The 288358-nt window shown below is 37.2% G+C and overlaps 21 protein-coding genes, 1 long non-coding RNA gene and 1 gene segment (V, D, J or C); 16 read left to right on the top strand and 7 right to left on the bottom strand.

Annotated features, from left to right (window-relative positions):
- Nucleotides 1-52818: 52818 nt before the first annotated feature.
- On the bottom strand, nt 52819-53248 carry LOC306765558 (immunoglobulin heavy variable 3-23-like). The segment is given in 2 exons: nt 53206-53248; nt 52819-53126 (listed from the first exon to the last, which is right to left on the bottom strand).
- Nucleotides 53249-61700: 8452 nt separating this feature from the next.
- Nucleotides 61701-63722, top strand: cabp5b (calcium binding protein 5b; the record flags this gene model as incomplete). The annotated part of the gene is made up of 6 exons (XM_079253040.1): nt 61701-61751; nt 62182-62212; nt 62325-62468; nt 62916-63025; nt 63182-63329; nt 63694-63722. The coding sequence occupies 6 exons, from the start codon at nt 61701-61703 to the stop codon at nt 63720-63722; spliced, it is 513 nt and encodes a 170-aa protein (XP_079109166.1).
- A 3598-nt stretch (nt 63723-67320) lies between these two features.
- On the bottom strand, nt 67321-72649 carry asphd1 (aspartate beta-hydroxylase domain containing 1; the record flags this gene model as incomplete). The annotated part of the gene is made up of 5 exons (XM_079252987.1): nt 67321-67430; nt 67530-67643; nt 71129-71336; nt 71758-71964; nt 72197-72649. The coding sequence occupies 5 exons, from the start codon at nt 72647-72649 to the stop codon at nt 67321-67323; spliced, it is 1092 nt and encodes a 363-aa protein (XP_079109113.1).
- A 2216-nt stretch (nt 72650-74865) lies between these two features.
- sez6l2 (seizure related 6 homolog (mouse)-like 2) lies at nt 74866-88246 on the top strand (the record flags this gene model as incomplete). Its single annotated transcript, XM_079252505.1, has 18 exons — nt 74866-74923; nt 75164-75292; nt 75390-75605; nt 78195-78331; nt 78758-78950; nt 79144-79329; nt 79469-79652; nt 80496-80659; nt 81060-81254; nt 82881-83019; nt 84682-84878; nt 85007-85201; nt 86827-87021; nt 87132-87323; nt 87481-87519; nt 87711-87828; nt 87956-88067; nt 88217-88246. 18 exons carry the CDS (start codon nt 74866-74868, stop codon nt 88244-88246), a joined length of 2679 nt encoding a protein of 892 aa, XP_079108631.1.
- Nucleotides 88247-90323: 2077 nt separating this feature from the next.
- kctd13 (potassium channel tetramerization domain containing 13) lies at nt 90324-96802 on the top strand. Its single transcript, XM_079252245.1, has 7 exons — nt 90324-90644; nt 91401-91661; nt 93380-93549; nt 94391-94480; nt 94724-94776; nt 94954-95149; nt 95422-96802. Exons 2-7 carry the CDS (start codon nt 91424-91426, stop codon nt 95668-95670), a joined length of 996 nt encoding a protein of 331 aa, XP_079108371.1. The 5' UTR covers nt 90324-90644; nt 91401-91423; the 3' UTR covers nt 95671-96802.
- Nucleotides 96803-98365: 1563 nt separating this feature from the next.
- On the top strand, nt 98366-109382 carry LOC306765556 (uncharacterized protein). The gene is made up of 13 exons (XM_079253039.1): nt 98366-98461; nt 99007-99127; nt 99741-99882; nt 101514-101882; nt 101980-102140; nt 103062-103209; nt 103376-103474; nt 104053-104229; nt 105715-105878; nt 105974-106078; nt 106160-106300; nt 107090-107140; nt 108429-109382. Exons 1-13 carry the CDS (start codon nt 98388-98390, stop codon nt 108639-108641), a joined length of 1965 nt encoding a protein of 654 aa, XP_079109165.1. The 5' UTR covers nt 98366-98387; the 3' UTR covers nt 108642-109382.
- A 343-nt stretch (nt 109383-109725) lies between these two features.
- xpo6 (exportin 6) lies at nt 109726-126217 on the top strand. The gene is made up of 24 exons (XM_079252861.1): nt 109726-110470; nt 111357-111447; nt 112845-112957; nt 113267-113464; nt 114567-114726; nt 114922-114999; nt 115138-115660; nt 116845-116971; nt 117076-117185; nt 117365-117473; nt 117770-117862; nt 119215-119284; nt 119376-119535; nt 120070-120162; nt 120659-120803; nt 121956-122105; nt 122320-122509; nt 122608-122763; nt 122999-123113; nt 123219-123390; nt 123513-123674; nt 123949-124047; nt 124398-124628; nt 125617-126217. Exons 1-24 carry the CDS (start codon nt 110468-110470, stop codon nt 125716-125718), a joined length of 3450 nt encoding a protein of 1149 aa, XP_079108987.1. The 5' UTR covers nt 109726-110467; the 3' UTR covers nt 125719-126217.
- A 1906-nt stretch (nt 126218-128123) lies between these two features.
- On the top strand, nt 128124-130567 carry nme4 (NME/NM23 nucleoside diphosphate kinase 4; the record flags this gene model as incomplete). The annotated part of the gene is made up of 5 exons (XM_079253038.1): nt 128124-128256; nt 129730-129866; nt 129966-130067; nt 130216-130328; nt 130447-130567. 5 exons carry the CDS (start codon nt 128124-128126, stop codon nt 130565-130567), a joined length of 606 nt encoding a protein of 201 aa, XP_079109164.1.
- A 2166-nt stretch (nt 130568-132733) lies between these two features.
- eps8l1a (EPS8 signaling adaptor L1a) lies at nt 132734-139049 on the bottom strand (the record flags this gene model as incomplete). Its single annotated transcript, XM_079253037.1, has 13 exons — nt 132734-132778; nt 134433-134565; nt 134886-135048; nt 135686-135836; nt 135982-136122; nt 136208-136316; nt 136486-136644; nt 136721-136869; nt 136954-137028; nt 137105-137193; nt 137962-138094; nt 138739-138797; nt 138941-139049. The coding sequence occupies 13 exons, from the start codon at nt 139047-139049 to the stop codon at nt 132734-132736; spliced, it is 1515 nt and encodes a 504-aa protein (XP_079109163.1).
- Nucleotides 139050-143580: 4531 nt separating this feature from the next.
- On the top strand, nt 143581-157332 carry slc6a16a (solute carrier family 6 member 16a). Its single transcript, XM_079252225.1, has 12 exons — nt 143581-143807; nt 149066-149291; nt 149465-149622; nt 150802-150928; nt 151014-151189; nt 151656-151766; nt 151880-152121; nt 152292-152472; nt 154402-154603; nt 154994-155153; nt 155294-155456; nt 156113-157332. The coding sequence occupies exons 1-12, from the start codon at nt 143805-143807 to the stop codon at nt 156458-156460; spliced, it is 2097 nt and encodes a 698-aa protein (XP_079108351.1). The 5' UTR covers nt 143581-143804; the 3' UTR covers nt 156461-157332.
- Nucleotides 157333-160408: 3076 nt separating this feature from the next.
- Nucleotides 160409-177545, top strand: slc17a7a (solute carrier family 17 member 7a; the record flags this gene model as incomplete). The annotated part of the gene is made up of 13 exons (XM_079253418.1): nt 160409-160470; nt 169227-169479; nt 169953-170071; nt 170369-170483; nt 170566-170653; nt 170876-170966; nt 171214-171352; nt 171523-171672; nt 174315-174447; nt 175173-175283; nt 176874-177001; nt 177096-177165; nt 177250-177545. 13 exons carry the CDS (start codon nt 160409-160411, stop codon nt 177543-177545), a joined length of 1755 nt encoding a protein of 584 aa, XP_079109544.1.
- Nucleotides 177546-181542: 3997 nt separating this feature from the next.
- On the top strand, nt 181543-185061 carry LOC306765985 (GTPase KRas). Its single transcript, XM_079253553.1, has 5 exons — nt 181543-181835; nt 182073-182185; nt 182998-183176; nt 183587-183746; nt 183902-185061. Exons 2-5 carry the CDS (start codon nt 182075-182077, stop codon nt 184013-184015), a joined length of 564 nt encoding a protein of 187 aa, XP_079109679.1. The 5' UTR covers nt 181543-181835; nt 182073-182074; the 3' UTR covers nt 184016-185061.
- An 822-nt stretch (nt 185062-185883) lies between these two features.
- pold1 (polymerase (DNA directed), delta 1, catalytic subunit) lies at nt 185884-196252 on the bottom strand. The gene is made up of 27 exons (XM_079253561.1): nt 196139-196252; nt 195339-195527; nt 194789-194902; nt 194555-194695; nt 194231-194356; nt 193855-194023; nt 193349-193463; nt 193063-193192; nt 192756-192922; nt 192561-192665; nt 192316-192456; nt 192084-192194; nt 191720-191911; nt 191548-191636; nt 191340-191456; nt 190099-190212; nt 189670-189817; nt 188939-189034; nt 188635-188772; nt 187736-187911; nt 187392-187544; nt 187209-187311; nt 186970-187102; nt 186541-186654; nt 186340-186392; nt 186069-186166; nt 185884-185986 (listed from the first exon to the last, which is right to left on the bottom strand). Exons 2-27 carry the CDS (start codon nt 195523-195525, stop codon nt 185899-185901), a joined length of 3318 nt encoding a protein of 1105 aa, XP_079109687.1. The 5' UTR covers nt 195526-195527; nt 196139-196252; the 3' UTR covers nt 185884-185898.
- A 5101-nt stretch (nt 196253-201353) lies between these two features.
- Nucleotides 201354-212907, top strand: gys1 (glycogen synthase 1 (muscle)). Its single transcript, XM_079253639.1, has 16 exons — nt 201354-201443; nt 203330-203448; nt 203663-203844; nt 204661-204852; nt 208151-208336; nt 208461-208605; nt 208802-208919; nt 209068-209188; nt 209293-209399; nt 209852-209911; nt 210156-210348; nt 210639-210765; nt 210851-210946; nt 211061-211224; nt 211348-211428; nt 211542-212907. The coding sequence occupies exons 2-16, from the start codon at nt 203331-203333 to the stop codon at nt 211785-211787; spliced, it is 2136 nt and encodes a 711-aa protein (XP_079109765.1). The 5' UTR covers nt 201354-201443; nt 203330; the 3' UTR covers nt 211788-212907.
- Nucleotides 212908-213150: 243 nt separating this feature from the next.
- On the bottom strand, nt 213151-216434 carry aspdh (aspartate dehydrogenase domain containing; the record flags this gene model as incomplete). The annotated part of the gene is made up of 7 exons (XM_079253036.1): nt 213151-213188; nt 213566-213705; nt 213783-214006; nt 214254-214403; nt 215947-216031; nt 216151-216295; nt 216380-216434. The coding sequence occupies 7 exons, from the start codon at nt 216432-216434 to the stop codon at nt 213151-213153; spliced, it is 837 nt and encodes a 278-aa protein (XP_079109162.1).
- A 1130-nt stretch (nt 216435-217564) lies between these two features.
- On the top strand, nt 217565-218650 carry tmem86b (transmembrane protein 86B; the record flags this gene model as incomplete). Its single annotated transcript, XM_079252200.1, has 3 exons — nt 217565-217615; nt 217751-217994; nt 218199-218650. The coding sequence occupies 3 exons, from the start codon at nt 217565-217567 to the stop codon at nt 218648-218650; spliced, it is 747 nt and encodes a 248-aa protein (XP_079108326.1).
- A 91-nt stretch (nt 218651-218741) lies between these two features.
- hspbp1 (HSPA (heat shock 70kDa) binding protein, cytoplasmic cochaperone 1) lies at nt 218742-223627 on the bottom strand. Of its 3 annotated transcripts, XM_079253369.1 has the most exons (9): nt 223491-223627; nt 223328-223390; nt 223093-223214; nt 222438-222654; nt 221734-221958; nt 221237-221392; nt 220917-221013; nt 220443-220554; nt 218742-220145 (listed from the first exon to the last, which is right to left on the bottom strand). In XM_079253369.1, the coding sequence occupies exons 3-9, from the start codon at nt 223210-223212 to the stop codon at nt 220065-220067; spliced, it is 1008 nt and encodes a 335-aa protein (XP_079109495.1). In that variant the 5' UTR covers nt 223213-223214; nt 223328-223390; nt 223491-223627; the 3' UTR covers nt 218742-220064. The 3 variants fall into 3 exon arrangements, with proteins under 3 accessions (XP_079109495.1, XP_079109494.1, XP_079109496.1); XM_079253368.1 differs by lacking the exon at nt 223328-223390 and having other exon boundaries at nt 223491-223604; XM_079253370.1 differs by lacking the exon at nt 223328-223390 and having other exon boundaries at nt 222531-222654; nt 223491-223604.
- An 869-nt stretch (nt 223628-224496) lies between these two features.
- Nucleotides 224497-231892, top strand: tufm (Tu translation elongation factor, mitochondrial). Its single transcript, XM_079253312.1, has 10 exons — nt 224497-224549; nt 225766-225812; nt 225888-226026; nt 226193-226359; nt 226442-226711; nt 226933-227065; nt 227360-227464; nt 229678-229829; nt 230632-230751; nt 231498-231892. Exons 1-10 carry the CDS (start codon nt 224513-224515, stop codon nt 231666-231668), a joined length of 1341 nt encoding a protein of 446 aa, XP_079109438.1. The 5' UTR covers nt 224497-224512; the 3' UTR covers nt 231669-231892.
- A 6722-nt stretch (nt 231893-238614) lies between these two features.
- kcnj12b (potassium inwardly rectifying channel subfamily J member 12b) lies at nt 238615-245300 on the bottom strand. The gene is made up of 2 exons (XM_079252803.1): nt 244700-245300; nt 238615-241929 (listed from the first exon to the last, which is right to left on the bottom strand). Exon 2 carries the CDS (start codon nt 241821-241823, stop codon nt 240555-240557), a length of 1269 nt encoding a protein of 422 aa, XP_079108929.1. The 5' UTR covers nt 241824-241929; nt 244700-245300; the 3' UTR covers nt 238615-240554.
- A 9992-nt stretch (nt 245301-255292) lies between these two features.
- Nucleotides 255293-266469, top strand: LOC306765181. Its single transcript, XR_013771556.1, has 4 exons — nt 255293-255338; nt 256898-256969; nt 258726-258859; nt 264476-266469. It is a non-coding gene; the product is annotated as an uncharacterized lncRNA (long non-coding RNA).
- A 2804-nt stretch (nt 266470-269273) lies between these two features.
- Nucleotides 269274-273356, top strand: natd1 (protein NATD1). The gene is made up of 3 exons (XM_079252565.1): nt 269274-270170; nt 271264-271382; nt 271754-273356. Exons 1-3 carry the CDS (start codon nt 270071-270073, stop codon nt 271868-271870), a joined length of 336 nt encoding a protein of 111 aa, XP_079108691.1. The 5' UTR covers nt 269274-270070; the 3' UTR covers nt 271871-273356.
- Nucleotides 273357-275609: 2253 nt separating this feature from the next.
- tmem11 (transmembrane protein 11) lies at nt 275610-279787 on the top strand. 3 transcript variants are annotated; one of them, XM_079252281.1, is made up of 3 exons: nt 276127-276185; nt 277469-277510; nt 278772-279787. In XM_079252281.1, exons 2-3 carry the CDS (start codon nt 277488-277490, stop codon nt 279286-279288), a joined length of 540 nt encoding a protein of 179 aa, XP_079108407.1. In that variant the 5' UTR covers nt 276127-276185; nt 277469-277487; the 3' UTR covers nt 279289-279787. The 3 variants fall into 3 exon arrangements, with proteins under 3 accessions (XP_079108408.1, XP_079108406.1, XP_079108407.1); XM_079252282.1 differs by lacking the exons at nt 276127-276185; nt 277469-277510 and adding an exon at nt 275610-275706; XM_079252280.1 differs by lacking the exon at nt 277469-277510 and having other exon boundaries at nt 276120-276185.
- A 1217-nt stretch (nt 279788-281004) lies between these two features.
- Nucleotides 281005-285794, top strand: dhrs7b (dehydrogenase/reductase (SDR family) member 7B). Its single transcript, XM_079252991.1, has 7 exons — nt 281005-281039; nt 281741-281919; nt 282100-282218; nt 282525-282735; nt 282951-283043; nt 283134-283286; nt 284567-285794. Exons 2-7 carry the CDS (start codon nt 281778-281780, stop codon nt 284770-284772), a joined length of 924 nt encoding a protein of 307 aa, XP_079109117.1. The 5' UTR covers nt 281005-281039; nt 281741-281777; the 3' UTR covers nt 284773-285794.
- The last annotated feature ends 2564 nt before the right edge of the window (nt 285795-288358 follow it).

The following is a 288358-nucleotide window of genomic DNA, read 5'->3' as shown; positions in this document are numbered from 1 at the left end:
CATGTGGTAAAACTGCTATTTAATCAGCTGTGCATCCCCAACATCAATATCATGTTCCACTCAACTTGGGCAAGTGGGTCCATACTTTTGACTGGTGTATAAATCAAAAGCTCTGGTGTCCCGTAAGATTCTAAAAAAGAATTTTAGTGTCACTGCTAATCAGCAACACAAACCTGTCCCTGACGAATGGAGCATAGGTAGCTGACACATCAGAACCGCATGAGGATGCAATTGCATTGGAAACACACACTCTGAAGGAGCTGCCTGCACCATTGGCTGGATGTCAAATTGTTCTGCTTTGTGTCTCCCCTTTAGCACTGGATACTTACCTTTCTAATGGGCTATATGCATGATTCACTTACGCATTTAATTAGTAGTGTACCGGAACTTCCGGTTAAGAAGAGACCGCACCACAGAAATTGACTATGGCTGAGTCTCTTGCATTTACTCGTTGTTTGTTGGAGCTTCACAAAGTATCAGTAAATGATTTACGGCAGATTGTTCGCGTGTCAAGCTCAATTTCACAGAGCTTACTGGAGAAAGGCTTTAAATTTTGTTTGTTCTTATATAACAAGCTTTGAAGGTAAGTCTGATGCTAAGACTAACACGTAATTACCATCACAACTGACAGAAACAAAGCTTTCCTCTTTAAGACTTTATTGTTTCAGGTTAACGTACTAAAACAGTCTGTTGTTTCACACATAAGGAGTTTGTAATTTTCAGTGTCAGATAAAGCTGTCTCACAGGGGAGGTGACAGTAAGAGCTCGATGTTACCACTCAAGGAAGAAATCCAAGGCTCCTCACCAGCTGAGAGTAGGGATAGCAATGTCACGCTCAGTCCAGCTGGACTTGTTCTGTTGTTCCAAGTTAAAGTTTCTATTTCTATTTAATCTTACCACTTTTTATATTGTAATAATTCAACTTGAAGTTGTACCAGTATTGTATATTAATAAGACTTAAATCTATTGTTACTTGGAAAGATATTCTTCATTACATGGTACTCAGTGTTGTACAAAAGAGCTGTCAAATAAAAAGTAAATCTATGAAATAGATTGACTGATTGACTGTTAACATATTTAATTCAGACAGTTTTGTTATTTATATCTGTCACTGCATCTCATCTCAATGTCAAAACATTAATATTCGCTTTTTAATCTGTTTTTTTTTTTTTTTAAGATAGGCCCTTCCACCCTTAACCCCACAGCTCACTATGCTGCATTTGAGCCAGACAGCCTGCCTTTGATTTGCAAAATGAACAACTCTGCTGATAAGCCACTTGTTGATTCCCAGTTTGGAAAAGTGCAGGATGGCAGTTTTCTGTCCTATTACTTCATCTTCATCTTTGTTTTCAGCCGCTTATCCGGGGTCGGGTCGCGGGGGCAGCAGCCTAAGCAGGAAAGCCCAGACTTCCCTCTCCAACTTCCCTCGGGGGGGATCCCGAGGCGTTCCCAGGCCAGCCGAGAGATATAATCCCTCCAGCGTGTCCTGGGTCTTCCCTGGGGTCTCCTCCCAGAGGGACATGGCTGGAACACCTAAGTAGGGCCTGAGCCACCTCAACTGGTTCCTCTCGATGCAGAGGAGCAGCGGCTCTACTCTGAGCCCCTCCCAGAGGACCGAGCTCCTCACCCTATCTAAGGGAGAGCCCGGCCACCCTGCGGAGGAAACTCATTTCCTCTGCAGAGATACAAGATCTCGTTCCCGAAAGAACGAGACCGAAAGATCTCATTCTTTCGGTCACGACCCACAGCTCATGACCATAGGTGAGGGTAGGAACATAGATTTACTGGTAAATCGCCTCCTGGCTCAGCTCCTTCTTCACCACGACAGACTGATGCAGAGTCCACATTACTGCAGACGCCGCACCGATCCATCTGTCGATCTCGCACTCCATCCTTCCCTCACTTGTGAATAAGACCCCGAGATATTTAAACTCCTCCACTTGAGGCAGGACCTCACTCCTGACCCGGAGAGGGCAATCCACCCTATTCCGGCTGAGGACCATGGTCTCAGATTTGGAGGTGCTGATTCCCATTCCATCCGCTTCACACTCGGCCATGAATCACTCAAGTGAGAGCTGGAGATCACAACCAGATGAAGCCAACAGGACCACGCCATCTGCAAAAAGCAGGGACCCAATCCCTTCTTAAAAAGGGGGACCATCACCCTAGTCTGCCAATCTAGCGGCACTGTCCCTGATGTCCATGCGATACTGCAGAGACGTGTCAGCCAGGAAAGCCCCACAGCATCCAGAGCCTTAAGGAACTCCGGACGGATCTCATCCAACCCCGGGGCCTTGCCGCCAAGGAGCTTTTTGACCACCTCAGTGACTTCAGCCCCAGAGATAGCCGAGTCCACCCCTGAGTCCCCCCGCTCAGCTCTGGTGCTATTCCCTCCACCGACCCACAATGTCCCGAGTTGAGGTCAGCAGTTCCCCATCTCCGCTGTACACAGTGTTGATGGAGCACTGTTTCCCCTGCCTGAGCCTCCGGATGGTGGACCAGAATTGCCTCGAACCCATCCGGAAGTCTCGCCGAACTCCTCCCATGCCCAAGTTTTTGCCTTGGCAACAGCCAAAGTCGCATGCTGCTTAGCCTGTTGGTACCCATCAGCTGCCTCCAGAGTCCCACAGGCCAAGAAGGCCCGATAGGACTCCTTCTTCAGCTTAACGGCATCCCTCACTGCTGGTGTCCACCAATCTGTCCTGGGATTACCGCCACGACAGGCACCAATGACCTTACAGCCACAGCTCCGATGGTGATCAGTTGACAGCTCTGCCCCCCCTCTTCACCCGAGTGTACAAGGCATGTGGCTGCAGGTCCGACGATATGACTACAAAATCGATCATAAAACTGCGGCCCAGGGAATCCTGATGCCAGGTGTACATATGGACACTCATTGGAACATGGTGTTCGTTATGGACAATCCATGACAAGCACACAAGTCCAATAACAAAACATAATTTGAGTTCGGGGGGGGGGGGGGACGACGACCATGCCTCCCAATCATTCCTCTCCTGGTCTCACCATCATTGCCCACCTGAGCATTGAAGTCCCCCAGCAGAACAATGGAGTCCCCAGAAGGAGCACCCTCCAGCACTCCCTCCAAGGACTCCAGAAAGGGTGGTTACCCGTCCCCCCACCCAAAGGCGGAGGGAAACTACACTTTCATCCACTGGGGTAAATCCCACACCTGCTCAGCACCTCTCACCATGAGCAACACCAGAGTGGAAGAAAGTCCAGGCCCTCTCGAGGGTACTGGTTCCAGAGCCTAAGCCATGCGTTGCGGTGTGTCAAACTATATCTAATCGGAACCGCTCAGCCTCACACACTGCTCAGGCTCCTTCTCCACCAGAGAAGTGACATTCCACGTCCCTAGAGCCAGCTTCTGCAGCCGGAGATCAGACCGCCAGGGTCCCCGCCCCTTGCTGCCGCCCAGCTCACACTGCACCCGACCCTACGGCTCCTCCCGCAGATGGTGAGCCCACGGGAGGTGGGGCCCATGTAACACTTTCAGGCTGAGCCTGACCGGGCCCCATGGGCAAAGGCCCGGCCACCAGACGCTCGCCCTCATGCCCCACTCCCAGGCCTGGCTCCAGGGGGGGGGGGGGGGGGGGGGGGGGGGGGGGGGCCCGGTAACCTGCGTCCAGGCAAGGGAACATTAATGCCCATGTTTGTCGTCATCATAGAGGTCTGTGAGCCGTACTTGGTCTGGTCCCTGCCCTAGACACCTGTTTGCCATGGGTGACCCTGCCAAGGGCATAAAGCCCCCGACAACATAGCTGGATCTTCGGGACACAAAAACCCCTCCACCACAATAGGGTGACGGCTCAATAAAGCCCCTCGAAAGCAACTGTGGGTTTCACGATACAATACAATTTTTATTAACATAAGAAATCTCTAAATGTCATTGAATAAAAGCAAACACATAAAGCATACTATGGCAAAGACTGGAGGTGGGCAGGGGGAGGGCCTGGAGATTAAACGAGAACAACCAGCCAACTAGAATAAACAAAATTAAAACATCCAAATGACAAATCAAAATAACCACAAATTAAATAAAAGAAACATGATCAATAAAAAAAACAAACCATTCAAATTTTTAAAGGCAAGTTGACTGACTGTAACCACCAATATAGGCCCCCAGTAATGGACAAGGTCACCAAGAAATAGTAGGGACAATTGGTGGACAGACTGGCGCCGCAGAGATGAGTTTCTCTGTGACGGGGGTAAAAATGCATGGGTTTTATATGGAATGTATTTATTGCAATTCTGATTGCTGTGCTATAAGCCTACCCCACAGAAATAGACACTGCAGCCAAACAAGATGCGCTACATGTCCCACAGTCACTGCTGACAAAGTAGCATGCCATTTTCATTCATCCTATCCATGCCTTTTTTTTCAAGTCTGATCACTGGGACAGATGGACTCCCAGAAACACCTTCATCTATTTTACTAGGAACAGAGAAGCTGGGTAACATTAGTGAGCTCTTACTAAAGTGAAGCATCCTTTTGTTTTATTTCCTTGAATGTAAACAGCCAATGAATTAAGGCTGCACCACTCCCCAGCCTTGAAACAGTCCTGCAATGGTTTATTTTCCCTTTCTTATATTTATATTAGTTTATGCAGACTTTGTGAAGATGAGTGCTTGGGGAGTGGGCCCATTTAGGTTGGTGTTTGTAAGTTGTATATTCTCATAAGGTGATTTTATAGTGACATATAAAAGTAACTGAATGCAGTTGATGATAAGTCTTGGTAAATATACATCTCCTGATAACTTCATTCTTGAGTGATGTTGATTGTTCTTTTGATTAGATACATATGGAGTAATCCCTACTGATTCACCTATTCACTGTAAATTTGTATGCTTCAAGATTAGGTTTACAGTGTAACAGCTGAAGCGCACAGTTTATCAGAGGTGAGCAATAGATGTAATCTTGTGTGCGCTCTTTCAGATGTGTGCTAAACTTTAGCACACATCTGTTTGTTTAATTTAAATCGCTCAGGGCCCTTAACTAATTTTAAGGTTATAGATGGGCTACATTTCCATCATTCACCCCTCAGCAATCTAAGCTTACGACAACAAAGCTAAGGGACGGCTAGACCACCGCTAATTATAAGATTCAATTAAATGGAAGGTTTGAAGCCTGATCTTAAAGTTATGGAGGGCATCTGCCTCCAAAACCCAAACTGGTAGCTGGTTCCATAAGAGTGAGGCCTGATATCCAAAGGCTCTGCATCCCATCGTACTGTTGGAGACTCAAACGAACCACAATTAAACCTGCAGTCTGAGAGTGAGGTCTTCTGTTTGGAATAATAAGGAGCTATGATATCTTTAATATTCAGTGGAGCTTGGTCCTTGGTGTCATTTTTCCTGTCCAGCAGATTAAATTATTCAGACGAAATATTAGTCGTAGATGTGTAAAGACCTTTAGATTGAAGAGATCTGTAACTCAATAAACTGTATTTAATGGATTTATTTTTTGTTTTGGAATTTGTTGTTTGGATTTTTATTTGATTTTCATGATTTGCTCTACATGTGCATTTTGGTTTATTCATTCTGGGTGGTCAGGGGACAGACACAGTCATTATGGCTTTTTGGGAGGGTGGCAGTAGGTGGGAGACTGCTGAGTAGCATGTAAGACTATAGCATTGCTTCCTGGACCCTAAATTGTAATGAGTTTAAAGGACTGATAAAATCGTCCACAGACCTAGGTATAAGAGCTGCCCTATTCAGAGTGAGATGAATGCTGTCTCTCCAAATTAGACCAAGATTTCCCCAAAAAGTTTTCAATTATCTATGAGCTCACATTGTGGGGGGTTGTATTGAGACTAACAAGATCAAACTTGTTGTGAAAGTTGGTGTTGTTGGATGAAGTTACACCATAATGATGCCCACGTGTCCCCTGTCGTGGAACAACAAAGAACCAGGGCTCTGGTTGGAATGATGCAGAGCTGAATTAGATTTTGCACTGAGTCATCTACAAGCTTAATTTGTTGCAGCAGACTGTGGAAGGATCTCAGCCTTGGGGTACCAGTTGATGTCATAAGGCTCACTGGTGGGCGCTGCTCGACATCTACAGCTGCATAACTGGGAGCAGTGACATTAGGCACCTGCTTACCAGGCATACTGGTAAGCATTCTGTTCCCAAACCAATTCATCCAGCATTGTATCTCTATCTAGCTATTAATGATTTATTAATATTACACATAAATTTTCATGCCCAAAATAAATTTAAACACATTTTTTCACAGTCAGATGATGTCTTAAATGTGCTGGCATAAATCATGATTTTCATTATGTTAAACTGTAACTTAATTTTTTCCCTAATATTTTTTCCCCTTCCCAACCTTGAAATAACAGACCGTATGTCGCAGTTAGATGGTCTTGAAAACATCAGTTATTTGTTCGCTCCTCTCGTGGCTTCATGTTACAAGTCCTGAGGCTCTGAGAGGTTTTTGTTCAGGTCTGCTGATGTTTTGTGTCAGTGTGTCTGCCTCACACAGTAATACACTGCAGTGTCTGCAGGCTGCATATTCTCTCCATGCAGAGTCACTGTGTTGCTGGAAGACTCTAAGCTTAAACTAAACTTGTTCTTCAGTGATTCTTTGTAGGCTGTGCTATATCCAACACGTGCCCCTCCAATCCACTCCAGTCCTTTTCCTGCAGGCTGTCTGATAAAATGTGTGTGATGGTCTCCAACAGAATAAAAGACCTGACAGCTGATGGTGAGATGCTGCCCTGGCTGCATAGTAACACAGGCTGATTGTTTCATCTGCTGACACGTCACACCTGTTGAAAGAAGAAAATATCTTTTTAAATTAGTCATTTTGAACCGCACAGAGCAGCTATTCATTAGGACAAATCCAGGAAAACTCATATGAAACCGCCAGCAGCAGCAGCAGCAGCAAAACTATGGGAAACATGGCTGACAATGAAACTGATGATGCTTTGATGAAGCCTTTATAGATGCGTGATGAGGAAGCTAACTGAATTGCTTTCCAAGAGCGTAAGCATATAATATCAAGTATTTTACTTCAGGACATTGAATATTAGATTACAATGTGTAGTAATTAAATCAATATTTTGCTATTTTATTGATGAAGGATAAATACTTTCATATTAGCAAAGAAAGATGAGAAATGATTGATGATCTTAGAGCCCCTCCTGGTGCTGTCAAGCTGCAAGTATTCAGACTGAAAGGATTTTCAGATCTGCTAATGTGTTCTGTTACTGTGGCTTGTATCACACAGTTATTCTGCTGTTTGAAGTATCTAGATCGATGCTGAATTGTTCTTCAATGAGTCTGAAATGAGTGCCTGAAATTAGCGCTAGCTGTATCAGCTGACCACTCTTCACATCTGTGGAAAAAACAGAGGAATGCAACCACATAAAATCAGTGAATAGTGAATGTAAAATTTCCGTTTGTGTTTCTCTGTCAGTGAGACTTAGAGGATCCAGCAGCAGCAGCAGAGCTGCAGAAAACATGTTGGTGTTGAAGGTGATCTGATGGGAGCTTTTCATGTTTCACTGTCAGTACAGACAACACAAGTCTTTATATGTGAATCAGGAAGGTAAATTTACACTCAGGTTTTTTCCTTTTTTTTTTTGTTTATTTGTATGTTTTTCTTTTCTGTCAAAAATGGTTGAACTTTGACAGTGAAAACTATACTTTTCATTTCTCAAATTGGCCCTGCAATGGACTTGTGACGTGTCCAGTGTGTACCCCACGTCTAACCTGCTAATTGCTGGTATAGGCTCCAGTTTCCCTGTAACTCTTAACTGTACTAAGTGGTTAAGAAAATGAATAAATATAAATTAAATTTTTTAATGCAGCAGGTCTATTCATCCTTAAATGTTTCACACAGTTCAGACATGTTCATATTCGTGTGTGTGTGTGTGTGTGTGTGTGTGTGTGTGTGTGTGCGTGTGTGTGTGTGTGTGTGCATATGTATGTGTATATGTACGTATGTCTCTCTTTCTCGCTTTCTCTATGAGGTGTTTTCTCTGTCCCCCCCTACTCTGTCTGCTTTCTTCTGTTTATTTATTTTTTATTTATTTATAAATAAATAAAAATTCAAAATTTAAAAAAACTTTAATCAGATTTGATCAGATTAATCAGATTTGACTTTTAATCAGACTTTTCCAAAAAGTGGTTTGCTTTTCTTTCACAAATGTGGGAATGAGATTGTATTTATATACAAACAGTGACATTTATCTTGCCTGGCCAAGCAGCTCTCTGGATGCTCAGCACCCCTAAACCTCTGATCCTAGATTCGCCTCTGGTTCAGACCAACAGTGCAAAACAATAACATTATTAATGTCATTGTTTCTCATTTTTATTCTAAAGTTATATATAAAATATTAAATGCACATTTTCTGTACATACATATTAAAAGATAAGCTCTTTAGAAATTTTTATAATAGCTATTACAATTTTACAAATTTTGTTAATATAAAATAAAAAGAAAGCATTGCAAAGACAGAATACAGTTTTAAGCTAGGAATTTAAAGGCATTTGTATAGCACCTTTCATGCACAAGACAATTCAATTTAAAGAATTACAGATGGTGTAGAGAAGCATAAAAGATAACAAAAAGTTGCAAAAATCACAACATGAAATTAGAAATCAAATTGAAATAATTAAAAGCAAAATCAGTTAAAAGTGGCCATGGAGATTTCATGCATAGAGACAAGAAACGGAATAGTAGCTTGTCCTTTGTTCAACTTTGTGTGTGTGGAGGTCTCACTGGTAAAGAAAAGTTTCCACAAAGCAGAAGAAAGAAAGCAGAGATGGAGGGAGATGATGAGTGTGTTCAGAAGCAGATGTAAATCTGTTCTCAGTGGTTATTAGAAAAGAAACATCTGCTGAGAGCCGATCTAACTTCCTTTCCTGTAGCTGTGTGGGTTTCTCTGCAGCCTCCACACCTTTAGCTGTGGCTTTTCACGTTAATAACATAATGACTGTTAGAAGCATCAACCGTGCTGAAAAAAATCATTTCAGGAAGCATCTGTGTTCTTCGTCTGAGAGAGAAACAGCTCAAATCCTGACCTCAGAGCTGAGAAATGAACTTTGATGGACAAAAAAGAGAAAAGAAAAACCTTCTGTAGAACATTTATTGATGATCACTAATAAGAAAATAATTCAAACCTCATGTTCTCAGACATTTCTCCTCTTTGGCACTCAATAAATTTGGTTTAATTTGCCTGAAAAATGTGAAAATTTGCTGCAATGAGAGTTTTCAGCTTTTATAAGAAACCCTGCAGCCGACTAAACTTCTGTTATTGTTCATGAAAATGACAAAAACCACAGACAGAAACATAAACCACTGAAACAAACAAGTCATGTTGTTTCATTTGTCCCGTTAAAAAAATGTCTCATTAAAAAAATCATGGCAAGACGTCCATATTTGTTCAGTTCAGGTCTCATTATTTTATTTTGAATAAAAACCCCCTGCAGATTAAAAAGAGAATTCTGCTTGTCTCAATGAGAGCTACATTTCTATTCAAATAAATAAAACTGCTTTGGTCTCTATGGCCGTGTTCTCCACTGGTTTCCATCGTGTTCATTAAACAAAATATGCTAATTTAACAGCTTCAGTTCTTCTGCTTTTCTCATGTTCTGTGGAGTCCCACTGGCAGGGTGGTCCTGCCTGCAGTGTGCTGAGTAAATGTCCTGCCTTATGTCAGGCTGTTTCATTACATACATGACCCTTACAAAAAAAAATGATGCATCTGCAGATCATTTCTGCATTTCATCTCTTTCCTTCCTTAAGAGGTTAACATAGTGGATTTTTGTCTACTTTTATGGTGTCTACTGGACTCCAGAATGTACACATGACAATCCTGCAATACTGTTACCTTAGCACCAGTGTTTAACTAATTTTACATTACCTACCAATATTAATTCCAAAAACATGAAAAATAACAAAACATGTATGTCACATCACTGATGTATGACCAGACATTTTTAGTTAATTTCTAAACATTTTGTGGTGTGATTGACTTTTATACATCAGTAATATTAAGAAGTTAATCTGCTTTACTCTTTTCACTCCAAGAACAGAAAACTGTCTAAAGTTTTAGGAAACTCTCCTGTTCATACTTTTGATCTCTGTTGTGAGTTTTTTTTTTTTCTTTTTTCTGTTTTCGGATGTCAATTTTGTGTAAGGCAAGTGTTAAAAGTAAATCTTTTTTTTATTGTTATCCTTAATTTTATTATTCACGAACTCCATTGAGTAATGAAATAATATGGTAACAAGAAGGAAAGGATAATGTGATTGAATGTTTCTGAACATTTATCTATTTAATTCATCTTTATTAAAAATAGGCTTTTTGTTATAGACAAAAACATCAAACATGTCAAAAAAACAAATACTTCCTGAAATTCTGAAAATCATTACATATGTTCATCAACAGAAAGCAGAAAGAAACTAAAGACAAAAGCTTTCCTTCCGAAGCTTCACTCCATATCAGCAAATAGACAGTAAATGAGAATATATTTGTGAGAAATTCTGACAATATTTCTGTAAAATCTGTATAAAATATTTATAGTTAACTACAACATGTCATAACAACCATTTGTCAGTTCTGATCAAAGGGATCGATGAGATGAATTGATGATATTTGATGGAGAGAAAAGTCAGCAGGAAACAATCAGTCAGCATGTGTGAAGATGGTGGATGGTCCCTTGTTTCTGACCATCATCAGCAGTCCACAGCAGTAAAGCAGACTCTTCACTGTCAGCACTGTGTACAGCAGGCAGAGCAGCTTCACCCTGTACTTGGATGGGAAGAACACTGACACACACACACACACACACACACACACACACACACAGGTTATTCTTCACACATCACTGATAAAATGTTAGGTCCAAATATAAAAAGGGACTGTTTATTAGAAGCTGAAGTTAACTTTCAGGTTGATCTCTGACGCCAGGCCTTCTTTACCTTGTTGTGTTTGGGCCTCCACTATTTCACCATAGTAGTCGATGTAACAGCGGTATTTATATGCGCTGTTGTCTCGATGATCGATCAACAAGATGGCGGCGTGGCGTCCCGACTCTCTGATGGCCAGATGATCTCCATCAGCAGGACGAAACTCCTCCTCAGGACCGTCTTCTTTCTGTCTTCTCCAGGAGAACCGTAGCAGAGGAGGAGACATGTCTGAGGCCAGACACATGAGTACATCCTTCCCCTGGACTCTGGATGCTGCTGGGTACACACTCACCACGGGCTTCACAATCTGCTCATCTGGAGCTTGAGAGCAGCAACAAACAGTATAAGCAAACACACATACGCACATATTAACAGTCAAGAGTACTTTTCATCACAGCACTGCATTCTGTCTGATCGTAGAAACTACATGGAGTCTGATCACTAAACAGCCCAAAGTTTACCACAAACAGTGTTTTTACCTTCAACTTAAACACATTTACCTGCTCATGGCAGCTGGTGGACCAGGTGCATATGCACTTAAAAAGTTGAATAAAACTGTTTCTGCTCCTTCTGAACGTGACTTTGTTTTAAGGATAAGGCAAAATGTATTTTTTATATTAGGTTGAATCAAAGTGTTTTACAGAAATACATTGAAACATTAGAAAATATAAAAAGAAAGAACATATAATAAAAACAGCATTAATGACATGATTAGGTTTAATAATTTAACCTTAAAAGAAGCATCACAGATTAAGACCTTTCAATAAAAACTATTTAAATGCAGTTGATCTGGTGATCTAAGGCTTTCAGGAAGTTTGTTACAGACATGTGGAGCATAGAGGCTGAATGCAGCTTCTAAATGTGTGTTTCTGACTCTGGGCACTGATAAAAATTGGACCATGGCCTCAGGGGGCTTGAAAGGTCAAGAGGTTACAAAAATATTTTTGTCCCAAACCATTCAAAGATTTATACACCAGCAACTTAAATAGAACTTAGAAGCAGGGGAAAGGGTTAGGGAGTGGCTACTTGGGTTCAAGCCTGGAATTCTTTCTAAAAAGCCCTGATTCTGAATATTAGAAAAAATATCTGGAAAAAAAATCTCTTGCAAGACCAGAGTAGCCTGCATTGAGCCTTCCTGAGCTGCACACATGGAAACATTAATGTGAACATGAATATTAGAAAGTTCTTTTGACAAAGTACCACAAACGAATGAGAACACCAGATGTTACGAAACAACTGATGAGTCAGGTTTTTCAGTCATAAAGCATTTACGCACCTATTGTATTTTTTGGCACCATAAGGCGCACCGGATTATAATGCATAGTCTCAATTATGGAGTCCATTCTGTACTTCATATATAAAGCATACTGTATTATTGAGAGTATGCTATACCAAAAGCAAATCAGTGAGTTTGGTTGGATTTTTTTCAAACAGCATGATGACAGTTAAAAGATGGTCTGTCTGTCTGACTGTGCTGAACAACTTTACTCTGCCAAGACGAGTCTTGTTAAGTTTTCAATATGACACCATTTTGTAGGAAACTAGTGAATGTCTTAGACTGTAGATGATCAAAAACCACACACACACACACATTATATATATATATATATATATATATATATATATATATATATATATATATACACACACACACACACATATATATATATATATATATATATATATATATATATATATACACACACATATAAGATTAAGAAATTAGGCTAATGTTGCTATAATGATTCCAATCTATTCATCTTCTACAGAGTTTCAGAATTTAAAAAAAAAACTTTAATCAGATTTGATGGTTTAGTCACAGACTTTTCCAAAAAAGTGTTTTATTTTTCTTTCACAAATGTGGGAATGAAATTGTATTTATGTACAAGTGTAGTTGTTTTGTGAGGTATAAACATGTTCTTAAAATTATTGGGGTTTTTTTATTTGTACCATATCAGACCCATTCATTCAGATGAATTATCTAGCAATGATTAAGAAAACTAACATGTGACACCAGAAGCAGCAGAAACTGTTTTTGGTTTTTTGTTGTTTAAATTGCTCCATCGTGTGTTTATTATAGTTACTCTAAAAAAGATTGTTTATTGTTCTGTCTTTATACTCACTAGCAGCTTGGTTCTTATGTTAGTCAGTCTGTTGGTCACTCTGCCACCCAGCTTTGTGTGTGTTTACATGAAAGTATACAAGTTTATTTATTAAATACCATCTTTTAAAAGCCACAATTGGAACAAAGCAATTTTTTTTTTTTTTTTTTGGTTCATGTTTAACTTTATGTTGTCAGGTCTATGCAAGTACAGCTGCTAAAACTCAATCACATTAATACTACCTTTGGCCAAAATTCATTTCTAAAATTATATAACTTATTTTTTTCAGCAATTGGTTCAATTTTTATTAGTTTTCAATATGGTTTAACCTAATTTCAATCTCTTATTTAGTATTAACAGAATTTTTAGATTATATTCATGACATAATTGATGTATTAATTTATGAAACACTTGTTACTTTATAATATTTTAACTTTTTTGCTTTTCTTTATTTTTCTCTGCCGATAGAAATTATTTAATTCCACTACTGATTGTACATATTGTACATCAACAGTTTACTTGAAGGTATGAAAATAAGTTTACTAAAGTAAAAAAATTTAAATTCAGTTCAGCTACTTCAAGTTAACAAGTGAAAAATATAACTTAGAGATTTTCTTTCAGTTAAACTTCTTTCACCAAGCAGATTTCATGTAATTTTTCAAAATAAAATATTTTCTGTGAAGTGTACAGATTTCATAGAATTACTGAAGAAGGTTAAAAGCTAAATATTTATCATTACTAATAAAGAAACAAAGAATAAGTTTAGTTGTTCAAAGAAATTTAAGCATTGAGGTTTTTCTTCTGTAACAATGGTGGCATGATAAATTCTCCTATAATGATGAAAAACTCACATGTTGAGATTTAACATGTGAGTTGAACAGCCTTCCCAGACTGTAAAAAAACATGTTGGGCCAATAATGGCATATACTGTTAATGTTATTCTGGTTCATATTTGTAAGAGCATTGTATCTGTATGAAAACAACTGTCAAACCTTTGCCACATATGCACCAGATTCTGCCTAAATTCATTAAAACAGTTTTTGTGCAACTCGTAGCCACCTCAGTTTTCTGTCTAATTAATAGAAAACATAAAATCAAATTTCTCCTAATTTTACTAAGAATTAGAAATAAAAGAAATTTAAGGGGTTTTATTCTAAACAAAAAGAGATTTTTTTTTTTTCATTTTAACTTGTTTTTATGACACATATCTCATATAAGTTTGACATTTATTTTTCTAATATTGTTCAGTTTGACTTAAACATGAACTTAGAAATTAAGCTTTTCTTCTGAAACAGTGACTTTATGACAAATTCTGTACCAATCATAAAAAAACGTAGCATATAAAGCCTGAAGATGCGGACACAAACTTTAAACATAATTTTTAAAAGCCACATCATGAAACAACGAAAGGAAAATAAATATTTTCTCTTACCTGTTATATACACTATAGTCCCAGATCCAAAGTGGCTGAGGTAGTAGCCTTGGGCACAATAAGAGAGACTCATACAATAACCTGCCTACTGTTGAATGTCTAGGCAAAGGTAAGTGAATCCAAATGGTGAAGTAAAATCATATTTCATCTCCTTGATTTATCTGACACCTAACCCTAACCCAGCTCCAACCCTTAAGGGCCACAGTCCAGCATGTTTAGATGTCTCCCTTCTCCAACACACCCCATATAATGAGATGGCTTTCCTGAGCAGCTTGCTGTCGAGATGTATCAAAGCAAATTAGCACACGAATTTGATTCAGGTGTGCTGCAGCAGAAAACAACTAATATATGCAGGACAGCAAACTTTGCACCGACTTTGGACACGCATACTCTAATATTTAGATTAATATGGCTGTCCCTTCTTTTCTGTTAGGCACAATAGTAGCTTTGTTCTGATGTTAATATCAGTCTGATGGCTTCGTGTGTGTCTGTGGGTTTCTACCACCACTTTCTCTGTTTTTTTTTTAAGTATTTCTTTTAAAAACATTTCCTACATTAGACTGTGGAATTTTTTTCACACAGTCTTCTCGCACTGTTAGGTGAATAAAAATAAGACAAATGTGGCAGAGCTCACACTGCAAACCTCACATTGGTGCAGACATACCAATTCACCTGTTACACTGAGGCCTGCTTGGGTGTTGTTACCATGGTGATTGCCCCTGTCTGGGTGGCAGGGGTCCAACACTGCAGATTTACAGCTGTTGGGTGGACCTAAGCCTGCCTTAACCCGGGTGCTGGGTGGTTACCATAGAGTTGGCTCCATGAACATGGGGAGACTGGTTCCTGGTCTGGATGGATCCCAAAGATATTGTTTCCTCACATCAGTATCAAGTCAAATGTTTATTATTAATTTTATATTTTATTTTGTTTATTTGTTTGTACTACATTCAGTTACCGAGACAGTAGTTAGGGAGTGCGGTGGAGGGTCTTGCTGTCTGTCCTTGTGTGTGTATGACTGTGCAAAAGAGAACATAAGAGTTTTTTTAAATTGTTATGTTGTTATGAGTGAAGGCTTGCTTTAATTTAATCTGCATGACTTGGTTTTATCATGTGAAGTATTGTGTGTTGCCTATGGCATGAAAAATGTTTTAGGAGTAAAGTTGGATTTAATTTTATTTGAAGCAGCAGGTAAATGGAGGATGAAGAAATATAAACATAAAGGGAGATGATGAGTGTGTTCAGCAGCAGGTGTAAATCTGTTTTCAGTGGTTATTAGAAAAGAAACATCTGCTGAGAGCCGATCAAACTTCCTTTCCTGTAGCTGTGTGGGTTTCTCTGCAGCCTCCACACCTTTAGCTGTGGCTTTTCACGTTAATAACACAATGACTGTTTAGGGAAGCATTTGTGTTCTTTGTCTGTAAACACCTAAAATCTCTCAAAAACTAGAAGAAAATCTGTGAATCATTTCTATAACCCTAATTAAGAAATAATTCATCAGTAATTGTTTGAAAATTTCTCCTTTGTGACAAACACTCATTTTGTTTCTTTTTCAACCCGAATGGGGCACTAATATTTGGGGCTTCAATGAAGACGCCACAACAGTCATTGGCTATGGTTACATGATTTTTTGTTTAATCAGAATGAATAATTTGGAATTAAATTGTCATGTTTTTCTTCTTCCCTGATCTGCTGGCACTCATCAGTAGAAACTCTATCCACCTGTGGCTTCCAAATTGCCTCTGCTGTTCTCATCAGTTTCATTCAGTTTTCGTGTCTCACAACTTACTTAAACTCCCTCCAATCTTTTCCCTTCTGCCAGATTATCAGCAGATTCATGTCTAGTTGTTTTCCAGCATTCTACGGGTTGTCTCCAGTTGCCGACCTACTGCTTCACGTCCCAGGATTACCTACCTTGCCTTGCCCACGACGGACACCTCTAGTTTGTTGGATTTTCTGGTCACTGACCCTTGCTTTGTCTTCGGATCCTCGAGCCTTGTCTTCTGTCCTGGATGAGTACTTGCCATTCTGTTTACCTCCTGCCACCATTCTGACCTTGTCTCTTGAGCCTGGACCCTAACAGCTGCCATTCACCTGGATTGATCCTCTGCTCATTCTCATCTCCCATTCCTCATTACCAATAAACCAATTTGTTTACAGCTCATTATGTGTGGCTGAATTTCCGGATCCTCACAGTAATTCATTACATTAAATAATTCAAAATTAACATATCCTCCCACAAGTTTACATGGAAATAATAATTTCGTATGAAGGTTTACAAGAAATCTTTAAAACGGCGGGTTAGGAAGGGTTTTGATTGGACAGAGGGCGCACGTGATGTATGACGTATACTGGAAATAAACAAAGTTTGCTCCCTGCTTTCTGTCTTTTCAGTTGTAACTTGTAAAAACGACATAAGTACCAGTTTCGTCGCTATTTTGATTATAATTTTGAAGTACCAGCTTGACATGAGTATACTACTGCACTTTATGCAGCAACTGAGAAGAAGGAAAATAGAGTACCGAAGATGGGAGGCGGCAAAACAAATCGTGTCATCGGGACTGGACTAGGGAGGGTGAAAGCAAGGCCTCACGAAACATTGAGTGAAATCTGACACAACTGCCTGAAATTGATGCATAGTGTCGAAACTGTTTACCTTTTCAAAGAGCTCCATCTGTTGGGTCGGGTGTGTAATGCATCAGAAGGAAAGCATTGACGCGGTTTTCCACGTCTATCTTCGCTGTCTCATTTGACTAAGTGTTCAATAAACGATGTGTCATCTATATTGTCTCCTTGTTGTCGAACACACGTCCATAGAAATGAGAAAATAGCGCTGTTGTGTGACATTAGCGTAGATAACAAGATAATTTGTATTTAATTTAAAAAATCTATAATCACAATAGCAATTGCTCTGAAGTTTCTTGTAAACAGATGGGAAGGGGGGCTTGTGCAATGGTGATTATGTTAATGATTTCAAACACCTGAATAAAAATTATTTCCGACACATGCTTGTGCAGCTTTGATTTGTCATGGATTTTTATTTTAAAAAAAGAATCTACTCTAAGCTAACACTAATGTGATGCTTTCCCTCAGTCTGTTTTGAAATGTTTATCATGCAGAACTGCTACCACAACCTCCTTCTCCTCTCAAAAAGCCACACTGTTCTGAGCATTTCTGACTCTGCGATTTTGACAAGCCCAGCCCCTCGAAATTGTCGTGAGGTGCTCGACATGCCCAGATGATGTAACAAGGCCTCGGTTGGTGTGCTCACGTGACTTTTGGCATGTTAAACCAACCTATCGGAACAATGCTGGCGACATTTCCGAGTCATATGCTCGACACTTGATCAAGCAGACGGCCTCAAGTGCAACATCCCTAGACTGGACAAGGTAATGAGCATGTGCAGAATGACCGGAATTAACTTAGAGCAGAATAAAGGTTTATATGACAGAGTAATTAAATAGTTTGGAATTAAAATGTGAATAAACCAGCCCCTTACTTCGGTATTAGATTTATTCTGAATAGACTTTTGCAGTAGAAATTAAGTGTTTACATGGTCATTCTTTGTCAGTTCAAAGCGGAATTAATTTTTATTCGGAATTAAAGAGGAATTGAAACTCCCATGTAAACATAGCAATTGTGGGCCATTCACCTGCCATGTATTTTACAATAGCTACAAACTCTAAGAACACAGACAATAAAAGGAAAAAGATTATAAACTGTCATGCTGAGGCTGGAGACCAACCACTCACTGCTTAAACTCATTGTTTAAAAGAAAATTTAAATCCAACACTCTTCATATAAAAACACCACTCGATGTGCAACCACAAACCACATCACCATCTAAAGTTAGTTTGGTTAGCTCTTAGCTAAAGGAAGCTTGGAGATTCAAAGATGTCAACCATCCATCGCCATGCTTTACAGCCCCCTTTTCACCTCCACCTCTTTGCCCATTTTTGTATTTTCTGAGAGTGATGGCACATGAGCTTCAATTCAGCTTCTCAAAAAAATATGATTGGTCACAGGGGGATCCCTCCATCATTTTAAACCCAGACAAAACTTAGATTGTTGTCTTTGGGTCTGAAAAACTTGTCTCAATATCTAATTAATCTCGATGTCAGCCCACAGCAGCAGCAACAGCAGCAGGTCACAGAAAGCAAGGAGGTTGTCATCATTACTGAATATTGGAGCTTCTTTTAGTTTCGATATTATAGTTCATTGAGCTATTATATGTCGATTTCTATTGCCCTAATGGCCAGGTGTTTGTTTTGGTTGTGTTTCAGAAGAACTCCAACCAGAACTGAAGATCTACAGTACTTCTTGGACTTCATTCTTTGTGAGAGGATTCAAATTTAATAAAGTTCTCCAAGGTATGCTTAAACAGAAACATTTTTTTAAATTAAATAATTAACTTCAGTGCTCTCTTAGGTCCCACCAGAATGTGGTGTGTTGATCTGTGGAGTTCCCTGCCTCTGGCTGTGTTTTGTTATTGGTTGAGGGCCATCTTAAATCTGACCCTGCAACCTAAGGGCTGATGCTCAAATGTTCGAAGAATAGACTACAACAGTACACACTTCAGAAGAATGAGACTTTACAAAATTACACTGATTATAAAATGATATTGTTGAATACTACTGGTAAACAAATTGTGTGCGCTATTAAACTTTAGACCCCTGACTGTGGAGAAGCCAGAAGTGTGGAAAGGAATAGAGGTTGATCACCAGAGAAAACTGTGAAGATGACTGCCCAGTCAAAGAACATCATGGATGTTGGTGTAATCCTGGAGGAGCACATTGTTTTGCATGAGCTGAGAGATGTACCCAGCGGTTTTGCAGTGCTGCTTGGACTACTTTTCTGACTGGACATCAATTATACTAAGGGACCAAAGTACATATTCAAGGTAATTCAGAAGGTAATCATGGACATTGGGGGAAACTCCTGCTCAGCTCGAGTTCATGCACTGCCCAACAAATTGCTTCAGCGCAAGGTGTAGTGGGTCTTTATACCAAGGTAGCCACCATGTAATTTCTACTGTTGCACATTCCTGTTCCTGTCTAGAACACCACAATGCGCAGTGCCGCAAAGTGCATTATAACCGTCAAATGCACAGATCCAAGTTGTTTAATCTACTTATACCATGCTCCAACACAGTAAACATTTTACAACAAATGTTTATTTCTTTATTACAAAAATTCATAAAAATGCTAAAGTATAGGAACTATTTCGTGTTGCCCTCAATGTAGTTTTTATGCTAAATAACCATAAAGCTGCAGCACGTTCCTCTCATTTACCTGTCAAAAGCCAGCTGCTCGGATTAACTCATTGCTATGGTGACACCTGTAAAAGAGTGATATAACACAGTTTTAGCCATGTGTGCACATATATATATATATATATATATATATATATATATATATATATATATATATATATATATATAGGCCCACTAGCCTATATATATGTATATATATATACATATATATACATATATATAGGCTAGTGGGCTATTTGACAGAACTTCTTTTAACTGGTGCCCAATATTACTTTTTAAATGACAATCTGCAGCTAATCAGAATCGAGTATTCACCCAGACCATGGTATAATTACAGATAATACGCATTAATTACTAGTAGAAATAACCAGGTAATATTCTAGTAGTAACACTAGAAACATCGTGGTGACAAGAGATTTGAACTGAAGTGAAATGGTCGATAAGGTGCTAGTTACCCAAAGCGATAGGAGGGTAACATATTTCACAAGAATGCTATGTGGTGGTAGTTTATATTAATTTTGTGGTAATTACCGAGTAGCTGCCTGGAAATGTCTTCAAATATTCATATATGCTTAAAGAAAGGAGCAAATATGGTGACATATTGTCAATATTACCTAATTACAAGAGGTTGGTTTCTATGTAGTAACCTCAAACCAAGCCTGTAAAACTATGCATTACATGTTTCCATTTAATTTCATTGTAACATCACATTACAGCAGCGACAATAACCTGGGAACTACATCAGTAGTTTCTATGTCATAACCATGAATCAGGGCTGTAAAGTAATGCATTACTTGTTTATGTGTTATTACATGATAACATAACTTTACAGCAGACATCCTCGTTTAAAAACAATAACCTGGAAACAACATCAGTACTTTGTATGTAATATCCAGGATCTCCAACAACATGAACTTGTATTATTTTGACTGGATGAACAAGAAAGTCTGATGATCTACTTGTTAATGTTTTTGCATAGTTGTCTCAATGTGGGGTTTGGCCTCCAATGGTCACTCTTTGTGGTACTTGCAGTCTAAAATATCTTTGTTTTAAGCAGCAGTCCTCCATCATTCAGTGTGCGAGAAAATTTGAACATTAAACAGTTCTGCAACCCTCAGCGTCTTCTCATCCAAGCTGCAACAAGTTGCCCTCCAACAAACTGCAATAGAAACAAAGGAAAAAAGTTTTACATAACTGGCATCTATCTGAACAACAGTCTTGCTGTTTTGAAGATTACACTAAAAATGGACAACCATTATTCAGGTATAGCACCAGTCCCACCTAACTCTAAGTTGTATGCAGTTTACAGATTATATGACACTGTTGGAAGAGTCCTGGCCACATGCTCTGTGTTTTTGTCTTACACATTTTCCACCATGACTGAGGGTTTGAACTGATGTATTTAAATAAAAGTTGGTGTCTCCACTTAATGGATGCATTTTACAAAGAATGGAACATTGCATGTTATACCTGTGTTTGCATGGGCTCTCTCCAGGTCCTCCGGCTTCCTCCTAAAGACATGCAAGTCTTTAGGAGACTTGCATGTCTTTAACTCCTAAAGACATGCAAGTTAAATTAATTGATAACTTTAAATCGTCCCTAGGAGTGAATCTGAGTGTGAGTGTTTGTTTGTGTCTGTATCTGTGTTGGTCTTACCATAGACTGGAGACCTGTCTAAGTCTCCAGAGATTAACAGACACTTTTGTAAGTCTTTAGGCAATGCCAACCTTTAAATCTTATTTATAAATGCTTTATAAGGCACAGACAGTAAACACACCATATCCTTAATAAATAAGTAGTAAGTGCTTTGTAACCATCTACAATAATGAATTCCTATATTAATAGCTGCTTAATAAATTAGAAAAATAAATTTGTAAGTTTGTATAGAATATTAAGATATTTACTAACCACTAGCGCACACCTTAACCCTGTAAGTACAAGCATCCATAAAAAATAAGTCATAACTGGTTGCTAAATGATTATATACTAGATACTCTACAATACTAGATTTTAAAATGCTGAATCCATATTATCCAGTTTGAAAATACACTCATTAAACACATTACATGAGCTTAATAATATAGTGTATGACATAATAAATGTGTTTATAATGCATCTACCAGTGAGTATTAATATCAGAAACTTGCTTCATAAATGATTGCTCTTACTTCTTCATACTGTTTCTTAAGGTTATTTAACTTCTGGTTTTAACTCCAGTGTTTTCCTTATGGGGATTCAGCACGCTGGGGGCCCTGCCTGTTTGGTCTGGGGGCTGCTGTCATGGCAACCACTGCTGTTTGGGTGGCGCGGGGTCCAGCACTGCAGCTTCATGGCTGCGGGGTGGGCCCTTTGCTGAATGGGAGTTGTGCGGTTGCTGTGGCAGCGGCCCCTATGAGCATGCGGGGGACTTGCTCCTGGTGTGGATGGATCCCTAGGTATCGTTTCCACACATCAGCACCAAGTCAGAATTTCTATCAGAATTTTTATGACTTAATTAATGTTTTATTTGTTTTATTAACCTGCGTTCCGTTAAAGAGACAGTATTAAGGGTATTATGTATTTCGGGTAATGTGGGGGGGGGTGTTTGGGGGTGAGGGGGTGTGCTCTATGTCCTTGTGTGTGTGTGTGTGTGTGTGAAAGAGCTTGTGTCTTTATTGTTTTTAAATGTCTTGTCATCTACTGTTTGTTTTAATCCTTATGACTTGATTCTATCTTGTAAAGCACTTTGTGTTCCCCGTGGTATGAAAAGTGCTCAAGAAATAAAGTTTGGTTTGATTTGATGATTAAATCAGGAATTTTTTTATCCCTCACTAACGTGCTTATCAATGATGAATAACACATCTACAACTGTTCTTATAAACCATATAAAAATTTGTTTTACCGTCAGAAATGTGCTTTTTTTAATTCAGTATGTAGTCTAGTTATTATAAAGTCTTACCAATCATTTGCTTTAAAATTGTGTATTGGAATGCATTGAAAAAAACTTACTGGTGTTCCAGCTCCCCCACTGGTGGGGTTTTATAACAAGTGTTCTGGCGCTGTAGACTTACTGTTAAGATCTGCTGATGGTTTGTGTGACTGTGTGGTGTGGCTCTCTGGCACAGTAATAAACTGCAGTGTCTTCAGGCTGCATATTCTGTCCATTTAGAGTGACTGTTCTGGTGGAAGTCTCTAAGTGGATTTTGAACTTGGTTTTCAGCGAATCTTCACAACGTGTATCGTGTCCTATATGCCCACTACAAATTATCTCCAGTCCTTTCCTCGCATGCTGTCTGAGCCAGTATGTCCGAGCGCTGTCCAGAGAATAAGAAACCTGACAGGTGATGCTCAGCTGTTGACCTGACTGAACAAACACAGAGGCTGGCTGTGTCAGCTGCACACACTTCACATCTGTAGATAAAAAACACATTGAATACAGAATCAGCGTAATAATAGTGAATAAGGATGTCATCATACAGTCACTATTTCCCTCTAAATAAGACTCACAGGATCCAGCAACCAGCAGGAGCAGAGCTACTGAGAACATGTTGGTGATGAAGGTGATCTGATTGGAGCTTCTCTTTCTCTGTGATGACAGGCAGCATGCAATCAAAGTCTTATGTCTGGCTGTTCACTTTGCATAAAACTTTCTTTGATCAACCTGACGTGATGCAAGCGTCTATTCATCTGCTGCAGCATGAGCCACACATGAAATATTTACAGGAAGAAACGTGTTGATGTTTGGTTGCATAAAACCTAAATGACTAAAAAAAACATTAGCAAATTCTAAAAATTGGCTATCATGTGCACATTTATACATGAACTTGGATAAAATTCCCTCACTCCAGTGAAACTACAACCTTTTTTATGGAGTTTTGAATATAATTTTTAGTGAATATTGACTATTATGTTAAAGGTAGCATCCTAAAGATTCCCAATCATTCCTGTTAAACACTCTTTTAATTACATCTTGAAGAAGGATCCAAATTTTAGATTTTTTATTTAGTTGTACTTTAGATCATAGAGAAGTTTGGACTACATGAGGTGGGGAAATTTAATATGAAGGCAGTTTCTAAATTGCCTCCAGATGCCAATTGAGAAACTTTGAGTTCAAAAACTACAGAATGGCAGAATATAAAGTTCTTTCTATCTCCTTTAACGTTCTACTTTCCAGGGAAACTCTTGTCTTTGTTTTACATTTTATAAGTTTTTTTCATTTATACCATTGGATCCACTTTATTTATATAATAAACCAGTACATAAACTTTGCACCCACAAACTAAGGGAGGAGACAAGGTGAAGATAATACAGAATGGAGATCAGAGTGACTGTAGAGACGACAGTAACACATTATAATTTTGAATAAACATAATTATATTAACTCTTGGATATTGGTCTTCAGAGAATATCCAATGTCAGTCACAAAATGTGTTTGTGACTGACACGTTTTGTCAGTCACAAACATTTAAATGATGATAACATCACTGAATTCATAACATTTCCTTTTATTTTTTTACAAATAAACTTTTAGAAAGTTTTCAAAATCCTTAGTTACAAATTTCAAAGAATATAAATTTCATGTCAATTACTATCAAAAGCAGTTCTAGATTTTAGTGTAATTTACATTGTTTAGGAGCCTGTTTTTGTTGAGGTTGTTTCAGGTTGTTTCATTAGTGGTCTAAGAGCTCCTCCTCTGGTGGCTTCATGCAACAAGTGCTTTCTGTTCAGGTCTGCTGATGGTTTGTGTTACTGTGACTCTCTTACACAGTAATACACAGCTGTGTCTTCTGGCTGCATATTCTGTCCATTCAGAGTCACCCTGTTACTGGAAGAATTTGCACTGATAGTGAACTTGTTCTTCAGTGAATCTTTGTAACCTGAGGTGTGTTCTTTGCATCCATAACCAATCCACTCCAGTCCTTTCTCTGCAGGCTGTCTGATTAAGTGTGTACACCAGCTGCTTACAGAATAAGAGACTTCACAGGTGATGGTCAAACCATGACCTGGCTCCACAGTCATAGAGACTGGCTGTGTCAGCTGTTCACATTTCACACCTGTGGAAGAAAACATGTTGCACATCAGAGTAATAACCGTGATCAGTCAGTGTGGACTGATACTATCAATGTAGACTCACAGGATCCAGCAGCCAGCAGCAGCAGAGCTACAGAGAACATGTTGCTGTTGAAGCTGATCTGATATCAGCTGCTTTTCTTCTGCTGAAAATAACAGCATGAGCTCAAATGTTTATATTGGACTTCCTGGAAGTTCAGCTTTTGCATAGGGAGGGTCATTAATCAGTCATACAAGGGAGATGGACTGTCTATTCAGATACTGGACTTAACATGACATTGTGAACATTTATTTAGAGACATTTAAAAAATATTCATCCATTGTATACATTTCAGAAAATATCTGTCTAAAAACAGTCTTTGTTAAAGTTATTATCTTTACATGTATTTACATTGTACTTTTATCTGTGTACTGTTATCTAATTTAATTTTGACTGGATGAAGGAAACTTTATTTTTGTGAAATTGAGAAAGTGAGACTTTGTCATTACTTAACATGTCATGTTTTTGTACAGTGTTTCTGCTTTCTGTATCACTGTGATGCTCGAGCACAATAATAAACAGCAGAATCTGCAGTTGTCAGACTGTTCATCTGCAGATACACCTGCTTTATGTTGTTGTCTCTGGAGATGGTAAACCGGCCTTTCACTGACTCAGAGTAGTAGATGCTGCCACTGCCACTGCTGATGTAAGCAATCCATTCCAGTCCTTTTCCTGCAGCCTGTCTGATCCAAGCATTAGCATAATCACCACCGAATCCTGAATATGTACAGGTCAGTCTGTGGGATTCTCCAGGCCTTTTAACCACTGATTCAGACTCAGTCAGTGTTTGACCATCTGTACCTGCAGATATGAACACAGATCATGAGTACATTCAAATTTTCTTTTTATCAGCATATTTTTCCAGTAGATTTTACATTCTTACCAGTCAAAGTACCAAACACTGTGACTAAAACAACCAAGTAAACAGATCTGATCATTGTAAAAGTCAGCTATGTGTTGAATCCTCGGTATTTGTGTGTTTGTCAGATTGTGACCCTGAAAGACATTAAATAGATGAGATGCATTGACTCCTCCCTCTTGATAAAAAAAAGACACTTAATAAAGAAAAAAAACTTGACTAATGTATCATTTGAATGCTTTCCTTTCCTGATGAAGAGTTGACTTCTTGCTTTTACTGATAACCTCATCTTAATTTATTCTATAATATTGTTCAAGAAAATAGTGACAAAACTTAAGGCATGCATGTGTTTTGTTGACTTTGTTCATTCTAAATTGACTAATTTTCTTCTCTTTAACACAGACAGTATTGCTTATGTGTTTGTATTGGTGTTCATTGACACCATTATGAGCTTTATTTGCAAGGAAAGTCAATGTTGTTTCCAGTGTGGACACTGCATCGCAGAAAAACAAATATGTAGAGAAAATGATTTACAAAAACATACAGAAATACACTAAATACAACAGATTAATGTTACTTTATGTTTAAAGTACATTTTGAGACTGACTTAAAATATCAGTCTGTCATCAGGGTTTTCATTGACACTTGGAAAGAATAAAATCTGAAAAAGAGCGATGAAAAGTTTCAAAACTTATGGGAACCTACATGCAAAAATAGTGAAGCATAAATAAGTTTTAAAAAAAAAATAAAGTTAAATAATTATGAACAATAGCGTTATAGAAGGAATGTTATTGAAACTGAAGGAAGCCTGAAAAGCAGGATGTGTTGCTTCAGCAGTGTCTGGCATCTGCTTTGTCTGTTTGTTTGTGGGTTTCTACTCCCCCCTACAGGTTTCCAGTATTTCTTTTTGTTTTTGTACAGCCTTTGTGGTTATATTAACCAGTGTGTGACTTTGGCACAGTAATACACTGCAGAGTCTTCTGGTTGTAAATTAGATAGTGTCAGATACACCATACTGTTACTGTCGACTCTGCTTACTTCAACACGTCCTCTCAAACTGCTGGCATATGTGTTTCTGCTGGCATCAGAGTAGCTGCTCCCTATCCATTCAAGTGCTTTTCCTGCAGGTTGCCTGATCCAACTCATAACACAGCAGGAAAATGTGAAGCCAGATCCTCTACAGGACAGACTGAGAGTCTCTCCGGGCTGTTTTACCACCAGACTGGAAGGAATGGACTCCATTCTCTGACCTGAACAATCTGATGAGACATGAGAGAAGACAGAATTCAGAAGAAAAGAAACAAACAAACAATAATTTATACAAGTTGTCATTTTGTGAATAAGGATAAAAAGAAAGGAAGTGGAAGAACCCACATTGCATTGAGACGACAAGAAGCAGAATGATGAGTGTGTTCATCATCATCTTGAGGCTGGAAATAATGCTTCACATAAAATGTGGGACCAGCCAGCAGAAAGAAATATACTGCACACTGAAGATTTGCATAGATTGTAATGGGTTGAGGGGCTGTTTAGTGCACTGTGCTTATGGGCCACCGCAATTTTTTTTTTTTTCTTTTTTCTTTTTTTTTTTTTTTTGGGGGGGGGGGGGGAGGCGGGGGGTTAAGCAGAATCATAAAATGAAAAATCAAATGTAAGTGACCTTAGTTAATTGCAGTCATAATTCTCAATAATGATGTACTAAACAAAAAAAAAGTTTTTAAACTCTTCATTTTATATACAAAATAAATAAATATGTCCGCTAACAAACGGATGGGAAAATGTGCTCATGATCATGTTTAAATAAGACATGGAACTCAATGAAATTTTTTAAAATCTAACTAATTACAGGCTTTGTAATTAATTGAGCTTGATTCATTACATTTTTTGTTTGTTTGTTTGTTTGTTTTGTTTTGTTTCATTTTGTCTAGCATTTAAGCTAGCAGAATGATAATCTGAATGCTGTATTCTGCTGAGCAAATTTACTTTTCCAAGGGGAGCTTTACAGATAAAAATAAGAATTCAGAACATCAATGGGAGCATTATATTTTTCTATTTATTTTGCATAATTGTTTGTATTACAAGGTTTGTAATGCTGGACCGGACCGGACCGGAGAGGACAGAAAAGGGACAGAAAGAGAATCAAAAGGAAGAAAAAAAACAGAAAAACACCTCATAAAGAAACAAAGAGAAAGAGAGAGAGAGAAGGAAAGAAAGAGAGAGAACAACCTACATTCATATGCAGAGAAATAAGCACACATACACACCCACCTATACAAACACATATATATATACACCTAAACACATATACACATTGAATTCATGGTCCCCCTGTGGTAGGGCAAAGCCAACTATTGTCAGGAGCACCAGAAACTAACAAGTTAAATCAGAAACATAGAAACCGCCTCCTCCCGCCTGTCTGATCTAAGCAACATGAGGAGTGCCACTAAACCCATAATATGTATGTAGTTTACTGATACATCTAAAGGCTGGTAACATCAATAAAAATGTGACATTTTCTATAAATAAACGAAAGTTTTTAGTTTTTACATTCTTTATTAAGAAATTCCAAAGGATATCAGTTCTGTCAATTACCATCAAAGGTAGTTTTACATTTTAGTGTAATTTACATTGTTTAGGAGCCTGTTTTTGTTGAGGTTGTTTCAGGTTTTGATTAGTGGTCTAAGAGCTCCTCCTCTGGTGGCTTCATGCAACAAGTGTTCAGGCTCTGGGAGGTTTTTGTTCAGGTCTGCTGATGGTTTGTGTTACTGTGACTCTCTTACACAGTAATACACAGCCGTGTCTTCTGGCTGCATATTCTGTCCATTCAGAGTCATTCTGTTACTCGAAGAATCTGCACTGATAGTGAACTTGTTCTTCAGTGAATCTTTGTAACCTGAGGTTTGTCCTCTGCATCCATAACCAATCCACTCCAGTCCTTTCCCTGCAGGCTGTCTGATTAAGTGTGTCCACCAGCTGCTTACAGAATAAGAAACCTCACAGGTGATGGTCAAACCATGACCTGCCTCCACAGTCATAGAGGCTGGCTGTGTCAGCTGTTCACATTTCACACCTGTGGAAGAAAACATGTTGCAAATCAGAGTAATAACCGTGATCAGTCAGTGTGGACTGATACTATCAATGTAGACTCACAGGATCCAGCAGCCAGCAGCAGCAGAGCTACAGAGAACATGTTGCTGTTGAAGCTGATCTGATATCAGCTGCTTTTCTTCTGCTGAAAATAACAGCATGAGCTCAAATGTTTATATTGGACTTCCAGGAAGTTCAGCTTTTGCATAGGGAGGGTCTTTAATCAGGAGATGGACTGTCTATTCAGACATTAAATGTGAAAAGACATTGGGAACATTTATTTTGAAACGTATTTATAGCATTTAGTTTAGAACATTTTGAGAATAATTTCCATTATTTACCAATTCTAAAAACAGTATGAGGTGAAATTGTTTTCCTTGTCTACACTACTTGAGAGTGTTATTTGTGGGATTATTGTCAAAACATGAGCAGATATTAATGTACTATGAATTTCTGGAACATAAAATTTTCTTGTACTGCGTGTATTTTTTGTAAAACGTTTTATATGAAAAAATCTAAATTTTGAAGATTTAAGGCATATAAAGACATAAATATGATCTATGTTTTTAGTCCTTTGTGTTTTATCTACTCCATGGAGGTTATTGCCCACATCAGGTTTGTATTTTTTTTGTTGGATACTGAATAAACCACAGTATGTAAAACCTTTCAGATAAATTCTGCCATAATATGAATTTGTTAAAAGTGTTTTGGGTTGCAATGATACTTTAAGGACATTTTCTTGTATTTCGGTTCAACATAATTTGTTTCGTGAGAAAATGAGAAAATCAGAGAGCAAACTGTGACATCATTTATTTGCTGAGGTTTTGAACACTGTTTCTGCTTTACCTCTACTGAGAACAATAATAAACAGCTAATCCTTCCAGGTCAGACTGTCCATGTGCAGATAAACCTGCTGTCTAATGGTCCATGTGGACATGGTAAACTGATCTTTGGTTTGCTGAGAGTAATGTGCACTTCCACTAATCCTGGTAATGGTGACAACAGTGCGGTGTCTTTATAGTTGCCTCTGTTGTCCAAACATCAGCATAATCACCTCTAAATCCAGAATATCATCATACATAGCTACTTTTTTTTCGATCTGCTTCCAGATAAACAGAATTTTGAAAAACAATATTACAACACACTCCCCAGAGGTTCACTTTGCTCTCAGGCAAATACTGAACCATCTGTACTATAACAGTATGTTTTCCAGTAGCTGTTTTTTTGGAATAATGTTGTGGCACATAAGAGAAACTTAATAATGTAGTTACTTCCATGTTGTAACAGTTAAATATTTCAGTTGGATAAAAAAAAAATATCAAAAGCAAAAATTTTCAAATCCAGATTTGTAATGTTCATAATTATAAATACATACTAAGATTAAGTTAGAGTTTTATTTTAAATTATTTATTTTTTCGTTTTATTTATTTTATTTTATTTTATTTTATTTTAATTTGTTTTATTTTATCTTATTTTATAATTCATACATGATGTTTGAGTAATTAATTTTTATAAATGGAAAGCTGGTCCTTTGCAGAGTTTTTGTACATAGATTCTCCCTTCTGTGTCACTGTGGGTGTCGAGTACAATAATAAACAGCAGAATCCTCAGAGGTCAGACTGTTCATCTGCAGATACACCTGCTTTCTGCTGTTGTCTCTGGAGATGGTAAACCGGCCTTTAACTGACTCTGAGTAGTAGATGCTACCACTGCTGTCACTGATGGTAGCAAGGAACTCCAGGCCTTTTCCAGGTGCCTGTCTGATCCAAGCGTTCCAGTGATGGCTGCTAAAGCCTGAATATATGCAGGTCAGTTTGTGGGAATCTCCAAGTCGTTTAACTGCTGGTTCAGACTCAGTCAGAGTCTGACCATCAGCACCTGTAGACCAACAGCTCAATATTTACTATGAAAAAGCCATTCGTTTTTATTTGTTAAAACATTTGGATCTAAGTCTAACTTCTTATCTGCCCATTCAGCTGACAGAAAAATAAAAACAACCACAAATCCCAGTCCAGTCATTGTAGCAGTCACGTGTCTATGTCCACTGTGCAATTTTTATGTCAGTTATGAAGCATCTGGAACACATACATAAAGATAGGACAGATATGAATTTTGCATTAACTCCTCCCTATGAAATAGAAACAGACCTCACCTTGAAGAAAATTTTCAACACTTATTAATTCATTGTGGCATCATGTAATTTCCTAAAATGTGCTCAAGTGTTTACATGAAACGTATTAAGGAGCCACTTTTTTTTATCAGTTTGTAAAGAATATGCCTTCATTAATTCCTTTTTGTATTGTTTGATCATCCACAACATCACATATCAAGTTCAAACATTTTGAAAATGTAACACTGATTTACTGTTCTGGACTAGTGACCTGGGTGTGCCCTGCTTCTGGCCTGATGACTGCTGGGAGAAGCTCCAGCTTCCCTGAGACACTTAATTGGACTAAGTGGCATAGAAAATCAATGAATTAATAAATGAACTCTAAAATTTAATAAGAAATTCAGATATAACTGAACTCTGTCTATATTTTGGAACATATATTGTATGTTCCAAGGTAACATATGTTTGGTGGCATGAAAAACATTTAGCTAAATCTCATCACAGACTGCTCAAGTAGTTAAACTAAGATTAATCTGCAGTGATCAATGTATTCAATGAATACAATGAATACATTGGACATGGTCTTATGATGTAGTTCATTTTTGGCTGGTTTAAATCATTAAGGTCCAAGACCTCAATATTTCCACTCCATTCCAATTTTATTTATTCAGAGCATCTTTTCCGTGTGAAACACAAACTCTTTTTCACTTTTTATTACACATTTCATCGTAACCCACTACAGTCCTGTTAATATCTGATTCAAGCTGCGTGGTAGGTGCTGAGAGAAGAGACAGACCTGACCGCTGATGGCAAGATGATGACTCTGCTGCATAGTCACAGAGACAGCCTGTGTCATCACTTTTCACTTTGAATCTGTTGTAGAAATTAAAAATTATAATGCAGAGTCAGCATAATATCACTCAACAGTCAGTGTCATGTGTATATTTGTGATTATATTTTTGGTGTTTTCTTAAAAATAAGAGTCACCAGATCCAGAATCAGAGCTGCAGAGAACATGTTGGCATCTTCTGATGGGAACTTCTCTTCTGAAAAGTACATCAAGTTATTTGATCTTTATATTAGACAGACATGAACTTCACTTTGTATAATGAGGATAATTTAGTGGTTATATGGAAACTGGACTGTCCAGTAAGGGTTCACATTTAAATTGAATTTTATTCTTTTTTTTTTCCTAAATTGTAAAAAGGAACATGAACTGGAACTGAAGATTTTCACAAATTTTATCTTATTTCAATTTTTATTATTATTGTACACTATTAATCCCAACTGGGAAGTTCTCTGCATTTAACTATAGTAACACAACAATTGTCTTTACAGTGGAAATCACTTGCCTTGCCTTGGTCCTGCACTTTAGGAACATCAGGTCTCATACTTATCTACTTATCTAAATATTTGCAGCGAGGATAGAAACTGAACCTCTTGAGTCCAGAAGGCCCCGGTGGCAGCAAATAAATCAGGAATCCAACTCCTAAAACCCTAAATGTTATGGAAATTTCTGAGGTGAGTGAAGAAGATATATAATAAATAATTGGTAAAATGCACACATGTTGGTGTTTTGTAACACAACAGTGTGAATGCTGATAAAACTGGAGGCCAGGGTGAATGTGAATATGCATATACACCATACACATAAGACTTGTGTGTAGTGAGGTACATATAGGCACCTACAGGTGGCAGCAACAGCAATAGTTTCAGTTTATGATTCTGTAAACCGTCAGGATGCACCTGGAGGACATCCTTTATTTTATCACCAGTCATCAATTATCAGCTGCTTGAATGTGTCAGAGATTAAGCAGTGTAACCACAGATGAAGTTTGGTGTAAGTATTTAATGTGTATATATAATATCAGAAATATCAAATAATGAGAAGCATGTTTTTATTTTATTTTTTTTAATTTCTTTTCATATTTTTTTTTTCCTAATTCTGTATTCATGCACAGCTGTGCTGGGGCTGAAAACCAACAAAAAAAGAAGAGGGTTTGCAAAAAGTAGGGTCCTGTCATCTATTTCCTCGTGCCACATAAGCTACTTCATCTTCAAACAGCAAAAAAAAAAAAAAAAAGAAAAAAAAATTAAATTCTCACTGATTAAAAATGTTTTTGAAAATATTAGGTTTTTTACTTGGGTGTATGAAGACGTGTGTCAAAGTTGTTTAATGCGACACACTTTGTGCTACTATTTGCATCAAAAGTACATTATGAATATAATAAAAACTAAATAGTGTAATTGTATGCTTTCTTGTATCTATTAGGGGACTGAGAACAAGTTTTAGTATTTTTTTAACAGGATTTTGAGCAAACTTTTTACTATAAAGTGATGCAAAACACCTTAGAAACTGTTTCCGATATGTCATGCTCTGTTGGGTTCTGTTTGGTTAAAAAATAAATGACCTGAGCCTTGTAAATTTATCTTTTTTCAGTTGAATGCATTTGAGTCATTTTAATATCTAGTCATATATTACTGATACAACATATGAACAAGATTAACACAATAAGACAAACAGGATAAAATGGTAATATCAGCATTAATTAACATTCAATTCTATGCAGGAACAAACAAGGACATGAAAGGATTCAGCTGCATGTGACAATAGAAGAACGAAATACATATTGTTGAGATGGGGAATTTGTGCTATTAAAAATATTTTAATAAAAATTAAGAAGTCTGCTATTTTTCTTTTAATTTCTAACGAGTTTAGGAGATTTAGAGAGGGAGTTTATTTCGATCTGGAAAAGGTGGAAACCGCGTCGGTTTTATCTATCTTTGTTGCTGACTAAATTTACATTTAAAACGAAAAAGTTTTTTTTTTTATTTACTATAAAAAATAAAAATAAAAAGTTGTGTTTGAATGAAAAAAATGAATGTGTTTGTGATTTTTCTTCTACCTTCTACCTTACAAAAGAAACATTTAGATATGCAAATACATATCAGATTGACCGATGTGTGTGACTTTATGGAAATGTATTGCAGGTCTGATGGTTTCTACAGAGTCTCAGTCGTGCAGATGTGGTCTCAGATGTGCAGTAAGGGGAGGATGTGAGATTTGAAAGATTTGTTCAGAAACACACATGAAACCTAAAACTCGCAGATGTGAACTGATTATGGTTCATTGATGTGATATTCTTGGATCCCTGTGTTGTGTTCTTAAAAAGCTTATAATATTGTGCTCTATTACAGAATAATTGCACTTATCTTAACTTCTGAAAAATATATCATACATCGAATATGAATATAATATATGTTTTCTGTGACAAAATAATTTGCCACAGACATAAAAAAAAAAAAAAACATTCTGAAGAAAAATATTGATCAGACATGAACTTTGATAAATAGGTACTGGGGTTGTTTTTGAAAAACAGGTTAAGAAAAAACAAACATATTTTTACCTAAGTAATAAACTCAGAATATAATCAGAGATTTGCTGTTCATATTATAATAATAATTAGTAGCAGTAGCAGTAGTAGTAGTAGTAGTAGTAGTAGTAGTAGTAGTAGTAGTAGTAAAATAATTTTAAAAAATATGTTAAAATACATACTTTTAAACCATAAAAATTTTTTTGTCTGAAAAGCAAAAGTAGAAAGAGCTTCAGACACCATTGTATTCATTAGTATAAACCAAACACATACTTCATGGCGTACGTCTGAAAATAAAAAATATTAATTGTCTTTCTGCATGACTTTGTGCATCGTCATGAGTTCCTTCATTGTTGCCATCTTTGTTATTGTCTAAAACTGACATGAGAAATTGGAGTTGAACTTTAAACTCTAACAATGACAGTAGCAAGTTTCGTGAAATAAAGCTCTGTTTTCTTCGCATTCACTTTTTCACTAGTTATTTTGATACACACAATTGGGTTCTCATTTTTATGAACCTGCATTAATATATTAATTTGCATCACAAAGTCCAATTCAATTCCAGATTAATTTCAAATCTCTGTAGTCTCTGTCTTAATGTAAGATACATCAGATATGGTATGCAAATTAAGCTGACAGATGTGTCTGTTGTTTCAGAAACGTTGAGTTCTGAAAGTTTAGGCCAAGTTTCAGTTTTGGTCACAAAGGCATGCATGCATACGAAATCCAAATGAATATGTCCTGCAAGTTTTTGGAAACTCTGTAGGACGAAAATGAATTAAAAATTTTCTCAGAAACGTTTTTTCTTTCTTTAGTGACTCTCATAGTGTTCTGTATACTTTGATGTCTGCAGTGAACTCCTAAAGAAGTTTAGTCACACTATCATGGAAAGTGTACTTTGCTATGCTGTTGTCTGCTCGGCGAGAAGCTTAATGGACAAGGGCTGTGGACATCGGGACAAACTAATTAAAACATCACAGGGTAGGTAGGTAAGGTTTGTTAGAACCGTGGTGGAGAAGATGAAGAGGAAACTGCAGGACATTACAGACAATCTTCCATCACACCCTGACAGGACAGAGAAGCAGCTGCAGTGAGACGCTGATAATGCCATACAGGACTAAGTGTCATGCCCTGCCTTCCTGGCTCCCTTTCCCCTCACTCAGTTTATCCTCCCTGTCCAGCCACAGCTGCATCTGGTCAGCCTGATGTGCACACACCTGCCCGTTCTCCATCTCCTGAGCTGTGTCCCAATTCAGGGTCTGCACACTTTGAAATAGTCTGCCACTCCAAAGTAATCTAACTGTTAGTGAAATGAGACGGTCTACTGAGTGTACGTGAATTACCAATAGTGCTCCTCCGTTGCCTAGCAACTACATATACCAAGTTTTTCTAATTGCTGGTCCAGTTCTTCCACAAAAAACATAAAAATATATTTTAAAATGACAGATAACAGTGCCAGTAATTTTTATTTTATTTTTTTTCATTTACCTGTGTGTCTAAATTACAAACATGAGGAGGAGGCGGCCCAAGCGAGCTCTCCTCGGGCTAAAAGCGCAGTGAAGTTCCTCTGGCTGACAGCTCATCCTCAGGCATGCAATGAATTCTGGGAGAAAAGAGGCTGCAAAGGATACATCACTTGTAGCCTCTGTTTTAAGCTAATCAGGAGCCAAACAAAGTGCAGATTTGAAGGGAAGATTTGAAGGAACCTTTGAATTGGGACAGCACTTGGCGCGCTACAACGACGTATGCAGCCGACGAATCTATACTTCGAAGTGTGCAGACCCTGAATTAGGACATAGCCCTGGTTTTCTGTTACTCTCCAACACCACACCCTTAATCACCACCATTTCCTTAAAAGCCAGTTCACTCTTCCGCAGCAGTCACCAGTCTGTTGTCCAACTCCAGTTCCTGATTCCTCCTGTTTGTTTGTTAGTAAACCCTTATTATACATTCTGTAGCCTGAATCCTTCCTCTTCTTCTACAAAACCATTACCACTAGAGGTTTCAGGAGATCTATCTATCTATCTATCTATCTATCTATCTATCTATCTATCTATCTATCTATCTATCTATCTATCTATCATTATTCTATGACTGATTATGGTGGCAGAAAAAGTCGCTGGATGCTGGAGTGTCCACTTTGACCTGATTATGTTGATTGTCCAAACCTGTTTTCTTTTGTTTTTTAGTGTCTAACTTAAAACAGTCAGTTTTGCGTTTATAATTGCAGAAAAGACTTTTGTAAACTGAGAGTGAACTCATTTGTGGTCTAAGAGCTCCTCCTCTGGTGGCTTCAAGCTTAGGATGTTCAGGCTCTGAAAGGTTTTTGTTAAAGTCTGCTTATAGTTTGTGCTGCTGTGTAATCTCGCACAGTAATACACAGCCGTGTCTTCTGGCTGCATATTCTGTCCATTTAGAGTCACGGTGTTGCTGGAAGAGTCTACGTTGATACTGAACTTGTCCTTTAGTGAATCTTTGTAGCTTGAGGTACCTCCAACCTTTGTGTCTCCAATCCACTCCAGTCCTTTCCCTGCAGGTTGTCTGATCCAAGCTGTCCACCTGTCACTCACAGAATAGGAGACCTGACAGGTGATGGTCAGATGCTGGCCTGGCTGTACAGTCACAGAGGCTGGCTGTGTCAGCTGTTCACACTTTACATCTGGTGATAAAAGACATGTTGTATATACAATAGAGTCAGCATAATAATACTTATCAGTGTGATTATTCTGTCAGTGTCTGTGTTTCAGTGAGACTCACAGCATGCAGCAGCCAGCAGCAGCAGCAGCAGCAGAGCTACGGACAACATGTTGGTGATGAAGGTGATCTGATGGAAGCTTCTCTTCCTTCGGTTTTATTCATCTAAGTTGTGGTTGACTCCCTCTCAGCTCACTTTGCATCAAAAGAGCCACAAGTAGGGACCAATCTTACGTAAATTACAGTGGAAGCATTTCCTCCCCTTCATTTAAAAAAAAATATTATACAAGAAAGGACACCTTATTCAGTTTGTAATTAACAAATTTTATTAAATTCAACCATGATGGAAAATTATTACAATAAAGTTTCTATGATAACCTGTAGATCAAGCAATATGGTCAGCTGGATCACTTTAGAAAAAAAAATGATTATTGGTATCAGAGTTGAAAATATTAAACTATAACTAATTTAAAGACTACAGACCCCTGGCAATGAATAAATAGACCTGAGGATGACTTTATGACCTTGATATAATTCACACATTTCATGTATAACTGAGTTGCAAAAAATAAAAAAGAATATAAACCAAAACAGGAAAAAAAAAAAACTGTGAATCCAGCTGCTGACACAATGACACAGTACGCAGTATGACAGGAGCTTTTATTATATCTGTCTTTAACTAAAGAACCAAAAACTTCAAAGACATTATTTATAACTAATTTTTCCCAACCAATTCACTTTGTAAAGATAGTAATTCATTTTAACTCCTTCATTTAACAGGTGAGATATACATTTCAGAGCAAAAAAAGAGAATATTGCCACACACTTTAACAAGAAATACATTAAGTCTTGTTATCAGACTTCTTACTTGGTTTGGCTACTCTGAAACCATAAAATACATTTCAATTAAAAGAAGCAAATATCTGTACATGTAAGATGAACCAATTTGTCTGTGTGTCCATGTTGTGAAAAAAAAACCTAAAATGTATTCAAGTAAAAAACAGAAAACAGTAGAAAAAATGTCAAACTCGGCATATTAACTAGAGCTGAGATTTTTTCCAGTTGGCCTCGTTAATATAAAAATAAGAGTCAACAGTTTGAGAAATGTTTTGTCACCACAAGCAAAACTACAAAAGTAATGCTTGAATACAGAATACATATGTGACATGTTCAGAGAATATAAACCAAGAAGAGCTCTTTAGATCCTAACACCCAAGTCAACCAGTCCAGGGCAGAGTGCAGACTAAACATGGAGAAGCAGCGTTTTGCTGTTCTGCTAAACAATTAGAGCAAACTGCCACTGGAAATACAATTTTCCCCAAAAGCAGACACTTTTGAATCCAGATTGATCCAGATTTTTCATGCAGCTATGCATGAAATCTGCATGGTAACTTTAACTTTCTTTTAATTATTTTAAATGTCTTTTTTCATAAAGATTTATTGTGATGTTTGCTGCTTGATGCTGCCTTATATTACTTATACTGCACCATCTGCACTGCTTTTAATGGTTTTTCTAAAGCACTCTGAATTATCCTTTGTTTGAAATGTGCTACACAGGTAAACTTGCCTTACCTCGCCGTACTTCAAAGATTCCTTATGATTCAGTGTTATATCTTTCTTTTTTAAATTAAACTGTATTAAAGTGAAAGATCGTTCAATTCTGAAGGTCAAAGCTGATTATTTCTGTAATACTTTATATTGTCAGTGGTTTAGTCGGTGCATCATCAGAGTTTAAACATTGTGTTCAGTTTGAAGGAAAGACTAGTTACTCAGTTACACAAAAATGTGTAACTTTGTGAATATCTTTCAATCAAAATGTCCGTTTTTGTATTGATACCATTATAAGATAAAGGAGTGCTGGCTATGATCAGTGATGACACATCTGGACATGGAGTTATAATGTGTTATTTCCTCTTAAATAGTTTGAAGTTTTGCATTGACAAAGCACTACATCGTCAGAAATCATCAGTGGTGTTACAGCTCCTCCTCTTGCTGATATCTAATATTACAAGTGTTCAGTCTGAGGGGTTTTTGTTCAGGTCTACTGATACCTTCTGTTACTGTAGCGTCTTGCACAGTAGTACACAGCCGTGTCTTCAAGCTGTATATTTTGTCCATTTAGAGTCAATGTGTTGCTGGAAGAGTCTGCATTGGTACTGAGCTTGTCCTTTAGTGAATCTTTGTAGTCTGAGGTACCGCCAACCTTTCCATCGCCAATCCACTCCATTGCTTTCCCTGCAGGCTGTCTGATCCAGTGTGTCCAGTAGCTGCTCACAGAATAAGAGACCTGACAGGTGATGGTCAGACACTGAGCGGGCTGAACCATCACAGAGGCTGGCTGTGTCAGCTGCTCACATTTCACACCTGTGGAAAAGATGCTGAATATAAAATCAGTGTAAACAGTGATCATGCTGTGTCAGCATATTTGTCTCAGTGAGTCTTACAGGAACCAGCAGCAACAGAGCCAGAGACAACATGTTGGTGTTGAAGTTGATCTGACGGGAGCTTCTCCTCTTCTGCAGCAGCTGACAGCATGACGTCAAGTTTTTATTAAACTTTGAGGAAGCCCACTTTGCATGGAAAGTTATAAATGTTTATCCTTCAATACAAATTGAAGGATAAACATGAACGTTTGGACAGCTTTCAAAGATTGCTGAAATAAACCACAGACATCATTCAGCATAGTTATCTCTTGGTCACATATTTTAGGTATTCCTAAATGTGACACACACACACACACACACACACACTTTTGACAAATTTGCCTTTCCCTCAGTGTCAGTGAAAACCAGTCTTTTGTTGTTGTTTTTTTATCTGAAAAACATGTATTTAATTAGCTAAATCAGTTTCTAAATCTGGCCCTGCAGTGCATTTTGAAATTATTTTCTACCAAATACATTTTTTATTGCATTTTCAGTGTATCTACCTATATTAAATACAAGTAGCATTTCTAGTTTCTTTATTTGATATTTGTTTCTTTATTTATTTATAATTTATTTTATTAAAATAACAACCAAAAGGAACATGGTTGACAATGCTCCAAAAATTATGTATCTATTGTAAGGGAAAAAACGATGTTGGCATATCACTCCAGTGCTGGCTTCTCTTCTCTGGCTTCCTGTACAATTCAGGATCCAGTTTAAGTTTTTATTTCTTAATTTCAAGTCTAAACAACACAGCATAGCTGAGATCAACAAACCGCCTAGAACCAGGTTGGATGGCAGAGGTGACAGAGCGTTTTTCTGTGGCTGTTCCCAAACTCTGGACCTGATCTGCTTTTAATATCAGATCGGAGTACTTTTAAATCATTGTAAAAAAACGTATCTAATGGCTTTTCCACCAGCTTGAGCATTTTAACTTGGATTCTAATGTGTTTATCTTCTTATATATATTTTTTTTTTCTTATTTTAATGTAGTTTTATATTATTGTTTTATTCTTGCTTTTTTTATTAGATCGATATTTTATTTTAATGATGGCTTAGGAATTTTGTGTGTCTAATGATATTTGTTTCTTCTCATCACTTTGGTCAACTGAGGTTGTTCTTAAATGTGTTTTAAAAATACATTTGACTATACTTGACTAATATCTAACTCTTTCTATGATACTTTATATGTATTTGTTGGTCATTTCATGTATTTCAAATCTTTCTGTGCTTTCCATTGGAGGCTCAAAAAATAAGTTATTTTGGAATTTTACTATGTACCTCTTTTGTGTGTGCAAACACACCAATGTGTGTTAGTCCACAACATTATACTGCAGAGTTTTTATAGTTTAAAGAAGTTGGACAAGCTGTTGCTGTTGCATCTGGTGATGTGTACATGTCCATTAACACTACAAGCATGAAAAGTTTTACTTGCATTATGCCACATACAAATGATCCCCATTCATTTTCATGTTTTTTCTGCAAATTATATCTTCCAGTGAATTCAGTACTGCTTTTCACCACCAAAGTAGAGGAAATAGAAACCAGATCTTGACCAATAAAACTTCATAATGGACCAGAGATCAAGAGATCAATAAAAAAAAAAACTTATTGAAACTGAATATGTTAACCATGCAGTTCTTACAAACCAAATGTACAGCCAGTTGGTGGACAAAAAAATCACCTCAAAATTTTATCAGGATTTCATAAATAAGGATTCATTTTTCCCCCAACATTTAAAGTTTGCACTTTTAGAGCTTAATCCAACAACTTCATCAGACCAGCTTGACATGAAAACGTGATAAAGAAAAATAATTTCTGTATCATGGGAATTTATGTTTTTTAGATAAATCATAAAAAAATATTTACATCAGTCAAAGAAACAGCATTTTGCTTTTCCTCATTTACAAACATACCAAATCCACTGTCTCACTAAAGAGTTTATTATTGAAAATTAATTTTTGCAGAAGATGTCAGATATTTGTGCACTCCAGCTTAATACTATTGTATAATTATGTACAAAGTAATAAATAAACAGCTTCTTCCTCTTCCTCAGAAAAGACTTGTAAATATAATAAAGTGTGTTGAAATATCCCAAATATGTATATGGGTACCGTGACGGATAATGGTAAAACTATTTTTAAGTAATACCTGTATTAATGTTATCTTATTAATTTGATAGTTAGTTCTGTATAATGTTCTTTCACTGCAACCAAATTAAGTTTTTTGTGTGAAAAAGGCACAAAAAGTATTCAGCAAAATATTCACAGAGCAAGATTTGAAAAAAAAAAACTTCTCAAAGAACTGATCTGGAAATCATTAGTGGTCTCAGAGCTCCTCCTCTGGTAGCTTCATCCTTTACAGTCTGAGAGGTTTTTGTTCAGGTCTGCTGATGGTTTGTGTTACTGTGGTGTCTCGCACAGTAATACACAGCAGTGTCATCAGGCTGCATATTCTCTCCATTCAGAGTCACTCTGTTGCTGGAAGAGTCCAACTGAACGCTTAACCTGTTCTTCAGTGAATCTTTGTAGACAGTGGTGTATCCAATAATAATTGGATAATAATAAACTCTGGTTCTTTCTCTGCAGGTTGTCTGATCCAAGCTGTGTGCCAGCCGGTGCTCACAGAATAGGGGACCTGACAGGTAATGGTCAGACGTTGACCTGGCTGTACAGTCATGGAGGCTGGTTGTGTCAACGTATAACACTTGACGCCTGTGGATGAAAACATGTTGCATCAGAGTAATAACAGGAAACAAAGTTTTGTTATAATCTTGTCAGCGTTTCTGTCTCAGTGAGACTCACTGGATCCAGCAGCCAGCAGCAGCAGCAGCAGAGTCACAGAGAACATGTTGGTGTCAAACATGATCTGACTGGAGCTTCTCTTCTTCATACGCTGCAGCTGACAGCATGTGATCAAGTCTTTATATCAGCATGTTCAATTTGCATAAATAGAGTCTGACACAATCATCATGAAAATTAGCATATTGAAGGACATCTGATCTATTCTTTCAATTATCATGCAGTTATTTCTTCATGAATGGTTTCATAATGCCTGTTTGTTGGGAAAAGGCCTGCGTTTTATTTGTACATTTCTTCCAGTTTTCTTTTTTCTTCTGTTGCTCCCTCTTGTGTCATGGCTTGATCTGCATATATAAATGCTGTTGTCTTTGGACATGGCAAATATCTTTGATAAAAGCTGTTCTCTTTGTCACCCTCATTATAAACATGCTTCATCTTAAGAGCGGGAAACCACCCCAGCGGCAGATTTCCACAGACCTCAGTACCTCCAAAAGGAGTTGATCAGCTGATGCTGAGGCACTGAGCTGGCGCATATGGAGAAATATGGAGAATATGGGGAAAGCAGCTCAGAGAGGCCAAACTATAAAGACTTAAAAACACATAAAAGAACCTTAAAATGAGCTGTAAAGTGTAAAGGCAGCTAGTGAAGCGATGCTAAAATAGGCATAATATGGTGTTTCTTATATGCTCCAAACAAAAGACGAGCAGCGGTAATTTGGATGAAGAAAGTGCAGCATAAAGTATGTTTTGTGAAGTAAAATTTTAAAAGTTGTTCATCAGCTATGTTCTGTATTTTGAGTTAGTGGTTGTTTAAGCTCTTTTTAGTTAGTGTCTTATTCATTTTGTTTGTTTTTTGTTCAGCACCTGTCCTCAAATCTAGATGTCCTGCACGACATTTGTCTCAATTTAAGGTCATTATGTCCACATTGCTCATCACTCTCCTGCATCCATTCACCTAATCACCCAAAAACTATGTTCTTCTTGTCATGGTTTGGAACCTTTGTTTGGAACTTTTGTGTCATTACTGAGGTCATTACTTTTTAGTTCTGGTGTCCTGCTGTATTTTGTAGTTTTCCTTGTTTAGTTCTCTTGTGTCTTGTTTCTTGTTTTGCTTTCCGGTTCATTAGATTCACCTAGACTCAATGAGTTGAGTCATTAAACCTGTGTCTTGTTCTGTTTCTTACTGTATTTATAGCCCTTGCTTTCCGTTCTAGTTTGCTGGTTTATTCTGTTTGCTTCATTGTGTTAGTTTGTCTTAATTTTTTTCTTTTTTTTTTTTTTTTTTTTTAAAGATTAAAACGTCTTGATTCTGCATCCGTCTTTGCATTTGGGTCCACACCTCCAACCTTATTGTGGCAATTCTTTGTTCTCTTGGGTCAGTTCCAGATTGTTGTCAGCACTTATTACGTGTTGGTCCTGTTTTCTGTCACTAACTGGTTTCAAGTTTGCTTGAGCTTTAGTTCTTGGATTTCCCTGCATCAAAAAGTCTTTGGTTTTTGATATTCAAGTTTTCAGTTTTGTCAGTTGAGTGTGTTTGTTTAGGCCCTACATCACAATGACTTGGGATAAAACACACACACACACACACAAACAACGTTCAAACGCCACACAAGGATTTCCACAGTGATGGATTTATCTGCATTGTCCTGATATTTGTCATGTCTGTTGTACACGACCACTCCGTTGAACAGAAGTACACAAAACAAATAAGAAATTTACATCAGAATATCATGGAGAGAGCGTTACTTCTGTCAGAAATGCTTCTAATTTACTCTGTATGAGTGGTGGTGCATGTGTGTGGTTGGCTGGATTTACTGTAAGAGTGCTTTGAGGAGTCCAATAAGATTAGAAATGTGCTTAAACAATCAATTTCATTGTCAGAAAGATGAATCTTTATGTCAGATTGTGAGGTTGGTCACTTTGCATAAAACAACATGGTAAAGGTAAGTTTATTTGTAAAGAACAATTCAACAATGTGGTTATTCAAAGTGTTTTGACACATATATTCTTGGAAACAGGCTAGCTGGGCTATCATGGCTGAATATAAACTTGCATCAGGTTAACTTAATGATAACATAATATACATACAACAAATTTTGTTAAATTGTAATCAGGATTTATATCTGTTTTTTTAAATTAAAAAATACATTAAATAATTTTGATGGATTTAATATTTTCTTTTTTTTTTCCCCTCTACATGTTGATTATTTTGTGACACTAAATTAATTTTATTATGTTTATTTGGTGTTAAAAAAAAAAAAAAAAAAAAAAAGATAAAAAGCTCAGTAAAAATAGGTAATTAACAAGCAACAGCTTTTACTGTGTGAAAATGTTCAATAAGGGTAGTAAATGTAACATTATCTCTTTAAAACTGATTGAATGAAATTTCATTTAGTTTCTTTGTCTGGTCTGAACTGTTCAAATGAATTTTCTTCTTGTTGTTATCATCAGTCAAATATTTATTCTACATTTTCAAAAAACCATTTTTGAGGTCATTACTGGCCTTAGAGCTCCTCCACTGGTAACTTCTTGCTACATGTGTTTAGACTCAGAGGTTTTTATTCAGGTCAGCAGATGGTTTGTGTTACTGTGGCCTCTCGCACAGTAATACACAGCAGTGTCTTCAGGCTGCAGATTCTGTCCGGTTAGAATTGCTGTGGGTCTGGAAGAGTCTAAGATGATGCTGAACTTGTTCTTTAGTGAATCTTTGTAGTTGGTGCTGTACCCAATGTGTGTACTCCCAGTCCACTCCAGTCCTTTCCCTGCAGGTTGTCTGATCCAGTTTGTTCGATAAGTGCTCAGAGAATAAGAAACCTGACACATGATGGTCAGATGTTGGCCTGGCTGCACAGTCATTGAGGCTGGCTGAATCAGCTGATCACACTTCACATCTGTGGAGGACAGGATGTTTACACATGTAAGTACAGTAAACAGTTGGTGTGCTGCCATAACACTGTCAGTGTTTGTGTCTAAGTGAGGCTCACAGGCTCCAGCGGCCAGCAGCAGCTGCACCAGAGCTACAAAGAACATGTTGTTGTATGATGAGATTCCTCTTCTCCTGAAACTGACGGGACAATGTCAAATACTTATATCGGACTGTCAGGACACTTTGCATGGGGAGGGGTGTTGATAAGCCACACAAAGACTGACCATTTATATAGGTATAAAACTTGAAATATGAGGTGAATTTACTTAAGCACATTTTTATTGCATTTACTTTCTGACTTTGAATAATAAAACACACTTGGTTTTTATTAACATACCAACTGCAGTTTGCATTATTTATGGAGTAGCTGTAAATCAGGAGGAAGGGCATTCACCTCTCAACTGGAACATCAATGGACTGATTCCAAACAAATACCATACAAGATGTATGAAATTATTGGCAGAACATTAAATTATTTGTTAATGCAGTTATTGTGAAATAAACAACAATAGTTGTTTAATGTAGCATATAAATAACAGCTTAAATAACTAACACACCGTCAAAAGTAACTTAATAAAAAGGGGAATAACTGCATAAAAATACTGTTCCATAAGTGTTAAAACGTCATTTCACAGTCCAATAGAGCTCTTGTCAGTTAACGCAAAATGTCTTTTTTATCTCATCCATTATATATGTTGCCTTTTTTGTATACTTAGAAAAACAAGACATATACAATAAATTAGACTAATGTTTTGCTCATAGATTTGACTTAAATTGTAATTCCAACTTTGTCTAAACCCATTAAAATACACTGATACGATTTTACAAAAATGTCTGCTGCAATTTTCTAGCAAAGTGATGTTGATAAAAATTTTATGTTTAGGTTAGAAAGGGGAAGACTTTGCATGAGTTTCCTCTTTATCACTGTCAAAGTGCTTCTTCTGGCACAGCAATGAACTGCTGTGTCCTCAGTCCTGAAAATGTTCATCTCTAGGCTTTACTGCTGGAATGGTGTCTGGAGATGATGAATCAACCTTTGACTGACTTGAAGTAAAAATTACAAGTGCTGCCTGTGTGTACAAATGCAATTGATTCCAATCCTGTCTTACAATCCACTGTGCTGAAATGTGCGTCCACTCGTCATACTATCTTATAATAAGAAGTTGAAGACAGCAGGATTTTGCACCGTCTGCTCCTCACAAGGAGTCAGATTCTGTTTAAACTGCCTTTGAAAAATACTACTAATAATAACAACATTAATCTGATATGAAGATACTAACAAAAGCCATATATACATACACATATATATATATATATATATATATATATATATATACACATTATATATATATATATATATATATATATATATATATATATATATATATATATATATATATATATATATATACACATTTATATATATTACAAGGACGATAACATCTAGAAATGTATTATTCTTTCATTTATTCAATCATTGATCTCTATGTTGCTTCATCAGAATAATTCACAACAAAATAATAAATAACCAATAAAAATCAATGCAAAAAAATAAACACCAACCACATGTTGTAAAGACTCATACCATGGATTTCCCAAGTATGCGTTAATACTCAAAATCTGTTTTTCAAAAAAAAAAAATCAGCTTTAATAGAAATGAGAAGATTATCAAGAGAAATCTTTCTGTTATCAATGGCAAACTATCAGATACTGTGTGGCTGTTGGACAAAACCAGAGGCACGATGCCAAAATCGTTTTCATGGTGTCTATATTTTTAGTTACCAAACTGTGTCCGACACCTGAACTGAAACACTGAACACTGAACTGGTTGTGAGCTCTTCCTCCTCAGGTCCTGACAAATTTTCGTTTTTTCAGATCTCCTGACAGTTTGCGTTACTGTGGCGTCTTGCAAAGTTTAACACAGCCGTGGCTTCACGCTGCATAGTCTGTCCATTCAGGTCACTCTTTCATGAGGTATTGTCAATATTGAACTTTAGTGAGTTTTTGTAGTAAAAGCTTCCAGGGTTCTTCATCCCAGCTCACTCCAGTCCCTTCCATATACCAACTGGCTGACTCAAGCTATGTGGTAGCTGCTTTCAGAATAAGAAACCTGACATGTGATGGTCTGATGCTGACCAAATCATTCTTTACTGGAACATTTTTGACATTTCAAGATTGTGAAGTTCATTTTGAAAGAAAGTCAGGTTTTTTATCTGGAAGCTGTCAACCACCATCTTTCATCCGTTGCTTACACACCAGTAGGGAATAAATACTATAAATACTATATACAATGCACATTAAAGATGTGATATACAATATATATATAATATAATATATATTTATATATAAGATATATACATCTGTCTGTACATACGAGATCTATACATCTGCATCTGCACTATTTACACAGTGGAGTTGTACAGTCTAACAGCTGTGGGTATGAAGGACCTGCGGTAGCGCTCCTTCCTGCACTGAGGGTGTCTAAGTCGCCCACTGAAGGAGCTGCTCAGCTCCTCTACAGTCTGGTGCAGTGGGTGAGAGCTGTTGTACATGATGGATGTGAGTTTGGCCAACACCCTTCTCTCACCCACCTCCTCTACGGAGTCCAGTGGGCAGCCCAGGACAGAGCTGGCCCTCCTGACCAGCTTGTTAAGTCTCTTCCTGTCCCGCTCTGTGCTGCCCCGGGCCCAGCAGCCTTCGGCGTAGTGGATAGCAGAGGCTACTACAGAGTCATAAAATGTCCTGAGCAGAGGTCTGCAGACTCCGAAGGACCTCAGTCTCCTCAGAAGGTGGAGGCGACTCTGGCCCTTCTTGTACAGGGCATCAGTGTTGTGAGACCAGTCCAGTTTATTGTTGAGGTGAACACCCAGGTACTTAAAATAATAATAATGTGATGACACCAAAAGTATGGTCCATTTATTATCAAAAATGATTAATACAAGTTTATTGTAATTGATTACACTTCATGGAATAAACTCAGCTCTTGTTTTTATGCATGCTACCAACATGCTTAATGTTTAGAACTTTCTCAGTATGACTCCTTCCTATATATATTTTTAATCAATAACCATCTGAATTGAGCTCAGCTCTGCTGTGAGGTAAATGAGTCTGTTCGTGAAAACACCTGTTCTAAATGCACAGGTGGATCCAAAAAAATGGCAGGACTTTTATTTTACTTTTGCTTTTACTTCCTCTTGATACACATCTGTCTATATTTCTGTTTTCTTATTTTATTTAGGCTGGGTTGTTTCTGTTTGTTAAATCTCCCCAAGATTCACAAAATTCAGAAATGATTATGAATAAAGTTGAATGAATTAGCTGATTAAATAAATGTATAAATTAATGCTGTTGGTATCTTTGTTTTAAGTTGTATTTAAATAAAATGTAATATTTGCCGGTTGTATATACCAGATCAGGAAAGAGCTCCGTCCTATCGCCAACACGGACCTGATGGATGACTTCAGAGCAGAATGTCAACGTCAATGTCAATGTCTTTTATGTCAACAAATTGACCTATGTAGGTAGGTTTATAGTATAGCTTTTAGCATGATCTATCTTAATTTTAAACATAAATGTAAAGTGTTGACATGTATTCATTGGCAAAAACAATGTGTTATTTCTCTGAAAAATGTTCATTATTTTGATTTGGTCTGAAATATTTGGTGGTCTAAGAGCTCCTCCTCCAGTAGGAAATAATACTACAAGTGTTCAGGCTCTGAGAGGTTTTTGTTCAGGTCTGATGATGCTTTGTGTTACTGTGACTCTCTCGCACAGTAATACACAGCTGTGTCTTCAGGCTGTATATTCTGTCCAGTTAGTGTCACTGTTTTACTGGAAGAGTCATAGGTGATGATAAACTTATTTTTCAGCGAATCCTTGTAGAAGGTGCTGTACCCAGAACCTGCTCTGCATATCCATTCCAGTCCTTTCCCTTCAGGCTGTCTGATCCAAGCTGTTGGAGCACTGCCCACAGAATAAGAGACCTTACAGGTGATGGTCACTGGTTGGCCTGGCTGGACCATCATGGAAGCTGGTTGTGTCAGCGTTTCACTCCTAACAACTGTGGATAAAACCATGTTGTACATTAGAGGAATCCCAGTAAACAGTCAGTGTGTTGTTATCATACAGTCAGTGTCTCCGTCTCAGTGATACTTACAAGATGCAGCAGCCAGCAGCAGCAGAGCCACAGAGAACATGTTGCTGTTCAACATGTTGCTGATGAGCATCATCTAGTTGCAGCTTCTCTTTTTACCTGCAGGAATTTAAGCAGTCATGACGCATAGCAGATCAATCTGCTTTGCATAAGGAGGGCTCCATGCAGGAGGGACCAGTCACATCTAACAATTATGGTGACATTTTGTTTTGGTTTGTTGTTTCTTTGTTGTGTTGTGTTGTGTTGTGTTGTGTTGTGTTGTGTTGTGTTGTGCTGTGTTGTGCTGTGTTGTGTTGTGTTGTGTGTTGTGTTGTGTTGTGTTGTGTTGTGTTGTGCTGTGTTGTGCTGTGTTGTGTTGTGTTGTGTTGTGTTGTGCTGTGTTGTGCTGTGTTGTGTTGTGTTTTGTTTTGTTTTTGGCAATGCTGCCAAATTTAAAGAAAAACTTTTAGATACATTTTCTCACTTGGTTAATATTGAAATAAAGTATGTTGTAAAAGGGAGGAAATAAAAAAAAGAAAAGAAAACATTGTTAAGATACATATAGATGGAATCCCTGAACAACAGGACCATCTGTGATCATTTGTTTCCAGAGCATTACTCTTTGCTTGCCATGTGGCGAGCACTTGCACTTTTGTTCAAACCTTTGCTGCCACCTTAAGGCTTTAATGGGAATTTTTCTCTATTGAGTTTTTGTAAAGCCTCTGTGTTGAAATTCACCACTGTGTGTTTCCAGCACAGTAATAAAATGGAATGGAAAATACGAATACTTAATGTATGATAACAACATCAAGAGATTTTACAGGGGAGATGAAGCACTGTCAGCAGCATACACAGTCTGACAATCATCTTGAAAGTGAAGGCGTGAACAAAGCTCATCCGACTGATGAAGACCATCAGTCAGTAGGCAGACAGACGTATAGAAGTATGCTCTCTGTATTTGCATTTGATTTCACACAAGAAACATTTTTTTGGGGTTCAAACATAATTTAAAGTCATTTGAATATAAAATAAAAAATGTTAAATGAATGAGAATGTGTCTAAATATATAGTATCAACCACAAGTTTGGACACACTTTTCCCTTAAATCCAATGGGATTGAAGTGTGTCCAAACTTTTGACTGGTAGTGTATATAAAAAAAAAGATATCCCAGACATTTTTTTTTATATCTGTCCACAAGAGTTTGGTTCCATGAATGTTGGTTATATCTTATATGCTGAGTGTTTCTGAGTCCTGTTGGTGACAGCAGAAATTAGTAGTTTAATGGATTTTTTTGTGATGAATCCACATAGTTAGCAGACAGTAATGCACTGTACAGCTGCCTGGAGTCGGACAGTCTCAGATATGCTAGTTTTGCTATCTCAGTTTATTTCTATACATTCTTGAACACCACTTTAGATGTTTTACTTGCATTGGACCAAAACATCCTTGTCCCTTTTAGTGTTTTCCTGCAGCTTGCCTGATCCCATATTGAACTAAATCAAATCCAGTCCCTCTGCAGGAGGTACTGGGATATCCCTCAGCTTTTCAGAAGAACGGCATCTGCCTTCATATCAGGATTTTAGAAGTGAGCATTTATTTGTCCAACTCAAACATTTAGAGATATACTCTGCAGTGCATGTTTCAAAGAACTCATCTGACACCAAGTGAACATTACAGATTCTGCATCAAATGATTTCATGTTGTCAGAGAAGCTTATTTACTATTACAAAAACAGGATATATCATTTTATTTATTTATCATTTTACAAAGCAACCAAATTCACTGCTTCATAGAAGAAGTTCATAATGAAAAGTGAACATGAGTGTGTTCTTAACTATTGTCGGTGAACAAAATTGTAGTATTTCACAGTGACAGAAATTTTAATTAGATTTAATGATGATGATTTAACCAATGACAAATCTTTCCTACAGGCTATCAGATCCAAGCTGTGTGTCAGCTTCAAACCGATTAGGAGACCTGACAGGTGGTCAGGCACTGACCTGGCTGCACAGTCATGGAGGCTACCTGTATCATCTCACAAATAGTGATAAAACATGTTGCATACTGAGAGTAAAAACACCAAACAGGATGTATGATGTGATCATACTGTCGGCTTCTTTGCTGCTGGAGCCTGTGAAGAGAACATGTTGATGTTAAAGATGATCTGATGGGAGCTTGTGTACATCTGCTGCAGCTGACTGCATGAGATCAAGTCTTTATATCCAACTGTTCAATTTATGTAATGACTGGCTTGTCTTTCAAACAGTCTGGCACTGTGCCTCTGAGTGGATTTATGATGATGACATAAAATTCATTCTGTGATTTTTCACATGAAAATGGAAAAATTGTGTAAATTATATTTTTACAAATAGATATATCTGCTTGTGTGCTAACATTTTGATCATAGTGGCTCCCTTTCCTTTAGAAACTGCAGGTAAACATGCAGATATTTCTGCAGGTCGTTTATAAATAATAAATTGGCCTATGACTCACATGTGAGGCTACCGGTGCTGTCAGTCACAGCAGTGACTAAATTCCTTTTTTGCAGTCTAAACTACTGAATTTATCCCTGGTTTTGCTCCAGTTATGCAGCTCAAACAAAAACAATATTTTTCATGGTAATTTATTAGATTGTAATAAGTTACGATTCACAATTCATGCTTTTTTATACATCCACCCTGCTGTCAAAAGTCATAGAGTTTTTAATTAATCATACTTTTATGAGTAGTATAAGGGCAATGCTAACTAGCTAACTTTTCAGAGAGGGTGGGTGGGGAGGGGTAGGGAATAACATACATGCAGGAAACTGAAAAAACTGAAAGTCAAGTTGAAATAAATTATTTAATAAGGTTATGTATGGTACTAGATCCTGATTGAACATCTTTTATTTCACACTGGTTAATGAATCATATCTTCAGTGGTGTTTTTTTTTTTTTGTTTTTTTTTTTATATCTAGTACTTTACGCCCAAACAAATTAAGTTTGGGTATAGATTTATCATCTATGTAGTGACATGTGAAGGCAACATCATCTTGTTTAGCAAATTACTATTATCTGGACAGTTATGTTTTTTGTTCTGTGATTCTCTGCACTAAGATTTCTGACTACCTCTACATTACTTATTTTTTTCAATTATATACAAGTGTTTCATTTTTTTTGTCTTGTTTTGTTTTATTTGTCTTTGCAAAGAAAGAGCAATATATTTTCTTTGTTGTTATGTAGCCAAATATATTTGCAGTGTCATAATCTTCTACACAAATGATTTGCTATATTCACAATCAAATAGTTCAGTCTTCATGGTATCAGTTTGGGTTGGATGTAAATATTGTATGATGAAATAAAATTACAGTTTAGTTATCCATGAATCAAGCAATTTAGAAAAGAAATAGTACATTGATTAAGTGGCAAAATAGTTTCTAATCTTTCTGGGGAAAAATTTTGTCACAGCAAGTTGTTTCATTTTTGGGCTTGTCTGAAGTCCTTACTGGTCTCAGAGCTCCTCCTCTGGTGGGTAAGTAATAGTACAAGTGTTCAGGTCAGGCTCTGAGAGGTTTTTGTTCAGGTCTGATGATGCTTTGTGTTACTGTGACTCTCTCGCACAGTAATACACAGCTGTGTCTTCAGGCTGCATATTCTGTCCATTCAGAGTCACTGTCTTACTGGAAGCATCTATGTCAATACTGAACTTGTTTTTCAGTGAATCTTTGTAGTAAGTTGTCCATCCAGAACCTGCTCTACCTATCCATTCCAGTCCTTTCCCTGCAGTCTGTCTGATCCAAGCTGTTGGAGCACTGCCCACAGAATAAGAGACCTTACAGGTGATGGTCAGACGTTGACCTGGCTGAACAATCATGGAGACTGGCTGTGTCAGCGTTTCACACTTTACACCTGTGAATGAAAACATGCTGTTTATCATAACAGTTCAGTTTGATTATACTGTTAGCGTCTCTGTCGCAGTGAGACTTACAGGATCCAGCAGCCAGAAGCAGCAGCAGAGTGACAGGAAACATGTTGCTGTTGAAAGTGATCTGATGTCAGTGATTGTTTGACACTTTATGGCTTCAATGAGGAAGTTTAATTTGCATAGAAAATCACCTATAAGATGTCTTCTATGTAAAAAACATTGCAATCATGTCTGATTGCAATGTTTTATACATAATAATCAGATGGCGCATGCAGATTATTGCTTGCTTGGCACTTGCACTGAATGACATAAATAAATAGGTTGTCAGGCCTTGCAGTTTGTTTGAGTAATTATCACTCAAAAAATGGCTTAAAGCTATATGTATAAATTTTAAGACCTTGTCAGTAACAATCAACAGTATTTCAAAATATGTTGTGTAGCTTACTAGTTGAAGGCTAGCTGCATCTTCATCACATTTTAGATGTTCCACCCTGTGTGTTTTGTAAGTATTTAAGTTTTTATAAAACCTCACCTGTGATGACCAGTGAAAAATGGTTTTTTTTTCTATCTCTTTTACAAAATATATTTTTTAAATGTCAAATTATTTTTCATATATTCTATGACAAAATGCTTTATTTTATTTATTTTTTTTTTTTTACTTTCAAGTATTATTTTTTGCTATCAGTGTGAAAAGAATCACTATCAAACATTTCTTTTCTTGCAAAACTTTATTCCCTCCCAGGAAGCTTTTTTTTTTCTTGCATTGAATAAAAACAGAAAAGTAACTCCATAAAAAGGCCTATCCCTAGTGTCAACTACATTGCAGTGCTATGATTAATTAGGAAATGACAATACTTAAATGTAGGTAAGAAATAAAGTACAGAAAGTAAGAAAGTAGCTCAGGTAAACATTGAGATCTATTGATCAATCTTTTGACAGAAAGGACCTTACATGAAAATCATTTATAGCCACATGATTGATGAAGAAGGGGAAAAAAACAACACAGGAAGTGAAAACATCCAGTAAAGAAGAAAGAAAGTGAAAATAGCAGATAGATCAGGAAAAGGAAACCAGATGGCTGCTGTTTGTCTCAGTTCAGGACTTTCTAAAGTGTCATGGTAGATCAAGACTAAAGTAAAGTCCGGAGCTTGTGTGTCCTGAAAATGATCGAACAGAGTGAAATAGCATGTTATCCTTCAGCCCTGAAAGGAGTGAGCATCTCTGCTTCCACAGAGAAATGGAGACTCTGCAGAGGTTGCAGCAGATTTCACTCAGAGCTGCCCAAGGAGGCCTGAACTTTGTGCTATAGACTTGAAATAGAACATCATGGGGTGTTGTCCAACATTATCAGAAAGTAGTTCTTCATGGTAAGCTTAATCCACACCATAAATCACAAAGTATTCCTAAATTATTCCCGTCAGCCGACAACTCATAAGTAGCTTTTTTGTATTTGTTTCTGGATGAGGCATGACACAAGGACAAAGTGACCAGGTAAATACCTTGCTGCCTGTCTTAAAATGGCTTCACTCAGCCTTATTGTGGTTCAGGCCTTTGGAAACTGAGAAGACCCTAACCTACTGGATGGAGAGCCAGTCCAGATATACCTGTACAGGAGTCACTGGGGATTTAACAATTCCTACCAATGAAAAGCATACCTGTGTCACAAAATGCTCCTTCTGTAATCCTATCCTATCAGCGTACTTATCATTGTTTTGTTGTTAACAGAAACAGGGCTGCATGCTGAGAACATTATGATTTTTTTTTATAACATGACAGGATTTTGCCTGAACATTAACTTGTAAATCCTGTAGCAGTACATTTCAGCTCGGGGTTATTTGAAGCACAATTCGGACATTACGGACAAATCTGCAAACCCGCTGACATAAAACACAAATTACAAATCCTCAAAGTTGAACCTTTAAATTATCATTCTTTTCAATGAGCCCATTATGTATTATGTAGTTGTGTAGCTTGACGTCATTAAGTAATGTTAGATGTTTCATCATTTTACCTGTTTGTATGGACCCTATGTGAGTTATTTTCTCCCAGAACATTTGCTGACATGCAGAAAGAAACTGTGTTTCTTGTTTCTACAAAGTAGTATGTCTAGTTGTGGCGGTTTCTACAGTGTTTCACAGCTGCAGGTGTGGTCCCAGGGGTCTGCAGACAGGGGGAAACAACTCTCTGAGGAGAAAATGCACATCCTTAAATTATACAATAATAGGAGGCAGTCTGTTGAATTTAAGTGTTATTTTACTTATTGGAGGTTTTTTCTTAGCAAACAAAAAATGCTTTAGAAGTTTTCTTTGTGCATTATGTACACAATCTGAAGTGAAAAATGCATACTCGCATAAAGAATATTTATATTACAGACTGTAGCAGTTCATGTTACCAGATCAGTTAACATGGTTGAGCTTTAACATACTTTAATTGATAACAAAAAGTAACTGCTTTAACATTGTGTGGAGAAGATAAATATGATTTTAATGATAAAAAAAAAAAAAAAAATGCATACATATAAATCAATAGCAACTCAGGGAGCTGCTGTTGTCACGGTTGCAGGCCAAGGAGCTGTTTATGACACAAAGTTGCATTTACTCATTGTTTATGGAATATTCATACAGAAATACACAGCAACATGCTCTATAACAGGATGAAGGGGAAGAAAAACTAAACTCACAATGTTAAAGTGACGTATAATGTAACTAATTAAATAAAGGATTCTTAAATAAAACTGATACCACAATTACATTACTGTATATTGTCTGAAAACATTCTCAGAGACAGTTTTGAGTCACTGCTGTATGAAAATAGTAAAAAGCTCCTCCTGAGTCGACAACACGGCACATAACCAAACTGGACACATTATTTCCGATGCAAAAGCATCTCTCAAAGGATTTTAGTGCTTATTGCTTAACCTCATGACATTTAATCCATTTCAGAGTTTTTCCTGGTCTTAGGCATGTCAATTTAATGTCATGTCAAATGTCAGTCGCATGCCATGTCAAAGGTCATGCATGATGGAAGACTTTATTACGGTTTCTCCTGGCCTTCCCCCTTAGCGAATTTGTGTGGATTGATCTTACTTTAAATCCTGTTAAATAATGAATTAAAATCTAAAAAGATTAAAATCACAAAGTGGACAATTAACAAATAGTATTAAACATATTTAACCTAGAAAGATTTTGTCAAAGTGAAAATAAATTATAAACTGTGCAGTGTTTTTATCGGAATTTAACATTAAATGTGTGTGTTCTGGTTCGTGTGATATACTTCAAATTGCTAGTTGCAAGGTTGCTAGTTGTTCTTAAAGTAACCCACTGTTGTGAAATTGAAAAAGCTTCCCCTAGTGGCTTGAAAAATGGGGTCTATTTGTGGGTGGCTGCAAGTGCAAAACAACACTACATCCAGTGAAATATGAGACACATTTAAATCCACAAAAACACTTTTACAAATTTAACAAAATGTCGAGAATGAATGTTGAAATAATGGAAAATCTACACAATGTCAACTTGTCTTTGCAGACTTTAAAAGTCAAATTAAATGACACTGGATTCTACCACAGAAAAAGAAAAAAACGACTCCTCCGCGTTAGAGGAAGTGTCAGATTGGAACTTCATGGACCAGGACACTTGTTTGGCTACAGGACAATTACTCAGGTACTCAGGCATCAGGTATCAAGTTTGCATGAGAAGAGACAAGGCTATGAACCTTCTGCGAGAGCTCAACCCTCAAGGTTGTGAGAGAGGCCAGAAGATTTGTCTAACACACAAATCACTCTTTGGGACCGTCATCTGAATGCCACACGTCCCAAAGAATGATATGTATACTGGATATTTGTAAAAGTGTTTTAGTGAATTCATATAAGTGTTTTTGGTGTGTTTTACTGGATGTAATATTGTTTTGCACTCTCCAGTGTCTGTACCTCAGCTATCTTCTTTTTTTTTTTTTCTTATTTATAAAAAACCTTTCTAAAATCAATAGTTTACGTTCTTCCTTCCAACATTGTTTAGATATTTAATTGAACATCTGTGGTTTATATAAAAACTTGCTTTCATTTTATAATTTATATAAATACACAACATAAACCATTATTCATTTATATTGATGAATAAAAATTATAATAAGCAAGTTGTCTATACTGACTCACTTGTCACATACACCTGTATAACTGGACGTTTCACAGTTAAACCTATCAATCTGGTTTGGAACGGTCTGAAAAGTAGAGCACAACAGACTGTCATTAAACCTGACTGACCTGGATTAGGATGTTTTAGCTGTTCAAGGAGTTGGGATATTAAATAAAACCCTGTTTAAAAAAATCCTCCAGCTGTTAACAGCACTAAAACATTGGATCGTGGATGTCAAGTTTATCTTAAAAAGTTCTCATCTCTGCCTAAAGCTTTTGTGTTGGTTAGTTGCTGAGGCCTGTTTCTGAGTTAGAGATAAAAAAATAAAAAAAATAAAAAAAAACATGTAAGAAGCTTATACTCATGTATATGGATGAAAACAGGAGCAGTCATTGTAATGACCATGCAGTGACATATTGTCTCTCTTCCTGCTAGGTTTCTCTATTAAAAAGGAAATGTAAAAGCATTAACTGCTTTAAAAAGAATAAAATGTCTGTCTCTAGGGGTCAAACTTTTTTTGGAAAGAATTGGGTTTTAGGTCAGTAAAAGAACAGAGGTTAACCATAAGCAGGGAGTTTTGGAAAAGGATTGGTTTATTTTAATTCATTATTGGACTGTTGTCAAAGACGGCATCACAAGAACTGCTGACAGCTGACAAAGTGCTAATACATGGGTAGCAACCAGTACACACTGCTTCCAGATGTCTTCTTTTGATTTATCCTTGCAGCAATAAACACTTTTCATTGCACTTGATTCACATCGTTTTGTTTTGTATGTCACAAAATAATCAGAGGCGCAGCAGGTGATGCTTAAAGTCTGTCAAAGTCTGGCTGGATAAGATCAATGCACATCTGTGGACACACAGATGTGCATTCCCAGCATTTATCTGAATATTCAGTGTTTCTGATATGAATCCATTTCTTATCATGCCCTAAATCCAGCCAAAGCCAACCAAAATATGTTCATATAAGGTCCATATCCTCTTTCAGTAAGGAATGTATACAGGGCATATACAGGAATCATTAATAGGAAATATTAGCCGAGTAACTACTTGTTTGTATCCAAAGTAATGTACTTTGGAACACTTTGAAATCATAACTACTTTAGATCCTTTACACAAGACAGGAATCTAATTAAAACCTGCCAACCCTCCAAATGCCAGCTAAAATATATTTTTGCTGGTACAAATGAAAACTACTGGGTTACTTCAGAGTGACCTTGAGTGGCCTGATTGGCCTGCTTGTAAAAAAAAAAATAATAATAAAAAATATTGTTGCTCCAAATTGGTGCGGTTTATTGACCTGCTTGGTACTGACATTGATCCAAATATAAAAGCCTTTTATTATTGTCAGGCAAATGCTAAAAGAGCAGTGTTCATTTTAACATTATTTTTTTATTGTTTAAGATTGATCAAGTAATGAGAGGATGAACCTGGTGGCACATATAGACTCAGAGGGGATAAAAGAGGAAAGTTGGAACAGAGAAGGACCTTAAATAATAATTTAAAAAAAAATTTTAAAAAGCTAAATAAAAAAGCCCTTAATGATGAAGGACTTTCTGATATTTTGTAAGTGCCCACTGACAGCAGTGTGTAGTTGGCAGCAACAGGTTAATAAATGCATAATACATGTAGTTGTAATAATGAACCTGCTTTCTGTCAAAACTTCCATTTGTTGTTTCAAAACTTTTATTTCATATTGGCTGATAGATAAAGCTGGTTATTCCAACACTGGACATTAGATCTTATATGGATTCCCTGGTATCATACTGAAAATATCAGTTATATCACATGCTGCTCACTTTGGCTGCTTGGACTGTAAAGCTACTGACAGCACACACCGGTCTCTGTCAAATTCTGAAACATGTGAAAACTGGGTCAACATTTTATTTGCCAAGGTGAAGGGCTGATGAAAGAAAATTTTAAGTTTAATGGTTTGTCAGTGTGTTTGGTTGTAAATAATGTGATTGTGGCTTTTAATGACTATTGATGTCTGAGGTTTACGTTAAGCATTCCATATGGAGCGCGCGTTTATGGACATGTTTTCTATTTACACGGTAATAACATGGCTGATTTATTGCATGAACTATTTTGTGCATCCCGTTGGATCAAAACTTATTCTATCTACTTACTATAAAGTTTGGAACCCCTTTATAAAGTTGGATAGTCTTCTATCAAAGTTTTATCTGAATTAACATGATTCTTTTTATTTTCAAATGTTACATAAATCACATCCTGAAAAGTTGCTGTGGATCACTTCCTGTTTTTACTTTTGTAGGAAATATTTGAATTGGTGTATTATGTTCAGTACGGCAAACTGGTATCTTATTTATATGCTAAAAACATTATACAGTCGTGTTTTTCTCACTATAACATTATAGGATTAACTTTTTATCATTGCATCGAAACTTTTGATGAGGGCAGAGAAGAGAAAAACACTGGAATATTGGTTTGTAGTTTTGTTCAGTGTTTGTCTTGCATAAGGAGGATTACTTCGCCCATATGTTTGTGCACGTACACTTGAGTGAGTGAGTGCATATGCATGCAGTTTATGAGTTGGGGTGAGTTCATGACACCTAGTTTGCCTTTGCATGACTCTGAGCTTGACTTTGTGTCCCAGTCCAGCTCTGTGGAGCAGGACACTACAAAGTAAGATCATTGACGACTAACTCTGTGGAAAATATGGGTTGCAGGTACATATACATAGCTATTACACCAGCTGTGGGTTTTTTTTTTTTTTTTGTTTGTTTTTTTTTTTTTTGTCTCAAGCTTTCCATTTAACCAGCCAACATTTTTACCAAGAACTAAGTGTTGGGTGCAGCTACAGACAACATCCATTGTGTGATGGTTGCAGAGCCTGGAGAGAAAAGCTTGGATTATTCAAGGAAAAAGCCTGAACTAATGCTACCTACCAGTAGCTGATATCTTTACACATTTTTATCAGTCCAGCTAACACAATAAAAGCCTGCTGTGTTGCATAATAGGAAAACCTCAGGATTGACTATGTGTTTCTAACAAGGAGCTTCAGTTTACATTTTTTTAACAAAATATATTTTTTTCATTTGTATTTTAGTTTGTTCTTGAGCAGGACATGCTGCAAAAGAAATTTTTTCTCATTAATAAATTGCAAAAGAAAATCAATTAAAACAGCAAAAAGTTGTAAAACTGCAGCTTCAGCTTTTAATTTAACACTGATTCTCCTGATGTTTCTGAAAATGTAATTTTATACCAAAACTGTGTGAGTTATTGTATAGTTGCAGTGATTTCTCAAGTAATCCATTATGGTGCTTTCCGCTAGTATTTTAAAGCCAGCACTCTACTGTGATCAAATCTAGTTGTATTTAAAGAAAGATTAAAATAGCTGTGTAATTTTTTTAGATGAGTGTATAAATCATTTTTCAGAAAATGCTAAATATTCTAAAGCAGAAAGTCTCCAAAGAAGAGATACAAATAAAGTTTATTTCAGTGAAAGAAAATTGGCTCTTATGTGGGTGTATGGATCCCAGGATGTGACTAGGATATGTTTTAAAGTGCATTATGACCACAAGATTAAAAGATTAAACGCAAAATTTGACTCACTCATCACACTTTGTCTCTTTCTCCCAGCAGATTTTTAAGACAGTGGTTGTTAAATATAATTCATATCATAGTTAGCTATGTGGTTTTAGATTTATTTTACATAGTAGTTGATTACATTGTGGTATATGTCTTTTTACAGCCTATGTTTAGCTTCTTTAGACAGGCCATCAAGTGTATCTGAAAAATAAATTACATCAGTAGAAATCTCGGGGTCATACATCTTTCTGCTATATTCACTCTTTTGTTTATGGAGCCATATGTAATACAGCTTATCTAAATCAACAAACCTGCTCAATACTACACAAACATAAGGATGACCTAACATAACAAGGCTTACTCGCATCAGAATATCTTATAAAAAAGGGTGGGGACATATGGAGTGACCATATATGAAGAAGATTTTTTTGGTTACATCATAAGCAAATGGTGCATATTTAAAAATTAAGTTATAAAAATGAATGCAGTTATTTATAACTTTTCCTAATAAATTGCTTGCTGAGATATTTAATGTGACAACTCTTTCTTTTCAGTTGTAGCTGTAAAATTGTGCTTGTTTCGCACATATATTTTATAAACAGATTTAACGTACTAAAAGTGGATGCTTTCTTGAAATACACTAACGTTAGACTATCTGAAATTGTGACCAGCATTAAGCCTATCTTTCCTTTCCGGACCAAAGCTGCAAAGATAATCCGAATGAGACGTCATCCCTCCTCTCTGGTACAGGCAGTTCACTACTCTCCTCGATTTATACATACAAAGATCCAGGCTGCTGGTAGGAACCTTGTTTGTAGCTTTGTAATATAATTCACCCGTTTTCATAGCCAAGGATATAGACTGATACTGTCGTCATGAGTCAACAGCCCTGCATCTTTCTCAGAGGAGCTGGAAAAATTAGACAAGTAAGTAAGACTGATTTTGATGGTACCGTTCAGCTTTATGTCAGTTATTAGCCATTCTTGTTTTGAACTTGCAACTTTTCTCAGTATAAAATAGTGTCATTACTGTCTTATCTTTTGTTTTTTACTAGTACACAATAAACTGTGTTTTTGATGTTTTGTTCAGGCTTTGTTTGGTGGGAGGTGAGTTAGGATTGAAATGGAAAGCAGACGTTTACATGGTGCTTTATGGGGGATGCAAAGCAGTAGTTTACTTTCTGTATTGTCTCAACATTCCTCATTCACTTCACACTTGCTATTTTATACAAGCTACATTCTACTGTGTTCATTAATAATCAGATTTTAACAAGAAATTCAAATTTACAGGTAATATGTGTTGAATCTAACAAGAAAAAAAGAGCTAATAATCTAACATCAATTCAATCTTGTTTAGTCTAGAAATCTTACGCACGATGAGATGGAAGGTAAGGCTCTTTCTGTGTTATTATATGCACTTTTTTAAGATGTTGCATGTTGTTTCTTTGAAGTTTTTTAAATTTTTGTCAGGGAAATTCTCATTTTTTCCCTCATTTGTAGAGTTACGTGAAGCTTTTGTAGAGTTCGATAAAGACAAGGACGGCTACATAAGCTGTAAAGACTTGGGCAACCTGATGAGGACCATGGGCTACATGCCAACTGAAATGGAGCTAATAGAGCTGAGCCAAAACATCAACATGAACTGTGAGTTCTCTGTAAAGTTAAACTAAAGTCAGTTTCAAACTAAAGCTGTGCAATCAGGACATTTTTTCCTTTTTAGCACTTTACATGAACATAACTTTATTTAATCATGAGATGTGTCTGTATGTCGCTGTTATTTTATTTATTTATTATTTATGGCCAGAATGCACTGCCAATACTAAATGGATCTTTAGGCTCATCATGAAATTTGACATCTTCGATCATATAAATAAAATAAGCAAAACAATTAAAACTAGAACATTTCTCTGCTTAGACTTTGTTGCTGTTTTAGTGTGTGGTTTTATCACATAACAAAAAATACATACTAAATAGTCATGGACAGTAACATTAATCATAGTAGTTTAACACAAATAGCAAGAAATTGTTTTGTTTTGTTTTAGTTTTATAAATCACATCATGTAATTGTCTTGTTGATATTTCTTATCATAGTGGGTGGGCAGGTAGACTTTGAAGATTTTGTGGAACTAATGACCCCCAAGCTTCTGGATGAAACTGCAGGCATGATTGGGTTGAAGGAGCTCAAAGACGCCTTCAAAGAGGTGAGCTCAGCTTTCCCAGGTGGTGTTTTTCACCACATGGTGACACAAAATGAAATTCCTTTTAAAATGAAAATGTAAAATTTTGCAATAAATGTAAATAATGTGAAGTACATCCAGTGTAAATAGTAAACTTATTTGGATTTTTTTCTCTTGCAGTTTGATATCGATGGTGATGGTTCTATCACATCTGAAGAGCTAAAACATGCCATGGTGAAGTTATTAGGCGAACATACAAGCAAAAATGAAATTGAGGCGGTGGTCAGAGAAGTTGACAACAATGGGGATGGGAAAGTTGACTTTGAAGGTAAGTTACAAGTTACACACAAACACACAAGTTAAAGCAGCACATAAAACAGCATTATATAACCTGGTTTTGGCTGATATGTAATTAGAGGGTTGCCTAAACTAAATTTAAAAAAGCACAATTTAAAATGTTTTTGTTACATAAAGCGTCATTACTATGACACTTTGACACACTAATGTGGCGCTGTAGCTTTCGAGCATCAGTCACTTATCATATTTGTTTAACATCAGCTTTTTCTGCAAGTCACAAAAGTTCGCTGAGCATTATCTGTGTGTGTACATAAGCTGTATTAGTATGAAATTGTAAGAAAATTGCTGGCTCACAATGATTTATCTTATAAATACATTGTTCATTGTCTTCCCAGAGTTTGTGAACATGATGTCAAAGACATGAGGACAACAGCAGGAAGACAGGAGTGGAGGCTTTATGTATAAAATTTCTGCTGATAAAAGCCTGCTTGTTGTGAACCCTTTTTACTTTCTTGTCATTGAAGTTGCATCTGAGTCACGCATAATGATGTGATACTCACTGATTTTACAGCAACTGATTTTGTTAAAAAAAAAAATCAGTTTTTCATGCCAGATTTAGGGATTTAATTACATCACATTTAAATATTTTTGTGTTCTCTGGTGTTTCACCCTGAAACCCACAGATCTGTTCTAGTGTTTGCACAGTTCCAGTGCATGCAAACTAAGGTTTTTTCATGTTCTTTTTCAAACACTGTAAAAATAGTTTCTGGTCAAATTACTTTTACTAAAACTTCTGAAGTCTTGTGAAATTAGGTTACATGTTGTGTTAGATATGAGTTTGCCTTCCTGCATGCTTCCCTATACAAATTTTAGCTGGTCATCCTTACCATATCTTAATTACTGTTTTTTTTTTATCTGCATGGGATCATTTAATCAGGATTATAAGAGAGTGTTGCTTTAGAGGCACGCTGATGTATGACTGGAGTTTTTTCATATGTAAAGCTCACTTTCAAATTGAAATCATTTCAGCACTATTTCACCCTTGAATGAACTGTATTAGGAAATAAAAATCATTTTGTTTACCTGGGGAGTTGGGCATAAAGCTAATGTTGCTGTCAACATTCTCTTGGATAGATAATGCAAAGATGGTACATGTTCTTTTTTTTTTTTTTTCAAGTTTCATGACAACTCAAAACAACTATGTGTAGATGTTTAAAAATATTAATTACTAAATGAATTGTATATTTCAAATGAAACAGTTCTGATCAGTGGAGAGGTGTAAACATGAGGAGTCTACTCTTGCATGGAACTATGTGGATGTTTATCTCAAGGAGAACCAGCTGATATGGTGCACACAGTATCTGTGATCATGATAGCAGCTTTTTTGTAATGTACTGCAGATATTTGCCTTTTATTGGAAGTATCTGCAGAGAATATGATCAAATATTAACTTTCAATCATCTGAGAATTTCATAGAAACAATAGCTGACTCTGCCACAGACGTGACAGCAACTTCGAACCTGGTAATAAATTATAAGCCCCTGTCGTGGCACCTGGGGGTCATGATGATGATGATGATGATGATGATGATGATGATGATGATGATAATGATGATGGGGTCTGTGCTTCCTTTCACTTTTATTTAATTTCCTATCCCTGTTTTTCCTTCTTATAAATTCTTCTCACTGTCTTTGTAGTTGTACTTGTCTCTTTTTCTGTCCTTCATGTGTCCTTTAGCCTCTGTGCTTGACCAGTTCCACTTATTGAGACAGCATTTCTTCATAAAATAAATTGAAATGAATAGGTGTGTATTTTTTATCTTCCTCCACTATAAACACCTATATGTAATGTTATTAAACTACACAACAAAATTGTACATTTATGTAAAACAATGTGCATTTCATCTAAAGCAAACATATTTTTGTTCTTACTGGAAACCAGTATGGTCACTTTGAATTCAAACCCAGAAAAATATTGAAAAATAATATACTTACATGTTGATCCAGATAATCATTTAGAATTAGCAAAATCTTATACAGAAATGTGTTAACAAACCTGTTTGTCTCAATAGCACTGACACACTGTACTGATCAGTTTCCCACTTTCAAATATATTTTTTATCTTAATGGGTCCCTTAAAATAGTTAAAAGTAAAACTGTATGACAGCTAGCCTACTTATTGTTTCCATGGTTAACTTATTACCATGTTTTCATTTGTTATTTCATGAAATGCGTGCATCCAGATGCATACTTAGTGTAGGTCAAACTGTCTCACTAAATATAAACTCAAATTGATTAAAGGCTTATACAGAGCATGTTAATCCCACTTCAAATATGAATGACACCATATCATTTTTAAATGACAGATTAACAGTAGCAAAACTGGCCTTTTTTTTCCTTCCACTTTGCTCATTTGACATATGTAACTATATCTGTATCTATATCTGACATATGTAACTATAACCTATCTGAAGAGCACTACGGAAGCTAGTGAGAACGACAGTATAGCTACTTTTTCCTTTTGAATAAATGTTCTGGTCAAGATGCTGTGATTGTCACCTGATATTAAGATTTTTAGTGAAAAACACAAGATAACATCGTTAAAAATAATGACATTAATGACATGAAAAAGTGTATTTAACATATTATGAGATAAAATGGAAAAAAAAACTTGATCGTGATTAATTTTTTTTCCATCTATTAATGTCAAGCTAAAACTGTGTTACTCAGTTATGAGAAGTATTACTGTGTGCTCATCAATGTCTCAAGTAAATAATTTGCCTCGTATCACATCTGAAACACCTCACGGTGAGAATCCAGAAGCAAATGAATCATGCATCATGAAGCATACATACACCAACATGTCAACAATCTCAGGACTAATCTGTCTCGCGGGGGTGGATTAGATCAGACCCTGTAATCCTCAACATGGGACCCTCAGATGAACAGATGGCAGATAAGAAAAAAATCAGTGCACTAATTCTCATCCACCAGCTGAGAAAAAGGTACCATAAAAGGGTCATAGGACCATGAGCAAGACTGAATTTTCAGCACAAAATTTATGATGAAGCCTACAACTACAATTTCAAAAGTCCTATTGATCATGTATTTTTACACAATATTGGATAGCAGGGCTTCCCTATGCAAGTTAAGAGGCTGACAATTAGTTTATTCATTAACTTGCTTTCTTTTATTTTTCTCATTTTTGTTTCTTTTCGATTTGTTTCCAGTTGAAAATATTTATCTGCAAATAAAGTCATTACTGGTTTGAATATTTACTTATTTTTTTGGATCCCAAAACCAGTTAATAAATAAATTCACACATGGATAAATAATTTTGCAAATACATATACATGTTCACATAGCATGTACACAACAACTTAAGCAGCAATAACAGGGAATTTTTAAAGAAAAACGTATTGTATTGATAGATTTCTGGATAGAAACATTGCAGCATTCACTTGATAACTCTTAGAGAAAAAAAGGACCACAGTATATGTAGGCTAGAATATGCTTGGCAACATTTTAAGAGAACAAAATATAAATTTACATGTAATAATTTCCATGTTTTCACAGTTTTTTAGGTTAAACCATCAGTTATCGCACAACATTTTAAAACAAGACTGCCACTGCTTTCATAAGGCGTGCAATAGGAACACATGCATCAGATACTCAGGCTGAGTGGTATATTTATCATGCATGGACACAAGCAGTTATTTGCTGGTATTTACAATAGCTAAGACCTGCTCAGTTCACCGTGCACACACACGTTTTTCAATTTAAAGTTAGTGGGCAATTTTTTCTAACATATGGAACTGTCTCCCAGCAACATACTGCATTGTTGTGGCAAATTTCTATTGTTTGCCAGACATTCAGTACATCTTGAATGCTTGGCTAATGGCTTATGTAATTCTTTGGGACATATTCACACAGTGATTCATTGACTGGAATGAAATGCATGACCCATGTCAAGCGGGTGCTCAGTTGAGGCCTCCCCGCATGTTTCGGGCATGTGGAGCAAGTTCAGAGGTCAGGAGTGAACATGAAGTCCAAAGCTTGTCTCTCTGCTGCAGCCACATTTGGATGCCAGAGGTCCACAATCAAGATGACTCTGGGCCCAGATTCTGGAGGACCTTTGAAAGCGGATGCAGATTAAATTTATAATAATAAGTCATTTCACTTGAGCAGAGATTCTGTAAACCACAAACTGCTTCTATATGTGTTTCACTAACCTTTGTGTGAAACATTGTGAAGGAAGGAGTCATCTACCAGGAGACAGTGTCCCTCTGACCAGCACTGAGGTTCCCCTCCCACCACCAGCTCACATGAGGGAGGAGTCTGCAGACCTGTAAAAGTAACAGTTACATCCGTTGACCTTTGTTAAAGTATGCCTTGCATGTTTTGCTTGAACAAAGAACTGCATGAGCTTTAACTCCACATGAATTTGAAGCTGAGAGGATTACAGCCAGATGGGTCACAATACAAAATTAACAACACAGACATTAACCTCAGCCTTTTGTTAATGCATTTCTAATAAATTATGTAACTTTGAGAATTGAAGTCCCTTTAGAGACACAGTGATTATCACATGTGCTAAAGTCCTGCAGTGTTTCATAACATTAACTCTTGATTTCAGTCATTAGATTTAGAAGAGAAAAGTATTGAAGGTTTGGTCAGAAACAGCACAGTTTATAGCAACAAAGTCCAATAAACAGTGAAACAGAACCGTGAGTTTTGTGCACAGCTTTCAAATCTGATTTCAGAAGGTTTTTATGTTTTTTTGGAAGTTTTTTTAATTGCATTCATATTATTAAGTTGATAATGGGTCTCCAACTCCAGGGCTCGTGAGCTAGCAACCTGCAGGTTTCAGTGTTTCTCCACTTTGACACGCCTGACCCAAATCCATGACTTTTTAACAGGCAGGTGCAGAAGATGACAACAAGCTGTTTGAGAACATTTTCATTGGAATCAAGTGTGTTGTAGCAGGGAAACACTAAAACCTGCAAGATGGTAGCTCACAAGGACCAGAGTTGCACATCCATGAGGTAGATAAAGAGATGGAGAAGGGGGATTCTATAGCTCAAAATAGAAGAGAGTTTTTAGTCAATATCTTCCAGAAAGAATAAACTGGTTGGCAAGTCCAGTGATGCAGAAGTAATTCTCGGTGCTAACCAAATGCAAACCACATATGTAACATTTTTTCTGAGTGATGTGAGTCTTGATGTGAGTGATGTGAGTCTTGTGACTAAATCTGTATCCTATAAGTTGTAGATTTGTATTGCGTATCATAGAAAAAATGTTTTTGCAAGCATCTGTCCAAAGGTCTGGACTGGAAGAGAAGCCTGAGTCTGTTTCCTGTTTATCTATTAATAATTTTATCTTGGTGTCTGAATTTGATATTAATTCATAAAGTTTGATTACTATTTTCCTACTATTTATTTTCATTGTGCTTTAAAAGGGGATGAAGAACACAGTTAATTGTTTGTGCCACTTTTAGTTAGTTGTGGATTTTAGTTATTAGTATTGAAACAGCTGTCCTCTATCCAACCCAAACCCAACCCAAACCCAAGCAGTAAGAATTAAACAACACAAAAATACTTTTGGGGTTAATCGTGAAAACCTCATAAAAATAAAAACAATAGATCTAATAAAATCTGAAAATAAGACAATAAAGTGTGGCCTACTGAATATCAGATCCCTCCCAAATAAGTCTTTATTAGTCAATGACTTGATAGGTGATCAACACATTGATTTATTCTGTCTTACGGAAACCTGGTTACAGCAAGAGGATTATGTTAGTATTAATGAAGCTACGCCAGCTAACTATTTAAACTTTCACATTCCTAGAACTACAGGCAGAGGAGGAAGTGTTGCAGCTATTTTTCAGTCAGAATTTTTAATTAATCCTAAGCACAAAACTAACTATAAATCCTATGAATTCCTGACATTAAATTTATCTCATCCAAAATGGAATTCAGAGAAACCGCTCCTTTTAGCATTAGTGTATCGCCCACCTGGACCTTACTCTGAGTTTCTGACCGAATTCTCTGATCTCTTGTCTGAGTTAGTGCTGACTACTGATAAGGTCATTGTACTAGGTGATTTTAATATTCATGTTGACGATGAAAATGATAGTTTAAACATTTCCTTTAGCTCTATTCTAAACTCAATTGGGTTTTCACAAAATGTCAATGGAGCCACTCATTCTCATGGTCATACTCTTGATCTTGTTCTAACATATGGTATTAAGACTGATAAGCGCAAAGTATTTCCTCAAAACCCTGTCTTGTCCGATCACTTCTTATTAACCTTTGAATTCACTTTATTTGATTACTCACTGACCAAAAATAAATCCTACTATAGTCGATGTTTATCAGACAATAATATTACAAAATTTAAACAATCAATTGAATCAATTTTTTCACCTCTACCATGTGTTAGCATGACCGAGAGTCCCCCTTTAAGCCTTACTCCTGCTCAGATTGATCAACATGCTGATACTATAACAGCTTCAATGCGTACAACCTTGGATAATGTTGCTCCCTAAAGAAGAAGAAATTAGGTAAGATTATGAAGGCTCCCTGGTTTAATTCCCAGCTTCGAGCTCTAAAACAGGCGTCAAGGCGTTTGGAAAACAGATGGCGTTCATCAGGACTAGAGGAGTCTCACTTAACCTGGAAAGAAAGTTTAATTGTATACAAAAAAGCCTTACGTACGGCAAGAACAGCTTATTATTCATCATTGATAGAGGAAAACAAAAACAACCCTCGGTTTCTTTTCAGCACTGTAGCTAGGCTTACTAGGAGCCGGAGCGCTGTTGAGCCATGTATGTCTTTCTCACTTAGCTGTGATGATTTCATGTATTTTTTCAGGAATAAAATTGACACTATTAGAGATCAAATTCACAATACTCTTCCTTCTACCTATAATGTTGAGCCTGTTGGGGTCTCCAAAGCATCCTTAGAACCAGGATCTGACTTGTGTCTAAATAGTTTCTGTCCTGTCCAACCCTCTGAATTAACTAAAATAATAGCTTCATCTAAACCATCCACCTGTATCTTAGACCCTCTCCCAACGAGCCTCTTTAAGGACATTTTCCCTTTAATTAATACATCACTACTAAATCTTATCAATATGTCTTTAGTGACATATCAAAGACCTCATAGTTCCTTATATACCAAGCAGAGTACTTCGTTCGCAGACTGCAGGCTTACTTGTGGTTCCTAGAGTCTCAAAGAGCCGAGCAGGAGGCAGAGCCTTTGGTTATCAGGCCCCTCTCTTATGGAATAAGCTCCAGTTAGTGTTAGGGAAGCAGACACCCTCCCCACCTTTAAGACTAGGCTGAAGACTTATCTTTTTGATAAGTCCTATAACTAGGGATGGTTAGCATCCCTTAGTTATGCTGCTATAGGTTTAGACTGCTGAGGGACATTTCCTGATACACTGAACTTCTTTCTTTTTCTCTTTATCTCTCTCTTTTATCCCCCCCCCCCCCCCCCCCCCCCCCTCTCCACTATCTGTCCCTCATTCATATCCTAAATAGTTTTCATTATTCATGGCCATTAATATTATTTAATAACACTAAGATAATTAATTTATTTTAGTTTTAGAAATAACTATTACTGTTATTTTTTATTTTGTCTTGCATCTCATTGGGGTATATTTACACCTGAACTCTGAGTATAGATGCTTTACTTTATTGTGCAATACACACACATAAAATCATCAGTTATTTGTATTCACCCTGTTTGTCCATGAATCACTTTGTTCAATGTTTATACATTTTGTTGGATTTAAACAGGTCACAATATGGATAAGCATTTTTTCATACCCAGATGACAACGCAGGCGTGTGTTTGTAGGTCCATATGAGCTCCCCAATGTGGCTCCAGGCCCAAGGAGCCAAAATCCTGCTGAACCCAGTGAGTTGCTGTTTATAAAAGTCCTCAGAGAGAGAAGAGTGCGGTAGGTGCAAGGACAGGAGCGACAGTTTCCTGCCACACAGACACCTGCACTGTACAAAGGAAACACTGCCTGGCCCTGAAAGAAGTAGAGATTATGACTCACATCTGATTCATACATCTGATAAACATATTCATCCAGAAATTCTACTTATTTTCAACTATCAGAGATCTGAATCTACCATTAACCAAGCAGAAAACACCATTTTAGATATGTTCAAATAAAATTTAGGTGTTTTTCTTCTTCTTTGTGTTGCTCAAATGACCTAAACTGAATCATCCAAGAGCACCAATAAATCCACGGTGTGACATCAGTTTTCTTCTTCCTTCATACAAGCTACATTCTAGATCACAGTTTATGTATGTATGCCATGTTTAGGCTTCGTGCTGACTGCAGAGATAATAGCAGGTCTCAGTGATGTCATGTATTTTGGGTTTTGGAGTGATTACTTGCAGATAGTCTGTTTTTCATCATAGCACCTACAGGTCGTTTTGAGTACCTTTGGTCCAAGAGAAGTCCAGCCCAGTTTTGAATCGATGCCCTGCTGGTATACAGCCTGGAATTCAGCCAATATTACAGAATAGTTTGCTTCCAAGACCTCAATATCATGTCGATGAGCATCGCGGGGGAAAAAAGGGACACTTGGGACATCTGGTAAGAAGAAGAGATGTGGCTTCTGTATTGTAGCGAGATCATTCAATCTTTTCTAGAGTGGGAGCAATGACAAGTTATTTATTATTTCCTCACAGTATTTTCTTCTTCTCAGTTTTTCCTTGAACAATATTCTAGCCGTTTTTCAGCTGATTTATGCATTACAGAAAGACAGTAGTTACAGTGACATGAAATGCAATGTAAAACCGTTTTTTATCAATGCGTACACACAAGATTCACTGCCAATAGCAAACCTCAGCTGACCGGCTTAGTTAGAAAACACTTGCCTGCTCGCGGAGTCCTTTATGAATCCGACCCATGCCCACCCAACTGTAACGTTTGGCATACTCTTGCAGTGCTGTGTACAGCTTTTTGGCTTCTGCTGATGCCTGGGCAGGGAACAAAGCATGACTCAGCACTGGGGTGAGGTAGCCCTGTCCCTGTTCCTCATCCTCTACTGTTTCCATGGAGATAAAAGGGCTAATTTGATCACTCCTGGACATCTTGGATCGTGCGCTGCACTTTATTCCAATGTAGCTACCACTTCGTGAAATCAGGGAGCGCCTCGAGCTTGACTTCAGTTTTCCAGCATGGGAATGGCCTGGGATTGGCAGGTCAGAGCCAATCCGATAGCAGTGCCACAGAAATAGGAGCAGAAAAGTCCACAGAAGGCCACTCAGTGAATGGACACCCAGCTCAACGTATTGAGGCAACGGCAGTGTATTCATTGACCATTGCATCCTTTAAATTTGGAGGACACTGGAAAAAAAATGTAAATAGGAACAGATGGAGGGATTATCATAATGCTCACAGAATGATAATATATGATGTTTTTAGTCAAATAATGCATCTGATTTCACTTATTTAAATATTAATCTTATCATTATACACAATGGGTCATGGTTATTTTTTCATTCATGAAATATTACTTCATTTCCATTAAAATGACAAAGAGCTCTTTCAAACTGTCCAGGGACACATAACAACTAAAATGAACGGTCCTGTTTCAAACAGGAAACACATCACTTTATTTCCTTCAGACTTTTCCTGGGGGTCAGTGTGATCCAAGGCCTTTCCCATCATGCACTGGGGGAGAAATTAATGACACATTCAGCAGAGGATGCTTATCCTGCACACAGCCATTGACCCTTTAAGTGAGCTGCTTTTCTGTGACATGATGTCATATATATCCTGATCCCTTGCTCTTTAAGCAAAACTAGGAGTTAATGTGCATAAAAAAAAATCAGAGCAGTTGACAGTCTGCTGTTATAAAACGTTTTTTATCTGCTGTTTTTTTCAGCATTGGATTATTTCTGTTGTTGTCTTTTAAAACACTGATCTTAGTTTACTTTTCAACCTACGTATACTTTCAGCATTATAATTACTTGTTTGCACAGTTTTGTTTTCTATTGTCACACAAAAGCAGAATTCACGAGTGCATGCGCATTTACGTGCACGCGCATGCTTGTGTGCTTGTTTTAATGGACGCAGGGGTGCTCCCTAATAGACTTATTCCAGCATATGTGTTTTGTGGTTGCTTCAACATGGATGACGCTGCCCACTGAAAAATACGGTAGGCTCAGACATTTTGGGTGATTGATGAATTGTGAACGATCTCCTTGCAGCAGCTTCAGCGTTCATTTTGTTTTGTTATTTTTTTTGCTCTGCACCAGCATCCACAGCTCAGCTGGCTCATGTTTACTGCCCATGTTAGCTCACACATCCACCATTCCGGGGAGCCCTGACATAGAATTATTGCCATGCATTTTATAGCACATGCAGGCCTTTGAATAAACAATCACACTGTACCCTCTGCATGCTGAACCTCGCTTACTCTTGTTAGAATACCTTGATACAGCGTGACGCGCTGAATCGGACGCACTTCAGCACCGTGTTAGTGGACAGCTCCTTCAGCTCTCACACAAGACGAGATGTGGAGATCTGCCGCTGTAGTTACAACCTGCGACCGCTAGGGCGCACCTGCCGCCTCAAACACAAATGCCCTCACATCATAGCCGAATGCGTCAACTCCACGGTAACCACAGCTAGGGGCACCTCACCAGCACAAACCCCGCCGTGTTTTCGGCCTAAAGTAACAGGATACCCGCCAAGATAAAGACACTGCGCGCAGTCTGGAGGGCAGGTAAGCAGCTGGCAGTTTTCATTGTTAGGAGTCTAACAGCGGTGGTGACTGATATCAAGAAATCGTCCTCCGCACAAAGAGGGCCGGGGGAGGTGCGAGTGATGCTGCCTCGTATAGCCCCATCATTTTGTCACACACCAGGCTGTCATTTTTATCTAGGAAACGCCTCGAATGAGAGCAGATGTGCCTTTTTTGGGGGGGGGGGACACATTACCATAAAGAGGCTGGGAACAGAATGAGGTTTGGAGTCCTACCTGCGGGGACTGTATGGCTCCTGTGCTGGGTTTTGGAATAGCGCATTTTCTGCACGTTGTTGCAAGATTTTGGTGAGGAGAAAAAAAAATGCAGCGGAGGAAACCTGAATGTTTCACCTCAAAGTCTCCCGTCTCTGATGTGAAGGGCCTACCTGTTCTTTTTTTTTTTCTTTTTTTTTTTCATATATATACCAAACCCATCAAAGCAAGTTTTAGACCTTCTATCATTTGTGTTTCTATATTAAATCAACCAAACACACATTTTATAAATTGCCACAGCGGATCTGTTTACAGTATCACGTCGACATTATCTGATTGGAGTCTCTGTGGCCCGTGTGATGTAAACATACAGTCAACCTTAACCGCGACAGAATTTGCTGTGATTAATAAATAGCCATCCATTACAATCCCTGCGTTCCCTTTTACATTCATCACAAGCTATTGATTAACATATTTGTGGAATAACTAACTTTAATTACATATTTATACAACCACATAATATTTGCTAACTGCTCTGCTCACTTTAACCTTCTCAGGTCCTTCAGTTTCATCCAAAACCATGGGGTTTGCATGCCTTGCTGTGATGCTGTCTGTCAGCATGATCCACGTAGTTTCAGGTAATTTTCTGTCACTTTGTGTATTTCTGTATTTTCTTCTTCTGCAGGGACAGTCATTGTGCTACTGTAGCAGCAAATGTGGTATTCTTTAAGCATCATAATATCACAAAAATAGGCCTATAGTGCATTAACATTTTAAAATGTAGTTTCTGGGCTGTTTGCTTGCTGTGTTGTGCTTGCCCAGCCTGTTTTCTGTTTCTTGTACTTAACAAAAACAGTCATTAGTCATGACCATTTCAGGTATGAGCTTTATGACTCCTGAGCCTGATACACCACCAACACCATCCCCAGACTCATACCCCCTGGGTGACCTGATCCATGCTGCCCTGCAGAGTAAAGAATACTTAGGACAGGCCTCTTCAGATACAGGTACACTAACGCAGCCCTTTAAGTAATACAGCTACATCATAGCATGGATCATTGCTTGTTGGAAATTTCATTGACTCGAAGTCACTGGGTTTTGCAGGTACCACCACCAATCCGACTCAGGCTGTGCCTGGACTTGGGCAGACTGAGTCGACCGCAACAGCCATATCACCGGGGCTTCTCACCACAGCTTTAACTTCCTCTTTGGCGGCTAGCCAGGGAGGCTTGAGGAGTCCCATGTCCTCACTGCCCATGGAAGAGGAGACAACCACCACTCTGATTACCACAACCACCATAACCACAATGCACATGCCAGGTATTTACATTCCACTGAGTCTGATGGTATTTATTTGTGTATGTGGTCCTGAAGCACAGATTTTAGTGGCACCTACAGGAGCCACAAAATCCAACAGAGTCACATTTCTTCTGAGCATGGCATCAGAAAGTTTCTCTTCTTGACAATGAAAAATGTATTACAAGAGGATCTTAACATGCAAGGTAACATCAATGTGTCATAAAATATTCAAGATTAAACTTCAACAGGTTACAGTGGACAGGGAGTTACTCCCAGTAAGGCTTATTAAAACAACACTAGTTAGGTCATAAATTTGTGTGTAAGCAATTTCGTACGTTCACTAACTTACTTTTTACATTTATATTAGTTTAGTTTAAGTTATGTATATATTTGCCTTCTTTTTGTCTTATTTCTGCAGAATAATGCCTTAGATTTAATAGTTTATGCCTTAAATCTTTGCAGGGATAATGATGTGAACTCCAGCTGTCTTGTTTGATGTTTTCAGTGCAACCACCTGTTCCCTCCTCTGTGCTTTTGGTAACTGAAGAAAGCTACCCAAAGCAAGAAAAAAAAATGTTTTGTAGCTTGAACGATGTGATGATTGCAGCTAGATTTATCAAAGATGAATCTTAAAAGGACACCTGTGCCTTTGAATCAGACGACGAAAAGGGTGGCACTGCATCATGAAGATTTAATCTATTTTAAACACATTTTTCTATGATATTGAATAAAGACGGCATTAATTTAAGAAAGACAGCACCTTGTTGAGATGTTTTGAACAACTGAGTTTTGAAATATACAAGAAGAAAATGAGACAATTCAGTGAATGTAGCATGTCAGTTGCCATGACAACCTTACCATAAGTGTCCTCTCTGTGCACATTGTTCTATTTAAAAAAAAAGGTCTTTAAGACTTTTGAGAATATATGTGGCATGACTTTTAGTTATTATTGCCAAAAAAAAACAAAAAACCAGACAAAGTTAATTACAACGATAAAAAGCTCAAATGAAACAACTTAAGGCTGTGAATACTTACAGCAGCCCCGTCATTGCCTGCTTCTGACAAAGCAGTTGGCCATTACGATGCACCATGTCCAGCATACAAATACGAGGTGATGGAAAGTATCTTGTACAAATGATTTTCAGAAATACACTTAAGTGAGACAACATAACAGCATTACCATTGGCTCAGGTGCCTGTGCAGCTCTTGCTGAAGGTGGATGAGAGCATTACAGCGCTAGCTACAAATGAGAATCAAGTAAATGTGATTGAGCTGGAGAGGTGGGGGTGTCAGCTGATTTAGTTACAGCAGTTGCGGGAAGGAAAATGTCATGCAAGACAAATGATCTGTGAGGCTTGTGCATGGTAGAGAGAGAGTGTGGAGAGCGTTCTCTGCTTTGTTTTAAGTGTAATTGTGTGTTTATTGTTAATTGTGGCTGTTTTGTACACTGGAGGAAATATCACAAACAGGTTCAGGAATTTTGGCCACACAATCGTACCTTGAAAGTTAAATTTTAGTAATATATTAGCACTTTTTTTCTTGCTTCCCTTCTTGCCAAGACATAATTATGCCTTAAGCTACAGTAGCATAGTTGCAACAAGCGGATTATTAATATTCTGGCATCTAGGATAAAACTGGAAACAGAGAAAACTGCTGAAATGGCACTGACTAATGTTAACACAATCTACAAGCATTTTTTGTTTTGTTTTCACAGAAGTAAAGATGACAAATGACCATTTTTGTTGGTTTACTGTTTCTCAGCCTACTCAGAGTAAAGCCAAATCTTGTTTAAATACTTCAGCTCAGCCTCTTTACTGATATCACATCATTAATATTGCATATTGTATATTATGTAAGTTTGTAAAATATTTATAACCTAAGGTGTGAGAAACAGAGGAGATAATAGAACTCCTTTTAACTAAAATTCAATATTTTATCTTTCATCAATGCAGAAACTGAATGTTAATGACCCTCTAACTTAAATAAATCTGTGGACCTCTGGCTCTGCACATGCCGAAATGTCGTTTCTGAGCCTTGTCAGTTTAGATCAAAACAATAAAAACAGAGACTCTTTGACAAAGTTTGATAAAATACCTTCAGACACATCATAATTCCACCTATACAAAAGTTTGGACATACCTACCCATTACATTTGAATGAATACATGTTGAAACCTTTGACTGTTATTTGCACTCTGATAAGGTAGGTTATTGGATTGCAATTATATCATGAATCATCTGTTTTTAGTTTTGTGTTTTTTAAATATGATAAAATCTTAAATTTTCTTTCATTTTGTGCTCTTTCAAACCACATCTTATTTTCCTGCGTAACAAAAATGACCTGTGTGTCCACTGCATGATGCATATAGCACTATCCCTGTGGGCTGTGTGCGTGTTGGCAGTCGGCCCAACAAGCCTGGTTGTTGAAATATCACTAAAGAAAAAGGGGTTTTTTTCTTCTTTTTTAACAAAAAAAATGTTATCTCCTTTACTTATATCTTATATCGATGCCCTCAGGCAAAGAACTACAAACTATACCATTCTTTTTAAAACTTTTCTGTACACATCCACAAATGTTCTCTTCTTCTGCTACTGTTTCCTCTTTTTCCAGTACAATGCAATGCCACTCTGTCAGCAATAGAGGATGTTGTTGAGTCACCAGATCCTGCATCATCATCATCATCTTTTTCCCCTCTGGAGTGCACCTACAGCATCACTGTGTATCCAGGTTATGGTGTGGAAATCCAGGTGATGTGAATTGTGAATATATAACAGAAATCTTTTCTAATTTTGCAATGTAAGCTTTTTCCATTGTAGAATAATTTAGCATTGTTTGATGTTGTTGTCTGTGAATTACATCGTTCTGAGTTTGAATTGATGAGGCAAATCCAGAGAGAAACATGGAGAACTTGAGAGCTTTATTGAGTGCATATGAAGATGGTAACATATAACGTGCCTTTAGGATTAAATCTAGGCCTTTTCACTTTCTGTTTATGCTCAATTTAACAGTGCAGTGTGAACAAAGAACTATAACGCAGAACAGTGATATATATGATTATATACGGTTATGGCTATATCTTGATGTATATTGAGGATTTTTTCAAGAGTCAGTGAATTACCTGGCATATTCATTTGGTAAGGATACACCATGTTCATCCTTATTTTGTCCTCAAGGTGAGGAAGACCAATCTTTCAAAGGAAGAGTCTCTGATAGTAATGGGTCATGGAGGTCCAACACCAGAGCTATTAGCCAATGAGACCCTGATAAAAGAGGGCCAGGTTATCCGCAGCACCACCAATCAGGTGTACATTCACTATCGCAGTCTACGACAGTCCAATCACGGCACCTTCAGCCTCCACTATCAAGGTGGGTTAACGCTGTTTTACACGCTAGGAAATGTCATTTTTTTCATAACTTAGGTCCTCATTTTTACAGTTGTGCCAAAAGGAAGGCCTCACATTATCGATTAGATTCAGTGAGAAGCAATTCATTAGTTTGAAATTATGTAATTCAATACTTTAGCTCATCTTCCTTTGTCTCCCTCTATCCTCATCTCCAGCTTTTCTGCTGTCCTGCCCATTCCCCAAGTCGCCTGAAGGTGGCGGAGTGACAGTGACAGACATTCATCCTGGAGGACAGGCACACTTCCACTGTGATCCAGGTTTCCAGATTCGAGGTCATGAGGTGGCAACATGTGTCAACACAACTCAGCCGCGCTGGAGCACTCCCGTGCCTCAATGCGTTGGTTCGTAGAGGATTTTTTATTCATATTAAATGCAAATGTACCTTTCAGTCTGTAATGAAAGTGATGTTAAAGAGACAAATTATAGAAAATATTATGCTGGATTTTGGTTTTATACTCTTTTTTTGTTTTGTTTTTTCAGTGGTATCTTGTGGAGGGTGGATTCGTAATGCCACTGTGGGACGGATCCTGTCTCCACCCCCTCCATCTGTCAGCAACCACAGTAATGGAAATAATCTGAGCTGCCACTGGTTAATTGAAGCCAAAGAGGGGCACAGACTCCACTTACACTTTGAGAGGATTGCACTGGATGAAGATGATGATAAGTAGGTTTGCCTTTTATGTTTGCATGTCACAGGATATGTTTCTGTACCTCAACCTTTTACTTCCTGTGTTCACATGTTAGGCCATTTATCTAAAAGTTAATGCATGTCCTCCTCAATGCACTTCTTCATGCTCCACTGATATGGGGGGGGGGGGATACTGACATCAGAGGTCATATTGGCTGTCAAACTTTCTATTAAGACACTTTTGCACTGGTCAAAATGTTCAGTTATTCTTTTATCTTAAGTCACCAGTCAGTAGTATAAGCAAGTATTTATCAGCTCCAGTTACATATGACACTGATGGGAACATCATAGAAAAATAAGCAGGTGTTCAGCTGCTTGCACTTTGCAAATTTACAACTGTTCGTAACTTTAGTCTAAACACTGCATCCATGTGATAAACATGTTTGTTTTACAGATATATTCAGGGATTGGTTCTCACCTCCTACCATCAGTCTTTGTTCAGAATTACCATAATTAATCTATTACAAATTTCACTTTGATGAAACTTATAAATTTATGTTGTACAAACAATGATATTCTCTCCTTATTCCACTTGTGTTATTTCAGTGAAAACGCAGGCTACTGTATCACTGTTGATATTAAAAGTTCTGTTCAATAGGCTCATTAAACTATTGACCATTTTTCTCTTGATTTGATATTGGTGCCAAATAAGAGAAAACCATTCATACGAAACCAAAATTAAAGCCAAAGGTTTTATTTCACACCTCGGGCCAAAATGTTTTAGATGAGATGATATCTGCTTTCGACAGGCGTTCCCTCTGCAGACTATTTCTATTTTCAAGGTTACAGTGAAGTATCTTTATGATTTGTCCTTTTTAGGTTAATTGTGCGAAGTGGAAACAGTTCCCTGTCCTCGCCACTCTTTGACTCAGATTTGGATGATGTCCCAGAGCGTGGGCTGCTGAGTGAGAGCTCCACATTGTACCTGGAGCTTACAGCTGATTCCTCCTCCATTCCTCTGCTGCTGGCGCTGCGATACGAGGGTGAGCTGGAGTCTTCAGACACTCGGCTGCATCCTTTTTCTCACTTGAGGTCTTTTTCACATTCAGCAAAATAAAGAGGCAGAAGCAGAGCTGTTCATCTATCTAACCTCATTATTGTACACTAGACAGTACCTGAGTCAGCTTTCTCCCTGAGAAAAAAAAGTAGTTATGATTCATTACAGAATTTAGACTTTACTGCTCGCAACTAAGGGTTTTAGTGCTTCACATTTCAGTTTATTCTTGCCAAGAATGCGAAGAGATTCAGGGTAATTGTAAGTGAAACTCCACTGCTCCTTTCTCATTTTAGTAAATACATATTGTAATATTAAAAAAAAAAAAAAAAAGGATAGGTGTTTCTAAAAGCCATTTCATTATTTCACTTTTTTCTCTGTGTTCATAGCTTTTGATGATGAGCACTGCTGGGAACCCTACATGCCTCATGGGAATTTCAGTAGCAGTGACCTCACGTATCAGCTCGGCACCACCATCACCTTCGCCTGCTCTCCAGGCTTTGTCATGGAACAGGGTTCAGCAACCATCGAGTGTGTCGACCCCAGTAACCCCCACTGGAATGACAGTGAGCCTGTTTGCAAAGGTGAGCTTTTCACATTGAGCTTAGGTTGCATTTGAAATACAGTAAAATGATCATTAATATAAGTCTGAGTTTATAGAATGTGAATGTTTTTTCTTTTTTCTTTTTTGAACCAATGAAGTTTCTTTGTTTCTGTACAAAAAAAATTAAGGTTTTATTTCTTGGTTTAACTCAAGCTAAATCTGTAACTAATTCATATGTAAGCAGCACATGGTGTTTTACAAGTGTTTTTCATGAAATGAAAATGTTTCTGTTTATGAATATTCTATATTAATTTCGCTAAGATTGGGACGTGAAGCTTCAAGATGCTGTAGCCGCATTGGCCGTGTCATCTGTTGCTCTGCTGGCATGCTGTGAGAACTGAGAGCAGTCAGAGACTTTGACAAAAAAAAACTGATTTTGCTCAGGGTCAGGAACGTGCAAACACAGGTGGCTCAGTTTCAACCAAGCGTTAAAGTGACAGATCAACATTCTGAAAGCCATATGCTGTGTTGTGTTTTCGCTTGCAGAAACGGAGACGCAGCTCTTATCTGTAGTGATTTAGGGAGACAAATGCTGGGATGTCAGTGGATGGAGTGCCTGAGCACCGCTGAGCACCCATGGATGATGGCAGGCTTTCTGCCTTCAGAGTGAAAAAGGCTGGACTGCTCTCAAAATGACAGATCCACTGGTGCTTGTGAGAGCTTGCATCTGTGACTGACAATATTTTATTGATCTCTCCCAAATTTACTCTCAAAGCCCAGCTGTTTATAAGTAGTTTTTGGGCTTATGTCCCAGCTGTCAGTGAAATATATTTTACTAACTTTATGTTTAAAATCTAATGTATTTTGTCAACATGACAGTAAGTGTGACAAATACATCACCAAACTGAATTTTTGGCAACAAAGTCCTAGGTTACTTTAACCCTTTCATGCATAGAGGACATATAGTGGACACCTATTTACAAGCTTTTTTCTTGCATGTTCGTGGATGGGGATGTTTTTTTGTTTAATTTTTAATAAACCACTTCGGTGGATGTTAGTGAGTCATCCAATATGGTTCCACTCACTGGAGAGGAAATAAATTTATGATATAATTAAACATAATACACAAGTTTGCCTTTGTGATAAATAGGAAATGAAAATGACAGCCACATTTTACACAAGATTTACCTAATGTAATTATGATTATGTATTATCTTGTAAATATTTTAGAGAATACATTAAAATAAATCATAAAACATGATCAATTCTACATATCACTAATGAACAAAAAAGTACCATTGCATATGTCTGTAGAGGTACAATGCTTTATTTAAAAAAATGTTCTATTGTTTTTTATTAATTCATGCATGAAGGTTAATACAGAGCTTGTGGTGAACCTCTTTTTATTTGCATTGCTGAATTAGTTTTGAGATACTCAGGTACTCATGGTCAGTGGTTTATCAACTGAGTGTTGGTTGATGGAAAGTAGCGTTGAGAGAACTCAACAACGTGCTTGTTGAGTTCTCTCTGTAATCATCTCAGTTCTTTTTTTCTTTCGTCAATCTGATTTCTTTGTAATCATACAGATGGAAATTTGTGTAATTTATCACTCATAATTTCCTCTTCTGATGTGCCCCACCTCCTTTTATCTCCTCTGCTTTGCAAGCTCTGTGTGGAGGGGAGCTGACCGATCCCTCAGGAACGATCCTGTCTCCTGATTGGCCACAGAGCTACTCGAAGGGGCTGGACTGTGTATGGCAGATCCATGGTAATGAGGAGAAGCGCATCGAACTGGATGTCCAAATGTAAGTACTCATAATGACGGAATGATTTATGTTTGGTTTGTTTGTTTGTTCCTCTGAGAGGTTATGTAAAAAGCACAAAGTGAAATGTAATGAACCTGGAATTGGGTTGTTATTTTTATTATAACAGGTATTATTTTTTAACTTGGTCATTTTTATTTGCACATTTCATTTAAAACATTTTCAAGACATTGCAGACATTGCATGAATGCAAAAAGGTGCCTTAAAGCTTTGGTGCTTTCAGCAAACGGAGGTTGCAGTGTCAGCATGCAGCACAATGATTAGCTTGTGATTGTCATTGTGTGTAATAATCTCATCATAATGCGAAATCCATTTATCAAGAAGAGAAAAAAATTAAGGCCACATTCATCAAACTCTTTAAAGTTTTCAAAGTTCTCCAAAGCTTTTTTTCTCTCTTCACTGTAGAAAGTTCAGAAACTTCATGGCATGGCCTTAAACCACAACTGTGTAATTATTGTAACTGAGTTGCTATAATCATTATAATAATGATTTGCATGATTAAAGACAGTTTATCATAAACAATCAAGCTCAAAACCTCAAATCATTTTTAACTGGAAGCATTTAGACCTCTATCAAGCTGTAGGATCACACACTTGAGAACAACCCCAGTCCCAACAGCCCAAGTTATCAATCCCATGCTAATATGCAATAAACACCCACGCCTATCTGTTACAACCAGCAGGTTAGATGACACATCTTATTTAGAGTCCTTAATCCATAAAATAGACATCACAATGTAACAAATGGCTGTAATAGTTTTGGGATTATTGGTGAAATGTTAATTTTCTTTCATGCTAACAATCCGGGCTAGCTGCTGTTTGAGTTAGCTGTTTATGTATTTATCATCTATTATGACATCTTGTAATTTCTTTAATGAATTCGGGCATTATCTGTTGAGTTAGATCTCACAATACAAAAGAATCCTCTAAAAGACACTCCTGGGTCCAGACGGGGGTCCAGATCACTCCAAAATGTCACTTGTTCCTGAAAGCTTTCCTGGCATTTCCTGAAAATTTAATCAAAATCCATCCATAACTTTTTGAGTTATGATGCTAATAGACATTCATACCGTCTGTCTGTTGCTGACAGACAGACAGGCAGACATAAACACAATTAAACATAAACTGAAAAAACATAATTTCCACCTTGGCAGAGGTAACAAACCTCCAAATAAGTAACTATAAAAAGCTGGATGTTTAATTTATCATTATTCCAACATTGTTACCACTGAGTCATGCATCGCTAGCAGCTTTTTATTTACAGCACACATCTGCAGAAGTATTTTGTAAAACATGAGTGTTCAGAATGCGCCACATAAAAACAGAGGGTACAGAAGTGATAGATAAATAGTGTGTATTAAGTAATAATGTTTGTTGTTGGTGACATCTGTGAGCTGATCTGAACACAACATAATACAAACATGCATCTTAGTGAACTGAATGTTGTGCACACATGATCATTTTGTCTGATTGTTTTTAAAGTGAATTTGTTGCAGAGATCCGTATACTGCTGCTTTTACCGTCTTTTCTTCTCTTCTCTCGCCAACGTAAACGGACTAGAATAATGCATCAGGTGGGCGGATATGTCTCTCTCCAAGATGATAAAACCACTTATCTTTTTCATGTTCGTTTTCCCCCTTCACAGATTAAATATTCGCCACACTGATGTGCTGACAGTTTTTGATGGCCGTGATCTTATGTCACACGTGATTGGCCAGTACCTGGGCTCCAGAGAGCGTTTCCAAGTTGTGTCCGGCGGGTCAGAAGTCACCATTCAGTTTCAGAGTGATCCAGATGACTCCAGTTTCATCCTGAGTCAGGGATTCCTCATTCATTATCGTGGCAAGTGAACTCAAATCAGCTCCTTAAAAAAAAGGAGTTGCTTAAGACGGATCTCATTGAACTGAGAAAATTGTTTCAAGCTGTTTTAATGGCTGTTTACTGAGTTGCTCTCTTCCTGTCTTCTACAGAAGTTGAGCCAAATGACACCTGCCCCACTCTCCCTCAAATTGAATTTGGTTGGATCAGCTCGTCTCATTCCTCTCCTGTGAGAGGCAGTGTGCTGACATACCAGTGCCAACCAGGATATGACATCAGCGGATCAGACATCATCACCTGCCAGTGGGACCTGTCCTGGAGCAGCAGCCCACCTACCTGTGTTAAAGGTGAGTTGCGCTGTCTGATCAAATTTAAAAGGCTAAAAGGAAAGTTTGTATTTTTAGATATGGGCATTGTTTTCCTATCATTAAGACTCTAATAGGTTCAAATTTACAACAAAATTTTGCTTCAGTCAAATATTGAGCTATAATTCCACAAATATTGCTGCCATGAAACAGATGCAGTCTCATCCAAAGATGTCGGCACCAAAGTGAGAGAACTTGTTTTTCTGTGTTACTCTATAACTATATGCTATAACTTGCAGGTACCATATACAGCATCTAGTTCAAAGATAAACATGTTACATTCAAGATCTACTATGCTTCTTCCTCAATGTCATATTTTGTAGGCTCCAACTCTCCCCACATTCCTGACCTGGATGAAGTGGGAGCAGAAAATGGACAATTTATTTTTTTTTAAATATATATTTCAACAGAAAAGAGTGTTTTAATCCATTTATAGCTCATTTGTTGTGTTCAAGTCATCTAATGGTCCTCCTCTAGGGCTTCAAAAAATTGTCTTATTGTACTTTCTGTATACTCAAACTCAGTTATGTACTCCAGTTCACATTTGGACATTTTTTAGTCTTGCTGCAACAACCCCTCTCCCATGCAATTTCACAACCAGACTTAAGAGATACTTTTTTTCATTTGTTTTACTACTCCTTATATGTGCAGTATCCTTATTCAAAAAGCTAGTTGGCTCTTATAGTCTGAGTTTGGATTAAAGTGCACTGATTTAATAGTTACAGACATTTGAGCTCAATATTGGACCAATATTAACATTTTTGGATCTCTCATTAAACGATAGTTCCCAGACTTAACCATACAAGCTTTCATTTAGTTCCAGACCCACAGCATAAAGTGTACTCTATACAGAATATAAGTTATTTCTTGACTGGCTAGAGGGCAGCTAAGGGAGCCTCCAGTTCATTACTGAGTTACCTATTAAAAGATTGAATTCAATTTCGAGGTATTTGGAAAACGTTCATATTGTATTAATTTAAACGTTAAGATCAACTAGTCTGGCTGGTCTTCTTTATGATGGTGGTAAAATAAAACGTTTTCTTTTTTTTTAATTCTATGAAACACTGAATGACTGCTTACATAGGCAAGGCAAGTTTATTTGTACAGCTCCTTTCATATACAAGACAATTCATGTGTTTTACATAAAACATTAAAAGCATTACAGGTCATTTAAAAAAATAAAAAAAAATAAAAAAAAAAAAAGCATAAAAGACAACAACAAATAGCAAAACCACAATGAAATCATGAATTAAAATAATTAAAGCATCCTGGATGAGCTGCAGATGGTTAAAGCTGCTTTTAGGAAGTCTTATGAAAATACCGTGACAGTATTCCAGTCTACTGGAGATGAATGTGTGGATGAGATTCTCCTGGTCTTTCTGGGAGACTAAACTTTTAATTCTGTTGATGTTTCCGAGTTGGTAAAAAACCTTCTTAGCGACAGCTTTTATATGGCGCCTCAAATAATAACATCAGAATAACGATGTAGATAGCAAGAAGGTCTGGTTTTGGTCATTTAAAAGTGCACTTTAACTTTATGACCGCTCGTGTTTATATTCTGCTTTTGTTCTTCATATATCTTTCAGTGTTTTACTTTCTCCCCACAGTCCAGCAGTGTCCTGACCCAGGAGAGGTTGTAAACGGAGCGCGCTCTGTTCGTCCTGAAACTGGTTTTGCAGTTGGCACAGTAGTGCGTTTCTCTTGTAACCAGGGTTATCAGCTTGAGGGTCCAAGCCAAATCTCATGCCATGGACGAGATACTGGTACTCCCAAATGGAGCGAACGTAGCCCAAAATGTGTCTGTAAGGCTCTTTACCTGCCATCACCTAGATTTACATATTTATGATACTCGATTCTGCTCTTTCAGCTTCAACTACAAGTTTGTGACAATGTCTTTGTTTGTTCTGAACAGTAAAATATGACCCATGCCCGAATCCTGGGGTTCCTGACAATGGCTACCAAACGTTGTACAAGCACAGCTACCAGGCCGGAGAAAGCCTGCGCTTCTTCTGCTATGAGGGCTTTGAACTTATCGGAGAGGTCATCATCAAGTGTATTCCAGGCCATCCTTCTCAGTGGAACAGCCCACCGCCCTTTTGCAAAGGTAAAGGTCATTGTTCTGAGCGTGATATTTTTTTAAATAATGCTCCTTTCCAGTGTCATTACCGTCACAGCTGGAATACATATTATGTCTGAATAAAAGATTTTTTGTGAGCCCCCTGAAATTTTTCTTATAATGTTTGTCATGTCATTTCACACAGTGACATATGAAGAGCTTTTGGATGATCACAAATCAGAAGGTAATTTCTTACATTTTCCTTTCCTTTTCAATATAGATTTACAACTCAAAACTACCGCATGTAAGATCTAAATCAATTTAGCCTCACTTTGGTTTTGCTTGTGGTATCTTTAATTCTCTTAAAAGGCAGTTACCAACATTTATACTGACAGACAGCACTCTGTACTGATGAAAATTGTTGTGGCTTTACAGTGTCTGAGTCTTTTGAGCCATCCCATCAGATCCTCAGTGAGAATATCGCTTTGGCAATAATTCTACCAATCATCCTGGTCATTCTTCTGATTGGAGGGATTTACATGTACTATTCAAAGTAAGTGTTCAACTTGTCCTAATTTAATTTGCATCATTCCTCTTCAGTATATTGGATGAAGCTCTGCTTTCACCACTTTTTTGCCTTTTAAAATTCCTTCATGTGGTCGTATTTTTTTCACTCACAGCATTTGCAGACTAGAATGGAAGCCCCTCTTCTGGAAGTCTCTTTCTCACACACACTCCTACAGTCCCATTACAGTTGAATCTGATTTCAACAACCCTCTTTATGAAGCAGGGGTGAGTATCTCAAACTTATTTTAATTGTTTACTGTACTTCCTGTCAGGTAAAATCTTTGTTTTTTTGTTCCTTTTTTTGCTTTAATTTTAAATTTGTTGCCTTTCTAATACAAATAAACTTGGTGCTTTGTTTTGTGCTTTGATGACAGGATACACGGGAGTACGAAGTATCCATTTAAGAAAATGTCTGGGTGTGAGTTAAAAATCACAGAAGGGTTCAATCCTTGAGGAAAACAAATTGTTTTGTACAAAAATGGCCTCACTCCCCATTTATCATTCATTTTTTATGGTGTCTGTGTAGGAACTTCTCTTCAGATCTGGTTTACAGTTATGGAAGTGCTTTATTTGGATTTATTGCACTGATATGGTGACGTGCCAAATGCAAGTCCTACTTAATGATCCAACTTTCTGTATCATCAGGACTGGTGCCTTATGAAGGGTAAGAAATTGACAACAAACAGGATGAGGGACGAACAGGTGACAGAAAAAGACTGAAGGGAAGCTGATTTACTTATTCCACGTCATTGCGAGGCCAAAACATTAGAAAGCATGGCAATACTTTATTTGTAACAATCAAAGGTTACAGCCATTACCATATATAGTACATGGTGAATGTTTTGCTTTCATTTCTGAAGTGGCTCCTGGTATGTTTTGCAAATTGTCATGGTATAGAAGAAGAATACTTCATTTCAGTCATGAGAAAATGTTTTAAAACCAGCTGTCATTTTCTTCTCTTTACTCTTTTTATCACAGTGTGCAACACATTTACACAAACTGAATGTAAATATCTGACTTAATATTGGCTGAGGTTGATATATATATTCTTAATTATATATAAATATATGTATATTGGCCTCAATTATATGTACACTTATACATGGTGGCAGGAGGTTGTATCCTTTCATTATATATATATAATGAAAATTTAGTGCCAAAATATGTCAAATTATTTAATGTCCCTAAGTGTTTCATCTGTTGTTGAAATAGTGTTTTACAAAGGCAGTGTTTATTTTATTCTTTGCTGTTTCTGCAGTCATCACCATCACTAATGTCACACCACACACTGTATAAGAAAAGGTGAGGTTATGAATGTCATTACGCTTCGAGCATGCACTGATTGTAAATTATATTGCTTATGCTCAATTTCTTCATGATCATTATAGTTACTGACAGTTGTCATTGTTATCAAATTTGATGTTGTATGCACTATGTTAATGAAAAATTTCTAATCTGGCTGCTTGCTGTGATGCTTTATGTATTTATTTATAAATGATTGTTTGAACAGTGAATGTGGTATCATTCACTGTGCCAAATGAAGGTTCTTGGAGACTGTTGCTTTGTAGGCCTAATTCTTCTCTTTCCATCAGTAGCATTTATTTGCTTCATATACAGTATAAATACACCTTTTTGAAGGCAGTTAATCATTTGCTGAATTGAAAATAAAGTCTGTTAAATGTTGAGTTTGTATGAAGGTGCATTATTCTTACAAATAATAATCATGCCTACAATATTGGATACAAAATATGAATAAATAAACACATTCAAATGAATAGATAGTTTGCAGTCTGTCACAATTGGAAAATTATGTAAAATGAGGCCCAAATTTCTTTGGATTACTTTATTTTGATTGCATTTACCAAAATGAATAAATATATAGGCAACAAGTATTGAAAACATAAGGAATACATTTATTAGAAAACTCTTATGGAGGTGGTATTTCCCCTGTAAAAATGTGGAGTTACGATGGGTTTATTTATCAAGTTTGTGAGTTAGAATTAGCCTCCAAATTGTTAAAATCCTCATAAAAACTACTCAGTAGTATATTTCAGAAAATAAACAAGAATCACCACTGTATGGTGAAAATCATTTTGTATCTATTTGGAGTGAAGAAAAAAAAGATATCTGGAGATGCTTTGAGTTTTAATTTAACCACGAGAGAAGAGTAAATACATTTTAGATTAATTTCAGAAATTAAAAGTTCAACCTTTCAGTCATTCGATTTTATTGTTTATGGTACTTGTTTCCACATGCTGTCAAATAAATGTAGATGAATAAATTTTCTCAGGAAGGTTAATACAGCAACAATCCAAAAAGAGATGACTCACCATTTTGTCACTTTTGCAATTATACTACTTTCCACCGAGTGGCGGCAACGCAAGTCTAACATTCACGTAGAAGAAGAAAGAAGCGGAAGAAGATTTTCTGGTTTCGTTTCCGAGTGACCTATTTAGCTTTTCCTATTAGCATCGCCCAAACTCTTTTTGAAACAATGGAATAATCACTTCTTTATTTCAGAGTTTTCATTTTTTTATGGGTATATCTAGCTTTCTTTTATCATACAACACGGGTTAATAAGAAAACGAAACTTTAATGAGCTCAAATCATTCCTAAATAGATTAGTTGTTGTTAGCCACTCTGATTTAGCTAGGCTTTTACGGATAAAATGTGTCCGTCTATAACTGCGTATTAAATTCATTTCAGTGGTTTGGACTGTCCATAGCTGTTAGCTTATTTACAAAAGAAACTTCGCTATCATAACTAGGTACACTTTTGCAGCACCCTTGGATGATTTGCGTGGTAAGTAAAATATGAAATATGTTCGCTGTTTGTTGTTGTTTTGGTTCTATTTGAATGGTTGATGTGTTCCCATGTACCAACTCAGCTATACATAATTCAGTGTATATACTGTGGAATATTTACTAATGTAGGTGTTTGTTACATGTATGTCATTGGCAGTCCTAATCAAGAAGCCTCAGTTAATGCAGGATAGTCAGATTTGTGCCTAATGTGACTGAAAAATGGACTTTGAACATCCCCTGTTCTTTATTATACCACAAAGTTCACGGTTACAACTTTTAAAGTAAAGTCGTCACGTCATGTTTATTTTTGTGTGGTAAAGGGAAAAGACATCGGTCTAAGGTACAGCTCAGACTGGGTGTGGCTGAAGAGGTCAGCTGATCTAAAAGGCTAAATCAGGAAAGAGCTGCTCACTTTCTAGCTGTAATTTATTAGAATTATATCTATATTTATTATATATCCTGTCTGTTTTCACCAAGTTGGCTCAATATCAGCACCTCTTAGGACAGCAAGTCATACGTTTTCAGTGCAGTGTAGAGGTTTGCAAGCGTTCAAGTTTCTCATAGCGATAGTATACTTTATAAACATTGAACCTTCCCAGAAATCAGTTGAAGCGTCATCACTTATCATATTTTTGTCCACATAAGTATTGACTCAAAGATTATTTAAGAAGTGTTGTATTGTGACAACAAGTATTAAGTATTTTCCAGCCCAGCATTTACAGTAAACAAGAAATTGTGTTCCTCTACATTGCAGTCAGGAAGTCCCCCCACAACTCCATGTCTGCTGAGGCTTCAGTTGGCAGTCATGCTGCCAACTCTGCCCAGTCTGCTGTTCTTCAGCTTGCCTGCCACAGCACAGACGAGCATAGAAGTCCAGGTCTGTTAGGGAGCAAGTATGTCAAGTTAAATGTCGGAGGTTCACTGCATTATACAACCATCCAGACATTAAGCAAAGAAGACGGTCTGCTGCGACGTATATGCAATGGAGAGACAGATGCTACCATAGACTGTGAAGGTAAGTAACTACTAACCTTTGTTGCTGGGCTTGCATTTGTTTTTGTCTTAGATACTGTGATGTCGATATTAGGAGTTTTAACCTAATGATTGTTTTATGATTTGTTTTATTTTGTTTTTTATATAGTCTAATGTACTACTTCATAATTGCATGTTTGTTAAATAAAATTACATGACTTTTATAATTCGTATTCCCACTAATTAAACCTCAAATACTTGCTTACAGTCATTATCAGTCATATTTATTATCAATATGTGTTTTACTCCTCAGAGAACTGTTACAACTTTGTAAGCTTGGACATCAACCATAAATTGCTATCTCAAACTGTCCTAATAGATCCAGTGTAACTGGGCTAGACGGCAATCTACTTAACACCACTGGATTTCAGTTTCATACATGTAACTTACATACAGACTTAATGAACAGGATGTAAACCTTATCAGCCTTAAGGTTAGTTGTGCTGAGTAATGGCTTCACAAACTTTGTAATAGGTAACCTACCAATTACATCTTTACAGTGTGAATATGAGACATGATAAAATAATTCAACCCTCTATGTACCAACTACATTCAGCTGTGAATTCAGGAGTATTTTTCTGTATTTTGTACCATGATTTCACTGTACCTTGACACTCAAAGTACAGTGACCTTGAGTGTAAAGAAAGGTGCCCATAACCAATTGTTTATTATTGTTGTTGTTGTTATTATTATTATTATTATTATAGTTATTTTCAAACGTAATCACAGACCAAGTTTCTATAAATTACATTTTTGCTTTGATCTAAATAAATAACTGAACAGGAGAAAAAAAAGTTTTTAAATGCCCCAGTTTTAAAAAAAAAACCTGTTTGGTGGAGTTTTTCTAAATATGCTTAAAGCTTAGATCTGAGACATTGCGTAAATAAAACCTATATGATATACATATACTCAGCTTGTTCAGCTGTGCAGTATTATAATGTTGGTGTGACATCAAAACAAGAGACATACTCCAACTGCTCCTCACTGGAGTGTGATGTCTCCATCTTCATCTCCCCGAGAGCATTTAGAAAAAAATCTCACTTTTTTTTTTTACTGAAGGTCAGCTATGACATGCCTTCATGTAAATCAGATAGATGACATCAAACTGTTGAGTTTTAATGAAAGGGCCAAATATAAACACAGTCTAGAGGAAATAAAACATGTGGTGTCTAAGTCTGTATAGCAAATCCAATCAGAAGTGGGGATGCTGGGTCTTGTTGGGGAAGCGAGGTGCACTCCCAGTATAATGGTAGTAGAAACAATGGTCTATTGTTGTATAAGTAGAGCTGCAGGTGGAAGTTGAGTGTGTTTACATATTTCTCACATTAAATAAATTGACTAAAAAAGGAGGAGAATATTAATTCAAACGCTCTTTGAGATTTGCACAACAGGGCCGCTAGATTTTTCATTCTTTTCAGTATAATGACATTTATGAATGTCTGCTGAAGATCTTGAGCATAAATACAAATTGTACATTTTATATTAACTTTCAGATATTCCATGCCATGCAGTTAATAAAAGTGTCAGTGTTAGATTATTTTCTTCTGCTCAGATCCAGACTAATGTTACATTATGATTAATGTCAGTGGCATGTATGTGATGTGCATATAACTGCTTCTTCCCTCCTATGAAGATAAATATAAAGAATTAATTAACTGTATAAGAATGCCAAATCTCTGAAAAATGTCCCTGCCTTTCCAGGTTGGGTGGTTTTGGATAGGTGTGGCCGCCACTTTGGACTGGTTTTGAACTTCCTGCGAGATGGATCTGTACCACTTCCTGACGACCGCAGAGAACTAGATGAGGTCCTAAAGGAGGCTCAGTACTACCAAGTACAGGGACTTGTGCAGCACTGCCTTAGTGCTATGCAGGTAAACTGATTATAATTTTTTTTTGTTTGTTTGTTTGTTTTTCTTTAACAAGAAATGAGCATTTTTTAGTCAGATGTAAAATCCAACATGGAATATTTTTTGTTTGTTTTAGTTTATTTTTTCCCATCCATTACAACCACTCAGACCATCTTCTTTTTTAAGTTATTTAATAGGATAAATAAAAAGCCTGTTGTTATTATCATCTCCCTCCTAGTAGCTGCTTGGCTGTTGAGTCATATAAAGTTTTTTTGGGGTCTCTGTGGCATGTTGCTTTGTGGGACTGTCAGCAGAAAGTACCATGTCAGTCTGGGTTTTTTTTGTTGTTGTTTTTTTGTCTTTTTATATATTTATTGACAAAGACTTGATGTTTGCAAATAATTTCAGGATGACGATTAAGTTTTGTCCTCCTGCAAAACATTCTGTCTAAATTTAATGTTTGTAAATGTGCAGAAAAAAGATTGTGTGGCTGTAAAAACAAACCAAAAAAAATTGAATTTGTTGAAAAAAAGAAGTTATTTTGCAAACAGCCTGTCCACAGATACAAAGCACTAAACGCGTTTGATCTGAACACACCGTAACTGACCGTCCAGTCAGAGAGCAGACAACTATCTGTCCTTCTGCACCACTGCAGGCTGTCAAGGCTGTGAACCTAGAGGAAACTGTACAATATTGTAATGAGTATTTTAAACACTAATCGTATTGGGGGTGGGGGGTTAGTACCAGCTGAGAAGAAAAATTTGATTGAAGACATTTTTTCATTGATTCTCTTGTTTATTTAAAGATAAAATTGATTCAACTGATTAAATATATCATTAATTACTTCATTCATTTATTTGCTTAGAAACAAAAAGATGTCTTTGAGAGTGTGTGCCGCATCCCAATGATCACTTCAGCCAAAGAAGAGCAGAGGATGATTGCAACATGCAGAAAGGTACATTTCTTCATTTTAATCTTGTATAATGGAATCAAATGAACCACTGAGAATAATCTGTATCCAGATGGGAGTTGTAACATCCTGATTGGGAATGTGAAAATCTTCTCCCTTCTTTATTCCCATCCCTGTACTCAGGGATTTTGTAGGCACTTTTCCTGTCTTACAAGTTTTAAAGAAATTCTTAAGTACTAAGTTGTTGAGTTTAAATCCTGTTTTGTTGTGTGTGTGTGTGCTCCTCAGCCTGTAGTTAAGCTGCAGAACAATAGAGGAAACAACAAATACTCTTATACAAGGTAAAAAACACTGGATGTCAAATACAGCACTGAAACATGTTACTTGTGCTTACCTAAACAGAACATTTTAGTGTGATTTTTTTTTTTTTTTTTTTTTTTTTTTTTTTTTTTAGCTGTAAAGGTAAACAAGACAGATTGATTTAAAGTAACCAGTTCTGTGTCTCTCCCTGTGACCAGCAACTCTGATGACAACTTGCTGAAGAACATCGAGCTGTTTGACAAACTTGTTCTGCGATTTAATGGCCGCGTCCTGTTTGTGAAGGACGTGCTCGGGGACGAGATCTGCTGTTGGTCTTTCTATGGTGAAGGCCGCAAGATCGCTGAAGTGTGCTGCACATCTATAGTTTATGCGACAGAGAAGAAGCAGACCAAAGTAAGCACCACATAATAAATGTTAAAACACCTCTCTAATGCTTTGGTAAATTCTTTGCTTTTGCTTTCTGGCAACATGTCCGCTGCCCTTCAGTCCAAAAATTTGGACATAAGGGAAATGCTTTGCTCTTTCCAAACTCACTCCTCCTGTGAGAGCCAGCTGCTGAGGTCTCTGGCTTACCAGATAGTCCGAACATGATTTACTGAAAAGGAGGTGACGAAGCTCACATGTTTATAAATGTTGCACTGACCACTAAACATCTTTGTTTTTAGGTTGAGTTTCCTGAGGCGCGGATATTTGAAGAAACACTCAATATTCTCATCTATGAAAATAATCGAGGGTACGGACCTGGAGGCTTACATCTTTTAGACTCAAGAGGCTCAGGCTCATCGCTGGGAGCTGGCCAGTCAGAGGAGGAGGGTGCAGTGGGAGGAGACAGGCGAGTAAGACGGATCCACGTAAGGAGGCACATTATGCATGATGAAAGAGGACATGGTCAGCAAACTGTCTATAAGGACTAATTATGTGTTTAAAAATGTATTAATAATAACAATGATGAGGTCTGGGAGGGTTTTTTTTGGTTTTTTTTTTCTGAATGCATGCAGAATGAAAGCGATGTCCTTGATCACAGCAATAGCTTGGTATTTTACTTGATTATCTCTGATTTGTAATTAAGGTTGAAGTTTGAATATGTTTACATGAAAATATGTACATTCTTTAAATAGGAAATATCTCAAATTATCTGTGACTGAAGGTGTCAGAAATATTTCACATTAATGAACCTCCTGAACGTTACTGAATGGGACTGAAAACTTAACTCCAACCCTGTAAATTAATTTGTTTTCAGGGTCTTTTTTTTTGTTGTTGTTGTTGCGTTTGTTTCTAGAGCAGATCACCCTCTGTGATTGTGGGTATTAATGTTGAGCACTGGCAGCCTCCTTTGTGTTTAACTTGTGGGAAACATGGTCAGTTATTTGTTTAGGTTGTCTAACATCTGATTCCTTTTGTCTCTTGGAGCAAGAAGACACTGCTGCACTGTTGATACAGAGATTTTTTTTTAGGTTGAACCATGACATTTTAACACTGGAATTAAACTGAATAGCCATTTTTGTAAGGTTGTCTGTAAATGAGATTGTTGAGCAGCTCAATTTTCTTTATTTAAATTATTGCAGCTGTTGCTTCAAGATGTTTTTTTTTCTATTAATTTATAAACTTAATTTATTATTCTGTATTTAACTTTTGTACTGAACTCAGTTTTTGTGTTAACTATAGCTCAAGTGAGTTTTAATTCTGGTAAAACAGGGTGCACTCTTTAGCACAGAAGATTTTGAATTTCCTTCTGTAAATAAATAAATGATTAACTTAAGTTGACTATTTCAAAAGGAACTGTGACCATGTCTTTAATGCTCTCTGTTTTTCTGAGCCATGATTATTCACTTTTACGTTGTCTTAACTCAAATCACTGAATTTCTTTAAAGAATTGGTCACATTGTCAGATTAAAGAGCAGGATTTTATTTGCATCAGGAAGAGGATTATGTTATTTTCTTGATAATTTTCACAGAAAAGCACTCTTAAGTGAAAGAGAAATGAATAGGAGCAATATGTTTAAGGCCCAAACAATGGAATATCTTGAAATATGCACTAATGTGACCTCCGTCCAGCTGTATTGGAAATTTAAATAAATTCCTTATGAAATCACTGTTCAGCTTCTTTTTTTTATTTGGATCCCAACATTCTTTTTAATCTATTTTTTGTACTGCTTGTTGTTCCCGTCATGTATTTCACTATAATGGAAGTCTTGAAATGCTGCAGAAATGGAATGCCTATCTGGATTTTAGGTGAGCACATTAAAAATGGGTCATGTTATGTATATTTGAATGTGTAGGGATGTGGAAAATGGTCACATTTAGTTTAACGTGTTTTTCATATTCTACAATTTCAACTTTAGGAGGAAGCGTGTTTAGAAAACAAAACTATGATGTGTATGGTCAAGGTTTATCATCAGATATCTATGATATCTGACTGTTTTAAAAATATGGAGAGAAGAGTGCAGTGCTCTGTCAAAGTACAAAAAAATCTACTCAAAGTGTTGTATGAGCTGTAGAATACAGGGATTGGTGTGCAAAAGATGCTTGATTTAGAACAACCACTGATGCTAAATGGATTTGGCTTAATAATTACAACTTTTAACATTTTTAGCTTTTGTGCCCGTTCTGTATAAAATACTTTTCTTTTTTTTTTTTCTTTTTTAGACCCAAAAGTATTCAGATTGCAATCTTTGCTGTGACTTTTATTTACTGAATTAACCAATGACTTATAGGATGAAATAGAAACTAGCTGCTCACCTTGAAAACAAACAAGAGTTCTGTGCATTTTAGGAGGAACAAGAGTACCTCACTTTTACATCTTGAATGTGGAGGTGGTGGGGGACTGCTAATAACATGAGGCTCAGACTAGACTGGAAAGTTCATGTATACAAAGCAACAGAGCAGACTCCTTGGAGAAGCTAAAGTATTTCAGTGTCTGCACCAAGATGTTTCTACTATAAATCTGTTGTAGAAAGGACTATTTAAATTTTAATTTTCTGATGGGGTGATCAGAACCAGAGTTGCCTAAAGACCCCTGTCAAGAGTTGACAGCCAAACTAACTTATCACAAAGGCTGACTGTTCTGGAGCCAACTCTTGATTGTTTGGAACCAGTTTTACAGAACAGATTGCTGCACATGTTGCTGAACATAAACCATTCTTTCATTCTCTTCACCAGTGACTATCAAACTTTTTGAGTCACAACCCCCAAGATGACATATGTTGGTGTTTTCAACCCCCACCTCCACTTCAACGAGTGATTTTTTTGTGTGGTCATCCTGCAACCATCCTCTGAATATAAGCACAGAAAGTTGTCACATATATTCTAAATAAGGAGGATGGGTAAAGGGTTTTTTGGAAGATGAGGTTCATCATTGTAAAAAGGGACGTACAGTACATTCCCAGAATCAGCTTCTCTCATGGCAATAATTCTAAATTCACATTTTAAATAAGGCATGTGTAAAGTTTATATTATATTATAAGCGTAATAAAAGAGAAATGTATGATTTTTTTTCCAACAAACTTTGTTAAAGAGCTAATAAGATACTGTTTTAATTAAATAATATTAAGGGGCGTGGTCTATGTCGTCACTTCCTGTTACGTTCGCTGTTCCTCCCGCCGCCAAAAAGAAAGCTGTGTTGTTGATAACAATGGTGTCGAAAAAAGAGACTGTCCTAATTCGCAATTTTGTGAAGGAACAACTCAGCGATGAGCCAGACCTGAGGTAGAAGTCATTAAGATGTATTTAAGTATTTTCTGCTTGTGCATGTAACATGATAATACGCCTACTTAGCCTCGGTAGCACGTGAACATAAACTAGCTACATTTTATGTCAAGAGGGGTGAGAACCAGTTCAGATGTCAGATATGCAACAGCAGGAATATATTACTGAGTGGGTACTTTTAATAAGCTGTTTTTAAAACAAGCTACATATTCTGTAGTAAACTTGAAATGGTACTGAATGGATTTGCCTTTTAAAATTCCTGTAACAGTGACGCAAGTTTGAAAGAAATCTTGTAGTTTTTATGCTGTGGTCTCGAGGCGGTTAGCTAGCTGATGCATTGAGCAAATGGGATGGACACACATGTAAGTGTAAACAGCTTGACTATGTTTTCATTGAAATGACTCCCCCTGGTGGAAAGTTGAAATGAAGAAAGTTAAATGAAGGAAATCTGGAAAGTTAATTTTGATGAGTTTGTTCAAGTGTGTCAGAAATCTGTCCTGCATTGTCTATGAAGCTGATTTACTCATTACATTGTTTTATTTCAGTACACTTACCTTGGGAATCTTAAAAAAGCGATATCTGGCTCATACGAAATGTGAAGCTTTAAGTCCAGAAGCCAAAAAATTCATGAAACTGGTGGTTGAAGAGGAGCTCGTGAAAATGCAGGTATCAGAAAATTTCCCTTAAGGCTCATGTACTCGTGGGATTTGGAAATGCACCACTTTTTTGTGTGTTTTTTCTGTCACAATTTAAATAATCAGCTGTCCAGAATTTGCTCAGTTTAGCCAGATACCATAAGAGCAGACAAGTTCTGGCTTTTTATCCAGGAATAAGGCTGTTTGGGATTTCACTTATCAATAACAGCATCTTGTAATGCTGCTGACATCTGTTTTGATCCTATCAGGTTGATAAATGTGTTTACTTATGTCTGACCTGGATGTAAAACAGCTTACTGCTATATGGATGTTCAGTCATGAGCTTATTCACTTTAACTTATCTGGCTCAGGTTTGGCAGCTCAGTTGTGGAACGAGTTTGGATAAATTTTGGACAAATGTTGATTGTTTCCTGCTGTGAAACGGGGAAAAAGGTTATCTTTCCCAAACCTTTACCGCCTCAGAAACATGCAAACTGGTATTAAACACCAGAATCCGTAATTACAGTATGTATTTGATTATTCACAGTAACGTGGTGCGTTTAAATTTTCGAAATGCATACATTCACTGCATTTTTTTTCCATAAGCGTTTTTGATGGAGGTCATTCTAGTTTTTCCCTTGCAGGAAAATGACCAAAATGAACTTGAGGTGGAAATGAAGAAGCCCCAGAACAAAAGGAAGAGAGAAAATGAAAATGAGGTGGAAAGTGGAAGAGAAAATAAATCCAGAGCAAAGAAATCACGATCTAATCATTCAAGCTCATCAGGTGAGCAACAGTTGTTTATAATCTGTTTAGTGTTTAATATAAACAATTAATGTTGTTTTCTCAGTATAAAAAACACTTAAATCCACATTAAAAATAACATTACCATTGCAAATAATGATTAACTTATTGGAGGGTTTATCATTCTAAATTACTGTCTTATTTATTTCTCTGGCTTGAAATAAAACAAATGGTAATTAGACACCCAAAAATACATTTAAGAAAATGTAAGCTGTGCTGACTCTTGAGACATTAAAGATGTGTTTGTATGCTAGTGTATGGGATTGGGTGCATGTGATGTATTTATAAAACTGAATAAAATGTGCCTTTAAAGGGACATTGTGGAGAAATTATTCATATATAACATTGAAATTGTGTGTTGCATTCAAACAAATTATTTATTCTAGCGGCTCACCTTTTCAAACAATTGCAACAACAGTAGCCGCAGACTTTCAAAAAGCCTTGATAACTCTGATTAAACCCTGTCATCCGATATCCCATGGATTGTTCATGTTCACACAGGTGAAGAGGTTTGGGATTTCATATATTGTCCAAACTACATTGCATCATTAGTCCTTCTGCACCCAGTTATACTCCTCCGATGTATTTACGTGGTTTCGGTAGCTTTCATAGTCGTGGTAAATTCTGGCTTTCAGTCGTGGTGAAGCTGGACGAAAAGCCTATGGGAAGGTTTCATAAGCTGGCGTTTACTGTGACACAAAGGTGGTGTTTACATAAACATACACTTCTGTGCCAACATGGCTGGTGTATTTTATCAGGATCTACTGTTATTCTGCCGATGGTAACAAGCAATGCGGTCTAACTAAAGTAAATGGGAACAAGGTTGGCTTTAGGCTAACGTACTCTGTATGGTTAAATTGCTTTAGGAGAGTGCTGGCCAGTGCAGTGTCCATTTAAAATCTTTCTCCTTCTTGAGCTATTTCCACCTTGGAAAGCCTGTTTCGACATAGATCCTACATTTTTTTGGATGCACCCATCAGGCTTCCTTTTAAGTGGCCTTTTTGTCTTTCTTAGACCTGGTGAAAACGGTTCCTGTGCTGCTGCTGCTGCATATGCATGGTTCTTCATTTTTGTAAATGACAACTCAATTGATTTTCTAGAGTAGTAAGCCTTTCTCACTGATCTGATCCTCCAGCTTCTCGGTCACTGTGCACAGGCTAGCAATGAAAAGCGTTCTTATTCCACATTGGTGCAGTTTGTCCCTTACCAGTGGCTGTAGTTCCAAGCTGACTGTCATGGCGCTTCCCTTCAGGCTGACCCGTCGTATGTACAAACAAATCTAAAATTCTTCGCTTCCAAGAATGTTTCAGATTATTGGCAGAGGTCATTATGCACCAATAACATGCATTCATTCATTTTCTTAATTGCTTAGTCCAGTGAAGGGTCGCGGGGAACTTGGAGCCCATCCCAGCAGGTCGCCAGTCCATTGCAAGGCACATCAATAACAACACATGTATAAAAGCTGGCATCAGTTTTGACAAATAAACAACAAAATTTTACACAATGTCCCTTTAACTACATGGATAACATAAATGTGGATTAGACTATATGAACTAATCACAATGTCTTGCCACCTACCTTGTAAAACATGCTGTTGTGTCTTTGTCTGACAGAATCTGAAGATACAGAGGACTGTAAACTGGGGAGTGAAGATGAAGAACTGCTTGATTCTCCATCCACTAACATGAAGCCAGAGTTGAAAACATCAGAGTTTAAGAGATCTGGAAATGGTGAACACCAGATGACCAGTAATGACTCCTCAGATAATGAAATTGATGAGTCAGTAAAAAGTGAGAGTGGGAGTGAATGTGGTGACAGTCCAAAGGAAACGGTGAAAAAGAAAGCACCTACTGCAAAAAGAGGAAAGACGGGTAGAGGGAAACAAACACAAGAGAGTGATAAGGACAGTGAAAGCGATGCAGATAGCAAGTCCTCGAGGAGCGACAAAGTCGATGATAACGAATCATCTGACAGTGAAAAAGGTGACTGTGCATACTTTATACTTAACTACTGTTCATTTTATTTATACAATCATTATTGTTTATGGGTTTTCATTTGCCCTACTTGTTTGTCACACAGATGAAAAAGTCCTTTCGGAAAAGAAAATTAATGACTCTGACTCTGATTCGTCATCACTTCCTTCTTTGGAGGACGAGAAGGATAATCGGACAAAAAATGTACCAAAAGGCAAAAAGATGAAGAAAACTGTAACAACAAATAAGAGCACCAGAGGCGCAAAGGTGAGTTCATGGTTTAGTTTACTAAAGTGAATCCGAAGAGCCAAATGTAGTGTGTCTTGTTTAGGGGTTCCCTATTTATTTATTTCTAACGGCATTCCTGCCGAAGATCTGACTTTACAAATCTGCATTTAATACCTTATAAAGTCCTGAAATTGGATAGTTTTGGTCTTAATTTTACACCTATTATATCAAATTTATGTCAGTCTACAATTGTACGCTGGATGGTATTAACTGTAGCGTGTTCATTTCCTCCTGTTTCATTATATTGAAGTTAGGAATGAATTATCGCTGACTTTGCAGGAAGAAATGATCGGGGAACATTTAACCCAACACACTCATGAAGCCTTTATTTACATGCAAAAGAAACATACCTGACAGTGGCTTACAAATTGGATTTGGTGTGTAAAATTGGAAAATGCTAATTTAATATTACATGGCTGGACAAAGGGTCATTCTCGGCCTGGTTGACAGGGATGGACAACCCATTCATAGCTTGTTGCACTTTGTGCAAGATCTAAACGGGAAACTACCTACATGCTGATGTCTGGGTACCCAGCAGACAGTATCAGGCAGTGCTGAAGGGCTGTGGACGTTAAACATTGTTGCCAAACTTTTTCAACTTTAGCTTAGTAATTGTAGAAGGCTCTGTGTTTTTGTGGTCAAGCCGTTTCAGTGAAAAAAATGTTTGCACTTTGCATTCACACCCGAGTCAGTGTAATAATCAGTCACTGCTGGTGTAAATAATTAAATAAACTTGTAGGAACCCTGTTTAAAAAATGTCTAAATTTGAGAAATACCTGCCATGTCACTTTTCTATGTCTGTGCTTGCAGAGAAGAAAAAAATCTGCAAACGAGGAAATTAGATCGGGGATGAATGTTGTATCTCTCTTTCATAACTTATCTGTGTCCTTTACACAACAGGAAGAAGACAAAGCTGTTGCGAGGCTCAAACGCTACTTAGCTCTCTGTGGTGTGAGGAGGAATTACAAGAAGCTGTTAGATGGTTGCAGATCTGTTCGTTCCAAAGTGGCCGTTCTGAAGAAAGAGCTTGAAGATCTTGGTGTCCATGGTCAGTTGGAATAAAGGCACTGTTTTTATAGACTATACATCTTGGCCTATTTAGTTCATATTAAATTCGTTTTGACAACTTTTTTGATTTCAATTACAGATAACTGCAGTGTGTAGACTACTCTCAGCATGGGTTGCAGTTATATGGTTGTTCCTTTTTCGCTTAGGGAATCCATCTATTGAAAAATGTAAGAAGGTTCGGATGAAGAGAGAAGAAGCTCAGGAAGTGGCTGAGCTTGATGTCAACAACATCATCACCACACAAGGTATCTGTTTTTTGTTTTTTAGGTTTTGTATTTATCTGGAGAGGAATCATCAGTTTGTGTTAAAAAAAAAAAAAAAAAAAAAAAGAAAGAAAATAAGTGGATGCAGAATAACTTGCTCTATTATAAAAGTAGAATTTTTGTATCTTTTGATTGCATATTTGTAAGTTTAAATACTGTTCGCATTGTTAATATAATGCATGTTTAGTCCATGTACTCTGTTAATTAAATTTTATAATACTATTAATCACAGAAGGAAATTGAAATTTTCAGTTGTAAGTATAGATAGTACAACAAACAGTTTTGATATTAATTCATATCAACAATGATAGAATAACTAATGGTTCGCACTTTGAAAATTGTCTGCTATTCATAGCATATTTTAAGTTGTGTATTGTTTACGGTTTCTTAAAGTAACAAAATGGTGTTGTTTATATCCTAGTTGAGTCATAGTTATGTCATTGTTTTAACCACATTACTTTTTTTTTTTTTTTAATTTCTTTTAATGCAGCTTGGTCGGTAGTATTAGGTATCACATGACAGTATTTTATATCTGAAACAGCTTGCTGTGTATGTTTCAGGTCGACCTAAACGCAGAGGAACCTCTGCAAGGCAGGAACATGATCCTCCATCATCTGCTTATCAGCGCACACTGGACTCTGGCTCCGACAGTGATCAGGAGAACAATTCAAGCAGAGGACGAAGAAAAATATCAGACTGGGCCAACCTGCATGGGATTATCAGTGATGATGCAGATAGTGACTAGAAGGAAGTTGCTTCTTTCATTTCATCATTCTTTTTTACTGCATTGATACAGAGCATGCTATTTTTATTTAAAATAGTAATACATTTAAAAAATGTGTTTATTAAAATTCTTGTTTGTGTCCCATTTCTAATAAAGCTGTTGTGTTCCTAATTTTGTGTGTGTGTGTGTGTGTGTGTGTGTGTGTGTGTGTTATTTGTTTATCCCTTTATGTGTATATTGTACGCAATGGAATCTGATAGCATAGTAACTCTTACTGATAAAGGTTTTTTGGCTATCATGTAGCATCAGACTGCCTTCAATGTTCTAGCTTCACCAAAACAATCGAAAAGCATTTTTGAGAATAAAATACAATATTTATACATTTTAATTCAAAGTTAGTTACACTAAACTATTTTTCCAAAGATGTTTGTAGGCAACTTAATTTCTCACAAATGTATTCGTTGTGTTCCCGGAACTAAAGTTGGCATTTACACGGAATATTTCGGAGATGAACCGGTTCTACGCGCAAATATGTCCGTCTGTTGTCCTCCAGGTCCTTTTTCGTTCGGCTTTTGATACTTTAATTACAACACGTTTATTTTCTTTTACGTTCAAAAGTATGTTACCCAACAAAAACAGCATGTGTAGTTGCTGAGTGATCTATTTCACCTTGTGCATCCTTTCTGGAGTCAAAGTAAGGACCCCAAATGTCACCCCGCAGACTTAGCCACCTGCCTGTCTGTACTAAGTTACGCTCACAATGTCGTTTGTGTGAGGTCGAAATCAAAGGTTTTAGATTAAAAGTGTATGAAAATAATATTGATCAGGATTCTCCAATAATCGTAATATTTATTTTATGGCTGATAATTAAATCTGTCAAATGTCTTGTGTAATAAAACCTATTAGACATTAACATGCAGGATTAAATTAAAGCTGGAGTTTATTGCATGTACAAAAGTACCACTGTATCTAGTATGACACTGTTTTTAACTGTGTGTAACCCATCAAATAGTTATAGACTGTATCTTCACCCACTTAAAATAGGAAAATAATCCCGTATTTGTCTCAGTGTTTAACTATCGTTATTAGAAATACATGTCAATAGATCAATTACTGCAACGGGATCCTTTTGAAATCCTTTTTAAAGTTAAAAATAAACTAAAAAATATATGTTTGACAAAAAATATAGACATATATTATTTACTTCCCCATTTATGAATAAATGTAAGTTTAACACACATATTTTTGAAAATATGTTCAGAACCTACATGTATTCCTAAGATGTGTTTGTAACACTGTAATGAATGCAGAAGAGAGAAAATAAGAGGAAAAGAAAATGGACATTTATGCATACGTATAGATAAACCAAGCCATTCTTTTTCTGAATAAGTTCTCTGAAAACATTAAATTCAGAATATTTTCATGATAGTTAAGTTTAGTGGTTAGATATTCTACCAAATTAGATCTAACTAAACCCCACACTCTGCACCTCTGACAGAAATGGATGATGACACACCAGATGAAATCTTTGCTGAACTCAAGTCCAGGGAGTTGGGAGGTTGGGGTGTTGCGCAGATAGGTGCTGGCACTGGACTGGCTGTATATGCTATGTGGGTGGGAATTCTTCAGCCGGGCTTTCGAAAGGTCCCGTTGAGGCTTCAGGTAATGTCTGAAATTACTCAAAAATGTCTGTGTACATGTGAAAGACTTGAGACACATCTCTCCTTTTCTAATTGGTTAATTAAAAATTTCTCCAGGTCCCATACATTCCTGCCAGCCAAGCTCAAGTGAAAAATGTGATGACATTGATGAGGGATCGAAGTGGAGGTCTTGTGGATTTAGGATCTGGTGATGGTCGTATTGTAAGTATAGGAAAGATTGTCATTAATTGTTTAGTTTTTCCACTTATCAGTAACTGTTTTCTGTTATTGTCAATCCTTAAGGTCTTGGAAGCTCATCGGCATGGTTTCAGTCCTGCTGTTGGTTATGAGCTCAACCCCTGGCTTATTTATCTGGCCCGGTTTCACGCCTGGAGAGCAGGTCACCATGGTGCAGTGTCATTCAAACGGGAAGATCTTTGGAAGGTTTTTATTTTATTTTTTTTAAACTTGTGGTTTAGCATTAGAAAAATTTCCATCTACGTTTTCAGAGTTGCTGAACCCTTCATCATATGTAGATTGCAGCAACAACAAGTAGTAGGAGACAGAAATGATAAACAAAGGCTGCAAAACAATAACATAGTTATATCTTCTACCTCATATCTACACTGTTCACTTAAACAATAAACACATCAACATCAGCAATATGCTTGTGTTAACTAACCCAGCCTGGGTCTTTGTTAATATCTGTACAAACCTTTCCTTATTATAATCATTGTTATTTTATTGGTCTGTATTCTTGTTGAGCACATTTATTTATTTAAAATCAATCTTAGTCAAGTAGTTTTATCTTTAATCTTTCAAGTTCATGTGCAACTGGAATTGTGTAAGAGTGTAAAAAGAAAAACTTAAAAGACACAAGCACTGAGATAAAAACAAAATATTAAGTAGTAGCAACATATCTAGCTTGGGGAATATTAAATTAAATCAAACCTTTTCCTTCCAAAGGCATCACAAAGTGTTTTACATGATAAACACACACACACACACACACTGTCTCTTCTGTCTCTTAGTAAAAATAATAAAGTAAAAAACATTACAAGTAATACATGTTTATTTTACCTCTAATTCAAAGAACTAATTTGAATACGTTTTGTTTGATTGTTTGTTGTTTTTATTTCAATATAATAAGTGCATCAAATGTGTTAATAATAATTTTGTTAAAGCTTGAAGTTTGAGGTTTTGTGCACATTGTTCATTTGTATCTCATTGCAGGTCGACTTGTCAGAATGTAAGAACATAACAGTGTTTTTGGCTCCCAGTGTGGTGAGTAATGTTGAACAATACTGTTAACAATAATGAATAATATTCAATATATCATGAATATATAGCTATAAACTGTGACAGATGTGCTGCATCCCTTGTGGGCCTGGAAAAAAATATCAGTCATTCAACTGAAAGCCCTTTAAATGTTCATTTGTTGCAGTGGCTTTAAATACATTTACATTGATTCATACTTATCACGGGAGAGTCCGACCACTGCACAAAGCTTTTAACAAGCACATCCCCAAGATAATCAATGAGGTTAAGGTCTGGACTCTGTGATTAGTCTATGTGTGCAAATAATGGCTCATGCTCCCTGATCATTCCCAGGCCAGATGAATCCATTGTCATCTTGGAATATACCCATCCTATCAGGAAAGGACAAAAAAACATTGATCGAAAAACCTCCTTATTAATAATATTCAGGTAGTCAGCTGATTTCATTATTTGGGCACATAATGTGGTTATATAACCACATGATGCAGTCATATATGAGCAGTTTCAGCAACCCTAGATCATATCACTGACCCCACAAGTTTGTACTGTAGGCACTCGGCGTGATGGCTGCCTCACTTCTTACCCTTATACAATTCAAGCTTTCTCCTGTTAGCCCTACTGATTGCTTTACTTTTTTTTGCCTATACAGCTGTTCTGCTCCAAGCTCTCAAGTTTCCTTTGTGTTGTGGATGTGGAAATGCTCTTATTTTCACTATTAAAAAAACCATGAGTCCAGCTGTTGTTTTCTCTCAATTTGATTTCAACAAATATTTAAGTGATTACTATTAATCAAGATTTTTTTCTGATCACATCTACCTTGAAGATGATGGCTCCCCACTGGCCTTCCAGTTTTTAAAATAATCATTAGACAGTTCTTAATCTAACTTTACTAGTGTCTGCAATCCCGTCTAATATGGTTTCTGCTTGATGCATTCTACCCTTCTTAAAGAAAAAAAAAGATCTTTTCCATGAGCACGGTGTGTGTCTTTCCACATGGTTGTTTAATAAATGAGAAGCTGCTCATTGCATCAGTTGGGGTTAAATAACTTTTTGGCAGCTAAAAGGCCTTTGCAGTAATTATCCAATAATTACTTGTATCTATTTGCTTAGTTAAACTCAGGCTCTGGTTTTTTTTTCTTTTCTTTTTTTCTTGTTTTTTTTTTGGCCAAGCAGTGTATTTTAGATTATCAACAACATTTAATGAAGGAAAAGTCTCATAGCACATAGTATAGATACAGTTAGATTCTGATGCATTAACTATTATAACATTTTCATTGTTCTTTCTCTCTCTTAGCTTTCATTATTGCAGGAAAAGTTGCAAGCTGAGCTTCCAGATGACGCTTTAGTGGTTGCTGGTCGTTTTCCCCTCCCTGACTGGAAACCCTGCAAGACTGAGGGACATGGTGTGGACAGAGCTTGGGCATATAACATGCATGCACAAAGACAACATGCCTTCAAGCAAAATGATGAGCCCATATCTATAAGGACTGATCCTGGCTATGTCTAGGAACAAGGAACTTTTTGATGTAACATGGATGCTCCACTTTGTTTAGTCATAATATGGATGACTTGTGGGCCACAAATTGTGGCATATAAGAAGAAAAAGCAATCTTTCTAGTACTTAAGGTGATAAGCCCACTTACAGTTTTTGACTAAAACAGCAAATTTGAAATGCAGAAATGGCCGTATATTAACATATGAAATAATTGACTAGACAAGCATAAAATATCTTTCTGCAGGGACATAAAAGTCCCTGTAAATGTAAGAATTACTGCATTTTTAACAGCATTTTCATACAATGTCCTGAGTTTTTATTATTTAGGTTTGTATAATTAGACAAATTATACAGTTTATGGTGCATCTAATTAAGTGGAAATGCTTTTTGCTCGTGAATCAAAGGATAATATGTTCATTTTAACGTGTAAATTGAGTATAACATCCACAAAACGCAAGTGGTTTGAAGTGTATAAAAGATGCTGAAGGAACATCAGTTCATTTATTTTATGTCATCAAGATTCTTAATTATAAAAAAAATGTTTTGCATATTTTGATTAAAAGTTGCTGCATTACTGCTGCATATTACTGTATATCTCTACATATGATATATATATGTATTAGCACTTATCTTGAGCTGTAAATTATAAAGATATTTTTATGTCTATATAGAAACTCCCATTTCTCAGACTGCAGTGTGACTCAGTTTGTCGAACTAATTATGTTGTGCCATTAGTAGTCGAGTAGAATTAATTTAAATACATTACCAGTTTTACCAAGTCAATGTTTACTTCATTAAATTTATCCACTTTAGTTACTTATTCTTTTCCCGTTTCTTTTCTTTTTTTATACAAAACATTACCAGTCTGCACGTCTTATCTCAATGTTTCAACGTTGTCATTTTACTTCAAGTGGCCAGTTTAACTCTCTTTCAAGTAAATGTTTCTCGCATTTAAATGTGATCTTCAGTCTGTGTCCAGTATTTGTGTAAAATGCTGTACTTTGAAAGGTATTCGGAGACTGTGCCTGTACTGTCCCAACTTGACACAGGCTGACTGCGCTGGTTGAGTCAAAAGAGGAAGTTGCGGAGCAGACCCTAAACTGCAGCTAGCTTGAGCCGCCCTGAGCTCTGAAAGGGAACCAGAAACAAGCGCGTATTGTATCACTTAGCGTTATTACAAATTTATAAGATATATAACCTACAAACGCACATTCACCCGCTTTTAAATTAGAAACGGTACTGACGACATGTCGTGACCAGCAGACGCAGAAGCATGCCTAAGGTTGTCATGTTGCTAACGAGAATTATGTCTTCCTCCTGCTAGAAAAGCTAGCAGGTTAGCCATCCGCTGAAACAACGTTAGCAACTGGGTAATTTATCGTCGAAATGGCTGACACTAAACGCTGGGTAATGCTCAACATTTAACCAGTGCTGGAGAAGTCTGTGTTGGGTCAACTTTGAACGTATACGTGACTACATAGTCAACATAACGGGAAATGTATTTGGTCGTAAATGACAGTGCAGCTAACATATTAGTTTGAGATGACTGATCCAACGCTGAGCCTATTTATTTAGTAATCGATGACGCCTTTTATTTGACTAAGATATAATTAATGGTTTCAGTGTCATTTCGTATTCAGGTACAACAGTCTGCACACATTGCATCGAGCTAATTTTGTCGAGCAAACCATGAAGAAAACCCTTTGCGGTTACGTTAGCCAGCAGCCTCTTAGCTAACGCTAGCTGCAGATTTTACTAGCAGGATAACTAATGTTGGCTTCTTACGGTAATTAATCAGCGACTAACTAAACTGAAGACAGCTCTTCAGACAACTGAATATGGTAGGTACAAACCCAATGTCTACTATTAACCTGTTTTATTGTCTAATCAACTTGCTAATACTTGACTATTTCATTTTTGTTTTAATATAAAGGCCTGCATAACATTCTTTATGTAAAGCTGTGTGTCTGGATGTGCTGTGAATCTCCATATCTCTTATGTTATCTAACGGTTTAAGGCAAGGTATTTTACGGGATGTGACAGGTTGTTGAGCCTTTTCGTAGTACAAGACGCCCATCTTACAAAACCGAATATTTGCTTTTGTAGTGCTGAGTCTTGGCAAGTTGTGGCTTATTTAAGGAATTCAGACCTGCCTACCACAGGTACTGGTCTTCAAAGTCTCACTCTGCTGATATTTAGTTTTTGCAAGGCAAGGCCCTGCTTCCTCAACGTGAAAATGTCTGATCGTAGCTTTGAATTGTATTTCCTTGAAACTGTGCACAAAAAAAAAAAAAAAAACGCCCACACAACTGGTGCCATTTGTGTCACAGTAGACAATGACACCATAAAATGTACAGGTATGGGCATGTGAAGGTAGGCTTGTTTACAATTCCCTGAATGAATCTGGTGAGCCAGGTGATATGTGTGCCTGACCTGCAGACAACAAATTGTCCTGATTATCAAACAAGTCTTCAGGAAATTGACATAACAGCACAGTTATAAAACATCATGTTAATGCATGGAGTTCTTTACTATTAAGACGAAATTTAGTTCATGTGTTGGATAGAGGCACTTGTTCTGCAGTGAGGCATTTATTCTGACAGACTTAATCTTTTTACTTGGTGTTTTTGTAAAGTAAACAGATATTCAGTATTTATTGTTTTAAGTTTAGAAATTTACCAAGTTGTCCGATTATTCTGTTTGCGCTTATCTCTGTTATCTTTTTAGGCTTCAGAGGAGGCATCACTACGAGCATTAGAGAACCTGATGACGGAGTTCTTTCACAGCTGCACAACAAATGAGCGGAAAAGGGAAATAGGTAAGTTTGACTCCTTTTTTTTTTTCTTATTTATTTGTAAGCATAATTAAGCATTTGAGGCAAATTGATCATGCCATTATCTCCAGACATGCTTCCTCCAGAGCAATATAAAGGGCTGGAATGTGAAATGTACCTCTCATCCCATTAAACTCATGGTTTCTCGCTTCTTTGTGGTTTAAATAAGTGGTAGGCAAATGATCATATGACAGTGTTTTGAGGTGGAATCACAATGTACGGTCTTGTACCACAGTTCTACCCCTAACGCTAGTTTTAGAAAGAAAAAAACCCAAAACATTTCATTATTCATTTTGCTCATGGCAGCATGAATACTCGATGGATACAAAAGTCAGTTACCAAATAAGTCTCAAATGAGGAGAAAGGAGACAATAACATGATTCCAGAAACTTGGTTGATGAATGCATACAGTAGCAACATCATTGTTTAAGCCACAGGATTCAGATCATGTGGAAAAAGTAGTGGCTTATAGCCTGGAAACTACAATAATAGTCTTAGTTTTAGAATGAAACATGAAAATAATTCCACTTAAGTGGCAACATTTAACATAAAACAACTCAAAGTGCTGTTTAAAGTTATTAACACTACTTTTTAAATGTGCAGTTATAATTAATAACTAATCCAAACACACAGTGACAACTTTAGCAAGAATAAAAATATGACAGTATTAAAAAAAAAAAAAGCAGTGCATCAGCTTGTTAACTCCCTTTGCTCCCCATGGCAAGTTTTTTCGGAAAATGATTTAGATCTCCATGACATAGTGTATCCAATGAGCATTCTGTTTGTCCTGCCAGCTAGCACATATTTATTTAGTAGGACAAGTTGACCAGCTGTGTTATTAAATGAATTTTAACAATGAAATCTGTAGGACTTTCACAGAAAAGAAATTTATACGTGGAATTAAGATCATCCACAACGAAAGACAACTGATTACCCATCACTGGTTCAAATTTAGGCCACCCAGACTACTGCATGTTGAGCCCTCCTCCACATTTCCTGTTGTAACTCTTTTGTAACTATTGAAAACAGAAAAAAAAACAACAAAGAAATAAAGCTTGCAGACCTTACACAGAAACATAATTTGGACCAAACCTCTCTGTCAGTGGTTGACATGCTCTTCCCTACGAAGAACTTCAAGTATTTAGTACACACCTGCCTCTTAAAACTTGTAAGTCTGTCTTTAAGAATGTACTGTGGACATTTTTTTTCCCCCCAGTAAAACCATCAATGTGACTTGTTTTGTAACCTAAATTTTCTTTTTTCGGCGTAGTCTTTATACACTTCCTGTGTGGCAGAGTATAACTTTCAGTTTGTCTGTAAGTGAAGTTCTTAAGTGTCAAGTACCTCTGACAGCAACCATGTTTGCTTCCTTTTTTCTGTAGAAGAGCTGCTGAATAACTTTGCACAGCAGACAGGAGCATGGCGCCACTGTTTGTTCTTCCTCTCCAATACTCGGAATGAATATGTAATGATGTACAGCCTCACAGTGTTTGAAGTAAGTTGTGTGGATGGGAGATTTAAGTTGCGTGTGTTTTGAAGAATAACATTCACTGAGCAAAGGATTTTTTTTATTTGTTCACTTTCTTGCTTTTTTTTTTCCCCACATAACACAGGAAGAGATTTGTAGTAATGTTAATGTGTTTCGTAGTCTTTTCTTGTGTTCATTTTATGTTGCCTTCTAATGCTAGCACATTTTATATTTTAAGAAGCATTTTTCCAGTAATTATTTAGAGAAATTACTAATTAGGCAGGTTGTTTACTATGGATAAAGATTTGTAAAGTGATTTTAACATTTTGCTTTCAGAACCTGGTGAATAAAATGTGGATTGGCGTAGCTTCACAAGACAAGATGGAGATTCGCAACTGTCTACCCAAACTCTTACTTGCTCAGCACAAATCAGTGCCCTACTTCATCCGCAACAAACTCTGCAAAGTCATCGTAGATATTGGTCGCCAGGACTGGCCCATGTTCTACCATGATTTTTTTACAAACACCCTTCAGGTAGGCACTGCTGCCATCATTTCTGCAAGCTTTGATCATCACAAACTGCCTGCATGATGTGTTAAATGCAAAACTGCATTTTGTATATACTGAGGTAGGGCTGACCAATGTGACCAAAATCTCATATCCCGATATAGCTCATTTTATATCCTCATAGCGAGATAAAATTGATTGCATATTTTTGTGTCATTTAGTCGTAGTCAGTTATTTGTCAGATGTGCTTGGCAACGGCAAGAGTGATCTCCTTTCATTGCGGAAACTTTGGCTGTATGTTGTTTCATGGGTAAAAGCCGATTGCAGAGTTTGCGTCTGGAGTTTATTATGAGTGCTTTTGCCGCCACACGACGCTGCTTTTGCGGCTTTTGCTTGTTGACTTTGTCCTGATTCTTGCGCAGGTGATAAAATATGTTAGTTGTGTTGGACTTCGTTGTTGGGACAGGGAGCTGGCATATTTTACAAACATCTGCTCCACGTTGGTCTTTTTATATCCAGACCACATCCAGACAGAAATTTCCCCTGTTAGAAACAAACTCAATGGTTTGGGTTGGCTAGTCATCTTTTTAGTGAATTACCCTGCTCTGAAACACATCTTCTACCGTCTTTCTCCATGTTTGTTTATGTATTGCAGTGTGCATGTTGTAAAGTGCATCTTAACATAAAATACTGCAGTAAAGCATTTAACCGTGGTGATAGAGCCTCATATGAAACGATAAATGTTTCCTATCAACCTGAGGTTATATATCGTCATATCGCCCAACCCTATCCTGAGGTTATGTTTGTCTAATCTTAAAATTTGTGTGATGATCTGACACATTTAAGTGTGACAAATTTGCAAAATAGTAAGAAATCAGGAAGGCAAATGGAGCAAATACTTTTTCACAGCACTGTAAATGCTCGGGGGCAAATAAATGCTACATGCACTCATTACTTTAATTGCCATCTTCCAGAAATTTGACTAAGACACCCAACAAAAAATCAAGAACCTTCTCACATTGCATCTCGGAAACATTTCAAGATAGGGCATGTGTTCACAAAGCTTAAGGTTAGTCTGCAAAATATTACAATCTTCCTGAGCTGTTGCTTGCCAACTCCTGCTCTGCAGCTGATCCAGACCCCGGCTCTTGCACCATTGGGATTGGTGATGTTGAAAACCACATCAGAGGAACTTGCATGTCCTCGAGAAGACCTCAGTGTTGCCAGGAAAGATGAGCTTCGCAAACTCCTGCTGGACCAGGTGCCGACTGTACTTGGATTGTTGACGGGTGAGTACTATCTCCAAAACCTTTTAACAATCCAGTTTCCCAACTCAAGGCTAATGAGATTGAAGGTTTTATTTTTGAGCAGATTTAGTCTTTTATGAAGTAAAGTAAATGTATTAGCTTGAAGTGTTGGTTTGATGGAACACCATTAGCATATTTCAGTAAGTGGTTTCTTGATTCCTTGTTTTTTTTTTTTAGGTATTCTAGAGACCTACTGGGACAAGCATAGTGTTATAGCTTCGACGCCGCCTCCCTCACCCACATCAGGGGAGAGTGGTGAGTGTATTTATTCTTTTTTATTAAACTGCAAAAGACTGTTTTAGTGAACATTATAAAACAGATATTGTTCTAATTTAGTGTTTTTTCAAGGACTTCATATAGTAACCCCATCATTTTGTGTTCCTTATCTATCAGTGGAATTGCTGGGCAGTCTGTTTCAGGGCAGCCAATATTCAAAGCTGCTTTGTCAGCCCATGGCAGCACTGGACAATGACAGTCATCAGCTCTGTTGTCTTGTTTTGGAGTGTTTGGCTCACCTGTTCAGCTGGATCCCCCTGTCCACAAGTATTACACCCACCCTGCTGGCATCTATTTTCCATTTTGCACGTTTTGGTTGCGATCTACGGACAAAGACCAAGACGGGTTCCTTCATCTCCACCTCTTCTAATGGACAGCTTAATCCTGGGACAGCACTGCCAACATCAAATGGAGATGGGCGAAATGGACAGCAGAGTGAGAGTAATAAGGTGGATCGCGCTCGACTTGGTGTGCTTGCCATGACCTGTGTCAATGAGCTCGTGTCAAAGAACTGTGTGCCAATGGATTTTGAGGAGTATCTGCTGCGAATGTTCCAGCAGACCTTCTTTCTTCTGCAAAGGCTGACGCGAGAGAACAATGCTCATACAGTCAAGGGCCGCTTACAGGAACTTGATGAGAGGTATGGTTAAGACTATAAACTGACACTGTTGGTGTGTATTACAGTGTATGATGGTTTCGAAATGTATTGTTACTTTGTGAACTAATTATTTTTTACTTTAATCTCACTTCTGGTAGACTATTTGCTTTCATGACTGCTGTTCTCTACCCTGTCTGTGTTCTTGTGTACCACATTAACTACATTTAGATTTATTTGAATTGCATTTTTTTTTTTTTGTCTTTTCTGAGACTTATCTCATGCCACTATGGTCCAATAATGTTTTATATTTAATCATCTTGGTTATAATAAATAATAATTATTTTAACTGTAAATGTTACCAGGTGGCCGTTTATCTAGTTTTTATGTAAAACTGAGGTTTATAATGCCCAAAAATCTAAATTATTGATGGGTTTATGAAAATTACTTTTTATATTTATGTCAACACGCATGATATGTTCCTGCAATGGATTGGCAACCTACCCAGAGTGCACTCTGCCTCCCACCTGCTAATGGCAGAAATAGACTTCAGCTTACCTGCAATCGTTCATTAGAATAAGTGTTATAGGAAATGAATGAATGAGCATGGTGTGTTTATCATTATTCACCAAGCTCACCCGCAAGCTCCCTGTTATTTTCCAAAACAAAACTGAAAAAATGAAGCGTTTACATCTGGTGAAAGTTTAATCTCCACTGGCAGCTTATTTCACTTGTTTGCAGCATAACAGCTAAATGCCGCTTTTCCATGTTTAGTCTGGACTCTGGTCTGGACTAGTTGACCTGGGTCTTTGGATCAAAAACTCTGCTTGGTTTATATTCTCTGAACATATCACAGATGTGTTCTGGGCCTAAACCATTCTGGGATTTGTAAACAATCAGCAGGGTTTTAAAGCACGGAAAAAAACATTTGACTCTTTATAGAGACTTTCTTGATAGCCTGTTTGGCTGTCTCAGACATCAGTCACAGATCACTTAATGTCCTCCATGACACGCTTTACAAACTCACTGTAGTGCCCTTGTAGCTGGTCAGACATGTTATGTTTAGATATTATCTAAAATTAATTTACTGTTAGTTAATCTCACCAGACACTGCTTTTTTTAAGAGATGAAAATAATGACCAACCAACATAAACCTTCGAGGATGTGATTATATAAGGATGAATATGACAATCATTGTTTTATGCAAATGTTTTCTCTCTTATCTTCAGTTACCTGGAAAAGTTCACAGATTTTCTGCGCCTGTTTGTCAGTGTTCACTTGAGGAGGATTGAGTCAAGTCCTCAGTTCCCTATTGTAGAGTTTCTCGCCCTGCTTTTCAAGTACACCTTCAACCAGGTAAAAGCTGTTTTGTCAATCAGCCATTTGTTGAACCGGTAAACAGCAAAGTGTTGGTTTTATACAGTCATCGATTAAATTTGCTTTCCGTGAATTCTTTTCAGCCTAACCATGAGGGATACTTTGCCTGTTTGGACATTTGGAGTGTATTTTTGGATTTTCTAACAACCAAAATCAAAAGCAGACTTGCAGACAGAGAAAGTGTCCTTAATAGGTAAGTTGCTTTGATAACTTAAATGTTGTAAAACCCATTTGGTCCATGTTAATGGTTGCAATATAACCACATCCAGTATAATATGATAAATTAAACATAATATATATTCTTTACAATATTTGTTTTTTTGTGTTTTCTCTGAAATTGCTGCTGTTAAATTTTTTTATGTGATTTGACAGGTACAAAGATGCCTTAGTTCTTTTGTTAAGAGAAGTTCTGAATCGTGTACAGTTCAGATACAACCAGGCCCAGTTGGAAGAGCTGGATGACGAGACCCTGGATGATGATGTAAGAATATTTGAGATCAAACATGCTCATACAAAATTTTTAATTTATAGATTGGAATTGATTTGTGATCATGTTCTCATTTAATATTCCATTAAAAATCTAAACTAAACAGATAATCAATTTGTTTTAAATTATTTTAGAAATCTGATACAACAATGATTTATAGTTAAATTTAGTTCTTTGGGAAACCAAACTTACAAAATTAAAAAAAAATATATTGATTGCTTAAAATAATGCACACTATAGTAAAGAACTTGTATCTATTTATTAAAGTGTTCTCGTTTTTGTAACCACAGCAACAGACTGAGTGGCAAAGGTACCTACGTCAGAGTCTGGAGGTGGTTGCCAAGGTTATGGAGCTACTCCCATCACATGCATTTTCCACTCTGGTAAGATGTGTTTGCATTTTGAAGTGTTCATAATAATGTGTGACCACTTGTCAGTGACTGGCTGTCAGATATGTTTAAAAAAAAATGCAGCATCAGCTCACTTCACATATTATGACTGTTTTAATCACATATGCAAACTTATTCTGCAAGTTTTTTGTATTAAAATAAATTGCCAGCAATGTTTCATAATGATATAATCAATTAATTTGTCAAGTCACGAAAATATTTGTCTAATTACACACCAGTGGATAAAACTTAGACAAAGATTTATTTAAACTTTTAACTTTTGGATTTTTTAAAACTTATATTTCAGTCTTTGAGCTCACTACCTTGCACTCTTTTTAATCTCAGCTTAGCGTCATAGTTAATAAAAGACAGCTGCTTAATGCAAGCAGAAATAGGGCACCTTTTCCTTTAGTGTTCATACTCATATTCAAAGCTGTGACCACAATTTGATAACTCCTTGCCACATTTAAATAGTTTGTGACCAGGTTATGATATTCACTAATGCTCTGTTAACATGCAATACCGCAGTGTGTCATTTCTGCAACAATGTGACATCCAGTTTTATTCAGTTAGAGGCAAATTGTACATCAGAGTGTTAATCTGCTATACCATGATTTAGTGTTTTAAAGGTCTGACAACTCTCACAAGAGAGAGGTGTAAAATGTACAAACAATTTCACTGTGTTTATACATGTCTCATGGGATACAAAGCATATTGAATTATAGGTTTTATTAAAATCAACATCATAAATGCTTCTTTTTCCTCATAAAATTAAGCTTGAATTCTGTTGATCTGTCTTTCCTGTCCTCCCCACCCTAACCAGTCGAGGTAGATGGCTGCCCTCCCTGAGCCACATTCTGCTGAAGGCTTTGTCTTCCTGTTAAAAAGGAGTTTTCTTTTCCACTGTCGCTTCATGCCTGCTTAGGATGGGGGATCAAAGTCAAGATTTGATGCTATCAGTTGGTTTATATTTAGGCTGTTCATTATAAATTGGCTTGAATTGATGTTTCTGTAAATTTTCCTGAGACGACATTGTTGTGAAGATGTGCTATACAAATAAAGCTAAATTGAATTGAATAGAATTTTACGTTTAAAAGGAGCCTCTTTAGACCCATGTCCTCCAAAGAGATCGCCATCTAGGTAGCTGTTTTTATTTGGCCCTGAAGCTAAGATGCAGCATTCCACTCTACAGTATATTCATCCATGCTATCAACAGCAATTGAAAAAAAATCCTTTTTTTATATTATTCTCCAATTTCTCTGTATTTTATCATAGCCTGTTCAGGTACGTTTGATCTACTTCAGTGTAATGCAGCCTTATCTTATCTTGTGCTTTCTTTCTTTCAGTTTCCAATCCTGCAAGAAAATCTGGATGTGTACCTGGGTTTGCAGCAATTTATTGTCACCACTGGTTCAAGTAAGTCATGGAGAGAAAATCAGTAGTGGTAATTAAAAAAAAAAAGTAAATCTGAGAATCACTTCTCATGATGGGTTTATGTTTTTCCCAGGTCGGAGGCTGAACATCACAGCAGAGAATGACTGCCGTCGACTTCACTGCTCTCTCAGGGACCTCAGCTCACTGCTTCAGGCTGTAGGGCGTTTGGCTGAGCATTTTATAGGAGAGGTCTTTGCTGCACGTTTCACAGATGCATTGGCTGTAGTGGAGAGGTCAGTGCTGTGCCAGTCTGGATTCTGTTGACTAAGCTTCTAACAGTAAACACCTATCTTTGCATTTATATATAAATATACATATATATATATATAGATATAGATATATATCTATATATATATATATAGATAGATAGAGATATAGATAGAGATATAGATAGATAGATAGATATAGATATATAGATATAGATATATAGATATAGATATATATAGATATAGATATATAGATAGATATAGATATATATAGATAGATAGATAGATAGATATATAGATATAGATAGATAGATATATAGATATAGATAGATAGATATATAGATATAGATAGATATAGATATAGATGTATAGATAGATGTATAGATGTATAGATATATATAGATATATATAACATATGTATGTATGTTGCCATATTTATTACGCAAACAGTATATGTGGATTGATATTCACTTCTTATTGTGTATTTATGTGATGTAATATTTTATTAGTTAGTGGTATTTATTGAATATGTGCAATATAATGAACTGTTTGTTTATCAAGGCTGGTTGAAATAACTTGCTACGGCTCGCAGACAAGCCTTTATGACTTGGAGACAGCCGTGCCTTCTGTGCTCAAGCCTGACCTCATTGACGTGTGAGTATCACATGTTGTAAGAAAACATCCAAAAACAACACTTAATATGTGAAAGAAGAGCGCTCTTTCATTTTGAAACACTGTTACCAAAAAAAAATGGATGGAAGTGTGTCGCAATGTTAATGTGAGTTTAAATATGTTAGTGCTTGAATATTGCAACCAGTTCACATGTTGTTGATGTGGTTACTTCCTGTTCAGAGCAACTTCTTGTTTTGCATAGAGACATCACAGAATTGTTTTATTTCTGAGACTAACTGCACAGAAATCCACATTGTTGTTCCCTGCACACACTGACACAGTAATACTTGTATGTTGTATCAGGTCTTAAAAGGTTAAATATTGAGGTTCAGTGTTAATCAGGAATGTTTATGGAAATGCTTAAATCCATGAAAACATTAAAACTTCACTACAAACAATTGCTACGTGTCAGCAAACTGGATCTTTTGTATGAAGAAGCATGTTTTAACTGTATGTTTGTGTGTTGTCTATGTTCCAGACATGCACAGGCCTTGGCTGCTCTACAGGCCTATTCACACTGGCTTGCACAGTGCTACAGTGAAGTCCACGGTCAAAACCAAAGGCAGTTCATCAATCTCATCACCTCAGCTGTCAATGCTAGCAGCCCACTTATCACAACTAAGGTAGCTTGTCTCATACTTGTTTTTTTTCTTGCTGCTGCTGTGACAAAATGCGTTAGTCTTCATATCTATTAGCATCATTCAGCCTCACGTTTGTTAGCACAGTATCAGAATAGCCCTGAGAAAATTTCTCCCAATTTAAAACACTGGCTTGAAAATAGATATAAGGATCTTGATCTGTTTCATTTTGGTGGTTGTGACAAAAATCCAAGAATGTTACTACTGTAAAACTTCACACAAGTATCCAACAGGATAACGTGATGGTGATTAAATTTTATATTTAAATGTAATCTAATTATACAATTAGTTGTATAATTAGATTGATTTTTCCATCAATTTCAGGAAAACTAGAATCATTCTGTTTGTTGTGACAATACAATTAAAAAAAAATGTCACAGGCGAATTTTCATATTGTATCCAACACATTGTGGTAGTTATTGGTGCAATGTGTAACAAAGTCAAAGGTCAGTGACAGACAAATATATATCAGTAAAAACTATGTTTCTAATGGTACCAATACTGTCACTAAAACTGTTTTTATTTGCTTACAATGAGCCATTTATGTGTACTTATTGTGGGTCCACATGGAAGCTGCCATCATAGTACCGCTGTTTTTACTATGATATCTGAATGGATAAACAACTCGGTGGAAAAAGTACGAATTTTCTGAGCTTTAAAACTGCTGTACTGGCTTTGTCGGGTAGCTGCTGGTGTAACGTTTTGGATAAGTGATCTCTTATAAGTTACATAGGATAAGACCGTATGAATTAAGAACTTATGGTGCTTTCATTGCTACATCTGAGTCCACAGAATCCACTCACAGATGAAAACATGTTTATATCTGAGAGAAATTTGGCAACTGGCAGCCACTGTCCATTCACAGCAGTGCTCTGCATATGAACAACTTTCTAAGCCCGTATTTACTAAAAGATGTCAGAAATTCTTACAAACTTTACCTTGCTTGATTGGTACATTTATAAGTGCAGTTTCAGATCTTGTAAAAAAAAAACAAACAAACAAAAAAACAGATTAATTAGCTGTTGTAAGTCTGCGTTACTGACATTACTACTTTTTATTTGGTAACATTATGACACAAAGTTAAAATCATTCTGCAGTTTCTTTTCATTTACACTTGAACTCCATATTAATCTCCAGGTACCAGAAAAGTTGCTGCTGTCGTCTTGCCATCTGATGGTCTCCATAACCTCCACAGTGAGGCCGGTGTTCCTGGTCTCTTTGCCAGCTGTTCAGAACATCTTTAACCTGATTACGACAGAGAATCAGACCCACAGACTTCCCCAAGAAGTAATGATTTTATTTGATATTTTTGTAATTACTGATATTTATAGAGATGCAAAGTTTTTCTCAGCATTTCAGTCCAGTTCTTATTTGTTTCTAAGATGGATGTTTCTCTGTGTCAACTAAATTTTAGATATGTTGTTTTGGTTTTTATACTTAAGAAGAATCTAAAGATTAATAAAATTTGTTAAAATGATTATTGTCTTTGTATTTCATACAGGCTCATATGCTGGTGTGTCGAGCTTTATCCAACATGCTCTTACTCCCATGGCCAAACCTACCAGAGAGTGAACAGCAATGGCAAACACGCTCCAGCAGTCACGCCAGCCTTCTGGCAGCGCTCACCAGACAATATCGTATTTTAAGAGGGACAGTAAGCATCACTCCACGGCAGCCTGGTCTGGATAATGGTCAGTGTTTTTGTTTTAATTTCTGTTTTGTAATTATTCTCACAACCACTTTCACTCCGTGTTTTTTAATGATTGACCCAACATCTTTCCCCCTTTAGTGAAAGCAGTGATCCAACAGACTCTGCCTGTGCTGCGAGACATTGTGGACAGCATCTCGAGCGAATCCACCAAATCCCGACAGATTTGTTACCAGAGTCTTCAGGAGTCAGTCCAAGTCTCTCTAAGTCTTTTCCCAGTGTTTATTCAGCAGCCAGGTCAGTTTTCCATCCAATACCTCCTCCAGCATCTAGAGTTTAATTTGAAATTATGTGTGGTGATCCTTCATTTATTTGCATTTTGTCAACCATTAGTCCTATTGTGGAGGATTTAACTATGGACCTTTATTTTATTTTTTATTTTTGCAATTAATAAAAGAAATAAAAAGGTACAGACTTTGAAGTTGGATAAGTGCTAAGACCAGCTTTATGTATCATCACTTTTCTTTGCCAGATGTTACTGATGAGATGCTGGCATTCTTCTTGACACTGTTTCAAGCATTGCGAGTCCAGATGGGTGTTGCATTCACCGGCCAAATTATCCACACTTTTCTCAGCATGTTCACCAGGTGTGAAGGAAAAACAAACACGAATATAATTAGTTGTAGCCACAGCAGTATTATATTACTTCTTGAAAGAGCATGTTAAGTAATCTACTCTCACTTATGCTTCAGGGAACAGCTGGCAGCCAGTATTTTGCAAGAGGGTAGTGCCGGCTGCAGAGTAGTGCAGAAGTTCCTAAAAATCCTGCAGGTGGTGGTGCAAGAACCTGGTCAAGCTTTCAAGCCCTTCTTGCCCAGCATCCTCTCTCTGTGCATGGAGCAGGTCTACCCAGTTGTAGCAGAGGTGTGTTCATGTTTGTTGAATTGAATCACCCACAATTATCTAAGATTAGCACATGGGTTTGTGTTAGTCATTCATTATATTGCCTGGATAACAGTTAGTCACTGAACTTTTGTCCTTGATAGCGGTCCTCCCCGGATGTCAAGGCAGAGATGTTTGAGTTGTTATACCAAATACTTCACCAGAACTGGAGGTACTTCTTTAAAACTTCAGTTTTAACAAGTGTCCAAAGAGGAGCTGCTGAAGACACCATGGAAAATGAGGCCCAGTTCACAGCTGCAATGCAGGTGAGGTTTTTTGGGGGTTTTTTTCTTCACAAACATACAGTTCAGTTGGATTTATCTCTTTCTTTGAGATTGTTTTTCAATAAATTAAAGTGTAACAGCCATAAAGCTTTGACTGCAAAACATATGGTGCATACATTTAATTTTACATGTTCTGAGAATCGGCAGTCATCTCATGACAGAAGAACAATTGTTGTTCGAAATAACAACAAATATCTTGAGTCATTGTTCAAGCAAACTCTTCTTTACTGATGGGTGTGTTTAAAAATGTTGACAGGCCTTTGGACAGTCATTCCTGCAGCCTGATATCCACATCTTCAAGCAAAATCTCTCTTATTTGGAGTCACTCAACAGCAAACACAAGTTGTATCACAGAGTAAGTTCAGCATTTAAGTTTCTTTATCAATATCTTTTGACATAGATGTTTATTAACATGTATCATTTAACTCCTCACATGTTGGAAGATTCTTGGCAATAATAAGCTTATTATTGCACACTGATCCTATAACAAAATGTCCTCTGAATCATATATCCTGTCATTTGATCATTCAGATATTTTACACACACATAGTAACATCATTTGTTCTCGTCCATTTAATCTACAGGAAATATCTTTATCCTAATTCTAAATGCATAAATGTGTCATTCTAACATTATGAGATGTAGAAAGGCTTTAATATACCAGTGCTGACTTCATTGTGATTATTTTATTTTATTCTGCAACAGAAGCTTTTCCGGACCTCGATGCTCTTCCACTTCATCAATGTGCTGCTGCAGGTCCTTCTGCACAAAAGTCACGACCTTCTTCAGGAAGAAATTACCCTGGCCATTTACAACATGGCCTCTGTTGACTTTGATGCCTTTTATTCAGTTTTCATGCCGGAGTTCCTCAATGGTTGTCAAGGTGTGGACACCAGCCAAAGAGCTGTTCTTGCACGCAACTTCAAGCTTGAGCAGGTAAGGGCTTACTTAAATTGCTCTTTAGACTTAAGATATTATCCACTTAATGGATAATTATGAGAGTGAATTACCTGTTAGTTATGAACATGACTGTCTTGATTTTTTTTTTTTTAAGTTATTTCTTTATTGTTCTATTCTGTAACCTTCACAAATCAAGTTCTGTTACACCTTTTTTTTTTTTTATTTTAGCAGTGGTAAAAAATTGAGTTTGTAGTAAACAATGCAAGTTATATCGTCCTGTTTCTACTTGTATTCTCTCTTGTGTTTTCTGTTGCCTGATGCTACCATTCCTCAGGAATGTTCATGTTCATATTTTGCACATTGGACGCCCTCATGGGTCTCTTGGTTTTCTTGAATTGTTTGCAGTTGTAGAGGAACTTCTTTGTTTCCTTAGGTTTCACAGCTACAAGGAGTTTGGATCCCTCCGAACAGGGGTGTCTAGCTCCGGCACTCAAGGGCCTCAATCCTGCAGGTTTTCCATGTATCCATGCTCCAACACACAAGAATCAAATGAATCATTACATTGTACAGAACTTCATTGGTTGTGGGATCCATTTAGTGGAAGCCAGGTGTGTTGGAACATGGATACATAGAAAACTTGCAGGACAAGGACTGACTTTGGGAACACCTTCTTAAGAACAATACTACCAAATGTGGCATCATTGGTTTACTGTTACCTCATAGCTGTGTAGACCTTCAGAGCAGCTTTTACCAACCTATTGAAGCAGATTAGCATATAATGATGGTTACACACCACTCAGGCAAGGTTCAACTTTAGCACATGCTGATCCACCCTCACGGTTTCTAGTGACACAATCAAACCCTGCCATTATTAATTTTCATTTTTAAATGATGAAGTAAACAATATCTGCCATTATAAGGCTTGTTTAATGTCTGTCGTGGTTTCTTATTTGTCTCTGCTATTGCATTTATAACAGTGTCCCATCCTTTGTAAATGAAGTAATTCTCCCTCCTCTTTGTCCAGGATTTGCCTTCGTTCACTCAAAGCGTGCAGCGGCTGGTGAATGACCTTCGCTACTACAGACTGTGCAATAGTAGCTTGCCCACTGGCACCATCAAGCTATAGTACAGTGACTGCTTGAACCACTCTACACGTCAATGATCTTCAAGGACTGCTTGTGCTGACCACTTTTCCCAACACTCCTCCAGTTCAGCTTTACTCTGCTTATTCAAAGTACGCAGAAGAAACAACATGTGTTGGTTGAGTATTTGGAGGTTGAGGATGCTGCTGATGATTTTCTTTAATTTCTACTGTAAAAGGCTGGCACAGTGTTATAATAAATTTTTATTTTTTAAGTAGTGTCCATCTAAAGTATCGCCAATGATAATTAGGTGTGAAATAATTACCTGGTCTGCAGTTGGCATCTGCCCAGACCTGGAGCAGTCTGAGCCAGGCCTTCTCTCCCACACCGCTGCAACACAGCTGGGCTGGGACTGAGCACTTTCAACTCATTTTGAGTTTTTTAAATGTCTGCTTTTATCATTTTTGCCTTTTTCATCTCCAAAGGAGACAGATTCTCAACTTAAGATCTTTCATATCATTCCATTCTGAAAAAAAGAGAATACCTGCTTAATTAATAAAGTGCTTTTTGTAGTAAAACTCACATTTTGGTTTGTTGTTATTTTGATTGGTCTACCAATTCACTTTCTATACCCTCTTAATTTGTTTGTATGTTAACTTGAGGCTGGAGGATATCCTATCGGTTTCATGGTGAGAGGCATGAGAGGCAGGGTACACCCTTGACAGGTCACCAGCACACTTGTATTTTGACTTGTATCAAATGTCATTGTTTCTTTTTAAAAAATATTGGTTTTACTTGCAGGTTCAAGACTTCTATTCTTAATAGCACATCTCATAGCTAAAGCCATAGTGAAGTCTTTACTAAGGACTATACTGAGTAGCAGTGCTGGAGTTCTTTAACAGGCACATTATGGGATTGAAATCCAAGAAAATGGCAGGAACCATTAACATGGCAATAATAAGGAACCAGTTTTACTCATTTATTGCCAATTAGGTGAAATAAGTTCCTAAATATTACTATTAATATGCAAATATGATGCAAATAAAGGTTGCATCATATTTAAATGACTGCAAAGATGTCTGCTTTAAATAAATCACAGTAAGTACATGTTTTTAAGTGTTTAAACCTCTTAACAGATTTCTTGGCTGCTATCTGAACAACAAAGACATTGCTGTGGATGTCAGAACACAAGCAGAGACTAGAAAGAAACCGGAATAAAAACAAGGACTTGCGACCCTTCCACAGTTTGATCAGTGTCCATGTCATGTAGAAGAAATAATACAGGAAATTTCAACCTTTTTAAGCACCAAAGACCAATCGTTAACTTGTGAGTTTTCAGTTTTTTGTTTGTTTTAAAGTTAAGCTTAACCACTGTGGGGGACTGATCTTACACTAACCCACGATCTGATTTATAAAACCACATAGAGCATTTATCACAACACTTCAAAGCAAGTTTTTTTTTTTGTTTTTTTTTAAACTTTTATTTTTTATCAATGATTTGCTCTGATGTGTTTGCTTGGTTTTGTTTTACTTCAAAAATAGAGGTACCAGCTTGTACCTAAAAAGGTACAAATGCTTGTCGCTGGGGGTGTACTCTTTTGAGAGACATTTCTGTACCCTTCAGTTCTGGTCTATTTTTGTACCTTATCAAGTTCAACCTCACCTTTTCAAGTTATGTTTTTTATGTTTTCCACAGCATTAGGCCTGGTCCATGCCACTTAGCAATATTATCTTATCTTTAATCTAGAAATAATCTTCAAAAACTCAAAATACTGACCAGATATACACTTAGTTTGCAGCATCTGACCTTCATTGTCTGGTGTAGTAAATGACTGTTTACTAGTACTACTGTCATCACTTAACTCTGCTCTAGTTTGTAACATTACAGCCATTAACATTACATTTTTCAATGCTGCAGGTACCCTTATGGTCGAAATGGTACAAATTTGTACTTTATGTCACTTTGAACCCTTTTTCGTACTCTGAAGGTGTGCTTCTGGTCTCTTAAAGACCAGTATTGTACTTTTGAGAGAACATTTCTTTAAAATGTACCTATAGGTACAGTAATGTCCTTATCTTGTACCTCTATTTTTGAGAGTGTATGCTGGTTTCTGTTGAGGCAGAATCAATTAATTTAATCACCAGAGCACTCTGAGAAACTGGTGTCAGACAGAAAATTGGCGTAAAGCCTGAGGAGACATCGATACCCATGTGCTTTGCGCGTGGAACATCTGACAGGATCTGCTTGTGGAATTTAAAAGAAAAAATGTGAAAATGACTTTTTTTTCTTTCTTTTTTTTTTATTATTTAAAATCAGAACAGGATTGGCAACAGTGGAGTTAAATGTTTGAGGTTGAGTGACACTGAGGGCAGATGGAAGGGGGCATGACTCGTGAGTTTTTGAGGAGGATTGACTTCACTCCAAAGGAGCGCACGTGAAAACACGGTCATGTTGCAGCGACGATTGTTTCACAAAATTGTCCAACAGTTTTACCTGGGACATCCAGAAACCTCTCGGCTATCACGGTTTCCCCCTTCGCTGCAACTTGGACTCAGATCCGCGTGTCACAGAAGCAAAACAAGTAAGTGATTTGGTTTTTACAACTGGAAGTGAGATTATGGATTATAATTCATTTGTTTTAGTCTGTGGCGCGTTGTTCCTTTAAAAAGGGACACATCAGATGGGACTTTCAGTGGGCTTGAGAGAATAACATAAGTTTGTCTTGAACGTGTAATAATGACCAATAAGGTCATTTGAAAAGAAATGTAAATATAGCCTTCTTGACATAAAAAGATAAAACCAGGTTCATGACAATGAATAGTAACGATAAGAAAATGGGATGTTCCAAACTCATGGTGTATTTGGAAACAAATTGGAAGTCATGGACAAAAATGAGGTTAAAAGCCCAAGTTGATGGCGATGATGTGCGTAAAAGTGAAAGCTGAATAAGTTTATCCAAAACTTTATCTCAATGGCAAGCTTCCAAACAATACACATCCATAACTTTAAGGACAAGCCAGCAGGCTGAATTCTTTTCGTCACGTGTGTACTTAATTGATCGCATGCAGTTTTTCATGAGCTCGTGCGTGATGTTACAACTGGTAATATGGAGCGGCGCTGCTTCTGACTGCTATAACCCTGTTTCCAGAAAAGTTGGAATCTATGTAAAAATGCAGATACAATAAAAACAGAGTGCACTTATTTGTGTGGAAGGCTAAGCAAGCCAAAAGCGCATCAATTTAAGAATAAATTTAGTCCAAAAGGGAATGTGGGGATTAATCATTTAAAGTGCATCAAATTCTTCAAAATTTTAAAGAATTCAGATCATCCATATGAGAGGCAAAGAAGTGAATGGTCAGGACCTAAATTTAGCCACACTTGGGAACAAATTAAAAAATAATGCAACTTCAAAAGAAAAAAGGAAAAAAAAGGAAGATTTAGAATATTCTCCAATATGCTAATTTAAAATGGACTATTGCAACATGAGAAACTCTCCCATGGTCTTCTGAAAATTTGAGATTCTTTTTAGAAACCATAGACAACATCCTCCAGTTCAAAGTGCAAAGGGAACATCTAGTTTGTTCTTTGCACAAAGTTCAAAGTATCTGAAATGGTATTGAGTGCATAAATGCAAATTGCATGAGTACTGCACATCTGGGAAGGCACCGTTAATGCTGAATAATATGTACAGGTTTTGGAGCAACATCTACTGCTATACAGACATTATGTTTCAGGAAATACATAGTTTATTTTTAACAAGTAAATGTAAAAAAAAACAAAAAAAACAAAACACATTATGGGTGCATTTTAACAGCACTGATCTAAAGCATTCGGCTCATTGTATTATGGAAAATATGACAAAAGAGGTCAGGCAATGGATTCTAATTAGTAATTTTATCTCATGTGAACACCTCTCCATGAGTATTTCTTTGATTTCACTATAGGACTGTTGGATCATTATTTGTCATGATGTCCTCAGGCTATCCCTCACAGCATGTGTGTTTTTAGAAAAACTCAGATTTAACATTAACATTGCTGCTGTTCTGTCTTGCAGCATCAGCTTTTCCAGATGTGCGGGAGAGGACTCTCATAGCTGTCAAGCCAGACGGAGTTCAGCGTCGTCTTGTTGGACAAATCATTCAGCGGTTTGAGCAACGGGGTTTCAAACTGGTCGGTCTGAGGATGTTGCAGGTAAATGACATCAAAATAAATGTGTCTGGGGATGTTAATATTATATGCAAGCTCTCGGTTTCATGCTTAACTGTGGTTGTGCGTGTTGTGGTTGTGAAGGCATCTGAAGATCTCCTCTCTGAGCACTATGGTGAACTGAGGACAAAGTCTTTCTATCACAGCCTGGTGCGCTATATGACCTCAGGACCCATTGTTGTCATGGTGAGGTCTTTTTTTTTCTGCTTCTTTGTGGGTTACTTCTTTTTTTTTTTGTTTTGTTTTGTTTTGCTTTTTATTTCTGCTTCTTTTGTGTGCCTTTCCATAATGTTGGTTGATCTTAGCACATCCCGTGTGTCATATCTTTGTTTAGGTATGGGAAGGCCACAATGTTGTCCAGACATCCCGATCAATGGTGGGACACACCAATCCAGCCGAGGCCATGGCAGGCACCGTCAGAGGAGATTTCAGCATTCATGTCAGCAGGTAACCTGGTAGCTTGTGATCTCATCACACATTTTGCAAGTTTTATGAATAAACAAAACCTTTATGAGACAGTTTGTGTCATAGAGATAAAGTAATCATGAATGTTGACCATTTAAAGGAATGTGGTCCATGCAAGTGACTCAGTGGAAGGGGCTCAAAGAGAGATCCAGCTTTGGTTCCAAGCAAAAGATCTGCTGGACTGGGACTGCAATGACAAGTCCAGCACCAGTGAGAAGTGAAGATACTGCTGGGTGAAGGCGGTGAGAGTTGGTAACACTACCTCTTTTACTGCTGCTCAAAGGTTTGTCTCCTCTGATCACAAAGATTGATAGATATGAGCCATATTACTTTTTTTCATCAAAATAATTTACCTCAGAATGTGCACTTAATATCAAAAGTTATTTTTCAAGCAAAGGCCTGAACTACAAACACCTCACAGATCTGTTACTGATACACGCTTTTTAATTAATAATTAACTAACTGAAGTTAGAAGTTACTTAAAGGCAGTAGCTTCTAACTTAAAAGCATGCTGGGCTGAATATTCATTTAAAAAGCACACAAAACCTCATAAGAAAGAATGCAGCAGAACTCTTTTATTTTTTATTCTTATTTTTCTTTGATTGAGATGTTTTTGGGCTCACTGATAGACAGAAAAAAAAAACAGGCACCAGTATAGAAATCATTCAGGTGTGAGGACTGACAAAGCCATGAGTAACACAGATGCACATATTCCAGGGTTAACATTGTTTAACACGCCTGAGACTTAAAATGTGATGAAACATCTTCAAGCTGTTGCGTGAAGGTGTGAATTTGTGTACTTAGTTTGGAAATTACCTTGATGCAACAATGGGTATTATGCATATTATGTTATGATTAGGTTTAATTTAAGCTTGTTTTGTGACTTTGTTATGTAACCATGCCGTCCTCAAACATGGTGGTTGTAATGCTGCATTCAAGGTCAACTGGGAAATCAAAGAGTTTGACCGCAATCTTGCAAAAATAAAAAATAAAAAAATGTGCTGTATGAATCAGACTTTCTCTTTGGTAGTTCATTTTAAGTTTCCTTAAAATATGAGTTACCGAAATGTAATTGCTTCACTAACAGTGAAAACAAAGCTTTATTTATCTATCTTGTTGCCACAAATGATCTAATGCAGCGATGGGGAACTCTGGTCCTCAACGGCTGCGGTCCTGCAAGTGTTCAGAGTTTCCCTGCTGCAACACACATCAGACTGGATTAGCAGACTGGTGCAGAGCTTGACATTAAACTCTGCACTAGTCTGCTAATTAGTCATCGATGTGCATTAGGTGTGATGAGGCATGAAACTCCAAACACTTGCAGGACTGCAGAGCTTGAGGACCGGCGTTGCCCACCCCTGATCTAATGTGATATTTCTGACTTCCAGCTTCAAAACTACAGCCCTTCTTATCTATTATGTTTTGTCTGCCATTTTCCTTTATTCTCTAAAAGACATTCATAATTTTCTAATGTATTGTTTGGAAATAAAGTGATGTAATTGGAAACACAAATCTGCATCCCTCTGAGGAAATTAGCAGAGAGGATCAAGCCATCTGATATGTAAATTGTTATTTACTTGGGTTCATTTGACCACTGGTGAAAATTATTCATAAAACTCAGCTTGAGTAATGTAATTGTCAAAGCACACATCCAGAAGATGTTAACTTACCTCAGCGCTGTCTTTGTTAATTTCTGTGGTGTTATTTTGTGATAATTATATCAAATTAAACATATTTTTGTCTTGTAAGGCTGATAAAAAAATTGCTTAGATGTCAATGTTTTATGCAATATTTATAATATAATGAGTTTAACCATTTTTCATTTCTTTGAGTCTTTGTTATGATATGTGATTAGACAATCTGTGTCCAAATAAGAAAGAAAATATTTTATTATTGCAAATATAATGTCTTGTATTCTGTGATATACACAATAATTAACATGTCACTGCAGAGCACAATGGAAAGCGACAGCACTGAAGCTTTAGATGTTAAACAACATATTCGATGTGTATTTGAACTAAATAGATTATAATAATGGGTTATTGTGTCACATTTATGTTTACTAAACAGTTTCAAGTGCTGCTTTGAAGATATATAAAAAAAAAGATGTGAACTGTAAAAAATAAAACACAATGAAAGCCAAAGAGTAAGAATATCACTTGTATAATCTATACTTGGAACATGACATCAAAAAAAGTTTGTATTTCCATTAAAAAATCACTGAGTCTTTTGTTGATTAATCCGATATGTGTGTAAGATTTGTCTGTGTGTATGATTAAAAGATTAATAGAACCTCAACTTAAAACTTGCTCTGATGTTGAATCTGTATTAGTGAACGTTAATATGTGTCACACATCACTCCCTTATTTCATGTCAGTCTTCATCTTTCACTTCTCCATCGCTGCCTCTAGTTCTGAAGCTTTGCGTACGTCCTGATTAAAAGAGAAAAAAAAAAGTTTATTGAAGTCAGTAAAAGAAAACTTAAACTGGTTGCTTTTGACTCTAACATTGTGGATTCTTTACATCAAAACCAGCAGCGATGCACAAACACTACCATCAACACAGCCAAGAGTGGCACTTGAGTTTCCTGATTATTGCCTCCAAGTGGCAGCAAAATACACAGAGAAGTGGTTCTGTAGTAACTATACGAAGTCATGCAGAGGTAAATTCTGACTCTTACAAACATCAAGCCAGTGTGGTGGAATCATTGAAAATGACAGCAGAACTCAAAAGTCTTCATGTTGCTTTTCACCTACTACTGCTTTATCAATGCATTATACAGCCAGTCGCACAGTATTGCTCTGTTTTGTTGTTGTTATTTAACACCAACATTGTTAAAAAAAAAAAAAAAAAACTCACAAAGGTGACAGATTTCTGCAAAAAGGATGAGTCTTTCTATACCTATCCTGACTGAACTTAATAACAAGGATATTATGTGTATTACAATGTCAGTAGACCAGGACCTTTACACATGTATTCAATCAATGTTTTGCCCTACTACCCTCATGGCTTAGATACAGACCTCAAAGGTGCAGGACAGCCCAATGTTGAAGGAGTCTGATGAAATGAAATCTGATTCCTTTATTCTTTACAACCTTTAACAATAGATTATGCTGAGTGACACCTGCTACTGGAGTGAAGAATGTAAAGTCTGTTGTGTGTATTGTTCTTTTGTTACTGTTGCTGTTTCTGTTTGTTAAACAGTTCAGGGTTGTGCAGAATTTCCTCTATGGGACCATGAAGTGTAATATTATTATAAATGTGTAAACTTTTAGGTTCTAGTGTCCACATGGGAACAGTAATCAGGAATTTGTGGAACAGCATGAGCTGTGAGCTGCTTTATGCCTGTGTTGGTGCTTTAGTCTTTTTCTGCCTTTGAAAAACAAAATATAAAATAAAGAAATATCTTAGTCTATCTAAAATTAATAACTCTAGAATGAAAACTGTCAAATGCAGCAGCTCTTGACCCAAATCAGCCCTCTATATCTGGAGCAAAATTTTTGTAGCGTCAGCATCATAGGCTGTGGGTTGTTAGATGTCTGGAGGACTGCACATCTGTACAGCTGTGTTAAGGAAAAGTTTCCATAGGTTTAAAATCCCACTATGAGCTACTTGACAACACAATGGGGTGGATCTGGTTCGCTTCTGCCATAAAATAAGCTACATAAATAAAATTGCCATGTTTGATCAAAACATTTTAGTCCTGACTGCTTATTCTAGTTCGATGTCACTGGAGTTAATTTTCCACTTTTAAACAATGAAAAGGTCTTTGTCATGTCAGCTGTAAATTAAGATTGACTTATTATGGTAAATGTATAAAAAAAAAAAAAAAAAAAAAAGCATGGATAATAATGCAGATTATTCAAAAAGACTCTTTTTCTTCTGTGTGTTTTGTTGGTTTTTTTTTGTTTTTTTTTTACCACTGTGAAATGAAAGTCAGTAACAGTGTGGTTAAATGTTGCAAGTCGAAGCAGAAGTCAAGGTTGAGTAAACAGATGGCAGTGGACACATGGACCCAAGTATCACTGTACAAACACACAGAAAGACAAACATACACAAGTCCATCCAGAATAACATTGGACTAACCTCCAGAAGGGCCTTCTGATCCATCATCTTGCTGTAAACCCTTGCTCCTTCTTCTGGTGCCACAGTGCAGAGTTCCTCCTTATTTAGGGAGAACAGCTGTGCTCCATCTAAAATTCCCAGTCTTTCAATTGTTCTAAAAGAAGTTAAGTAAACAAGAAAAGCAGCGTGTGTTGTCTAATCATTGTTGAATACTTCAAATTGAATCATTCGCGATCAACCTAAGTGTCTTCATCGTAGGTCAAGAAGAAGAATTCAGTTGTCAAAAGTGAAGTCATTTAAAGCAAATTCAGGTCCACCCTCCTATTTACCTTGGGGCTTTGAATGTTTTCTGTTCAACTCAGAACTCTGAGTTGCTAAACTGCATGTAGTACATATTATACCATCCCCATTCAGTTCAAAGCAGGTAATACTTTACGACTCTGAATGCTCATTTAAGTTCTGTCCCACACTCACATTTGAGAGAAGCCTTTTGCAGTGAGCCATGCCTCAACCTCTGCAGATGAAGAGTGGTAGTTCAGGGGAGTAGAGGTGTTGGACAGAGAAGGAGCTACTGGCTCATGAAGCAACTCTCTTCTCGCAGCTAGCCGCTGTAGAAGCTCATCATTCATTATCAAGACTGTAAAAATACAGTAAATGCATTTACACACAAACATATAATGTACTGCATCATCCACAGGATGAGGATTCAAAGTATTACATTTACTTAAGTTCAGCCCTGTTGCCCAACCACATAGGTTGCTTATATATTCAAATGAGATGCATACATAAAGACAGCCAGAGGTCTATTTTTTTTTTTTTAGAAAAACATAATACTTAGGCTAAGAAGTGATTTGGGCAGAAGGGAATGGGACAGGACCTTATACTACAGTTAGATAAAGAATTATTTTAGCACAACTTTGATTAAATTTAAAGTTTTATCATACATATGAGCTTAAAGTGCAGACTGTTTGATTTTAAGTTTATTTACATACAAAATTCAGTTGAAGTTTTTGAAATCACAACTGCGTGACATGTAATGACCTCAAGAGGTCAAATGTAATTTATTCAGAAGCTATTTTATAGATAGACATGTTTTTTTTTTCCTTTTTATATGTTATATATCTGTTAACAAAAAACAAAAAAAGATCACTTAGTAAAGATAAATCTATGCATAGAAAGATGAACAAGAACAGCAACTAAAGAAAGCTAAGCTTGTAGCAGTGTAGTGGTATCTGGGGGTGTGCTCTCATCAATGAGATAAATAGGTACATTACCTCGATCATCATCTTTTCCTCCTGAAAAGGCCATGGATGGGAGAACCATACTCTGAACCCGTGCTGATAGGCTTGTAGCTGTGGGACTGATTGCATCTGAGCCCGATGGAGTGTACGAGAAGTATTTTGTACGTGGAACGAGAGCTGTTTTCTGTTGTGGGAAAGCAGGAATGGATTGATAAAAAAAAAACAAAAAAAAAAAAAACCTCTTAGAAAGCGTGAATCAAAAAGTCATATTGTTTGAAGCAACACAAATACAATTCTGCACACTTGTGGAGCTGTGTCTGCAGTTGTACCTTTGATTCCCTTCGAACCACTTGATTGTCTTGCTCTGGATTATTCAGAGCAGACAGAGGCTCCAGTATATTATGGGGAATGAATCCTATTTGATCAAAGCGATTCCGACACTTCCACCAGCGCTTTGATGAATCAATTACCTAAGAAAAAATGATTCACATCAGTCTAATTCCAAATTTCACCCATGTAGCCATCATATATGTCAGATGCGAATGTAGGCAGTACCTCTAGCACCTCCCCGTGAAGCACGGAGAGTTCACTGCTGTTTCTGGCTACAAAGTCGTAACTGCAGGAGTAGAGTCTCTCGCCCTCTGGTGGGAGACCATTTTCAGCTCTGAAATTAAAACATCATGTTCAAGTTATTCGACAAAAAATAGCAAATTTAACTCCAACATTAATGTTATGGTTCTAAATTTTAACAACTGGCAGAGTTAATTTATCAGACAATTTACGCTAATTCCAGTCGCAAGGAATTTGGTGATTATTATGACTCGGACACTTACTCATTGCCTTTCCCTTGGCTCTTCTCTCTGGCAGCATCCAGTTTGTGCTGTAGCTCAATGGGATCTTCCAAAAGCTGTCCATCTGAGTCAACTCTCGGAGGCTCCCAACCATCCATAAAGGTTGGCAAATATGGAGGAACAGCCACATCAAGTTCCAAACTAAGAAAGGAGTATGTTTTATGTTAGAACAATGTGACAATGTAAGTCAAATAGATAAACACTTAAACACACAGACCAGGATGAAGTCCAGTTGCTTCCTAATGAAGTCCACAGCTTTTTTTCCTCCTCACTCAAATGCTCCTGGAGCAGTGTAACAGCACCACTGGTCATAGCTGGGCTGGCCACAGATGAAGCCAACTCTGGCCCACCAGTTGCTTTCACCATCTATAAAACAGAGGATTTTTACTACAATGACGGCTGCAGTGACGTTAACACAGAAAACACCAGAAAGAACATCTAATGTCCCACCAGGGTGAGAGGCCTAAAGATGTGATGCAGAAGCTCTGGGGCATCTGGCTGCGAGATGGATGACTTGAGACGGTCCTAAATAAAACAGTAAAACAGCATTTAGAGTTGTTTTATTCAACTTTTCAAGAATTTAGGTTTAGTTTTGTCTCACCAGCAGACAGAAGCAGTACTTAATTTTCTGAAAGAGCTCCACAAATGCCTCCTCTGATGGAGGGATTGCTTTCATGGTCAACAAATCACCTGTAATAATATGAGAACATTCACCTGAATGACCAAAATAACATAATGCACAGTGGAAGACATCCAATCCCTGTTTGTGAGTATTAGCATATAAAATCTGTCATACTGTAGCTGAACACACAGAAATGAAGTGGCTCTTTATCTTCCTGGCTTGACTCAGCAGCAGTTTCATTGTATTTACTATGTTTTTTAGACAAGCTTGGCCTCAATACAGTAAAAGCAGTTTTTTGTGGGGGCTTGTGAGTTGTGTAAACATAAGAATGTCAGCTTTTACAGTCTGGAATGTCCAGGTGAGCTGCTATACTGGATGACCAGCCCACATCAACATATTTCTTTTTAGATTAGCTGGGACTGCCTCCGAGGTGGGGGGAGGGGCCTCACACACCTACAAGAATTTTCTGAATTCCCAGAGATTTTTTTTCCTCTTCTTGCCATTTGCCTGCAGGCTCTTTCCAGGTGTGAAAAACTGTGGCTTTGTTTCAGCTTGTGTCCTTTCTTACTCTTTTTTTGCTACACAAGAAGTCAGCAATTCCCAACTATCTGCAAAAGCTCCTCTGCAGTTTTAAATCAAACCTCTGATCAATCAGAAAGACGTAATCGGAAACACATTGTGATGCAGCTTTATATCTAAAGGTGCAGGCATACCTGCTTCAAAGTTTATTTTATATTTTATTAAAGAAAAGCACTTCTGCCTTTGCAACTTCATAGTTGATATTGTGGGAAATCAATTTTCCCACAATGTGGGAAAATTGTGGGAAATGATGTTACCTTCTTGATTTTCTTTCTTGTTTTCCCTGCTTCTCTTCTTCTTTCTTTGATTGAGAATACACTGTGCCTCAGCTGTCTGCTGCAAGCGTGACATGAATCTTTCCACATCGTCAAAACAGTGGTTTAAGATCTCCTACAGGAATATTTCAAATACAAAGGATGTAGTAATACAATGCATTTATTATAATGCCTTAGAAAAAATTATGATTGTAAGCAATGCAACAGTCAAAACCTTGTGAATGCAATGCTTCAATGAATCTTCCAGGTTATTCACATAATTTCATTCAGTACTTTGTTTTAAAAAAAAAAACTAATGCAGAAGCTTCAGTCCAAACTGTAGCCTTAAGATTTAATATGGGAATAAACATCATTCCAATCTCAAGAAGACATTCATTGAACTTTTTCTTGCGAGTTGATAGGGCTGCAAGGAGTTAGTTACTTGTACTATCAGCAAATACAGAAAGGTTCATTTAGGTTTTAAAATAAGGAAAGTTCAGTATGTTCATTCTCTTTATACAAGCATGTCACACATCGCAGAGCTGCAAGTCTGTTTTAATACACTTTCAGCACATTTTGGTTTTTATTTAATGACTTAATTTTAAGATTACATTTCTTTAAACATGATGGGACCGTACTTTTTTAAAGACTTTTTTTTACACAAGTTGCTATTGTCTTTAAATTTTAAGAAATTTTATTGATAAATTGCTAATAATATTTGTAGACACAAATAATGAACAGGCACTTAAAGAATGCTTGATATCAATATTTTGTACTCACCACTTCTCTGTCTGCCTTTAGTGAAGATGTGTCAGAGGATTTACCGCTGGTGCCATTTTCTGCGTGCATATGTACACAACAGTTGATGCAAAAGCAGATTTATTTACAGAAATGCTTAGCATTTCACATGCAGCAATTTTCAACCATGCAAATTGTTCAAATATATCTTTGTGCCAGTATTGCATGTCCATATATACAGTACCTTTGCCAGACTCTGTGGGCAGCCCACCAGGAGGAGGCTGTTTTCCAGGAGGGATCAGTAATCTGACACCTGAAAGCTTTCGCGGGACCACCAGAGGAGGTGTTGACATCTGTTGGATGTAGATGCGAAGAGGGTAAGCTGATTGTGATACAATGTACTTGACTCAAAACTTTATTGAACATTTTTAAAGTGAGATAAAGCACATTTTAAAAAACTGTTTTGATACATGTGAATGTATGAGAGGGATGGTGTGTGTGTAGGGGGAGTGGTGATGTTGGTGGTGGTGCTTTTAAAAGCTGTAGAGCACTTTGTGCTGCATTTTATTGTATGAAAAGTGATTCATAAATAAAGTCTGATTTGATTTTGATTCGTTTTGATAATGATAATGGCAAGTTCTCATTAAAACCCAAAATCACAGTGATGGGGTTTGGTTATCAGAAAAGGAATACAAGTATAATTTCTCAAACCCTCATGCCCTTCAGATGACAGAGAAAACAATTTAATCTTTATCGTAATCCTTTGCAGTAAGCTCTTCCTTTAATTTCTCATAAATGAAATCTTGTGCTTTTTATTTGATCTAACAAATGTAAATATAAACCTATATAAAGTGAAAGATTTTACCTAACTGTATTTGTGTAATTTACATCTTAACTTTGTGTTACTTTGAATGATAGTAAAAAGGACAGCGCTCCACTCTGCCACGTTCCAAATGTCAGAGTTTTGGCTGAGTGACAGATCCACAAGACAGGAAAAACCACTGTCACTAGGTGGTATGCAGATGACACATTCATCAAAACTTAAGACAGAAACTGTACAAACTAAATTTGAAAAGATAAAAGAAGTTTACATTGTGGTGTTGTTGTTTGTTTTTATTTGTTTGTTAGTTTTTACAGTTTTGTTCTTTTCTTCGTTGGCATGGTGATAAGACAGTGAGCACTGCATGACCTTTTTCACCGGTATCAGGAAATGTTTTCAGGGAAAAAAGCTTAATGCAGACACAGATACTGTAGTACTTTACTATAATTAGATTAATCACACTTTAACTAAAAAGTGATAGTTTCAGTTGGGTACTGATGTAAGACTGCCAGCCCTCTGACAGGTGTAACTTTACCTTTCTACCTTTCACTTTCCCCCCCTCTGTATTTCTCTTTAACACACAAACACACAGTTAAGTTGTGAAATCTACATGCATCATCTTACCTTTTCATGCAGTTTGAGAACTTAAGTCCAATGCACAAGCACCAATCCTTCTTCAAAAGTGGATGTGTGCTGAGCCTAGCTGTTTATGAGAGGACGTCCTACCTTCTCGAGAGATGCCAAAACAAGAAAAACAAGTATGGCTTTCCATTGCATGTTGTCTGTGTTGCTTTCAATCTCCCCTGATTTTCTGATACACACACACATATGCTCCCTCCCTCCAATTCTTTCTCTGTATTCTCTCTATCTACATCATGACAGACGTTTCCGACTGTGGCATGTGCTTTCAGGTGAATGTGTTCTGCAGCCAAATTAAAAAAAATGTATTGCATTTCTCGTAATCCTCTCCACCCACACAAATACAGCAACATCAAGTTTCACTTAAGATCACAGCACCAAAGCCAGGGTCAAGATAAGTCTTTTAAGTGGCCCTTTAATTAAGAGTTAAATTAATTAATGCCTCAGGTAAAAATGAAATAAAATCTATTTCAATAGTGATTATTTTTTATATTGGTGTTGGTGGAGGAGAAACATTGGATCAAATAGCCCAAATTAACTTTATCACATTTCATAGGAAAATAAGTTTAATATGAAAAAGAAGAATGAATACAGTCATAAGATATTCTCATGGACTGAGTGAAACCAAACTAGATAGTTTAATAATGAGTAAGTTTCCAGGTATTGCAGGAATCTGTTAGTGTAGGAAGTGTCTGAAAGGAATGTGTCTGAAGAACCAGAGTCTGACGTACATTTTCAACAAATTACAGGATAATTGTGATGATTTTAAACAAGATAAATGAAAGATGCCCGATGCAATCCAAGCAGAAAGGGGTCCTTCCATGTTTTGGAAAAAAAAAAAATCAATGCTGACTAAGCAAAAATAAAAAATAAAAAAAAAATAGGAGCAGACCCCTGAGTTAAGCAGACTGCAATTATGCAGGTGAGTGGTGACACCAGGTGGTCAAACTAATCAAACTTCATCTTATCTTGCAGTTTTCTTTAACACACAAACTAATGGTTTTCTGAAGGAAACTCAAAACAAATATTTATGAATTTACCTACAACTTCATTCTTTGAAACACAGCACTGCTCCAAGGAACCTGCAACGGGCCAGATTACGCCTGTGTTCCATTTTGGTTTATAAAACAGATCTCAGAGCAGCATGAAAACAGAGAACAAAAGAAAAGAAGCAAAACAAAGAATAACGCTTAAATCTCTGTTAACTAAACAACATACATAAAACGATGATTTAGTTGCATTAAATTGGATGAATGCCTAATATAGCCAAAAACAGAGAGGAAAGTGTGTAACCCACTGTGTGTAACCTACCCCACCACTGCTGAGGTTGTCATGGCAACTCCTCACTACATCCTGAACGTACGCTGAGAACACCGCCAAGTGTAAGAGTAAGTGTAAGAGCATATAAGTTGTTATTATGTTATTGTTATAATGTTACCATGATACACACACATACACACACACACACACACACACACACACACACACACACACACACACACACACACACACACACACACACATATACAGTACCAGTCAAAAGTTTGGACATACCTCCTCACTCACACCAAGCAAAAGGTGGTTACTTTGAAGAATCTAAAATATAAAACATATTCTGGTTAATTTACCACTTTTTTGTTTACTACATAATTCCACGTGTGTTCCTTCATAGTGTGGATGTATTTAGTTGTACTCTGCAATTAAGAAAAAAATTAAAGAAAAACCACTCTACTGGTACTGTATACATATATATATATATATATATATATATATATATATATATATATATATATATATATATATATATACATATATATATATATATATATATATATATATCCATGAAAAATCATGGATGTTAACTGGATGTAGGTCATTGGGAGACATGGCAATGTAAAGGTGTGTGTAATCAGCATAGCTGTAAAAATCAATGCTGTGTCTTCTGGTGACATCCCCAAGGGTGTTTTTTACAACAGGAAAATTGATTGCACCCCCCCCCACCTCCCAGCACACACCCCACCACCACCCCACCATGGATGAAGATTGTCATAACTATAAGACTGACAATATTCTGACACATTAGTGTGATAAGCTTTCTGCTTTTTGTATTGAAGGGCAACAGTCTGAAACACACATATAACACTACAAACTTGAAAGAGCCACAAAAGACAAAAAAAAAGAGACAATAAGTGATAGCCAAGGCTGGTAAGAAATTATAGACTGTCAACAAAGACTGTCAGAGATACATGAGGCTCAGCAACCAAATTAAGTAATAATTGTATTTTTGGTACATTTTATTTGTCTCAGGTTTAGTTTAAAGACTTTCTGTATCCGTTCAGAGGAGATCATTTTATTCTATGCAAAACAAGGGCTTTTTCAGGCTTTTTTCAGTACAGCTGAATTAACTTTAAATCAGAATTAACTTGATTCTATTCACCAAATACATCACAGATGGCTAAAACCTCCATTTTCATCATCTAAATGATTACAATAAGAAATAAACGTTTTTATTGTCTGTATTCCTGATTTCACTAACATGATTTTTGATTGACATATAGTATTTTCAAATTAAGCACCTTTTTCAGCATAAGTCACCTTTAACATCTAACCATGAAAAAGCATTTGTGTAAAACGTAAAATACACATTTTGTGTGAACTGGAACTCATCCATAATGTTGTGGAATTCTCTCCACCAGAGGGAGAGGGGCTTTGTCATATCCAGCAAACACGTGGCTCAAGCAGGGAAGCCACTGTCTTGTGTCCAGTGTCTTGACTTAGCTGACTTCCAACAGTATCTTCTATTTACTCCATTTGCCATCGTGAATTATTCAACTTTCGCAAACATATGAATAAAAACAAGAATAGTAATAATAATAATTACCTTTTTGTCTCCTCTAACAGCTGTTTTGCACGTGCTGACACAACCCAAAACATGGGGAGTTTTCCTAAGCTCCTCCTTTTTGGTATTTTAATTGTTGCCTTGGCAACAGTTTCGGCCTTTTAACTCTTAACAATCTTCCCTCGGACATCATAAAAGTGTGAGTCAGTGATGGAATCGGGGGATCTCCACTACTCATCCATAAGTAAAAGACAAGATGCCGTTATCTGACCTGTCCACTCCGCCCCCCACCCGCATCTGTCCTACATCTACTTCCAATCAAAGCTCTTATAGCTGAGTTGCAGTTTGCGGAGACGCCAATTAAGACGCAAACAGCGCAATTTTATTGCGTATTCTAACTTTTGTCGCGGTATAATTCAGCTTTAGTTTTGGGAGCGGTCCAGTCGTTTACACACAGCAGCGTATTCCTGTGTTGCCCAGCCCCGCTGGCCGTTTTTGGGGAAGGGTAGTTCAGCCCCTCCGGTGTCCTCATTGGCTCAGCTGTTGTAACCTCTCCTTCGTTTTCTTCTTGGCTTTGCGACGACAGTCTGTTCCAGCGCACGAAACGTGGCTTGAAGTTGTCAAAAGTTCCTGTTAGGGTGAAAGCATTTGTCCTTTTTGCAAAACTGTATCCGTTAACCTAATAATTATTAAAACAGCAAAAACAAAACAGAAGGGGTTTTAAAGTAGCCTTGTGAGAAGACCAGCAGAGAAACCAACACCAGCAGGACTACTGGAAACTCTACTCCTCTGTGGGACCGTGCTGTCAGCATGGTATGTCCACAACACATCGTTGTTTTGCCTTTACTTTCTATTAACTCGGCTTAAGTGTCCTAAATGCTGCTGCACACCTCGATTTGTCCTTTATTTTTTAAGTCTTAGGGGAAAATGTGTGTTATTTATTGAATAAGTTACAGATAATTGACTCCTTTGTTTTGTTTAAGCAGTCATAAAGCTGTACTTTACCTTTCTCTTGGATAATCTCCTCCAAGCAGCCGAGTTTTTGCGCCAGTCTGTGCAACTTTTATCCATAATGCTAAGCATATGCAGCAGCATTATTCAAAACAGAGCAACTATGGAAATCCTCTGCAGATTAAAACTGTGCTGCTTGCAGTCAAGCAGAATACAGGAAGTCGTTATAAGCTTTTATTATACACCCTGCTTTGTCACATGAAGCACTTTGTAATGGCATGCCAGTGTTGTCAGGGTTGAGGCAGTGGTAAATAATCTCCATACATCGAGATGTAAACATCATCAAACTAAAGCTGACTAGCAGTAGCCTGTTCCTGCAAATGTAAAACAGTTATCATGGAGAACAGTGTAACTATTCATAAACCTGCAGTTTGTTCTTTAGTTTGTCTAATCCGTTTTAAAGGTTTTCTATACTTTTTTTTTTATTTAATTTGAAATGCACACGCTGTACTCAAATATATATTTCCAGTAGAGGTGAGCTTCACTTAAGAGTGGAGTTTGTGTGTGTGTGTGTGTGTGTGTGTGTGTGTGTGTGTGTGTGTGTGTGTGTGTGTGTGTGTGTGTGTGTGTTCAAGACTGACAACTGTGTTATGTAATATTGAAGGCTTGGACATTTTATGTGTTATTGCATGTGTATTTCTGTCCAATATGCTATATTCTCATGTAGGATGTTGGTTATTGTTCTTTCATTATATGTGTGCTGGGTACTTTTCCAGAGCATATAAATAAAAAGAGTAATACCATTTTCATCTCATTACTGCTGTGTAAAGTCAGAAACATGATCAGAAAGTGCCTTTGTGGCTTCTTTATGGTCTTGCATGCTATTGTTTGTGAAATTATTCTTCTGTATTTTGTTGTTCCACACGTTTTTATGCTTTATGACTAATTTCAGCCATGCAGAAGATCTTGTGTTCTTCTGATTTTTAGTACTGTTTTACCCATTTGTTTCTCCATTCCTGTTTTGCTTGTGCAGCTTGATCTTGGGTTGAAAGAAGGTTTTAAAATGACCGTATGATGAGTGAGCTGATGGCCTCATACTTGTGATTGTTTACTTTTCCTTCAAGACAGAAAGTATAGGTTCAGACTGGGAAGAGAGAGAGAAAGAGAAACGGGAGTGGGACGACTCCACTCCTTTTCAAACATGACGTTGACATGTAAAATTGCACACTGCATGTGAAAGAAGCTTTATTCCAGCTGAATGTGGTGGGGCTGCAAACCGACACACGTGTTGTAGCCTGCATTTATTACATAAAGACTTTCAGCCAAGTAACATTTGTAAACAATGCACAGTACTTTTTAAAACAGTAAATGTTTTAGTACATATGTGTATAGGTTTTTTTTCAATATATATTCATGGAATTACTGTATGTGTTTAGTGTAAACACAAAGCAATATATGGCCATCAATACAGATAAGTAGATAAACATGTTTATCTTTTTTCAAACTAACAGTAATGTTCTACACATCTAGTGATAAGCTCCAGTATAAACTCCAGTTTAAACTTCCACCACCAGTTTTCTAAAATTACCCCAGTTTCTATGAAAAGAAATATAACAATTCAGTCCACTGTAGTAAGTTGGACCAGTGTTGTATGTGTTTGTTTATTTACTCAGCAGTATGAACAGACTTCTGGTTGCCTGTTTTCCAGCTACATCCAGAGATAGTTCCTGACTGACCAATAAGTAAAAATGTACAACAACTTTGTATAAGTGCTTTGTGCCTGCTTCTGTGTTTGTGTGTGTGACCTGGAGGAAATGGACCCAGGAGGCAAGAGGATAATTTAAGTTTAGCCAAGTATAGATAATGAGAAAGAAAGCATAGTAACTTTGCTTGTGCAAAGTGCAGAACTGCAGAAAATGTGTTTATGAAATAATTTTATTGAAAAGTTGCAAAAATCACTTAAAAAATGTTAAACCTACTAATTCTGATCCCTTCCTAACAAGATGCATGAACTGGTTTCTAGAAGTCCATGTTATGGTTTACATTGTTTTGGTCTGCTCACCAGCCGTTCTCTTTTACACTCAAAAAAGAGAGATGTGGCGCCAAGGTCACTAAACAAATAAACTATCAGAAACTTGGATCCCTAAAAGTTATGAAGCTCCATAGACGATTTGTTCAGAGTTGTGAGTTTTCACAATGTTGGAGGGTTGTAGATTTTTTTTTTTTGGTTTTTTTCCCCTCAGCCCTCTTACCATCTGTACCCTTTACATGGCCTGCACCTCAACCCCACCCACTGTATGAACCAATGTAAATCCAACACCTCCCAGCTGATTATCCCTCCTGCACCACACACACACACACATCACTGAATGGCTGCTGCTTGTGGAACTTCCCCACCTCTCTACTTGTGTATGCATATTTTTAACACAGTCTCACTCTCCTATACTCCTGTGTAAAGATTTCTGAAACCACCTGCCCTATCTGGCCCATGTGTGTCTTGAACAGCCATGTACTTTAACTGGGTCATACACCTCTTGTAATTTTCCATTCTCACCAGCTGATACCAACAAGGGCACATGTAAACGAGCCTGCTAGGTCATCTACTGTAGCCAGCTTGGTGTGTGTTAAGCCATTTTGGATCTGGCTTTCTCCTCTGAGCTGACTTATGACTGTTCAGCGCTCCAGAAATTCAACTTGTGATGAGATAATTAGCTGCAATGTGAAATTTATTATGAACTGACTTTGCAGTTTGTTCCAGTCTGTGGTTAATCAGTGTCTGTTTGCTGAAAATAGCATTAATGGAAATTCAGCAGTTGGTTGTTGCTGAAAAATGCTGACTATTAGTAGTATAGTTGAATTATAATTTACTAACTCACTATTTCTCACAATGAACGGGTAACATTTATGGGATTGTTATGTGACAGCATTTGTCGAAACCACAGCTAAGACCACATGTGATAGTGTAAAAACAGAACACAAGAGCTGTCCCCTCGTCAAATCAGCTAAAAGTGAACTATTAGTGGTGGGTTGTAGTCACCTCAGAGACCATGTACATGTACAATGTCTTTAGCAATTATCATAATTTATCAGCTAGAAATGATAAATACTTATAAATATTTTTTAGTGGATTAACACATGATTAAGGACGTGCCCTACCAATCAAAAGTTTGGACACATTTTGCTATTAAGATTTGTGGAACAATGTGTCCGAACTTTTGACTGTATTGTAAATCAGGGTTTCCTTATGGCTCTTCCAAACAGGAAACCAGACACTTAGATTTATGGCAGTGTTTGTCAATCGCGGTCCTCTGGGACCCCTACCCTGCATGTTTAGATATTTCCATCTCAAACACACCTGATTTAGATTGATTGAACTGCTCATCTAGTTCTTTGCAAGCCTGCTAATGAGCCGTTCATTTCAGTCAGGACCAGGATAGAGGAACCCTGATTTATGGACCAGAATGTCTATAGATATAATACTATAGTTTTAAAAAACTAGTACACTCTAGACAAAAAAAAAAACTGCCTTCTCGCACTAAAATAACTTCTTTCAGCAGTTTTGCATATTTTTCTACCAAGCTCTGACGTGTGCTTTTGAATTTTTCTTACATTACTTAAGAAGTGAGCACAAAAATATGGAAATTTCTTTTATAGTCTTTTTTTTCTTGGCACTAATTCTTATACTTTTGGAAAACCTGATTATTTATATTTAAAACAATATCACATTTATTTTTTAAAATTTATTTATTTGTTTGTTTGTTTGTTTGTTTGTTTGTTTGTGAAGGAAATGCATTTGTGGAATGAGTGTAGACTTGAGTATGTGGGTTGTGCTCATGAAAAACTTGCCAAATCTAGCAGCTGATTGTGCCATCGACTCTTGTTTGGTGTCATTTATGGAATATGATAGTTTAAATCCACAAAATAAATAAATAAGATGGCAGTTTTGTTTAACAAACAGATACCTTAGTTTGGCATTGACGGAGAACCTTTGGCAAATTTTTACATGAATGCAACTCACATACTCTTTCCTTACAGATGTGCCACTATTTAAAATGAAAAATAAGCAAGATTTACAGCAGTCTGGGAGTTTTTTTTTTGCCAAGAAGCATTTTTACAACCAAATGCAAATTTCCTTCCTTTTTGTGATACATATAGCAAACCCAAAACATAATATTTCCATTGGCGAGTTTCACAATTGGTATGAGATTCTTAGGCTGAGCTGTTTTCAGATTGCAGCAAACGAGTCTATTCTTGCTGTGTCTAAACAGCTCTTTGATTCGTCCAGAGGGCATTGTTCCAAAGAGGCTGTGTCCATATGTTCACTGGCAAACTAATATTTTCTTTGGACACTGAAGCATTTTCCTGACACGTCGTCCATGAAAGTCAAATATGTACAATCTCCTTTCGATCCCAGACTTTGACACTGAAACAATTATCTAAAAAACAAATCATTCATTGAACTTTTACAATCCCTGCAGACTTACAATTTTTCAAAATGTTTTATTATTATTATTATTATTGATACCTGGATAAACACACAGCTCTGATAATAGGTTTCTTAAGTAGTGACATTGTAATGGATTTATTTTAAATAATGATATGATCTTTCTTAATCTCTTGTCAAACTCCCACACATCCATTACTTATATTTAAAGGCCTAAGGGAACTCTTTAGATCGTTGCATGATGACTTGAAATCTAAGAGGACAGAAAAACTCACTAACAGGTTTGAACTAGACAAGTTATACCTGTCTCTTTTTAAACTAATGAACATATGATTGGAGTAATGGTGCTCAAATGTCTTTAACTCAATAAAAGTATTAATTTATTTAAATCTGCAACAAAAAAGTTGCATTTTCTTTTATCAGATTATGTCATGAGAGAAAAGCCCAAAAACACAATTTAACCTGTCTCAATGGCATTCAGAGAGACCCCTAATCTAATGGGATTAGCTTTAGTTTAAATTTTTTTATGCAGGAGTATCTGAGATATTTTGCTTTCTTTGTTCTTTTCAATAGAAAACAATAATTTATTTTAATTATTTGCTCTGCGCATCCAGTGTTAATAAAAAACTTCATTTGTCAGTCAGAAGTGTCGTTCTGCTTATTTTTCATTGAATAGAGGGAGAAACCTCCTCTGGACAGCAATGAGGATGGAGCCTGGTTGGGAGAGGGTCAGTCTGAAACGCAGCTTGCAGCTACACCTGATCCTGATGGACTTGAGGAAAACGATGCAGATCGGCCTGCGTGGGATTCTAAGATCCAGTATGTGTTGGCACAAGTGGGCTTCAGTGTGGGCTTAGGGAATGTGTGGAGGTTTCCATACCTTTGCCACCAAAATGGAGGAGGTGAGTATCTTTTATTAAAAAGACTTTTGGCACATTGGTCACATTAGCTCTCTGACACCACAACAAACACTACAACATTGTCCGGCATCGGACATGTCAGAAAAGCAACATGAAGTGAATCAAACAGTATGTTTGTATTCCATTTTTTAAAAGCCTTTCTTCTCTCCTTCCAGGCGCCTTTATGCTGTTGTATGTTTTTCTTCTACTGATTGTGGGAGTTCCACTGTTTTTTATGGAATTGGCGGCAGGCCAGAGTATTCGGCAAGGCAGCATCGGTGTGTGGAAGCACATCTCCCCGAAGCTGGCGGGGATTGGTTACTCCAGCTGTGTGGTGAGCGTTTTCAACTTTTGCAGGTTTTACAACTCAGATTTTTGTTCAAACTGACAAAAAATACTTTGGATGATTTAATAACTGGAACAGGTGAAAGCTGAGGCAGGAACGCAGTACCTTAAGCTTTAAGATTAGTCATTTGTGAGCAAAACGGTTACTCCTACCTAAAAAGATTATGTTGGGGTTTACAAGTTAGGAGCATGTTCAGAGTTTTTTAGTATAAATCCAAAACTGAAATCATCAACAGACTTAATGTTTCCCTCCTCACACTGTATTTCATTAAAAAACTTCTCTTTTTAACCTTTTTTATTTCATTCATTCATTCATTTTCCGAACCGCTTATTCCAATTCAGGGTCGCGGGGAAGCTGGAGCCTATCCCAGCTGGCTTTGGGCGACAGGCAGGGTACACCCTGGACAGCTCGCCAGTCCATCACAGGGCCATACAGAGAGACAAACAACCACACTCACGCTCACACTCACTCCTAGGGGCAATTTGAAGTGACCAATTAACCTATCATGCATGTGTTTGGATGGTGGGAGGAAGCCAGAGTACCTGGAGAGAACCCACGCATACACGGGGAGAACATGCAAACTCCACACAGAAAGGCCACTGACCAAACCAGCCAAGGATCGAACCAGTGACCTTCTTGCTGTGAGGCCACAGTGCTAACCACTGCGCCACCGTGCAGCCCCCTTTTTTATTTATTTTATCTATTTTTATTATTTATCTATTTTTTAATCTATTTTTTATCTTCTTTTTTTTTATCACTACCAGCAGTCTGTGTGTACTTCAGGATGATGATGACATCATGTCATGCTGTAACTTGAGAAAGGCAGTGTGCTGATGATCTTTGCTGGTAGTTTGTTGCGTAACACTTTTCTCTCCAGACGACACAAGGCAAACAGAAAGCTCAGAAACTTTCCGTGTTTGTACAACACAGTCGTTTTCACTTCATTTCCTAGTCATTGTCAAGGTAAAAAGCCACCTTTTCCTGGGATCACATCCATAAAAATTACGAAGCTAAATCCCATTTGCATCTTAGCTTAGCATTTCTTGCATTTTTTTAATCATAGCTGTTTAAAGAATATGCAGCTCACATGCTGGCAAATATCGCACCTGTCATTTCTCAAGACTTACAGTAAAATACGTATTAAGTAATATACCCTTTCCTCTTTAGGTTTGTTTTTATGTGGCTCTTTACTACAATGTTATAATTGCCTGGAGTCTGTTCTACTTGGGTAACTCCTTCCAGTATCCTCTGCCGTGGGAACATTGTCCAACTGATGTAACCACAAATGACACAGGTACTCACACAACGGTTAAGTAAAATACAACATCAGCTAGACACCAGGTCAAGGTTTACAGTGTTGTCTTGTCTTTTATCAACAGTGAAGGAATGTGCCAGTAGCTCACCAACGTCATATTTCTGGTTTCGGAAAGCCCTAAACATCACAAATTCCATAGAAGAATCTGGACAATTTAACCCCATCATGACAGGTTGTTTGTTGGCTGCTTGGACGATTGTGTCCCTGGCTATGATCAAGGGCATCAAGTCCTCTGCAAAAGTAAGACAATTCCTAAAAGAAGGCTTCAGATCAACTATTAGCCCTTCAGTACACAGTAATTTAAGCTCATGGTGTTTTTAAAGGAGTAAAGTAAAAGTTTGAGAGTTTGGCTCACATAGGTCTGTGCAAAGGCAACTAAATGAATTGAAATTGAAAGTAATTAATAAACAATATATATTTTTATTGAGAATTTTTTTAAAAATCTAAAACTAGCCTATTGTCAGTATGAAACTATGACCTATTTGGTCAAGAGCTTTCTGCAAGTGATTTGAGACAGGAAAAATTTAGTGCCTGTTTTTTGACAGATCGTCAAAATGTTCGCAGTTTTTGTTTTTTTGCTCGACTCTGGATTTTCGCAGCTTAGCCCTCTGGCTCACAATAAGACAAGATGGCAATCTCGCAAAAGGTTAAAATTTTCTGTAAAGCTGCTGGCAAATGATCTTTTTTTTTTTTCTTCTGGTCCTAGGTGATGTACTTTTCCTCAGTTTTCCCCTATGTGGTGCTCTTTATTTTCCTCATCAGAGGCTTGTTATTGGATGGTGCCATGGAAGGGATTACCTACATGTTTTATCCTAAAGTAAGCACAGGTTTCTGTTATTAGAAAGTAAGCAATAGAAGTTTAAGATTGCAAATGACAGTTTTGTAAAACTCCTGATTCAGCAAGACTTTTTTTTCTTATATGTTTTTTAGCTGGAAATCTGGGGCAATGTGCAGGTTTGGCGGCAGGCGGCTACGCAGGTGTTTTTTGCCCTGGGTTTGGGTTATGGCTCTGTTATCGCTTATTCCTCCTACAACCCAGTCCACAACAACTGCCACAGGGATGCACTGTTGGTCTCCTGCATCAACTTCATGACATCTGTGCTGGCCTCACTTGTGGTTTTCGTTGTGCTTGGTTTCCGTGCCAAAGATATTGCACTACGTTGTGTGGTTGAGTATGTATATGTATGCTTGAATAAAACAATATCATCTTGCTTTATATCGGGTGTGTACTTAGTCAAATATCACTTTTATCGTCAGACCAAACAGCAGGATGTTTCAATTACATTCAGTCACTGCAGTGGAAAGAAGTGGAAATTTTACTTTTTGTTTTGTCCATTTCCAGAAATCTTGGTGTATTAAAACTCATGTCATCAAATGGATCTGACCAGAACTGGTGGCAGGGGTTCAACATGACAGACCCAAGCTCTGTGTCTATAGCTGATTACAGAGCGTGGTACAGTCACTATAGCTCCATGGTGGGTCCTAAAATTACTGACTGCAGTCTAGAGGAGGAGATGAACAAGGTAAGTTGAAAAAGACGGAATAAAAAAACATGTTACGCCAAGAGTCACAGCTGGCTTCACAGTCATTAAAGAGCCTGAAAAATGCCCTCTGGAGAAATTATTGAAGCAGTGAAATAAGCAGCTTGAAGGAGATTTTGTTTCATTGAAGTATAGCAGATGTTAATGAGAAGATCACTAATGGATTTTATTGATGTCTTCATGCACTAAAATGTTGTCATTTGTGTCTTTACTATGTAATCCAGCATGAAAGTTTTGCTGTCAACAAGTAGATTATACAGTAATAACGAAGACACTGCACTCAAAAATGTTGTATTTCAAGCAGACTCTGTCCGATCCGTGGAATCCTCATCTACTTTTAAGAGCAAATTAAAGACTCAGCCGTTCACGGAGCACTTCTTTACTTAGTTCAACTCTTCTATTTGTCAGATTGAGTTTTAGAACTTTGTTCAGCTCTTTGTGACAATTTTGCACTGAATAAGCTGCACCCAAGACAATGTTGTGGGATCAGTTTTTCCTGGTATTTTAACAAAGGGACTATTGTATGGAGGGAAGGGAACAAAAGAAAAAAATTGCACTGCTTGCGGCACTACATGGCAACAACTGCATCCAACTGGACTCACAGTGGTTTGATTTCTTGCTTGTGTTGTTCTCACTGTCAGATGTTAAGTTGCTTTGGAGAAAAGCATCTGCTTAATGACTGTAGAATAGAAAAGAAAAACAAGGTATGCTGGCAGTCGAAAGTCTGGACACTTTCCCATCAAATCTAACTGGAAAGCATGTCCAGACTTTTGACTTGTAGCGTTTGTTGTGATCAAGTGTGAATCCAAATACTTTGACAGTTTTCAGTTTAGTCTGCTCTTTAGTTCACTAGAACTGGCAGTATCCATACTGAAGCAGGACCCATTTGGACTTGATAGCTTGTATTGCAGTGAAAGCATGGAAGCTCTTTATCAATAGAGTAAGCATGTTTTGCAACCTTTGTCAGAGGTCAATGAAATAAAAAAAAAAATCACATTCTGATGGAGTATTTGGGTCTCAGTTTTCACAGCGTCAAAGCTCACACCCAGGTGAGCTTTCTAGATTATGTAATGTTGTCAAATAAAAAGAGGAAAATTAAAGGTTTTTTTTCCTACTAAATATTATTTTGCAAAAATCAGATCAGAGTTTTCATGATTTTTTTAATATATTATGTATCTGAAGCCGAATAAACAAGATATTACAGGTTTGCAAACAAAACCTTTGGATTCCCATATTTATGTAACTTGAAATGAGCCCTTTCTTGAAAGCAGTGCCTATAGAGTTCGGCTCTCAGATGTATGTGATTGCAAACCTGTTTCATTGCGCAATGAATACGCAAAAGAAACAGAACTAGCTGACAGCCACAGAACTGGATTTATAGAGCTAAAAAGATGGAATTTCAAATATCATATTCTTAAAAAGCAAATGTAGCCATGTAGAAAGTAGTTTGTCTTGCATTAAGTTGTAGGTAGACAGGCATGTTCAATGATAAATGGCAACTCAGGTCAAATTAGGTTTCTAATTTTGCAACCTAATTAAGCTAAATGTTTCCATATGAGAGTAAGAGCAGCAGGTGTCCTTTGGAGTATCAGTAGCATATAGTCAGCATGCTGAGTTCCCAGGAAACTTGCAGGAATCTGGAAGGTTCTGTAAAACATCCCAAAGGCAAGAAGATAAAAACATATGAGACATGATCTCGGTGTAGTGCATAATAAGTGAATGCAAGCTGTGTTGGAGGAAAGAAAGCAGAAACTAGAGAAACAGCAGGTTAGAAGTACATAAAGTCCTGCTGGGGTTTTTTTTCCCCTAAAAATCACATTGTCAAAAATCGAGCTTCAGTTAGACTACGGTGTGTACATGGAGCTACTTGTTCAGCCACAATCCTACAGTCTTTCCTTGGTGTGCTTTCAGGGAGTTGAAGGGACGGGCTTGGCATTCATAGCTTTCACTGAGGTGATGGCTCAGTTCCCAGCTAGCCCCTTCTGGTCCACACTGTTTTTCCTGATGCTGCTCAACCTGGGCCTCAGCACCATGTTTGGGACCATGCAAGGAATCCTCACGCCTCTCATGGACAATTTTAACCTCTTGGGGCGCCACCGAACACTCCTCACTGGTATTATACACACATCAGCACATGTGCAAACACTGCTGCAAACACTTGTAAATGACAGACTATGTACAATCACTTAGGATGAAAGAGATTAAAAACTGTGAAGAAAATATATGTTGGATCTTGTTCTTGATTATATGTTGAAGTATTTTAAAAGTTAAAGGGTAACAAACCCGAAACTTAATACCAGAAACAAACAATATTTCAAGATTAAACTATAGAAATGAAGAATAAAGCCATGTCATTTTCACTGACAAGTTTCTAATAGAGCAATTTATTAGTGTAGTAATAAATGTTGAATAATTTGTATGTGCAGTAACTGTACTTACTGCACATGCAATGAGCAGTAAGTACAGTTATCTAACTGTGAATGTGTTCTCACCTGTCTTTCAGTCTTCAGCTGTCTTTTAGGATTCATAATAGGATTATTGTTCACCCAGCGCTCTGGCAACTATTTTGTGACTATGTTTGATGACTACTCTGCAACCTTACCATTAGTAATTGTTGTTATTTTTGAGACCATCAGTGTGGCGTGGGTATATGGCACTGATCGGTAAGGGAGCACTTCACTATCACATATTATTATTATTATTATTATTATTATTATTATTATTATTATTATTTCTAATATGCTTTATTGTTGTCATAGCTGCCTGTGAAAATATGACTTGTAAATATTTTCCATTGCTTCAGTTTCCTGGATGATATTGAAATCATGCTCAAGTGGCGCCCTCCTGTGGTGTACAAGTATCTTTGGAAATATGTGTGTTTAATGGCGATGATCGGTCTCCTGGCTGCCAGTTTGTTGCGCATGGTCTTCAAAAGGCCTACATACACGGCCTGGAATCAAACTACCGTAAGACATTTGCTTGATTTTGTTTTAGAAATGAAGGCTTTTTTTTAACAAATGGGTTGGAAGTAACTGGGCTGATGCAAATGAAGTCAAACAAGATTATTTGTGATTTTTCACAAAAATCTTGATTGTGTTTGATTTTTGTGTTTTGTAGTATATGTTACTTTCCTGATGGTTGATTTCTTTTGAAACTTTTACTGTGGCCACCTTCAGTGTTTACTTGCTGTGGCGTTTTGGCCTTTACTCTGAGATTTAAAAAGTGAACTGCAGCCAGTAAAATGTAGATCTGGTGACTCACTTGGCTAGAGACTGTTTACCGTATTTAACCTCATCATCATGCAGTGTTCTTCAGTTGATTTGGATGTATGTTTTGGGTCCATGTCTTGCTGAAAGATCACGTTTCATACATTGTGAGCCCACAGAGGCAGACCTCGTACACCTCTGCATTTGTTTCGTTGCTCCTGTCAGAAGTAAACTCATCAGTACTGCGCTGCATTTTGTTATCTTTCTTAGGATTTATTCTTTTTAGTTTCATTATCATTTTTCTTACCAACAAATGTCATTACATTACTTTTATCTTCTTGTTCAGAAACCTGTTGTAGTACTGATACAGTTTGTACTGTCTGAAAATACAAGTCTTCTCTTCATGCTCTTTGCAGGCCTCTGAGATGAGTTTGGAGTACCCAGGATGGGCCCTGGCTATGATTGTCATGCTCATAGTCTTTGCCAGCTTGCCAGTTCCAATTGGCTACATCCATTCCATGGTGAAAAACCGGATTGTCCGTAGTGGTCCGTCTGAGGAGGATGTCGGTCAGGAAATGCATCGTGAGTTGTACACCAAGTGTAATTCCTCTGATCAGCTGGATTCCAACTCCCATCAAGCCCCCTCTGAGGAAGGTGAGGGTTGCCCCAGGACTGTCTTCCTGCCGGTAGGTGGCGAACACTACCGGCTCCTGCCCCAACAGGAGGAGGACGACGAGGAGGAAGAGCAAGATACAGGAGTTTGATCTGTTGTATGTTTGTGGAAGGACAAACATGTTGAATTTACAAGAAAAGACAAAAAGGCAACGCAGCAAAGAGTGCTGCTCAAAGAGAGATCAGTCATTATCATGAGCTTTTTTGGTTTTTCTTCATCAGAAAATCATATCTGTATTATATCTGAATATTCAGCAAACACTAAATTGTTAATAAGCCAAAGTTATTTTTGCTGTTTTCAGTGCTGGTGGTACAATCACGGTCAAATGCAGCTCTTCCTAGTAACTCCCTTTAGTTGTCTGAACTGCATGTATGTTCAGAACATAAACACATTTGAACATGCATAAAAAAAGGAAATGGGCTGCTATGTTTGACAAAAGAAAATCTATTTTTGAAAACATAGCCAATATTATGTAAATGAGGTTTGATAAGCTTTTCTACATGTGGGAGTTTTTAACTGAGTGGCTTTTGAGTTGTGGAACGCAGCTACTGATCAAATATGCTTTATGGGGTATTTTTAGCTTTACAGTTTAAATTTGCATGAAAACATTCTACCTTCAGAAACTGTGATGTGTTTGCATGACTGTGCGTGCGTGTGCAAGTTTGTGTGTGTTTGAATGTTACTGTTGGGAAGCAGTTTGGTTGTGAAATAAAAAATAAAAAAAAAGTGACAGTAAGATCACCTCATTTTGTATCATTTTACCTCACAAGATCATAGCAAGGTTTTTACGTATGTTTGGATGAAATATTCAATGTAGCAGTGTTGTATTGTGAGGAATGGCAACTGAAATAAATATCAAGATGGCAACAGCCTGACCATGTCTCAAATGATTCACACATCTAACTCCAGCAGGATTCTGTAAATATTTCATGCATTGTGACAAGAAATGGTCGAACAAATATGGTTTATTAATTGTAAATTCGAGCTAGCACTCAGACAACGCCTGTGTCATTGACTTCTACTGTGTCTGTTACAGGGATTTACTAACAGGTGGATGTTGGTAAAAACCACTTATTTGAAAGCTGGATCATGTTTGTGCCTATAGATTAAAGCTGTCTTGGTGTGATGTACACTCACCGACTACTTTAACAGGTAAAATCTTCTCAATTGCTTGCTAGCACAAATAGCTAATCAGACAATTACATTACAGAAACTTAATGCATTTAGAAACTTGCTGAAGGTTAAACTGAGCATCAGAATGGGGAAGATAGGTAACCACTTGCAACCAAAATAAGGAGAATAGCATCTATGAACGCATAACGTCTTAAACTTTGAAGCAGAGGAGTTAGTGCAACACAAGACCACACCAGGTTTCACTCTTATCAGCTAAGATAAGAAAAGCTTGCTACACGTTATACAGACTTCCAAAGTTGGACTCCAAAAGACTGAAAAATATTACCTAGTCTGATTATTTTAGTTGTGATGATAATGATGAAGACTTGGATTAATCCTGCTTTATGTAAATGGTTCAAGCTACTGCTGGTTGTGTATTGATGTGATGCACATTTGGCACACTTTGGACCCCCTTGGTAAAAATTCAGTGTGGTTTAAACTCCACAGCCACGTGAGTTTTGTTGCTAACCATGTCCTTCCCTTTATGACCACAGCATCTTCTGGCAGGATAATGTACCATGTCACAAAGCTCAGTGTACTTGAACGGCCTCCACAGTCACCAGATCTCAGTCCAAAAGAGCAGTGGTCCACAACCCTGGTCCTCAAAGTCCACTATCCTGCAGGTATTAGATGTTTCCCTGCTGCAACACACCTGATTCAAATTTAATGGATCTTTGACAAGCTCTGCACAAGTCTGCTGTGTGGCCATCAATTTGATTCAAGTGTGTTGAAGCAGGAAAAATCGAACGTCTACAGGACATTGGGCCTTGACAACTGAAGCTAGGAATCCCTGCACTAGAGCACCTTTGGGATGTGCTGGAACGGGACATTCACGACCATGGAAACACATGATGACAACAACAAATCTGCAGCAACTGTGTGGTAATTTCGCATCAATATGGTGGAAAATCTCTGAGGAATCTCTCCAATAACTTTGTTGAATCAGTGCCTCGAAGAATTAAGGCAGTTCTGGAGGCAAAAAGGGTCCATCCCACAACTAGTAAAGTATACCTAATAAAAGAGGCTACTGACTGTGTAGTTTCAGTCCTTTGAAGCATGTATTTCATGTTTTTATCTTTTTAGGAAGGATATGATTATAATCTATTCCTAAAACTGAATATATTTGACATATGGCATACTAAATGTGATTTATATATAGTGGAATGCAAAACTTTGAGTGCCTCAGGTCAAAAGCCTGGAGCTGATTCCAGCAATTCCTTGTGTACACCTGAACATGTTGTCTGTCTACTGCAAACACAAAGAGATAAACAATAAAAATCATTTATTTCCTTAGGAGAATTTGAAGACACTAACCATCCTAACATGTATGTCTTTGTAGGAGGAAACCAGATACCTACACATACATGGTAAAACATGCAAACTCTACACACAGATTACTTCCATCCAGCCAAGGCACTAAGAACCATTTCCTGTGAGGCAACAGTGCTGACCACCAAATTTCTGCTTCTGCAGTGAACAACTGCATTTTACAAAAAACTATCCGATCTCTAAGAGACTAATTAAATATCTTCCATTTTTGTAACATTTTTCACATCTTGTTTTGCTTTTTCTTCCAACAAAATGCCTCTAAATCTGTAAGATTCTTGGGCTGGCCTGCAAGCTGCAAGCTCTGCTAAGGTCTTTCCAGATTTGCTATGATGCTTTGGACAGGGAACTGTAAGAGCCATAGAAAAATCATCATTCACTTGAAATTTGTTGGTTTTAAAGGTTGCTTAAGGTAATTAATCTACTTCAACTTCTTCTTTAATTCCAGATGTGTTTGTCTCCAGAATGTGCATGATTATTTTTTTTTTTTCACAATAAAATCTTAGCTCTAACAGCCCCAAACAAGATGCGGTCTTTCAATGAGACCCTGCCTTTGCTTTTTTTTTTTTTTTTTGCTTTTTCTTTTCTTTTTTCTTCTTAATGTTTTCCATGTCGACACTGACATTTGCAGCTTGTGGTTCTACTTTAGCTCTTCAAAATGTCTCTAGTTTATTTAGACAGTTGCAGAGTTTTAATACTAAACTTGGAAGTCTGGATGGAGGAATGACTTCCTAATGATGACTTTTTTTTACGAGGGTCCTATTTCTGCTGCAAAACTGTACCACAACTGCAGTCTGCTAAATTGTCAAACAGATTTTTTGTAATCAGGTGTGATTATTCTTGCCTTTCCTGCTAACATTTCTCCAGGGCTTGGCTACAAAGAAGCTCTAACAAATGCATTGATTTTTGTGATTCTGCTGTAAGTTTGTTGAAAGCTCTCTTTTTGATTTTCTTCCTACTTTTCTCTACAGTTGTAAAATACATAATAAAGAAATTTTGCTTTAAAGATTGACAGTATGTGTCATCTTTGATTTTATGATTTTTCACAAAATCAGTTCTTGGAATTTTATCACAGCTAAAAAATGTTGAACAAACTTTCACTTGTAGTGTATGTGAACTGCAGAAGCCTGTCATTACCATGTTATTACATATGTAAATTGACTAAATTTCTGATGACATGTGTCACTAGAGCCGCACCAAAACAGATTATCTGGGTTTTCTTTTTGTGGCTGTCAGTGCAAAGTTGGCAGGTCACTAACAGCAGTGAACAGGCTCCCAAGGTTGCAAAAGCTTGTAAAACCCTTTCAGCTTTATTATTCTTTAATAAAATAGACAAAATCGTCTCTAAAGGTAACAAGCATGCACCTGACTGAGGCCTGTTTGAAAGTATAAAGTGTATAATGCTGTGTGTGTGTGTGTGTGTGTAGGGAGGGATGAGAGAGAGAGAGAGACAGGGAGAGAGAAGAGAACATTGCGCGTTCAGGCAGGACAGGAGGGCGCGCAGGACATCAGCACACGGCCGGGTCAAGAAGCTGCAAGGATGGAGATCCGACCAGACAGGTTTAAGGCGGTGGCGGGTAAAACTTTGGGGAAAATTCACAGGTACGCATGTATTCCAGATATTCCTGACTCCACCTCTGACTTGTGCCAGCTGTCACGCATTTTGTTGTGTGGGACACAGTGATGCGTCGTGCTGCAGGTTTCTCATCTTCCCTGTCTCCTCCAGTCAGAAACTTCAAACTGGAGAGAAAGTTTATTGATTTGAACTGAGGAGAGATTCAGCTGTCTGCTTTATGCCAATAACATCATGCTTTTCATGTGGAAAAGTCTATAGTTTTTAGTGTCGATCGTCTGTTCAGAGGAACAGAAGTGGGTGAAAACTGCATGGAAATAAAATCTAACTAGATTAAACTGTAAATTAAGGTTTCGTTGTATTATAGATTTTTTTTTTTTAATTTGTTGTGTTTTGTTTTATTTTTTTATTTAGCAGTTTGCGAGTTTGTTCTTGAGGGATGTGAACCAGCTCGAGAAGAAAGTCTGGTTACATAATGCTTCCGTGCGTTTCTGGCGTGACCTGGCTGAATATGAGCGCTTGCCAGATGGAAACCTTTTCCTATCTATCTTTCTTTTTTTCTTTTTTTTCCTTTTCCTGAACGATTAACAGAATGATTTGCCTTCAAGTAAATACATGGGTCAGTTTGCACCCCGTTTATTTCGAACAGTGTCCCGCAGAGGAACAATCGGACTCGGATTATTATTTAACACGTTTGGATTATAATTGTAGTCCAATCTGACAAGATTTAATCCAAATGTGAATTTTTCAGGTGATCGAGTGCAGAACAAAAATGAGGGCATCCCGATTTTTTTCATGCATTTTTTTTCTTTCCTCGCACATTAACCTCTTTCATGTCCAGAAAGATAAAGTTTTTGAGACGTTAAAGTTTCCTGAGTTTGGGATTAATGTGAACATTTTAAACTGTTGAAAATAAACATTTTGGACAGTCAATTTAGTAAAAGCGTTTTTATTTATTTATTTATTCTTTTTTTTTTTTTTTTTAATTTTCATCGATTTTTATTTGATTTATTGTTGTCATTTCAGTAATAGAACAATGTACATTATTATTGTTAATAACTACAGAAAAAATAGATTAATCAAAAACAAAATAATGTGTTTGTTGCAGTAAATAGATAGACAGCAATATGAAGATACATGCTCCCGTCAAATGCAGTTTTGTTGTGATGCACAGTGGCTCTTTTTTTAGGTTATGTCCGATATATTTTTAATATCTGCATATATGACTTATTTAATTCATAATTACACAATAGTAATATACAGGGATGTGAAAATACATGAATATCAAAGCAAAAGTTGTCACACAGTTTGGTGTGTTGGCAGTACTTCAGTTAAAAAAAAAAAAAAAAAAAAAAAAGAGAGATTAAACACACTGATAAAACGTCATGCAATAACCATTGCTTTAAGCTTCCGCTCTCTCAGGATTTGAGGTAGCAACCAAACGTATAAATCCCGTCCTGAAATAGCCTGTTTTTCAGTCCAGCTGTCGAGCCATGCAAATCCCTAAACTCTCCCCTCCCACTCACTTCATCCCAGCCTTGTCACTTCCTCCAGTCTCTGTCTCCTCCTCCATCCATTGAAACACCAGCAAGGCAACTTTCAGCCTATTAGGGCCTCCCATATTAACATACATGCAGATCTCAGACTTTTTTTTTTTTTCATTCCTTACTGGCTCAGAGCCATGTATGCATGCTGCCACAGCTGATGCTGTGAGAGATATGAAGTGTTGGATGGGATTTAGATCTGTTTTAGTGGGCGTTTCCTCAGTTTATGCAGTGACCTCTTGTTTTACGTCACCACGGTGTTAAGTACAGGCAAAGATGCAAGCTAAAATCAAAGAAAAGGGGAATATTGTGTTAACATTAATGGGGAAACATGTTTTTAAGCAAGCGTCTAGATGCCAAAAATTGCGCATGTATAAAAGATGTTGAAACACAAGGCATTCCTGCACTGTAGTAAGATAAGAGCAATCTCACCACTGCACTGACAAAAAATTCGTGATCCCCCCCTGATGAAAGCAGCCAGGAGTTCATCTATTATTTAAGCGTTTTCTCCATCAGAATGCATCTCCTGTTTCTATATTAAACTCCACTAGGTAAGCATAAACTTCACTGATGTAAGGTCAACAGTATTCTACATTTCCACTTGAGTTTTAATTAAAGCCCAAAAAGGACATATCCCTTCATTTCTTTTCCTTGTCCCAGAGACCTTCCCCACAGTTTTAAGCCAAACGCAACTATCACAATCCTCATCATTGTTTCGTCATTATAATAATCACTGTCTGTAAAAATATTTATTAACTTCCAATATGCATTCTAAGAAAAATCCTCCACACCGGTTTATTAAAACACTCAAGTGAATTGGCATCTAAAAAATTGCTTGGAAAAACGAAGAGCTTATGTTTCACTACACACATAGCAATATAGAATATAATAGGCAATCCATATTTAACCCACCTTACTTGCAGTAGAGTGCATTTTTCTGTTCCTATCTTTCACTTTTCATTATAGAAGTTGTCTAAATAAAATATTCAAATGGTAAGATGACCTACAGCAATAATTAGATTCTTTTAAACTTATCTGCTGCAAACCAGAAGTTTGTCTTGCAGTCTGGAGACATGCGACTAATGTTGACCACAAATATAATATCTTCTAACCTGCAACCTGTAACTGTTTAAGCTTTGTCTAATAGAAAATTAAAAAAAAAAAAAAAAAAAAAAAACCACATAAAGAGACCCATATAGCTGTTGCAGGCATCCATTTTCTGAAGCTTAAAAAGCTTCTGTTCATGTTCATTCTCTTAATTTTTTTATTTTTATTTTATTTATTTTTTTTTTATAAGTGGTTTAATCTTTACAGGCTCATGCAAACATTTGCAGATGATGCATCTAGTGTCAGCTGCAGCCACCCATGCCTGGTTTTTGGCAGTGTGCCGTTAGTTATTGTTGTTAGTTAGTATGTTGGATCTTAGTCCATCTTCAGTATATTTGTGCTGCATCTCTTATTGGGCTTTAAACATGGTTGCACATTAACATCATATGTGTTAATATTCAATTTAACTATCACAATATGACTGCTCTGATGTTGAACCATTGCTCTCCAAGTGCAGATTAAAGCAGTGTGTGAGTCTGAGTGTGTATGCAGTCTGCACTGATACAGTGATTGTTTAGTAAATCTTGATGTAATAAAGCTATGAAGGTCACACGTGTGAGAATTTGAGCATGGTGTGGGTTTGTGTGTGTGTGTGTGTGTGTGTGTGTGTCCGCAGGAGAGAGGGGAAAAAAAGTGGTGTGACAGGATGGGGAGGAGGGTGTCTCCCTGGGTAACACAGTCCCACCGAGACCCAATCTGTTCACTTCAGGGAGCGTGAGAGGCTCGTGAAAGAAGGGGAGGACACCACCATAAAATAACAAAATAGCACCACAATTTACTGTCATTTTTGGTTTCAGTCCTCAAAATTCTTTATTTACTTCAAAATGTAGAAATATAGAAAGAAAGGAGTAAATCTATCTTTACAGAAGGTAAATATGAAAAACAAAAACCAGAATGTCCAGCGTTATATAATGTTTTTCTCCCTTGCTCACTCTCGCTCTGTCATCCTCATATGAGAGGATTATGCAGGATACTCTACGAATTGGTGAATGTAATAAACAATCCAATGGAAGTCCGAGGTCACCAGCCAACACATGAAGATCACAGAGTCATACTGGCATGGCTAGTAAATAATCAAGTAGTTTCTTTTTGTCATATGAAACATGTTCACTACTAGCGCTCGGCTCAGCAGCAAGCATGTCAGTAAATGATAGCATTGTCTTGGAATTTTACATTTAACATGATGGATGCAAAAATAACATTGGATAATTCTGAGCAGATAAAATAATTATTTTAGTTACTTTTAAGATAGAATGCTTCAGCATGGCTGATTTAAGTGGGCAAATATCTCAAATGATCATATTTTCTATTACACTGCATAAGCTATTAATCACATATACTGTAGGGATTAGTAACATGCATTTTCCACTCATTTAAAATAGTTATTTAATGACTGAAGAAGCAGAAATGATGAAAGTTTTCATGATTATTGAATATATGTAATATTATTTATGGTCTTCTTATATTAACCAAGAAAATTCATTCTTTCAAACTGCTTCAGCTGACGTATGTTTATTACTCTCCTACAGAGGTAAGATACACTTTGTTTCTAGTGATCTGGTGAGAAGCATCAGCTCAGTTTGTTGTATGAGGATAAGCTCAAACAGACAAAAAAATCCCTTCTTTTCCTGACCTCTTTCCCTTGACTGTGTTGGGAAACTTTAAGAGCTATACAGGGATGTTTGCAGGGGTTGTTAAAGTAAAGACAACTAAAATACAAAAAGAATCTGACCACACAATGCTATAATGTGGCACAGCAGCACTAAAACTACTTTGCTTTGTATACTTTGTGTAATGGAACCATATTGCACTGATTCACAGAGACTCTATAATAAATACTTATCATGGTATGATGAGGTGGAAGACATTACATCACTATCTAAGATGGTCATTTAAAGAAAGAAAAAAGGCTGCACAACTGAAAGCTGTTGTTTTGGTGGCTGCTCACACTCATCCTCCCTTCTTTACTTGCATCAATCCAAGTTAGGACATCTGAATCAAAGTGATCAAGAGCTACTTTGAAAGTTGCAGTCACAATGAGCTGCAGGACAGAATTTTCTATCATGAAGGAAACTCCTGTGTCTTGTATGCTAAATGAGATATTAAAGGAAGTATTAAAGCTTTTTCCTTTATATTTAGCGAAATTGGCCAGATCTTATTTTAGCTGCTACTTAAATACCTCAGGATTGTTTCACTCAGTTAGGTCCCTTTAGCAAAAGAAAGACTTTTAGACCATACATTAACTCTACAAGGAGCCTGTTTCTTTTGTAATTATGATATTTCAGAGCGCCTGAGGTCACAGAGCTTCTGCCTACTCATCCTTTCTTGCTCATTAACCAATGCCAGCTGAGACCAGTCAGGTCTTCACTACACTAACAGGACACTCCATCCGCTGAGCTTCCTCTGAGTTGGTGGAGCGTCCCCTCCGTCAGCACTGTGAACCTTTAATAAACGGGAAACGACAGAAAAGATTTTCTTTCCAACCTTTGACTGCTCTTAAAACTTTCATATTAAACACATCGCCACAAAACTACCCTGAGCAACTTTATTTTAGTCAACTTAAAGGCACACACACACACACACACACACACACACACACACACACACACACACACACACACATACACTGAGGTGAGATTGCCCCTTAAATGGAAGCATCAGTGATTAACATTCATTTTTGCTGTGGGCTAACCTCATTAGCTGGTAGCATATGTGTTGCTGTTAAACTGCAATCTGTCTTGGTGTTTAATGAGAATCCTCCTGCAGCCTTCAGTAACTCTGAAGTAAGAGTCTGAGCTCCACTCAGGGAGCAAGTCAGCACATTTGTTTAGCACACACAGGACAGCAGTGTGACTGCAGCCAATGGGATGCACATGGAAAAATGTACATATCTTAACCTTGTGACCTCTGCTTTTGGGTCAATATGTTGTTTATCATTATACGAGTGCTCTTGTTTTTATTTCTCTTGTGCCATAATGTGTCCTGCACACATGTTAAAGCTTCTCCAGTGGCACTTTCTATCCAATATGTATGCACTGCCTGTATGTGCTGCAGCTGCTGTGATGCTTAACACACCTATGAAACAGTGCTTGTGCTTTTCCTTTCCAAGTCATTCAAACCAAAGTGACCATGTGATGCTTTACACAAAATATTAAATTGTTTTTAAAGCATAATTATTTGCAAAATAAAAAAATAATTAAAGTTCAGTTTGTGATGAAGAGAGATGCGTAGTGAACGAAGCCCCTTGTTAGACTGTCCCTCTATATTCATTTCCGGAAGTAAATCATTTTTGTAATCCTAATCTGAACACTGTGACAGATTAAGAGAGAGGCAGAGAGAGGCTGCAGCCACACTAATCTCTTAGAGATTCAAAAACGCTGCTTTATAAAGTATTACTTCTCTGTTGTCCATTGTGTTGTATTTCACAAGTAGAGTCATAGATTCAGCTTTAATTTATCATTGTAAAGGCATATAGTGTCTTTGGTTTGATTTTCTGTGTATTCATTGATTGCATGGCTGGGCAAAGAGATTACAGAGTCCACTGTGTGGAAAAGTGGGGGAGGGAATGGAATCCACAAGCATAATGAAAAAAATATAACATTATGGATGAAACAGACTGTACGCACAAGCCAGCAGATAGATGGATAGTGACAGATCATGGTGTAAAAGCTAGAGTGAATTATTCATCTGACTCAAAAACATATGAAAAATTAACCAGCGCTAGAGTCTGACTCGCCTTGTGTTGGCATTCCAGAATAAGTCATCTTAGAGTTTTAGTGGGCTGAGAAAGTCTCATTTTTAAAAACTTATTGGAGCCCAGCTTTGGGAAACCTTTATGAAAACCCAACAATCCTCGACACCTCTGTCAAATCCTTGTGGTGATTGTGTGTGGTTTTGTGGATGATTCTCCAGCTCGTTGACTAACTGGATCAGCCCAGTGCAAGGTGGATTGTTGACACATGACTGTGCTTTGCTGTGAACTGAAAAATAACCAAAAACACACTCTGGTGTTAAAAAAGAGATGCAGTGCGTCTGATTTAACATGTTTCTGCAGTTGGCATGCACTGAGGTTTGCTGGCTGTGTGTGCGTGTGTGTGTCTGTTTGTCGGGGGTGTGTTGTTGAGGGCGTGGAGGTTGTAATACACAGATGGCCTCTCTCCTGACTTCTCTGTTTGGCTCCTGCAGAAGAAAGTGACGTTGGGACATGCCATTTAATGCAAAACAATCTCATAAATATTGAACAAATAGCCTAAAATAGCAACACGTCCTTTAAGAAAACAAGAAAAAAACTTACATTTTTTTGACTGTCAAAGAGAAATATTTGACAGAAAATTGGAATGAAAAAAAGAGATATTTTATGAATATTACAAGTTTCTTTTTTTCACACTCTGTTTGAAGTTCAGTGAATTGCAAATACTTCTGTCTCTCTGCAGAGCTTTCATTTCAAACAATTAATATAAACTACAAAACTCATGTTATAGAAAGTATTTTCAGTCAATTTTTAGAATTTTGCACTTCCATTAAACAGCTTTTACATTAATTTTCTCAAGAAAATCAGTGATTTGGTATGGTCAGGTCAGGTACTGGATAGTCCACTTATTAGCTTGTCTGCATAATGTCATAAAGTTCAACGACTACAGAATATGAAAACATAAATCTATGACATATCTGATAAGACATTGTCTCCAGAGACCTTCTGCTTGTGTCAGACAGTGGACAGCTTTAATATTAGCAGTGTGACTGTAGGTTCACAGCATTCTGGAGGAGTGGACACTGTGGAAATGTGCTGTCATAGCTCTTCAGCTATGTGACAGCTGCTTTCACATGCTAGGACTCACTGAGTCAGATGCAAGCCCAACATGGTGCACATTGTCTGCATGGAGGTGTGCACCTGTGTGATTATTTGCAGAAACAAACATCAGTAGATTAAAATAAAATGTAAGATATTACATATTGAATGTGCTGTCTGTCCAGTCTTTAAAAGAAAATTAAATATTTTCAACAATGTTACAATTTTGATCATACATTTGAAAAATGCCAGCAAGGGATGAATAATGATATTGACATGTCTTTTATATGACTTGAGGCTTTAATCTAAAATCTCACTGTCGGCCCCTGACATGCGGATCAACTGAATCTTGTCCCAGTTGTGGCTAATTTCAGGATTATCTATGTCAGAGGATCATCCCAGCTTGTTAAAGTTGGATAAAATTTACAGCTTCACTTGAAAATATGATCTAAAGATGAATATGCCATATTTCAAATGCTTGAAATCACAGTAGAAAATAAAATGTACGATGATATATACTGTATATATACATACATATATATGTATGTATATATATATATATATATATATATATATATATATATATATATATATATATATATATATATATATATATATATATATATGTATGTATATATACAGTATATATCATCGTACATTTTATTTTCTACTGGGATGTATATCATAGTGAACTCTCTTCTCAGTCAACAACTTTTAATAGTGACTTGAGTGACTTGTGTTTATGTTTTTATCAACATCAGCTGGACTATAGAGTTTTTAGATGAGTTATAAATTATGTTGAAAACAAAAAAGGAACACTTTCAGTAAGTCTACTTCTTTGCCTCACAAGACCAAAATCCTTCTTTTAAAAACATGACGGAAACTTGTATTAAACAAACTTTGTCTTTCATCATGTAGAATATAGTTTACCTGTAATATGTGCAACTACTCTTCCTGAAAGTTTTTTTTTCAATAACACGCACCTATATATATATATATATATATATATATATATATATATATATAAGATACTTTCCAAAATTTGACTTTAAATTCATGACATCCAGTACAAAATGTAACTTTTGGAGTATTGTTTTGTTCAAAATGACGATGCCAACATCACCGTACCATATTTCATCAAACACACTTTTATGTCTGAACAAATTGTGACAAAATTCAATTAAAGTACATAAAGAACCATGGAAAAGACCGTATATGTAACACACAATAAGATATATAATTCACTGTCTTGTTTTTTGCTTGTTTTTCCAAAACAGAAACTCAAGACTTTAAGGAGATGTGAATGGCTCACACTTACACACTTCCTGTCACTATCTGCTCTTAGGCTGATTGAAAAACGACAGCCGAATGGAGAAACCATTGAGTTATCAGCAGAAGGCCGCCCCGAGCTGGTGGAGGAGAAGGAGTTGCCTGTGGTGGACTGTACCTGCTTCGGTCTGCCCAGACGGTACATCATCGCCATCCTGTCTGGGCTGGGGTTCTGCATCTCTTTTGGTATCAGGTGCAATCTGGGTGTAGCCATAGTAAGCATGGTCAATGACCATACTGTCTACAAAGGCAATAAAGAAGTGCTTGTGGTAAGTAGCGGAAAAGAAATGAAAGCTCCCTTATCTGTTTTATAAGTCTGGATGAAACAGGTACATTTTAAACGGTCAACTCAGCCTTTTGCATGTAAACATGTTGCAAGGTATTTTTCTGTGGCCTGAACTGATTTTAGTCCATTTGTTGAAACTTAGTGAATAACAGTTGCATTGCAGTTTAGAGATATACTTATGCGGTTCTAATTATGTACACCTTGCTTTAGGCCACCATTTTTACCCTTTTTTTAGTCTTTAGTTAGGAATATACCCAACTGAATTGAGAAAATATTTTGCATGATGAAAACTGAGAGAAGACACCGAAAGCATAACAAATAATAATAGGAGAGAAAAATCAAGGTGTGCTTAGCTTCACCAGGCAGATTTTAAGTTGCATCATTCTTCAAGTGACCACTGTTAAGTATATATTTACTAGAAATTTAACCTGAGGCTTGTGTTTTTCTTCCCTCCAGGCAGCACAGTTCACTTGGGATCCAGAGACAGTGGGGATGATCCACGGCTCCTTCTTCTGGGGCTACATAGTCACACAGATCCCGGGTGGCTTTATATGTCAAAAATTTGCAGCCAACAGGTTGTTATCTTCACATTTACGTTTAGTATCTTCAAGTAATTTTGAATTATTGTCAACAGATTTAATCAATTAATTTATTTTTATTTAATGAGTTAAACATTGAAATCAATGTATAAACATTCAGACTGTGTAAGCAGAAGAAAACCGGTAACAACAGCACAGGTGAAGGAAACAAGATGAAACTTGTGAAATCTTCCCTCTAAATGAAATATTTTTCCTGATCCTCATTCTTGTGATGCTTTTGTTGTTGTCAACTATTCAATCTGAGGTAGTTTGTTTGTCCTTTTTGTGTTTAAGAGTGTTTGGCTTTGCTATAGTGGCCACATCCACGCTCAACATGCTGATTCCATCTGCAGCGCGCTGTCATTACAGCTGTGTCATACTTGTCAGGATATGTCAAGGCCTAGTAGAGGTGCAGTATGTGTCTGTGCATACATCTTTCTGCTGAACCTCCCAATGCATGATTATTTTCCTAATAGTATTTTGTCTCTCAGGGTGTATCATACCCAGCCTGCCACGGGATCTGGGCCAAGTGGGCGCCTCCTCTTGAGAGAAGTCGATTAGCCACAACAGCCTTTTGTGGTAAAGTTTGAGCACCTTTCTGTCACATTTCCCCAAAATATCTCCAAAGTATCTTCCAATCCCTGGTAGAGTTTGCTTGGAACATGAGTGGGTTGGTCTGGTTTAAGATTGCATGTGGATTTCAATGGCTATTTGATGTCACAGTAAAAATACAAGGAAAGAAAGTTTCTTTCAATGGAAATAATGGAATTTTATTTTAATGATTGTTTTCTGTTTTCTTAGGATCCTATGCAGGGGCAGTGGTGGCCATGCCCTTAGCTGGGATACTGGTGCAATACACTGGGTGGCCTTCTGTATTTTATGTCTATGGTTAGTATCCTTATCCTTCTTATCTGTTGAATTTTTTTGCAATATTAGGACTGTTCAAACAATGTATTCTAATATAGCTATACGAATAGACACTCTCCAGAATAGACAGCATAGAAGCTCTCACCACACACACTTGCAAGACTGTTTCTTGTCTGCCCTCTCTTACTTGATCTTTTGTTAAACTGTTCATCTTTCTCTCTTCTCTCCCTGTGTCCATGTCGTTTTCCTGGTTGCCATGCTCTCCCAGGCAGCTTTGGGATATTCTGGTATTTGTTTTGGATTTTGGTGTCATACGAGAGCCCAGCAGTCCATCCAACCATCACACCAGAGGAGAGGAAATACATCGAAGATGCAATTGGAGAATCATCAGGATTTCTCAATCCCCTCCAAGTACATCACTATATCGTGTTCCCTCAAAGATTAACATAACCTATAAATGCATCCAGATTATTTTAATACACAAGTGTAGTTATACCTCCACTCTCTCAGCTGACTCTGTAGTATAATCTGTCTACTGGAGCCAAAGGACACATTTAATCTCTTATTTCATTTGATGGCAGAAATTTAAAACCCCTTGGAGACACTTCTTCACCTCCATGCCAGTCTACGCCATCATTGTGGCCAACTTCTGCAGGAGCTGGACCTTCTACCTGCTGCTCATCAGCCAGCCTGCTTACTTTGAAGAAGTCTTTGGCTTTGAGATCAGCAAAGTAAGTTGTGTTTTTAGACAATCATAAATATATAATTTATATTTTGGACATGTCTGAAAAAGAAAACACTCAATCCTCTTAGTGGATACTAATAAGATAGAATTCTGATTTCAATAATTAATTAAACAAAAATAGAAGAATGTAGTTAATATTCTTTGATGAAAAATCAGTATAATCCCTTTTAAATTAAATCACTTTTGGACATTTAGCATAATTCTCTTATAGTTTATGACCACTTTTTGCAATGAAGTCCTGTCATCTGCAAGATTTGAGTGGATATTTCTTTTATGCCGGCCATTTTAAATCCTCCTCAATAGTATTTTATCTAAAAAGAATGACATTTTTTTATTCAGGAGAGGGTCAAGAGATGTTAAAGACTTTCAAAGATGGTTAAGAGATGAAGCTAAAAATGATACAACTTTTAAAAAAAAATAATTAAACTAGAAAAACACTCAGAGAGCGCAAACCTCCGCCAAGCACAATGTTAAAGAATCCTTTAAAAAATTCCTGGATCCAAACGGTGAGAAAAACTACAGGACAATGAGAGAAACTAAGTGGGCTGGATGGTTCTGAAGTAGTAGCATTAACTTCCTCGTCACGTTGCATTTCACATGCTGTTCAAGGCCGCTGAAAAACAAGATATATTTGTAGCCCAGAAAACTCAGCAGTCACGCTAATGAACCATCAGTCAGTTTATTATCTCTTTTCCCCTTATCTCTTATATTCTCTTTTCAGATTAGCTTTCACCATAATGTCTTTCAATGTTTTTCTTGTGCCTTGCATTGCTTTTTACATGTTTGGCAGATCGAGCAGGACTTGGCAGGAAAAGGATATTTTGACACAATATATTATTACATCGTCTGTTTTATTTCAAGCCACAATATTTTCTAACCTTTACAAAGTATTTCTAGTGCTTCTTCTGAACCATCCACTATGTGCTTTTCTCTAATTTCTAAAATTACATTTTAATGTAGTTTATTCAATTAAATGAATGAAATGAAAAATACTTTATCAATCCCCAAAGGGAAATTCAATATTTTTTACATGATATTTTTTTCATTTTATGTTTTTTTAATATTAAATTATTTATTAAAAACATCATTGGTTGTGATGTTGTGTGTTGCTCCATCACTACACATCTCCATCCTTCAACTGCCGAACTGGTTCTGTGTCGCTGCTTGCAGAGCACATTACTGTTTCAGTAAATGATACAGGGCATAATGGGAACAGAAAAAGTTATTCCTGCACAGTACTACCTATTTCTGTTTTCTTGAAAATGAACTTGTTTGGTCAAAGACAGTCAGTTTTGTGAGTCTCATAGTGTACAACAGTATTTAGACCTCTTTGGTCTGATCAAACTGGTACCAGATGAAAAAGCCTAAATCTTGTGTGAATATAAGGGGACATCCTAAATTCATTCATCTGTCCTTTTCACACGCTTGGGCTTACTTAGTTAAATGTAGTACAATATTAGTCTGTTGGACAGTGATCAAAACCATATTATTTCCTCCTCTGTGCTTTACAGTCAGTATGTGATTCTGCTTTTGCAAAGTTGTCTTTGGTTAAGTGTCAAGCATCTCCTTTTATAAGTGTAAATTTAGAACAGCTTGCAGTAGTTACCAGCAGATTTGTGTGAAGATTTCTTTTTTTTTTTTAGTCTGTTCTTGGTTTGCATTTTTGAGCTGTTTACACCTTGGCTTGATAAAATCAAACAGATCATTGCAAAGAGATCATGAGACCCAAGAGACCCAAGAGTCTGCTTGTCATTTTCTAATGAACTTGTGAAGTTAGTGGATGAATTTATTTTTTTTTTGCCACAAAATTGTTTTTTCTTTTTCTTTTCAATAATCTATATCAATAAACTAATTTTAAAAAGTTAACAATAAGTTCTTTGTTGGTTTCATTTGATGATATTGATCAAACTGTCTGCTAAAGCAGTCTGTAGTTTGCCACTGAGCGCTGTTACATTCAAAACTGCCACCTCCCCACATTCATTTTCAGCTGAAGTAACCACGATTATAAAATATACAATTTAATTTGACTTAAAGAGCTTCAGCCATCAGATGCAGTTTGTCCAACTGTACGTATTTTTTAATGACATAAGGTCCAGAGCTGTAGTGCAGAAACATACTTATAAAGCCACAAACAGAATAAGAAAATAAATATTTTTATGCTTTTGATCCCATATTTCAATTTCATGACCAGTTTCAGGGTATTAATCATTTAATTAATGAGATAACATCTCATAGAATTAGATGTCCCCTGGCTATTTTAGAATAATTATATTGTTTGGCTGAAGTTTGACTGATTCCTTATCTAGTTGTGGTCCATAACTAAACTTTAGACTTCATAAACTAATGTAAATCTTTTATTCACTATTGTCATTATTTTCTGAATGAAACAGAACAAGTATATAATTGATAATTATATAATTACCTTATATTTCTTGAAACAGTACTATCCTAAAAAGATTTAAAGTTACAAGATAGTATGATCTTTCCTCAATTGAAGTAAATATAACAACTTTAAAGGTAATTAAATTTTCAATATCAGTGAACTAATATCAATGAAAAACTTTCCAACAGCCTCCTATTGTTTCTAAAAGAAATACACTCATGCTATTACACTCTTTTGTCTGTTAGGTGGGCATAGTGTCAGCTTTGCCCCATCTGGTGATGACAATCATCGTGCCTATTGGAGGCCAGCTGGCTGACTACCTGAGAACACACAACCTGATGTCCACCACCAACGTCAGGAAGCTCATGAACTGCGGAGGTGGGACTGTCACACATGAAAGAAGGAGCATAAGGAGCAAAGAAAAAACAAGGGACCAAAAAGAAAAGCTCAAGGGGAATTACAGACATAAAAACCTTCTCAAATGACAGTTTAGGTTTGTGTTTCAGAGAGAGAGGAAGATGTGGAATATTTTGAGAAGATACAAACACTGATTCTGTTCAGTGTGAAAGAGTAACTATTGATCCTGCTCGATAAAAATTTTATTCACTCTGGCCTTTGAAAAAAATACATTTTGGAGTTGTGTGTCTGACTTTTTGGGAGAGATTCTCCAAACTTAAAAAAAAAAAAAAAAAAAACTAACCTTCATCAGTAAACACTGAACAGAAATTCACTAAACTTTCTTCAGTTTGTCATCAAATTATGATGTTGATATTAACGTTACAAAAAGAATCATCTGATTTCCATATTGTGAATGGTTACTTAGTTTATTCCATAAACTGTAAGGTATAATTATTTCCTGACAACATTTGTGGTTCACGTTTTACAGAGCACCGCAGTATTCGTGGTGCCGCAGCTGGCAGCATTCGAGTCTTATTAATATTTTAGCGCAACTTAAAGGTCAAAAAACACTCATGACATTTCCAACATATTTATAAAGCACTAGATTATTATCAAGAATCTCTGCTTTTTAAGATGTAATTTTAAGTTGAGTTGGAATTATTCATGTATCACAACTTGAAATGATGTGGTTTTGCATCTTTCAGGTTTTGGGATGGAAGCCACCCTCTTGTTAGTGGTGGGATACTCACACACAAAAGGTGTTGCCATTTCTTTCTTGGTCCTTGCTGTGGGATTCAGTGGATTTGCAATCTCAGGTAAGTGACATTATAAACCAGTAAACTGAATTAAAAGTGACAAAGTAGTACTTTAAATCAGAATTACTGTGATTTATAATCCTACTATGTCACTCAACATTAGCATGAAGATTAGCATATGAATGTAGAATATCATCCTACTATCCCCTAGAGAAATTGCTTTTTATACATCAGCTGTATGTAAAAGATGAGCATTGGCGCAGTGGCATCACTAACTGGTTTACGGAAACCTTAACTTTTTGACATTTTAAGGTTTTGGAGCCAGAAGTGACTTGCAAAGGATGAATCTGACTGATCTTCATGTAAAGTTCATTTAATCCTCCAAGCAGTCACACCCTAAATTAAGGATTGTTTTAATGGGATCCATTTACAATTAAATATTTAATCCCTCACAAAAAGAGTTGCTCTTCCACTTATTAGACAGTTGCTAGTTTAATTCCTGAGACTTCCATCAATTAGTCAAGTTGCATCCAAAACTTCTAGTTGATCCCATTTTGTGAGGGTTTCAGTCATCAAACAAGAAGTTTTTGTAAAACAAAACTGCTGCAAAATGTGTGTGTGTGAATAGGTGATTGTGACTTGAACTTTTAATCATTTTGAGTGTTAATTAAGATTTAAAAGAGAAGGTGCTTTATGAAAGCAGCTTTTTTTATGCCTACACCTTCTGTATGGTTTGATGGTTAAATATAACATCTGAATATTTTTTTTTTCTTCTGCAGCATTGGACAATATAAGAAGAACATTTTGAGGAATTTATATGTTTTGAGCTAACTTTACAACCGAGGAAATGCAGTTTTTTGCACATTAGCGTCATTGTTTAGCCAAGGCTTGATTTAAAAATAAAATTTTAAATGTCTTCATTTAGTTTAAATGTTTGAAATGATAAGCATGTCTGTAACCATACAAGTAAATCTGACTCATGTACAAATGAAATTGATGGACAGGTATGATGGCAGACACAAAGTGGACATAAGATATTAAACCAGTGATAGCAATGCTCTCCATGTGACAGAGCATGCTTGTTAAGAGCACATGAAATACATTAAAGCAGAGAGTAATATAATAAATAAAGCATGTTATTTGCTTTGACTAATAACGTCGTGGAGCTTCATGAGTCATTATTACTCCTACAGCTCAGTTTTATTATTTTTGGAGATATCATGGAGCAATGCCAAAAGTAAATAATTTCACAGTGACTTTATTGTAAAACCATTACAAGCTGGTAGATTGATTTAAAAGAGAAAGAGAGAGAAACACAAACGGCACAACTTCAGCAAAAAGTGAGGAATCTCTGGTTGTGTTCAGCTTCATGCTCGATCATTAAGATTCTCGGTCAGAACAACCTCCAGGAGTCCATGCAGAGATTCTGAGATGTTGTTCATTTATATTTTATGTGTTAGAGGGGAATTGGTTTTCTCAAAGTCCTGGCAAGTAATCAAACCAGTGTTTTTACATATATATCCCTCTCACACAGCATCTCTTATGTCTGTCTGCCTCATTGATTTTCTTTAACTATGTTGTTCGGTGAGCAATCTGCTGAAGTGAAACTGTTTAAAATTGCTGTGTTTGGATTTGCTTTCTCTCCCTCAGGGTTTAACGTCAATCACTTAGATATTGCCCCTCGCTATGCCAGCATACTGATGGGTATTTCAAATGGAGTGGGAACGTTATCAGGAATGGTGTGCCCGCTTATAGTGGGAGCCATGACCAAACACAAGGTCCTTTGTTAACTTAATCATAGCAAATTTAAAAGTTCAGATGTGAATTGTTTGGTTGACGATGACACTAAATTAGACTTTTAAATCATTTCAGACGCGTGAAGAATGGCAGTATGTCTTTCTTATAGCCTCCGTCGTTCATTATGGAGGAGTGATTTTCTATGGTAGGACTTTTATTCTTTAACTTTCTCTAAGGAATGTCCACGAGATCCCATAGAAATACTGGCTCGATTTCTTTTCTCATGCAGGACTTTTTGCATCAGGAGAGAAGCAGCCGTGGGCAGACATAGAGGACACGAGTGAGGAGAAGTGTGGTATTATTGATGAGGACGAACTGGCCAATGAAACAGAGGAGCTGTACCGTGGAGGCGGGCAGTATGGAGCCATGGGCCAGCCGAGGATTGGTTCAAACGGAGGAGACGCTGGAGGTGGAGGAGCTGGAGGTGGATGGGTGACAGACTGGGATAAGTCTGAGGAATATGTGCAGCCTCCTGGATATAACTCATACATGTATGGAGGAGAGAAAGAGAAGGAGCTGACATAGAAGACTGATGTGACACAAATTTAAGGAAATAAAGAAGATTGTTTGGGAAAGGGGGGTATGAGAGAGTCACAGCTGTACTGAAAGGAACTACAGTGTCCTTTTGTGCAACATTTACAACTGCACATATCAAAGAGTATGCATCTGATTTGTTCCGTTACGTGTGTGTTTGTGTGTGCGTGTGAGTGAGTGTGTGTGTGACGGCATGCAGGTGTCAGAGTGGTTAACATATATGAACACAAACACTTTCTATCTGCAGAATATGAACTTCCTCCCTGCTCCTGAGTTTGATGGTAATGCTCAGGAGTTCTGTTTCCACGACAACACTGAGGAGGATGTGTGTGTTTGTGAGTGCTTGTAAAGGGTTTTTGCCTGTGCAGCAACTTGCTCAAGCTACTGGCATTGTGTTGTTTTAAAATTTTTATGTGTGAGCCATGAATTTATTATGTTTTCTTCGCTGGAAAAAGCACCTTTGGAGCCTCAGGAACACTCTACAGCTTAAAACAGGGCCCAAAAAGCTAAACAGAAACGTGACGTCACTGCTTTCAAAGCTTTCAGATCAACTAGAAATCATAGATGAATAAGGAGAAAGCTGATGTGATTTTGTAGAAACTTCCTCGTGTAATAAACATTTTCTGACTACTTTCAAATTGCTCAGTTATATAGAACAAAAAGGGTGCTTTGGTGTTGTATCAGTCTGTGTGTGTACGGCAGTAAAACTTAAGCATTCTCCCTTTCAGATGTGTGTGTGTGCGTGTGTTTGTGTGTACAAAGGTGTGTGCCTGCTGCATGTGGCGTCTAGCTGAATCTCACCTGGGTCTAACCTAACTAGGTCATGTCCAGCCCGGCTTATGGGCCAGAACGCATAAATCATGAGTAATCATCGGATACTTGTGAGTTTCTATGTGGTGTGCTCGCTACAATCAGAGAGGCGGCCCAGAATGACAAGTAGAGTGTGATAGTTGCTTTACTGTTGCACTGCTTAACCAGCACGGAACAATAGTTATTTTATTCCCTGGCCTCACAGAACAAGTCATCTATGTTCATGCCTTTCTCGGTGTTTCTGCGGCTGCCTCTCTTCTGTCTTCTTCTTCCATCTTTATTCGCTGTTGCTGCTGTTTCTCCATCTATAGTTCCTAAATATCTGTCATGTTTGTGTGGATAGATCAGAGCTTTTATAGACTTTATAGGCTGCGTGTGTATGTAAGACAACAAGTGAACTGTACAGTTGGGTGCAGGTGCTGAAACCTTGTGCGGTGAGCGTGTTTTAATGAGCACAGTTGTGCAGAATCCTGCCTGCCGTGTCTTTCTTTTACTCACAATGCACAAAGAGTTCATTTAATGCAAGCACAGTCAGGTGCACCAGTGCAGAGAGAATGGTGACACACTCTTTTATAGTAATTGAAGACTGAATCCATTGTCGCACTTGGACGGGACGAATAAGAACTTATAAGCAAACAATACTTGAGAATATGTTGAGTTTTGGCCAGTTGCACAGGAGCACCTTCTTCATCTTGATGCAGTGACAGCTGGGTAATGGAGGGATTTTCCAGCATAGGAGTTGTCTTATTATGCAACCTGCAGAGTGCAATTCCTTTTATTCGAGGCACGGAATAGATATTCATAGAACAACACATGCATGCACTCACACACTCACACATAACTCTGGCATTGAGCTTGAATTTCCAGGTCATGCTAACACAGTGATTTCTAGAGGTACATTAATGGATGGCTCTTTTTCAGATCCTGTTTGTGGGAAAAAGAATGTAAAAGGATGTACTGGATTCAAATGAAGGTCAAATGGTGAAACAGGATATCATTTTGAAATGTGAGTTAGGTAAATTACCACTTTGTTTTGAGTATAATATCTTCAAGACATGAATGATTATTTCTGTGAACGATTTTATTTCTAAGTGTTGTATCAGTGTATCTTTAATCGAGTTTCTTCTTTGTCTCAGTTTATGGCTGTTCCAATGTTGTCCTTGCCTCTCTTAAAGAAATGTTTGCTTGTCTGATGAGAATCAGTGTAAAAACAAAAAAAAAAAGAGTAAGAAAAAGGAAAAAAAAAAGGATATGAACATATTCGAACATGTAAAAATGTGGAAAGAATTTTATGTGTAAAAACTGTACATGTGAGATTACCTTGTGTAAAATAAAGATTTAAGCAGTTGAAGAAGATGTCAGTATTTCTGCATCACCATGTGGATTTATCCCTCATACTGTAGGTCCTACTACGTTATGATGACACATTAAATTGGTGTTTAGTGTTTTACACGAAGAGCACATTGTCTTTCGCTCCCTCTCTCGCTCTTTCTCTCAGAACAGATGGATGCAGGATTATCTCTGTGATTTTAGGCAAAGATTAGATAGAAGAGCAGATGCACTCAGTGGGAGCGTGAGGCTGAAACACCAAACGTCACAAACAAGGAAAGTGAGGTTGATAAAGCAGAGGGTAGAGCATGATGCCTGTTGTGTGAACATTTATGGGTCCAAATCAGAGCAGCTTGCAATAAAAATATTTTGTCTTTTAATTGGAGGTGTGCATTATAAGAAACATTTGGGCCTATTTGCAACTGATTCAATTTGGTTTATAGGTTTGAACAAATTTCATAATTCTTTTATTTTATCTGTTTTTGCGAATCTTTAAAACTTCCAGGATAGATTTTGTCTATATGCAGATTTTTGCTTCCATTTATATAATTAAGTGGAGAGTTCTATTTTAAAATAATTACAGGAAGTAATTATGTGTTATCATGTCTACACTGACGGTTTTCAAGAGATTTAACTCTTGTAGTTCAAAGTGTGGCCACAAGAGGACAGTAAAGAGTCATCATTCAGTTCAATGCAGGTAACTTTTGGTGAGAACATGGAAAAATGAACCATTTTTGCCTGTTTCTCGCAGCCAGTAAAATGAGTTTGTTCTTATTCAAGAATAGAGAAATAACCCCACTTTATGATAAAAAAAAAAATTGTGCGTTCAAGAAATATGTTTTTAACCATTGTTGTCAACAAATAATGGGCCCTGACGCAATAAATCTTAATAGATCTGTTTCTATGGTTTTACTGCTGTTATTGTTAGGTTTGATCAACACGACTCAGACAAAATGTGAATTTTGCTGTTATTGGTTCTGCGCTTACAACAAATTAAATATGGTTGCAGTTCTGCCATGTGATCACAAGAGGGTATTGAACACAAACTCCTGATATGAAGCCAAATTACAATCAACAAAACCCCCAGTACACATGTGTAAACTGTTCTTGTAAGTGGGGTGTCCAGTTAATTGTGTAGATTATGGTCAGAATTCAAACTTCTGTATCAGTTAATTAGTCAACTTATTTCCGTACTTTTTAGACAGTAAAAATAAGATTTGTTTAAATTCTCCATTTTTACAAGTTGATTTGGTGTAGGTAATTAAGAATCTAATAATCATTTTCTAATCCTGAAACTATCCTTGTTATAAAGCTGTGTAAGATCTGGTTTTTTTTTTTCAGAATACAAAAATTAATTCTGTTAATATTTACCCATTTATATTAAATAATCATTTCACGTCAAGTTATACACGTCATCAAAAGTATTTTCCGGTCAGCGCTTTCATAATAAATCAGTACTTAATATACAGCAGAAATCTTTATCAATGAGCAAAAGTTTATGGGTTTTACTACAATAGCCAGTGGCCCATGGTAAATTAGCTACTATAAGATTAAATTAAAAAATCTACCACTACGTTTCCGACATGCAATAAAGCTGAAAAATAGAATGATGACCATTTAGAAAGCTGTGTACAGTTAATACTTTACTTGTTTGTGATTGGATGTATTCGCCACACGTAGGCGGGGTTGTGAACTAAAACCTTGCGGCGATAGGACAAAAGAAATGCCTGTCTGCAACGCGCCATTTCATTGGTGGTTTGACGCATAGACATAATATATACGGATTAACGGCAGAAGAAAAAAAAGAAAAGGGAAGAAAAAAAAAAAAGAAAAAAACGCTTTGCTTACAATGAACCATAATGGAGAAGTAGTAGCTCCTATGAATTTGGGCTTGTAATTTATTTATAACTTTAAAAATACAGGGTTTCCTCCCCCCCAGCATCTTAACAAATATTCAGTTTGAATTATCAGAGGTTATTCTGACTTGACTGGCAAGTAGCGGACAGATACTGAAGTGTTTCTACAAGTGTTTTAACCTAGGAAGTCGTCTCGAGCTAACGCTATGTAGCAAGCTAATTTCATTCGTCCATTGTAAATTCAGCAATCATTTTACTGTGTCTCAAGTCACACACACACACAAAGGTAAGCACTCTTGGGCTTTTGTGTTTTTTAAACAAGCAATAGTCATTCAAGTCGATACGATAATGATAAAGACTTAACTAAACATGTAACGTCAAAAAATAAATCTGGGTCAGTCTCTTCGTCCTGTCAGGAAGGAGAGGAGCAGATCTGTAAAGGATCACCTGATGCTGGGTTAATGAGATTATGAAATCTACGCTTTTAGCAACGCTGTTCACCTGTTGCTTTGATCCCTTGCAGCGATGACCGAGTACAAACTTGTAGTGGTCGGGGCTGGAGGTGTGGGGAAGAGTGCTCTCACCATCCAGCTCATCCAGAACCACTTCGTGGACGAATATGATCCGACCATCGAGGTGAGAAACCAGCATAAAACAGTCAGTTGCTCTTTTAAGCGTCGAATAAAATGTATATGTTTTTATCTTTCTTTATTTACTTTTTATTTACAGATCCTTAATATTGTCCAACAATTAAGTAATTAAATTTTCCATTCATTTCATCCATCCATCAATTATTTATTGAATTTTTAAGTTCACATTTGAATTGTTTGTTCATTTAAATGATTAAACAGAAGATAATCTGTCATTATAAATCTAATTTGTCATCTTATTACTACACACCATAGCTGGTATTTAAAGTAGCGCATTAAAATTCACCATGCAGCAAAAGTAAATCTGTTAAATGAATGCAGAGGACATTATTTAACATACCGCTACTTAGGGCTGTGACGATGTGCTTTTGTCCCAATTCATTCCAATTTTTTGGGTGCTGATTTAACTTGCAATTTTCACAATTATTCAATATTGCTGATTTTTGTAGACTAAAAACAAAAAAAAAAAAGGGGGAAACTTTTTTTTGCTAGTCATTTTTCTTAATTTCAATTAGGAAAAACAACACAGTAGCCAGACTATCATTCTGCTGGTATAATGAAGAAGACAAGTAAAAAGGTCAATTTAAAAAAAGACAGAAAATTCAGAATAGGTTATTTTTATTTATTTGAAAAAGAAAAAATCTATTATAAAATAGCAAAGCAAAAAATTCTGATCTTCAATTTTATTTTATTTTTTATTCGATTTTACCACCCCTACTGCTATAATTTAAAACAAAAAACAGACTATCATAGATCAATGCTTGGAAGGTATGTCATTACATTAATGCTGTGTTCCAGGACTCGTACAGAAAACAGGTTGTGATTGATGGAGAGACGTGCTTGTTGGACATACTGGACACTGCAGGTCAGGAGGAGTACAGTGCAATGAGGGACCAGTATATGAGGACAGGAGAGGGCTTCCTCTGTGTGTTTGCCATCAACAACACAAAGTCATTTGAGGATGTTCACCTATACAGGTATCTGAAGTCACAGGTCACAGACTTTTGGAGAAAAACAGCAAATCTTAACATTTTCATTTTAGGATATCAGCATGAAGATTATTGAACATGTTAAGTGGGCTGCAAAGTCTATTTCCTGACTGATATGAACTGGTCTTGGTTATCACACAAATCAACACAAATGTGGCGATAGCCCTTCATCTGGTTTCAGTGAAGCGCTGCTTCTTTTATAGAGCATTAGATGTGATAATGCATCTACAGATAAAACATTCCCTAGAACTCGGTGTTTCTTTGACATTTTTAATAGTTTGATTTTGAATATTACATTCTGTATTAACTTGAGGTGTGCAGTGACCAATGACTAACCACCTGATCTAAAAGCAGTGCAGCATCAGCTTCTGAGGTCTTTTTGTGTGTTTTTGTCTCAGAGAGCAGATCAATAGAGTGAAGGATAGCGACAGCGTTCCTATGGTGCTGGTAGGAAACAAGAGTGACCTGAGTACCCGCACTGTGGAGACGCGACAAGCCCAGGAGCTGGCACGAAGTTATGGAGTGCCATTTGTGGAAACCTCCGCCAAAACCAGACAGGTACGTCGGAGCAATGGGAACGCCCGCATTTAACATTGAGGCTTGAGATAATTTGTTTGCAATATCTGCAGCGTTGCTCTGAAAACATTTAAGACCTGATCTGGATACGGATCTTTTTCAGTATGACCTACATTTAATACTTCACTGTTTTACAGGGTGTAGAGGAAGCTTTCTATTCGCTAGTGAGGGAGATCAGAAGATACAAAGAGACCAACCGCAGCAACAAGAAGAGCAAAAAGAGTACTCAGAGACGTTGCATTATACTATAACAAACACATGCATTGTAGACACACTGCCATCATCCCCGAGCACTTGTTTCACACTGTCCTCCTTTCCCGTCACCATGGAGACATCAAGCACCTCCAGACAGGAAAGCAGATGAGGCAAAATCTGTTTTTATTACTGTGTCCACTTCTACTAAAAGCCTGTTGCCACAAGATTTTATATCAGGTCCTTTTAAAGAGTATTTCTTCATTAAGGAAAATGTGCGTTACTGAACTCTCCATGTTCACCGCAGGTGAACTGAGCTCAATCCCCCAAAAATCTTCTGGAACTCAATTATGTACAAATCTCAGTATCTGACAACCCCAGATGGCTTGAATATCTTTTTTTTTTCCCCTGTGAAGACAGATTTCTCACAACACCTCATAAGGTTAGACAACATCCATTTAACAGATGGTTGTGGCTTCTGGAGCATGTAATAACATATTTTTATCTTTAAAAACAACAAAAAAAAAAAAGCCTCAGATTGGATGTTTTGTTATAACACAGGATGTCCAGTTACAGAGCCTCACACATCCAAACTCCCAGGTGCACTTTATTCATTTTACTCTTATGTTTTATTATATTAGGATTACAGAACATAGTTCCACTTTAAAGGTTTACTCAGGAATGTGTTTTAAAAAATAAATGAACCAGACACTGAATAATTAGAGCAGTCAGATCAGATGCTTCTAACCACTTCACATTAACGTTAGAATTCTCGGCTCCGTTGCTCCCATATGGTCATGTATTTCACAGTCTGCTTTAAATGCAGCTTTCACATCAGTCTCTTGTGTTTTTCATGGTGGTCCGAGCAGTTTGTTGCACGATACTATCACAGAAGCATGTGGTTTGGAAATATCCACATGGTACTTTGTACAACACACAGAAGCCAGTGTTTTAGCCAGTATTGTTATCTGATCATGTGAAGCCGGATACTCACTCGAGCATTTCAGTGCTTAACCTTTCATAAGATCTATAACATGAAATGTAATGGATTGTTAATTTACTATTTTTCTAGAAACAACAAAGTACTCCCCAGTGTAAAAACGAAAACCTGTCATTAAAATGATGTTTGCATAATTACTAAAATCATGTCTGGACTTCTTTTGAGTGATTCCCTACAAGGTATTCACCAGGAGACTTTTCATAACTGGTGTAAAACTTTGCAAAATCTGAAAACTGGATAGACTGCAGACAGTTATAAATATTTTGATAAAATACTCAATTTGAGCCATGTTGCAATTTTGGCTTTAAAATCTGAAATGCACTCTGTTGTACTTAATAAAGTTATGCAGCTTTTGCATCTTTAACCAAAGAAAATCTTTTAAAGACTGATACGATAATCTCACACTTTATTAAGCAGAAAACTGATTGCATTTAGACTTGATCTGAGTATATAATATAAACAAATCTTGACAGTTTGCACCATTAAGAATGATATACTGGTAGTGTTTTATTCCTATCCACATTTAAAACAGAAGGGATGTGGTTTTAAGTCTGACTGAAAATAAGACTAAAACGTAACAAAGTTCCTCTTTTCATCTCTGAAACTTTTGCTGTTAAGACTGACGAGTCCAAAATGTTCAGCTGTATGTGCAAGTTAACCAAGACTGACGGCTGTGGTTCACCTTCCTGTCTGCAAATGACGGCATTTTTTCCCCACTTCCCGCAACAATTGTTTTAAGAATTATTAATATCTGAAAAAGAGGTCAAAAGAGATTGACTGCTACCGCATTTTATTTTACAAAAAGAAACCACAGCATTTTATTTAGAAAACAATAGAAAAAAAAGAAGTATATGCATTTTTACAGGCACCAAAAGATAATGTAAGGCTGAGAGTCCAAGGTACTTAGAAATAAAGTTCATCAGCTATCGGTACTTCTCTATCTCACCATCCAAAGCGAGAAACCAGCTTGCTCTGGTCATCCAAATCTTTCTGAACCTTCTTTCTCATGTAGAAGATGGGACAGTCTCGGCTGCAGAGGAACAAGCATGAAGTGTTACCGTAATACTGCAATAAATGGGTTTTGATAGTGTGTACAAGTATAATGTGTGTACCTGGTACAGAGCACATCTTCATGGAGCGAACCCTGACAGCGCTGGCACTGAGTCCACAGACGAGAGAATCTCTCCTCTAATGTGTTCAGGTGAAAAATCTGTATGACACGGATGTTAACTTGTTAGAAATTAAATGATAAATAAAGCTTAGAAGTAGAATTTAACAGATCATTTCTAAGCCCTGAAAACCCCCTAAAAAGGGTGAAATGACTGACACTAAGTAGCCATTTAAGATTATGTGAATAATAAAATCCTTTAGCTACATGTTTACCTCTTTTTGATACAGTTCAGACTCCTTCTTCTTGCAGAAATCACACACAGCAGCTGAAATGACATTAAACTTTATATATTCAAGACTCCAAACCAGAAAAATAATTACATAGCATATCTATCCCAAGAAATATTCAACATCTATTAAACTTAAAAGTACAAATAAATGCAAGGGGGAAAGGACCCAAAACAAAACACATACCATCCGTCTTCAGCACAGCTCGGCAGCCAATGCAGGTGCTTCTCTTCTGAGCAAATGCCATGAGGCCTCCAACCTTAGAGGTCAACACAGTCTTACAGCGCGTGTGATCACCCTCTGGAGGAAGAGGAGAAAAAGACCATCATAAAATGAATATATATATCTTCCTTTTTCCTTTTTTTTGCCTGAAAACCAGCTGACATGGTTTGGTTGCTATATCATTAATAACACCAAACTGGTTCCATTAGATTTCTTCACACCATTAACCAGCAGATGACAAGCTGATAGTTTTGGTGAAACTAAAGAATGAAATTTGAACTAAATTTAGCTTTAAAATTTCTCTCCACTCACTGAAAGTGGATCTTAATTTCATCTGTATAAAAACTGCGCCATGACAGACCAGGATGTTTGCATGTGTGTGTGTTGACGCACTTAGCAGGATGTTTTCTGCCTTGCTCTCCCCCAAGATGGGTTCAAATATTCTTAGCAGCGGCTTGGACAGCTGCTGTTCCAGGTAGTATTGTGTGTCAATAGGAATATTGTTCTCAAGCACGTAGATTGGATCCTGAAAGGTGAAATAAACAGGATCATCAGTGAGAGTAAATATGTATGGTGAGGTAAAGCAGATGCAAAGTGAAACAATCACTCCAGACACAGCTGATGTTACACACCTCAGACTTCATGTATGCTGCTGCTCCCTTTGCAGCTTTGATGATGACATAAGGAACGCGGTCTCCCAGGTTTGGGGCACTACCTGCATCTCTTTTCCTCATCCTGGAAAACAATATTAAAAGTTAATTTTGCACATAGAAATTTTCTATTTGAATATGAGGTACTTTACTGATAAGTCAAACCTTTCGGCTAGCTCCACATGTGCCTGCTTGCCAGCATACTCCTGGGCTGTGCGTGTCAGCTCCTTGGTGATGACCAACTGGCTAATGTCAATACGATTGCACAGCAGGTCCGAGATCACTTCTTTGGCATGATCTACAGCCCCTTGGGGATCCCTAAAATATCAGAAATAAAACAGAGCTTTAAGCATCAATTGCCCAATTTCTAGTGATATTATTCAGCACATAATAACCAGAAGAAAAGTATGGTTTTTGTTCACTTAACTTGCTGGTTGCCAGCCACTGTTATAGCAGATGTCTTTAGCAGCCAGTGAGTTAATAAAGTGGTGCAGTAAGAGCATGTGTACCTGTCAATGAGGATTTTCTGCAGACAAGTATTGATAAGGTTAGCCACCAGAGGGCAGTTGTCTCTGCGAACTGTCTCAATGCCTTTACAATCCATCTTGTCATGCATGTCTGCACTTGAAGAGAAATACAAGCCTGCATAGCGCTTCTTGTTGATCAGCAGGTATGGGTAGTACACCTGTAGAGGTTACAGAAATAAAGTCTTGTTTAATTACTTAATATGTATCTACAAATTTAATTGTCAACGTTTAAAAACATATATTTAAAAATAATAGAGCACACTGGACAAGTTGCTGTGCTAAACATAGCTGACAGTCCCAGTGTAGCAGATAAAAATGAATAAATGAGAATAGCATAAAGCAAAAATAAACTTCATTGTATTCAATAATAGTACAATACACAATGCAGATAAGACACTTAGGTATTAAAAGCTATCATTCTATCACAAATACATACTGGAAAAAAGCTTATTAAAAAGACATTATTAAATCTGAAAGCCTCACAGCTTCAGGAAGTTCCTGAAGATGGATCTGACTGCAAATCCAGGTTGAATTTAGACTTTAGCCAAGATACTTCAACTGGATATATTAAAGCATTAAAAATGAGGGAAATGTAAAGGTGAAGTTATAATGAAGATTAACGTAGAATAGAAAAAAAAAATAGCCTGTATGATATAAATGCTAAAATCCCAAACTCATCTACAATTAAAGGTTTCTCCAACTGCGTCTGAAAGTCTACACATGCAGCCTGAAAGTGGAAAAACGTCAACTAGTGATCACATTAGAGACATATTTGATGTGCATGTAATAACGAAAAAGGAGCAAAACAATATTTACTGTTTCATATCAAATCATTATCATTTGTGTTATATGTTAATACATGAATTGGACTGTAATGGTACCTTCTCAAACTCCAACTTGATGGGTGGTGTAAAATGGGATGACACCCACTCAGCCGCTTCCCTCCCAATAGTCATAGTTTCTTTAACAGTCGTAACGCCAAGTTTGACCATGACTGAGTCTGTATCCCCATAAATGACCTTTACAGGTAAATGAAAAAAAATAAAAAACAAATGAACTTACATAAATCATTTGGGCACAGTTGTATATCTATAAACTACCTGATAAGATGGAAATAGTTGAAAAGGAAACAAACAGGAAATTTAACTTCAGTTTCAGTGGAAGGCATCAGGGTGTATTCCTCACCTTGGCGTCGGCTTGATAACCATTGGAAATTGTGTACTTGGACTCCACCAACTGTTTAGTTTGCTCAATCATTTGTCGTCCGAAACCGGTGACGCTCTGGATGAGACAAAATTATAAATGTTTTGTGAAATTTATCATCTGAGATGTTGCAAAGTGCAACTGTATAAACCACATTACAAGTCATGAGCTGGAAAAAATGCGTAGTGTAAATAAAGGTAAATTAAAAAGCCTAATGTAGCCACAGTTATGTCATTTACTGGTTTGTGTACTTGCATTGTGAGAGGATTAAGTGAATAAAGTTAGAAAAGCATCGATAAATGACATCACAAATGAGGTTTTTTCCCTTCTCAAACACAGTTGGACCCTGTTGGCTTTTGATAACATTCAGCTTTTAGGCACTTTTTTTTTATTGGTTTGCCATTACAGATCAGGAAACTCTCTTATTTAGTGCATAAAATAATTTTGAAGACAAATGTCAACTTGTCAAAACATGGAAATAAAACAACATTTTTTTTCTCCACCTGTTTTGTGGTTTCCATTTAAAATGCTTATCTTTACTCTACATCTCTGCTGTTTACACTTCCTGCTCCCACTTCACATCTGTGCACAACAGTATGAACAGCACCAGTAACTCAAACTGGGACAACCTCTCTGACTGAAAGATGGATACAGAGTACACACAGCACAAATCTGAATTCAACCTTTTCATCTCCATTGGTTATCAATCTCACCTGTGAGATCTCCAAGCAGGGCAGTTTGCCCACCTGGGCTCCTGTGAACCCGTAAACGGAGTTTGCGCTGATTTTAAGGGCCAGCTGCCGGCCATCCAGCACCTGCTTCTTGAATGGGTCGGTTTCCTTCTTTAGTTCTGCTTTGGCCCTGTGGACAGACAGTGGGAAAATCTGAGGAGGAGCACCACATCCAGAAAATCCTGAGTTAACATCGACACTAAGACTATGTTGATATGCAGGTCAAAATATTACTGACATTGACGTAGCCATTTTGAATCCTTTATAGCTTCTACTAGGACGACGCATGTTAAAAGAAAATGTTCTTGAACAATTTTTTTTTTTTTTTGTTCTTTCATTAACATGGATTTGTCAAACTAGTTTAAATTATTGACAATATTCTTTTTAAATATAATTTAAACTAGTTCAAACCTCTTTCGAGCAGACAGCAAGTTCTCAAGGATCTCTGGGAGAAGTCCTTTCCTCACAGAGCTCTTCACAAACTGATCGCCTGTAGGAGTCTTGATGAAGTCCTCTGGTGACAGGCTGCACATACACAAATATAACAAAAGCTAGTGAGGACAATTGTTAGTAGGCTGGATATAACAAATACATTGGGCTGGGTTTAAAAATCTGTGAATTGATCTGAACTGATTATAACTTAATTAGCCTGGAGACAACAGTGACCATACTCTCATGTGACTAATAGACAAGCGACTAGACCTTTGGATATAAAAACTTTTGAAATGTTTGTGTGGCTTCCTGCCAAAAATAAGCTTTTCTATTATGTCAAAATTAGATTTTTATAATTGTCCCTGTAATGACTTTCTTTCTGGGCACACAAATATAAAAATAATTAAATGCAAAGCAGATAAACTTTTAGAAACTTCACAAATAAAGAAGATGAATGGTTACTGGTGGATTGTATTCATAGCTGTGACAAGGCTGTTATTTGCCCAAATTCAGCTTCTTTCCTCAAAAGAGTGTCATATGTTTTCTTTTTTTCCAATCAACTACCGGAAACACCTGTGAACTATTTAGCAGCTTATTCCACTTCACATCACCAACAAACGACAACACCGTGGGCTTCGCCATGGTAAACAACCACCAAATATTTTCAAAATAACAGAAAGTGCCATCATTACACGCGTATACTCCGAAATACATCCGATAATGGACTGATAAATGTAGTCAGTGACACTTTGAATATTTTATTTCAGAAGTAAATGCAGTTGTGTCATATAGGAATACTAAAATTATCTGATTACACCCAGATATCTGATTTTGATGGTCATGTAAACGGGCTCCACGTATTATAAATCAGTTTTCTAAAAATGTCTGATATTCATAAAAATTTGTGTTACAAAAATATCTGTATATCAATATCACCACCAAACCAATATCAATATTGGATTTAATTAAATATAATCATTTCAGGCAATTAGAGTTGATCCCAGCCCTACTAATAGAAATGGCATTTACCTAGTAGGATATTAGGAATAAACAGGGAAAAAGTAAAACAACAGCAAAATGCTGTAATATACAAAAATGACGGAAGTTGGAACAAATACTTCAAAATAAAGTTATTAATGTCCATTTTATTTAGTTGAGCATGAAACTAAGAGCAGCTCATTGTTTAATAACCAAAACACCAAAACCCAGAAAATTCTCACCCCAGTTTCTCCACTGAGCCCTTCTGCAGGAGGGTAGTGTAGCAAAGATTGTGAGCCATCATGATGGACGGATACAAGGAAGAGAAATCCAGGGTGGCAATAGGAAGGCTGTAATATCTACATAGAAGAGAAGGATGGAAAAGAATACGAGAAGTCTTTATTTACCACATAGCAGAAGCGGTGTGGTTACACACTAGCACAGACTAACCCCTTCTCTGGTTCAATAACAGTTGCTCCAGTGTAGTCTTCTCCTCCTTCTGTTTTCACAACAGGCATGACCAGGTCCTGTTTCATAGCCTAACATATATGCACACTTAGTTTCCAAGTCCATTTAAATAGAAGCAGAAATGTTCTTTTTGATCCTTTTCCTTCTTCCTTACCTGCCGCAGCAGCTGAGAGACAACTTTAATCTGCTGTCCTCTTGAGAGCAGGTAAGTAAGAGGCACACCGGTCACTCTGGCCATCTCCATGTAGTTGATCACACACATCAGCTTCTGCAGCAGACGGAGGGGCAGGTAGGCATCTTTCAGGCAGTAAACTGCCAAACGACGGCGCGTCTGTTCGTTTCCATTCTTATTTGGCAGAGAAAAATGGAGTTGATGAGAAAAAAAACCAACATTTCAACACAGATTTATTTTAAAGTCTTATGTCATTACAAGAGAATGACCAGTTCATCTTAACATGGAGTCTTAAAAGTCATCTGAGTTAATATAGATTGATTAAAGCCATTGAAGTGGGTCTTACCTGCAGATCAGTGATGATGGAGTGCTGCACATCCTCCTTTTGCTCTTGCAGAAAATGGAAACTAACAGCATTCAGTGTGTAGGAGCGCAGTTTGTAATCCCTTAAGAGAACCTGAGAGAAGCACCCTCATCAGACTGCAGTTGAACTTTTCCATCTTTTCCTTAAAAACCTCATCTCACGTACAAAATAAAGCCTCTGCATCCTAATTAACCAAGTTAGAAATTAAACTGACCTGCAGTAGATCGAACTGAACTCGGCCCTCCATGTTGATGGTCTTGTTCTCTCTGCGGCCCATCTGCTTGCTCTGGAAACTTGAATCTCTCAGAACTGATTTAACGCCCCGCATTCGGCCCAGGTAAGGAAATAAGGTCACCTGAAAAGAAAAAAAAGATTAATGCCGAGTAGAGGAGGAAAGGTTTTTATGCTTCAATTACTGATATAATTTCAGACTTTTGCATTAATTTGGCTCTGTCTAACCTTCAAAGCAGCGGCCCTGTTGAGTAAATACGGAAAGTCAAAGTTCTGAATGTTGTATCCAGTGATGATGTCTGGGTCCACTGTTCTCAAAAACTCTGCCCAGCTCTATTCACACAGAAACAGAACATGTTAGAAAAGACAAGCAAACATGTTAAAGTTAGACATTTATCAGTGCCGTCATGTTTGGGTGTATACCTGGAGAAGCTGTTTCTCCTGAGTGAAGCATAATATCTGAGAGCCAACAATGCTGGCACAGGACTGAAGAGTGAACACAGTGCGAATGAAGGGCTCTGTCTCACCCTGCCGCTGGACCATAGATGCTATCTGAATCACAGGATCTTTGTCTGGTTCTGGAAAGATTCCTGTAAAGAAAAAAGTGAACTCAAAAGGTAAATAATGTGCATTTCATTTTCAGCAGGTTTAACCATGATTCGGTCATGTGTTTTCATGCTGTGTTGGTTTGTTTACAGCAAAGCAACCGTGCAGGAGAAGAAAGCTCTACCTTTTCTTCCTGCACACTCTATGTCAAAGCTGAGAACCCTAAGTGGTGCAATCCTCTGCCAGTCTCCCTCTGCAGGATGACTTATCAAATCGGTCCATCCAACATCCACTTCATACTGGCACAAAGAGACCTGCAGGGCAAATGCAAGGGGTGGACGTTCATGAACACAGATAATATAGACTTGAATAAAATGTTTTTAAAGAAGAGTTAGCTCCTGACGAACCGCAGCCATTTGGTCAGATGACAAAGCAGAATGTATCGAGGAAAAAATCAAATGTGAACATACCTTTCCGAGGGACTGAGAATCTGTTTGACCCATGCTCTTTTCTTCACGGACTTGGTACTTGTCTTTGGGAAGTTCAATCCAACAGCATCCCACCACATCGCTGTCCACCATAAACCTGACAAAGGAGGTTGGTTTGACTGAGATATAACTATCGTCATATTTACATAATCTATTTATTAAGAATATTAGTTGTGTTTATCAAAGTTGCTTCATTCATTATGAATTGACTTCAATGAAAAATGTAAATGTTTGTGCATTTAATTGGAATATATAATAAAGGTGTACTTTTAATGTCAATGACATATGATCTACATGTTTTTGCAATGTTATAGATTTATTCACTTTTTCCTCTATCATAGAAATGTGCATGATTAATTTCTTTTGTTGCTACTTTAATAAAAGACCATTTTTCTTTGCATGCTTGATGATTTTACAACAATGAGCATTTCTCAAGAATCTAGTCTTTTAAACATATCCATCTGGCTTATTCTCTAATAAAAACATACCTGATTTCAAAATCTATGTTGGCCTCATAAGATGGATAACTCTGGATAGGGAAGGGCCCAAACTTAAAGCCTTGTTCCAATAGCCTCTTTGCAGGTGCAATGAGACGAGGCATTGCCATGGTAATCCGCAAGAAATCCAAACTGCGTTTTCCATGATAACCATAAATGCCTTTAGGGTAAAAGAAAGGCAAGCCTTTAGTTCATTATTCCAAGCAGCAAAATACCAATTCTTACACTAGCTTGATAGAAGCATGTTCATTTAGTATAATATTTTTAACATTAAAATCAACCACAATAGTTTTATAAGAAATATAGCAATAATATAAACTCCCAACTGTAGAATAATAATATAGGATTTGCAATTACTTGTACTCACTCTCTTTGCGGGTTATTTCCACAGCCAACACTGTGACTGAGATGTTGTCTTTATTGGAGCGCATGTCCTTCAGAACAGCAGAGTTCAACTCTCTTTTAAATTCACCCAGGTAATCAGATGTAAACCCTTTCCAGATTGAAACAGAAAAAGAGAAAAATGTAGTGTCTATAGAAATGAATTAATTTATTTCTCACTAGAATTAAATATGTGACTCTTCAGACAACAGAATATGTTGGGGAAATATGATTAACTAATACTAATAAAACTAAAGGTTATTTGCACTGGAAAAGTATTGCATATGAAATAATAAAGTCAAGAATTTACCACTGGGTGCAGGAACATAGAAGTAAGGTGCAAAGCCATGAACATGGCAACACACACTGTTCCCACTGTCTGTCACGCCAAACATCCTAATGATTGGTACTTTTCCTTGCGACTGACCAGGCATACCAGCAACTGATGCACCTACATGACAAAAAGCGAGATCAATTCTAATCTCACCGTTAGACTCTCTGCATTTGCCTGAATTTTAAGATAAGTTTTTGTGTTAATTATTACCCAAGTAATAGTCTAGATCAATCTGTTGGAATACTAAGGTATCCGAGGATGGGTTCAGTGAGGGGGCGGGAGGCCGTCGCCAACGAGGGTTTAGGTCTGCTGAGAATAGGTCACCTGACAGAAAGAAGAGATGCAGCATAGTTAAATACAAAACAGCGTTATTCACCATGAGTCTGGGTGGTTGAGCTACAAGAACGATTGGAGAAGGCTGAAGCACCAGTGAAGTTGGTGTCTGAGATGGATGTTAACCTGATTCCACAGATAACACTCATTACATTTACTTTGGATATGAATGGATTATAACTTTAGCCATTAAGGCTGATCTGGTTATCAAGTCAAACATTTTATCACAATAATTACAAACATGCATTATTACTGTGAATGTCTTGACTATATATTGGTCATAATGTTACACTAAAACTGTAGTATTTCAGGTGGTTAAAGTTATAGATATAGTGGAAAAACTTGGACCACCAACATTTTTTAAAACCAGTTTCCGTAGTTTACACACCCTAATATTTCTATCTGGTTTTCTCAGATACACACTTACCCACTGGAATGACATCATGTCCTGCCTGCCCCTCCATCTCCTCTGAATCCATGTCTGCTTCGTCAAACATTGACAATTCTTCTTCAAACTGGGATGGACTGTCCTCCCATTCTCCAGCCATTTTACCCTTCTTGGCCTGAGACTGGCCGCCCATAAAAGGCCCACCATTACGTCGTTTATAATCCATACCTTCAGGTAATTTTTTAGAAGAAGAAGAAAAAAGAAAAGGTGAGGACACGGGGTTAGCTAAGGAGGACATTGCCAATAATTAAAAGAAACTGCCCATAATACAGTAAAAACAGGCAGCGTGGACACGTCGAGGAAACAAACAGCAAATGATCAATAAAGATATTTGAAAGCTTTCATCTCGCCAATCGGTGATTATTTGATTGCATCAAGGATAAAAAAAAATAAAATAAATAACTGCAACTGCTTGAAATGGAATAAAATTAATGTTCTGCGTCTAATAAAGTGTAAATCAGGAAGTCTTTCCACAGTTCAAAGCCTGTGCATCTGTCGTACAGCTGCAAGTTTCGCATAACAGATGGCATCACCATTAAGCATAGCAGCTAGCAACTTTTCCCAAACACACTTTGAAAATACCTCTTCATGCTAGCACTGTCCATTACAGACTTACATCTAAGCATAAAGCGTTTTAAGTGATTCGGCGGTAAGGGTTGTGTGTGACACGTGATTAATTTCGTTAAAACAGGGGCAACTCTTTATGCTTCAAAACAAGCTACAATAGCTAAATATCTTCGGTATAAAACTAAACATTCTCGCGCTTTGGCTAATCTTACCTAAATGTAGTGGCGTCAGAGGCAATTGCAGTGAAGCTGTAAGAACCTACAAAACCACTTCCTAACAAGAGCCCCCGACTGACAACAGCTCCCGCCACTCTTCTTTAATTTGTGAACTTTAGCCTCTAAAAGCGCGGAAAATTTACGTTTCGTTACTAGGCCCAATAGCAAAGGAGTAGACAGTGACGACACCAAAAAAGAGCGGAAGTCGAGGTGAAATCAGCCGCGGTAAGCAGGAAGCTAAACACCATAGCTAAACACGACTAGGCTAGACCTACTGCAAGAAAAAGACCGTGTGTTTGCGTCAACGTGACGTCAGACACGACGCACTGAGAAGGGAGGGAAACGCAACTAAAAAGCAAAAGCAATCTCATCTGTCCTTCATTTTTACTGAAACATGTCCATCAGTACAGTTCCTAAGACAAAACGCGTTTCTTACCTTTATAAAGAGGTCGAAAGTTAGGTTGCTGTTACTTATATTTTTTTCACACAGCCTCTTTGACGAGCTGCTTTGTCATTTCTTTAAGTAGTTTTCATAATAGTTTTCTGGAAAACCTGGGAAAGTATTCTTATAGATAGATAGATAGATAGATTAGAGTAAACTACTAAGTTCAAACATTTCCCCTAAGCAACATTTTTCAGAGTATTCACAATATAGCTTATAATTGTGGATCAGTTAATGTCCCAGGTTACACTTTAAATCCTACATAGGGTTTAGTTTATCTTTTGAATAACACTAACAACAGCACACAGAGGAAGATGGAGAGAGAGGGAAAAGAGCACAGGAACAGATGATAAGGTGGATAGAAAACAGGTTATAACGCTGAAGCAGCTTCTAAGTGATAAACATTAACTATAGTAGATTTCTGTCATTTCACAAATGAAATCAGCAAATTGAAACAATACAGCAAATTATATCAAATGATGTAGGCTATCAGTTTGTTAGATTTGGTTGTTTGACGCTTGAGTGGTAGAGTCCAGAGGGAGGAGGAGGAGGAAGAGAAGAGGGTAATGAGGGGGATGTGAGGCAGGAGAGAGACAAGAAAAGTCACAACTCGAGGTGAACTGAGGGAACTGTTATTTTACTAACACAGAACACTGTCTTTGTGAACAGTATAACTTTTATGCCTTAATGTTTGTATTTATATGGAGAAGTAGTTTTTTTTATATAAAGATTAATGTGTTCAGGCTTACATTTGTTTTTAAAGTGTCTAAATAGCTGTGCTTTATCTTACCTCTCTGAGCTTCTTCACTTCTGCACGCCTTCTAGGTCTCTGAGGTCAGCTGACCAGCTGCTCCTGCAGGTACTGAGGTCCAGGAGGAATAACACAGCCTTTACACATTAGAGAGACTTCTTTGCTGTCCATTTTCAAAAATCATCTTAAAGCCCTTTTTTTATTCTTTGGCTTTCAAACCCAACAAGATTTAGTTTTGAATTCAATTAAATTTTTTATATTGTGTCGGTTATGGCTGTTCCTTTGTCTCATGTTTTTGTTTTTATTTTTATTAATAAATTCATTTTATTTGTGTGCAACACTTTGTTTCAGCTGTAGCTGTTTTAAACTGATTAATAAAGTTAGTGTGGTATGGTCTGGTCATGTATGATAAGATCAGCAAATGAAGTTTATGTGACATATTCTACTGCATATATAGCATGCCGACACTCACAGGGAGTACAGGGGAATGTGGAGTGCTTCCTCAAGTGTGTTGACATTGCCACTGCCCTGTAGTGTTGAGGTCCTTCAAATATGACTTTTTCAACATGGGTACCACACAAATGTGTGTTAATAAGAGTTTAGGCTTTTATTAAAAACATAGTCAGCCATCTCAGACATCTGGTCTGCAAAGGACTTGAGGACTTTGGAGCCGACGCCGTCTGGGCCTGCAGTTATTTGCAGCCTTGATCTTCCTGAGCTCCTTCTACACCTGGACGGTAGAGAGGGACAGGTTGGTGGTTGTGGTAGTGGTGGTTAGGTCGGGGTATCTACGTGCTAGAGAGTGTGTGGGGGGATGGGTCTTTTGGCAGGAGAAGCGGTCAGGGGTGGTGGAGAACTGACTATTGTGGGAAGAGGGGTATTGAGATTAAGATGGGGGTTGGGCACTATATGATGCAGTTCAGGGCGGTTGCAGCAGGAAGAAGTTGGCTGAAGCTGGTAGGAGTGTCATTAAATCTTTTGAAAACTGGTTTTGAACTAGTTAACCACAGCCAGGGAGCTGGACTCTTTTCATGGGGGTTTAAAGGCTTTTTCATTCTCCACGGTAGCTATAGCTGATCTCTCATAATCCTGTAGTTTTTCTGATCCTTCTCAAATGACAGCCTCTTTATTGTGATATAGAGGTTCACATCCATTTTTTAATGAAAAATATTAAAGATTTAACATTGACGTCCCAGATGCGATCATTTCTGTCCTGACTTGGCATACATCTCAGTATATATTAATATTTTCATCACACAGACCAATACTGAACATCTTTTCTACGCTGTACTATTTGTAATGTCTGTTTTTTCTTTTTCTACTTTTAAGTGAATCAATAGACAGTGTCCTACCTTATGGAAAAACTCCTGTTACCTTTAGCATACTTTTTCCCTTCATGCTTTCATGTACAAGTGTAAGTATTAACGCTCATCAGAAGGGGGGCCTTTTTCCAGAACTCTCTACATTGCATGAGTGTCAGGTTTTCTTCTTGAAGACACACGTCAACTGAAGATGAATTGTCAGGATCTAAAAATAAATATTTTAGTTGGCTTTAATCAAATATCAGTAAAAGACTCACCACTGAATAATTTATATTTCCATGCACAATTCACAGATGCCCTCATGGCTCTCCAGCAAGTAACAGCCAGCGGTCATATATTATTTAAAACAAAGTACAACTGTATTGTTTTATTAAATTAATCATTTTTATTAAATAGAAATAATTTAAAGTTCAAAACAAAATAAGAAATGTGTCTCACAAAAAGCAATAATCACAAGTTGTTTCTTTTTTTTTTTATAATACAAAGGCTTTGGTTGATCCTTTAACAAACTGTAATACATAAATAAATTCAATAAATAAATAAAGCACCATTTCTTACTCTGAGATCATAATCCTTGTAGTACAAAGGCATCCACCAGGGGGAAGAAAACAACAACAGTTTAAACAGTTTTTACCATAAAGTGCTGCAATAAATCTCAGAAACAACGTGTCTATCATGATACAAAATGTTATGAACAATTAAAATGATCATGGGTCTGAGCCGCTCTAACATTAAGGAGCTGGCTATTCAAGTCTCAACTGAAAAGGCTCAACCATCTCTACCTCTTAGCCTTGATTTAGGAACTTCCCAAAAGTATAGTTGAGTCACAGCCCTTGATACTTTGAATGGAGTATTAAGTTGTAAATTATCAGACATATAAGATGGCACCCCACCTTTGGGAATGTTAAAACAAAAAGTAAATTGTGAAATGGATCCTGAAACTGATAGAAAGCCAGTATATTTTAGGCTAACTCAGGTGTGGTGCGATTACGTCACTTTTCCCTTCTCAGAATGCAGGTTTCTGCTTTTTCTACATCCTTCAGGTGACAACGTGATGATTGATCAACACCAGCATAAAGAATTACAATATTTTAAACAAGAAGAAACAAAATTATTCTACCAAGGTCGTGCAAAGGGAAGTAAGTTAGCTTACTGAGGAGCCTTAATACTGAGCTGATCTGACAAAAGTCACTATTAATGAACACAGTGGTTCCATACAACATGGCTGACAATGAGAAAGTAGTAAATACTTACTGAAGTACTTTTCTCATTTTTGTAAACTTATTAAATTATGTCAATTTTTACCTGACTGAATGTGCAAATATGCAACAAAGCCGTCTAAACAGAAAATAAAACCACCTTGCATAAACAAAACAGATTTGCTAAAATTATACAAATATTTTACATTATCATAGGTTTAGTTTTTTTAGACATTCAAATAGAGAAAAAGATCATACTTTCCATTTTAAATTCTATAGATGGATCACAGATATAAAACCATCTTTGACTTGTCTATGTTTCATAAGCCTATTTTTGTATTTAAAAAAACAAAGCAAAAGCTAAACGGATGACCCAAACATCACTGAGACACACCCACATTTTATTACCTACGCCTAACTTTCACAACATTAACAACACTCACACAACATTACCAATGCTTTAACTATAGCCACTGGAAATGAAATTCTGTTTTCACCCTTTTGCACACCTAGATTAGTATAGCGCCTTGCCATGTGCGGATATTTATGAGGATAGTGAGGGAGTGTGAGCAGCAGCCTCTAATAAATTTTATTTACTTTGGTGCCTTTTTAATATCTTAATTACTAAACTTGACAAGACATTTTTAATATCAAACATATGAATGTAATTTTAGGCTTAACCCAAAAATGTGATTAGATTGCATCAGACAAAGTATGATGAGTACTTTTTGAATACATATTGATAATCTGTATTCACAGTGGTGCCAACCATGGCAGCATAGTGTTAATGAGATGGGAATTTCACTGCAGCTTGTTCATCGTTTTTCAAACCCTTGCAAATTTTCTCAATTACCTTTTTTCAACTTTATGATGTTTTCCATCAATATTAAGGAAAAAGCTTTGGAAAAGAAGATTGAACAGAGTGTTGTTGACTATTTAACCAGACCCAGATCTTGACCCACACATACTCAGTCAGGTGAGATGACACAGACCGCTGTATGGAAAAGTGCAGTGTGTGAGAATAATCAGGTGCTTCAGTTATGGATACATAGACCCTGGAAAATAACAGTATAGGTTACTATAGGCTAGCTCAGATACATGTCACTGCTCACGTTGCATTTCAAAACCCTGCCCCCCTGAGTGTAAGAATAAATTTCTTACTCTATTCCCACAGAAAGAAAAAAAATACTCACGCTGGCATCATTTGCATAGATGAAACAATTATTCACCAATCACAGTAAATCTTTTTAGCTTCTCTTAAGCCAATTGCGGCCCTCCAAAGGGGAAAACACCCAGTTATCGCCAAGCTGAGCACGGAGGCGGAGACAAAGTGGAGACTGTTGGGGGAAACTCATGAATAATGTGACAGCGGGGATTCCGCCGTCACCAATCCAGCCGTCTTCCTGCATTGCAGCCAATGAGCGTCTCGTGCTTCGGCGTGACGTAAGAGACCAATGTGAAACGATGACATTTAACCAAAGCCGCCGCCCCCTTTTCCTCACTCTGCACTGTTTTCTTACTTTGTGGATTGACTACGACAGCTGCCAATGTTTAGTTCATCTGGGTGAAGTTGGAACAAACCATAAGGGTGAGTAGACTCTTTAAAAATGTATTTGTGTTAATGTGGTCATATGTAAATAGTTCTCCAGGGTGCGCGCAGACGTACGCGGCCTTTAAACAGCTGTGCAGCAGCTAGGTGTGGGATGTCACGTTCGTTCCGCAACTCAAGAGGAGCACAAACATGCACATAGCGCCATGCATATTTCTGCTGGGGGTCGGCTTTAGGCTTTATAGCGTTTATTATGCATGTAGTCTGCAGACAAGTCTGATGTGGGTCACAACTTTCCATTTCTGTCCACTCCCAGGGTTGTGGGCCTACTCTAGGGGTGACACATTGTGTATGAGACATAAACGAGCGTGAGCAAGGTCAATATTTTTTTTCTATATAAACGCAGAAATGTTAATGCAGGTAGCCTGAACTATAGAAAGCCCTCTGCGATTCCAAGAAAAAGCCAGAAGGGTTCCCTGTGAGGCCCCCAAAAAGTTCAGCTTCACCAGTCTGGTGTTTACACTCAAAATAAGTAGCCTACAGGGATTTTGTTCATTTAAAAAAAAAAAAAAAAACTATTTAAAATTTTTTTTCTTCTCCTGTAGAAATGCATGAAAAATGCAAAAGGAGGAAGAAAGTTTACCAGAGAAGTTGATCAACATGAACAGTTATCCTTTATCATGATGTTTGTCTGGTCTGTTTGGGCTCAGTTTATATCATGTTGCTCTTGTTGACTGTTGTTGTCAGTAGCAGCTAAACACAAATATCATGCAATCTGAGGTCAGGTCTTATGCTTGTGCCCACTTTTATGTTTATGTACCCTGTAAGTTGAAGGTAAGTATAAACAAAGAAGACTAAAATTCCAGCTTGTTAAGAAGTGAAGGAGCCAAATCTTTTCCATATTACTCAACTTCACATGATTAAGACATTTCATGGGACATCCAGCTAAACCACTGGGTCAGGTTCATACCTAATCTGCGTCCTTTTACAACTCTGCATCCTGTCTCATGCCACTCCCCCATGTGCTCATAGTGTTACGCCATTTCCACAAGCAGGAAAACTTAAGTTGTAATTTTACTCATTCACTTCTCTTGGAAGAATACTCTCCTGTGTGGTTTTATACATTTTAAATGTTTCCGCTGCTCTTGACAAGGTAGTCACCGAATGCAAAAAATGGTCAAGGAAAAAAGCTCAGGTTAAATTTTATCCTTACAGTTGTTGTATAGTGTGCAGTACTTTACAACTTGAAATCAGTGATTGTTGGGCAAGTCCAAACGTTTGACTAGAGGCAATAATGTCCTTTAGTCATCTTGTGAAGTAAATGGAACAAACAGTTGAGGTGGCAACATCATTACATTGGATGCATATTACCCAACTTCTAATTTTTGTTTTCCTGGGGCATTGACGGCAAAAGGTTAAGTTTACTAAGTTTCATGAGATTTGAAGATGTTTAAAACATAAAATTCAGAAATTTATTTTTAAAAAAGAACCAATAAGCAACAAAACAGAAATGCTAGGTTTAGACCACCACTAAGTTAATGTAATACATGATATGGTTGATTAAGAGGAAGTTCTTTCTTCTCTCTAATGTCTCACTTACATTTGAGGCAAGCCAGGTATTCATAAGAGTAATCTACTTTGTTTATAAAAAAAAAAAAAAAAAAAGTTTGTCTGTTATATCAGGTCAGACGAGCTAATTAAAATCAGACTGACCTGATTTTTTTTTTTTTTTTTAAATAAGATGAGGAAGAGGGAAACTAGATTGAGAATAAGTCCTGATATAAAACCCTTATTTCTATGTATGTGTTGCTCACTCATCAGAAAAAAATCTTGGCAAAGAAGTTGAACACATGACAGTCATGTTTTGTTTATACATAGTTGTAAGGTAGTCCCCTCTAAGAGGAGTGTGTTCTATATTTACCCAGCATGCCGCTGGCCCGCAGTCTGTCCGTCACCTCTCTCTCAGGACTTGAGGAATGGGACGAGGAGTTTGATCTGGAAGATGCTGTTCTTTTTGAAATTGCTTGGGAAGTCGCCAATAAAGGCAAGTGTTTACTCTGCGTGCTGTTTGGCTTGAAAACCTTTAAAATAATGAATTAATATTTGAATTTTTTAAAAACGTCCTATAAAATAAGTGTAATTGTGTCGCCTTACAAAGATGATTTTTTTTTTTTTCTGAGAAGTCTAACATTGGTAAGATGACATGATAATTTTGTCTCAACTTTGTCTGGTTCTTTGATTTTCCTGCATGTGTGAAGTTGGGGGCATCTACACCGTCATCCAGACCAAAGCCCGCCTGACCGCAGAGGAATGGGGTGAGAACTATTTCCTCGTGGGTCCCTACGTAGAGAGCAACGTGCGCACTCAAGTGGAGCTGATTGAACCCACCAACCCTGTGCTGAAGCGGACCATTGACAAAATGAACTCCAGTGGGTGTAAGGTACTACCACACATGCATAGTAAACATACATACACTCTCCTTAAGGCTTTCATTCCTGCTGTTTATCATAAGTGAGATTGCTGAATACAGCCTCTGAGAGTGAACCATAAAACCAAATAGAAATGTATCCATAGCCCCTCTTTTATCTTACCCACTCGCTTTCTGCTCCGTCTTGTGTTCCTGATCACAAATCAAACCCCAGTGACATTTCCCGACAAAGGTTAGAGGCTGTATCGGTGTCTCTTAACACTCTTTCACACAGATGCACTCCAGAAATAGATGACTGAGTGTGATACTTAAAGGTTTTGTGCTGTGTGATTCAAAGACCGCTGTGGTATATAATATGTCAAGGCCAAGAATTTTAGTGGTACTATTTTAAAAGAAATAGTGCAGCCAATTTAACAAAGCCTCTTTCTCGTTTACCTATGTCATGCATGACACACCACTGTTTATTGATTTAGGTCCTGAATTAGATAATCAAACCGTACAATTCAGCTGTGGTCATCGCCAAAGATATGACTGGCATGCTTTTGTTGCAGTTTTGGTTAACAAGACAAACTGTCAAGGTTAATTTGAGATTATGGGGTTGGAATTTGTTTTAGAAAGGAAATAGATGTCTAATCTACACACATAGTTTAGACATAGAGGGGTATACCCAATAATACTGATATAACTGGTTTTATCTTTTTTAGGTAAGTTTGTTAGAGCGGCAACCTCCCATTATTTCCCACAGAACAGATTTAAAGGAATTTCTTAAGTAACTTTTGAAGATCCTTGATTACATGTTCTTTTACCCCTCAATCCATGTTTCTACAGGTGTACTTTGGTCGCTGGCTTATTGAAGGCAGTCCCTATGTAGTTCTGATTGATGTTGGATTCACCGCTTGGTCTCTGGACCGCTGGAAGAGCGAGCTGTGGGAGCTTTGTGATATTGGTGTGCCGTGGTTCGACCGTGAGGCTAATGATGCTGTGCTGTTTGGCTTCTTGACAGCCTGGCTTCTGGGAGAGGTCAGTAGCAATGTCTGTGTGTTAAGTAAAAGTTTGAGTACTCTCAGTCATGCTGCTCACAGTAGTACTGCAAGGGGTGCAGGTCTGCAGTTAGCCACCTGTACATTACATTTGTGGGGGAAAAAAATAGTATTTAGACCAAAATAAAACATTCATACATGCATTTACGCATTAAATGCTGGGATGCATGCATAACTAAATGGTAAATGTCATCTAACTAAACTCAAATAGGTCAAAGAATCCTCTACATGGTTCAAAGTTACACATTAAAATTGTTATCTAAAAACCATCATCTATAAATACTGTATAGTCCGGTGTATATATTGTAGATGCAGATGAGTTTCCAAAACAGTTGCTCTCATTCACATTTAACCAACTTTAACTGCCTTGTATTTTTGAGCTGAATGCAATATGAATATGTATCACTTTGTGGTTGTTTATAGTAACTATTGCTTTGCTCAAATAAAATATAGATATTTTTAATAACCGCACTGTCAGCTAATGAACCATTCAGTGAACTTAGAAAATCTTTTTACTTTCAGTGATCATCTCACACAAACACACAATACCAATAAAATATCCACGCTGAGTGAAGGTCAACTCATAATCTCGATTTAAGAATGACCAGTTCTGTATAATGTTCCCAGAAAAATACAAAGCACTACTTATTTTTTTTTACAATCCTCTAAATCTATGCAGTATTCTGGTTTTACCTTATTTTATACCAGATAATATATGAACCACTTCTGCTCCGGCAAGCAATGGCTTCATGTACAGGCTTAGATTGTAGATCCTGGCTGGCAAAAGTCATATTTGCAGTGTGTTTGGCGGGTTTTTTTGTTTGCCCAGTTGATAATACATGAAGGCTCAGGAGGGGTCCTCTTATGGCTTCCAGTTCTTTGTTGGTTTGGTGTGTAAAATCCTCAAGGAGGACTGCTCACCAGTATGCATCAAGCTTTAAAACTTTAAAATTGTGAAAATTGATAAAGCTGCTAAAAAGTGATTGAGAAGTTGGTTGTGCATTAGATACTGAGGCCTGAAACTATTTAGGTTTGAGTTCAAGGAAGTGTGACATCATCCAAAATAAAACATAAAAAAAGGCATCTGGTCCTCAAAGGCCATCTGTCCTGCATGTTTTAGAGGTGTCCTTTCTCCAACATGCATGATTAAAATTAGATCGCTCTCATAAACTTAAGTTCTGCCCAATAAGTCTGATTCAGGTGTTTGCAAGAGGTAACATCAAAAAACTGCACAACTGCAGCCCTTGAAGACTAAATTTGTAAATCCCAGCTCAATAGTAATCTACTAACCAGAGACATGAAGTCCAAGTTGAATTGGCGTTCACACAGAATAGAAGCACTTTGACACAAGTTTGACAGTTACACAAAATATTTCAGCTCTTGAATAACTTCAAGTCTAAGATTAGCTTCTTGCTGCTGTGTTCAGTATACATGCTAAAATGCCAGATAAGTCATGTGTCCTCTAAGCAGCTGCTGAACTGCTGAAAAAATAAGCCAGGAAAAGCTTATAAGAAAATTGAAAAGGTTTTTTTTAAGTAATTTTATATAGTATTAAAGAAATGGTATGTAATGGGGCAGTGAATACCTAACCCACAAGTCTACAACCTTTCCAATCCGAAGTGCTACTTTAGTCTTCAGAATAGCCAGATAAAACTAATCTAGAGCCATAAATGACACAAAAAGACAGCTTTTTTAATTTTTTTTATTTTTTATAAATATCTACTGTAGGAAATTTACCTTATTCAGCAACTACAGCTTTATTTTTGTTTTAGGTTTTGGGATATTATGTAACAACAAAAACTGCTAATAACCTGCATTTGTTATTATATTTATATAAAAAAAAAAAAAAAAAAAAAAACACATTTGTTGGTTCTTTTTTTTTGTTTTGTTTTTTGTTTTGGTCGAGAGTCCTTGCTGAAGGTTCAAAGAGCCACTTGTGGCTCCAGAGCAGCAGGTTGTAGGCTCCTGACCTAACTGAAGCCCCATAGATTGAGGGAAAAAAAATATGAAACATCTTAGATAGATTTCTACACACACAGAAAATACGTGTTGACAAACACAGAATAATTTTTAGCTCATCAACATATAAGCAAAGTTCTTGGCTGCTTTAAAATAATTTTGTATTTAATTCCAGTGAGAGTGAAGAAATTAAAAAATGCAGTTTGCAGTGTCGTCATGGAAACAGAGAGGTTGGTATTTTTATTTACAACATATTTTCCATTTCGCTGTCCTTTGTTTTGTTTCTTTTTATCAAAATATCTTTGTTCATAGAAGACCTTAAAACTTATGTCGGACTACAGAAAACCTTCGGGAAGATACTAGACAACAAAGTAGTGGCACAATGACTTGTCTGTAGAGTGACAAAAAAATAAAACATGTTAGGGTGAAATAAAAAAAGGAGAATAAAAATATCACACATGCAGATATAGTAAAAACAATAAACTAACTTGAAATAGCGTTAAGAAAAAATTTAATCCAAAAGAAAATTTATCAAAAGCTCTACCTGAAAGACCAGTTTTTAGCTGCCCCTTAAAAAATATCAACACTCCCAGTTAACATCAGGTCCTCTGGAAGGCTGTTCCCCAGGCGAAGACTATGAATGCCAAAAAATGCTTCTCCATGTGCCTTGGTCTCCACCTTTGGGGAAAACAAGTGACCAGCCTCCAACCACCTGAGAGCCCTGTGAGGTTCCCGTGCTAAAAGCAAGTCTGATAAATTTTTAGTGTGCAAAACCTTCAGAGCTTTAAAAACTAATAAAAGTATTTTAAAATAAATTCAAGAGCGCACAAGAGAGCCAATGCAGAGATTTTAAAACTGGTGTAATGTGAGCTCTCTTGGGCTGTAACCATCTGCATATCTTTGATTGATTCTGACAATTCAGTACAAGAATGTTTAATTTGCTATTGGTGAGGACTGGAGGTCAAACACTGAGCTTGAGCTGCAGCCTCTGACGCAGCGAACGTTTCACGGTAAAAATCAGAAGCAAAGAAAGTGAAGATGACACGTGAATGGCTTTTACTACAACATGATCCAAAATGTCTCTTTCATTAGAGAGCAACAAAGAACCTTGAAGGTTCTTCCACTATACCTTGCTATAAAGATCGTGGAAATATTTGGATAGAGGTTAGAAATGTGAAGAAGTGCATGTAGGATGGCTCAAAATCACACAGAACTTACAGTAACACAATTTTTGACTTCGAGACCAAACCTTGCTATAACATGCCCTGTTTGTTTAAACACTATAAATGCTATAAAAAGATTGTTTGCCCATTTTGTAGTATGCAGCCCAGAGTGAGGAACCGCCACACGTCGTGGCCCACTTCCATGAGTGGCTGGCTGGCCTGGGCCTGGTGTTGTGTAGACAGAGACAGCTGCCTGTAGCAACCATCTTCACCACGCATGCTACACTCCTGGGACGTTACCTGTGTGCTGGAAGCGTGGACTTCTATAACAACCTTTCAGAGGTATTTTTGTTTGTGGGTTTTTTAAGTTCATTAAAAAAAAGCCTTGATGATAATAATAATGTAATTAGATGTAGAGAGTAACTGTTAATAACATTACATACGCTCCTGTTCTTTTTCTGCTCAGTTTAACGTGGATAAAGAAGCTGGTGATCGTCAAATCTACCATCGCTACTGTTTGGAGCGTGCTGCTGCACACTGTGCTCACGTTTTCACCACCGTGTCTCAAATCACAGCTATCGAAGCGGAATATCTGCTCAAAAGGAAACCAGGTGTGTGAACTATTTTATGCATTTTCAAATATTTCCTCAATAATTCAGTCTATCTTTATTGTCACCAGAATGTACATTATATCTTATAATGGATGTGATGGATTTCTGATTGCCAACTTACCAAAGTGTAGCCATGTACTCTCTCTTTTCTAATGTTATGGATTTAACGGTGTAAATATCTTCCACCTCGCGACAGACATCATCACTCCAAATGGGCTCAATGTGAAGAAGTTCTCAGCTATGCACGAGTTTCAAAACCTCCATGCTCAGAGCAAGAACAGGATCCAGGAGTTCATCAGGGGGCATTTCTACGGGTCAGGAGTTGCAACATAACACAACAGCACAGTCAAACGTTTACATAAAAAGGCTAATCTAATAGTGAAGAGTCTAATGTAGGATTTATGATGCTTTTACAGTATTATAAGAGATGTTGTGCTCATCACATCTTGTTTTGACCATCAGACACCTCGACTTCAACCTGGACAAATGCTTGTTCCTCTTCATTGCTGGAAGGTATGAATTCTCCAACAAAGGAGCTGACATCTTCCTAGAGGCTTTAGCCAGACTCAACTATCTACTGAGAGTAAGTGTGAAGTTCTTGCATCAGGTGTACAGGTGTGTTTGGAGGTTGCTCATCTAAGCTGTAAGAACTGTGCGATATATTTCTGTATGGTCGTTCTGTCACAGGTCAACCACAGCGATGTGACTGTTATAGCTTTCTTCATCATGCCAGCACGAACAAACAACTTCAATGTGGAGACCTTGAAGGGCCAAGCAGTCAGGAAGCAACTCTGGTGAGGCTGTTTTTAAACAGCATGTTGAGCTTCTGCTCAGCCTGTTAAATTGGTTTCAGGTTCCCGCTACCCCTTCCGCTCTTTTTCCAAAACAAATGCAGCTTCTGCACAGTTTCTATCAACCTTTTTGAACTTTGTTAATAGACTGTTACCCTTCTGGAGATGAGTTGACAAATTATGTCCTCTAGGGCTGGTGGAAATAATACATCCCAGCTTTCATTAGTATGGTCTTTGTAATCTGAGTTTTGGATTTTTGCTTAGGCGCTGGCAATACATTAAACCCCAGCAGATCCTTTTTTATGTTAAAGCTGGTTACTTTGGTGTATAAGAGCTCTTATAAACAATGAATGTTGTTGCTTAAAGATGAAACATTGCAAAAAATGTATTCACTTTGAACCTTCCAACTAAAATGCAACTTATTAAATGGTTCTTCTCTTTGCTGCACCTGACAGGGATACTGCCCACACTGTGAAAGAGCGATTCGGGAAGAAACTTTATGAGTCACTCCTCATGTAAGTGGATCACTTTGAGTCCTTGAGCCAATATGTGTTTTTAATCTATGGAATGAGATCTCTGCCAATGAATAAACAAAATTTTGAACTTGTCAATCAGAGCTGGATCTATATATTTAGACCTTTTATTTAGATTGGCAGTATCCCACTAAACATGCTCTTTGTACTACCGAGTTAAATTTTTTATTTGTTTTGATCTAATTAGATTTTTTTCCATTTGTTTCTTTCTTTTATTTTTTGTTAGCGGGCAGCTGCCAGATGTATCAAAGATGCTGGACAAAGAGGATTTCACTATAATGAAGCGAGCCATCTTTGCAACCCAGAGACAGTGCCAGCCTCCAATCTGCACCCACAACATGCTGGAGGACAGCAGCGACCCCATCCTTAACTGTGTTCGCCGCATTGGCCTTTTCAATAGCTCTGCTGACCGCATTAAGGTAGGTTAGATTAGCTGAAAAAAAATCTTTGTCCTCCACCCTTTTTAGATTGTTTGTTTGTACTATAAATAGATAAACTAAAATAACACAGATAAATTTGTGCTTTCATTGAATAATTCTTCTTTTTTATTTGGTGACATTTTAACATTGTCCTAATTTGTTATTAGTCATCACCGCTGTCTGATCTGCAAGTTGCGTAGTATTATTGTTATGAAATGGGTTCTGATTTTATGCTCGCTTGTTAAAGACAATAATATCTGGTTTTAGTGCTGATGCTATCTTGTCTTTAGATCATCTTCCACCCTGAGTTCCTTTCATCTACCTCTCCTCTACTTCCCATGGATTATGAGGAGTTTGTAAGAGGTTGTCATCTAGGCGTCTTCCCTTCTTACTATGAACCTTGGGGCTATACACCAGGTATTACTCATGCAGGCTTCTTTAAATGTGGATATAAGGTGTGTCGTGTGAAACTGTAACTATGCTTTACTGTTTCTATCATCAGCTGAGTGTACTGTCATGGGAATTCCATCAATCTCAACTAACCTATCAGGCTTTGGTTGCTTCATGGAGGAACACATAGCGGACCCGTCAGCATATGGTACGTGTATTATAGTCATATCTTCTTTGGTTCTGAAACTGTAGTACTTTCAGTGATGCTGTAGTGGACACCGTGTCTCTTTTTTTTTTTTTTTTTTTTTTTCTTCCTGCTTAGGTATTTACATCCTTGACCGACGGTACCGTGGGGTTGATGAGTCCTGCAACCAGCTCACCTCCTTCCTGTTCCAGTTCTGCAAGCAGAGCCGGCGTCAGCGGATTATCCAGAGGAATCGGACTGAGCGCCTGAGTGATCTCCTGGACTGGAGATACCTCGGCAGGGTGAGATAACAAATCCCAGAGATGATCTCTCTCTACTCTTCTTATGTTTTTTTTTTTTTTCCCCTCCTACTTTTTTTTCCAGTAATTTCAAAGTTAATTTGGTTTTCTTCTTTTCTGGTTTAGTACTACATCGCTGCCCGCCACATGGCCCTGGCTAAAGCTTTCCCGGACACCTACATATATGAACCTCATGAGCCCAACTCAGTGAGTTAACACGCATACTAAGACTGGAGTTGTGTGCAGTTTAATTAATCACCGCTTTTCAGTCAGTTAATAGTTTTGACTTAGTAGTACTGATTACATGTTTTTGTACTCAGACTACAGGTTTCCGTTACCCCCGACCAGCCTCTGTGCCACCATCTCCAGCTCTGTCCCGCCACTCCTCCCCCCGCCACAGCGAGGCTGAAGACAACGATGAAGACGAGCGCTACGATGAAGATCTGGAAGCGGAAAAGGACAGAGTGAACATCCGCCAGCCCTACTCCTTGCCGTTTAAAAACAAAACCCCTGCTGTTGTGGAAGAAAATGGGAACGGAGACGGCGTCACGAGTGACAAAAACTGAGGCAGACCCCCACAGACGTACAGTACATGCTGAACCTTACAAGTGAAACTTTATCTGTTGCAATCCTTATTCATCTGTGTACTACAACCTTAAAAAATGAGTGCAGCTGTGTGAATGCCTGTGATGAATTCACTATAAGCTTGTGTGAAAAGTTGCTTCACTGTTCGTGTCTTCCCAACCTGTACCTCAAAATTTCTACAAATATCAGCAAGTTTGGTATGTTTGGGTATTGTTTCAGTTACACCAGCAATACAACCAGAAATATGCTTTAAAGAGTAAGTGCAGTGACTAGAAAATGATAAAATGCCAGCTCAATGTGGAGGGGAAAAAATGTATTGCTGTAGTGTACTAACACTGGATAATATAGCTCTAAAGTGTTTTTGAAATAACAAAGGTTTATTTAGTCTCTGCAGGTGGGTTTTATACTTGATTCAAAGGTGGGTCTGAGCAGGGAAAAAGACATAACCCTCCTCCTTCTTTTTTTTTTTTTTTTTTTTTTTTTTTTTAAAACCAAGTTTTGTATTTTGTTTTTTTGCCTGTGAATAGACATAAGGCACATTTTCCACTTATTGTAAAGATGACACAGCATTTGAAATCCAGCTGTTCACCCTGTAGCTTTCTTCCAAATGCCTTGTTGACTTCAAAACCTCCCAGACTAGAAATGAAATGTAAAGAACACACTTGCATAATAACAAAGGGTCTGCAATGAAAAACATTCTCATTTCAATAATCAGGTGTGTGCTTTTCATTTCGTTTCTGTGCCTTATTGGATCAGTTTTTCAGCAATGATTACTGATGAACAACCTTTTTATCTGTCAATGTCTGCTTATGTGAAGATGGTTCATCCTCAATTTCCTCATTTCTGGAAGTATTTATATCTGAAAGGAAAAGTGTAGGAAGTGGAGGGAAAATAAGGGTTGTACTCAGAGATGAGTACTATATTTTCAAGTGGAAAATTAAAGATGAAGGGCTTGAAGGGGAGCTGAGGTACGTTTTGATGATGTGCATTTCTTTTGAAAGAAAAAATGGTTTTACCAGGCATTGTCTGTCACTATCACTCCACTGTCAGTTATATCGTTTGTAACAATCTTGCACCAGATGAACTTATAATAAAGTTAAAAAAAAGAAAAAAGTTACCCTGTTAGTATTTTTACAAATAATATCTCACTCTTCATTTGTTGTTGCAATTTATTTGGATAAACATGGATAAAGTGTTGGCGGGTTTGGAAATTTTCTGGAACATACTAATGCAGTAATCTGACATCCATAAAGGACATCCACCAAGAACCATTTAATTTATCTGGAATTTGGCATGGGATCCAGCTCCTACATTGTATGTAATCCTCCATAGTCTTCATCCACCTCAGCACAAATAGACTCTGCCCCCATGACCTTTGCAAACTGCGAGAAACAAGAGGTTAGAATCAGATACTTATTCACATCTTACTTGTTTAATGCACAGAAATGAGTAAATTATTCTTATCCTGGATGTAATGATCACATAATTATTTAACCTTTAGCTATCAGAGGAGTAGTAACCAGTTTCATGCTTTTACTTCAAAACATCAGTGCATTTAATCCAAAACTGCCGTTTTTCAGTCTAACAAGACAGAAACCTGATTCAAACTGAATATCCTACCAGTAAGATGTTATTGCTTAGACTTCTAAAATCAAAACAAAGTGATCATATGAAGCACAGCACACATTTTTCTGCAGAGCAATTTGCTGTTAAAACCACCTCTTTTTAATCATAATTTATCAGAAATAACATTACTCACTGAGTAAACTATTCCAGAAAGAGTTGTATGTTGCTCTGCCAGTTACAGCCCCCAGTTTGGCTGGATTCCTCCTCACTGTGTGTACTGAGAAACCATCAGGCCCAGTCACCTCCACCTCCACTACATGGTAGTCTTTTAATCTGGGGAATAAAAAAATGATTAAACCTGATAATTCTGTTATAAACGTCTACAGTTTCTGATTTGGGGAGAGACTCACGCTGTATCTGATACAATTTCTCCCTGAACACCTGTGAAGCCAAGTTTTCCAGCTGCCACGGCTGCGGCTGCCATGGTGTTGACATTGTTAGGAGCAAGAGGGCACAGCTCTGCCACTGAGCCTCTGAATAAAACACGTCTGCCCTCCCCTTCTGTCCAGTCAGAGAGGACGTCTCCTGTCAGCCGGAAGCAGGATGGATGCTTGGACATTCTTATGAACAAAGCCTGAGAAGAATCCAATACACACATTTTCCAGAAACAGTCATGATTGGTTACTGAGTCTTATCCAGCAGTGGATCTTTTTTTCTTGAAAAAACATAATCATATTCATAGACATTATTCTTCTTCAAGCCAGAAGACATTGAGAGCATCCATTTGTAACATCATGGTTAACACACTAACATTAACCACTGTGTGGTCCTCTGTTTGTACCCTATATCAAACCTTCACATCTTCTTTGCCATGGTGTTACCTTCAACATCCCACTGTCATTCAGCCTCTGGATGTCCTGCCCTCCCCATAAAGCACCACTGGGGACATATAGGGTCTTGCCATATTGTAGAGATGCCTGATGCAGCTTTTGGTTTAGATCAGAGTTAGAGAGGGCAGAAGGAGAACCCACCTACAAGGCAAAAAAACCCCAAAATGTCACAACGGATTATCATGCATTTATTTTATTTGCTATATTATTTGAAAAATAGCCTAACTATTTCTCTCATGCAAAACACACATGCAGTCTCTTAATGAAAATTAAATGCTAACAAACGTACACACACCAGTGTGAGTCGGTTTCACCTGCTGTTGCTCAAATAAAACAATTATAATGACAATGCCTATAAATGAATACTCGTGCAGGTGGTGGCGACAAACCATGTCTCTATTTTCATCCTTCCTGCCTGATTTGTGGTCAAACACTCCACTACTTAAAGAATAAAGATTTTTAACTGGAACATTTTATTCATCAAGTTGTGTTGTTGAACCCTTTATTGTTTTAAGCAGTGCACATTGGCATATAGAATTATTTCTATATTTCAGCAGAAATACAACTTAAAATATTGTCACGTTTTTCACACAAGCTCCAAAAGCTGATACAAAGAACCCAAAGTGCAAAAGAATCCAGTCATTCAGTATTTGCCCCTTTTGTCTTTAATACCTGCAATTTAACATTTTTTGTATTAGCTAATCAGTCCTGCACATTAGCTTGAAGGATATTTTTAGTCTCCTTTTTAAATATGAACAACTTTAATTGATTTATTGGCCAGACTAGTAAACTACAAATGGCCATTGACACTTCTTTTTGGAGCGCAGTGGCATTTTCAATTAATTAATTAATTTACATGTATCTACATAAATCATTATAAGGGTTTGGTGATAAGTATAATAAATACAAATGTATGTGTAATAGAGTGAACTTATTGATAATGTGGATAGAGGTGTACTAGAAGATTTGTATTATAGATAATCAAATATATAGGTTGATATCCAATTATAAGTAAGCGTGTATTTGTAAATGAATAGTTTACATGATAGGATGTAATATGAATGGACATTATATGCATGCATTTACTTTTGTAAAAATGGATGTACAGAGATGATTTTGAATATGTAAATATCTTGTATTCCAGGATTGAATCAAAATGTTGATGTACTGTGTAACTTTTGACAAGTTTTTGTTTTTGATATTATAATTGTGCCGGACGCCAGGAAGAATAGCTGTAGCTTGCAACAGCTAATGGGGATCCTTAATAAACTAAACTAAACTAAACCCAAAATATAGATATGTAATTTATGTGAATGATCCTTTAGGACGTGTAAAAATCAGAAGAATGAAAAGTTTAGGATAATACACCTAAATGAAGAAAATTCTAACTTTAAAGCCCAGTTGGTTATGTTTCTCACAAACACCAACATTGTCAAATACACAAATAATAAAAATGTAGGCTTTTTGTTTTCTTAAAATAGATTTATATCAAACGGCATATCTCTGTTTCAAGCCCAAAGTTCTCCGTAATCTTTATTTAACCCTTTATGTGATTACTGATAACTGAAACTACATTTATTGTTTATAATTAAAGAAAAGCAATGAAAGTGATCAGAAATCAGAGTAATGTACAGATTATTTTTGCCACTTATCAAAACTCCAAAAGAATATAGGAGAATCTCACCATAAAATGAGACTGAGACAGAAAATGAAGCCCAAAGTCATTCACTATCTGAGGATGGCAAACCTCTACAATCACATCACATCCCCTGTAAAATGAAGTGATTATTGATTAAAGTTATAATTAGCAATGTTACAAAGCATTAAAAACAAGTCCTAAAGTGATACATGGTCCCACTGTCATAAAAATGTTTGTGTGTGCTTGAACCTGTCAGCAAAGTTCGACAAATCTTCAAGTATAAGTTCAGCAGGAACTACACCCTTGAGCTTGTCTGAATTCCTGTTCCAGACAAAAGCCAGAGTCAAACCAAGACCAGCTCCATCTTTCAGGATTTTCTCCACCAGATACTGACCTACATCACATGAACATACGGTGTCACTACATATTACACAGCCATTTAATGAGTGTAATCTGGTATTAAAAAGGGAGTTCAGACCTAGATGTCCATATCCTACTATTCCAATCCTAAGAGGGGAAGAGTCGGTTGCCATTCCCTGTGCAGAGGAAGCCAAAAATGAAAACCCAAGAAAATCACATTTAGCACACAAACACACAATCATATGTACACAACATGTCTGGTATTGACCTGAAGCGCTACCTGGTATCTATGTGGTGCCTCTTCTCCAGAATAACAATCAGTGCATTTATTGCTCTTCTCACCTTTCCAAAGTTATGTTTCCCACCTTGAACAACACACAGCCAAAACTCTAGGAATTATGGGAAAGCAGAGTACAAAGTTTGACACAGAGAGGCCTTAGTTAATCATTGTCAGCCTGAGACAGAGTTACACACAAAATTCCTCTTTTTATTTCACTTTCAGATCCAACAACAATAAAACATAATTTATAAAGATGGTGTGACAAATGACAGTGGTATTTATTGGAATAAAATTTGCACTCCAAGTAACTTTCCTTTACCTGTCAGATAGAAATGATGCAACTTATATATGCTTCATTAATACTGACTGGATTAGACAAATTTTAAAAAATTCCTGACATAATTAAAACTCAAACAGTACACCATTATATGAATCACATATCACTCATTACCAACTCACTGTCAAAAATAATTTTAAAAAAAGGGACCAGAATTTTTACATGAAAATGGAAAATTATACATGTTCAATTTGATCTTTATAGTCAAATTATGAACATTTAGAGCAGACTTGTTTTTAGCTAATTGTTGCAATTTATGTAAAAAATCAATTCTCGGAAGTTAATATGTAAGGGAAATTTTTTTTTATCATATTGTATATTTAAGTTTACTGTTATTACAAGAAGTTCAACTTTGCTCTTTATGTGCTGGTGTCATCAGTATAGCTCTGCTGGAGAGGTCAAAGGCCAGCTATTCGTCCATGAGGACTCAAAACAGGAAAAAGTTTGATTATCAGACAGTAATCAGACAGCAAAGATCGGTCTAAAGTTCATTGTCGTGGAACACCAGCAGACTAAAAAGACTAAGTAGAGATTCGAGAAGAGGAGTCCAGGAGAACATCTGAGGATTGCATGTGTGTGTAATCAGGTGAGAAAAAGAAGAACTACAATAACAGAGGAAAAGAACACGACAGGCCCATCTAAGAGATACATCTGCTGGAGTTCATAACAGAGCTGCCTGGAAGAAGATGGACATCCTTGAGACTGATGCCTTTGACAGGCGGCAGCGGAGAAATATGGTACGATTTACTCTTAACATTTCTTACTGTCGCTTTATGCACATAAAAAATACAGAACTGTTTTTACATCATTTTACCTTCTGATCATTTGAGAAGTTGTAACTAGTATCTTTTCTTTTTCTCTCTCTCTACCAGTCCTGCACCCTCTTTTTCTCTCTCTTGCCCTTCTTCCTCTCTTCCGCGTTATATTTCTATCTGTGGACCCCTGATGCCCCTTCATCAGTCATGTCTGCAGGTGTCAAGTCAGCACCAGCACTCCTATTGGCTGTTGTGGTGCTGAGCTGGAATGGAGGTCAGAGTGTACTGGGTGTGGCCGGGGGATTGATCTTCTCTGCTGTTGGTGACTGGTGCTTGGTATGGCCTGAGCTTTTTCTGCATGGTAAGAGTTTATTCATAAAATAACCTCCAATTTGAACCTTTTTCCCCAGATGCCTATACTGACTAATACAACCTTTAATATAGATCCAACAGTTTAATTATGTGCCCAAGTTGCACCAAGCAGCTTCAAAATGTTTAATCAATCACCAAACCAAGACTTGTAATCTGATTTTGGTTTTTGTTCTCCAAACCTCATCTCTTTTAGGAATGGGTGCATTTGCTGTGGCACATCTGCTTTACTCGCTCTCCTTCCTATCCAGCCGTTATGCAACTTACTCCTCCTCCGCCTGGACACGTTTCCTCTATCTGATCCTGTTATTAGTGGGAGGAAGTTTCTACATCTACCTGTTTCCATTCCTGAAGAGAGCGCCAGACGGTGATACACTAACTCCTGGTGTGGGGGTCTACTTCATCCTCATCATTATAATGAGTGGATTGGCTATTAGAACCCGTCATACAGCAACAGTGTTTGGAAGCTTGATATTCATGGTGTCTGATGCATCACTTGCTCTTCAAGTTTTCAAGGTGGTGGCACCTATGCAGCATGGTCAAATTATTGTCATGGTCACATATTATTTAGCACAGCTACTGATTGCAGTGGGTGATGTAAAGGCAGTTGAGAACAATGATGACTTCTCAAAATGGAAGAGGTCTTAATCCATTTATTTGGGGCATCCCAATTATCTGGGACACCTTTTCTCCCCTTATTTTCAGTTTAAAACTCGATCCTAAACACATCTAGGCAGGAAAAGAACAAGATAATGAGAATTTAGGGAGTTTTATTGATCAGCACTTGACAGCTGCTGTGTGAATTCAAAGGTTTGCAGCTGGACAACATTGGGGAAAAAGAGCATATAAACAAACATGGTTCAACTTTGTATATTTCCATGCTTATTTCTATATGTACACTTTCAAAAACCACAGATAAATAAACATATGAGGCTGAACGACAATAAGTGCATATCAGTTTTTATATGTATATACTGTGAACCAGTGGTGTAGTGGTCCATCAAGAAGTGGGTATACTCTCAAGTTTTTTGCCCTTGTTTTAAAAACAGAAAAAAGTTACCCAGAAAAATGCTGTTTCAGAAAAAGTGACCTGTAAGACTCAAATTAGTCTACCTGGAAGAAGAAAAAAAAAAAAATTCTATCAGTATATTTGCTCAGATAATTTCTGCTCTTCGGTTTCAGGGAGGAAGAGTTATGAAAGGACTAAACCAATGCTGGCACACAGACTAGTGAGAGTCAGGCTTATAGACATAAATACACATAGCCTTATTTTGTCTATGTTCAGGCTAAAGTTAATGCAGCTGTTGATTAACTGCACCAGTGTAGCAAAGGTAACCTCAGCTGAGCTGCTGGGCGACGTAGCTACATGTGTTGGGACGTTTGTAACTGTAAAAGCAGCATCATAGGGGATTTAGAAGTAGGTATACTTTATGCTGACTGAAAAAGAAGTGGGTATACTCTGCATACCTGCATATACCCTGGACTACACCACTGCTATGAACAAATGTTTAAATATTTTGTGAAACCTCCATGTTAATGTGCATATTATACATGTGATGGCATTCTGTGACCTGACCCATCAATGTACAGGTACAATCCTGTGTTTTAACAGTAAATAAACCTAATGTCCAAAATTGAATCTCAAGTTTGCAAACTGAACTGAAATATTTTAGATTTTAATTTTAACATTGCAAGTATAAATTTAACAATGCAACATCTGGCATCAATACTTGGATAAATCTTAACAATAAATACATATGAAAAACAAAACACCTTTTGCTATTTCATTTAAATTTTAAGGAAAGAAAAAAACTGAACTAAGAAAAACTCACTTGAAAAAGAACTTTATACAGAAAACACATTTTACACAGTAAAATCCAGCCCTTAGATTACTGGATATGCGAAATACAAACAATGTTGTAACAACAAAATGTTGCTCAACCTTCCCGATCCATGTCATAAATGTTCTCTTGCATCCTTTTTTTCTTAAAAAAAAAAAAAAAAAAAAAAAAATTAAACCAATGACAACAACTGCGGTGTAGTGTGAAAAATATAACCGGCTTCAACGATCCATCCCAATATCATCTGACTGCTGACCATGGAAACACATAACCCTCAAACGCTCACAGAAGTCCAGTTCTTCCTGTGGACAACAAACACGTCACTTTAGAAGTCAGACTAAAATTGTAGCCAGAAAAACATCAGGATAATTTTCATATGTACTCTTTTCAACAGAAAGTAATAAATAATTTTTTTATTTAAACGTATGAGAAAAGACATTTCCTTACAGTTATATTGTAAGAATTTAAATTATCAGCTTGCTTGAGAAATAATTTTAAAATTACATATAAATAAACTGATAAATTGCCGAAATTTAGATGCAAATCACAGGAGTTCTACCTTTTTCATCTTTAACAATCAAATAAAAGAGTTTATTTACCTGACTTTCATCCTTTCCTTGGAGATCTTTTATTCGCTGTTTGAGCAATTCCTCCAGACCCAAAGAAGGATTCCTGCAGTCTTTGAGCCCTTGTGGAAAGTCTTCTACCAAACTATAAAAAAAAAAAAAGTTGGGCCGAGTTAACAGGAATCATAAATGCCTAATTAAAAGGTTTTGATTAAGTCATTGACAACAATCTAACTAAAGACAGGAGTGGAATTGACCAAAGCATGTCTGAAGCCATAAGTGCCTGAACTGTATGAATAAATATTCAAGACTTCAATATTATTTTAAATTTTTTTTTTTTCCTTTCTTTAATGTCATGTAAATATATTAACTCTCAAATGGACACTTTGGCATGTAGAGGGACTGGACTTCAAAACAATACTCTTCTTTTTAGTAGACTCTGCTCCAACACCTATTTCATTGTCGCATTTCATGTTTTAATAAAGCAGCACAGAAATGTTTACTTACCAGCAAAGAGCACCAAGTACATGTTCATGAAAAGGTGAGTGTGGTGTGCGGAGAACAGATACCAGTTGTTGTACCATCCCCATCGACACAAGTGTTTCTGCAGGAAGACAAATACACAAATATGTTTCAAATATCTGAAGCTGAATGTAAAAAAGGTGCAGATAGACACCTTAATTTAACATCCAAAACGATGGATCTGTTGCAGTGTACTAAGGTGTCGCACAATTTTCCACTCTCCTCCCCACTTTTTCAAAATGTCCTAACCTGAAATGGTCAAACCATCCCAAAGTGTATCAAGTCTTTGGCCTTTTTGATCATACCTTTCTGTTCAGGGTGTGAGGTCAGGAGATTAAGCAGAAGGAAAGCAGACTTGGTTCTGAGTTTCTCGTTTTCAGATTGCATGCCTCTCATCAGCACTGAAAAACCATCAAGGGTCAAGAAGGCCCGGAGCCCAGCCTCCTGTTCCCGGACCAGGCCTAAAAAATAAAACAATAAAAAGTTGTGTTCCGAGCAGCGAAATACATAAAACTGACGCAAAGCTTTGTAGAACAACCAAACAAAAAACTTGTGCCTAACGCTCTTTGAATTGTTCTCATACATCTTCAACTCTTAGTTTTCGGAAGGGGTCATGTTAGAAACTGATACTTAGGTCCAGTGAACTAAGAGTTTGCCAGATTGCCTCCTCAGTGTGTGGACACAATATTCTGGTTCATCAACTACATGCAGCATAAAAATATGGAGCATCATAATGCAGTTTCTATTCTGTAACATGATCCTTTTAAAGTACAGTCTCTGTATCCGTCAGACCTCTACTCACATGAAACAGCATATAGGGCTTTAACTTTGACAGTGGGGTGAAGATCTGAATCTGTTAGCTGCAGCAGTTTCGGCAGTGTCCCCATGCTCAGCAAGTGGTCCTGCACCTGTGGCATGTTCTGAGCACAGCAGGCAATGAGCTCAGCAGCCCGCCACCTAAGCCCACTCTGGACATGGCATAGATATTTAGAGACACACAACTCCAGTCCACCGAGGATCATCAGATCTGTAAAGCACATAGAAGATATGAGCATAAACATACATACATATACACACACATTATATATATATATATATATATATATATATATATATATATATATATATATATATATATATATATATATATACATATATATATATATATACATATATATATATATATATATACATATATATATATATATACATATATATATATATACATATACATATATATATATATATACATATACATATATATATATATATATACATATATATATATACATATACATATATATATATACATATACATATATATATATATATATATATATATATATATATATATATATATACATACATACATACATACATACACACACACACACACACACACATACATACATACATACATATATTTTATCTGTGTTTAGTTTATGCTGGAATTATGTTAAGAATTGAGTTCTAAATGCATCTTATATAATATCGCTCATAACAAACCTCTAGCATTGTCCAGGTTCTCACACAATTCAGACAACATCTCAAAAGCTGATTCCCGCTCATCGTCATCATCTTCTTCCCGCTCTCCCTCACCATCGCCTTCCTTTTCACCAGTTTCTTCTCTGCTTAGGACAACCAAGCATTGCTTAATCTGCTCCACTTCATCCATCTGCCCCTTGCAGATCTCTGAAAGTGCTTCTCTGAGCCAAGTTTTCCTCTAAAAACAAGAAAAAAGAAAAAGAAAGAAAGAAAATGAAGCTAGTTTTCATTTGGAGCTATGTAATAAAACAACAAATGTATAATATACTGGAACGTTAAGTATTTATATCATGAAGATATCTGTTATGTGGGGATGCAATTGGCGATACTACTTTTTTATAAAATCTGTATACAGCTAAAATTACATCTACAAATGTGTTTTAATTTCTTCCACTATGTGTTACGAAATTCAGATTGATCATATTCAATGATCACTGCAGAATCTATAATGAACAAGCCATACTTGTTCAAGACTATCATTTCTGTCCAAGCCACTTACAGCAGTGTTTGTTAACACAAAAGGCATTGAAATTAAATTAGACTTACACAGTAAATACTACAAATAAATCCTAGTCCCCAGGTGGGGTTGGTGACCAGTGAAAACAGATGCACTTGCCTCTTCTGACATAGGTTCAAGAGGTGCTGGACCCTCTGCAGCTGATCCAGCCTCCACTGCCAGCTGAAGGACCCCCTGAAGGTTCTGAGGATATCTTCTGTTTTGACTGTTTTCTGACATTTCTTCACAGGAAAACAAATAAAAAGTCAGAGACAAAAATAATCCGATGCACAACAAAACCCTGGACAGTGTTTTAAAATATGTCCGAGCTTATGGCTAAAAATCGTATCTCTACCTTGTAATTGTCTTGAAAACGGATGCTACCTAAATTTAGTTGTACACTCGTGAATCAAACTAACTTAAAATTAATTTACAAGAAAAACAACATTAGAATAAAACAGCAGATAAAAAACTGGCAGTAGAAAAACAATTCACAAAAACACCTTTTCTCTACTAACCTTTGAATCCTACTACAACGTGTAGACAAAGTGAAACACCGATCTCTACAATCTGAGAAGTTTTCTTCCCTTACAAACTCAGACACATGAATGTGCCAGAATATTCTAGCGAGCTGATCTCACGAGTGGCATGGAGGCTGCCATGTATACCGTAAAACCTGAATAAAACGGGCAAGCTGGACGTTTCTTAGTTACTATAAATGTTGTCTGAGCTCACCTCGGTGTAATTTAAATTTTTAATCAATATATGTGAGTCTTTTTGTCTTTTTTAAATGAACGTTTCTTTTGGAAAAAGTACAACCTTTGAGTTATAAAAATCATTTCAGAAAGTTCTACTTTAGTAGCATAATTAAGGTAAACCATCAAGTTTGTACGTATTACGTACAAAGAGTATCAGCAAAGATTAAAACCGTATGTCAATTACGAACACCATTGCAAGTTGTGAGGAAAAAAAAAACAAATGTAGAATATTTCTTCTTTCTCGATACAACAATACTATCCAATACTAATTCCACTTCAAGGTCACGGGGGCTGGAGCCTATGTCAGCAATTAAGAAGAGACAGGCAGGGTTAGGGTGGACAGATCGCCAGTCCATCACAAAGCTGGAAGAAAATAATATTATTATGTTATGTTATGTTATGTTATGTTATGTTATGTTATGTTATGTTATGTTATGTTATGTTATGTTATGTTATGTTATGTCATGTTGTATTGTATTGTGTTGTATTATATATTATATTATATTATATTATATTATATTATTATTACATTGCATTATATTATATTATATTATATTATATTATATTATATTATATTATATTATATTATATTATATTATATTATATTATAAAGAATTAATAAATAAATTTGTGGGACCCAAGTAATCGTGCGTATGCAGTCGTGTGCGCAAGTGTCTGTAGACCGTATTGCGGAAACCAGATGTAACAGGCGACAGCTTTGCCACTTGGTGGGGGTATTCTCTTGACATTTAATTCGTCTTTGGTTTGTTTAACCATCCAAGATGGCGGCGCTTGTGGGGCTGCGTGCATGTCTTTCTGGTAAAATTGTTTGATACATTCAATTAGATGGTTTTGTACTCCTCTATGATAGCTGATTGAGCAAAATTGCTTGATGTAGTTTCTTAATAAAAACAAAACCTCTTCTGGGAGAGTAAGAATTATAAAATGTATAGAGTAAATGATGCCGCATCACAGCAAGGTCACGTTACCGGGGAGAGTTAGCTAACGATAAAGCTAATGAAGATGAGGAATAAACATTAAGCCTGACTAACCACAACTACTGGGATATTGCAGCGCACAACTTACCATAAGAGCAACGATGCTAGTTATAATGATGCTAGTAAAGTGGTTTGTTTGATTTTTGCAGGAAGTCTTGTGTAAGTGTCACCAGACACTTTAAGAAAATCCGATGTTAACATTTGCTGTCGTCCAAAATTTCAGTGATAAAGAGAGATGGTGCACAGCAGAAAATGTATGCATTACAGATTTATACTCATTAATGAAAACGAACAAGAAGGCAACAATATAACATTTTTGTTATTACTTCTTCATTTTATATGTAAGTATTTCTCAAAGTAATATTATATCACACAACTGTGTACCAAAAATTATGTGAACCAGAAGGATTAGTTGTTAATTCATTTGTCCTTACATCTTCTGTACATGGTTTACACTCCCTAAGGGTCGAAGGGGGCTGGGTCCTGCCTCAGGTGTCAGGGCAAGAGGCCAGATCATCCTGCACACATGAACTTGCTATTTTATCATGTTATCCATCTTTAAAGTTAAGTTAAAGACAACAGTGATCACTGCTAATCTGCAGTTTGCTAAAGATCTTGTGCATTGGGAGCGTTCTTTGGAAATAAAAGGCTTTGTAGCCACATGAGACCAAAATACAACATTTTAATTTTGCACGATGAACATCATGCTTGAAAATTCAAAACACTGCCTACCAGTGGAAGAGATATTTTGAGGCTTAACTTTGTGCACTTTCATTGCTGATTGTACCTGGGACGTCTGGTCCCAGGTATGTTGCTTGTTCAAACTGTGAGAGAAACAAGGATTGTAAAACAAAAGATGTGTAATAAACATAAAAGAATGTGGATGTGACCAAGTCATTGTCTGACCATGGGTAAAGTTTGCCATGAGGCGATGAAGCTGTTTTGTCCAGAAAAATAAATTGTTGTAGATATTGTTGCATTCATATTTATTCATCAGATGAATTGAAGTAATTTTAATGTTTCTTCCCTGTTCATAGCCCTTCAGCATTCTTCGCCTAGTCTTCTGCACAGCTCATTTAAGTTGGTAAGTATGCAGACAAAACTGTGATTGTTTAACATGGCTTCTGGTATAAAACTTGGGTATGTTTTTGCTGGGCAGTGTGCTGTGCCTTTGAATCGGCGGACCTTTGCTGCAGAAGCTAAAAAGACATACAGCAGAGACAAGCCTCACGTGAACGTTGGAACAATTGGTCATGTTGACCACGGGAAGACCACCCTGACGGCAGCCATAACAAAAGGTAGAATCACTTGCATTAGAACTTCTGCTGGCCCAGACTGATATAAAATCATCTGATGACGCTTTTGTGATCCACACAGTAACTCACTTTCATTGACCTGCCAGGAAGTTTAAAGTATCCTTAGTTTTCACACATGATCCAGTTTATTTTAATTTCTCCTCCTCAGTTCTTGCTGACGCTGGTGGCGCTCGATTCAAAAAGTATGAAGACATCGACAATGCTCCAGAGGAAAAGGCCCGAGGAATTACAATAAATGCCTCTCATGTAGAATACACCACAGCAAACAGACATTATGCTCACACTGATTGCCCTGGCCATGCCGACTACGTCAAGGTAATCTGCTTTTCTTATGTATGTATGCAGCTTGGTTGTTGTCTTTATTTATGAGGGTAAACACCGCTTGCCTTATCTTCAGAACATGATCACAGGCACAGCTCAGATGGATGGCTGCATCCTGGTGGTGGCGGCCACAGATGGTCAGATGCCTCAGACACGTGAGCACCTCCTGCTGGCAAGACAGATCGGTGTGGAGCATATAGTGGTTTTCATTAACAAGGCAGATGCAGTGGAAGACAAGGAGATGCTGGAGCTGGTTGAGATCGAGATGCGTGAGCTGCTCACTGAGTTTGGTTACGATGGCGAGAACACACCTGTTGTGATAGGCTCCGCCCTCTGCGCTCTGGAGGTAGGGGGAATGCTTGGTGTAAAGGGTCACGTAGTTTTGTATATCACTGTTAAATTCACAGGCGGCTACACCGCTTTCATTTTCTCTTAGTTTCTTTCTATCAGTTAATTGCAGTTTTCACACATTTATATGAAGAAATTGGTCGTCTGAATGTGGATGTGTTATTAATGAATTGTAACAGATCGTATTACATTTTCTGTCTTGGGTTTTTTCGATCTCAGAACAGGGAGCCTGAACTGGGAGTGAATGCGGTGATGAAACTGCTGGAGATTGTGGATTCCTATGTTCCTCTGCCGAAAAGAGAGCTGGAAAAACCTTTCCTTCTGCCAATTGAAGGCGTTTATTCAATCCCAGGTTGGGTTAAAAATTATGTATAAATGGACAATACTCCTGCTAATACTTAGCTCTACTCAGAATGAATTAATACAAGAAAAACGTTGTTGCTCTTGATTTCTCATCAGAACAGTTGTCTACCATTTATAGAAACTTGTAAATTTTGAACACTTTTGAAGCTATTGTGGCAAACTCTTCAGATCCATCTAGCAGTAAAATCCCTTTGTAATAGATTTCCTCTGTTTGATTTAAATAGTAAAAAGTAAACATATATTATAATCAGCCTGATGTTGAAGTTGGTCAATTGTCCTTCAGGCAGAGGTACAGTCGTTACAGGAACTATGGAGAGGGGCATCATCAAGAAAGGAGATGACTGTGAGTTTGTGGGCCACAATCGATGCTTCAAGTCTGTTGTCACAGGTGAGTGAAAGAAGAAACAGAAAACTAGAAGAGACGAACCTCTTGTGCTGTCTGTCAAAGTGAAACAAACCCAAACATGTTTAGATGTAACTTGACTGATGGAGATTCTTCTCTACAGAATCAGAAAGTAAGGCTGGGCGATTAATTGGATTTTAATCTCAATTACGATCTGGATTTTCAACGATCATAAAAACAAAAGGGTGCGATTATTTTTCTCTTTGCAGTTTCCTCTCCTGCTGTCTTCAGTTGCTAATCGAGCATCACTAGCATCACAGCGCTGTGCTGTAAACTCCTCCCACAGCTGCTCTGGTTTCATTCAAACACTGTTCTTGCAAAATCTGGCGACTCTTTTTTGTTAAAAGCGACTAGCGACAAATCTAGCAGCTTTTATTGGAGTTATTGGAGACTTTTCTGGTGTTTTTGCGACTGACTTGAAGACACATATTTTTCTGCAGTTACTGTAAGGAACGAGCAACGAGAGTCTCTCCCGTCCTAAAGCACTCCCAGGCGGCCAGTCTCAGTCGGCTCCAGCTGCAGGTCAATGTAGAATAACCGCAGTAGGTTGTGGAAGTTCACCTAAACATAGTTTATACCATTGTCAGCGAGAACTGGCTGCATTATTTTCATATAAACGCATACGTAGTTCGGTGAGCTAAACACTGTAATATCCCTCCGTTACAGGGCGTTACCATAGCAATGCGTTAATCAGCAGGTTCAGATCAGCTGTCTTTTAACAGGTGAATGAGAGAAACGCTCTGCAGCCTGACAGTTGTTTGGTGTAAAATGTACATCGAGGCCAACGTAAAATAGTTCCTATATAAGCGGTAAAAGCGGATTAAACAACTCGGAACTGTGCATTAGATGTTTATAATGCGCGACACGGAGTTGAGAACACCACGACGCGCAGCATTGTTTAAAAAATACTGGATAATCGTGTTAAATAATCATTCATTCATTCATTCATTCATTCATTTATTTATTTTCTAAACCGCTTAATCCAATTCAGGGTCGCAGGGAAGCTGGAGCCTATCCCAGCTGGCTTTGGGCGACAGGCAGGGTACACCCTGGACAGCTCACCAGTCCATTGCAGGGCCACACAGAGACAAACAACCACTCGCGCTCACACTCACTCCTAGGGGCAATTTAGAGTAACCAATTGATCTAACATGCATGTATTTTGACGGTGTTAAATAATCGAGATGTCAATTTCAGTCAAAATAATCGTGATTAGAATTTTTGTCATAATCGAGCAGCCCTATCAGAAAGCCCATTAAACAGTTGAAGTGCACATATGTGATTTGAGGCTTAGACAACTTGTTAGGAGTTATATAGGTCTATGCATGTGCGAGACAATTACATAAAATTTTACATAAAATATCAAAACATTACAGATTGTGCAAAAAATCATTAAAAAGAAGTTTAAAAAAAATGCAGCAACAAATAGCAAAAATCATGATTTGTATTCAGATTGTAAAATCAAAATGATTAAAAGCAATATAAGTTAAAGTTTACTGTACAGTTTCATGCAGAATTGGATGAGAACTGAAATGTTTTTAACCTAAATTTAAAAGAAAAAGTTTAATCTCCACTGCAGTTTGTTCCACTTGTTTACAGCTAATTGCTGCTTCTCCATGTTTAGTCTGAACTCTGGTCTGGACTAGTGGACCTGAGTCTTTGGATCGAAGAGCTCTGCTTGGTTTATTTTCTCAACATATCACAGATGTATTCTGGTCCTAAACCATTCTGGGATTTGTGAACAACCAGCAGGGTTTTAAATTCTATTGTGTGACTGACTGGAAACCAGTGTAAAGCAGTTAAAACTGGTGTAATGTGTTCAGATCTCTTAGTCCCAGTTAAAGCTCTGGCGGCAGCATGTGGATGAGCTGCAGATGTTTAATGCTCCTTTAAAGAAGTTCTGTTAAAAGACTATTACAGTAATTCAGTCTAATGGAGATGAACAAATGGGTGAGTTTCTCCTGGTTTTTGTGGGAGACTAAATTTTTAATTCTGTTAAAGTTCAAATAATGTCATTATCTGGTACATTTGGCAAAAGGAGCATAACATGGTTGACAGCAAACAGGGGCCCATATCAGGATCTCAGAAATTATTTTTAAAAGATGAGGAACTTCCAAGTCTGGCACTGTTATGTACAGAGTTAACTAATTGATGAATTTACATGTATTTAAGTTTTATTTTGATCTCTTTGGGTTCAGGTATTGAGATGTTCCACAAGTCGCTGGACCGAGCAGAGGCTGGAGATAACCTGGGTGCGCTGGTTCGAGGCCTGAAGAGGGAGGATGTGAGGAGAGGGATGGTGATGTGCAAACCAGGATCCATCATGCCTCACCAGAAAGTCAAGGCGCAGGTCTGAGAACATACAGCCATGCTGTGTGCACCTTTAGGGTGCATTCATTTAGTGATTGGATTTAAAGAAGCGGACTCGGTCTGATTACAAACACAGCTCTCCACCTGCCAATAGTGAACTAACTAAATACAGGAGGTGGGCTACAAAACAGGATGTGTTGTGAATTAAGCGAATGTCATTGTGGGTAAACGCAACCAAAAGCTAAAGTGTGTGTGACGATGGATGGCTCTGGATGGGAGAGATGGCTCACGGTCAGACGGGGAAGAATTCAGGGAAAGTTTTGATATAAATATAATCAACACAAGACCATTAGAGTGTAACACAGCGCCATATTTAGCTGTTACGTTCTAGAAGTCAAAGTTCTGATTTAAATAATAGATGGACGAATTTTTTTCTTTATTTTTATTGTCTTATCCTGAAGTAATTGTTGTGCAGCGTAGAGAGTTGAGCATGTTATTTAAAACGGCTGATTTGGCTAAAAAGTGCTTCGTGAACACAAACTCAGATTTTAGTATCAACTTTCTCAACAGTCACGTGAACTTAATATTGCCAATGAATTCAATTTTTGGCAAAAATTCACGATTTTTTGGCCAATAATGGCTTCACTGAAACTTTTAATCTAAAATGTTATTAGTGATTAATATGCATATTGCTTATGTATAGATATTGAAAAGGATTTTCCTGCCTCTGTGTATTGTTTTGTTACCTACAGTAATCTTTAGCTTTTGTTCCTCTAGTTTAGATTTTTGGTTGTTAAGACAAGAATGACAGACACTTGCATTACTTTTTTTTTTTTTCACAGGTCTACGTTCTGAGTAAAGAGGAGGGAGGCAGACACAAGCCGTTTGTCACTAACTTCATGCCCGTCATGTTTTCTCTCACCTGGGACATGGCCTGCAGGGTCACTCTGCCTGCTGACAAGGTGTGTGAGACTTTTTTCTGTGTATCTTTTCAATGACTGTTTTGAGAACTTTTCCAACAATTTGGTTTTAGTGATGGCTTGGATTTAGAGTATAAGTCTCTAAAACCAGCCTTTTTTTCTTTTTTAACAGCCAAAGTTATGTCTCTATCACAGAAAACTGGTGTTACACTGGACTCAGCTTTTACTAAAGCTTATATGTATTATATTATTTAAAAACTCAAAAACCTGCACCGGTTTTTACAACACATCTGATCACAGATATTTCAAAATCGGCTTGAAATTTAAATTGGCTCATAAACATTTTCCAGTTTTGTATGTTGTCCAACTTCTTTTGGACTCCAGAAAAAAGAGCTTAGGGCAGGAAAATCTTTCTTTGAAAGCTGTTCTTGCAGCACGACGAGATGCCTCCTCATTGCCATTGATACTCCTCTGAAAAGAAAAAAATGTTATTTTTATCCTTTTTAGTTTCATGAGATTGTGGATGCTTTGGCTGGCTGTGTTATCAGGACAGATCTCTTTAAGTATTTGGGTTTTTTTCTGTTTCTGTATATTTATTCTAAATTCAGATAGCTATTAAGGTGTTCATTGATTTGTTTAAGGATTGTTTGCAGTGAGGACATCTTTGCATTCACCAGTTTCTAAAAATACCATGTTATACAATAATTTGTGCACTTTTTTTTCATGTTTTTAAATAAAGTTGTAAAAATTATGATAAATACTTTCTTGTTGTTTTCATTCTTTTAAAGGAAATGGTGATGCCAGGTGAGGACACGTCATTGATGCTTACGCTGCGCCAGCCGATGGTCCTGGAGAAAGGCCAGAGGTTCACTCTGAGAGATGGAAACAGAACCATCGGCACCGGCTTGGTCACAGAAATTATGACCGTTACAGATGAGGACCAGTGCCACTGGGGCTGAAGAAAACCTCTGGAAAAATGGGCTGGGAGGGGTTGGTGCATTTATTTGTCTGGTCAGATGAGTTAATCCTAGACAACATAAAAAACACACACACATCTTAAACAGAGAGAATTTAAAGATGTGCAGTTTCACCCAACCAAAGTACCTGTAATGTCCAACAATGACTTTGTGTTTAAGGATGGTCAGAATTATGTCATTTATGTAATAAAATGTATTTAATAATATTAAGGTCTGTTTCTGGTTTGTTGCCTGCTGAACAATGATTTAAACACAGAAAGTGGAAAACATACTACTAATAAATTAAATTAAAATACAAAACATTATCTTTTTAAATATAAAACATTATTTTACATCCCACAACAAGAAGCCATAAAGAGTGCACATTTACTACATGTTAAAAACTAAATACACCACATGAGGGCAGCAAATGTGCCTCAGAATTATCAAGGTGTATTTTAATCAGATTCCTAAAATAAGCTTGAATATAATGAAGTGGAAAAGGAAACTGGTGTACTGTTCAACTGAATAAATTACGCTGTTGTAGCCAGTTTCTGTATAGATTGCAACAAAGATACTTATTTTACAACTTTGACATCACAAAGTTTCAGTTTTAATGTAATCCAGGCTATATATATATATATATATATATATCTATATCTATCTATCTATCTATCTATCTATCTATCTATCTATCTATCTATCTGTCTGTATGTATGTATGTATGTATGTATATTTGTACCATGAAATGAGTGTTTTTGTCTCATGATTTGAGTAACTTATTTACATTGGTGACAAATTGACTAGCATGCATAATACAATTGCTAAATACAAACCTTCCATGTATTACTTTGTGAATACAGCAGGACTTGAAATATCGGACAGTAAAGAATGACACCATAAAATTTCTGGTGAATATTTAAATAATTGCTTGACAGAGACAAAAACCCTCAAGTAAGTAGCTAAAACTGAGAATGAGATATTAGTGTTTTAATGCTTGGCGTTTTCCAGCAGATTTCGGCCCAGCAGACCCTGATCCTGGTGTGTACAGTCATTTACCTCCCTTTGCCTCACTCATTCCAAGCAGGAAGTTCCTTGGTGTTTGCTGTCAGTATTCGAGTCAGTGCCTTCTGTAATTCAATCAGCCTGTTGCTGTAATCAAATACTGTATGTCTGCAGCAGTCCATGTTGGAGCAGCAAGTACCACTGAGTGATGTGCTCAGCTGGGGGGGAGGGGAGTGAATGTTTCCATGAGCAAAATAACTTTGACGAGACAGATGATAAGACTGGAAACTCTTGTATGTTTCAGATATACTAATCCTGAATAGGTCAAATGTATTAGACATTTCTCAGTTCACTGTAAAAACATGATCTACTCGTTCATTTTGACATCGGCATCATGTTGGGTGGGAACACAAGATATATATATATATATATATATATATATATATATATATATATATATATATATATATATATATATATGTATATATATATATATATATATATATATATACATATGTATATATATATATATATATATATATACATATATATATATATATATATATATATATATATGTATATATATATATATATATATATATGTATAATATATATATATATATATATATATATATATATATATATATATATATATATATATATATATATAATTTTTTTTTTTTTTTTTTTTAAATGTCACATCTATAACCTTATGTTTCATTCTTAGATGATGATAAGTAGAGACAGACGACTGCAATCGACTGATGACCTGCAGGGTGCTGATTACTGGGAAAGGCTCCAGCTTCCTCACGACCCTGAATTTGATTTAGTGGTTTAGAAAATGGATGGATTGATAGAGTAGACATGAGACATCTGACACTGAGGTGCCTGTTTCATTTTGTTAAAGCAGACTTGTTTGAATCACTCTGTTGAGGCTTCTATTAAATCTTTGTAATCATGTGAGCAAAGATGTTGCAGGCTTCATACATGCCAGAGAAATATCACAAGTGAGATTACTGATTTAAATCTTTGGTGTTGTTTCATTTGCTGTGAGAGACATTTAATTGCCTGAGAACTATAATGATGGAGGAAAGAAATAAAACAATCCCATGAACGGGAACATTTGACCTTGTAACACCCACAGGGTATAATAAATTATATGGTTTTGCTCAATGTCTCCCTGCAACCAGTGTGAGGATTAAATTGTTGCAAAAAATTTAATAAATGGTACAATATAGAAAATGTTTAAGAACTTTCTAACACATATGGCCATTTTGTCCACTAGTCTTGAAGATGAGAGCCTATGATATCAGGATAATACCTCTAAAACACTGATGTTGAAATACTTGTCTCATTTCACAGCATAAACCTGGCCTATCTATCTAAATCATGTTTCAAGTAATTATCAGTAGTGAAAGAACACATTTAAGGAGTAAATTGACATTTAAATATGTAACATTTACCGATAATTGAACATTGATTCTCAGAAGACATGACTCTTCAGACTGAATTGTGTTGCTTTGTGTTGGAATCAGAATTAACTAAATTGGGAATTGTATGGAAATGTGCGGCTGCTGTACCTGCAGCCGACCAGTAGATGTCACTGGTATGGTCTGCCTTTAAGGATTCGAAGCTTCAAATCGTTTTTTGAAACAGTTGGGAAAAAGTCTGATAAGTTTCACAAGGCACCATCTCTAATGATGAGGAACGTTGTCACAGTGCAGCTGATGTGAGGACCCAAATGCAGGACTAAGACGCAGGAGACAAACTGATGCAGCTATAAGGGTTTACACAAAAAATACAATCAATGTACTAACAGATTTAGGAAACACAATAGTAACATGGCAATGGATAAATGAAACCAAGAGTATATGCACACAGGTGATCTAAGAGGGATCAGGTGTAGAAAATGATTAAACTAGATGAATTAATAAACAGGAAGCAGAGAGCAAAACAGAATACGCAAGGAGGAAAAACTGCAGATAAAACAAGACAGAACTTAATGAGTATGAAATACATATTCAAGGTTAAACATGATTATAGTTTATTAACTGTTTACCAGTCTAACCTTTCTAATTTAGTCATTAAATAAAAATGCCTTATTTTATGGAATTCTACATAAATAAAGAGTTTAAAGCTATCTCCTGCTTTTACTCTTGTGTTACTCAGCTTTCCATTTCCGTTTCGGAGTTTTTCCCAGACAGGGTGGGTTTTTCTTCCATCCACAAGTTGACTTCTCTAACCTTTAAACTATTCACATCCCTCAGATGAATAACACAACACCATGAATTTCTGATTTTGCTGAGAACGGAAAGATAAGCACTACTAAGAAGGCTTTCACTGGAATGGTTTTTTATTTAGTGTAATGTCATCAAGCATTAGAGATCACCCAGACCAGCTTTGCCAGCAATGATCCATCAGTTTGACTTATTTTACATAGACCTGCAAGCAGTTTTAACACTAAAATTAGATTTTTTTAAAAAAACTTTTTTATCGCTAATGTGAAGACAATATAAAAAAAAACCCTGATATTTACTTCCAAGTTCATTTTAAAATATAAGATTTCTTTAAAAATTAAAGTATTATGCAGGATGTTATTGAACCCGTATGGACAATTTTCCCATCATATGATAAAACCAGGGCTGCACGGTGGTATAGTGGTTAGCACTGTGGCCTCACCACAAGAAGGTCACTGGTTTGATCCTTGGCTGGATTGAGGTATGGATAGTGGTAGTAGTTTCTGTGTGGAGTTTGCATGTTCTCCCCGTGTATGTGTGGGTTTTCTCTGGGTACTCCGGCTTCCTCCCACCGTACAAAGACATGCATGATAGGTTAATTGGTTACTATAAATTGCCCTTAGGAATGCGTGTGAGCGGTTGTTCATCTTTGTTTGTCTCTGTGTGGCCCTGCGATGGACTGGCGAGCTGTCTAGGGTGTACCCTGCCTTTTGCCCAAAGACTGCTGGGATAGGCTCCAGCTTCCCCATGCCCCTTCATTGGATTAAGCGGTTTGGATTATGAATGAAGGATATTAAAACCATGTCTCCAGAGGAACTTATCCTAATTTATCTTAACTAAAAAGGAATTATCTCATTCACATCTAATTAAAAGAACATATCTGTATTTTGAAGTTTTGATCAAATTTGACATTGAAAAATTCAATTTTTTTATTCCACAACAGAGAGCAGCTCCACTGCAAAATAGTTCATTTGCAGCAAGGATATGATCTCTGTCAAAAACGTCCGGAATTATGTCTTGAGGAAAGGAAATGCAGCATTTAGTTTTGCATCGTGTTGCTTTTTTTTTCGCCCTCCACCTCCTTCTAGCAGCTGAGGGAAAATGTAGAGCTGCCGCAATTAAGGCTGAATGAGCCTTTCAGCAACCCACTCTGCATGTTGGAAGTCTGATCCTACACGGCTTCTCATCCTCCAACACTGCAGAGTGGGAGGAAAGCATCCCAAGTTGATTCTCCATGCACCATCCTTCAAAACACACACACCTCAGAGTATAATGCACTTCAAAAGTAATAAATTAAACTTGAATTTGACACTAAAGTTGAGCAAATAAAAAGGTTGAGCATTTTATACTGTAACTGTCACTGTGTTGAATATTGCTATTGCCAAGAAGTTTAACGCCTCACACACCCACTTGTCAGCTGCTTTAGTGTCAGAATATATGAAATGCTGATTAAGGAAAGCAAGAAGATTATAGTGGAAAAGGATGCCTAAACACACATAAACAGGATACTTTTTAACTCATAAGGTTTTTAATGTTTTCCTTTAGCCTGTAAAAACAAACAAATGAACAAACCAATTATAATCATAAACTAGAGAGAGAACCTGTTACACTGAGAGAATAACGATAAGCCAGTCCACTTCACAGCTGCACATCTGGTTTCTGTGGTTAAATGTAACTCAACAGGAGTGTCTGTTTGTGAACTTGTGATCTCTTTCCAGTGCTCAGGGTTATGGGGCAGTGAAATGATGAAGAACTGCCAAGTCTTGTCCGCACAAACGAAAAGACGTGCCTGATTTGTTGCATAAGAGTGAAAGGAGAAACCTCTGACCCCAACCAGACACCATCTACTAAATCACAGCTATAAACTCCAGTCTGTTCCTGTTTATCAAATTGCTCGTTCCCCCTGCTGCTCCTGTTTATTAAAAGTCTACTAGAAATAGAAACAGGAGAACTTCACTGACTCTCTGCTTTTTGTTTGACTGTCATAAAGAAAAAAAATTAACACAAGTAGCTTCATCAGACATATTTTTTATTGCAGTAAAAGTAGGAATCTCTTTTTCTAATTGTCACATTTTTTAAAATAATTTTTGCACACAACAAAGTAAAGAAGACAAGGTGCAAATCAGATTGAAGATTGCTTTAAATGCATTTAGAGGAAGACAGCAAGAAAATGTCAAAGTTGTACAGTTCTTTGTAAATCAGTCTCTTCAACAAAGAAAGTATTTGCAGCTTTTTTGTGCTTTGTTCAAGAAACTTCAAACGTTATATTTAATTTTTCAGAAATTTACTGATAGACTTCAGCCTGAAAAACCATGAATCTAACAAATGATTAGAGGGGAAAAGGAAATTATATTTATTTACAGTATGAAAGCGGGACAAATGTACAAATCTGAGTGTTTTTCCTCTGCTGGAAGGTCTGATCCTTCTCTTTGTGCAAATGGCGAACCGCCACTTGTTTTCTGGAGTGAGCTAGTTTTGTTATTTTCAGCACAAGTCAGCAACATATGAGTACAAATGTGTTAAAATTTGCTGAAATAGCAGTCAGGTGGACAAAGTTAACCCACATAGAGTTTTTAGTTTGACGAATGTGGAAGGAAAACTAATTCAACTCACCTGGGATAAAAGAAACAGTGGTACACAAACTGACCTATCTATGTTACTTATCCATTAACATTACGATAATACTGCAAAAAAAAAAAAAAAAAAAAAGGAAAAACAACACAGACAGTTCATTAACACAGCATCAATATTTCGGGACTTAAACCAAATCTATTGTTAAAGTGTATCCATAAGGTATTGAAGGTTTATGGGTCAGTTATTCTGCCAAATATAATGTTTAACTGGCAGTCATGTATGAGATACACTGCAACATGTTAGGATCAGAGTAAAACCAGGATGATCAAAAGTTTGTGCGATTAAACACCTGATCATGAATAAGAAAGTGTTTTAAATTAATTCACGGAAGGAATTAATCCAATTTATAGCTGTGTCAAGCAAGGATTTAACGTGTTTACACCAAGTTTCAAATTAGATAAAATTTTCTGATACTTCGACATGTCATAGGTGTTAGAATTCATGATTTATCATTTGTCTTGTGTTTGACTTATTTTGTCATTCATGTTGAGTCTGACAGAGGTTTTTATAGTAAATGAGAACCAACTCTCAATGGACTTACCTGATTGACCATATTGCTGTGTTGCATCTACTTTCTGAAGCTTTCTATCCTTATGTAACCAAAATAACAATGATGCATAAAATATTTACAAAGAGCATTATTTCCAATTGTAACCAAAGAGAAGGAAAAGAACAAATAACCATAAAGTAAAAGGCCAGTATATAAACTAACAAGCAGGTGAAGAAAAGTACAGTAGAATAAATTTTCAGTGCTGTCGGTGTTTGTGCTTAAATAAATGCAGGACACAGATTTTATGTAGTCCTGTCTTCCATGTGGCAGCCATGTGATGGTGAATCATTTCAGATGACTTTAATCAGACCCTTTTTATTGCTTGTGAGTGCCCTCTAAATGATATCAAGTCTTTAAGAACCAAATTGGGAGGACTAAGATCCCTCCGTTTTATAAGTGTCCTCATGTCTTGAAGTAAATCAAAAGGTCAGACTTCAAGATCTTGTATTATATTTAATTAGATATCCTCAGGTTGTGATGAGTTTTAACTTAAAGCAAAATATCCACCAGAGGAGGCTTAATATGTACTTTGTATTTTATTTCAGAACAAATTGCTTCTTGCACCTAAAATGAATACATACATTTCCTTTATGGAAATATTCTAAATTATAAAAAAGAAAAAAAACATCAATATTTGCCTTTGTATTTTTAACAGTGGTTTTCCAAATTTAAGCAACTGAAATAAAACATTCATTTGTGACCCTCATTCACACCTACGTCTTGCAGTCTCACACATGCATAAAAAAACCTGGCATAATGACTACTTAACGGAAAAGAACAGTCTACTAACCCTAAAACTGCCTTTTAGTTTTTGTTTGTTTCCCTGTTTTATTCTCAAATAGATTATATTTTCTCACCTGCATTCATTTTGGTTTCTGCTTTTATTTTCTTCCTCTCTTGCGTTCAGTCAGTTGATTCCCCATCTCTGATTGTCTATGTTCTGTATGTCGCGCTTTGTTTTTTTTTCAAATTTTATTTTGAATTCTTGTCTTTTTATTTCAGAATGATCTTATCTTTGCCTTTTCTTGAATGCCCTGCTGTTTTGCTGGTGTGTTTTTTTTTGCCTTTGCCTGCCCTTTGTTGGAACCATTGTCAGCCTCCTTATGCTTGACCTCCAACCAACTTTTTAAGAAATATAATTTTAAACATTTTTGCAGAGTGCCACTGCTCTTTTATTAACATCACACACGATAGCATGTTCAGCTGGCTATTTCCTACGCCTGTCCTCATCCAGCTCCAGGTTAGTAATACCCTCCGTGTAGTTTTCCTGGAAAGCAGGCCTGGATGCTGCTACATCATGGGTCAAAACTGGCAGATCTGTTCTGCAGTATTTTAATAAGTCAGAATTGTTTGACACAGCTAGGTCACCATGAAATGAGATAATGAGAAAAAACAAAAACAATCTGCTATATGAAACACTATTTTTCACTAAAAAGAAGCCTAACCTCTGTCTTGACTTTGCTTTGCAATTTAAGCAAATCTTTAATCAAATTCAGTGGCTGTTTTAACATAATTTTATTATTTAACCTTTGTTTACTTTGTTTACCGGGCAGATGCTTGACAAGAAACAGCCATGGGTAGAAATGATAAGCTTGTATTTTTCTATCACTGTCTTAACTCAAGGAGCACATTTTTTTTTTCAAATCTGTATCTGTGATCAAGCTAAACTTCTTTTCTGTGCTCCACAACTACAGTTTCCCAGATTAAGCAGCAATAACAGTAGGTACGTCATACTTCAGGGCTCCATAAGTGTCTTGGGTGCTTAAAGAATTAAGATAAACAACATTTAAGGTCAAATGTATCCCACTGAATGAATGAAAAGACAAACATATTCATATGATACCCTATCAATGGTATTTTCCCTTGTGTGGTTAAATATCTATAACTACTTTATGTGTCTTCGGTTACTGTGTGCCGTCCATTCTGTATGAATGTTAATTAGCTTTGTGTGTGCTCACTAACAAGGTGAGCTGCTGACATTGTCTAATGCAATATGTTTAATGTGTTGTTCACACAAGTTATGTCATTAGGACAAAAGTTGATTTTCTATCATAGAAGCTTAGAGAAATGTTCTACACGTCTGGTTTTCTAAACGTCTCCCAATGTCACCTCCACAGCACACTGTACATTTGAGGAACCGGCATCTATAGATGGTTCCACCAAACTATCATACATTTCTCAAAATATTTATACAAAACTATGTTGTCATGCACTTTATTACTTGGATGAACTATCATTTAAACATGACTGTTTTGTTTGCATCTAATAAAACTCAGTAACCGTCCGAGAGAAGCGAAAAGTTCCACCACTGAGGTTTTGAGCTTCATCTTTGTAAGATGGAGATGGATTGTCCTCCACCTGCAGCAGAGATGTCATTAGTGGGGCCCTCATGTCACCAGAATGACCATCACAGGACCCTCAACACAAGCTGCATCCACATCTATCTCATGATACAGACCAAGGTTAAATCTGTGATTCTCTTCGGGAGGATGGTTGATCGCGGTCTGTGGCTGTTGATTCAGATGAACATCTTCTGTTTTGCTCTTTCTCTGCATCTCCTTCCTCCTCCTCATCCTTGCTGATGAAGGCCAGCTCATTCTCATAGCAGAAGGAGTTGGTGCCAGATGTTGGGAATTTTCTCTCCTCCATGTCCTTGGCGCTACATCTGGGGGTGGAGGGTACTTCAAATGTTTTGTGGAAGTAGGCATAATCTATCCTGTACTGGTTCCTTTCCTCGAAGATGAGCGGCTCAAAGCGGTGACCCCACAGGATCTCTGTAGGAAGGTAAGATGTGCGTGCCTGTGTTGTCATGGCTGTGGCCTCCACCAGACCCTCAAGAATGATTACTATCTCAAAATCTGATGTTTCAAGATCTTGCTTACCGATGCCAAAAAGAGGACTTTCTTCATCAATCTCATGTATGACACTAATAGGTGCAACCAAAAACAGGCGGTCGGTGCCTTTGTCATAGCCTACATTCATATCAATCTGATCCAAGGGGATATACTCGCCCTCCTCTGTGTAGCGGGGTTTCACCAGCTGGGCCCTCACATGAGCCTCCACGATATGGCTCTTCCTCAGATTAGCAACTCTGAACATCATACACAGCTTCCCATCACGCATAGCAATTACTGCGTTATGGCTGAACAACAGTGTTTCTGCGCGCTTCTTGGGTCTTGCCATCTTAGCCATGATCGCACCAATCATAAAGGCATCTATGATGCAGCCCATGATGGACTGAAAGACCACCATGAAGACAGCTGCTGGGCATTCCTCTGTTACACAGCGAGCTCCATAGCCAATAGTTGTCTGGGTCTCAACAGAGAACAGGAAAGCTGCCACGAAAGAGTTGACTGTTGTAACACAAGGAACAAAACTATCGTCCTCTCCATGATTGTCCATGTCACCATGTAGGAGGCCAATGACCCAGAATGCCAAGCCAAACGTCAGCCAGGATACCACAAACGCCAGGCTGAATAGCAGGAACATGTATCGCCAGCGGATGTCCACACAAGTTGTAAAAATGTCCGATATATACCTCTGAGACTTCTCATCCATGTTTGAGAAGTGTATGTTGCATTGGCCGGACTTGTTGACAAACCGGCTGTGGTATTTGCGCCTTGTGTGGATCTTTCCATTGCCAAAGCTGCCCACAGCTGGCATGGTACTCAATCTAAGGCCTTCTTCTTCACAGGACAGGAAGCTGTGGTGGTGGGCTCTTCCCACACTCATGCCTCAGTGGAACACAGCCACAGGGCTTCACACTATCAGCCTGGCTCATACAAAACTGACCAGGCTCTCCGAAGTACACAGCTGTGTCCAACACAAATGTAGACGCCTACAAAGAGAGGACAGGCAAAGTATTAAAACACATTGTGTAACTGTGAATAATATATTCTCAATCTTTGTTTCAGAAAAGATTAAGAATATCACCAAGGCCAAAAAAATCGTAAATTTATATGAATAAATGTTTATCTCATTAAATATCCTGAAATTCATTGTCTTATCAATTACACCTTTCTTTCCCTGATTTTCAGTGCAATCTATCCATTTAAGGATATATTTGTGAATATTTAATCAAACTGTTCGAACATCAGTCCAGAATCAAACATTGTCATATTTACCAGTCTAAGCCTTTGACCTAATTTGTTGCAGATGCTAGTTAGCAGATTAGAAAGTATTTTGTCATTAGTGATTTGGTTTTTCATCTAAGTGTAATCTAAATCTTACAGCCACTGATTACCATACACAATAATCTGTATTTCGAAGCATTTTATATCAATTTTGTTGGATTCTGCATAATTAGGACAAACATGGAAACATATCAGCAGATTTTCAAACTGTACAGAAATCAGTATCTCTCAATGAGACATTTAGTTCCGTTTTAAAACATTCTCAATGAAAAATAGTATAAAATAATATATTATTTTGCAGCATTTATTTGACACACTTTCTCAGCTACTAATATACTGTGATATATACAATACACATTTCACTCATCAACAAGGTACAGAAATAGCCAGCTAATCCAATGCCCTGCCATTTTATGTGACGTATATTCTGTTTCCTCCAGCTGGCACCACTATTAGTCACTGGAGTGCTGCGATGAGGTGTGTGATTCCCTTGTGAGTTTGAAGAGGAACGTTATAAAGGCGACAGAAAACTGCGAATCATTATAGAGAAAGCTTCGGCTTAATGACTCGTCTCAGGCATATCATGTGCAAAATGTTTAAAGTACACTAAGTAGCATTGTAATACAATATGGCATAAGTACAGTCTGAATGATTTTACTGGATTTTTCCCATAGGATCTTTGCATACTTTAGGATACTTTATGTCTAAAAATAAAATTCATTTTGAAATGCCATTTTTTATTCTTGTTTTTTTTTTTTTTGAGAATTTTCAGCCTCTTTTTCCATATAATATCTCCATGTATGAGGATTGCACTCTGAGTACATAATGTACTGAAGCTTAGTATTACAAGGTGATCCAGCATCCCCACGTCTCTACTATCAAACTTCCCCTGAACTTCTTATTTGACACAGAAAAATATTAGTCCAATGAGGCCAACTCTGATCCAAGGACATTCTGATGTGCAAGCACCTACAGCTTGAATATTTCTGATTCAGTCTCATTAGCTATTTAGTAAACAATAATGATGATGAATAGCCATGCTTATTTTTTTTTTTTGTTCAGGATAGACTCATACATATGTCATATATCTTTTAGGTTTCCTTATCTTTCAGTTTACTATTTTATTATTCCATTTGTAAATCCAAAAGAAACAACCAGCAATTGCCATGATAAGCAAAATAGTTTTAATTATGTGATTTTTTTTTTTTTTTTTACCTACATGATGTTATTAAAAGGCTGGTATGCAAATCCTATCAGGTTAAATTGACTTTGTGGTTCATTTTAAGAAGAATTCCTACTTGAAATTTAAAGTAGGACACAAAGAAATTGTGCTTAGGAGATGGACAATATCTGCCTCTCTGAGGCTGCTTTGTAAACAAAACATAGTTAAGTTTGACCTAAACTAGGAAAAGATTCTTTACAAAACAACACTGCTAAAGTATTAAGTTGAAAGTTGACAATATTATTTAGGCTACTGGGTGTTTTTCATTAAAGCTGATCTGAAAATTTCAATGCATCCTGTAGCTACAGAGATTTGTTTGGCCCAGTGGACCAACAGACAGAAAGATGGACACTGACACCACTAAATCCACAGCACAAATGTTATCAAAAACCAGTTCTTATATCTGCTACAACTGAGTGACATTCCGGTCACCATAGCAGTTATTAAACATGTATTGCTTTTCTTCACATGTTGAATTAATTTGGTTATTTCTTTATTGCTTCCTTAATATAATGGCACTGATCTAACTTTGCTTTTATGGAGCCTTATTTACTTCAAATCATGAAAAAAAAGCTGTCATATCATAATACTGCTGACTTAAATCCAAAAGCACCACAGCAGCAGGTCAATGCCGGATGAAACATTCATTAGCAAGTGGCCACAACTTTTTTTCTTTTTCATAATTTTTTATTGCGGTAAACTTTGATAACATTATTTTTAACGTTGTATTAAAATACAACAACAATAACAACAAAACAAAGATAAAATAAAACCCTGTTTTTCATTGTTTTTGATTTTTGTTTGTTTGCAGTTTAACCAAATTTTTAAATAGCTTTATTGTCTGCTAACCAACATAATCAATTATGTATATTTTAGAGCTATATGTAGATAATACTGTGTGTATAAGCTGTATAACACGGACATTCAATCAAAGTAAGACAACTTCTTTCACACAATCTGGTTTTTCTCAATAGTCTCAGTTGCTAGGAAGCGGACTGCTGAATACCGAAGAGATATTAATATCTAATATTTTGTGATACTGCACCTAGCCTCTTTGAGGAGTCACACTTTGCCTGCTGGGCTGTGACATAAATGCTGAAGTGGTGATAAGACTTTTTGTTCGTTTATTACAGCCAACACACTTCTCACTCGAACATATAATTGCATTTAACACTGAATAACACAGTTATTGATGAGTGAAGTTATTTGTTATGCAATAACTTTCCTTCTGTCTAAAACTGTAATCAGCTTACCTTTTGTGAACGTGTTCCAGATAACGTGTCTCAACTTTCCTTTTCTTCAAAATCTCCCAGGTTTCTAGCCAAACTGCTGCATGCTTTTTTTTTTCCCCCTTTAGGCTTCTTCTACTTCTTCTCTTCTGCTATGCAGGACCACTCTATCCTTTAGAGGTAAAAAGAATAAATGAACACAGAGTATCTTCATGTCTCTGTCTATTTTTACTTCATCTATTTCTCCCCTAAATGGGGAGAGCATTACAATCGGTTCTAGTCAAATCCTCCAGTTATCGCTTGAATGATATCCACTGGGTCAAAAACAGACCAGATTGGAAAAAAATGGCTTCAACGAATCTCTTAAGTCATAATTTTGTCCATCAAAAATAGAGCAACTTGATCACATCTTTCCCAATTCTAAGGATGTAGGGCAAGTCCAATCCAATCAAAAATCAATTCCTCACAGGTTATTCAAGAGTCACGAGTAGTTGATGGTCTCTCTTCTTCCACGTGCCTCTCACTATGTCAGTATATCTGCTATCGGATCTTCTGCTGCTGCATTTCCCACTCTGTATTCCACATCTAGTGAACTATTGCTCACTGCTCAGCTCTAGTCCTCCCCTCCCTCTCTCAGTGTCACTGTAGCTACTTGGCATTTGGAGACTACATGCTCTTCCCCTGTGAAGTGTTGATGGTCAGCTGATCATCACTGGTGTTGAAAGAACCAACCGGTTTACTCAGGATTGATGAGAGCAGGAGTGACCAGAGGATACTGATTTCTTTCCTGTGGAAGACTGGATTCTGATTTCATCTTCCCACAAAGAATTTCTTTTTCTGTGACCACATTTCCTTGAACTGTGAAATATTTATTTCAAACTTTCTTTCAGTAACAACAGATTACATATAGATTTATTAAAAGTAGATTTAACTTCTATATGGTCATTTGTGTAAAGGAAAAAAACTCTTGGTGATTGTTGTGGACTGGAAAACCCATATCAATTACTTGCTGAACATCATTTCTAAGTTTTTAAACAAGCTTTTTTTCAAGATTTTCCAAACCTGGTATGGCACTAACAGTGAACAACAGCTTGGGCTACAAATAAGTAGTTTTAGGGGACTTTGCTCCCAAAATTGTGGCCCTTGAGTCACATGTTCATTATGGTTGAAGAATATGCAATCATAAGTTGTCATGGTAGAAACAGGATGTGATGTGTAAAATTTCTGTCAACTGTGACCTTCTGGTTGTAAAAATAATGTATTTTAGCTCTTATAATAAAAAAGTTTTTAATAGTTCCTAATAATAATAATAGTTTCCTTCTTTATTTAGATTCCAGGTCCAATAAGAAAAGCACTTGGAGAGCGCAAACCTCCGCCAAGGGTCACAGTTCTCCCCATATTATCCCCAATTATTTTTTTGTTCTGGATCATATTATGTGGAATCTTTCTAATAAGTCTTTGATATATTTTAGAACCTGTTGGAAGCTCATTCATTCATTTTCCAAACCGCTTGATCCAATTCAAGGTCGCAGGGAAGCTGGAGCCTATCCTGAAAGGCAGGGTACACCCTGGACAGCTCGCCAGTCCATCACAGGGCCACACAGAGACAAACAACCACTCACACTCACTCCTAGGGGCAATTTAGAGTAACCAATTAACCTAACATGCATGTCTTTGGACGGTGGAAGGAAGCCTGATTTTTCCTGAGTGCTCCGACCATTTTCATTGGAGTTACATGCACAAATGTTGAAAATGCCCCTATCTCACAACTTTTTTGTTTTTTTATTTGGTCTTGTCCAGCATTTAAGCAAGCAGAATGATTGTCTGGATACTGTGTTCTGCTGAGCAAGTTTACTCTCCCAAAGGAAGCTTTATAGATGTAATGATCTCCTTGATTTTCTGGATTCCTAATTTATTTTTCTATTTATATGTCATAAGTGTTTGTATTACAGAGTCTGTATAGTTCTGCTGGACCAGACTGGACAGAAAAGAAAAAAGGATAGAAAGGGAACAAAGAAAGGAAAAGAAAAAACAACATAAATAATAATAAAGAAAAAATAGAAGTCAGCAGACAGAAACACCTTGTAGAGAGACAAAGAAAGAGAGAGAGATAAAGTAAACACAACTAACATACATATCCACATACATATATATATATATATATATATATATATATATATATATATATATATATATATATATATATATATATATATATATATATATATATATATATATATATATATATATGCATATACATACACATCCATCCACATACATATGAATGCATGTGCATACACATACACACACATAAACACATATAAGCCAACCACAGATTCATGGTCCCCCTGAGTGAGGACAAAGCCATCAACTGTCAGGAGCACCAGAAATTAACAAGTTAAATATAAATCAGAAACACGGAAAGAAAACTACATGGTGAGAGTGAATAACCTTCCGGACAACTCAGTGACTGTATGCAGAACATGCAGAGTGGAATGTGTTCAGAGAAGAGTGATCCTGCCAATGTGACCCCGCCCACACAAGACACGAGGCAGGCTAGGAGGCCTCTAAGACCTGGGCAACCGGCAATGACCCCCAAGCAGAGACCCAGACCTCCCCGTCTCCGAGTCAACCACGCAGCCACCAAGGAGATGGCAGAGGAATATCTATGTACCCCCCCCAGGACCAGGACCCTCAGACCGACACCGACCAGCAGCCTGGCCACACCTTAGTGCACCACTGGGTAATCAGTTCCTCCTTTTCACATTTCCAACAACTCCTGATATGGTCATGAAAATCCATCCATAACTTTTTGAGTTGTCTTGAGCACAAACAGACAAATAGATAAACACTAGTAAAGAAGACAGCAGACAGTGTAGGGAGGAGACTGAAAAAACACATTGTAGAGAGAGACAGAGAGAGAGAGAGAGAGAAAGTAAACAAAACATACATACATATCCAGATATATATACGCATATACATACACATCCACATCCACTCACATAGATGTATATACATGTACATACAGTTATGCTTGTATGTATTCATACCCTTTCGTAAAGAAAAGGTTGAATTTACAACAGTCACTCAAATAACTGGAGACTTAAAAAGGAACAATAACTAAAAATTTGCAAAAATATAATTTAGTAAAATAAAACACTGATTTTTCATTGAATTGAGTTGAAGAAAGGAAGAAAAAAAACAAATTGGTCCTGGACAAATTAGAGCACTTTTCTGTTGAACAGTGGGACAAAATATCTGTCAACAGGTGCAGAAGTCCGACTGAGAGGAACAGAAAACACCTGACTGTAGCGGAAACATTAAAGGATTGTTTAACAAAATGTTAGTTTATAAGTGATGTAATATGTAATAAATTATCTTATTTGTTTGCTTTTTTTAAAAAAAATATTTCTATTGAACCATAATTAGAAAATAATGTAAAGATTTTCATAAATCTTTTATTTATCAATACTTTAGTCAATTTCAGCTTATTTTACAGGCAGCTGTTTTTTTTCCTTCTTTAATGAAAGAGTATAAGTAAATGTGAGCACAACTGTACACATACACACACATAAACACATAACTCAACCACAGATTCATGCCCCCCCCCCCCCCCCCCCCCCCCCCCCTTGGGAGGACAAAGACAACAACTGTCAGGAGCACCAGAAACTAACAAGTTAAATATAAATCAGAAACACAGAAAGAAAACTACCTGGTGAGAGTGAATAAACCTGCAGGACGACTCAGCAACTGTGTCAAATGCAGAACCTACAGAGCGGAGTGATCATGCCAATGTGACCCCGCCCACACAAGGCAAGATGCATGCTAGGAGGCCCCTGAGACCAGGGCAACCGGCAGCCACCCCCAAGCAGAGATCCAGACCACCCCGCCCCCGAGTCAACCATGCAGCCACCAAGGAGGTGGCAGAGGCACGCCCCCGCCAGAGCTCCAGTGGGTACAGACCGGCACAGCCTGGCTCTGCCAAGTACCGGCCACCCAGGGCAGGCAGAGTGCGGGCCTCAGGGCCCCAAGAGCCCAAAAGCAACCCCCCCACCCCCGCAGGCAGATGGCCCAGCCCATGCCAAAGGAGAACCAGGACACCCAGACTGCCACCGAGCGGCAGCCAGGCCACACCTTAGTGCACCAGTCATGCTCCCCAGGCTCCGTCCTCACATACAAATGTATTTAAAAAAAGCAGACATACCAGTGTTTCCACATAACAGACTGACATCTCACAGTGCTGAGTACAGATTTGATAAACATCACATGACAAGACATAGTCGATATATTAATTTTGAACATCCTTTGTCTCCAAAGAGTATGAAAAGTGTCAAGTTGTACCTTACAAAAAGTCCATGAGCACTATACAATCTGTTTCCTAAGCAAAATGCCCAATCATTTTTCATTCATTCATTCATTCATTTTCCGAAAAAAATGCTTATTCCAATTCAGGGTCGCGGGGAAGCTGGAGCCTATCCCAGCCGGCTTTGGACGACAGGCAGGGTACACCCTGGACAGCTCGCCAGTCCATTGCAGGGCCACACACAGATGAACAACCACTCACGCTCACACTCAATCCTAGGGGCAATTTAGAGTGACCAATTAACCTATCATGCATGTGTTTTGGAAGGTGGGAGGAAGCTGGAGTACCCGGAGAGAACCCACGCATACACGGGGAGAACATGCAAACTCCACACAGAAAGGCCACTGACCAAACCAGCCAAGGATCGAACCAGCGACCTTCTTCTGGAAGGCCACAGTGCTAACCACTGCTCCACCGTGCAGCCCCCCCAATCATTTTATACAACCTAAATTTACTGATACAGGCCTTTTTGAAGATTTTCCAAAAGGGCGCAGTATAAAGTAGTTTTGATTTTTAACCTGTGATGTACTTGCCTAAAGTCAAGCAGGAACTGTCTAAGTTTAATCATCACAACTTGAGTTTACATGTAATCAAGGCAACTGCAAAATTACTGCCATAAAGATAATGGCCACATAGTTAAAAGGTCTATTTTTATCCTCTGTCAGGATTTTTATTTATTTAACAATAACCAAGCAAGTGTACTGTCTAAACCCCAACAGAAAGTTGTTGAAATGTTTTTTTTGTTTTTTCAAAGTAGCTCTGTGAGGATGCTCGATCAAAAGTTACTGGATCTGCCCAAAGAATGCATGAAATTCTGTATGAATGCTTAGACTAAGTGCTGTTTAGATCTGATCTGCTGTGGCCATTGCTAATATCAAAATCTTATGGAGACCAAGGCAAGTTTATTTGTATAGCACATTTCATATACATGGCAAGTCAAAGTGCTTTCATAAAACAATAAAACTATTATAGATGGTGTAAAGAAAACATAAAAGGCAGCAAAAGATGGCAAAAATCACAGTAAAATCATAAATTAAATTAAAATGATTGAAACCAAGATAAGTTCAAAGGTACCATGCAAATTTTATACATAGGTGTCCAAAATCAGTAGTCACAGCAGAACATGAGCTTTTTTTGTTAGTGATATATTTCAGGTTGACTATATTGGACTAAGTTTGCAACATACAGTTCACCATTAAAGTTGAATTGGTAGTGTGTGAGGTAACATTCAAACAATTGTCAAGGACAGATGTACTGTTTCTGTGCAAACAGTTTACATACCTGGTTCTTGTTTCTTAAAACCTGCCACCACTGCTCTGCCCAGGAGTTTTTACTCCATATGTAAATTTCACAAGAAAAAAAAGCAGGATTAGGGGTTCCAGTTGTGCACTGACCCATATTCACTGGAGGCCATTACAGAGTTGAGAGATGCACCAATTTGATGACCTCTAAAGAAACTAAACTATGGCTGTCTTGTAATTGCTCTTCTTCATGTGATAGGAAATAATATTTGCCTGTGTGAATAGTCCTGCTGGATCTGTTTTAACCAGAGCGAAAAAAGTCGCATAGTGTTAGTTATTCCTGGAAAGCAAAAGGAGCATATTTGTTTTACACTGAACATGATGCATGTAAGATTTAAAAGCAGATCATTATTACTGCTGCTGTATGAAAAAAGACAACTTAGTGACCACAAAGATTTTGATATTAGCGAGAAGGAAAGAGACATCACACTGCAGATTTTAACCATACTGTATAGATATTTACAGGTCTTTCAGAAATGACTCCTTAAGATATATTAATGAGGGTCAAAGTCCTACTTCACATGTATTTCCATTGTAACTGTACACGAACACTAACTGTGATGTCAGGCCTGTAAATGGGTTATGGGTTCAGTTTGTGGATAGCAGACCAGATGGGGATATGAAGTGTGCTATTGGGACAGAAAGAACCCAGAGCCAGGCGTTGCCTCGTACCCAATGAGTTATTTAAAGGCCTCCTCGCTGCAGCAGGACAAAGTGGGCCAGGCTCAGCCGCACTTGACATGACACAAACTGCAGCGTTTGGTCACGCTCAATCACAATGCAGATTATCAGCGGACTCCTTACAAGCACAAGTGTTAAATCATGTTGTGGTTATAGCAGTGAGAGCACAACTTGTTTATTAAAAACTCAGTAAGGTATGAGAGTACCTGTTTCAGTTTCACCAGCACTTTGTGTTACATTTTGTTGTCATGTTATCGATATCAATATGCAGTTAAGTCATAAAATAAAGTCTCCTCTCATCCCGTCTTAAACATTTTTAGAGCAATGAACCAGAGCTTGTAGTTTTTCCTGCAGAAATAATGCAATCATTTCTAATTTATACAATTAATAGTTCAATAATCTTTGTCAAGTTATTGTTGACTAAGCCTTTTGCAGGTGTAGCTCAGTATGACGTAGTGCATGACATGTATGATATGCAAAGAAAACAGATGACAAATCAATTTCAACTTCTGATTTTGCCGGTGATGTAAAGGAAATCATGATGAAACTGCACAGGTACCATCAACTTTTACTGACTTATGTTACAGAGTCTAAATGAGTAATAAAATGAGCCTCAGTAAAAGTACTGCATGGAATTTAAAATGATCGCAGGTCAATACACAACAATTAAGAAAGCCCAACTAAACAAAAACAAAGAAAAAAAATACATTTTATAAAACACAATAACAATGTTGAATAATTAAGATGAAAAATTAAACAAAACGCAATTTAGAAAATACACATAAAAGACAGAAACTGATTTTCAGACTGCAAGTGTTTTTGTTGTTATTTCCCTTTTTTAAATTTTATTTTTTAAGTTTTTCTACTGCATTGTTCTTATTTTGCTAAATTTTGTGTTTATGTTATTGAAAGCTAAATACTCTTTGAGCGGGTTTATGTTTTCTTGAAGGTTCGGTATGTAACCTCTTGGTTGAATCTGAGAGCTCACTCAGCCAGGAACCCAGATTTCCACACACGGGTCTCCTGCTCCAGAACGTCTTTTTCAGTTGGAAGTGATTCCCAAACAGAGGCAGACATCCTCTCAAACTTTAAGATCAGGCTTAAAGCCTTCCTTTTTGATCAATCTTGTTGTTAGGGGTGGTCTAACCATCTCTTAATAGGCTTCCATAGGCTTACATGGCTGAGGGACGTCCCATGATGCACTGAGCACTTCCTTTTTATCATTCTGCTCCTTATCTTCCATGTGGAAACATGTGACAATATTGAAATCCTTGATGCTTCTACTCTCTCTTTTGATCTTCTTGGCTAATAAGTTGCAGTATCTATTGGTCTTTCTTTCATGTCCTCTCCACCCCAACTGGTTGAGGCACATTGCCATCCTCCCTGAGCTGGGTCCTGCCAGAGGTTTTTCCTTCCTGTTAAAAGCGAGTTTTTCCCTTTCCACTGTCACCTGCTGCCTGCTCAGGATGGGGGACTGGATCAAAGTCAAGATTTGGTGCAATCAGTTGGTTTTCCTTTACTAGGCTGTTTATTATTAATTAGATTTAAGGATGCGTTTGTAAAGTGCCCTGAGATGACATTGTAAAGTGGCACCATACAAATAAAGCTGAACTTATTGAATAACCAAAGAGAAACTTTAAATTACCTTCACTGAAAGCGATCTAAAATAAAATAAAATGATTTGGACCTATTTTCTGTGCAGATGCATCAGAGATGCCAAGCTGAAAAGATGCTGAAGAAATGTTTATGGATGGTCAACATGCTGTTCACATGTAAGACACTTGAATCTTATTTTTTTGGGCGCCCCTGATGAATCTGTCTTCTCTAGTTAGTAAAATCTCTAGTTAGTAAAATTTCTCCAGATTGGCCCAATGAACAACTTGCCCTGTAACAATGATGGACCCTTCCCTTGGTATAAACAGGGAGACCATGTTTGTACCACACAGAGAGAACTGGAGATGAATCCAGGTCACCCTTGCTGTGAGGCAACATTTGCACTCAGCCAGAAAACTAATTAAACTTTTCTGATCATCTGAGCTTTTTAAAAGTTATTATGAAAATTTACAATATTTGATAGATAAGATCTGGCTTTTAATTTTCTGGTTTGCAAAAATGGCCAAATTACTTCATAATCTGTTGTCACTCTTGATAACTAAAAGGTTGTTAATGACTCAGATCTATCTTCATGTTGTCACAAATGAAGCCTTCACTACGCTTTGATAAAAAAACAGTGTTTTTGTAGGTCCAACACTTTGGTTCATACTGTTCAAAAGTAAACAAATTAGGATTCATCCATTGTCATGGAAATGGATAAAATTTCAGGTTGTGCAAACACACTGTATGTAGGTCACGTGCCTCTGGACCTGATTTTATAACACTGTACTTCAAGTCAAAGTAGGCAAAAAGCCACTTTATGTACCGCTGTACTCCTTTCAAAACACTCACACAGACTAGTGTCACATGTGAGAGGAAAAATTACCAGAGCTGAGGTCCTGTCAGCAACAGTGTAAACACAACTGAAGTGTATCATCAGTGAAGCAGGCTGCACCCGCATATCATAGCAGCCTCTGCACTGGTTGCTGTAATTGATCTTTGCTTGACTAAATGGGACACTTATTTTTACAGCCTGAGCAGGTGCACCTGTGTACTGGTGTTTTTACATCAGCCACTGATCAGTCATAAAGACCTGGTTTGCAGGGCAGCTCAGCTCAGAAGAAACCCTGCAGGTGTGCACAAAACACACACACACACACATACACACACCATTACTTCTACATACTTGAAGGCATACATAAACAAACCAAAGTAAATTCATGGCTTTTCAGTGAGAACAATATTCATTTCTGGAGCAATGTGAGGAGAAAATACTAAAGAAATGATGAAGAACTTAAACATTTTGTAAAATAATTTATAATTGATTGATATTAGGGATGTGTTCATAAATATGTTTTTCATTATAAGTTCTTTGGTCAGCAGTGTACTTAGTGAAAAATACTGTTTTATGAAGAGGACCTATATGTGTAAAGAGACAACACAATTCATTCATCGGCAGCTATTTCACTTTTATTAGGACTTATTAAGGTAGTAAAGAAATGATCAGTGTCTGATTAGACAAATGTTAATGCAACACCTGTAAAAGTGCTTCATGCTCAGAAGTGTCAGCATGCCCTGACTTTAATACAATTATCCACTTAATTAGCATGTTAAAACGAACATGGGTGCAATTATACTTTGATAATAATGGAGATTTACTTTAATACAATTAGGAATAAAGCCTAATTTCTGCCATGAAATGTGACTTGTGGGTGGGCTTCCACGGGACTTTTATCCATTGCAATTTCCTTCTGGGATGAAGTCTTTTATTTCACAAATGCAGCCAATTTCACAAATTAACACACTCAAGCTTATTTGCTACCCAAACATGTTACAGTTTAATACCTCTGTTTAGACAGAGTATTTATTTATTTATTTTGTTCATTTATTTATTTGTCTTCCTTATGGTTGATGATTGGCCTTTATTATAAAAAGATTTGGTTATTTGATTTAGATTGTGTCTTCACCTCTACAACCAGTTAGCTTTTCACAACTTTTCTTGATCTATTCAAGGATGAAAAATTGTCCATCTGAGGTGAAAACCATGGTGATTTTCAGAGAAGATGTGCTGAATGTTGTGCATGTCTTTTCAGCTGTGACACACCAAAACACACCAGCTCACAAAAGCTCACAGGTGCAGAACTGTACTTAAGAAGCATTGCATCCAGAATCCGCTTTGCAACCCTCAGTGACAGCTCGTATGACTGGAGTTTCACCCAGAGGAGTCACAGGGAAAGATAGATGAGTGTTGGGTTTTAATGAGGTGCAATGTTCCTCCTTCGCCATGTGACTCCAAGGAACACAGCAACATACATCCTCTGAACAGGCACTGAGATCCAAACATTTATTTAAAACACACACACAGAACTAAGATCACTGGAGATATCGGGGTATATTTTAGTTGAATTAAGTTGCAGATTCATGTGCAAGATAAAAGCTTGTCTTCTTACCTTCTAGGTAATTACATACATTAAACTTAAAGGGTTATTGGTGGAAAGTTGCATCATATCTTTAAAGTAATGTGAAGCACCAAATGTCACCAGCTTGAAGCAGTGTTATTTGATAAGAGGTGTGTTTGTGATGTTTGGGATACATCTACTGTGAGACTCACAGGGTGGGTGAGTTACACAGTGGGACGTTTTGGTTCATGTGTTTGGTGATCAGATGTTCAGTCTTCATAATACACTATGCCTACCAGTGCAGCAACATCGACATGAGATGCATTGTGAGTAAATACTGCTGCTTATCATGAGGCCACATTATTAGACATACATATGTCAAAAATATGCTGTTAATCCAGTCTGGCCTGAAGCAGACTTTGAGAAGCATGTTTAGCTACTTTTCTTGTTAGTTAATATCCTCGCTTCATTTTCAGTTTACACCATTCAAATTGAAATAAACACATATGAGAAAAATACAGTTTGTAATAGTTTTCATCTTAAATGTAAATACTTTACAGGTAGTAGATAATTATTTTTATGATAATTAGAAAACATTTTTTCTATGAAATTGTGCTGTTAAATGTTTGCTTTATTCTGTGTATGTAGTGCACTGTTTTCAGCACTGCTTCCACCTTAGTACATTTTAGCGTTTTTTTCTGCATTTCTTTAAAATGTATTTTTATGTCATGTTAGATTTTATTAGCTGGAGATAGTAGAAAGAAGAGGTTTCAAATTCTCAGGTTGGAATCAACACTATTGATTGCTGCAACATGGAGTCCACTATGCATAGAAGGCAACAAGCCAATATTTGGATAATGTATTGAGCACTTAAACAATGGTTTAATTTATTGGGTCAAGTATTTGAGTGTTTACAGGAGGTTTGTAGCTATTGCTTCTGTCCCAGTTTCTAGCAGGTTCAATGCCTTTTGTAGACAAACAATTCACTGACTCATTTTAAACCTTTTTTCCCTTAATCTACAGCTTTTATAATAATTTATGTCCACTTGCAACTGACTAAAATAAACCTAGCATTGCTATGTGGTTTAGTGCTTTATAATTATATTGACAGGAATGATGAAAATGTGTGTCTTTTAAAGCACAGTGTGAATATGTGTTTGTAACTATGTTTATTGTCCATTAAAAGTCAGTAGACATATATGCACAAACACAGTTAGATGTCATCTCTTTTTTTATTTTTTGACAACTCAGCGACTGAAACAATACATATTTTTAAATGAAAACAGCTATATGTCTATAAATGACTAAGTCTTTGTACAATGTCCTGAAATGAAGGAAAATTCAAATAATTGTAGCCTGACTTCCTCACTGACAATGACTCTCTTCCTCAAAAGAGTTGTGTTTTTACTCCCCCTGGTGGTGATGAGACTCTTCAGCTCAGAGCCAAAGAACACAAAAATAAACTTTTTACTCAATAAAAATGGCTTTATCATATAAAGAGCATAGTGTAACAATGGACATTACTCCTTATGTATGAAGGTAATTGTCTGAACCAACAGTAGTTTTACTCTAAAGTAAAGAAACCAGTAGTTCATCAAATCAGAAAGACTCAAATAGCTTCAGTCTTTCATGGAGAGAAAGGCCATCCTTTAAACTCTGAAAGATAATATCAGACATAGAGTTGAAGAGAATAATTTAAGGGAAATAGAAGTAAAATCTGTGGTTAAAAGTAAGAAATTCAATAAGAGGTTTCCAGTGGTTTATACACAGCAAATTTTGTTGTCAAGCATTAATGTTGATACTGCAGGTTTTTTTTTTTTTTTTACCTTTGATCTCATTCCTCTTATCTGACGCATGATGGAGGATTTCTCTGTTTTCTTCGCAGATTTGTTTGTGGTTGTCACAGAGTCATCTGAGAAAATAGGAGGGTATAAAGGGCAGCAAGAGAGAAAACATTGTAAGTGTAGCTTAACCATGTGCTGAGAAAGGCGTCACATTAACCTTCTGAAGCATAAATTATAAGAAACAAAAAACTTTTTTACATACAATATTTTACTTCTACAGAGACATTTCCCTTTGTCTTTAATATTATTTGACTTTTTGTTGAGATTGTTCATTTGATCTATTCTATATAAACATATATAAAATAATATGTTGTCATTTTACATAATTTAAATATTATATAAAAAAACATCTAGTATTATTTTTGTCCTTTTTATCGCTGAAGTAAAGTTATTATTTGTTTGTGTATGTATGATATTTGATATAATATTTATTTTTTAGTGAGTGGCACTGTGTTGGGGGACTCTGCTAATGAAGTGGCAAAATTGCAAATATACCATCCTCACTAATGAATATACCAGAAGACCGCCTTTAAACCTTTAACTTTCACACCAACGAAAAGATCAGAGTATGAAATGTTTTTCTGTTTTTTTCCAATTGCTTTTGACAAGAATAAACAGACTAAATTATTTTTAGCAACCGGTTGAGAAAAGACAAAGTTTATAACAATGTTACAACAGTAAAATGGTTGAAATTTGTAACAGTAATGTTATAATAAACACTTAAGTTTGGGTTTTACATACCCAAACCAATTGGTAGCAGTGTCCTAGGCAGGTTTATTTCCAGAATTTATTTTCAAGAAATTCATCAAAGTCACTGCAAATTTACCTCCACCAAACGGTAGACCAGGACCTTAAAGGGTTAAATATGTGTCCACTGTAGTGGACATGATGCATCAAAGGGTTAAAGTAGGGAAAAGACATGATAGGATGTGGTAACATTTTGCAATGAAAAGAAATAAAAAGTCTCTCACTGAGGCTGGGTCCTGATGCGTCTCTGCTTGGACACCAGGTTGCAAATTTGGAATCTTTGACACTCTGGTGGGTTCCTTCATTTGTGCCGACGACTTCGAGTTTATTCTGCATGTAAGCAACACACAAGCAAGAACACAGCTTAGACCCCAGGTAGATATGATATGCGTTGCCATTAAATATTAGCTTGTTCTGTCTTAAAATTCATCTTCTACAATAATGAACATGAAATATGAATTAAAGTAAGAAAGCAAACTTATAATCACTGCAAGTGTTAAAACATTTCAGCACCATTCCAGCGATCTCCAGCTGTTCTCTCAGTGAACGAGCTTCCTGCCTGAGAAACTGAATTTCTGCCTCTTTTGCTCTCAGAGTCATCTGTAACAATGGAAACACAACTTTTTCAGTACATTATAATATAGTAGCACACACACAAATACATATAACATAAGTAGCAACAATGTATCAAAAGTATTTATGACAATTTCAGGATAAGAGTGGGACAGAGATAAAGAATAAATTATTGTTGTGGCCATTGTGAATTTTTTTACAGGTACATTTCAACTTTTTTGATCCCATTACACTCAGCTTGTGAGTGTGTTTGTTTATACATACCTCCATCTGGTTGTTTTTCACCTGAGGGGCACCATGTGATTGATTCCCATGTAGCTCAGACATCTCATCTGTGTCTCTCTAAAAAGGTTACAGGAACAGAAAGACAATGGATTTGTTGTATCTTATATGATCTATTATACATTTATCATGTTCTTTGATAAAACTAGCAGAACATGGAGCTGCACTGTCTGAACAGCTTTGGAAAGAAAATGTTAGCACCTGCTTCTTTTTGAGCTCCTGGTTCTCTTTTTGATAATGCATCACTGTCTTTCTCTCCTCCTGCAGGTCCTGGCTCAGCTGAGAGTTCTCCAGGCATTTCTCCGTGTGCTGAGCTGACAACACCTCAAGCTCCTTGTGCAATAATTGGATCTCCTTCCTGTGATGACAAAGCAGAGGCATGGGTGATGTTGTACAGTTAAGTGAGTTTTAGAGGAAATCCCATTACAAGGAAGTGACAGATATTTGATTAATAACCATAAACAAGAATGTAACAAAGCCATTATAAGAGACTGGGGAATAATCTTATCCCATCACAGGCTAAATGACAACTAAGGATTTCATTAATGAAGAAAATTACACAAATGTTCAGGCAAAATTACACAAAACATGCATTTGTATACATATGTAAACATTTCTGTTCAGAAAGTCATTTAGAGAATGAATTTAATTTCCTAAATGAGCAGACTGTATTTGTTCACAACAGCGCATTGGCCTCTCACTCATATTCCATTTGCAGTTCTGTGATGTCTGCGCTTTCTCTGGTTCGCTGAGACCATCTGCTTCTCTCCAACTCCTGTTTATGGGCTCTCCGCATAGCTACAATGGCTGTAAAAAGTAAAATCCATATTTAACTGACTTTTTCCAGATAAGCATTCATGTCAAAGTAGCCAAAATTCCCCATCAAGATGCTTGTTTGTGCAATGTAAAGTAAGCTCCTTATAAATATCGCCATTAAAATTAATATACAATGAAAAAAATTATTCTTGCCTGCCATGGTGGCAGCCGTCTCCTCTTGCAGAAGCTGGTCTTTCTCTTTTAGAAGTTCGGCCACTTGCTTCTGGTGCTGTTGCTGTAGGTCTCTTATCAGCTTTCTGTGCATTTCTTCCATAGCAGCAAACCCCTGATCACGGGATGCCTATTTAGACATAAAGAAATTATTGTATATGCATATGGATTACATTCAATCAAATAGTTTCTCTATGAATTTTACAAATATATAGCCACAAATATATCTCAGTGATGTGTTTAGCACATTTTAAATGTGTAGCGTTCTGGACTATATGTTTATTCCTTGGAAAAGTGTTTTTAAATCTACCAAATAGAATTAAAAAGGTTCAAAGTAAAAAGAAGAAACATGGCAATTTTGGATTTCACATGAGTCCATATATCCCATTTGAAACATTCACATCACATAATGCTGCACCCTTTTGCATTAAATCTGCTGATGCAGTGTCTTTTTTCCTCCCTGTGATTTACTGTTAAGCTTTTTTTCCCCATTTGAAGTATTTTTTTAAACATTTTGTTTAAATGTTGTGCTACTTACAGGATTTATGCTGATACTTCTAGCAGTTTTAAACTGCTGCCATAAGAAAGTTGCCTACACACGTAACATTTGACTGAACTTTCCAAAGCTGAGTCCTTGAATAAGACTCCCTATCCCTGACAGGTTAAAGAGATGGTACAGGCAGATGTGAAACAAAAAGCAAGGTGGAAGTAGCGTAACTCTTTAAAGCCCAACCTAACAACAACTGAGGAGAAAAGTCTATTTTTTTATCTCAAGTCTTTATTTGACCCTTTGACAAAATATGAAATAAAAATTTAAGAATTTTGTTTGTGGTATTTTAACCATTTATTACCATGTGACAAGTTATTTTTACTGTAGTGTAGTCTTCTGCTTTACTGCCATCCACCAGGGTGTTAATTTTCACAAGTAACACAAAGTGTTACTTGTGAAAATTAAAAAAAAAGGTTCAGAATGAAGAAAAAATAAAATTGAAAAACACACGTCCTCTTTTAGTATTTTAACTCCCAAACACCACTGTTTCAATTTCATTTTAACTGGAAATATTTATCTCACCCAGTTTTAGTTTTCCTGGATTTCCTTCCAGGCTTTTAAGGAAAGAGTGGGCTCCCTGAGATTTGCCCACTGGACAACAGGACAACAACAATACAAAACAGACAATCTGCAACGATACCGCAGTAATACTTACAGAAATGTGTCTTTAATGCAGCTAATGATTAAAATTTGCCACGAGAATTAATTGTGATAATCATTTATTATCAGCTCCATAAGGAAGCTTTACTTTTTTTGAGTAAAGTTTCTATAATAAAGTTATGCAAAATGTCTCAGAAACTGTATATATCAAAAATTGAGATTTGGCTTTATATGGTTAAACCATTTTATCCTCCATTCAGCATAGGGAACGTATGATCACTGATAAGGTGAATTGGACAGAGAGGCTTGTCAAAGACACAGCTGGAACATTGAGAATTAAGTATTTCACCAAGACATCCACAGACTATTGTCTCTGTCTGCTTTTCAGGTTATTGGCAGACAGAGATGCATCAATAAATGATGCAAGAATCAGAGGAAATTAGTTAAAAGTTGTTTGAAAAAGTAATATGTTGTTATTAGAATCCAAAATCAAAAGAAAAGATTATTTACCTGAAGATTTTCAAGATCTTTCAGATAGGCTTCTTTCATGGCGACTGCATCCGGTTCCACCATGCAGATTTCCAGGTCCTCTGCGGTTTTTCTCTCTGTTACAGCTTGGTCAGACAAAAATGAGCTCTTTGATCCTTCTGTGACATGAGATGTCTCTGTGTCTTTTATAATCAATTTCTCTTTGGGCCCACAAGACTTGGTGTAGTAGCTATGTAATTGTTTCATCTCCTCTTCATGGATCTGCTGCAGCTCTGTTATCTTTTCTCGAAATTTTGTCTCCAGTTTTTGCATTCGCTCCTCATGATAATCCTCAATTTTCTGTATGTCTTCAAGGAGTTTCTGGTTCCCAGTCTCTACAGATATAATATTTTGCTCTGCCCGCTCGAGTTCTTCTTTCAGAGCACTGTTGTCCTCTTGAAGCTGATATAGGGCGTGATTTAAAGCTTCCTGCTCAGCCATTAAGTTGACATCCTGCTCTTTACGTAGAGCATACAGTTTATTCTGTAACATCTCACTTTGCTTAAACTCTTTCTCTAGATCTAAATAAAGTCTGTCCGACAAATAAATCAACTTCACCTCCTCCTGAAAACAATTTAAATCAGCTGCATTTTCAAACGTAATGTCCATACTGCCTTCTCTGACTGGGCTGTTGTCATTGCACACATCCTGGTACACTTTGCGAAGGAATTTAGCTCGTCTCTGCAGCCGAGAAACAAGTTTCACTAACCAGTCTCGTTCCCTCTCTGCCTTTATCAATTTCTCATCAAATTGCTTTTCTTCAACCAGTGTTGAGGCTTTCCTTGAACCTCTGCCGTCTATCTCCATTTGTTTGTCATAAGGAGCCAACTCTGAGGGACTGATATCTGCTAGACCTTCTCTCTGAAGACCCACCTCTTCATTACTTTCCTGAGTCATGCTCTCATGTTGCTGCTGAAGCTTTAAGGCAGCATAAATGAGCTCTGCTTCAGCACAGACTTGTCCGATTATATTTTCTAAAGCTTCATCATTCCCACAATATAATCTCCCAGAGTCCATCCTTTCTTTGGTTTTGAGGACTATTCTTTGGGAAATGATGTTTCGGTAACTGTGTGTGATGTCGCTTTCAATCTGTCTTGATACTGAAGCTAGACGGCTAATACCATTTTGACTCTGAAGGAAAGACACCATTTTTTCTACCACAAACAGTTCTCTAATTAAACACTTCCCAGTGCTTGCAATATTATGTAAAGATTGTGTATTAGTGAGTATAGAGATGATGTCCCTCTCAGCTTCTGCTAACTTCTCATCATTGAGGATCTTGCCCTCTTCTACACTCACATTATATGAGTCATGCTGAACTCTCTCGGCATCTTTCTCTCCTTGCTGAAGACATGCAGCAACTGTAGCTAGTTGCTTCTCGAGGTCTGGAATATTAACAGGAGTAGCCTGAATCCTCTCTCTGCATGCTTGTATGATGTTCAGAGCTACCTGAAACCTGCCGACCAACATGCGGCAACGATTTTCTGTCTCCTGAGCAAAGCGCTGGCTCTGCTTGGCCTGACTGTGAAGGAGCAGACTCAGGTGCTGTGCAGTTGCTCGACTTTGTGTCAGCTGGGAACATAGGTGGGGATCCTGGCAGCTGACGTGACCCTGGGGCTCCTCTAGTCCCTGAGTAATATCTCTAAGTTTTTCCTCTGTTACAAACAGTTTGGTTTCAAGTAACTGGATCACAGCCATGAACTTCTCTGCATCATCTCCTGCAGTGGAAATGCACTGACATGATGCTTCCATTGATCCAGTGCGGGATCTCGCATGTTCATGAGGATCACTGCCGTTTACCTGTTTGACATTTGAGCTGTCAGACAAGTGGAACATGTCTGCCATACTAGCCCTGTCGTTTGCCATGAAAGGCTCAGCAATTTGCTGCTGCTCCTCTTCCTGCTCAACACACTCTGGTGTCTCAACCCTGAGCTGAGAAGAAGTACAGGTGCAAGATTTCATTGCTTCACTTAGCTTCACCTCCGTCTCCTCCAAGCTATTACCTAAGACTTCCATCTTTAACAAGACTTCAGTCACTTCTTGCTCTTTCCTGTCAAGCAGTCTCTCATAGCCTTCTCGTATGTCTTGTGTTTCAGCCTCCCTTTGCTGCACCCTGCCTAACGCCACCTGCAATTCTTCACAAGCTCTTTCATAGGAATGCTCCAGATTGTAGTAGTGGGTTTCTTCTGTTTTCAAGCGGTCTTGTAGCCTGCTCACCTCCCTGTCTGCCTCTAATAACTGGCTTTGCAGTTCTTGGCAGCGATGGTCTAGCTGCTCCCTTTCTTCCTGGAGCCGCTGCACAGCCAATACCGTACATGCCAGCTCCTCCTGCAGCTGTCGTTGTGCCTCCTCGATTTCTCTCGTCAATGTCTGAGTCTTATTGAGGCTGTCCACCTGCTCCTCAGCCCTGTTCAGTTTTTCCTGGAGGCCCTGTGAGTGTTGCTCAGCCTGAGCTAAGCTGGCTGTCAAGCTCTTTCGTTCCCTCTCCTGACTTGCCTGAAGGAGCATGAGGTGCTTCTGCAGTCGAGCCTCCTTTTCAGCCTGAGCCTCCTCATAGGCACGTAACTGAGCTGACATCTCTTGGAGACTCTTCCGCAGCTGTTCAGCCTCTTGTTGGAGGCTTTGTTGGCCCTCTAATTCCTGCTGCAGCTGGTTTAAATGGGACTCAGTATCTTTCCGCTTCTCCTCACTGACGTTCAGCTGAGACTTCAAAGAAGCTAAAGAGCGCTCCCACTCCAGCTGCTGCTCCTGGAACTTCTGCCGATCTTGCGCAAGATGGATTTGTGCAAGCGCTGTAGCATCACCTGTAACCAGCAGCTGTGCTTGTTGAGCCAACAGATCTACCCTTCTGCGTAACTCAGCCTCTCGGGCCTCCTCCTGACTCCTCTTTAGTGTTTCCAGTTCCATGCGGAGGTTGTGGTTTATCATCTGCAGTCGATTAAATGCCAAAGTTTGCTCAGAAGAAGAACTGGTGTTGTTCTACAGGAAAAAGAGTCTTTGTTAGGAAAAACCTTTTACTGTTTTTTTTGTGATTCAGACACAAATGGTACTGAAGTTAAAGCGGATTATTTCTACACAAAATGAACAGTGAATTTTACTGCACGTCACAGACAAAAATTAAATTTGCTCAGTTCATCCAGTAAAAATTGCATCAAAAATATTTACAATAAAAGTTATGTGGTGCTAAAAAGTTTGTGTAGTTTTTCACATTTCCCTGGAAATATGTGGTTTCACAAAAGTTTCACAAAAGTTGTAAAATCTAACGCTCCTTAATTGTGAGTCTGGGCATATCATTGTTTCATACCTGTGGGAAAAATAGTTTCCTTGACTGAATCTCTCTCTCTTGTTGTAGCTCATCCTGTAGGTTCCTGTTTAATTGCTGGACTCGAGACAACTCCCTCTGAGTTTGCTCCAGCTGTGGGGAAATTTCAACAAAGAGGAGTTCTTCATTATTCAAGTGCACGTGCTGTAAACAAACACTGAAATGCATTTTTGCATGAATCAAAGAATTTAAGACTCGCTGGCTTTTTGTTTTGTATTTGAGGGACTTTAGCAATAATGTCAGATTATGTTTTGTTTTTTTCTTGTCTTGTCAAAGTGCAATGAAATTCTCACCTCTTTGACAAGCTGCCCAGTTTGTTGCTGAAATGACGGAGCTTCCTTGTCGTCTGTGAATTCACAGGTGTTGTTAGCTGACACCAGTTGTTCTTCTTTCTGGGATGTGGTTTCACTTGGCTGCAAACTGTGCTCAGTTTCACTATCTCTGTTTGAGTGTTCCTCAAAGCCCTCGTCATTTGACAGCACAATTTTGGAAGCAGAGCTACCACATAGGGATCCTTTAGCATTAGATGATGACTCTATCACACCTGGAAACAAAGAACCACACAGAAACTGTGTCATCTGTTTGCAAACCAGTCAAACAAAACACGTTCAAATAAAATTAATGATGAAAGTCAAAAAGTTATTTCTAAAATTTACTTACTTTCAAAGAACAAATGTTTATCATAAATTGTAATAAACAGGAAGCTGAACAATATTTGGTTTGACAACATACCACTTTGAGCAGTTCCAGCAGGTAGCTGGCACTGAAGAACACCTTCACCCTCCTCCACCTGGAGTACAGGACTGATGGGTGATGTGGAAGGTGAAGCGGCAGGAGAAACAGGGGGAATAGAGGGTGTGGAGTCTAAATCTGCCAAGCTGTGCACTCCTTCTGGTTGCTGTATGGCTGTCCTTTCAGGCTGATGTTGCTGTGAACCCTCTGCCCACTCGCCAGTGCTGTGTTCTTCCAATTCTTCTACTTTCTGCTCTGAAAAGGAGCTTGTAAAGAATAAAGAGAATTATTTACACAAAAGGTTGATTACTAAGTTAAATCCCCAAACAAAAATGAGAGGGTTTGTAAGAATTCAGGCATAAACACTTAATAAACAAGTTCTACTAAGAGAAAAATGTATTCTGTCCAAAAAGTCAACATCACTGATTCAGTACTAAAAAACACAATATCACGTCTACCTTGTGGTGTCATGGGTGACATTGGGCCGCACATTCTTTTTTAACACTGCATGGACCCAGTTGCGTTTCATCCCAGAGGTCATTGCACACAGTGTGTACACTCCATCTCTTGTCTTTGGGAACAGAAATTTGGTTTACTACAACACCATTGAACAAAAAAGTGGCAAGTAATGGCTTACAAAGTGGAACATACAAAGTATTATGGTACAGTGTGAACGCTACTGGAACTATGGCAGCTTTGCACGAGAGGATTTCCACTGTATCTGTAAATGTAAAAATACTTATAGCCTACAGCTAATAAAAGTTGCTTTTTGTTGCATTTTGCTGTCTTTAGGATTTTGTTTTTATGTTGTGTCATATAAAATAGATGGATTTGTGCAATAAATGGGAAGGAACCCAAAGAAAGTTATTTATATTTTCAACACACAAAACTGTATTTCATATTAGTATAATGTTTTACTGCAATTGGTATACTCAAGACCTTCAGCTAATACAAGTTTAGATGTACCTGTTTCTTTTCTTTGTTGTTGTGATGATGACATACAGTGGTGGAAACCAAAGAAGGGGAAGATACCTGTGGTTGAAAGGAGCTGCTGCAAGATATTGACAAAAGCAGGTACTTTTTAAAAAGCTGATCAATACGAATCATGCATACAGCAGAAATTCCATTTAGCAGAAAACACAAAAAGAAAAATGAAGGCACATGCAAAATAAAAAATTTAAAAAAAAAAAAACCTGATTTGCTCCACGGAGGATGACTGCCGGCCAGAATCCAGAATTTTCTTCCCAGTGTTTTGGCCCTTTTTTACTTGACACCTTCCAGAGGTATGATCTGAATCTTTTTTAAAGACAGCAGCAAATAAAGATAGAAATTTCACCAGGAGGTTCTTTGGTAAAAATAACAACATACTCTCAACATTACATACTGCAATATGCTCTTTTAAATTTGAACAGTTTCTTTATTGTAGTACAAATGACCATTGTTAGTGTAGGGAAAACTTTAAAAAACCAACACAACTTCAAATAAACAAGAATAAATTGAGCAAAAGTAGAATTACCAGTGGATCTTTGGTCAAGTCTGCTGAGTGAGCGACTGCTTCTCATGAATGGAGCAGCAGAGAGAGTAGTGGCTTGTAGGGATGAGAAGCTTCGGCTGCTACGCAGGCGGAGAATTGGTTTGGCTGGGTGGGATGCTTGTCGATTAACCTGGTGGCTAGCACTGCTTTGGTGGCTCAGGCTGCTTCTACTGCCACCAAATTTACTGCCAGTTGCTGTTGAGTCACTTCCTTTGCTGCTGAGGCTGCTCCTCCTTCCACAACTCACATTGGTTTTAGCTGCACCGCGGCCAGTCTGCTTACATCCATCGCCTGCAGGCACTGTTAATGCTGCAGGATCCTTTCAGAGGGAAAGATAGACAAGACAGCAGAAGGTTAGTGAGTATATAAGAAAATATACCGCCAAAAAACTGAAGTCCTGCACCTCTAGTTTGGAGGATGATGATATTCCAGTCACAAAGCGCACACCTCGTGCTCACCTCCAACCCAACCTGAGCTCGTTGACACATTCAATCCAATCACCCCTGGAGAGAGCCTTTTAATCCTGACAAGAACTCTTAATTTGCTTAAGTGCCATCTGACCTACGCTGTGACCACAGATAGACACAAACACACTCTTTAAACTTAATCACACTTGAGCACTGGAGAGTCATCAGACATAGGCAGTCTATTCCAGTCTCATGAGAGGACCAACTGCAGAGGCAATGAATCTGTAGCTGAACCACATGACAGAGAAATCAATTGAAAGAAGGCTGAAGAGTCCTGACTTAGCTTTTTGTGCAGATTGTAACTGCACTGACTTGAGCTTTAGCCATTCATTTCTATGTAAATCAAACCAAATGTGCTGCAGAAGGAAGGTGTTAAACCAATACAGATGTATAGCATAGACATTTGCCAATGAGCCTCAAAAAATATCAGAAAACAATGGGAATATTTATTTTTCTAGATTTTGGGGATCTTTTTTCAAAACTGATTCAACAAAGTTGCAAGTCAGTTGTCTAATATGAGTATTATCTGTCATTTTAATGCTTGTTAAAAACACTGTGATGAAAATTGACCTGTGTGTTTAGCATGTGCATTCCAGCACATCTAAGCAGCAAAACTAGTATACAAGGAAAATGCAGTTTTGTATATATCATGTGCTTTTTGCAAAACCCTTCAATAATAATTGCATAAAATAAGAAAATAAGAAATAAAATAAGAAATCTGACACTAAGACAATAATTCTTCATTTCTGAATGTTCTCATATTAGTGCAATAAAACAGGCAGAAATGTCTCTGAAAGATCCTTGCTGCTCATCACTGAAAGCCTCACTAAGATATAAGCAGCACTAAAAGAGCTTATGAGCAGCACAAATATTATTGCTAGCACTTACCTTTTCCCTGGTTTTCTGTGTAGGTTTGTTTGTCTTTTTGTTAACCAGTGTCTCATGCCACATGCTGTAAATAAAACATCTTGATATTAATCATCTTGAAAACATTTACTTTCACAACACACTGATGCAGCATTATTTTTTAATTTGGTTGCATTTGGATTTATACACCATTTGAATCCATATGATTTCATGTTTCCTTGCAGTTTGCATCAATATTATGTTGATACCATGATGTTCACATTTTATGAAAATGATAAAAATCAGCTGCAGGCTAGTTAAGAGTCCTTAAGTGTACTGAAAATAACTGAAAATAGCTTAAAGTCAGTGATAGTGCAAATCAAAGCCATACACTAAGTAAACATATTAAGGTACTTCATTGGGTTTGCATGAAGCAACACTTAAAGAATAAATTATCATGGACTTACCTTTGCTTTTTGGACATTTTTTTGCTATGCGCTGACAGCAGGCCCTTTTGAATAAAAGTCAAATCTTCTAGCAGATATCGCTATCTACACGCAAAAATAGCCCGTCAGTCCAGGAAAACCCAGAGTGAACAAATCACAAACAGTTATAACGGGTCTCAAAACACACAGACTCACCCTTAACTAATCCCATACAGATTTGACAAACTCTATTAGAGTTTTGTAGGATTAAGGCAACAGCTTAACAGGATTACCACAGAGGAATTTTAGTGAACTTGATGTCCCAACCCACGTTACTAACTTCTTTCACGTTATATCAACAGTATTCACATTTTTATTAGTAAAACTACAAGAGTAGAGGAGGAATGCATAAATAAATTGACTGCTGAGTGTGTAACTGTGTCTCGTAAAGACTTACAACAGCACTGCTGCCACTGTTAATCTATGAGCTCTGACCTAATCTGACTTAATTATCTGTTTCCTAGCCACTACACTTGCTTAGATCATTCTTCATTTTAAACACAAGAAAGTACCTTTCTCTTTAAGAGTTAGGGCTTGGGTCATGTAGTCAAGTCAAAAATTAAAATAACATGGTTTTTGTATACGAACATGGAAAATCAAAAGGAAAAAGAATTTCCAAATTACTGTCAAAGAGCATAACTAAAGTCAGGCAAGAATATGTTGGAAATATGATCAAAATGTATCCAAGGATAAGAACTGTAAATGAACTTGAATGACAGTTGTCTTAAGATATTACTTAACTCTTTAATTATTATAAAATTGGAGTGAATACATACTATACCACTCTCTCATTCTATCCAATAAATAAAGAAAATAAATAAATAAAAAAAAGAAAACACTTGATAAATTCTTTGTTTTGTAACAAACCTAGAGATATCTTTTTCTTCAGGCTACAATTTTGCTTTCCTGTCATTATTAGGATTTTTTTTTAAACTATAAATTATGTAATAGCTCCAAAATATTGCTTTAAATATTAAGATAACACTTTAAAACGTAGTCATTAATTACAATAACTATTTTTCATGGGAGAGCACTGCCTCAAAAAGTGGGAAACAAATAAATCTGTTTCTATTTCACAAGTGACTTTACATAAATTAGCAAGATACAGGTTTAAGAATTACTTAAATTGCTAAAATTAAGTACAATGAGAGCATTAAACGGAATTATTTGAGTTTGGTAAAGAAACCTGTGAAAATAGTTGTACTTTCCTAGATAAATTTAATGCAACGTGAAACAAAACCAACACAAAACTTTAAATAATTAGTTTTCGTTGTAATTTTATCATTTCTAAACAGGTGTTTTGAACTCACTAGTTTTGTTTAGTTCTTTGCTTTTTTTTTTTTTTTCCCACGCTGCTTGTGTTTTGCAAAGGTTATGTTTTTTATTCCTTTTTTTCCCCGGCTCGTCTCTGCTCTGACATTCCCGGTGTTGATTGGCTGCTGGTCACGTGACCTCACAGCTGATTCAGTTGGATGGAGTGTTTTGCTTTGCCCGTTCATCACCGTCTCGTGTAGCCATTTCTGGTTAGCAGAACAGTAGAGAAGGAGACATTGCCTCTGCTATGGCACAAGCAGCACAAACGATCGCATTTGAGGCGAACAATTCCCAGATCCAGGTGGAACACGATAAAAAGCGTCGGCAGTTTGTTATAAGGCTAAATGGTAGGTTCACCGTGTAAACATTAGCGTGTTAGCTGGCTCGTGTTAGCTTGAAGGTAGAAAGGCCAGCTTTCTTTACTGCTAATTGTTGACGTTTCCTTATGGACAGCTCCAGCTGCCATTTCAGGCACAGCTGTATTGTTCAGCTCGCACTGCCGGATTGACTGACGTTATTTATGGACTGAAACTTAACAAAGTCAGCAGCGTTGCTTTGCTTGACTTGTAAAATTTCCCTCATCGCTCTAGTCCTGGAGGCTTTTACTCAAATATACATCTCTAATCCTCAGTGTAAAGTTCCTTTGTGACAACCTTTTCCTCATCCAAACTTAACTTATGCTGTCATGCTTTCCTATTATAAAATGTTTTGTGTGTTATTAAGCACATGGATGCAGGGATGTTGCATTTCTTTTTTATCATTTACTTCAAGCTATGCATATAGTTGTTGTTTCACATACTTTGAATTGTTCAGCTTGAGACATTGCATTGCTGCTTTTAAGTGTGTTAATGTGCTTAAATGACATGCACGCTTTCACCAAATGTTTCCTCTACTAACACAGTTGTATTATAAGGTGTTTACACCGAATTGCCCAAGCCATTGTTTTCTTTGTTTAAAGAGTGATCTTTATCAGTGTCACTTCACCTGACAACAGCCCCCCTCTTCCAGAGTCATGTGTACCTAAATGATCATGCATTGTCTTATTGTGTAGCTGTTTACAAGTTATAAGTTGCAAACATGAAATTCATACAATGCTTTACATAATCTTGGCATGAAACTGTTGCATGCAGGATCTAAATATTACTCTTTTTAAAATTGACTAATTTTTTCTGTTAGAGAAAGAGATTTAAATGTTTCCATAGTTTTTAAATGACCCTAAATCCCCATTTTGACAATTATTTAAGTTATAATAATAATTCAATATTTACTACGATTATTATATTTTTATTTTTTAAATTAAAATTGAAGTGTATTCATGTATTACACCTTTACACAATTAGTGCCTCCTTGCAAGGTGGGGTCAGTTTTCTGCAGAAAGTTTATTCTTGGGTGAACCCAAATTTACCACGACCAAGAGCTACCTTCTGTTTTTGTTCTTAGGATCACATGACCGTGCAGTTCTTCTATACGAATATGTTGGGAAGAAGACTGTGGACTTGCAACATACAGAAGTTCCAGATGCTTACAGAGGGAGAGGAATTGCAAAACACTTGGCCAAGGTAAAATTCATTTAAATGGGTTTTTTTTGTCTGGAAAAAAATCTGTCTTTAAACAAAAGTTCCATCAATTAATCAGTCAATTTTTGTGGGTCAGTTATTATTGATTTAAAGAAAGTAATTTTAAAACTATTTTCTTCATTCTTTGTTTTTTAAATCACATGTTAAATAACCCTCACATGTTTATGTGAGGGTTATTTATTTATTTATTATAACTTTTTGTCTTATACTGTGTGTGTGCGTGCATTGAATGATCAACTGAGTAGCAGTCAAATGCTTCCATAATCTGTTTAAAACATATAGACATGTATATCTCTACATCAGATTACTATCTGAGTAATTTAGATGTGACTTTGTGCATTATGTGATGGCAGGCAGCCATGGATTTTGTGGTTGAAGAGGACCTGAAAGCTCACTTGACCTGCTGGTACATTCAGAAATATGTCAAAGAGAATCCTCAGCCTCAGTACTTTGAACATATCTGTCAATGACCCTGCATGCAACCAAAAAATAAAAAGATGGAGAAAGAGACTGTAAGGGGAGAAATCTCATGTGACAGCATGCTTTGGAGTTACCGGAGGAAATACAACAAAGGACCTTTCAAGCATTGTTCAACATGACATCATGTGAATCCAGAGACAAATGAGCTCACTCTACAGTGTGAACTGATTGTGAGATTGGTGGATTTTTCACCTCTGTACCATGGAGGGATACACTGACCGCGTGCTGGAAGTGAATGAGATGTCCTCGACTCGTAAAGGTGAAGCAGCTAAAAGGTGGGGACTGAAACTTCCAGAGTGTACTTTAAACACTGACTTGAGGAGATGGTAATGATGTAACAAAAACTGAAGTAAGTTCAATCTTACAATATGTTGCAGCTTTTTTTGCATCCTTGGACTCACTGATTGTGAGCAATAAGACGACCAATCTTGGCGCCTTTTTCTGTGGTGGTTTGGAAGAAAAAGCAGTGGTGCATCCACTTACTTTCAGATGATATTGACTTTTATATTATAAGCTTTTTTAAAAATACTTTTTTTTTTTTTTTTTTTTTTAAACTTTTTCCAGATATTACCCCACACCATTCTACTACCTGTAGCTATTGTTTGTTACTGACAAAATATTAGTGTAGAAAGTAGTGATAAACACAGACATTCACTTTACATGTTTTCAAGGTAATTCCCAGGATGCAAAAGCATTCATTTGGTGGTTAATTTTTAAGAAAAAAAAAACCCAAGTGGCTAAATACATATATCTGTGTTTAAATTATTACAATTAGAAAAAATTACATCATAATTTCCTGTGACAGAAACACTGATCTAATGTGCAAGCGAAAAAGCAAGAATTGTTAGCTAGAGTGAAAACTGGAGTTGGTCCACCTGACGTGGAAGCAGGATTGATCTCCGTTGGTCGTGTTGCTTGTTACACTTATGGTCATTTGGATCCCATGTCTGTTACAGTGCAGTTTAGGGTGGGTCATTAAAAGAAAAACAAAGTTCTTCTTGAACCAGCAACAAATGAGCACTCTTGAAAAATCAGGGCATTTACATGATTGTATGGAGATCTTTATTATTCATGCAGGAAAATGATAATAATTTAAACCTTAATTTCTGTTGAGATGAAACAATCCACAAGGCTTTTTCACTCCAAAAATATTAAAGTTTACCATGTAAAGAACAGTTTACTGGATAGTAAAAGGGGTCTTTTTTGGCTCTTTTGAGGTTTTGCTGTTGACAATCTTGGGTGTTCAGGACAAAATGTCTCAGGACATTCAACACACTTTGGCACAGCAGTGCAAACTGACTGCTTTGATCTCATCTGTATCTGCAATAAAACTGAAGTTCTTCTTTCTTTTCAGGTGGTTTGTCCATAAATATGGGCCAGTGTGTTATCATTTTTTTTGTTTTTGTTCTCGCCTGTACTTGTCTGTTTCATTGAGAGGAAACAATGCCTGATACAAGTTTTAAACAGGTGACCAATAAGTCGTCAGTGTTTCAATCCTTGTTACTGTTTTATACTTAATTTTTTTCTCTGTAATTGTTCAAAATAAATAAATATAATAGTTGTTACACTATTTGGTGCATTTTATTATAACTATGTAATAGTAATAAATATCTTGAAAACCATCTTATAAAAATGCTCAGGCACAGGAAATGGGCAGAAATTTTGCCAGTCTCAAAAGAAAAACCCTTGCTCAAGACCACTTTGAAAATGTTACAAGAAAGTTTGGCTTTTTGAAAGCAAACAAGTTCATACAGCTTCAAACAATGGATATATTGCCAAAAGTATTCACTTACCTAAATAATTAATTTAGGTGTTCTGATCACGTTCAAGGACACGAGTGTATAAAATCAAGCACCTTTAAACTTGCAGACTGCCTCTATTAACATTTGTGATAGAATGGGTTACTCTCAGGAGCTCAGTGAATTCCACCATGGTAGCCTGAAAGGAAAATACCTGTAAAACAAGCCCAGTTGTGAAACTTCCTTGCTACTAAGTACTCCACAGTCAACTGTCAGTGGTGTTATAACAAAGCTGAAAATACTGAAAACAGCAGTTCAGCTACAAAATGCATGTGAAAAGAGAGCAGGGTCAATGGATGCAGAGGTGCATAGTGTGCAGAAGTTGCCAACTTTTAATCGCTACAGACCTCTGAACTTGGTTCATGGTTTTCAGATAAGCCCAACAACGGTGCCTAGACAGCTCCATGGCAGTGTTTCCATGGCTGAGCTGCTGCATCAGAGCCATACATCACTAAGTCCAATGCAAAGCATCAGATGCAGCGGTGTTAAACCCACTAACACTGGGCTCTATAGTTGTGGAGACATGTTCTCTGGAGTGACAAATCGTGCTTCTCCACCTGGCAGTCTGACGGACAGTATGGGTTTAGTGGTTGTCAGGACAACTGTACGTTGACTGCATTGTGCCAAGTGTGACTTTTGGTGGAGAGGGAATATGGTACGGAATTGTTCTTCAGGAGCTGAGTTTGACCCCTTAGTTCCAGTAAAATGAACTCTGAATGCTTCATTATAATAAGAAATTTTGGATAATTGCATCTGCCTAATTTATGAGAACAGTTTGGAGGTGGTTCCTTCCTCTTCCAACACAACTGCACACCAGGACACAAAGCAAGGTCTATAAAGACATGGATGAACAAGGTTGGTGTGTAAGAACTTGACTTGCCTACACAGGGTCCTGACCTCAACAGGATAACACACTTTGGGGGTGAATTAGAGGGGACATTGCGAGCCTGGTCTTTTTGTTCAACATCAGTATGTGAGCTCACAAATGTACGTCTGGAAGAATGGTAAAAAAAAAAAAAAAAAAAAGTCCTATAAACACATTCCTGCATTTTGTGGAACTTTTCCCTAGAAAACATTGCTATATTTTCTTAATACTTTACAGAGGCCTTGTCAAGGTCAGACATAACAAGCGATTTAACTTTTAATTCATTATTTAATTAGAAGAATGCGAGGAGATATTTTTGGCCATGCTTTGGCACCACCAAGTGGTATCAAAAAGAGTTACAAATTTAATAAGAATAATAATGCCACAACTTTTTCAGTTTTCTTTTTCAAAACTCTGTGCAATATATATAATCTGTTACCGGTATTTACTCTTTTTGTCGTTTTTCTTTAAAGAAGGATTGTATATATATATATATATATATATATATATATATATATATGTATGTATATATGTATATATGTATGTATATATGTATGTATATATGTATATATGTATGTATATATGTATATATGTATGTATATATATATATATATGTATATATATATATATATGTATATATATATATATATGTATATATATATATATATGTATATATATGTATATATGTATATATATATATATATATATGTATATATGTATATATATATATATATATATATGTGTATATATATATATGTATATATATATACATATATATATGTTCCATTTTACATGGATTAACTATCAATATAGCAAATGATCCAAATTTTTCAAGTGGTCTGATAAAGACTTACACCATATTAAATATAAAAAGAATAATTAAGATTTGTGCAGACCCATTAAATGTGATATAAAATATTTACATGAGAACAGCAGCCTCTGCCTTTCATTTGATATAGTTTTCACTGATTTGGCGCATGCGTCATGGTCATTGAAACTTAAGGCTGGCACATTATTGTCCATGGCACGGCATGCGGCTACGCTGATCTCACATTCCTGAACGTAGCCATTATCGTTGTTACATCCAACGCGCGTCAGGTTACAGCACGCGGACAGGCAGCAACCTTGCGCTATAGAGAGAGCACGCGAAGGCAAAATATGGGTGAGTACATAGAAGTCTATTTAGAAAAGCCTATTGCTAACCAAGACAGCAGCACAGGTATTAGGATATACAGCATATAATAACGGATGCAAACATGCAGCCAGTTACTTACATTGTTAAATATTTAAAACATACTGAGTCTATGTGTGTTTATTTGCAGGTCGGTTATGTTGTAATTACTTATTTCTTTATAACTTAAACAAAAATACCTGTTTGCATTTTTGTTAGATTTATGTACAATCTGGCCTGACCTCTCAAACTTCCATGTACTGTTATAAAATACGTATGGCAGGTACCCTGAGCTCAAAGCATCAGGGAACTAGTAGTCTGCAATACAAAGCTACGTTGATGCTGCTGCTGTATTATAAACTACAGTACCCAGAATGCTCTGCCCTCTCTTACGTCAAGCGAAATCACAGTTGTTTCTCCAACATGGCGTCGCTGGGCAGGAGGCGCGGTGTCCCAGTAAGCAGGGAGAGGTCAGTTACTCCACAGTTTGGCCATTAAACTAAATTATCTTATTAACATAAATAGTTTGGTCTGTTTTTATATTTGACAGTTCTAGAGCATGCATTTTGTTTGGTATCCATTGTTCAGAGCTACACACAGGAAGTCTGAATCTTAGCCAATGGTTAGCTCACGTTAGCTGTGCGCGTTAGCCAGCTAATGCTAGCAGGAAAACACAGTGGCTGCTCATGTGATGTTTTGATTACTTCACCTCCCCTAAAAAAAAAAAACAGGGAAACTTGCATTTTACATGCCTCAGTTTGAAGGCTGGTGTGATGTGCTGAGACTCGTATTGGGTCCCAGTGTGGCTCCTCTCGTGAGTTTTCGCCGCAGTGTTTGTTGATCTGCACTGAAAGTAAAGCGGCGTTGAACTTCGCTGGCCAGTCCTCTAACTTCATGCAAGTGACTTTGCTAATGCTCCTACCCTACGTCCAAGTACATCATGTCCTCGGCTCGAAGAACGTTTAGAGAATAAATAGTTTATAACATGCGGTATGATAACCAGTAGCCAATATACTGTGATCATTTAATCATATGTAGAATTATCCGTGTAGTCCGAGCATTGTTTGTCATTTGTTCCGCTTGTACTAGAGGGCCTTACTGTATTGATTTGCTTGCCCCCATTTATTTTTTTTTTTTTTATTTAAAAAAAAAAAAAAAAAAATGCTGAAACAAATTTGTTTTTAGAGGTGTTTGGCCCTAAAAGTATTACTCGATATTTTGATAACATTTGAAGAAACGGGCTGCATGTTTTGACTTTCAGCAACTGTTGCTTGATCCAAAGTAGATAAGAGCAAAACGTCTTGTGTAACCCGCAGTTCATAACCTGGGAGGAGACAAAGTATGAAAAACTACTGCGATGAATGATTAGTTTATTTTATGTCAAAGTTTAAAAAAAGGGGGAAAATACATGATTCAGAAAGTACAGCAATGGACTGGTGTTAAAGAAAACAGGGAAAAGAGTATTGATTAAACAGGACAGCATTAAACATTGGAAGACATTGCATTTTCCTTTCACATTGTAATATTGTAAACAAAAGGCGTTTTTAATGTCTATAACTTCCATTCCAAATTTGGTAAATAAGTTGTTTTTATTTTAAGGGTAAGGATGTCTTAGTTTGCCACCTTTTTTGCTGTATATGACAACTTAAATTTTAAATTCTGATTGCAGTTTGCCTGACCAATATTACATTACCATTTGGTTTGCGATTATTATTATTATTTATTTACGATATGATTCCTGTTCTGCACACAGCAAAGTATCACCCTGATTGATGCCACACACAGAGACATCTGGGTATGTGCAGATGCACACACTTCAACCAGTAGAGAAAACATATGAAACAGTATATGACTTCCCCCACTTTAAATCAAACAAATAATTCTGTCGTTGTCTTTCTTTCTTTCTTTTTATTTATTTATTCTCTCAGGGAAATTAAAATGAAAACACTTGCATTATGCTGACAACTTCGTGTCCAACCTGAGACGCAGCCAAATAAGCTGCCATCATTTTAGTAATTTCTCACTCATGTTACTACTTAAAAAGGATCCAGTATTTCATGCAAGTTTTATCATCAACACATTTCCTGAGATCTGAACTCATAAGAATATTTAGAGAAACTCCACTTAGTTAAACCATTGTAATTCACTATATTAGGATATTTCAGAAATTGGACTGTTTTCTGTTCTCCATTTTATATTTTTTTTCAGCGTTTGTCATTTGTTAAGAATTAGTCCCAGATTAAGTTTAAAAATGTGACTTCAAAGCTGAGTTTAGGTGTCCAATGGTGTTTCATTTAAACATTTAGCCTTCCTTGTGTATGTCTGGTCTTTTTAAGGTCAATACCTTAAAAACCAACTTCGGAATTCCTGTGGGCCAGAAGCCCATCCGAGATTATGAGGAGGGAGAGTAACTCGTACTTTCTCTGCAGTTTTGCACAAACACACCGTTATGCTGTCCTCTGTGCTGAAGCTGCGTCCTCGGTATCTTATTCTAATTGGAGTGTTGGGAATTAAACACAACGCATGTCTGATGGAAACATATTTGAGTCTCAGATAAAGTAGAATCATGGCTGATTGATTGTTTGTTTAAACTCTCAAAAAGAGAACCCTATTGGTGCCAGTGAAAGACTAAAGGAAGTGTATATGAAGCCAGTGGTGTTAGATAACCTTAGATGTTACTGGTTTGAAACTTGGATCAGGCGCCATGGTAGTAAATTAATTGTGCTCTTTGCACTTTACCAATTGCAATGTCTTGAATTACAATTTCAGTTTTAAAACTGAAATTGGGGGCAGCTGTAGGTCAGGAGAAAGAGCAGTCGTCTTTCAACTTGAAAGTTGGGGGGTCGATTCCAGGCTTCCCCTGACTATGTGCCAAAGTGTCACATGGTCAAGAGATCCATGCATGTAGACTAAGATTGTTAGGGTTGTGACAGAGCAGCAAAAGATGAGGATTATTATTTCGTGCCAGATATTAAATGACACCCAGTGTTAGTTTTGTTTCTTTTGTTCGATTCTCTCTCTCACTGTTACCTACATGTTCTTATCTTTCTCCACAGGGGAGTGATGGCGGCGTCAGACTGCTACATTGTGCATGAAATCTACAATGGGGAAAATGCTCAGGACCAGTTTGAGTATGAGTTGGAGCAGGCACTGGAGGCCCAGTATAAATACATTGTTATTGAGCCCACGCGGATCGGAGATGAGACGGCCCGTTGGATTACAGTGGGGAATTGCCTGCACAAGACGGCCGTGTTGTCAGGCGCAGCATGCCTAATGACACCACTTTCACTGCCCACTGAATACTCGCGTTATGTTGCGCTGCCCGCTGGTGCCCTCAGTGTGGCTTGTGCTGCCCTCTACGGGATTTCGTGGCAGTTTGATCCCTGCTGCAAGTACCAGGTGGAATACGACAGCCAAAAACTCTCACGGCTGCCCCTGCATACATTAACCTCCTCAACGCCCGTGGTGTTGGTACGCAGGGATGACATCCACAGAAAGAGACTCCATAATACGATAGCACTGGCTGCCCTGGCGTATTGCGCCAAGAAGATCTATGAACTTTATGCAGTATGAGTGCACTCTGAAGAGGATTTAAGAACCAACATTTAAAGAAAAGAAAAAAAAAACAGGAAAAAAACAAACAAACAAAATACCAGAACCGACCTACCCCCCACCCGGTGCAAGATAAGTGGAAGTTACAATCAGGGCCAGTGGTTAGCTCCACATATGATGGGTGCTTCCATTCTGAACTTTGATCAGAGGGATATAGTTAAAACTAGAAGGAATTGTTTTTTTCCCCCCTTACATTTCCTTTACTTCTATGTGACAACAGCACACTTATCCCCATAGTACTCTTGCGTCTCCCACCCTGCGCTCTCCACCTACATCCCTGACACAAGCAAGTGCAAAAGGGTATGACAGCAGTTTCTGTGGACTGAATTCTATTGAAGTTGAAATGGGACATGTTTTGTGTACCACGCTCCTTCCCTATTCTCTTGTAGTTTTACTGTAACCCTTCCATGCTGATCAGTACATCACCGTTTCATTAAACATTAGGATATTTCAAACTCACCTTTCTGTATTTTTATTTGACTTTTTCACTAAATGGATTCTAGATGATGCCCTGAAAAGAGCAAATAGCTTCAAATTCTTTTAGGTTGTGTCTTGGAAGATAAGTCACATTTATGTGGCTCCATATTCTCTGAACATGTTCAACATCAAGACAAAGCCATAGGAGACACTTTGATGCTACAGATAATGCTAGTCAAAGAAATAGCCTCGTTCCTCTATAATTTGCTTATCAGTAATGAGGAAAACAAATGTATACAATAAATAATGTGTTGTGGTATAACATGATTTACAACTGGACAATAAAGCTGTATGCATGACAGCAATCTTATTTAAATGCTCACTATGCTTAAAATAAGTACATGTGCATTTTAAAGTACAGTAAAACTATATTTTCAATTTTTTACAATTTTATCTCTTGACATTTATAAATAATTACTTAAAAAGTCCTCTATTTTCTGTTTGGTAGATACTGTATGAAAGCATGTTGGACAAACAAGAGCTTTAATGCTTGCTGGCGAAGAGGTCATTTTCAAACTTTTCTGTTTTGTTCACACCAAAAGACTTGTTGGCTCAGGCTTGTGTTTTGGATGTGGAAAAACCACAAGCCTGCAGTTATTCAGCTCTTGCATTTCATTCTCAGTTTGGTTAAGAAAAAAAGAATATGAAAGGGCATTTATGTGTTCCAAGTATATCAGTAGCTCTATTTTTTTTTTCTCATTATACACTATATACTGCATAAAGGATTCTTGTGGAAACTAAAGCAGCAACATAAAATCACTGGAAACAACATAAAATTACTGATTTGTGACTGGAGCAGGTCAATCACTTTTCACCTGATCTGTTCTAGCTAATAGAGTTATGCTATTAAATAGTTTGTGTGGAAAATTATGAATCTCCTCAGATATGTTGAAGTCATTAGGATGTGACTGTCATGCTAAAATCTTTATGGCTTTTATATGTGACTGTTGTATAACCTCAGTCTTTAGTTTTTACTTTTTACACTTAAAAAAAACGCAACTAAGATGTCTAAGTTATTTTGAAATATCGTGGCAAATATTTTTCCGTTAAAAGTTTAAGAAAATAAACCACTATGTATACATTTTTAGCAAGAATGTGGAAAGGCTCTCAATGTTAAACTTAAGGAACTTCAACTCCCACAATACCATGCGAGGGCTACACAAGCGGAAGTCCGTCAGACACCGGAACTTCTCAAGTTCACCAACACTGCTCCCTCTGAACATTGGAATAACCAGGTAAGCTGACATAAGCTTTTGAGCAAAAATTGTAAATTAGTTTTTTGTGAATATATTCTCAGCACCGCCGATATTGGCTAAGAATAGCATTAGGGTAATTATCCATGTAGTTCATGGCATGCTAGCGTGTACACAGCAAACTGCATCAGACTGTAGTGCTCTTTTTAAAAATGCTGTATTTAAATTTACACTTAATGAATAGTCAACAAATAACAAAATCAACCTTGCAGTTCACTAAATAACCATAATTAGGAATCAAATGCTTATTGTCGCTGTTTTTCTATTATGTGACGTTAAAGCTACAAAGTAAAGTTGGCACTAAGATCCTAAAAGTATCTAAATGAAAGAATACTGAAGAAAAACACGCCTTTGCGCTGGATTTGGGATCTTCATGTTAACATCAAGAGGACAACAAACTAAAAGAGCATCTAATAGCTGCACTATAACTGGACAGACATACTGTATAGTCACTAAACAAATACTAAATCTTCACATTTATATCTTAATCACATTCGGAATTAGTCAAATCAATCCAAAACAGCAATAAATGTATTCTTGAATAATGCACAACCTTCCCACCCCCGACTCTCAGTGCTGAGTAGCTCTAACTTGTGTGTCTCTCGGTTTGTATGCATTGTTCCAGAAGTGTGGAAGATGTGGTTAGGAAATTCTTCTCTTTAACCACTACATTTATTTGGTAGATTGTGTGGATCAGGGAGAGTGTATATCTGCAATATCATGGGAGGAGGAATGCTACCTCTGGTTTTAACAAGTGTGGGAATCTTGCTGCTGTTCCGAATACTTGTCTGCCTCCGAAGAGGAGCTTCTGTGCAAGGTGCTGTGGTGGTCATCACAGGGGCCAGCTCTGGACTTGGAAAAGGTTGGCCTAAAAACTATTTTTGTTTAACTTGAGCTCACAAATAGATGAGATTTGGATTTGATTTCAGATTGGTCATACTGATACAGTGTTCAATGTCATGTTTCAGTGTTTCAAGCACTAATGTAAATATTAGAGTCACCAGTAACAGCAAAAGTGTTATACTTTTTGTGTGTGTTGTAGAGTGTGCACGAGTCTTTCATGCTGCAGGAGCTCGGCTTGTGTTATGTGGAAGAGATGCAGCCCGACTGCAACAGGTGGTCCAGGAGCTTACAACAAGTTTAACGGACACCCAGCGGCAGGCATGTAAACACTAACACAAAAATTTGACATTCTTTGGTAGGCTTCAATGTGCTGAAATTTGACGCCACTGATGTGATGTCAGGTGGGTTTTCTAATACTAACTAAATAAGAAATAAGAGTTGAATCTCCTCCCTTAAATGTAAAATAACTACAAGGCTGTGAGGTTTCTGTTTATTACATCCATTATTCTGAACAGCAACAGTTTTCTAAAGCAAAACTTTCTAAAATCTAAAACTGTGTGATGATGAAATATTTATAAATGAATGTGGACAATAGAGAAATGCTGTTTTTTTTTCTTTTTGCAGACTTTCACTCCCAGCACTGTTGTCTTTGACCTGGCTAAGGCAGACACTGTGGACAGAGCTGCAGAGGAGATCCTGAAGTGTTATGGACAGGTGGATGTCCTCATTAATAATGCTGGAATTAGTTACCGTGGGGAAATATTGGACACCCACATGTCAGTTCAACGGGATGTTATGGAAATTAATTACTTTGGACCCATTGCTCTTACCCAAGGTAAGTCATGGGACCAAATGATTTTTCTTTAATTTTTATTGTGGCTGCTAGTTTAGAAAAGAAAATTGATTTAGCAAAAATCAGAACACAAATAAAATCACAAATTCAAACCACAAATTCAGGATCTTATAACTGAAATGAGCTGGGAGTCCCTGAAGTATGGCTTAGGACACACTTATTAGTTACTCTTTCTGGTGTTCTTCTTCCCTTTTCAGCACTCCTTCCCTCTATGGTTCAGAGGCGCAGTGGGCATGTTGTGGTCATAAGCAGCGTCCAGGGAAAGATATCCATTCCTTATAGATCAGCCTGTAAGTTTTATCTTCTTGATGTTAGGTTTGAGACACACTGTTCTTTGTTTGCTTTCGTAATTGACCAGTTTTTGTTTACAATATGACCAGATGCAGCTTCAAAGCATGCTACCCAGGCCTATTTTGACTGCCTACGAGCAGAGATGGAGTGCCATGGCATCCCAGTGACGGTTATCAGCCCTGGGTACATTCGAACCAACCTGTCCCTCAATGCTGTCACTGGAGATGGATCCAAGTATGGAGGTGAGGCAGTGAGAAGCACAACCACTTTTCTTTTAATCAAATTTTAAAAGATGAAGAAGGACTTTAATCAAAGTTATTAAACTTAGTATCAAATGATCATAGGAGGGCGACTATGCAAATAAAAAAATTTCAAACCTATTCATGTTTCTGCTTCTTATAAATCTGCACGATTCCCTGCAACAGTAAGACCTAAGCAGTTAAGTTAAAAAGAAAAATCCAGTCACAAAAATATTCAGGCCTTTTCTGGAGGTTTAACAATGACAATTGAAAATCTGAAGCATCATTGATGCTTATTATGCTTCTAAAACTTGAATTCATTGGACATAAATAACAAGGCAAGTGCAATGATTTTACAGTCAAAACGCATGTGGTTGAGACTTCTGTAACAGTTTCCAGTGCAGACTTTTGTAATGACACAGATATAGAGAAAGATTATACATATATATATATATATATATATATATATATATATATATATATATATATATATATAACCATTTGAAAAAGCCATAGAACACTGTATCATTATAAAACAGGAATTAACAACAGACTTCCTTCATCTGGCTGCCAAACAAAACTGTGACCAGACTAAGACTCACAGTTGCTAAGAAACAAGACAGATAAACACAGGCATAAACATAAACTCTTGGTGGAGGTAAAAGCACAAAACCTAAAATTAATTGCTTCGTTTTTAGTTGTAATTCTGTGGTTATAAATTTATAGTGTTAATATTAGCTTGTTTTGGCATTACAGCTGGATTTTTGCTGCGCGCTCCGGTGTCACCACAGAGGAAAACACAGTCTCTGTTATTCATCATCTTTGTGCAATACAGACATTAAATTCACAGCAGTGTTTGTCTCTGTATATTTTTACGTATGTTCTTGTTAACTTATGATACATTATTTCTCTGAATTAATTGATAAAAATTATGTCTTTCTATTGTGTTTTAGAAGGGTTTGATTTGTTTCTGCTTTTCACTTTTGTACTTATTTACCTGAGTGATCTGGCTGCAGCTCCATAATATTTCCAACCTTTTCCCCAAAATCTCTTGAAAAAAATCTTGTACCTTTTAACTATCCAAAAAGTTTGTTACAAATAATGAAAATAAGTCAGCAAAAACAAAATGAGAAAGAGAAATAAAAAAGAAATATATGAGAAAGAAACAGGATTTTCAGAAGCCATATAATCCTAGTTATTGAAGGTTTTTCTGTTTTATGTTGATCGTAAAGTTTTTCTTGTGTCCTTGATGTTATTTTTTATCTTTGCAAATCTGCTTTCAGTTTTGGATAAAACTACTGCAACAGGAATGGACCCCCAGGACGTGGCCCATGCGGTCCTAAAGGCTGTACGTCATCGCAGCAGGGATGTTGTTCTGGCTGGACTTCTGCCCACTGTGGCCATTTACCTCCGCACACTGTGGCCTTCAGTCTTTTTCAAACTCATGTCCTCTCGTGCGCGAAAAGAACAGAAACCTAAAAGTCAGTGATGCAGCAGCAGGTGAGGACCAGCTGCTCATAGTGAGGAAGTCTCTCACAAAGACTGGAACCAGGCTGCACATAGACTAAAAACAACGTGAGATGAGAATTGATTTAGCTCTACATGTAATTTTTTGGAGTACTGGACTTGTTTCCAGTCATTGTAAATAAACGTCGTAGTTTGATCTGTCGTTGCTGTGTTATTTTTTAAAGTTTGCTGACTGATCAGCTCACATAAGACTGTATTGTTCAGCTGTTGAGTCAGAATCACCGTTAAAAAGTACAACAGTAATGTTGGTGTGTATTTCATTTCTAAACACCATGATCTCTCCAAAGCAATGAGTAAAATGTGACAATATAAAAAGAACAAATGTGAAATTTAAAAAGGTACACTTTTGGCTGAAGATGTGCTCCGAAAAGTTTCAGTTCCTTCGCAGTTCAACACAAGCTGTGGTTTAAACATTTTTGTTTTATTCAGTCAAATAAAATATGGCAGCACCTAACATTGTTTCTGGGATATATGTTTCATCCTCTCTCCAAAGGAAATGCTGCTTATCTGTACAGGAAAATGAAAACATCTTGTTTTGTTTTTTTTGTTTTTCAGCATTATGTGGAAGTGAAGCATGTGTTTTTTTCTGGTTATTTCTGTCTGAATGAACAATATCAAATTTTCATAATCTGTCTGATAATATCTGGAGATATTTACAGGCAGCGCCGGAAGAAAATGTTCTGTCGTAAGTTTAACATGTGTTCCATACCAGTGAAGATCTCCCTTAGTAAAGCATGTTGTACGCCTTTTTATACTGCTGATTGGTGGAGTCTATATAAACAAGGAAGCCTGAGAAAAGTCAGGGTTGCTTATAATGACAGTATGAGGCTGCTGTTGAGAATATCAAGAAGTTCCAGTGCGAGCCATATGTTTGTCAATGTCAGGGTACCAACCTGCTCTGCTGTCTTGCACAACCTGATGTATGTGTAGGGTGTCTAAATCAGAAAATAACTTGATTGCTGTGTTGGTTGATCCTGGACTCAGTGATGCCAGAATCTCTGGCATCACCACTGGCAAACCTCTTTATATGTTTGACACTGACGATTGTGGAGTAACTTTTGTGTTTTTTTGTTTGTGTGATATAGATCTTTCTGGGTCTGAAATAAAGTATTTATCATCTGCATTTCTGTTACTTTACCATACTTTGAACAGCTTGGGACTTTGGAGTAGTTAAAATACCCTTAAGAAGTCCAAATACACATACAGAAACATCCATTTTTGACATTCAGTATAATGGGAAGGAAAAGCTGCTTTACTGTCTGGCTGTAGCAAGCTGTTATACAGTCAAACATTGAAGGAAAACTTATATGCTGTATTATCAATTTTTTTTAAAAAAAATTGATAATACAGCATAAAAGAAATTTTTTAAAATAAAAACAAGATACCAGCCAGAAACTTCAATTATCAATAGTTTTAGTTAATGAGGAAGTCATTCTGTATCACTTTAGCTGTGTGCACTAACCTGCCAGTGTTAGTCCACAAGGTTTCTCCACATGTTGTTGGGTCTGTTCAACTGACAGCTTAATGCCAACTTTAAGTAAATTTAAAGTTCTGTTGCAACATTTTCAAGGTTTGTTTTGGAGTCATACTTTTGAAGGGTTGTGTAGGTCGGTCACTATCTCCAGAAAACATGTCAAACTGCTTCCTCGCCAAGACCACATGTACTATCCTTGTTAAAAGTTTGTTTTTGAGCCAGTTTTATGAGAAATTCAGTGCAACGCAAGAAACACAAGAGATACAAAGCAAGTCTTATAACTATCTTTATACATAGAATAAAAACACCTTTTACAAACTGAAAACTTAAAAACAGGTTGTATCCTTTTAGCTGTCACCTTAATATTAAGTTAAACAGAAACCACATTTTTTTTTAGAAATATTAACAATAAATAGTCCAAACAATTTACATTATTTTCACAAGAGCAGAAAATATTGAAATTGCCATTTGTAGAAACAATCCTTCAGAGACTAATTTGCCCGATTCAGACAAAACCTGCTATTTATTACTTATGCAGAATCTAGTGTGACAAGAAGTTTTTTTTCCTCATGTTTTTTCACAAATGTATGAAAAGAAGAGCTTTCACATTGCAAAGTCAAACCCAGGTGCCTGTAGAAAAGCAACATTTTAAAAACCACATTTGTGGAATGAATACCCAATCTCTCAAACACTTCAAACTCTGATTAATATTTAAAAATGTTCACAGTATTGCATACTGATAATACTAGTCAAGCTTGGACTTCATGTGTTATGCATGTATGTTCTGTTAACAAGACACTGCAGTGTTAAACTGCTTGGTTCAAGAGTTATTACCTCTACAATCTATTTACCATATAATCTTATCACACATACTCACGTGATGTTAAATGAACATGTGGAGGCCCACATCAGCTGTAGTGTTTTGTTTTAATCCAGCACCAGTCAAAGATGAATTAATGTTATGGGGTTCGTTTATTTTAAAAAAAAAAAAAAAAAAAAAAAAAAGTTTAAAAAACCTTAAATCGAGAGTCATCTATGGCTTTTAGTGTTTGATTTAATTACATTCTTGTTCGCATTTAAGGAGTGAAAACTGAGTGTAAAACTACTCCTTCATATCCAAGAGTATTATATTTGTCGTCTGTTAATCTGAATGCATACACAGCTGCAAACAGCACCTCTGAAGAAGTGTGGACTGCAAGGAAGACCAAGGGAGATTAGGTAAATCTGTACTCATGCTGTAGTTGAACAAGAGTCCAAATACAAAATACTTCCACTGGTTCTGATTTAAGCAAAGATGAACCAAAAGTAAAAGTTGCTTTTTTTTCCCCCCAAATAGAATCCACATAAATGCATTTTTAATTGGTACTGCCAACATACACGACCAGTGAGGAAAAGGGGAATATTTCAGCCAGTATTTAACGGTAGTAACTGTGACAACAAATAAAGAAAATGTTAATCAAAAAGCTGCCTTTCTGTATATCGCTGTAAGACAGGGATGTCCAATGTGAGTCCTTAATGGCTTCATGGCCATCCTGCAGGGTTTAGATGGGTCTGTGCTCCAACACGTCTGATTCAAATTGAATGCATCTCCTCAAAGGCTTTTTACCTGTCCTGCATGAGTCTGTAAATGACCCGTTAACCTGAGTCGGGTGTGTGAAAGCAGGAAACATATAAAACCTGCAGGACAGTAGCCCTGACGAGGACAGAAACTCGACATCTCTGGAACAGATGCAACTGAATTTAGAGCATACATGGTTTAAAGGGAAAAAAGATAAAATCCAAACTGATGAGAGATGAAGAACACAAGGACATGGAGTGCAAGAACACTATCAATAACTTCCTGCTGTGATGTGATCCAGTTTTGCAACTGAAAGAAATACCTCACTGCATTCAACCTTTTAATCTCTGCCATCATTAAAAAAAAGCAAAACAAAAAAAAAAACAAAAAACACTTCAGTTGCTACCAGTTTGGATCCAATGTGCACATTTTTGGCAGACTTACACATTTCGGGGGTGGATTTTTTTAAGCCAACAGAACCCAGAATTCACACACGCATACACACACACTGAAAGA

The sequence above is a fragment of the Telmatherina bonti genome (assembly GCF_933228915.1).
Source record: "Telmatherina bonti genome assembly, chromosome: 14".
Classification (NCBI taxonomy): domain Eukaryota; kingdom Metazoa; phylum Chordata; class Actinopteri; order Atheriniformes; family Telmatherinidae; genus Telmatherina; species Telmatherina bonti.
Note: the sequence above shows the minus strand (reverse complement) of the source record. Positions and strands in the feature narration are given on the sequence as shown.

What these genes read in the sequence shown, in the direction of transcription:
- xpo6 (XM_079252861.1), top strand. An exon ending in AGTTCACAGCTGCAATGCAG is followed by an intron (nt 123,675 to 123,948) that starts GTGAGGTTTTTT and finishes AAATGTTGACAG; the next exon opens with GCCTTTGGACAGTCATTCCT. An exon ending in GCAACTTCAAGCTTGAGCAG is followed by an intron (nt 124,629 to 125,616) that starts GTAAGGGCTTAC and finishes CTCTTTGTCCAG; the next exon opens with GATTTGCCTTCGTTCACTCA.
- LOC306765556 (XM_079253039.1), top strand. Translation starts at nt 98,388, where the DNA reads ATGGTGTCGAAAAAAGAGACTGTCCTAATTCGCAATTTTGTGAAGGAA. An exon ending in GATCTGGTGATGGTCGTATT is followed by an intron (nt 106,079 to 106,159) that starts GTAAGTATAGGA and finishes TCAATCCTTAAG; the next exon opens with GTCTTGGAAGCTCATCGGCA. An exon ending in AACGGGAAGATCTTTGGAAG is followed by an intron (nt 106,301 to 107,089) that starts GTTTTTATTTTA and finishes ATCTCATTGCAG; the next exon opens with GTCGACTTGTCAGAATGTAA.
- tufm (XM_079253312.1), top strand. Translation starts at nt 224,513, where the DNA reads ATGGCGGCGCTTGTGGGGCTGCGTGCATGTCTTTCTG. An exon ending in AGGCGTTTATTCAATCCCAG is followed by an intron (nt 227,066 to 227,359) that starts GTTGGGTTAAAA and finishes ATTGTCCTTCAG; the next exon opens with GCAGAGGTACAGTCGTTACA. An exon ending in CTTCAAGTCTGTTGTCACAG is followed by an intron (nt 227,465 to 229,677) that starts GTGAGTGAAAGA and finishes CTTTGGGTTCAG; the next exon opens with GTATTGAGATGTTCCACAAG.
- dhrs7b (XM_079252991.1), top strand. Translation starts at nt 281,778, where the DNA reads ATGGGAGGAGGAATGCTACCTCTGGTTTTAACAAGTGTGGGAATCTTG. An exon ending in TAACGGACACCCAGCGGCAG is followed by an intron (nt 282,219 to 282,524) that starts GCATGTAAACAC and finishes TTCTTTTTGCAG; the next exon opens with ACTTTCACTCCCAGCACTGT. An exon ending in AGATGGATCCAAGTATGGAG is followed by an intron (nt 283,287 to 284,566) that starts GTGAGGCAGTGA and finishes ATCTGCTTTCAG; the next exon opens with TTTTGGATAAAACTACTGCA.
- pold1 (XM_079253561.1), bottom strand. Translation starts at nt 195,525, where the DNA reads ATGGATTATAAACGACGTAATGGTGGGCCTTTTATGGGCGGCCAGTCT. An exon ending in TTCAGTTCGATCTACTGCAG is followed by an intron (nt 192,195 to 192,315) that starts GTCAGTTTAATT and finishes TGCTTCTCTCAG; the next exon opens with GTTCTCTTAAGGGATTACAA. An exon ending in GTTATTGAACCAGAGAAGGG is followed by an intron (nt 191,457 to 191,547) that starts GTTAGTCTGTGC and finishes TCTTCTATGTAG; the next exon opens with ATATTACAGCCTTCCTATTG.
- LOC306765985 (XM_079253553.1), top strand. Translation starts at nt 182,075, where the DNA reads ATGACCGAGTACAAACTTGTAGTGGTCGGGGCTGGAGGTGTGGGGAAG. An exon ending in AATATGATCCGACCATCGAG is followed by an intron (nt 182,186 to 182,997) that starts GTGAGAAACCAG and finishes GCTGTGTTCCAG; the next exon opens with GACTCGTACAGAAAACAGGT. An exon ending in CCTCCGCCAAAACCAGACAG is followed by an intron (nt 183,747 to 183,901) that starts GTACGTCGGAGC and finishes ACTGTTTTACAG; the next exon opens with GGTGTAGAGGAAGCTTTCTA.
- gys1 (XM_079253639.1), top strand. Translation starts at nt 203,331, where the DNA reads ATGCCGCTGGCCCGCAGTCTGTCCGTCACCTCTCTCTCAGGACTTGAG. An exon ending in ATCAGGGGGCATTTCTACGG is followed by an intron (nt 208,920 to 209,067) that starts GTCAGGAGTTGC and finishes TTTGACCATCAG; the next exon opens with ACACCTCGACTTCAACCTGG. An exon ending in GCAGTCAGGAAGCAACTCTG is followed by an intron (nt 209,400 to 209,851) that starts GTGAGGCTGTTT and finishes TGCACCTGACAG; the next exon opens with GGATACTGCCCACACTGTGA.
- tmem11 (XM_079252280.1), top strand. Translation starts at nt 276,139, where the DNA reads ATGGCGTCGCTGGGCAGGAGGCGCGGTGTCCCAGTAAGCAGGGAGAG. An exon ending in GTCCCAGTAAGCAGGGAGAG is followed by an intron (nt 276,186 to 278,771) that starts GTCAGTTACTCC and finishes CTTTCTCCACAG; the next exon opens with GGGAGTGATGGCGGCGTCAG.
- hspbp1 (XM_079253369.1), bottom strand. Translation starts at nt 223,212, where the DNA reads ATGTCAGAAAACAGTCAAAACAGAAGATATCCTCAGAACCTTCAGGGG. An exon ending in TTGAACCTATGTCAGAAGAG is followed by an intron (nt 222,655 to 223,092) that starts GCAAGTGCATCT and finishes TCTTGTTTTTAG; the next exon opens with AGGAAAACTTGGCTCAGAGA. An exon ending in AGCCCTATATGCTGTTTCAT is followed by an intron (nt 221,393 to 221,733) that starts GTGAGTAGAGGT and finishes TTTATTTTTTAG; the next exon opens with GCCTGGTCCGGGAACAGGAG.
- kctd13 (XM_079252245.1), top strand. Translation starts at nt 91,424, where the DNA reads ATGTCTGCTGAGGCTTCAGTTGGCAGTCATGCTGCCAACTCTGCCCAG. An exon ending in TGCTACCATAGACTGTGAAG is followed by an intron (nt 91,662 to 93,379) that starts GTAAGTAACTAC and finishes CTGCCTTTCCAG; the next exon opens with GTTGGGTGGTTTTGGATAGG. An exon ending in ACTGCCTTAGTGCTATGCAG is followed by an intron (nt 93,550 to 94,390) that starts GTAAACTGATTA and finishes TTATTTGCTTAG; the next exon opens with AAACAAAAAGATGTCTTTGA.
- kcnj12b (XM_079252803.1), bottom strand. Translation starts at nt 241,823, where the DNA reads ATGAGTGTGGGAAGAGCCCACCACCACAGCTTCCTGTCCTGTGAAGAA.
- slc6a16a (XM_079252225.1), top strand. An exon ending in CCTACATGTTTTATCCTAAA is followed by an intron (nt 151,767 to 151,879) that starts GTAAGCACAGGT and finishes TATGTTTTTTAG; the next exon opens with CTGGAAATCTGGGGCAATGT. An exon ending in CGGCCTGGAATCAAACTACC is followed by an intron (nt 155,457 to 156,112) that starts GTAAGACATTTG and finishes TGCTCTTTGCAG; the next exon opens with GCCTCTGAGATGAGTTTGGA.
- natd1 (XM_079252565.1), top strand. Translation starts at nt 270,071, where the DNA reads ATGGCACAAGCAGCACAAACGATCGCATTTGAGGCGAACAATTCCCAG. An exon ending in GTTTGTTATAAGGCTAAATG is followed by an intron (nt 270,171 to 271,263) that starts GTAGGTTCACCG and finishes TTTTGTTCTTAG; the next exon opens with GATCACATGACCGTGCAGTT. An exon ending in TTGCAAAACACTTGGCCAAG is followed by an intron (nt 271,383 to 271,753) that starts GTAAAATTCATT and finishes ATGTGATGGCAG; the next exon opens with GCAGCCATGGATTTTGTGGT.